Source organism: Rhododendron vialii, chromosome 13a (genome assembly GCF_030253575.1).
Source record: "Rhododendron vialii isolate Sample 1 chromosome 13a, ASM3025357v1".
In the NCBI taxonomy this organism is placed as follows: Eukaryota; Viridiplantae; Streptophyta; class Magnoliopsida; order Ericales; family Ericaceae; genus Rhododendron; species Rhododendron vialii.
The window spans coordinates 8121702-8374323 of NC_080569.1; the positions used below are offsets into that span (position 1 = coordinate 8121702).

Sequence of the window (252622 nt, forward strand, 5' to 3'; positions counted from 1 at the left end):
TGTCATTGGAGATGCTCCAACTCAACTCAAGTTTTACACAAATTTAATAAGTAAAAAAAAAAGGGGGTGCGGAGATGCTCTAGGATTCTAGGAAACTTTAATAATTGCCAGTCTATTTTTTCCGTGCACAAACACGATTTGAACATCCATATAACAAGGGAAGAGGGGTATCTCACACAGTGCCTCAAAAAATATTCTTTTTTCTCCAACCTCAACCATTCATCCTACACAATCTAATGGTTCAAAATTGTCTCTCTCACAAACTAACTTTTAGTGGCATTTTAATAAATATTCTGAATTTGTAATGGCAAAATTAAGAGGAACAAAACAAAGCAGCTCCCCATCTCTCTCTCGATTCACGCACGCACACACACCCAGCTGACTCCTCTCCCTTCAAATTTCAAAATTCAAACACACACCCTTGGCTCAACGAAGACGTCCCATTGCAAATACCGTCTCTCTCTCTCTCTCTCTCTCTCTCTCTCTCTACGCCGACCCACCAATCTCACTGCTCTCTCACCACACCCACCCACCAAGCTCGATCGAGTTGTGTTACGGCTCGAATGGCGGCGATTGGGTTCCTTCCCGGACTGTCCACAACCGAGTCGAATCAACTCGCAATTGAAGGGCTACTTTCGTCTTGGTTCGAAAATCACAGCTGGTAGGTCAATAACAGTTTGCAGCAATTCGGGTGTGAATCTAGGGTTTGATTAGAGTCCGATTTGTTGGTCTGGAGTAAAATAGTTCGAAGCTATTCGGGTGTGAATTTAGTGTTTAATTAGAGTCTGATTTGTTGGTCTGGGGTTGGATTTTGGTGTCAATAACAGTTCGCAGCAATATATGTGTCCATTAATGTGATTTTTTCTCTTCTTTTTTCCAGATACAAATGGCATACATACAATCAGTGCAAGGAAGATTATTATAGACTAAACAAAAGGGTAAGGGTTTCGTGTTTTTTACCTTTAATTTCTTTATCGTTTGATCAATTTTAATTTTGTTGCTTGTGTGTTTTTTTTCCCCGATAACTAGGGGGTTCATTATGCCAATTTTTTGTTGTCATTAGGAGATGGGTTGTCTGATGCTTCATCAGTGTGAAGCTTCATCCAGAGTGATACTTCTTTTTCATAATCCATGCCTTCCTTTTATGGTGTCATTCAGCCTATGTGCGGTGAATGTCAATAATTATCAATATTTAGGTTCTTGAGATGTTTTGTATGTTTTTATAGGTTATACAGCCTTTGCTATATATATTTAGAAGCAGGGGAAAAAGATTCTACGTGTTGCTATGTTTAGGTTCTTGAGTTGTTATATACAGATGTGTGTGATTTTTTGTTGTTGTACCTCTTTACTTATATTCTATCCCAGGAAAACAAACATTCAAATTGATTTTTTCAAATGGTTTGCGCTTTTCTGGCTTCTCAGGCCAAATGGTGATCTCAGAAGTTCAAGTGCTTCTTTTGCGCACTTCAATTGGTGTTGGATAGGGGAACGTAATGCTGTGATTCGTAGTGATAAGGCTCCAACTAGGCCATGCCTTTGTTTTCCGTAAAATACGTTCCGAGCATTTGTAAAATTGTAGCATATTCGATGTTTAAGTTGTGTTCAAAGTATATAAGGAAAACAAAGAAGCAGCCTTGGCTAGGCTACAAAGGAGTAAATAAAAGGGTCATTAACGAAACGCATCCAAAGTCCTCTTGGACTTGATTGGTTTTTGATGATGGTACTTTTGTAGTTATTAGGAAATGGGAAAGTGCAAATGGTAAGAGCAGGATTTTTTTTTTAGGGCTATAAGACTTTTGCAAGTAGTTATGTGAAGAGATCCGTGTTTAGCACTTTTAGTAAAAATTGGAAAATGCCCTTCAAGTTACAAAATTGCTGGAGGTAGTTATTTGCTTCATTAAGCCCAACTCAACATACTTCTTTATCTTTTCTGGAGGCGTAAAAGAAATTGGTACCAATTTCATTCCAAAAGGTGGATAAATGATTTAAATGGTGTAACTGGTAGATAAGCAAATTGAGGATGTGCTGAACGCAAAAATTTACTCCACGGTCAAGTTTTGCTGGAGGTAGTTATTTGCTTCATTAAGCCCAACTCAACATACTTCTTTATCTTTTCTAGAGGAGTAAAAGAAATTGGTACCAATTTCATTCCAAAAGGTGGATAAATGATTTAAATGGTGTAACTGGTGGATAAGCAATGTGCTAAACGCAAAAATCTACTCCACGGTCAAGTTTTGAAGACGTGATCTCTAATTTTCCCCTTGGTAGCTTTGATTTGCCTCATTCAATTTTTAGTACCACTTCCTACATAACTAATCAAGCATGAGATTTTTCAGTTTGTATTGAAAAAATGTTGATCCCCAATTTGCAGGCCTACGCCTCTTATATGAGAGGGAACTTTTTGTTTGAGCAAGATCAAAATAGGGACGTGGCATTAAAGAGTTTCAAGAATGCCAGGTACTTCCCAATCCCTATCATCTTACATTTGCTGCTTTATAATGCGAAATGAGGCGACTGTGTATAAGTTATTTGAAAAGGACAATGGGAATGAAAACTAGATATCAGGTTAAACATTTTCTCTTTTAATTTACTGGCATATCCTTTTGCATGTTTTGGGGGCTTCACCAAAATCTTTCTTCCACTTCTCAATTGGTTTTTTAGATTGCTGTTTAATTGGAAAATCTATCGAACTGAATTTTTCATAGATATATGTCCAAAATTCTATTCTGGTACCACAACATTAGGCCATACTTAAATAGAAGTAATGCTCTGCTTCCGTTGTTGGTTTTGTTACGATTCTTTTCACATGTTTTGTGACAATTTTTTCACATGTTTTCTCCGTTTCATGCTTATTTCGAAATGATTGGTTAGAGTTGGGAGAAGAACTGGACTTTGGGGACGAAGACGACGCTCCATTTTGCTTTGCTACGTTTTTTGTTTTAAGCCCAATGCATTCTGGACACTTTTTCTATGAAATATTGTTGGGTTTGTAGCGTTCTACATTTCGATGTCTTGCTTTTCAGTTCCATTTCTTTCTTCTCTTCTTTTCCATATGGTTTCTTTCTAAGACTTGTGCCTGTGTGGGGGTTGAAGCCATGCAAGAGAATCTAGCTAAGATGAAGCAGTTTGTGTTGAGCACGATCAGCCAATTACCTCAACAAGCAACTGAAGTGGTGGAAATGACTGAATTGGATAGCAGCTCCTGTGCTCCTTTGACACTAAGATTGCCCTGGAATCAATCCGTTTTGTGAATGGCATTTTTAGGTAGACCAATATGAATTCAAGTAGAATTTCAATACTGTTGCACTCCTCATATTTCAGACCTTTGAAGTTGAACCATTTTCAGAATTTCAATACACACTACTTGACCAAGAAAAAAAATTGCACTCTCCTTGCTAATTCATTTTAGGTGTTCAAAAATGTATTGCGTCGTGCCTTCAGGCACGGGTTATCCGCTAGTATGAAACAAAGGCAGATTAAAATTGACTTTTGGCACAAATGTTGTTTTTGGTGTATTCTACAAATTGGACGATAGGATCATTTTTTAGGGTCCAGAACAAACCCGAAAAACTAAAAATCGGAGGAGACTGGAGTATGGACACTTCAAACAGAAGGAGGAACTCATGCCTATTTAGAACATCTCCAATCTAACACCCTCCAAATTTCTATTTGAGAGGATCAAATTAATCTATTTTATTTGAAAAGTAGATTTAGAGGATTGTACTATTTATTTCAACTCCAACCCAACACTCTATTTCTCAACTCTAACACATATTTGGAGGAGATCCTCTATTTTTTCCTTCATCTTTTATATTTAGAGGATCAAAGTTCATCCTCCCAAATGGAGGAGAGTTTTAGAGGATTGGTTGGAGAATGTTTTTCCTCCAAAATGAAGAAAAGAAATATGGGTTGGAGATACTTTTAGACAAAATAAGCAAATGTCTTATTTTATGTCATTTTTTCCGCATTTGTTAATTTTGAGTAGATTACTGTGTCGACGTGATGAGAGAAATTTGAAACGTAAAAAATTGACATTGAAACTCAACTTTTTTTGAACAAAAACGAAAAAATTATCTTATTTTTTTCTTTATTAAAAAAATCGATTTCGATAGTAATATCAACCTTTTTAGATTCACGATAAAATTATTGAAAAACTAACAAATAGTTTTTTTTTTATCCGCAACTAACAAATAGTTCCATCGTGGGAAATTGCCATCCAACGCCAAAAAAACGCGAGGGGAGAGGTCGAGAAAGCAAGCAGCCGAAACGAGAAAAACCGGTCATGGAGAAGGCGAAGGAGTTTCTAATGGTGAACGACGAAGCATCCGAGTCGGCCTCCCGACTCGCCGTCCCTCCTCACCCGGCGGGCATCGACCATATCTTGCTGGAAGATATTGTGCTCAAGGGAATCCGAGTCGACCGACTCGAACCCGGTCTCGTCGTTTGTTCGTTCAAGGTCCCTCCCCGCCTCGCCGTAAGAACCCTCAAACCCCCCCAAAACCATCTTCCAATTCGAACTTTCTCAATTTCATCCTCGTTATCCAGTCAAAATTTGGTTGAATCCCGAACCCTAAGTGAAATTTACGGTATGTGTTTAAACCTGCACATGTAATGATTTGGGTGCTGAATTCTGAAATCGTGTTCGACCCAGGATAGAGCGGGTAGTTTTGCCACGGGAGCTATTTCGTATTTGGTTGATGAAGTGGGTGGGGCTGTGATCCACGTCGAGGGTCTTCCGATGAATGTCTCGGTGGATATGTCCATCTCGTTCCTTTCAACTGCAAAGCCCGATGTAAGTCGCCACTTATTAGCTCCAAATTCCCAGTTTGCTTGGTGTGCTTTCCGATGATTTGTCATACTTTGTGGCCCAATGTGTCCTTGATTGAACTGTTGCACAATTACATCCCCAGGCATTGTTGATGTATGCATAGCGGGTACATTTGGTTTAAGGGCTCATCACAGCTATTAATGGGGGTTTGGATTCACTCCGGTTCAAGTTTTGGACTGCACTGGACAATCCAGATTTGGACCATACATTGGTATAATCAATGGTTTGGATTTGCTCATATCCAAACCATTGATTTGATTGTACCGATGTAATGGTCCAGATTTGGAGACGGTCCAAATTAAGGACCGGAGAGGATCATTCCTATTAGCGGTCTTGTGGAGAATTTGATGATCTCATATTTGAAGGTTTTTCGCAATTAGAATAGCGTGTACAAATGAGCTTTTTTCTTCAATAAGGAACATTGGTTAACGGCAAAAGCTTGAAACTGTTGTCAAGCACTCCTCGCTTCTGTTATGATTGTGTATGGCTGTATGCTTCTCCAAGATGGTTGTCTTAGTCAGCTTTTGTTTCTCTTGGACTAGAATGAAGGCAGAAAGCAATGGCCAATTCTTTGGAGTACTTGTACGATTGTGGTTCATTGCTTCCTTGCCAACCATCCTAAACATTTTTGCTTAAGTTGAATAAAATGTTCATTACAATTTACAAATGGAATGGTCATTTGCCAACTCCATTGGGACTTCAGTTGGGAGGCCAAGGAAAGGCCATTTTATTCCTTGCTGAATGGTCCAGAAAACCAAACACTACTACAAACATAATTTCTGAATTTTCCCGAGTCGGTTTTAATTATTGAATTGAACAATAGTGCAGTTCTCTTGCAAATATTGTTATGAAATGAAAAACTATTTGACTCTCCCTCTTTCTTTCTCCTCAGTTCTTTTCTTTCTCTCTTATGTACTCTCTCTGTAGTGCCTCTCTTACATATTCTCCCTGTAGATCATCTTTCTTTCCCCTCAGTTCTTTTCTTTCTCTCTCTGTATCTATATGTCCAGTTTGAATAAGTAGCTAATACCCAGCTTAAAATGGAGATGTTTGCTGCTAAAGCTGATACCTTATTGACCTTTTACCAGTACTTGACAACTAGTTGTTGGGTTTGTTCCCAAGTATTAGCTGCAGTATGATCTCAGTTAAATGTATGCTATGTAAGTTAATGCCATGTATTTTTTTACCGCATGGAAACAAAATGCTCACCATTTTAGCAGGTAATTGCCTATCCATGTGTTAGTTTTTTGATGATTGGATTCGAAAGGACGGGATTTGAGGTTGAATTCTATGGAGTTGCAGGAAGGTTAGCAACTGGAGGTAGATTGGTAATTCTAGATTGGAGAATTGAATGGAGATATTAAAGATGTGTGTTGTTAAAATTCATGTATAAGTAAGATTTTTTGCAAGAGAATTTGATTAACTATCGCTAAGTTATTTCGAAATCATCCATCTAAAGAACTAAAAAAGGAGAGGATTTTATACCTATTTTGCTTATACGTTCACACCAAATCTGTTTATTTTTTAACATCACATCTGTTTAGCTCAAATCGAGGAACCAGATAGCGTTTTCACTTTCTAGCTTAACGTGATTACCAAAGATTTGGTTTGATGCATCTTTATGTATCTCACATCTGACATATCTGTGTTCTCCATTGGCAGGATGAGTTGGAGATTACCGGAAGTCTTTTAGGTCAAAGAGGAGGTTATTCTGGAACACTCGTTCTTATAAGAAATAAAGCAACTGGGGAGGTTGTTGCTGAAGGTCGCCATTCGTTGTTTGGTAAACGCACGAGCAAACTCTGACTGTGTTTTGCTCGTAAAGCCTAAACAATTTCGCTTGGAATTTATGCATGGACGTTGTAGATTTCAGGACCTAGTTTATTTTACATTACATTACATACTCTTTTGATGATACAATCATATACTCCAGCCGATATCTACGTCGAGTTAAATGGCTAGGAAAACAAGCTGGCAGTATTGGTTCTTGATGGCCCCCTTACTACGCTTGCTATGTATAAATTTAAATTGCTCTCTTTGAAGAGAAATTTGCAAACTGGATGGCTTCAAATTGTACGCATGCAGCAGGGTGATCTATAGCCGAAGCAAAGTATTGGCTCAATCTAGATCCATGGCTCATTTGATACAAAGACAGACCGTACCCTCTCTTTTTTCTGGACATCCAGACTGTACCTTGTTCTGGACGCATGTGTTGCCTTCGGCAATTACTCCTTCCAAGGGTTAACATTGAGAGTGAATCCAGACAATTGCTAGAGTTGTTTCGTGCATGAGCCGGGGGCGAAATCTGTCTAAGGAAAATTTCGAATGCGCATCCCAAATTGACGGGTTAGTGTGAGCTCATTCATGCGGTTAAGGAATTTTGTTTGGTGGTCGAAAATTAGGTTGATATGCATGATTTTCTAATCCAAAAAATAGCAAAATTAAGAGGTTAATTATAATGTTTATATACATCGATAAATCTAAATTTGCTTTAAAAATTGGTTCCGAAGACATTGCATTTTGATAACGACGCATGACTGCTTCCTTTACAATACTATCAACTTTTGAAAAGAAGGGAAAGTTTGGAATTTTTATACTTTTTGCGGGGTCAAAATACTAGTAAAATAAATTTAACTGGAAACTATCAAATGTCTTGTAAGATGTATCAAAATGAGTGTGTACCTACTTCTCTCCACCCTTGATCCCACCAAAGGATTTTGTTCGGCTATACTCCTGCATTATGGGAAACTATTGGACTGTCCGGTGCTGGAGAGAAACTCATCGTTTCTACATTTATCTTCGAGTATGATTTGGAAATTGTGTTCTCGTAATTGTGAGTACGATAAGATAATTTTAGAGTGCATGTATAAAAAAGTAAATAAAAGAGAGTAAAGCATCCTGTAAAAACGTAAAAACATTCAAGAATGATATTTTTTCACTCCTCTCTCAGACTGCTCTTGTGTTTATTCACTTATTGACTTATTTTTGTCTTTATTAAAAAAAAATCGATTTCGATCATGATTTTAACCTTTTTTCAAATTCTTCTCATCATGACTAAGCAGTACTCCTTTTGGAGTAAGGCAAATGCTAACCGGTGCAATGTTGCACTTCTTATGTGAGCCCCTGAACCATAATTACCTACCTCTGCAGCTGCAGAATTCAGACTTGCAACTGCAGTGTTCAGAAGTCTAAACTTTTAAAAGTTCAATTACAAATTTAACCTTTTCCTTTTTCCATCTCTAGTACATCTCAAGCAACTCAAATTTTTACGAGAAACAAAAATAAAAAACCACTCGTTCCAAAAATCCAAATAAATACTTATTTTTTAAGAGAATAATTTCAAGCTCAAATTATGTATTTATGCAAATAATTTTTTACTAATATGGATCTTATTTGATAGATCTCATTGAGATCTTTTAAATGGTGTAAAAAATAGAAAAATCATTTTTCATTTACATTAATTTTTAATTTGAAAATGTGAAAATAAGTTGTTTATTTTTTAAGAAGATTTCTGGAACAGGGAATGTCAGTCCATTGGAACTTTTAATTTCAATTAAGTGCTACAAACAATCCATTTTACAGATTGAACTTTTAATTTTCAATCTGTTTGAACGAGTGCAAAAATTTTATTTCTCTGATCATTTTATCCTAAAAGGGTCATAACAAATTTTTTTTCTCTAGAGCTCTCATAATCAAATTTCTGCTTTATAGGGTCCCAAATAAAGAGTAGATGCTTAATTATGAGAGCCTGGAGACAAAAATTAATATGACCCTTAGACTAATATGATAACAAAAATAAAATCTTTGCACTGGTTTAAACGGATTGATAATTAAAACACTTAATTTTTTTAGACTGATTATATATTACTAAAAATTATATGTACTAAAAATTATGGTTAAAAAATTAAGCGTTCCAATTTTCAATTCGTTTGAACCGATATGAAGATTTTCTTTGTTTGGATTGTTCTTTTAAAAAAATTCTCAACTCAAAAAACACTCATTACCCATACTTTCAATTATTACTCACCTTTATTTTCAATCATTATTCTCATTTTTTTTTCTCTATCTCTTTCCAAGCATTACTTTCATTTCTTTCTTCACTCATAACCCAACAAAATTTCTCAAAAAAATTTCAAAAACTCATTCAAACACAGCATTTACTTTTCTGAACATATTATTCTAAAGGGTTAAAATTATTTTTTTGCTTTAGGGCTCTCATAATTAAGTATTTGCTATTTATTTGAGACCCTATAGAGCAGAAACTTGATTATGAGAATCTTATAGACACAAATTAAAATTACAACCCTTTAAGATAAAATGATAAGAAAAATAAAATATTTGCACCGGTTTAAACGGATTAAAAAATGGAACACTTAATTTTTGTAACCATATTTTTAATATATAAACAATCTAAAAAATTAAGTGTTCTAATTTTCAATCCGTTTGACCTTATTTTTCTGATCATATTATTCTAAAAGGTCATAATTATTTTTTATCTTTAGGGTTCTTATAATTAAGTATATGTTCTTTATTTGGGACCCTGTAAAACAGAAACTTGATTACAAAAGTCTTAGAAATAAAAAATTAATTATAACCCTTTAAAATTAAAAAATTAAAAAAATAAGATTTTCGCATCGATTTAAATGAATTAAAATTAAATTATATAATTTTTTATTATATTTTCCAATATATAAACGACTCCCTAAGGTGGTTCTAATTGACCATTTCGTACGGCTGGTTTTAATTGGTGGTCCCCGTAGTTAAAAAATTGGCAAGGTGGGTCATGGTGTTCCTTTGTTTTTTTTTTTTATCGTTAAGTCATGAATCCATGACTCATGGAGTTCTGGGTTGGGTTTTTGAAGGAGATGGGTACAACAGTTCAAATGGGAGCGAGAAGAGACAGATTGTTGGGGGAGAGAGAAAAGTCAAAATTGTCTCATTCAAATAAAAAGGAGATAGGGTCTGCAATGAATTGATGTGTATGTAGAAAGAAAGATAACTTTCCTGCACGTGAAACATTCTTAATAGGAAAGAAAATATTTAGTATTTTCTTAGGGGTGCACGTGAAACATGCTTCATAGGAAAGAAAATATTTTAGTATTGTTTTCTTAGGGGTGCATGGTAGCTAGCACCTGTTAGCAGGACCAGTGTAGTAGTAGGAAGTAAAATTCACGATAAAATTAATTCCATCGTACGCGTGGGAAATTGCCATCCCAATTCTCAACGCCGAAAAACGCGAGGGGAGAGGTCGAGAAAGCAAGCAGCCGAAACGAGAAAAACCGGTCATGGAGAAGGCGAAGGAGTTTCTAATGGTGAACGACCAAGCATCCGAGTCGGCCTCCCGACTCGCCGTCCCTCCTCACCCAGCGGGCATCGACCATGTCTTGCTGGAAGATATCGTACTCGAGGGAATCCGAGTCGACCGAGCCGAACCCGGTCTCGTCGTTTGTTCCTTCAAGGTCCCTCCCCGCCTCGCCGTAAGAACCCTCAAACCCCCCCAAAACCATCTTCCCAATTCGAACTTTCTCGATTTCGTCATCGTTATCCGGTCAAAATTTGGTTGAATCCCGAGCCCTAGTGAAATTTGCCGTATGTATTTAAACCTGCACATGTATTGATTTGGGTGCTGAATTCTGTAATTGTGTTCAACCCAGGATAGAGCGGGTGGTTTTGCGACGGGAGCTATTTCGTATTTGGTTGATGAAGTGGGTGGGGCTGCGATCAACGTTGAGGGTCTTCCGAGGAATGTCTCAGTGGATATGTCCATCTCGTTCCTTTCAGCTGCAAAGCCCGATGTAAGTCCCCACTTATTAGCTCCAAATTCCCACTTTGCTTAGTTTGCTTTCCGATGATTTGTCATACTTTGTGGCCCAATGTGTCCTTGATTACATCCCCAGGCATTGTTGATGTAATGCATAGCGGGTACATTTGGTTTAAGGGCTCATCACAACTATTAATGGGGGTTTGGTTTCACTCCGGTTCGATTTTTGGACTGCACTGGACAGTTCAAATTTGGACCATACATTGGTATAATTAATGGTTTGGATTTGCTCAGATCCGAACCATTGATTGTACCGATGTAATGATCCAGATTTGGAGACAGTCCAAATTAAGGACCTGAGAGAATCATTCCTGTTAATGGTATTGTGGAGAATTTGATGAATAAGGAGCACTGGTTAACAGCAAAAGCTTGAAACTTTTCTCGAGCACTCCTCGCTTCTATTATGATTGTGAATGCTTCTCAAAGATGGTTGTCTTAGTCGGCTTTTGTTTCTCTGGAATGAAGGCAGAAAGCAATGACGAGTTCTTTGGAGTACTCGTACTATTGTGGTTCCTTACTTCCCTGCCAACCATCCCAAACACTTTTGCTTAAGTTGAATAAAATGTTCATTACAAATGGAATGGTAATTTCCCAACTCCATTGGGACTGCAGTTGGGAGGAAAGGCCATTTTATTGCTTGCTGAATGGTCCAGCAAACCAAACACTACTACTAACATAATTTTTGAATTTTCCTGAAGACCGTTTTAATTATTGAATTGAACAATACCGCAGTTCTCTTGCAAATATTGCTATGAAATGAAAAACCATCTGACCTCTTTCTTTCCCCTCAGTTCTTTTCTTTTTCTCTTATGTACTCTCTCTTTAGTGCCTCTCTTACATACTCTCCCTGTAGATCATCTTTCTTTCCCCTCAGTTCTTTTCTTTCTCTCTCTGTATCTATATGTCCAGTTTGAATAAGTGGCTAATTCCCAGCTTGAAATGGAGATGTTTGCTGCTAAAGCTGCTACCTTATTGACCTTTTACGAGTACTCGACAACTAGTTGTTGGTACGCAGCCTACACTATGATCTCAATTAAATATATGCTATGTAAGTTCATACCATGTATTTTTTTTTTCTTACTGCATTGGAAACAAAATGCTCGCCATTTTAGCAGATTATTGCCTATCCATATGTTAAGATTGGATTTGAAATGACGGGATTTGAGGTTGAACTCTATGGAATTGCAGGAAGGTTAGCAACTGAAGGTAGATTGGTAATTCTAGATTGGAGAATTGAATGGAGATATTAAAGATGTGTGTTGTTAAAATTCATGTATAAGTAGGATTTTTTGCGAAAGAATTCCGATTAACTATCACCAAGTTATTTCGAAATCATCAATCTAAAGAGCTGGACATGTCTACCGTAAATCAGGAGATGCAGTACTTAAGAGAGCGGATAGGATAGCTTTAGGTAGCATTGTTACAGGGAGGGGTAGACCTAAATTGACATTAAATGTTGTTGTACGCAAAGATATGAGTATAATGGGTTTGTGGCTCTTGACAGAGCTCAATGAAAGAAAAGAATTCATGTAGCCGACCCCAAGTGATTGAGACATAAGGCTTGGTTTGGTTTGGTATCAATCTAAAGAGCTCATAAAAAAATTGGATTTTATACATATTGTGCTCATATGGTCACACACCAAATCTGTTTATTTTTAACATCAAATCTGTTTAGCTCAAATCGAGAAATCAGATAGCGTTTTCACTTTCTAGCTTAACGTGATTACCAGAGATTTGGTTTGATGCATCTTTATGGCTCCGTTTGTTTCGATGTTAAAATGTTTTACAATGTAAAATATTTTTTCAGAAAACACACTTCGAACTTTTATTTTCTGGTGTTTAATTAGCACTTGAAAATAATTTCAAAAATCAACAAAATAGTGTAAAGAGAGAGGGGGGCTTAAATGGTGGAGAAATATGAGATTATTGGAATTGAACGTGGGTCAAGACTGATGATCGAGGAAACTGAGCAATGAGAATTGCAGTAGAAGGTAGAAGGTTCATTTCAGAAAATAACTTACGAAAGATTTAAGGGTAAGTTATTTTCATCCAATTGATGGAAAATATTTTACATGTAAAAATATTTTCTCATTTTTTACACAACCAAATACAGGAAAATAGGTAAAATATTTTATCGAAAAATATTTTACGTCTAAACAAACGGAGCCTATGTGTGTCACATCTAACATGTCTGTGTTCTCCATTGGCAGGATGAGTTGGAGATTACAGGAAGTCTTTTAGGTCAAAGAGGAGGTTATTATGGAACCCTCGTTCTTATACGAAATAAAGCAACTGGGGAGGTTGTTGCTGAAGGTCGCCATTCGTTGTTTGGTAAACGCCCGAGCAAACTCTGACTGTGTTTTGCTCGTAAAGCCTGAACAATGTCGCCTGGAATTTATGCATGGACGTTGTAGATTTCAGGACCTAGTTTATTTCACATTACATTATGTACTCCTTTGATGATACAATCATGTACTCCAGCAGATATCTACGTCGAGTTAAATGGCTGGGAAAACAAGCTGGCAGTATTGGTTCTTGATGGCCCCCTTACTACGTTTGCTATGTATAAATTCAAATTGCTCTCTTTGAAGAGAAATTTGCAAACTGGATGGCTTCAAATTGTGTGCATGCAGCGAGGGATGGCAATGGGGATGGTCCGGGGTAGATACCACTTTCCCTGTCCCCGAACCCAAATCCCTCCACATCCCCGCCCTAATCCCCACCGGGAATTTATTTTTACCTTCCATCCCCGTCCCAAACGGGGATTCAAAGATTCCAAAACTTTAAAAAAAAAAAAAAAAAAAGTCACCTACCATTACAAAATACAAATCATGAAACCAAATTCAAAAAAAAAAAAAAAAAACAATCTAGGCTGCCATTACAGACCAAATGTCAAGAAAAACTGCCACAGTTGCTGCCATAGTGCCATTACAAACTAAATCGAAATGAAAACAATCACATACCTGTTGCCATAGTGCCATTACGAACCAAATTTAAATTAAAACAGTCAATCACATAGCTGCTGCTATAGTGCATTACAAACCAAATTAAAATGAAAACAGTTTCAAACAAACAAGTGCAATAGAGCATTGGGAACTCTCAAGAACAGTCAACAAACAGTTGATTCCCAGCATATGCAGTTACCAAACTTGAAAGTTGAAGTGCCTATACAGCAGAAATAAGAGCATCGGTAGACTCTGGAACTTGTGTGCGTAAGTGTGTGTGTGTGACAGTGAGAGAGATAGTGTGAGAGACTCAGAGACTGTGAGTCAAAATAGAGAGAGAGAGAGAGAGAGAGAGAGAGAGAGAGAGTTTACCATAGTAGAGAGGAGTAGACTAGAACTGGATGGAGACGTAAGTGTCCGGGAACCCTAACTTATGTATATATATAATAGACTAATGGCAGTGGCATAAATAAATGAAATTCTTATGTGTGTGTGTGTGTATATATATATATATATATAACGGGAATTCGGGGCGGGGTGGGGCGGGGATGCGGCGGAGACTAACTCATATCCACCCCTACCCGTTTCCCACTTTTTTTTTTAAATTATCCCCATACCTTATCCAATCTCCAAATAATTTCCGAATCCCCTATCTATTTGGGGCGGGGACCGGATCGGCCAAAATTGCCATTCCTACATGCAGCAGGGTGACCTATTGCCGAAGCAAAGTAATGGCTCAATCTAGATCCATAGCTCATTTGATACAAAAACTGACCGTACTCTTTTTATTTCCTGAACATCCAGACTGTACCTTGTTCTGGACCCTTGCCTTCGGCAATTACTACTTCAAGGGTTAACCCTTCGGCAATTACTACTTCAAGGGTTAACATTGAGAGTGAATCCAGACAATTGCTAGAGTTGTTACATTTCATGTGTGTGTCCCGCGGGGGGCGAAAATTTCGAATGCGGACATCAGATTAACAGGTTAGTGTGAGCTTATTCATGCGGTTAAAGAATTTTGTTTGGCGGTCAAAAATTAGGTTCATATGGATGATTTTCTAATCTGAAAAATAGTAAAATTAAGAGGTTAATTATAATGTTTATATACATTGATAAATCTAAATTTGCTTTAAAAATTGGTTCCAAAGACATTGCATTTTGATAACGATGCATGATAGCTTCCTTCGCAATACTATCAAATTTTGAAAAGTTTAGAAAGTTTGGAATTTTTATTTGAAAAAAGTTAAGGCAATTTATAGATTTTTGCGGGGTCAAAATAGTAAAATACATTTAAGTGAAAACTATCAAATGTCTTGTAAGATATCAAAATGAGTGTGTACCTGCTTCTCTCCACCCTTGATCCCACCAAAGGATTTTGTTCGGCTATACTCCTGCATTACGGGAAACTATTGGACTGTCTGGGACCGGTGCTCATCGTTTTAACATTTATCTTCGAGTATGATTTGGAAATTGTGTTCTCGTAATTGTGGGTACGATAAGATAATTTTGGAGTGCATGTATAAAAAATTAAATAAAAGAGAGTAAACTATCCTTTAAAAACATTCAAGAATGATTTTTTCACTCCTATCTCAGACTGCTATTGTGTTTATTCACTTTGAGACTACGAAGAACTTACACTTCAATTATTTTCACTAATTTTGTCATTTTCCATGAATAAAGACAATCAAGAATGTATAAATTAACAAGTGTGCAAAATTAGTAAGGAGTATTTATTTTCACTCCTATCTCCTCTACGTTGCGGTTAATAATTTGGAGGTGCGAAAATCGCTCAAGAAGTTTCCCAAATTCCTCACTAGAATATATATACAAATTTCCCGTCATCGATCAGCTGGGGGAGGTCGAGACTCGAGAAAGCAACTGAGCGAAAAAAATTAAAAGGCGAAGGAGTTTTTTAACGTTGAACGAAGAAGTAGTATCTGAGACAGTCTCCCGACTCACCGTCCCTCCCGACCGAGTCGGCGGCGTCGACGACATCTCTTTGGTAGATAATGTACTCAAGGGAATCCGAGTCCAACCCGGTCTCATTATTCGTTCCTTCCCGGTCCCTCCCTGCCTCGCTGTGAGAATCCCCAAACCCCACAACATTACTCTTCCAATGTGGATTTTTCTCAATTTCGTATTCTTGATGCTGGTATGGAGGGTTGATAAACGAATCAAGCTACCTACTCGAGTTTGAAATTGAGTTCGTTAGCTAAAAGCTCATTATGTAAACAAACCAAGCTTTAAATTTTTTGAAGATTGTTTAAAAAATCAAGCTCTTCGAGAACGAACATGAGCTCGATTAAAGCTCGTTTTCTATTGGCTTGCCTCATAAACATGCTAAGCTTCAACATCTTTTAAAGTTGGTTAAGTATCAAACAAAGCTTGGATAACTAATAGGCACTTTGGATTGAGGGATTTTGGTGAGAAAAGAAAAGAATAGAGAAGGGATTCTCCCCTTGTTTGGATAAATCAAAAATGATAGAGGTACAGAAAGAGTGCTGCTACAGGTACAGAAAATTGGGGACCGAATCCGGACCGACGGCCGCCGGCGAGCCATCTCCGGCCACCGGACGGCCGATCCGAGCCGTCCAAAAATTCTAAAAAAAAAAACCGAGGGGCCCCGCGCGGGAATCAACGTCATCCGAGGTGTGTAGGGTGCTTGATCGGAGCACCCCTTTTCGTGTGTATATGTATTGTGGCCGGAGATGGCTCGCCGGCGGCCGTCGGTCCGGATTCGGTCCCCAATTTTCTGTACCAAAAATGATAGAGGTACAGAAAATTGGGGACCGAATCCGGACCGACGGCCGCCGGCGAGCCATCTCCGGCCACCGGACGGCCGATCCGAGCCGTCCAAAAATTCTAAAAAAAAAATGTGTGTAAATGGGTGAGAGATGATGAGAAATGTGTGTAAATGCAAGGCTTATTTTGTTTCTCACCTTTCTCAACAAAAATATGAGATCTGGTGAGAAACCATACCCCTTTTTTTTCTCATCAAATCAAACCATCCAAGTACTCGGCTTGTTTGGCTTGTTTATCACCTTAATGTCCGGTATTTATGCGATTTTGATCGAGTCATGTACCCTAATGATTACGGTATTTGTATGAACTTGTCGATGTATGATTTGGTTGCTAATTTTCGAATTGTTTTCCACCCAGGATAGAACTGGTAATTTTGCAACTGGAGCTATTTCGTATCTGGTTGATGCACTGGGTGGTGCTGTAGCTTATGTTGAGGGTCGTCCCATGAACGTCTCAGTGGATGTGTCCATCGACCTTGTTCCTTTCAATGGCAAAGCCTGATGTAAGTTGCCACTTATTAGCTCCAAATCCCCACTTCTCTTCATATGTTTTCCCATGGTTTGCCTTTTATTTGGCCCGATTGTTTTTTTTTTTCTTGATCAGAGAACAATTAGTATCGTTCCTCAAAAGCCATACGACACTTATAGGTTGATTTTGGCCTGGTTTTGGTTTAAGTTTGTAAGATTCAGGTTGTTAGGTGATTTGTTCAGGGGTATGCCCTTTGATCCTTGTTTTGGTGGTTGCTTTCAATTATAGATAGTTTCCAAAAATTTAACATTGCTTATGTAACAGCTTTAAATTAATTGTTCTTCATCACTCGTAGCTTCACTAATGATGGTATATGCTTCTTGAAGATGCTTCTCTGGGGCAGCTTTCGCTTCATTAAGCCGGAAAGCAATGACCATTTCTTTGGAATTGTTAAAAAAATGGTCATTCGAAATAGAATTGTCATTTTCCCCATCCACAGGGAGGCCAAGCGAAGGCCATTTATTTGCCAATTCTATTGGGAGGCCAAGGAAAGGCCACTTTATTCCTTGCCAAATCAGTCCAGCAAACCAAACACTACCTCCAACACATTTCTTCAAATATCTTATCAAAACATCTTCTTTATACGGACATTGAGTTTTCGTGAGACCCATTTCGTTAATTATTGAATTCAACAAACACTGAAGTTCTCCTGCAATTATCGTTGAGGAAAAGAACAATTTTGTGGAGAGTGTTTGCTACTGAAGATGATAGCTTATTGACCTTTCTACGAGTACTTGTTGGGTTTGCTCCCTAGTTAGCTTACACTATTACCAAAGTAATATGTAGGGTGTGTTTCTGTTGATACCGTCCGTGTATTCCTTACTGCATGGGACACAAAATGCTCGCCTTTTAAGCATACTATGGTGTATCCATATGTCAATCTCTCCTTTTGGATGATTAATTGGATTAGAAACAGCGGGATTTGAGTTTGAACTTCATGGAATTGCAGGAAGGTTAGCAACTTGAGGTAGGTTGATGATTCCAGATTGGAGGATTGAATGAAGATGTTAAAGATGTGTGTTGTTAAAATTCATGTATATAAGTAGGATCTTTGTGGAAGGTCAGTTAACTATAATGAACAAATTTTTTCGATATCATCAATCCATAGCCCTCAAATGAGTCAAACCAGTTATTGGATTGTAGACCTAATATTCTCACACCATATCTGTTTAGTTCCAGATAGTGTTCTTAACTTTGTAGCTTAAATTTTGCAAAAACTTGGTTTGATGCATTTCTGCGTGAGTGACGTCTTACATATATATGCCTTCTCCATTGACAGGATGAGTTGGGGATTACCGCAAGGGTTTTATGCCAGAAAAGGACGCTATTCTGGAACCGTCATTCTTATAAGAAATAAAGCAACTGAGGAGGTTGTTGCTGAAGGTCGCCAGTCTTTCTTCAGTAAACGTCCGAGCAAAACTCTGACCATGTTTCACTCGTAAAGCTTAAACCATGACACCTGGAAATTCCGCGTGGGCGTTGTCAATTTTAGGACCCTAGTTCCTTTCACACTACGGTTCCATATTTCTTTTGATGGTATAGTCATGTAGAAGACATGTACATCAACTCATCTGTTATCAGCTATGAGAACACGGTGGCTGTGTTGGCTCTGGATGCCCGTATTACGTTTGTGCTGTGTATAAAATTAACTTGCTCTCTTTAAGAAATCTCAAATTGGCAAATTGGGTGGTTTCAAATTGTACATATGCAGCGGGGTGACCTTTTTTTTTTTTTTTTGGCATCAATATTACAGTCATTTGATGCAAAGACAGGCAGGCTGTACCTTTGTTCTGGACCCATAATAATGTTTGCCTTTGGCAATTACTCCTTCCTTCCTTTTTTGGTAAACAATTACTCCTTACTTCAGGATTACCTGTGGAACGGTAACCTTCATTATTGCCTTGGATTCACCTGAGGTAGGACCCAATTGAGGACCAGTTCTGCATCAAACACCAGTTGGAGAAAATATATGAAATGGAAATTTTCTGGTAGAATGATACGTAATTCTAACTAAAGTAAATACTCATCAACAAATTCACAAAAAAAAAAAAAAAGGAATAGAATAGTTTGTGGGCCGGTCGAGGCATGTGATAGCACTGGGTCGAATGGTACTTATTCTCCGATATACATCGACTTTCAAGTTTCCTTCTATAAAGCAAACTCATGAACCAATAGTTTCTCGACACTCAAAATAATCTACGGAAAGTAACTTTTAATACGATGTAAAAGAAACAGGAGAAGCTGCTTTTTTATACTGGAGTGTTGTATCTATCATAAGCTACATAGGCATACAAGCATATATAGAAAACGGCAACATTAGTTTGTTAGGGTTGAGAGAATATCCTCTAATATTGTGGAGATATACGTGGAAAAAAACAAGGAGACTGAGATTGTTTGGTTTGAATTTTGAGAGAGGCTTTTAAGAATTGACAGGAATAGATACAAAAAAATTATTGAAAACCGTGCGTAGGTATCTAAAACGGACAAATCCTCTCCAACTAACCTACATAATATCACATGTATCTCATATAAATCAAATCTGATTAAATATATTAGAGTAAAATATTAAATTAGAATAACAATTCCCACCTAAGGCGATGCCTATTAATAATGATATCGGTGTTTCGAAAGGATTGATAATGATATAAGATTAGAATTGTGATTGGTGATGAGGATGAGACTATTAATAAGAATATGAATCCTTCCTTTATTTTTGGTTTGGATAGGATTAGAGCATCTCCAATGGACTAATCATTTTTCTAGCCATTTTAGCTAGGAAAAGTGTGTTAGGCAGCCACTAAATTTGTAGTCTACCCAACAGCCTCTCAACACCCCTAGGCATTTAGAATAAAGTAAGGGCATCAATGTAAACCATCTCTCCCTTTGTCGTTATCTCATAAATCTTGAAACTCACCCATCGGGAACACAGAAATCCACCGATCGGAAACCACCTTTTAGAATAAGAAGAGAGAGAGTGAACGGCAACTCTTGAAACCCACCGATAGGAACCACATCTCTCTCTCTCTCTCTCTCTCTCTCTCTCTCTCTCTCTCTCTCTCTCTCTCTCTCAAATTGAAAAATCCACAAATCAAACCTCAAATTGAAACCAAAAATCAAACCTCCGATGAAACCACATAACTGAAAAAAATCATAGATCGAAAACCATAGAATTGAAAAACCCACAAATCAAACCCCCTGAAAACCCCACAAAAATCAAACCTCCGATGATTACGAGGTAGGGCTATTCACAGTCGAAGCTGTTCTCCGGTGATGACGCTGTAGCGGAGAGAGTGGTACTGCTAACCGACGATGACATTGCAGCAGGAATCGAAGCAAGCGAGCTCAAAAAGTTTGCCTCACCCAACGAGGGACTGGAGCCGAGGTTAAACTGACGACCTCTCAAGAGAGGCTGCTGGGTTTATGTTTCCCCCCCTTTTGTCGCCATTTTATCGAATATTGTGTTTTGACTAGGTTGGTGGAGATGCTCTTAGACTGAGATTACACCACTTAATTGACGAGAAAATAAGATTGGAAGAAAAGAAATCCTTTTACTTTTATTGTTTGATGGAACGAAAGAAAGAGCTTGGCAAATCAACCGAGTATGTTCGATTGCTTAAGCCATGCCCTTAAATCCAACGGTTGAATGTAGGGTAACACATCAGCATACGATATAGACATTAGGTGAGTGCATGCACAAGTAATCTTTCCCGCAAGATTTTTTGTACCGAAAATTCATCTATCTTCATGCCGAGAGATTTTTCGATCGTTAAATTTAAAACATAAAAAAAAAATTGCACAATTAAACTGCCTGAAAGCCCTCAACACATAAGCACAGAGTTTTCGGGACCGAAGATATCGGACCCTCTTTCCCCACCTACCACCACTTCTTCCTTCAGAAGTTGGAACAGCGAAATGAGTAGCAAATTCCTCATCACTCATCAACACCACTATACTTTCCCCATCCCACACCATGGAATTCGCCCTCGCCCCTAACCGATCACTCCGTTACTCTCCCTTCCAAAACCCTAAACCACCACCACCACCACCAGCCTTCAACCCCCAACGCCCATCCAACGCCAAGCTCTTCCTCCCCCACAATTGCCTCAACCGATTACCTTCTCCGCGAATCCATGGCGCAAGCAGAATCGGCACTCGAGTACCGGTTCGAGCCGGGGGTTCTGCGAGACATGCTCAGTCGTTCTCGAGCAGCTCGTTTAGTGGAGCAGGCGATAGAGAAGAAGAAGAAGAAGCAGCAGCGGCGAGGGAACCGAGTTTTGTCGAGTTTATTACCTCGGAGAGGGTTAAGGTGGTGGCGATGATAGCCTTGGCTCTGGCGCTCTGTAATGCGGACCGGGTCGTTATGTCGGTGGCCATAGTTCCTCTCTCCATCGCCAACGGCTGGCGCCAGTCTTTCGCCGGCGTTGTCCAGGTGCTTTCTTTTATTACAAATGTTTTTTTTCTCGGCAAACAAAACAATTATATTAAGGCTCGAAGGGATACATCGAGGGGCTCAATCGAAGTAAGCATAGAAAACTTACACGATCAAGCAGAAAACAGAAAAAAAAAAGAAAAAAGAAGAAAAAGGGGAACCACCAAACAGCGTCCTCCAACAAAACATTGGAAGAACAGACCTCATCTAGACTCAAATCCCGACTTACAATTTTAGAAGCCTAATTCCATCCAAAAAAACCTTAAATTCCTCAACCGTATACAGCTTGATGTCGAACTTTGCCTTTACCCACATAGCAACTCTAGTTTTTATTGGGTTTTGCCCATGTGAAAAAGAAAAAGAAAAGAAAATAATTAGAGTTGGTTGGCCTGGTGCATTTATTGGCTTAAGTTATGTGCTCTTTGGAAGTGGAATGCCGGCTGTGATGTTTTGGATCTCAAAGAGCATTTGTGATGCTTGAAATATGAAGAGTCAAGTGTGTAGATGTTTCTCCTGGCCCTATTTAAGTGAAGTGGTGCATGTGGGCTAAGTGAGTGAGTGAGAGAGAGTGGGGAGAAAGAAAGAGAGACTGAGCGGAGAGGAGAGTCAGTCCGGGAACCCTTTTGGGGGGTCTCCCCCACCGTGAGGTTTTGTGTGAGAGAGAGAAAAGATGTGAGGGAAAAATAGAGTTGTGGGGTGAGTGTAAAACATTGTATAGAGCCGTGTGTTAGGAGCTCAGGGAGGGTTTTACATCTCACATTGTAATCTCTATTTTTCTTATAGTGGAAGATTTCTCTCTCTCCCGTGGACGTACCCGAGTTTGGGGAACCACGTATTTTGGTTGTGTGTGATTTCGTTTTTGTTAATTTGTTGTGCTTCCGTTGCGGGTGGGATTACCGGGCTTAATCCCAACAGTTTTTACCTTGTCAACCATGGCCCCAACAGATATTGAAGCGTTGTTAAAGACAACCTCGTTACGTACTAACCACAGCGACCACAACGTTGCAAAAAAAGACGCTTCCCACAGACTTTTCTTGAGGTTCCTGAATCTGTTATCCATCCACCACTTGAGATGATCTTCCAGAGATTCGGAGCACACCCATTCTACATGCCACCATTCCAAAATCCGCGACCAAACCTCCCACGAAAAAATTGCAGTGTAGAAACAAGTGGTGCGGAGTTTCCAAAAACAGAGAACAAAGAGGACACAAGGTAGATTGGCCCTCAAAAATCAAGTTTCTGTCCCACAATACCGATCTCATCGCCACCTTGGATTGAACAGCCATCCAAGCAAATATTTCTACCTTCGGGGGGCTAATGTTCTTCCACAAGCCTTCTCTCCCCAAACTTCCGGATTGCCCACTATTTTCTCACTGATTGTACACTGATTTTACCGAGAAACGATTATCAGAGGACCATCTCCAATTCAAGGCATTGCGACTGGACGAATCCAGAAAAATTGGTTGTAGCCTCTGCTTTAGTTCCTCCATTTGATTAGATTCCCAGTCTCGTAGCGTTCGGCTAAAGGACAGGTTCCATTTGACGACTCCCGTTCCACTCCAGAGTGCATTGACAGCCGCCTCTTTTTGAGTAGAGATCCGGTATAGACGAGGATAGTCCTCTCTAAGAGTCGAGTCCCCCAACCATACCTGGTTCCAAAAAGAGATCTCCAAACCAGACCGTACTTGGATTTAAAACCCTCCTGGACTATGTTTCCTATGCATGAGGAAACTTCCCCAATGGCACAAATATCTTTCCATAGGTTCAAGGCCTTACCGGATGAAGGCATACGAGGAAGCCAACAGTTTTGTTCTAAACTGTATTTTCCTTTGATTACTTTCACCCACAACGATTCTGGTTCTTTGTTGAACCTCCACCACCATTTGGCCAAGAGGGAAAGATTTTGGATCATCAAATTCTTCACACCTAAACCCCCATTCTCCTTCTTTTTGCAGATCATCTCCCATTTGATTAGGTGGAGTTTTCTCTTGTCAGAGTTTAATTAGTCTTTCTTGGTTTAGTTTCCGGCATTTTACATTGAGTATTGAGGAAAGAAATGGTTATTTTTTAACCAACATTTTTTTAGCATGTTTTTTAATGCTGATCTACCAGTTTTGAGCAATTAAATTTATTACTTTGTTGTTCTTTCGGAGAATCACTCGGTGACTTCATGATTATCGCAATTGGATTGTTTCTGGGAGGAACTGGATCCTCTCCGGTCCTAGACTGGGCGGTCCTATTTTGGCCCGTTTTGGGCACTTTCCGGGTCCACGTCAATGGTCCAAGTTGTTCATTTTTTAGAACATGTTGAGAACATATACCGCGCAAAAAATCAAGTTGATTGGATACCGTACGCGATAATTTCGTAATGAGTTTATTTCCGGATAAATGGGTTTAATGGTCGAAAATGGGCTTCGACCAATGTTCTCCTCTCTTTTTTTGGGCAAGATAAATGCATTTTAAAACAATATTGAATGGTATCTGATCAACTTGATTTGTGGTGTGGTATATGTTCTCAACATGTTCTAAAAAGTGAACAGTTTGGATCATCGATGCGGGCAAAACAGACCGAAACTGGACCGTCCAGTACATTAGTAAGACTGGGAAGTTTGAAACTTGAACATTTTTGTTGTATTATTTATGGCTGTTACTTGCAGTTGACTAGTTTTGTTTTCAGCTGCTGTGAACTAATTGTATGAAATTTCAGCAGGGATAATGAGTCCATAATTATTTGTTCAGTTTGGAGTGATTCTGAGCATTTCGACTATGAGAGCTTCTATTTTCCTCAATTTTGACTTTCGATACAAGTTGGGTTTATATTTGGCCAATGATAATACTTGTGAGAATGGTAGATACTTACCTTAACATACACCATGTGAATGCCATTGTCATAAGCTTTTTTGAAGCGACTGCAAGGAGTATCTGAACTTGTGGAATGTAAATTTAATTGGATATCGTTGTTTCTGAGAAATCATTTTAGTTACTATGGTATCATTTGATATGCCTGTCACTATCTGCTGCTAATGGCAGTCATCATTTCTTTGGGGATACCTGATATCACCAATAGCTGGGGGCACGCTTGTGGACTATTATGGTGGTAAGGTAGTCATGGCATGGGGTGTGGCTTTATGGTCACTGGCCACCCTCCTTACTCCTTGGGCTGCTGAAACTTCTATATGGGCATTACTTGCTATGCGAGTCTTGCTTGGCATGGCAGAAGGCGTGGCTCTTCCTTGCATGAACAATATGATTGCAAGGTATTCCAATAACAACAATGTTTCCTTCATCTGGTCATTTTTTATTGAGTGTGGAAATCATGGGTGAACAATTATTTGAACTTTTCTTTTAGATGGTTTCCTCAAACAGAACGATCAAGGGCTGTTGGTCTTGCAATGGCTGGATTTCAGCTTGGAAGCGCTGTTGGACTCACACTTTCTCCAATCCTTATGTCACAGGGTGGTTTATTTGGACCATTTGTGATATTTGGATTATCTGGATTTCTGTGGGTTTTGGTGTGGATATCAGCAACTTCAAGCACTCCTGATCGAAGTCATCAAATATCAAGATATGAGTTGAAGTACATACAAAGCCAAAGCAGGAGGCAACAGTCCTCTGTGATTCAAAATAAATCGAAGACTGCGAAAGTGATCCCTCCTTTTAGGCGCTTGCTTTCTAAGCTGCCAACATGGTCTGTAATTGTGGCAAATGCTATGCATAGCTGGGTAATGCACACATTGCTGTGTCTATTTTTCCTATTTGTCGTTATTTGATGTTCTTTTATTTATGACATTTGGGTATTGCATTGCCCTGTCATGACAGTCATGCTTTTTTTTCTTCCCTTTTTCTATGAAATATTGAATTCTGAAAATTTCAAACCTACCAAAATTAAATAAAGGAGAGCACATATCTAACAAGGGAAGAAGTTTCTACTAAGAGGGAACCCTGCAAATTACCAGCTTAAAAATTTGTGAATACCATGCGGTTACTGTATTTAAATGTCTGAACCTAACTTTGTTCAATTTTGTTGGTAGATTATATGATCTAGTGTTCTTCATTTCTTTTCTTTTCACCCAGGGATTCTTTGTTATTCTCTCATGGATGCCCATATACTTTAAGACGGTAAGGCCATAGCTTAAAGTCATGTTTTTTTTTTACCAGCAATTTAGTATGTTTATGGTTGTACGATTTTATGAGAAATATGAAATGCATGACTCTTCTTTGTTGTAGATATACCATGTTGACCTCAGACAAGCAGCATGGTTTAGTGCTGTTCCGTGGAGTATGATGGCATTTGTAGGCTACTTTGCGGGTGTTTTATCAGACATGTTAATACAAAGGGGCATCACCGTCACTTTAACTCGCAAAATAATGCAGGTACACATCTGTCATATATTACAAAAAAAATGCTGAGTTTTGGAATAACTTATGAGCCGTTTTGTTTTTCAAAGTGGATATTTATTTCTTCCTTAGTGTTAATTTTAGACCTCATCCATTTGATTTAGTGATTAACCATTTAAGTACATAGAATAGGAACAGAACATGACATGTGATGATGACATAAACTTCTGTTGAAAATTACTTTTGGGAAAACTTTACACTGCTCACTCGTAACTTTTCTACTTGCTATATCAACTTTGGTAAATAGAAGACAGTATTTTGCGGAAATGAATGTTTGTTAACCAACTTCCTAGTATCAAAGACTTTCAAGAATATGAAAACCAAATAAAAAATATAACCTCTATTAAAAAGGGTATTTTCACCACATAATAAATAGTCATTCTTTTATGGATTGACAATTGTTCTTGCCGTAAACGTCATGATGGCGGCTTGATACATATGACCTCTAAAACTACATATGTTGTCTTGTTTCGGTTCTGTATTGGTTATGATGCATCCTTCCTTGCAGTCGATTGGTTTTGTTGGTCCTGGGATTGCTCTCATTGGTCTAACTATGGCAAAACGTCCATCTATGGCATCTGCTTGGCTAACTTTAGCTGTTGGGCTAAAGTCATTTAGTCATTGTGGGTTTCTTGTGAACCTTCAGGTCAGTGAATTCAGAAAATTCACTAGAAGTTAAGGACAGCACAAAATCATTATTCACTCTCCTCTGACCTTCTGTTTGTGTTTTTCTGTAACCAGGAAATTGCTCCACAGTATTCTGGTGTTCTCCACGGTACATTAGTCTGTTCTAATCTGTATTTCGTAATTTTCGTGGATGTGATCTTTCTTAATTCATAACACTAATTTTATCTGGGTACTGTTACTACAAGAGGTGCGGGAAAATTAGGGGGATGCCCTCAAGAGGTGGTTTCTATTCCCCCATAGAAAGGCAATCGAAATCAATGGGGATTCATTTTGTCTTTTTCCATTAGCTATTTATGTTTTTGTTACTGCAAAAATACTTGATCGTCCTGATATAAAGACTTTCTAATGGACTGAACGTATCCACTTTGAATTTGTTCTAGGTATGTCAAATACTGCTGGGACATTTGCTGCTATCGTGGGAACGGTTGGGGCTGGTTTCTTCGTCGAATTAGTGGGCTCTTTCCAGGGCTTTCTACTGTTGACATCGTTTTTGTACATTTGTGCTGCTCTATTTTGGAATGCTTTTTCTACAGGGGAGAGAGTGAATTTTGACGGAACTGAGTAGATCTGGTGGGTAATATTTTCCATTCGGTATTGTCATATGTCCCGTGGCAATATTTACGGTACCAGAATATCAGACGAAAACTTGTGTTGTAGGCAATTGTAATTGCTGATGTATTAGAAGTTTTGTATAACTTGTGTACATGTAATTTCCAATGGTCTGAGTCTCAAAAAGTTATTATTGACCTTAGATTACGAATGAACCAGATGTAGCATAGAAGAAATGCATTCCTATTTGTACTGTATATCATCACATGACGCCTTTGTAACACTGAAGGTTTGGAGCCACACGAGATCAGCTCTCTTAAAATCAACATTGTGCATTCCAATCTGCTTCACATGACGCATCTAAGTCTTGTGATTCCAGTTCTCTTTATATTAGTGTTGTCTCGGGTTTTAAAATTTCACATTCAACACATGACACCTTTATAGTTGCCGCTATTAAACGTCACATTTCTCCTCCAAAAGGGCTATTATAACTTTCAGGAATGGGGAACAAGAAGGCGACTTACATAAATGCAACTTTTAGTTGAAAAGTTGAAACTCGGAACCTCCTAGAAGGTATATTTACCTACAATTCCTTAGATTTAGCTGATTACTGAATTGAATACACATTTTGGTATTCTATCAAGATGGTTAAACAGAACGCGTCTTTCATTAATATGACCTGTTATGCAGGTAATGCAAAGACTCAAGGAAGGAGATGCCTGAGTGGCAGTGAATCCTAGACTACAAAGAAGCCCAGCGTCGATCACGGTTGCAGAGAAAGGTTCTCAAACTGGCTTGACAACGCCTTACGCCTCAAGGCAATTGAGAGACTCTGCATGGTGGAATACGGTCATTATTGGAGAGAAAGTTCGAAAATGATGTAGGGAGAAGAACCTTTCTTCGTTCTACTTCGTGTTTCGGTTATTCTTAAAACATTGACGTCAGAAATGTTCGCAGTTATGTGTTTGGAATTGAAGACAATGGGCAATAGTCTCTGGCTGTTTATAAAATGTGCTGCACTACGGTCCTAGGTTTTGAATCAATGTTAAGCTGGGTTGAATTGATGCCTTGACGGTATCCTTGAGCTTGTAATCTATCAGGATGTGCAAAAGTCAGATTCTCCTAAAAAAAAAGGCATAAAATTTAGAGGCCTACTAATGGAACCGACAATACGAGTACCGATGGGTAACGACGGGTTACCGGCTAGCATGTGGGCCCACTCAGAGTCCTTAACGGATGATCCTAATAATTTAAAAAAAATCGAGTAGCTCTGTGAAAAATTAGCTCAATCATGAGTGATCGATCCAATCTTTTTATTTTTCATTCAGATTACAGGATTTTGAAACTATACTGATGTTTTAGCTACACAATTTGTGCGGTCATGGCCATGGTGAAATTCAAACGTCAGTTTTATTCTTTGATTTAATCTAAAATTGAAATCTGTTAGACATGGTTCTTCAAAGTAAATTGTACAAAAAAGCTAAAACCACCGACGGGCTGAGCATAGACTAGAATGCGGGACCTATTTTGGATTTCGTACTGATAATCTGAGCCGTTCAATAATTTTAAGTGTTGGTGCTCGATGAAATCTCTCTTCTTTTTTTCCATTTGGCAGGACAAACCCTGTTCTTTGTTGGAGTTTTAGAGAGTAATAAAAAGCCCAAGGAAGGGAAAAATGACTCGACGGTCAGGGTGCACGAGTCATGCCCGTTCCAATCATACTGTTGCATTGATTGCCAATTGCTATCGTATTCGTATCGTAGTGCGGGCCTTTCAAATCAACTAGCGCCGCACCATTCACCGATCTCGACGTGCCATGTGGAGTGGACGCTCTCTTTCTCTCTCTCTCTCACTCCATCACTCCCACACCCCTTCCATGTGATCCTCATAGGCTCATAGTACTTCCAATCCAATCGCTTCACTTCCCAAAACCTGCCTTCTTCTTCTTCTTCTTCTCTCTCTCTCTCTCTCTCTCTCTCTCTCTCTGATATTTTTCGTTTCTCTCTCTGCATCCATCCTATCATCTTCACCAGAATCAGCGCCACACACTTCCCCAAGCGCCTTTCCTCTCTGTCGCTTTGTCCTTTTTTTATTTCTCTCACGCTAGAAATCGTTGCCATACGACTGATACGAATATTCCACCGTCCATTTCCCTCTCTTTTGGAACATTCATGTAACAAATATCTTCGCAATTCGCAGCCAGCTTCTCATTTTCATTATTTAGTCGACCAAATATCTTCACATCTTCTACAATTTGGTAATCTCTCTCTCTCTCTCTCTCTCTCTCTCTCTCTCTCTCTCTCTCTCTCTCACTGATTTGAGCTTGAAGAGTTCGTCTTAAAGATCTCAACTCGAACAATCGTACCCAAAGAGTCTTCACACTGAAGTAATATTCATTTCTAGGTTATCTATATATAGCTATTAAACCTCCTTTGCTGAAGAGCAGCGTGAAATCCTCAATAACAAAAAAAATCAATTGATAATATGTTAGTCCAATTCAATCGTTGTGCAATTTCTTAAAAATTTATGATCCCACCTGCTTTGTTCTCGATATGACATTCAAATTCTCCTTCACTCGGACCAAAATAGTGATCATCCAAAGAGTTGTCAGTAGCTTCAAACTCTCAATTTAGTTCATTCCATTTTGTATTTCATTTGGATTGTTTATCATGAGAAATGCAGCAAATGCTATATGTGGCCTGATTTTCCTCTTTTATGTCATTATGTAGTTGGATAATTGTAATTGGTTCTATGTTTGAAATTAAAAAAATCGTGCATAAAAATATGGAGTTCTAAATAAATTTTCGCTTTTTATTTCATTGTGCAGGCTAGCAGCCCTCTTTGTGTATTATTCTGGTTGTTTGAGATTCATTTTTTTATTTTGTAGCTTCGTAGAAGCTGGTAAAAGTACTAGATATGGCGACTACAGCAGATGCTAATGGTAATAAAAAGTCTGGTCTTTCTGCTAAATCTACAAAAATTCTGGCTGTTGCGCACCCGATGGCCAAAGAACCGACAGAGATAGCTTCCAACATCAGTTACCATGCCCAATACAGTCCTCATTTTTCTCCTTTCAAGTTTGAGCCAGAACAAGCATTCTATGCGACGGCAGAGAGTCTTCGTGATCGTCTGATTCAAGTAAGATTTAGTAGTTCTACTATGTATGGTTCTGTGTTTGATGAACTGTATCTAGCCTAGCATTTATTGTTTCTTTGCTAATATGGATGTGAGGTCAGCTGAATACATAGTTTTCACACATATCTGGCTTGAATAGTTTTCACAAATATCTGGCTTGAATAGATGTGGCATGCTCATGATAGAACTTAAAACTACTATATGCACAATAATTGATACATGAAAATGTAGTTTTGGTACTGAAACTATGGCTACACGGTCACATGGAATGCAGGAGGTGAAAAAGTAAATATTAAAGAAGGCAGTGATATGATCCTAAACTCTGAGAAATCTAAACAGAGTCTTAGTTTGGAAAAGAGGTGAATTAGTACAAAAGCTAGATTACGTCCAGTTATTTAAATGCTGCAGCTGAAATGGTGGAAGTGTTTTGTCTGACAATTGCTTTTGCAGCAATGGAATGAGACCTATCTTCATTTTCACGTATCCGATCCGAAGCAAACATACTATTTGTCCATGGAGTATCTCCAAGGACGAGCATTGACTAATGCAATTGGAAACCTGGATGTTCGAGATGCTTATACTGATGCTTTGAATAAGCTGGGCCATGAACTTGAGGAAGTTGTTGAGCAGGTCGGTTGATTTCGTAAAATCCTTCTTGTAATTTAGCATTTGTTTTGAAGGCTTTCTTCATGATAACAAAGTAGATTTCCCCATGGAGGTCTTTGAATTTATATATTGTACCAAGCAAGCTAGCTACTTCACTTGATTTCATGTTGGATGCTGATGACAATGTTTTTGCTCATAGAACTTGAGAAATTCACTTTTGTTTGCATTTTATTTTAATAGAAGTTGTTTCTGTAGAATTCTGTTGCACTATCTTTTGCGTTCCATTACATTCTAACACGGTGAGTTTCTACATTCTTTTGCACCTATTGAAGCCTTTCCCCTTTTGCAAAACAGAAATATTTAGTCTATAGTTTTGGGCTTCTTTTATCATTTAACCTGCCTTTAGTCTGTAACCATTAAGTTCCTGTGAGCAGATTGTTGATTATCACCTATGAAGCACTGACACTTTTAAAGGTCGATGTATTGCAACGTCGGACACAGGGACACGTATGAGACACGGCTAGGGATACGGGAGGACACTGATAGGGACATGGCGGGGGGTAAAAGTGTAATTTTTTTAAATGAGGGTCAAACTGTAATTTTCTTAAAATTCTGGGTCAAACTGTAATTTTTTTTAAAATTTTCAGGGGTCAAACTGTAATCTTTCAATAGGGTTGTATTGAACTTATAGATGTTTTGTTTTGTTTGAATAGTATTGGAACTATGGATTTTTCGTTTTGTCCACATTTTGTCATTTTTATTTGGAAAAAAATTGAAAAATATATAAACAAATAAATAAATATACATGTGGCGAGTCTCCCACCGTGTCCGTATCCCCATTTTTTTAAAATTTCCGTGTCCATGTTCTTGCATCATAGATTATCACCAATAAATTTGTTGCAGGAGAAAGATGCAGCTCTGGGAAACGGAGGACTGGGAAGACTTGCGTCATGCTTTCTTGACTCTATGGCAACATTGAATTTGCCTGCATGGGGATATGGTTTGAGGTACAGGTATGGGCTGTTCAAGCAGCGCTTTGGCAAGGAGGGTCAAGAAGAAGTGGCTGAAGACTGGCTTGAGGTTTGATTTCACCTGATAATCCTATTAAATATTGTTTATACAATGGGATGGTAATAATCCTTATTTTTGTGAAAATTCGCAGAAGTTTAGCCCTTGGGAAGTTGTCAGACATGACATCGTGTTCCCTGTCAAATTTTTTGGTAGCGTTGAAGTCCAACCCACTGGATCGTAAGTGTGCCCTAACCATATTCATAGCCTAATTACATTCACAACAAAAGATTTTTGTAAACCAACCAAACCTAGCCTTATGTCCCAATCAATTGGGTCAGCTACATGAATCATTTTTCTCCATTGAGCTCTATCAAGGGCCATTTGTTCACTCAAACCCATTAGACTCGTATCTTTGAGCACAACAGCATCTAATGTCAATTTAGGTCTTTTCCTCCCCGTAGCGTTGCTACCCAAGACTATCCTATCCGCTCTCTTAACTATTGCATCTCCAGATCTACGGTAGATATGTCCAAACCACCTTAGCCTATTTTTCTTCAACTTCTTCTCTATAGGTGCTACACCTACCATCTCACGAACCGTTTCATTTCTAATCCTATCTCGTCTAGTCTTACCACATATCCACCTCAACATTCTCATTTCCGCTTTACTCATCTTGCTCACATGTTGTTTCTTAATAGGCCAACATTCTGTCCCGTAAAGCATCACTGGTCTTATGACATTTCTATAAAAAAAAATTCCTTCAATTTTATGGGTACCCTCTTGTCACATATTACACCAGTAGCGCTCCTCCACTTGGATCCTATGGGTCATATCATCGGCAATCTCTCCATCTTTATTAACAATCGAGCCTAAATACCTAAAATGGTCACTCTTTGGTATCTCTTGGTCTTGGATCATCACTCTTTCTTCATGCGCATTGCTGGTACCACTAAACTTGCACGCCATATACTCAGTTTTGCTCCTATTTATCCGAAAACCCTTTGACTCTAATGCTTCCCTCCACTAAACTTGCACAACATAAGATTTTGTAAACATTCGTCTGAAATATATTACCATTCCGAAGAATAAAGGAAACTTAGGATGGGGCTCTTTGCATCTATTGGCACCTGCCTGTTGCCATAGCTCTAGGTTTGCCATAGCTCTAGGTTATAGAATGCCACCATGACTTTTAGATTAAGTGCAATTTTGGAATTGCATGAGGTTAATCAGACTTCTTGACGAGCTGACGCTTTCTTTTTTATTGTATTACAGGCGGAAATGGGTAGGTGGGGAGGTTGTACAAGCTCTAGCATATGACGTGCCCATTCCAGGATACAAAACCAAGAACACTATTAGTCTTCGTCTCTGGGAAGCCAAAGCTGGTGCTGAAGACTTCAACCTCTTCCAATTTAATGATGGACAGTATGAATCAGCTGCGCAGCTCCATTCCAGAGCTCAGCAGGTTGGTTATTCCATCCCATCTGAAGGAGAGTGAACTAAACATTCTTGCAAAAACACAACTCATGACATACTACCATGGCCCCTCGCATTCTTGGGGTCTGAAATGTTACTGACTCATGAGAATTGAAAATTGTTTGGGGAAACTGTAGTTTGGTCTTCATTTTGAGCTGTAATTGGGAAAAGGAAATGGTTGAGCTGATAAAAACTTGTGAAAGAGAAAACCGTTGATGATAAAAGTATTACTTCCTGTATCAGAACTGCATTCTTTCTCAACAATGTTTTACCTATTGCTAGAAAAGTGATATGGAGTTGTGCTTTGCAGATTTGTGCTGTTTTATATCCTGGAGATGCCACAGAAAGTGGAAAGCTACTACGATTGAAGCAACAATTTTTCTTGTGCAGTGCATCACTTCAGGTTGGCTTAAATTTTCGGTTTTTTGTTTGGGGTTCCCATCCTTCTTCAAAGCTACGTTTGTTACCTTATTTAAGTTGTTTGAGGTCATACCAAAGTCCTCAAGTATTGTATTGTGCAGTCACAGTTGTTACTTTACCATACTATTTTCTAATCGTTGGATCCATCTCAGGACATTATTTTTAGATTCAAGGAGAGAAAAGATGGAAAGGGTTCGCGGCAGTGGTCCGAGTTCTCCAGTAAGGTTGCAGTGCAACTGAATGATACACATCCAACTCTCTCAATTCCAGAGCTGATGCGATTACTAATGGATGATGAAGGACTTGGATGGGATGAAGCTTGGGATGTGACAACAAGGTACAGTTATTTTTTATTTTCCATTGGGTTGCTTCATTGGGTGCATTCTATTTCTTAGCACAAACTTTCTTTTTGCTGCTATGACTAGTTCTAATGAGTGTTAAAAAGTGAAATTTGAACCAGGACGATTTCTTATACAAATCACACTGTCCTTCCTGAGGCACTGGAGAAATGGTCACAAGCTGTGATGTGGAAACTTCTTCCTCGCCATATGGAAATCATTGAAGAAATCGATAAGAGGGTTTGTTCGTCGCCTGTCTTGTCTTTTCTTCTTATATCCCACATCTTGCTTTATTTTCTCTGAATAAGAAATAGGTACTTCTTGCAGTTTATGGCAATGATAAAGTCAACACAGCCAGACCTCGAGAGCAAGATTTCCAACATGTGCATCTTGGATAACAATCCCCAAAAACCAGTTGTGCGCATGGCTAATTTATGTGTGGTGTCATCACATACGGTATGAATCCATCTTGTGGAGATAAACAAAAATATACATGTATCCCCTGCATCGAAATCTCCTTTGAGACTTGCATAAAATTGCATTAAACTCTCATACTGTTACTTAAGCGGGGAACATCTCCATTGGGAGTCTCGACTCTCTCTTCGTCTTGTTATACTCAAATTATCATGTTAGTTTGAGATCTTTGTTGAGATTCTGCTCTCATGTTAAGTCTTTGATTAGCCAATCCTTTTCTACCTCCTTTCAGATGTTAATTAGTTCCATTTGGATATGAGAAAGTGACTTCTTGTTGTCCCTTACATCTGCAGGTCAATGGTGTTGCCCAGCTACACAGTGACATTTTAAAGGCCGAATTGTTTGCAGACTATGTCTCTGTATGGCCTACCAAATTCCAGAATAAAACAAATGGCATTACTCCTCGTAGATGGCTCCGATTTTGCAGTCCCGAGCTCAGCAATATCATCACCAAGTGGTTAAAAACAGATCAATGGGTGACCAACCTTGACCTACTTACGGATCTTCGGCAAGTATGTACCTGAGATATTTTTAGAGCTTGTCACTATCACATCTGTTTGTTGACTAATTTGTGTGAATAATATTGGTGTATCCCTACTGATCTCTCTACTCCAACAGTTTGCTGATGATGCAGACTTGCAAGCTGAGTGGAAATCAGCCAAGATGGCTAACAAGGAGCGATTAGCTCGGTACATACAGCAAGTGACAGGTGTAAGCATTGACCCAAATAGCCTCTTTGACATACAGGTCAAGCGGATCCATGAATATAAAAGACAGCTGCTAAATATTCTGTATGCGGTCTATAGGTACAAGAACTTGAAGGTATGGCAAATGTCCTCTTGTGAGCCATTTAATTGTGCAATGTTCATGCTTCACTAGTTCTACATCACTCTTATTTTATGAAAACAAATTCATGACGCTTACCTACGAACGCCAAGTATATTCTCTACATATAACCTGACTATAGAAGATATAGCTATGTTCTGAATAAGTTTACAGAGCTAACATTTCTGTATTGTCATGCCAGAACTAATTATAGCCGGGTTGTGGATTTTCCTATTTCTCGTCTTTACAATGCACCTAACCATGTTGAGATGTAATAACTGCACTTCCAGCAGTTCCTTCGCTATAGTAATCTACTTTGCTTACTTTATTAGGTGTGTAACTGTAAAAAAACTGCAACTATTTTCTAACATAGATATTTCCATCTCATAAGGGACAACAACTTCTGCCTAAGAAGTTTAACATGTCATACGAGCATTTAATGTCAATGTAGTTCGGCTTCAAACTGTACCTTTTGAGTGGGGAGAAAATATTTTTCGGATTGACACATTAACAAATTCCTTGAAACGGATCTGTGACAGGTGATGAGCCCTGAAGAGCGGAAAAATACAACACCTCGCACCATAATGATTGGAGGAAAAGCATTTGCGACTTATACCAATGCAAAAAGAATAGTCAAGCTAGTGAATGATGTTGGTGCTGTCGTCAATACTGACCTCGAGGTCAACAGCTATTTGAAGGTAAATATTCAGTACAAATGTTTCTTAGGTGCTACAATTTACCAACTGCTGGTGAGCGTCGAGTAAATTTCGACATACTAAGTTCTTTTGTCTTTTTCTCCCATTCTATCACACGCAGAGCTGTGCCGCGATTTTTCCAATTATAGAAACCTGAAGTACGCTTTTGGTACACCAACATATATTGACTTAAAATGCTACCTTCTGTAATATTTCACACTTCAACTTTTGCTATGCAATGCCTCTCCTAATCAAATCTTGCCATGGCTGACTATGTTGCATTGGATATTACAAGCAGCATGTCTTGTATGTCTTGGTCTTGCACATCTTGGCATGCTATCAGCCCCATAATATACTGTCAGAATGCATATATTCTTTTCTTTTCATGCTAACTGCATTTTGTAATCGCCAAATTTTTTCAGGTAGTTTTTGTTCCAAACTACAATGTATCTGTAGCAGAGATACTTATACCAGGAAGCGAGCTATCACAACATATTAGCACGGCGGGTATGGAGGCAAGTGGCACAAGCAACATGAAGTTTGCACTCAATGGATGTCTCATCATAGGAACATTAGATGGGGCCAATGTTGAAATCAGGGAGGAAATTGGAGAGGAGAATTTCTTCCTCTTTGGCGCAACAGCAGATGAAGTTCCTAGGCTCCGCAAGGAAAGAGAAAATGGCCTGGTAATAAGTTGTGGTCCCTTTGGGTAATTGAACAAATACATTTTTCATTTTAAAGCCACAATTACTGATTCTTTGGATCATGTGATCACGGGAGATTACCTTTTTCCCTCCCACCTTATCTTTTTTATTTTCAAAGAAATAAGAAAATATTGGAGATGTTTTTTGGCCAAGTATGATGAGTATCTGAAAACATGAGTAACATGGGTGAAAAATAAGGTGAAGCAAAGACACTTCTAGATGCATAGTAAAGTGAGTAAAGTATTCGATTAAGTTCATCTGATAAGATCATGTTGCACTTAGCTTGTATAGGTAGTCTCTTCTAATTTGATAACAATCTCTGCCATAGACCTATCCATCTAATGACATAGTTATATTTAGTTCCTCAGTTGCCCGTTCATCAAGAATTTAGTCAAATGCACCCTCTTTTGTAAGGTGAACCGACATGTTTTGTTGTATGCGTCTTCGCATTTGTACACTGGTATAATATTCTTGTTGTTGCTCGTTATACAGTTCAAACCAGATCCTCGGTTTGAAGAAGCCAAGCAATTCATAAGAAGTGGAGCATTTGGCAGCTATGATTACAATCCACTCCTTGAGTCGTTGGAAGGAAACTCAGGTTACGGTCGTGGCGATTATTTTCTTGTTGGCCAGGACTTCCCAAGCTACATGGATGCTCAGGAAAGAGTAGACGAGGCTTACAAGTAAGAGTTTTCCATAGTTGGGTTTAGTGACCAGTTGAAACCCTGTAGATGACTTTTTGTTCATGACAAATGCGATAGTTTTAAGTTTGTTTCATCAAGCAACTAGTTTAGTTATGGTTCATTGCTGCTGTATTTAACCGACATTTCAATTGACCTTCCATTTTGAAGCTTGGTACCCTTTCTTATGTTTGCAGGGATAGGAAAAGATGGACAAAGATGTCAATATTGAGCACCGCCGGGAGTGGCAAATTCAGCAGTGACCGGACGATTTCTCAGTATGCAAAGGAAATTTGGAACATAGAGGAGTGCCGAGTACCATAATCTGCAACCGAAATCCCATCGTCTTATACCATCCATTTGTTTTTCTTTCATGACGATGTGCTTTAAAACACAGATATAAATGAAACGAAAGAAAAAACAGAAACACTCCGCTGGGCATTAATAAGTTGTATTTGCATTTTGTACAATTTGTGATGGTGTCACAGAGGCACCAGTTTTATTATCATCTTATTGCTTGCTGAAGAGTTCTTGATTTCTGTTATAATAGTGCAGCTTTCCTCTTGTTTGATTCTGGGCATAACCCTATCAATTAGTAAGGGTAGAAAAATCGTGCCTGATGGCTCCTTTTTCGGCACAATTAGTTCTATGTCCACAGCCCCATTTAGAGGTGTCCAATGAGCCGGAGCGCGGCACAGGCATGGTATTGACCAGCACCGGCATGGGTAAGAGCACAACACAAGCGTAATTTTTTTTTTTTTTTTGGTTGAAAATACTAATAAGAAACATCCAAAACAAAACTTTATGTCAATTGTATACCTTATTACATGCTTCTCAGCTTCTCACATGGTTTAACAAAAACGACAGTTGTCCCCGTCTGCCTAAAGGATTCGGAAGATGTATGTCTTGGGCTGATGATAAAAAAAAGCCGCACGTCTTGGACTTTAAAACTAACAAAGGGATGATATTACTGAATTACTGAATATTTTCCAAATTTAGATTGAGATAGTGACTGAAAAATGAGTAGAGAGTCAAAAGCCCAATGATTCGTGGAAAAGTATTATATTCATTTTCATTTTTTTTTTTGTTTGGTTTTAAGACACGCAAATGATTGATGGTTAAGTTAGTGTCAACCTAGTTAAAATGTAATTAAAATGTAAATATAGTGATGCATTTCTTATTTATAATTACATTCATTGCATTACAAAGTTTACTTATTAATAAAATATTTTGTACCTTTCGAACATGTAAATTTTAATTTTATGACCTCCGTCCGCATTTGTTGCTCCATTTTTGAAATCTATGCCAGTTTTAATTGTTTATATCTTTTAATGTATATGTATAATAAATTTCATGATTTTGAGAATTTTGTATAATAAAACTAATTGAAATCTAAAGATCCATATTGAATACTCCCTCCGTCCCTTTTTAAATGTCCTACTTCGTAACTCCAACTTATTAAAAAAACATCATCATTATACCTTTCACATCAACTTTTTCCTCCACTTTTCCTACTTACCCATCATCATTACACTTTTTACTCACTAACTTTTCAAAATGAAATCTACTTTTAGGGACAAAATAGACAATGTACCAACTTTTACCCACTAACTTTACCAAATGGACACTTATTAAAGGACAGCCCAAAATGGAATACTGGACTATAATAAAGGAACGGAGGGAGTATTTTTTTTAGATCAATAATGAAAGATATAAACAATCAAAAATAACATAGACTTAAAAAAGTGGACCAACAAATGCAGATGATGGACTGAGTAATTACTTGACCTTTTTTCCACTTCAAAAAAAATGATGGCAGTTTTTTTAAAAACATTTTCTAGTTTCACAAGGCCTGATTGTGCACGGGCATGAGAATAGGCACACACAACACGAGTTGTTGTGGGCCGTTGACCAGGCCGGCCCAAGAAAATAAATAGGCTCGGCCGGTGGCACATTAAACACCTCTATAGCACCATAAAAAAGCATGGCACATTAGACACCTCTAGCACCATACACCGAATGGAGCATTAGCATCGCCTAACTCTGCTACTAAGAAATATACTATCATGCACAAGCTCGTTCCACTAGAATAGACATACCACAGTATACACCATTCGAAAAAATTACTAGCGAACCCTTCTTCAGAGCCATCTCCAATGATGACTTCTGAAACTAGCAACAAACTAACGGAAGCCCAATGTCACATCAGTAACAAAGCATGAAAGGCAAGAAGGGTGGAGTGCAGTTAGTGCTTCCTTTATACTCCCATGAACATGGGCATGATTCGATTTCGTAAACACCCATCCCTCTCCCCAAGTCCCCTAGAATAGAATAAATTAAGATTAACGAATGGCCAAAAAAAACGAAGCATGAAATGAAGAGCCTCCCGGTGGAATACAGGATATTGGAACCGCATAAAAACATAACATAGGTTCATCTGAATGAACAATAAGCTACTACAGTCAAATGTTCTTAAAAGACAGCTCCGACAATTAAGAACTAGGAAACTCGAATCCTCATGATGAAGGTGAGGCAGACGTCGGAGTAACAGACCTTGAAACAGATCTTGAATATGGACTCTTACTAGGGCTCCTAGAATAGCTTCTAGAAGAATACCCGTCCTGATCGTATCCATGCCTGTGTGAAGACCCAGGATATGCACTCCTCCGCAATCTCCTCCTTGGACTGGGAGAAACACTACGAGAATAACTCCTCCTTGAGCTCCTCCTATAGACAAGAGAAATGCTACGAGAATAACTCCTCCTCCTTGAGCTCCTCCTATAGACAGGAGAAATGCTACGAGAGTAACTTCTCCTCGAGCGCCTGGGAGAAATACTGGGTGAATAGCTCCTCCTCATACTTCTCCTTGGCCTAGGTGAGACACTGCGCGAATAGTTCCTCCTCGACCCCCTCCTCACCCTTGGTGAAATGCTCCGGGAAGCTGGCCGATGGCGGCGGCTTCTCCGATAGTAATAGTTATCTGGTGAATATTGGCGGTGCCTGGACCCGTAAGGAGAGTCGGACCGCTCACGCCTGCTAATGGGTGACCTGCCGTAAGGAGAGCTAGATCGTGAATAGGACCTTCCCCGTCTGTAGCGACCATAGTAAGGAGAGGGTGATCTGGTTCTCTCTCGTTCAGAAGAGTATTGAGGAGAACGGCTCCGAGAGTAGGGAGAGTAACTAGGAGATCGACGTCGCGCTACAACAGCGAAAACTATCACATGTTAGCTTGGCATGTTTGCTGGCTAATAATATGACAGTTCTTGCTAAAACCACTCTTTTAGAACTCTTTCCCAGGGGTGTGCCATGGTAGGGTCAACACAACCCATGTGAGAGAGTTTTAGAGTGAGTGCGTGTGTGTCTCTCTTCTCCTATTCCAAACAAGCAAGATGAAATACGCCATTCGAAGAAGGAATTACTATCTTACCGCTTACTGTTCTCAGCCCAAGATACCTTCCTGGAGTTGGTGTCCGACCTCTACGCCTCTTAGCCTGCAAAATATAAACTAGGAATGAGGTCACAAGAATCCAAATCCAAACAGAGCAATACAAAGTCTACACTCTACACCATGCTTCCATGAATAGAAACGGAAACAGAAAAGCCAAAGTTGATAATTAGAAATCGAATGAGAAAATGGGCCAAATCTAAATCATCAAACAAAGAGAGAAATGCAGGGCATACAACCCTCTGAAATAATAGTCTGATATTTGCTTGTTGAGTTTGATTTGATTGATTAGTTGAATTGACTTTGGTGAAGAGCTGCCAACCTGCTGCCAAAAAAACTTCAGGCGCAGAAGCAAATGACTTACAAACACAAAGTACGAAAAGCAAATCATGTACGCTGTGTTGCACAATTCAAGTTCATACAACAAAATAGAATCGGATTTCATATTAATTGCATATTAATGGCGAGGCAAAAATAAATCATTATATTCATACCCTCTCCACCGTAATAACACGGCCTTCCAGAACAGATCGATCCAGATATTTGACACAACGATCAGCCTCCTCAACAGTTGACATCGTCACAAAACCAAATCCACGAGTTTCTCTTGTCCATGGATCAATCACAAGATGAATATCCTCCACCTGAAAAATTCAAAACTCCTATCAGCTAGCATGAAAAGAATGAAATTCAAACTTATCGCAGCCCCTAATATTGGGAGAATCAACACTACAACCACCACCAGATTGCTTCACCAAATGCATAATATGGCAATACTAAAAGAATTCTCCACCCACCATATCCTAATCATAGAAGGGATTCTGTGCATGGCTAAATCAACACATCAAATGAAGGGGAGTGAAAGCAGAAGCAGCAATGGGTGTGATTACGCATCTAAACAACTAGATATTCAAATCCACGATACATACTCGCACCAAACAGAAATTAACTTAACATGGGATCAAGTGTCTGTGCATATGCATTGAAAAGAGAGACGGGGAGGTGTACATACTCGCACCAAACAGAAATTAACTTAACATGGGATCAAGTGTGTGCTGAATATGCATTGAAAAGAGAGACGGGGAGGTGCAGATAAACATACTCCAGACATACCTTTCCCTCATTTGAGAAATGCTTCTCAAGGTCTCTCTTTGAAACCCGGGCTGATAATCCCGTCACATAGAGATTGTTTCCAGGATTCTCAATACTTGCGTCCCGGCTCCTGCATGCCATGACACGATCAGACAAGGAAACCCACTCATCAAGAAAAAAGATAACGATTTACACAAAATCGTGACAGATCAACAAAACAGACACTAAAAAATGGAAAACATAACAAGTATAGAAATTTAATTAGGCCATGAGGTAGCACCGTGATCGGCTCCTGGAAATTGACCTTGACCTTGACACCGCCCTTGGGTCTGACCGTCTTTCATATGGCGAAGGAGAACGAGAATACCTAAAATAAGTGAAGCAAACGAACAATTATACTAGAGACAAGAAACAAAGAGATGCACGCGCAAAATACCAAAACTCCGTGATTTCTACAAATGAGCGTAGACGCACCTTGAACTCTTGGAGTACATCTGCACAAAACATCAAAAGAAAAAACTTAGTGCAAAGACAATAATAATATGATGAAACGCCAAGTAAATACTTACGCCAAAACAACAAACCGAATTCAATAAAAATTTACTTCAATAGATTCAAATTATGCAGAAAACAGAGTCAGGACGATCAACCAGAATGAAAAACTGTTTCTTGTCGATCAGATCAAAACCTTTTGGCGCCAACGAACCATAATAACAAGAGATTTCCGAGACAAACTTGACGTTCAACAAGAATTAATTAAAGCAGATCGTCAACAGAAATTCTACTAACTAAGATTAAGCGATGGGAATCACAAATTCGTAACAGCCAGCCACAAACCCTTGAAAAGATAAATAAGTTAAACAACGACAAATAAGTTCAACTCCGCCGAATTACAAGAGAAATAGGGGCGCTACACGCTAATTAGACGCCTATCCAACAAAAAATCAAGATTTTACGCAATTCATGAAAATTAATATCCTGCCGAATCGCAGTAAGGCATACAAACAACAGAATAATTGGATGCCTGTCCAACAAAAATCAAGGTTTTTAAACAATTCATGAGGATCAAGGACTTACCAGGCCGAATCGCCACCGAAAATCGAGTTGAAGATCGACCTACAATTTTACTCTCTTTCTCTCTCTATATCTGGCGATCTCGATCTCACGCAACTGACGCAAGTTGAAGAACAGTACGCGGAGGAGAGAGGGTTTATATACCGTGAGTCAGACGAATTAGATTCTGGAGGGCCGGACGCGAAATTTTTTATTAGATTCCGGTTTATCCTGTCTTGGCTTCCGGAGTTTTTAATTTTCTCTCTCTCTTCATTATTATTATCTCTATTATATACTAAAAAATAGAAGTGTGTGGGGACGAATTGTTAAAAATGTTTAGATTCAATTGATCCAAAGGCTGTAGTGCATCCTTTCACTTTCCGGTTAAGTGTCCACAATTTTTACCTAAATCACACAACTGTCATATCATTCCAATTGGGATACGTAGTACCGTAGGCACGGAGTCACTTTTGAGAGTTTATGTAACTTTTTAATTGATTGGAGTATATTGTAATTTATAATATTTTATGTAATTTTAAATTTATTGTATTATAAAATTAATTAAAATTTATCAAACAAAATTATATTTATTATTAATTTAAAGATATTACTAGTTTTTTATTCGGTTAAAATACAACGATGAACTATTAAATTGAGGCAGAAAGAGTACAACTCCAACAAGGAATTACTTGGTGTGCATCAGTGCGTTTCACGGTTTGTTTTATGGAAAAGGAAAAAAATCTCTCTTATTATTTGGTTTGAAGAAAAAGAGGAGAGAAAATAACAATTTCACGTTTCATGAACATTGTAGGGAGGTGCTAAGGCCATCTCCAATAAGCTGACAATAACTTAACTCACACAATTGGGTTCCATTTTTTACATTTTTGTGTCATATAACAACACAATTTAACTCCATTATTGGAGATGGCCTAATGCCAAAACTATTTTTGTCTGTGCCAAAACTATAATGCATAAAACTTTTGTATCATGTGTAAGGTTTTTATGCACTAAAATTCCGACACAAACAAATATTTTTTTATTTTTATTAATTGTTCTCAACGCTTTCGAAAGTTGGTGGTGCCTTGATGATTTTTCTATCAAAAAGTAAAAAGGTTTTGGGGTACGCCATACATACATTTGTGCTGGAACGGTGGAACCTTTTTTTAAAACAAATTTTTTTAGGATCCCCAATAAGGCTGATGAGGGGCTTGATAAATTTTTGCAGGATCTACTGGTAGGGATTTGATCAAATTTTCGATTAATTTTCAGACAAATAGTTGAATGAAGAATTGATTTAATTTCTACTAGGAATATCCAACTGAGTTGCTTTTTTATAGGAATCTCTAAAAAAATATTTTAAACAAATTTAGTGTCTTGAAGATGTCTTTCATAGTTGGTGTGCCAAATGATGTATTCATAGTTGGACTGTAAATCGAGTCAAAAAAAAATAAAAATAGTTGGACTGTAAAGCACGAGCTGTGGAGAAACGGAAACACAGTTGAAAATTCATACCCAACGGTTCGGTTGACCAATGAACGGTTCACACGGGTTGCCGGTTTGACTGATTTTACTGGTTTTTCTGAAAAATAGTTGTTCTATGGGTAATCCGGACTATCGCGGGTCTTAACCGGCCACTTCGGTGTTGTTTTTGAAACATTAATTGTAACCAATGTTGTGAGAGAGAGTAGAACTCGCCCTAGTAGGCTTTGTGATGATGGTAACCTCACAAGAACACCTCTCAATCGAAAATTGAGAATTCCACAGCAGATAAGGAACCCCCTATGATCACTACGGTAACCTTTGTGCTCAAGGGAAAAAAAAACACCCCTACAAAATAATAGGACATACCCCAAACCCAAAAAACAAGAAATTTTATTCTGTGATTCACAAGACAGGTACGAGAATTTTCGTAATGCACATGTAAGAAGGAAATTTTCTTCAAAAAAGACATGAACTTTTCTAACCCTCCAGATTTCAACCGGAAATTCTCTCTCAGAAAGATAATGGCAGAGTACATCTGAGGACAAACGTAAGGCCGTCAAAACTTCCAACTTTGACAAACAGAATCACCAAATTTAATTGCTCAGGTACCCCCAGAAAAAAAAAATTACAGTAACTGCTTAGACAAACAGAGCAGAAATTCCTAATACATAGTTTGAGACAGTAATCTGAATTAAGCTGCAGGATGGTGGCATTAAGTAATAAACACAGAGGCAAAGAAAATATCCCAGCCAACTGCCTCAGTACAAAGTATGGTCAGCAGAAGACTACATCAACTGCATCAATTCTGCGATGACGACCCTGCTGCTTCGGAATGCTGATACTGCTGGGCTACCGGAGGGCGAGGCGGCAAGGGTGGCGGCATTGTAGACTGATAAGGCACAGGGTATTGCTGATAAGGCTGAGGAGGCGGCGGCATATACCCATACGGTGGATAATAAGGCTGTTGAAATTGACCTTGAGGCGGCCGCGGCAAACCTTGATAACCATAATGCTGCTGCACTTGATGCTGCTTCTCCGAATCAGCCTTATTATCTGCCAACCCTGTGGAACCATTAGGATCCCCCTCTTGAGACCGAATGAGAGCGCCCATCCTCTGAGGATCCATTGACGGATAATACGCCCTGTCCTGCTGAGGTGGTGGAGGAATGTTGAAGTAATGCATCTGTGGTGGGGGTGGTTGCTCCTGAGTGCCTGGTGGTAGTAATTGGTTCTGCTGTTGGGATATGACTGCCCTAGGCAACAACCCACTGTGAGCCACCGACGCAACCTGTTTTGCTCCTCCATCTGAGCCTTCACCCTCTGGTTTGGGAGCTTGTGGTCGACCCCACATCAGCTTCAGCCTCAGGCCCCGAATGACTAGCCTGTTTGATAGCTCTTCCGCGGCTTTTTCTGCGCCTTCTCTTGTCGTGTACGTTACAAAAGCACAAGCGCGTTGCAGCACCATTCGTACAGACTCAATTTCACCGTGGGCATAGAAGTTGTCACGTAAGTCTTGCTCAGTTACTCTCTCGTCCAGCCCACCCACGTACAGGGTTTTGATGCTCTCGTCCTCCGGGGCTTCCAGAGAGGGCATTTCACCTGCCTTGTTTAGTAGCTTCATTGCCACGGGATCATTCACTCTGCGATTTTTTTAGAAGAACCCAATGATGAGAATTGTGAAATAAAAGAGCGACGCATTACACGTCTATGATTGCGCGAGAAACATTTATGGCATGAACAAATGAGGAGATTATATACTCAAGAGAGTAATGTGATCACAAGTCTATGAGCACATACAGTGATACAAATCGAGTGGGCAGGAACTTCCACTCATTGCACAATATTTGGTTGAAATTTTACTACATGAACAAATTCAGGGCAAAAAAGTTTTTAACAGCATCAATCATCAACTACAAACAGCCAAGTGTTTACGCTCCAACACAGGACTATGCAACTACATCATTAATCATATACGTGAAAGGATACTATATATATTCACCAATTACAGAGTCATATCAATGATAATGTGTGCATGTGTATATATCAAAGCATCCCATGCAGGACTGAGAAGAAAAAAAGAAAAAAAATCAAATTCATGGCACATACCCATAGTAGCGATCTTTAATGTTCTGCTGTGACAACTCTCCTGTTTCAGGCATCTCATGCCTGTAAGGGCACTCAGCACCTCTTGTGCACTCGCCCCTTACATAGAAACTGCATACATGTGCCCTGTTTCTCTTGTAATATGGTGAGGTTCTCTGGAGCTTCAAAATGGTATCATTTGGCCGCACCTTTCCATATGAAGATTCATAATCTATACCAGCTCGGGCCTGCAAATAAACGGAGTAATGTTAAGTACCACATAACTATGGGAGAATAGGATAAAAGGCACTGACCTGAGGCTGAGGACATGAAACGAATTACCGAATACAACAGAAGATTAAGAAATTTAACTACTGCCAGTGGTAAAAAATTTACATGTATTAATCAAACCAAGATCTAACAGCTAAAGAAAGAAAAACTATACAAAATTCCTACAACGACACCAATACTCGTAAGAGACATCCCCAACATAGACACTCAAGATCGAGTCTCCTTCACTCATCCATTAAGGACAAAACAGAAGTCGACTCATGCATAGGCACGCTGGGTTTTTTATTTTTTATTTTTGTATAAAACGAGAGGCATAGTGTTTTGTTTACATTCATGATATACAAAAGATACTAATCAACTTTTACAACGTTCATTTAGATTTATCTATTGAACTAGGATACATGGTACTGCGCTAGAAACAGAAAGTCCTCTTTTACTGTTCTAATAGCAGAACATGAAGAAATCTGATTAACCACCTGGTTACACTCTTATTTCTCTCATTCCAAAAGTCTTGCACATTATCCTGTTGCAGCAAGTGTCTCAAGTTTCTCTCTTTCGGAACTGTTTTTTCTCCTCTTTATTATATGCTAGCTGCTAATATCTAATGACGTAACTCAGATTGTGAATGGCATAAACATACCCTCCGATCATGCTCCTCGGCAAAGTATTCCCTGTTCACATCACTCTTGGGGATGGCATCGTTGGAATTGATGCTGAGGGCGGTGTCTCGAACCTGAACTGGCAATCCATATTCGAGATCCAAAAGGCAAACTTGGCAAACATTTTTCAACTTACTGCAAGTCTGGCAAATTTCACTTTTCTTATACCTTGCATCACGACCTGGCCTCCACCTAAAAACTGTAAAGGGCCTTGTGCAAATCTTACACTCCTTATCATAATCTGCTTTAGTCTGCATTCAACAAAGCATGCAAACAGATAACATTGTAAGAGCTCCACTGAAATCATATAGAAGTTACAAAAAGTGAAAATACCGAGCTATTTAATAATTATTGTGTTGAAAAATAAAAAACGTTCACGGCATTGGTACATGAAAATAAATCGCAAAACTAAGAAGATGTCCACTAAAGAATTAAAAAATAGAGAGAATAACACTAGAACTGTAGCCAAGTTCACAGAAAATAGCACCAACTTTAATTTGAACAAATAAACATACACATTCTGAAAACAACTTTGGGAACATAAAAGGGCTCCTGCTTCCATTCACTGTTTCCTGATACATTTACAATTTACCCAACGAATTCCTATACAAGCAGATGCAACCACATCGAAGGGCACATTATAGTCTATTTTTAACGTACAAGCTTACACACACATTTTGCACTAACACCAAAATGTCTCCCAGTTTTTAGATTGTAAACAAACATACAGACTTATTTAATCTGGCCGTTCCAGAAATACTTCAACTAAATAGTCTGTCATTACAAGTTTCCAGATCCCACCTCTTCCTGTATAATTTTAATAAGCCGCATACAACAGAATCATATGACCAGGAATTCCAATGTTTTGGCGAGGATGGTCACATATTTATCACCCTCCTTTTAGGTGCACAAGATAGGGGCCCTTAGAGCTAAAACCTGCACTTCAACAGTGCCATCCAATCTATAACAGCCATCAACCTCAGTTTTCCAGATTGCTCGGTGATGATAGCCAGTCGAAATACCAATCATTTCCAACTCAATTCGAGCGAAGAATTCAAAACCCCGTTCACTACTCTCCCTTTCGAGATTCCACTCTCTCCCCCTACATCAGGTAGGTATCAAAAGCGAGGGCCCCTTTAAACCCCATACACAATCACACAACCTTGAGCTCTCTATTATTACGAATTAGCTCCATTATTCTTCAGCCAATAACTCAGCCTAGGGTTCATGGAAATTCGACTCTCACAATGCATGCAACCTCAACTTGCGATATGAATTCTTACTAAAAACATTAATTATCTAATACTTCGGAGTAGGGCTGCAAACAAACAGAACCACTCGAGACTCAGTTCGGTAAAAGCTCGTTCAAGCTCGACTCAAGACATAAATAAACAAGCTCAAGCTCAAATTCTCGGCTTGTTTTGCTACCAAGCCGAGCACAAGCCAGTAGAGGCTCAGCTCGAGTTGGCTCACAAGCCAAGACTTAGTGGACTTTTTAAGTTAATTACCACAGTTAGCATTAGCATTTTGATACCTTGATGCACAATCCTTACAAAAACTCTTCTTTCTTTTTTGTATTAGGCCTATGCGAGGATATATATACGTTTTTCATTGGCCCATTAAGGCTCATGAACAAGCTCGAGCTCGAGTCAAGCCAAGGCCCGCTTGGCTCGTTAAGTTTTCAAAGAGCTCAAGCTCAGGTTCATTAAGAACTTAATAAACAAGTTTGGCTCGTTTGCAGCCCTACTTCGAAGAGTCTTCAGACAAAAACTCAACCCAAGGTACTTATCAAAAAAAATAAAAAATCAACCTAGGGTTCAGAGAACTTCGACTCTCATAATACAAGCACACAACTTCAATCCGTGGCTCAATTTCATAATACAAAGTACAAACATTAAACTATACGGAGGCTGGGTGAGAGATTACCATTCGAACGTATGGATTGTCACCCAGGCACGACTCGCATATGATGGGGAAATCCGATCGTTCCCAGCCATCGGCTTCGACGTTTCTTGACAACCGATGCGCCATAGTTTTACTCTATTTGGACCCGCCCTCTTCTGTCGCTCGTATGTCGGAGAGATCACCAGAGTACCGAAATCAGAAACCCTACCTGCGGTAATGAATCTCGACCGGAATGAAAGGAGGAAACGCGTTTGGAAGCGCCTAGGACTATAAAACGGGTCGGCAACCCGAACTCAGGTGGGCCCGCCCATGGATTTGTTTGAACTGACTTGGATACCATTTTTTTTCCTCTCTAGTTTAAAAAGTCAACAAATATTTTTTAAAAAAAACTGATATTATGGTTTTTAGTGTTGTTTTAATTACAACTTCTGTTTTATTATTTTTTATTTATCTCATCAATACGAATGATTAATCTCAAAAATTACAATACAAAAGTTATATAAAAAAATTACAAAAAAAAAATCAAAAAATACCGTACCACTGATATAAATTGATTGATTAATGTCAGGGAGAGTAACAAATTGCAAAACAAGAAGAAGGAAGAGAGAGATTAGGATGATACTATGTATATTTTGCACACAATGGCAAAGTTGTTACTTGAAATGGAAAATTTAACTGTGAAATCAATTACTTGGCAATTTTATTAAAGTCATCATCTCCGGATGTTTTTAAATACTTTGGATTGAACCAAGAATTTTGGATTGCTAGGGGGAAGGGCAAGAACATTTTTTTCATCATTTTGAAAATGTGATTCCCATTGAACATGTCATAAAAAAAATATAATCATATCAATATTCTAGTTTGTTTCAAACATAAGATTTCAGGATATGACATCATGTTTGTATTGTTTATTAAGATTGATGTCATCTAAATGGAGCTGAATTTTATCTTTGTTAGAGCGGTTATCAATTTGTATGAATAGCATTTGGCTTGGATATATTAGAAAATGAATTATACGCAAAATATCAATCAATTAATTAATACTATACAAATGTGTTTGTGCCTTCCAACCTTGCAAACCCTCAATCCTGGTTTTATCGACATCCGTGAGAGAGAGAGAGAGAGAGTTACAAGTGGGAGATTGAAAATAAAGAATTAGAAGGCCATCCACAGTGGTATAATCAAAAGCAAATTATTTTTAAAGTTAACAATGTTGGTGTAAAAAATGGCTCACAATGGTATAATCAAACTTAGCAACATTCTTAGAAATAATCAAATTTTGGATTTTGGATAACCAAAACTAGCAATCTTTTTCAATAATCAAAATTTGTGGATCAAACACCATAGAAGTTAATTGGTTCCAAAATTGTTTACACGCATGTTTCAAATGGTATTTTCTTCTTCGCCTACTCTATATCTCATTCTCTTTACCCACAAACTGTTTCTCTTTCTTTCCCTTCAAAAGTGAAGCTCGTATCTTTCGATCATCTACAATTCAACTCATTGTCGCTGGATTAAGGTATTTCATTTTTTTTTTTCATTTCTATTTTATTCTTTTTTCGTTCCTCCCCCTGTGGTTGAATACATGAAGAATCTTACATTCTTTTCCAAATTTAAGAGCACATCTGATTTATTTTTTTTTAGTACATGATTTTTTTTCTAAATTCATAATATGAGGGATGAAAGTCGCCAAATGTAATGGAGGGAAGTGATCAATGGTGGAAAACATAAGGAGAGAGAGAGAGATTGTAATGGACCCCTTATTTTGGTTATGGACTAGAAGTGACTATTGTGGATCTCAACATTGTTAAGCTTATCAACTTTTTAAATGAATAATCAAAAGCTGATGTGTCAACTTTTGGTTATCCATTTTTGATTATACCACTGTGGATGGCCTAAGCGAGAGATTTGTAGGGTGTGGGATTTAGGTTCTATTATATAAAAAAAGATAAATAAAAATTACACTTTTAAAATTGTTAATTATCTTATTTACACCTTGAATTTTCAATTAATAAAAACAGATACACGTCTTCCCTCATAAATCGACCACAGATCACTTCACCCTTTTTATTTGAGAGTATTGAATACACCACTACAATTGCTATAAAAAAGAGAAAGAGAGGATAAAACAACTTATTATAATTGACGTCAGCGCTAGACATTGATATTATTCTTTCAACAAGATTTCTCATATTTGTGTTTTTTTTTTCCCAAATTCCGTGCATTGAACAAGCACAACACTTGTATTCCAATATCACAGTGTTTATTTTCCCAATGAGCAATGCTAGTATGCTACGGTCAACGAAAATTTTCTCCAAAAAATGTCCCCGTTTGGAGAACTCAATAGTTAATTCACTTCACAATGTTTTGGTCATATCGCAATCATTAGATTTCACTCTCGAAACTACTATCTTGGATGAAATATTTCGGGACCACAGATTTTACCGTTTCCTAATTTCTACACTTCTCCATTCTTTTGCCACTAACTTAAACTTAATTTAAATTTTAAAATTTTGTTTTTATTTGAAATTTTATTGCATTTGTTGGTTTTGCGCCAAATTTTTGTAGGTTATTGATTCGTCGTTTCTACAAGATGAATCAGAAAAGTTTTTTTTTTTACTTTTACCTAAGTATATTTTGAGAAATAACAGCTTTTTAACGCAACTTAAAATTAACTTAAATATGAAAATTGTCTTTATTTAATTTTTTTTGCATTTGTTGGTTTTGCGCCAAATTTTTGTAGGTTATTGATTTATTTTGACGAGAGGAATAAGAAAAGTAATTTTTTTACTTTTATCCAAGTATTTTGAGAAATAGCCATTTTTTAGAGCAAAAAGTGAATTTTCTTGCTAAAAAATGGTTATTTATCAAAATACTTGGATAAAAGTAATTTTTTTTACTTTTTCGATTCTTCTCGTTGAGACGAATCAATAACCTACAAAAGTTTACTGCAAAATCAACAAATAAAAAAAAATTAAATAAGAACAAAATTTCTAAATTTAAGTTAAAGGGCAAAAGAACAGAGCAAGACACATTACCTTTTAAGCAGCATACATAACCAGGATCCGGTTACGCAACACATGCTAGACTACACTTGGAAGAAGCAACTACTGCCCTAGTTTATCTTCCACCGCCCGACACCGCAAAACCCTCTTTGCCTCTGGAGCAGCGAGAACTAGAACACATTCCCCACTCTAACCCGCGGAAAACGAACGTCTCCACAAGTTCAAAGTGGGAGAAAAAGTACGAGTCGCAAAACGGCTTGGCCGTAGAAGCAGAGGATTCCGATGGATCGAATCGTCGCGGCAAAGGAGCTCGCCTTTCGGGTCGGGTTCTCCGGACACAGCGGCCACTTACGGGTCGAACCCCTCCCGCCCGTCGAGCGCCCCGGTCCCCTCCACCATCTACCTGACTTCATACCAGTCAGTGTTTCATCTCTCTCTATGATACAGTCTTTGTACGCAGCACATGCATGTATTGTATCGTTTGGTTACCCGTTATTGTTTTGTTGAATTTTGATTAGGTTTGTGGGTTTAGGGTTTTACCCGTTGATCAATTGAGTTTCTTATTTTCTTTTACTTTGGTTGGGGATAGTTGGGTATTTAATCAAGCATTAGCCGTTTACTGTCTCACTGGGCCCAATATGGTTGGTTTTTATTATCCCTGGTTAATGTGATTATTTAGGTAAAACAAATATGGTAGTGCTCGGATCGCTAGAATGATTTTGGGAAGGAATGGAATGATATTTAGGGCCCGTTCCGGAATCGAAATAAGAACTTATTTTTTATCTAATAAGAAGCGTTGTTCCGGAAAATAAGAAGATTGGTACTTATTTTGGAAGAATTTATATAGGTACCGACCGGCCGGGGAGGGAAATCGTACCGACGGCCGCGCCGGGCCGTCTCCGACCACCAGATGGCTGATCTGAGCCGTCCAAAAATTCTAAAAAAAAAACCGAGGGGGCCAACGCAGGAATCAACGGCATCCGAGGTGTGAGGGTGCTTGATCCGAGCACCCTACACACCTCAGATGCGGTTAATTCCTAAGTTAGCCCCCTTGGTTTTGTTTTTTAGAATTTTTGGACGGCTTGGATCGGCCGTCCGGTGGCCGGAGACGGTCCGACGCGGCCGTCGGTACGATTTTCCCCTGCCGGCGCCCATTCTCATAGCAACAGTCTTATTTTTTGTATAAGGCAACTTCAAGCTCAAAAATCATGTGTTTACGCAAATAATTTTTTTATCACTATGGATCTTGTTTGATAGATCTCATTGAGATCTTTAATACGGTGCAAAAAAATTTGAATTTTTTTTTTCATTTACATTATTTTTGAGTTTGAAAATGTGAAAGGAACATTTTATTTGGATTTTGTGGAATGACCCTTCTTATTTTTGAATGAGAAGTTCAAAAATAAGTACTTATTTTTTAAGAAGGTTTTCGGAACGGAGCCTTACTTCCTATCCCAATCGACTGACCATTCACCTAAGTTGGCGATTGATGATTCTGTTAGTAATGCATATTCCATAATTTCCTGTAAACCAAAAGTTGGCATGAGAATTCCAAGCGGCCATTCCATTTCAATCTTCATTCCAGTGAACCAAACAACAACAAACCAAACCAAACCGAATCTTAAGTCCCAATCACTTGGGGTCGGCTACATGAATCCTTTTCCTCCATTGAGCTCTGTCAAGAGCCATTTGTTCACACAAACCTACTATATTCATATCGTTGCGTACCACAGCATCTAATGTCAATTTAGGTCTACCCCTCCTCGTAGCATTGCTACCCAAAGCTATCATATTTGCTTTCTTAACTACTGCATCTCCTTGTCTACGGTACATGCCCAAACCATCTTAGCCTATTTTCCCTTAACTTTTCTTCTATGGGTGCTACACCTACCATCTCACGAACCTTTTCATTTCTAATCCTGTCTCTTCTAGTCTTACCACACATTCACCTCAACATTCTCATTTCTGCTACACTCATCTTGTTCACCTGTTGTTTCTTAATAGGCCAGCATTTTGTTCCGTAAAGTATCGCTGGTCTAATGACAGTTCCATAGAATTTTCCCTTCAATTTTATGGGTACTCTCTTGTCACACAATACACCAGTAGCGCTCCTCCACTTGAGCCACTCCACTTGAATCCTATGGGTCACATCCTCGGCAATCTCTCCATCTCTACTAACGAGTGATCCTAAGTATCTAAAATGATCACTCTTAGATATCTCCCGGTCTTGGATCATCACTATTTCTTCGTGCGCACTGCTGGTACCACTAAACTTGCACACCATATACTCAGTTTTACTCCTACTTATTCGAAAACCCTTTGACTCTAATGTTTCCCTCCAAATTTCTAGTTTCGTATTAACACCTCTAGCGGTCTCATTTACGAGGACAATGTCATCTGCAAACATCATACACCATGGGATGTCCTCCTGAAATTGTCTAGTCAATTCATCCATAACTAAGGCAAAAAGGTACGGGCTCAGGGCTGACCCTTGATGAAATCCTATAGTGATTGGGAATTCACTCGTTTCCCTTACTGGTGATCGAATGGTAGTGACGGCACATTCGTACATGTCTCTAATCACCTCGATATACCCTTTGGTCACTCCCTTTCTCTCCAGAACCCACCATATGATGTCTCTAGGCACCCTATCATAAGCCTTTTCTAAATCTATGAAAACCATTTGGAGATCCTTCTTCTTTGCTCTATGTTTTTCTACCATTCTCCTTAATAAGTAGATAGCTTCCATGGTTGATCTTCCAGGCATGAACCCAAACTGTTTTTCTGACACCGTAGTCACCATCATCAAGCGATGCTCAATAACTCTTTTTCACAACTTCATCGTATAACTCATCAATTTAATACCTCTATAGTTGTTGCAGCTTTGGATATCCCCTTTATTCTTATAGATAGGTACTAGAGTGCTCCTTCTCCATTCGTCGGGCATCTTCCTCGTCATAATAATTTTGTTAAACAACTTCATTAACCAAGTCACCCCCAGGTCACCTAGACTTTTCCACACTTCAATAGGGATATCATCTGATCCTAAGGCCTTACCTGGTTTCATCCTTTTCAAAGCTTTGGCCATTTCGAACTTTTGTATTCTCCGATAAAATTTATATTCTATATTCTCACCAGGTACATACTCTTCCTCCCCACCAAAGCCTCCTTCATGCTTCGTCTTTTACCAACACCACCGAATCAATATCTTTTATACACTTGACTTGAGAAACGTCTTTAGCTCTCCTTTCTCGCAACTTGGCAAGTTTATAAATAACCTTTTCTCCATCTTTACTATCGAGTCTAGCGTAGAAATTCTCATAGGCTTTCAACTTAGCATCCCTAACAGCTTTCTTAGCTTCCTTGCTAGCTTGCTTATAACCCTAAAAATTTTCCTCATTCCGGTCCTTTGGCCACTTTTTAAAGCATTCCTTCTAGGCTTTTACCTTGGTTTGAACCTCGTCATTCCACCACCATGTCTCCTTAGAAATTGGACATTTTCCCTTCGACTCCCCGAGAACTTCTCTCAATATTCTTCTAATACCGTAAGCTATGGTATTCCACATATTGTCACTATCTCCTTCTACTCTCCACTGTACTTCTTGAAACATTCTTTCCTTGAATACCTCCAGTTTCTTCCCTCTTAGGCCCTACCATTTAGTTCGTGGGCATCTAGTTTCCTTCCTCCTTCGAATATTCCCCTTGAGACTAATATCTAACACCAAAAGTTTATGCTGTGCCACTAGACACTCTCCGGGAATAACCTTACAATCCTTACAGGGGAAAAAAATGAATGCACTTGAAGAATGTGGCTGGTTGATTATGCTTATGTTTAAACTTGAATCTAGGTTATTTTGAACCATTTGTCTAGTAGCACAATAAATTGGCAGTTGTCCTTAAATTTTTGATTGTTAGGAAAGGGGACCAATGAAGTTGCAAGCTAAACTTTGAAGTTTGCTTTCCCTGATGATGGATCATGGACTCTATGTTTAATAATTCTCACATAGAGATTTGCATGAGTATACTATAATTGTCACTCGGTGAATTAATGTACATTCTATGAAATCTAACAAAAGATTGATGTTCCCGGCTGCCTCATTCCCATCACCCCTCTTCTTCCAGCTGCCTTTAGTGCGTGCGTTCACGTCTTTTTACTCTTTTCGGTCAAGAGTCTTCAGACTTTTCCTTTCTTGTATATCGTGACCCAAACTTTCCCCTTTCTCATGTAGAATCGGTTGTCTAGAAGCTATTAGTTCAATATTGAGAGGTGTCTGTTCTGTGAAAGTGATGAGAAGTATCTTATCTAATAGAAAAGATGCGAGAATCATACATATGATTCTCAGTAGAGAAGAATATATTTTCCTTTTACCCTGCCATTGTTGAATAGTTACTTACACCACCATTTAGGTACAAAATGCTCCACAAGTTAATGTTTCTAGTGATATTTGATCATCTCTTCAGCTGCCTGCATTTGCCCGGGAAACACCCGAATCAATAAAAGAGTATATAGAGGAGAACTATCTCTTTCCAAGATTGGACGCTGATGAGTTTTCTCCTGAAAAGGCTGGTAAGCAGTGGGAATTTGACTGGTTCAGTAAAGCAAAAATTCCCCTCGAGCCATCATTGCCACGGTCTGTTGTAGTTCCCACGTGGGAGTTACCTTTTCGACGCCGAAAGAAGGAGTCGGAGCAAGGAGAATGGGAACCCAGTTCAGTGCAGGTATTTATTGCTTGCATTCCTTTTGTGCTTGTTCTTCTGCATAAATGCTCTGTCTTAGCTGAAGACGCAAAATCAAGCTCACACGTGATTTCATTATGGAAGTTTTGTCCAAAATTGTAATGCTGTAGGTGGAGCTTTCTGAACTTATGGTAGAAGCTGAAGATTCTGGCGGTTTGCCACGCATGGCAGGACCCGCAAAGGATTTCGTAAAGGGAAGCATCAATAAACGCCCTTTTCGTCCTGGCGGTTTGGATAATTCCCAAGCATCAGAAAGGATTCCTGTTGGTGCTTCTAATGGTCAATGGGTATGGGAGGTGATTAATGGCGGTCCTCCTCAAACAATTCCTCCTAGCTTTAAACAAGGACTGGATCTTGGTGATCTCAAGGCAAATTTACTTGATCAGTCTCATCTCAACAAATATTTGTCATCACTTTTCTTACCTTGGAACACTTTATGATGGTTTTCCGTCTTTGAAATTTTAAAGGCATGTTCATACTCATGGAATGTTTACAAGGATCAAACTGTAATCAAGAGCACATCTGTTGAAAAACAGGTCAGCATTTGCAGTGGAGTTATGTTCTTTTTGTCATATAAAGGCATTTATACATATACCTATTTCTGAATCATTTGCTTATGTATACACCTAGATCTTGTGAGTGCTACTTTTGTGAAGTATCTACACCCACACTAGTGCATTTGCTTATGCAACACTTCTCCGACAAATTTTAATGGTTCCATCGCTTGTTGATTAACTTTTATATGTTTTCAATCTTTGCAGAATGAGTTATATGTTCAGTTTGATGACTTATTTAAGAAAGCATGGGAAGAGGATGTGACAGAGTTTGTGGGTGAGGCTCTGTATGATCTAAGCTCTGATATTCTTGATCACGTATTTAAGATTTTGTTATCATGTGCAAAGAGCTCGAACCTTTTGTTTATGAATAAAATATTGCAAAGAGCTGTAATAAGTTTCGGACAACTTGGCTTTATCTATGAACTATTTATTTGGAACAATGGATATAGTACTTCCAGGACAGACCAGGTTTGTTGCCTGTCTTACACTAGGCTCAGTTTAGATAGCAGAAATCTTGAGGAGGAATGGGAATGTGATACCATACTTCCATGATTCCTACATTTGGAAGGGACAACAATAGAAATATGATGCCATGCTTTCAGGGTTCCCACGTTTGGAAGAGACAGGAATGAGATTGTGATTCATGATGACGCATCCAACCAGCACATCACCAGATTGAGTGAAAATTTGATCCCTATCTTACCCCATGAGAATTTTAGATTCTTGGCTCAATCAATGAAAAAAGGAAATATTGACGTTAATAAATTCTAAAATATTTGATTCCAGCATAAGCTTACTGGATTAATCCAAACGCCGGAATGAATTTACTTCAGGTAATGTATACCTTCCTATTCGTATTCCTACCGAAGATTCCGGTCATCCAAATATAGCCCAAGTCTTTTTAATATCACTGAAGTACCATTGATACCTAAAAACCTATTCAAACATCAAACAATTCAGACATATTAAACCTAGAAAGTTTATAAACTGAAGATTAACTTTGACCTGAACAATGACAGTACATAACCGAAAGCTCACTCCCGGAGAATGTCATTGTTCGTTGCATTAGTGAACATTTCTTCTTTAGGTACATAAGTTTGTTATGCGGCGACTAATTGTTTGAATAGTGGATTCCATGCATCAAAGTACTAATTAGAAATTTGGGTTTGATTGCTAAAATTGCTCACAATTGTTGGGATTTGTCGTGAAAATAAACCGTTGGAATCAATCGTAGTTATTTCAAACTAGAGAAAAGGATTATTAAACTTTGATTTTTTACAATGTTCAGGTTGTATACTGATGACTGATATCTAGGAAGCATAAGAGTTTGACTTCACATAATATACATTCCTGTCTTGAAACATCGTGCCTATTGTTGCAGAATGCATTAAAAATATGGCACTCACCTCATTTAGCAAGGCTGGTTTATTGGACTCTGTGGAGAACGTCCTTAGAACTCTCTACCCTAGATTAGGGATAAGAAACTTTTCCTTTTAGATATATTCTTTTCTCTCTTATTTTTGCATATTATGTGGATCTTCTTCTTTTTTCCTTCTCATTTTTCTTTAGCTATGTTGACTTGCTAATGGAAATTCATTTTCTTTGTCTTTTTGTTTAGTATTTATTTGGGGATTAAACTATGTTTTTTTGGGTAAAGGTCATGTGTCAGAGTCAGAAGAAGCTGAAGTCGATGACGAAATTGTTAAGTCGGAGTCCGTTGAGTTGGAAGCTGAAGTTAATATGGATACAGTGCCTGGTGGTGTTTTTGTCCCTGAATCATCGATTTTGGATGAGATTTTGTCAGTTGAATCAGTAGGGTCGATTTCGATATTGCACAGAACCGGTGATAGTGGTGGTTTGGAGCATAAAGAGGTCGGTATAACTTCTTGTGTTGTTTGCAGTCCATATCTCTCCATGATATTGGTAAATGATTGCTTTTATGTGCAGGCCTGGGCTGTGAGAGAAGGCGGTGAAGAGATTGCAGAGCATTTTCATGAACTTGTTCCAGACATGGCACTTGAATTTCCCTTTGAACTGGACAAATTCCAGAAGGAGGTACTTATTATCCCATGATTTATGTCGCCATAGTTTTGCACAAAGTTTTGGAGCACTGGAAATACTCTCTCAGTTTAGTCTACGGCATGCATTTTGGGGGCTTCATTTGTTAAAATAAGTTATTAGCTGAATTCAATGGAAAAGAATTTCAATGCTGTCCTTTCTTACTAATTGCTTTGCTTTTGTGCAGGACATCATTCACTTCATTGTTATTTATACAGTATTCTTTATTTTTACATTATTCTTTGTTCCTCCTCTGTTCTTTGGGATATCTTTTTTCTTCTTGGAATTTTTAACTGGCTCTGATATTCATTCTCTGTATGTTAGTTCTTTGAATTGATATGTAGTATAAAGTCCTTTAATACTTAGCTTCTGTGCGGGGCATGTTTGATTCCAGGACTAAAGGAGTGGGATAAGAGCTTTGGCAAGCACAATGGCCACAAGTTTTCCCATTGCTTTCAGACTCAAGCTTGTTGCATCGAGCATTAAAGGGGATTAGAGAAGAATGGATTGTTTAACCACTTTGGGGGTGTTTGGGAGCCAATTGAGTTTAGTTTGTGAATTGTAGATTTTAGAATATGATAAGAATAGATTAGGAATACATGGAAGGGTTTGGATGATATGTGCAGAACAGTTTTGCCACAGAGTAATGTTTGTAGGTATAATCTGAAGTGTTTTTTGACCATGTTTCCATTGCCTAGGATATGTTAATTATTACAAAGGGTAGTAATTTTTTGAAATTGCTACGGGTAAAGTAGTCTTAAAAGGAGAATCCGATATGAGAATGCGAAAGCTCCTCCAGAACTGATTCTGGCATTGTGCTTCTATCTGAGAATTTCAAGAATGTGGTCAGCAATTTATCCCAAACACCCAGAACCCCAAAACAGAACGTCCCAAATGTGAAAATCCAGCTCCCAAACACCCCCTTAGTCTACCGTATATGGGGCTACCTAATACCATGGGAGGAGGTGGTATTAGATAGTCCCCTCCTCTCGGGATTATCTACCTCATGCAGTAGTCAGAAATAATTATTCTCCCTTTATCTCACTATAACCAGACATACTATTACTGATCAACTGGTACATATGATTTCATTTATTATTCAGTGGATCCCACATGTTCTCTTCTTAAATACATAATTCATGTTTTCCAATCCTCCCCTGAATAATAGTCTTATTATTCTTGTGGTCTGTGTTACATGGACCAGGGACAGGTGTCGGGCACGGTAACATGTCTAAGCATTCAACTCATCTCAATCATGTCTCCAAGTACATCGAAGACATGCCAAACTTTCCTTATTTGTTTATTTTCTTAGATCTAAGTTATTGAAAGACGAAATAAAGCATTTCACACATGCTACGAGAGTTCTATGTCTTGATTCATATACATGTTTTGGTGCATGAATGTCTGATGCATGTACCGGTAGGTATCCTGTACCTGTACCAAAGTGTCGAGATGCAGGCACATGATATGGATAGGAGTCCATGTGAAATAGGTTGGAACTTGCAATAGTATGCTCTGTTGTTCTAGTCGATGTAATTTCTCATTAAAGTCAAAGTCCTTCGATTCAATGCCATATTTGGGTTTTGTTATTTGTTCTGATGACATGCTGCCAAACTTTTGATTTGCATCTCAACTCAAAGTTGCCTTTTTTGCCTTATTGTACAGGCTATTTATTATCTTGAAAAAGCGGACTCTGTTTTTGTGGCAGCTCACACATCTGCTGGGAAGACAGTTGTTGCAGAGTATGCATTTGCTTTGGCATCAAAAGTATGAGTTCTCTGTCTAAATTGTATTTGGTCATGTCTTTCTGTCTTCATATGAACCCTCTGAAGCATATTCATTTCTGATTTCCCGAATTAAATGGTCTCCATATGCTGTATTCAATCTTGTTGTTCATTGTTATGGTGCTTTTGTGCTGAGACTTTGAAAGTAATACTTATGTCTGCAGCACTGTACGAGAGCTGTGTATACTGCTCCGATTAAAACCATTAGCAACCAAAAATACAGGGATTTTTGTGGGAAATTTGACGTTGGCCTTCTCACTGGGGATGTAAGCTTGAGGCCAGAGGCTTCTTGTCTCATCATGACCACTGAGATACTGCGGTCAATGCTTTATAGGGGTGCTGACATCATACGTGACATTGAGTGGGTAAGGGGTTTGTTTTCTTTTGGATTATGATTGCCCTTACTGTTGGTTTCCTTCTTTCATTACAATTACAGCTCTTATTTTCCTTGTTGGGATTTCTAAGATATTTTTGGTTACTTTTCCATGCATGGCAGGTAATATTTGATGAAGTGCATTATGTTAATGATGTGGAAAGGGGTGTTGTTTGGGAAGAAGTTATTATCATGCTTCCAAGGCATATCAATATTATCCTTCTTTCAGCCACGGTAAGTGCTTATTGATGTGTCTTTTATTTATATTTATATAGTTATACTATATATAAAAGCACGGAGGAAGCAGCTGGTGGCCGCTTTTGTCCTATCTCCCTGAAACCCACTTCGCACATGAAATTCCCAAATTGACCACTAGAAACCTGGATTTCAATGGCCAATGCGAATGATGGGGATGGAAATTGTAACCGACATTCAATCAGCTGTGTGATTTCTTATTTATAACTTCACGTAGATGTGGGATTGCATCCTACCTTCTAATAACTGCTTATGAATACTTGTTGATCTTGCCTTTTCAATGTACGACTAACCTATCCATATCTCTCTTTGTGTTCTGTTGGAAAGTTTATTATTCTAATAAAAAACCACTTTGTTTTGAGTATTAGGGATTCATTTCGCTGGTTGTTTCACGTCCTAATTGTATTCACACACAAACACCATGTGTACATATAAGAATCATGTCTTTAAATAGTGGAACCTATTAACGCATCCAACTCAAGACCAATTGGCAATGAGTGGAGTGGCCACCCAGGCTCATATACTAGTTGGAGAAGATAATTAACCGGTGGGACAAACTCCAACACTCTCCCACACGTGCGACCCCCAACTCGCCCGTGGAGAGGTAAACAAAGGATCCATAACACGTGGATCACAACAAATAACGATGCACTTATGGCACAAATAAGGGGGAACAAATTCGCCAAAACCCTAGCTCTGATACCATGTTAACGTATCCAACTCAAGACCAATTGGCAATGAGTGGAGAGGCCACCCAGGCTCATATACTAGTTTTGGAGAAGATATAATTAACCTGTGGGACAAGCTCCAACAGAACCTACTATGCATAAAGGATCAGATAAGAGGTGAAGTGATTCGGTGAACTATTTTGGGGCTTATAAAGCAGCCTGTAAAGTATCAACTGGAGTCAATCAATTGAGTAGTTTTTTGGTTCCTTTTGTCTGTTATTTTGAAGACTTTGACAACATTGTTTCCTAAAGATTTAAGACAATAATATTCTCTGTCTCTATGGTTTTCTTTTGAAGTTTCGCTGAAACTTCCGTCCACTTGAATGTGACTACTAATGAAACTTCCGTCCACTTGAATGTGACTACTAATGTGAACTTGTGAAGGTAATTATACATTTCTTGCCTTATGTGATTTTTTATTAGGTGATGGGTGATAATAAGTTTTACTGCCCCCTCACGATTTATTTTGTGCTTGCATGTGACTGATATGGTAGGAGTACTTTCGTTGCCATTTTTTCAGTTACCAACACAAGTAGTTGCTAGTAACAATCTCACAATCATCTTGGCAGGTGCCAAATACAATGGAATTTGCTGACTGGATTGGTCGAACAAAACAAAAGAAAATTCGTGTAACCGGGTAATGTAGCTTGCTGTGGTAATTAAAGTTCTGTTCTTATTCTCTCTTATGTAGGTTCATCTGATGGATTTATCTTCGCTTTGATCCTAGTGTTGGATTTATTAGTATGTAGCATTGATCAGGGATGGAACTGTGCTTTTATTTTGGTTACATTTTCAGAATTAGCTTTATGCCATTTTTTATTGAATAATTAGGGAACCAAAAGAAAACCAGTTCCCTTGGAGCATTATAATTTTTGATAGTTTTCCTACCATTTTTTTTTTTGTTTTGTTTTAATCAGGACAACTAAGAGACCGGTCCCGCTGGAGCATTGCCTCTTTTATTCTGGAGAACTTTATAAAATTTGTGAAAGTGAAGTCTTCTTGCATCATGGTTTGAAAGCTGCCAAGGATACATACAAGAAAAAAAATTCGACTACAGTTAGTGGTGGTACTGGAACATATCCTGGTGTTTCAGCAGGCCATGAAGGGAGTCGTGCTCCTAAACGTGAAAGTTCTTCTCGGGACAAACAGAACAAACATTCTGGATTTAACAAGATAGGGAATTTCCCTGGTATGGGTGGCGGGAACCAAGCTGGTGGTAGCAATCGGGGGTCCTGGAGATCAGAAGCATCTTTGTGGTTGTTGCTTATCAATAAACTTTTGAAGAAGTCACTACTACCTGTATGTGGATTTTAGTGTCTTTTCCATATTTAGTGAAACAACTAGAATAAATTGCTTCACCTTTGTTGGTGTACTGCAATTTAGTATGCTTTAAATAGTCAACACATACATAGGGTTCATGTTAGTGGTAAAAATATGCTTTGAATGTGGATGAATCGAGTTGAATTTTCCAACAGGAATTCTGCTGACATAGGAATTATCATAGAATTGGTTTCACTCCAAGAAAAGATGTCCGCTAAGAAAAGGTCATCCCTTATTCCCATTCCTTCCTCATGTCAGGAATGGGGGCCTACTTCTGGATAAACTCAATTGGCTTAATGACAATCTAAATCTAGAGTTTAATGGCAGAAGTGCCTCTATCAGAATTGAAGTCCCTTGAAAATTCTTTCTGTTGGTGGTTTTATACTTTTATTGATATAATTTGAGCATCTCACTGTCCCGTGACTTCAGGTGGTTATATTTTGTTTCTCAAAGAATCGGTGCGACAAATCAGCTGATAATTTAACTGGCATTGATCTCACAAGTAGTTCAGAGAAAAGTGAAATTCGGGTATTCTGTGACAAAGCATTTTCAAGGCTTAAGGGATCTGATAGAAACCTACCACAGGTTCGTTGCCCATTTGTTTGATTCATTAGTTTGACCAATCATTGCAGTCAGGCGTATTATTTTGCTACAGGTGGTCAGAGTTCAAAATCTTCTACGTCGAGGGATTGGTGTACATCATGCGGGCTTGCTTCCAATCGTTAAAGAAGTTGTTGAGATGCTTTTCTGCCGTGGTGTGATTAAGGTGAATTGTCTGTGCCAAGTTCACATCAGGTTTTCCAGAATGATGTTAAAGTCTCTGATGGGCCAGCAACTTAAAGTGGGGCTGCAAACAAAATATTTCTTGGATAGCAATGGTCTTCAGCATGTGGTTTGGTGGTTATGGTTTTTTTAGAGGGTGAGATTGGTTGACATTTGTCTTTCTTTCTGCAGGTCTTGTTTTCAACAGAGACGTTTGCAATGGGAGTTAATGCTCCGGCTAGGACGGTTAGTGTTTTTGGTTCTAATTGTTATTATTCTTTATGGTTCTTTGGATATGCCATAGACTAGAGTGTCCCCAACACATTTTCAGGTTGAGAAACTGTTACAAACTGACTGCATCCATATACTGAGCCTGAACAGCTGCCCCTGAAATCTTGGTTCTTGAATCTGCTCTAGTGAGTTGGCCAAGTCCCCTTACTAAACGTGGGTGAATTTGTGGCTTTAAATTAATAGATTCGCTGTGGGTTTAGCTGATTTTCTATTCAATCATTAGCTGGGCCCAGTTGATTGGTACGTACGTCTTAGTTTGGTTTAGTTTTTACAAGTATGTGTTCGTTGAGTCCATAGATTTTTGAATTGTTGTTTTATCCTTATCTGCTTTAGCTTTTGGGGTTTGGTGCTAGTTTTGATCTAATTCTATTCTTTTCTTAAATCTACTTTGGTCAAAATATTTATTGGCTTCTTTCTACGGTTCCTTAATTGGATCAATTTGCCTAGCTCCCCGAATTTTTGTTTGTATACTCTACTTTTTATTTGTTGTTTAACATTTTTGAATCGAGTTGGTTTCAAATTGCTTAATGTTTGGAGAAAACATTGCAGCACTGCATGACGTACCAATCATATTGTTTTTTTTTAATGTGCACATTTCAGGTGGTTTTCGATACGTTAAGGAAGTTTGATGGCAAAGAATTTAGGCAATTACTTCCTGGAGAATACACTCAAATGGCCGGTCGTGCTGGCAGGAGAGGACTTGATAAAATTGGTACAGTTGTCATAATGTGCCGTGATGAAATTCCAGGAGAGAGTGATTTGAAGCATGTTATTGTTGGCAGTGCAACGAGGCTGGAATCTCAATTTCGACTGACCTACATCATGATCATGCATCTTCTCCGCGTTGAAGAATTGAAGGTAAATTTGGGCTCTGGATGTTGTAAAATTGATGTATGTCAAACTTTATTCAACTGTTGGTCTTAGCCATTCCCTGCCGATTTACATAGCATATCCTTGAAAGCATTTTGCATGGCAATATGCTTCAGTTGTAGCGGTGGAGTCTTTGTCATTTTTTATCCAATATTAGCATTTCTTCCCACCTCCCTCCCTCTTCTGTCAATCATATCCAAACGTTTTTCATAAAAGCTCTTTGTGCCTAAATAATAGGTGAGCGATTCCCAACTCACCTAATTTGGACATCTTTCATTATGTAGCATTTCATTGTATATTTTGCTAGTTAGTGTGACCTTATTCATGCTGCAATATTTAAATATTTTAATATTGTCTAGAAAGAACCTTTGTCCACCCGACGTGTTGCCATCCCATGGTTCAACTACTCTTCTCTTGGTTTGTACATCTATATAGTATCTGTCTTCTCTTCTGCTTCCTAGCTCATTGAAGCTGGGATAGCCTCCAGTCTCCACGAATTAACACTTTGCCAAGCAAAGCAAAACACTGCCCTACTTCGATTCATATAATTAAATGTTGTTCACACACTACCACTCTGCCATAAATAGTTTCTTCCTCCCTTATCAGTTGATCGAGCCATAGCAATCCATAGTTGTCATGCTTTGGGGATATTACTGTATCTCTACAGGTTTAATTTTTCCTGGAAGTGAATTTTGCCTTGATGATTGGCAATCACTACAGGTGGAGGACATGTTGAAAAGAAGTTTTGCTGAATTTCATGCTCAGAAGAAACTCCCAGAGCAACAACAACTTCTAATGCGGAAGCTTGCGCAGCCTACAAAAGCTATTGAGTATGTATGTTAAAGAGACCTCGTTATGCTGGTCAACCTTTTGGTCTGTTGTTAAGCTGTACATTTTAGAATGTAACCTTTCTGTGCTTTGTGAGGCATTTCGCGCTCCAACCAATGCGAGATTGCCTATAAAGTGGTTTTCCTCCAAATGTTGTGTGCGACATGGGGCTTAAAGAAGGAAAAACTCAGGTTCAGTTCCTTGGATGCAAGTGGTCGAGTGGTCTATACAAACAAGTCATGTGGCAGTTTTGCTTGCTTATGAGTGTTGGCTAACTTGGTTTTACTGCTGGGAGCCATAAATGCTGGCTTGAATACTGCTGTGGCACGGACTTGATGGCCACTTGCATCATCTGCACTGAAGAATTCTACTACAGTCTTCCCACTTAATGCAAAAAGTGCAGTTCTTCAAAAAATGTAGCCTTAATGGTCTTTATTTGGCAGTTTGTTTTCATGGGATTTTCTCACAGTTTGGTTATCCTATGTTTGAATTAAATCTTGCTTGGTGCTACCAAGAATTTTTAAAGTAAAGTCACAGTCTTTAGGGTGTACAGATATTGAGTCGCATTAGTTAGCTTTAAAATTTGGTAAAGATACTGAAGTAGAATGCTGCAGCTTTCGAGTCAAAATGTAGTTTGGTTGTTATATATTTTAGTCCGTTATCGTAGGGATAGAGTTATGTAGGTCGAATTTATAGACATCAAAGAGGATGTTGGACCAGTGGTGTCTTGCGGGATAACAACTTCTGTAGCAATCAATGCCTCATAAATCTGTGTAGTTCAAAGATGGAAAACTTCATTAACTATACATCCCAATAATGTACTTATTGTTACTACCATTTCACATATTATATTGGCAAAGAGTACTGTATTATACTCAAGTCGACGTGGAGTCCTACTTATCTCATGGAACTGCATTTTGCCTTTCACTGTAATTGCACAGTTCAATAAGTATGGTTTTATGCATGTAGATGTATAAAGGGTGAACCAGCAATTGAGGAATACTATGAGATGTATTCAGAAGCTGAGAAATATAGCAACCAGATATCAGAGGCTATCATGCAGTCCCCCCCATCCCAAAAATTTCTTATTCCTGGAACAGTTGTTGTTGTGAAATCCCAATCAGTGAGTTCTTATTTCTGATTTGTTTATTCTTATGATTTAGCATTTGTATCCTTTTGAAAATAAATTTGAAGTGTGTGTGGTGTTGAGGGAGCAGTTTCTTCTGCATTATTATTACTATTATTTTTTGGTTTCTGGTTAAATTGAGATCAATGCACCTGAGTTAAAGGCTTCATTTGTCCCAAATAACATTATTAATGCACAATACTTTATATTCAGGGGATTTGCTTGTTTATAATTGACAGGCCCAAGATCACTTGCTTGGAGTTATTGCGAAAGCACCTTCTGCCAATACTAAAAGAGTAGCTTTAGTCTTGACACCAAATTTACCATCAACTTTGCAAGCTTCCTTGACTACTGGTAGTTTGGAAGATAAGAAGACTTTTGAGTTACAGATGCTGGTACCAAAATCAAAACGTGGTATCGACGATGACTATTACTCTTCTGGCTCTTCTCGTAAAGGATCTTGTACTGTCAACATAAAACTCCCTCATCGTGGTAGTGCCGCTGGTATAAATTATGAGGTTAAAGAAATCGATAATGGAGATATCCTATCTATATGTGATAAAAAAATAAAGATGGATCAAATTGGACTTCTACAAGATAATAATAGTGCTGCTTATTCCAAGACTGTGACAGAGCTGTTGAATTCAAAATCTGACGGGAAGTACCCTCCAGCCCTGGATCCAGTGAAAGGTATGCTCCTTCCAAGCTCAAAAATAAAAGTTATTCCCAAACAGTGGACTACCTCATTTTTATAACCATCCATTCATTTTAGTTAAAAAATGAAGAAATTTGGGTGTGTGATAGAGCTTCATTCGGTAGTTTAATTGTATTATGTCTTGGCAGCATGGCATAATGCCTCTGTTGGGGGTGTGGTTGCATGCCCATCTTCAAAATCTGTATTTGAGCTGCCTTGGGCGCTTGGATTCTGTAAGGCCATATTAGGTCTTAGGTCATCCATAGTGATTCTATTTGACATCATTCTCTCTTCTTCACAGAACCCAGTTTTTATGGCTCCAATATCAATTATACTTAGGTTAAATAGTTTCATGAATAAGAAAAAAAAGAAAAGAAAAAAGCAGGTTAGAAGTGTCGGATGTTGGGGTAAGTCTTTTGGTTAGGGTGTGGAGAGTAGATTAAGTTCTTCATAATTTGTGTACCTGAGTTGTGAGTACTTTGAATGTTCCGGTTAAACTTGACTTTCTCCAAGGTTGAGCTTTCTAATGGAATGGAAGTTGCATGGCAGATCTGAAGATGAAAGACATGGATCTTGTGGAAGCTTATTACAAGTGGCATAGCCTATTGCAGAAGATGACACAGAATAAGTGCCATGGGTGTGTAAAGTTGGAGGAGCACATCAAGCTAGCAAAAGAGATAAAGAGCCATAAAGAAGAAGTCAGTACTTTGAAGTTTCAAATGTCAGATGAAGCACTTCAGCAGATGCCTGACTTTCAGGGTCGAGTACGTGCCCAACATACAGCCTTTTTCTTTTTCTTTTTTGTGAAACATCAATAGTAGCCATAACTCAGCATGTGCCACTTTTGTTTTCCAAATGCCAGTTTTCTGTCTCTATCTCAGTATGTATTACAATCTTCCCTCCTAGACCCTTCCTTAGTGGTCCCTTCTCTTAGATTCACAAGATCACTAAAAACAACAGAAGTCATCCTCTTCTTTCTGGCAGAATGAAAGTTCAGCTTAATGTAATTACCAAATAGCAAAATAAAATAGAAATTGTGAAAGGTAAAATGAAACTGGCTGTAGGAAAAGGGAAAATAAGAGAGAATAATTGGGTGCAAAAACAGTGGTGTGTTGTTAAATTAACCTCCCATAGAAGCGTCAGGTTTTCGGGCGTAAATCATCTTATGATCTAAGGAACAAGCTCTCTTCACATCTTCTGCAGATAGATGTTCTGAAGGAAATTGGCTGTGTAGATGCTGACCTGGTTGTTCAGATCAAAGGGCGAGTTGCTTGTGAGATGAATTCTGGGGAGGAGTTGATATGCACGGAGTGCTTGTTTGAGAATCAACTGGATGAACTGGAACCAGAAGAGGCAGTGGCGATAATGTCTGCCCTTGTGTTTCAGCAGAAGAATACGTCTGAACCTACACTTACTTCCAAGCTTTCCCTGGCTAAACAAAGGTAATTATTTTTTAACTATTTTTCCCTGGTCGTATTTGTTGGTTTGATTTCTCAGTGTTGAAGGGGTTGTAACTGCAACCTTAAAAGGTGAATCTGGATTTACAACACTATAACAACATGGTGCGTGAACTGTACTGCAGTTTTGGTAACCTTGATCTTATTCTTGCCTGTATGGGAGACAACACTATACTTAACCTTTGAAGAAATTCGATTCTGAGTTTCAAATGTCTCTCCTTGCCGGTGACTCTCTTGAGTATCCGGGCTTAGGTTGTCATATTCTTGAATTGGAAAAATTTCCAGTAATGAAAAAGCCATGGGAACCGACTATTTGGTGCATGGATTGACATGTGGGGCCCATTCCGGGTCCCGCACGGATAATTCGAGCCGTTCCATAATTGTAAATAAAATTTTGGGTGGGCCTGAAAAATTCAGCTCAATACGATAAGTGTTGATCCAACCTATTTTTCATTCAAATTACAGATGGTCGGTTCCCATAGGATTCACAGGTTTGAGGTGAGAATGCTTTTTTGAGTTTGTTGTTGGTTATGCTTTGGTAAAGCATAATGTTTTGACACTAGCTATGTTTCTATAACAGTTAAAAAAAAATGACTCTATAGATATATGTACATGATACTGAATGTACATTAAGTATTGCGTCTTGTACTACATGAATTGGCTCATATTTTGTCTGGTTTAGTGCATTGCTCCACACTAATACCATATCTCCATGCACTTAAAGATTGTATGAAACTGCCGTAAGACTTGGGGAGCTTCAAGCACAACGCGGCGTACAGATTAACCCCGAGGAGTATGCTCGGGACAATCTTAAGTTTGGCCTTGTTGAAGTGGTCTATGAATGGGCAAAGGTTCTTTTTTTTTTAGAATTATGTTTTGTTTTTACTCTTGTTTAAAAGCTCATCATCAGAACCTATCACTTGTACCTCAAATGACTTAGCTACACTACTTTCTCCCGTGATAGGGCACTCCATTCGCAGATATCTGTGAACTTACGGATGTTCCCGAAGGGCTGATAGTGAGGACTATCGTAAGACTAGACGAGACATGCCGTGAATTCAAGAACGCTGCTTCAATTATGGGTAATTCTGGTCTATACAAGAAGATGGAATTGGCTTCCAATGCAATAAAGCGCGACATTGTTTTTGCAGCTAGCTTGTACATTACTGGTGTCTGATCGTGTTGTTACAGCCTGAAGGCATTTGTTTAGCTCACCCTCTAAATAATAGGGAGGTGCTTAGGGAAGAAAAATGTTGTACATTAGAAATGTTGTACACAGTCTAATGTTGTACATTAGAAATGTTGTACACAGCTTCTTTTTTTTAGAGATGATGTGATTCTAGCTATTGTTAGCACACAGTTTCAAAAAGAAGAAGAAGCTGCTGCTATTGTTAGTACATAAAATTCAGTGGAAATTCTGGAATGCTTGGTGATAAACAGGTAAGAGGCTGTGGATTGAAATCTGTATAGGAAGACTGTTAAATCTTTTCCCAAAAAGTCTACAAACACAACAGTGTCTGAGCCGTTCAATTCACGTGGACCTATGTGCATCTCTGGACGCAGTTGTATCCGGATCTATGTTTTAAAGTTGTGTTGGTAGTTTTGCTCAATCTGTTCTAGGCCACTCCACAGGATGGATGGGTGGGAAATGCCTTTAAGATGATTTCCAATTGATTAAGAGCGTTAGCATTGATAGTGGGATTTTATTTTTTCGGGAAGAAACATAAATGCCCACCAAATAAAAATTACTACTCCTCCTAAAAAAAAATGACAATTTTTGAAATCCGTGTCATTTTTCATCACTTATACATTTTTCAATCTAGAATGTTTTTCATGAGTTTGAAAACTTTGTACGATAGAATTAATCAAGAACTATTAAACAAGATTTATATTGCATATTTTTTGAAATCCATATTATTAAAAGATATAAGGAGTTGAAATTGGCACGGATATTAAAAATTAACATCCAATTTGGGACGGAGGGAGTATTTTATGCTCCCTTGAATAATTGTTTTGATTTGATTTTAAGAAAAAAATTTCACTGTTTATTTTGTATAAATGTATTTTAAAATTTATTGTTTAGTAGTGGTTTTGGAAATTGTGTTGCGTATAATTGGAAGTGCTAGAAGATAAATTCTCTTTCGTATTTATGTGAAAGAGAGTACAGAAATTATGACTTTGTTTTTTCCTCACAAATTGAAGATCAAAACACGAAAGAATCAAGTAAATAGCCTGTCACACAATGAATTGCTCGTTTTTCTTATTTCATTGAACTTGGCTGATCGAAAATAATTTTAGAAAAAAAATGACGCAAAAAATGTCAACAGTAACAAGAGGAATATACGTAAGGAGACAATTTTCTTTTTTTCATTTATAGCTCCTTAAGTCTTGAAGCAAAAGCATGCAATAATCGGAAAGAGCCAAGTCGTTAAGAGCGTTTAATGGTCTTTTTTTGGCCATAATTATTACACTTGTCCAAATAATCTTTACAGCCTATACGATGAATGAAAATTAAACAATCTGCTTTTAACCAAGTCCCATTGAGGTTTATTCTCCTACACTCGGCTAAAGCAATAGGTCCCTCATTTGGACAGGCACCACCCATCAAAACACCCCACATCACGGGTTTAATACGATAATTTTTTTTTATAACTCAGCAATCGTCTCGATTAATTCTGTGAGAATCAATTTCATAGTTCATTATGAGAGGATCTATTTAAGTTCACTCGACGAATGCTATTTGCTGAAGACACTTAGTATTTCATAGCTACTCCAATTTTGATTCATTGAAGGCTTTTTTTTTTTTTTCTTTTTCCCGCTTAATTTTGCTAGGTAATCAAACTTTATTACTCACTCTGTACCAAATAGCTTGACCTTTTTGGATAGCAGTGTATTTTGCATGCAAAAAATTATTTTATAATCACGATTTTTTTTTTCAAAAATTTTCAAATCCATTTAAATATATCATTGAGAATATAAAAAATGCTGTACAATTTTTTCAAAAAAACACCCACAAAATATATTAATTTTTGCATGCAAAATGCATGATTACCATTTACCTGGATATGTCAAGTAATTTGGGACAGAGGGAGTACATTTTTTATAAGCTCGAACGACTTGACTTATAATTATTACCAACACGATCTAAGTTCAGATTGCGATGGACTTTTAAGTTTTATCTTGGATATTTTCAAAAATATTTGGGCAAAAGTAATTTTTTTTTGGGTTTTCTGATTTTTCTCGTCAAGATGATTCAATAAGCTATAAAATTTTGGCACAAATCTAACAAACGCGAAAAAATTTAAATAGAAATGAAACGCCAAAAAACTAAAGAACCCTAATAGGAACAAGGCCCAACATACTAACATAGTAAAAACATCCTAGAGGGGAGGAAAAAAAAAAAGTAATATCACAATTCATCAAACTAAAGTTGAATAATTTACTACTAAGACAGTTCTCTGTATTCTTATTTTCAATGCAACTGCAGTGGAACACAAAGGTGATGAACTCCACACGTTTTGTGTGGGGCACTGAATAATTTCTGCTGCAGCAGTTACGTACTTTGGGTTTTGTGAGCCTGTGACTGTTCATTTATTGGTTGAGAATCTTCAGATTCATGCTTTATAGCTCCATGAAATGAAATCGAGCATTCACTTCCACTTTGCAAAAAAAAAAAAAACCCATTTTTAATTGCTCTCTCTCTCTCTCTCTCTCTCTCTCTCTCTCTCTCTTAATGGCCCTCTGTTTCTTTCCCATAAATTGGGTGTCTCTCCTGTTTCTTTTCTTGGCCTTGATTTTCAATCTCACTTCCTTCCTCATCCCTCGTTCCGAGTCTCTGTTTCTTCAGAAAATCCCTGAAAGTGAAGGGCTTTGGATAGCATGTCATGGGCTGCCCATGGGACAATCGAGAGATGTGGGTTTCATTTTCTCTATAAATTGTTCTCTTTTTGATGATTTTCTTTTTGATGATAGATATATTGAGGGTGGTTTTGTGATTATATTGTTTCAGGTTTGAAAGGTATGTGTATGATTACTTGATGAAAAATGGTAAGGGTGAAATTGCAGAGATCTTCAGGTGTGAGGCTAATCTCCCCTTCGATCCTATGTCTCCTCCTGGTAATCTTTCCATAATATTCTTTTCCATCTCCCTCCCTCTGTCTCTCACACTGTCACATACACACGGGTGCGATCGTACCAGCATTGATGCGCCGGATCCCACCAGAACTCCGCACGCGAAAGTACTACTAGGATGGGTGACTCTGGGAGACTTTCCCATGCTCCTAAAAAGAACACACACACACAAAGGAATTTTCTTCTGTGTTTAATCATATGATTGTACAGAGTTCAAATTTTTTATTTTTTTTTGTCAATCGATAGGAGGGGATAGGGGAAGGGGTGCTGCAATTCGCAGCTATAAGACTCGAACCCGACACTTCGGTTCAAATCCTCAGTACCCAAAAATGTATGTATCCATATTTCGGTGCAATTCCAGGCATTATAATATCACGCAATAATTTTCACATCTCTCAAAAGTTCCACTCGATATAATAGTTACTGAAATTGCATCTAAGTAACTGTACACAAATTTCTTGATAAAGAGAATCAGAGGGGGTTTCAGTTTGGACGTGCCATTCGGGTAATAACGTTTTATTCCGGGCAATAGTTGTCTTTTAATTACCAACGTTAGGAATATGTGGAACCATAGGATATATCTGGTTTCGGGGCTTATGAATACAAAAAAGAAAGTGATTGGAAGTGCAGACAAGAGCTCGGATTTACATAGTTCACCCAATGTAGATGGTAGAAGTTTAACGTCGGTGTTAAAACAAAGAAATAGGAGGAATACCTCAGAGTTGGCCTATCACAATAATATATGCAGCCTAGAGTTACTGGTCTGTCAAAAATATAATTATATACAACAGCTTGGGATCCACGACTAGGTGAATGGTACGATTAGGCTGCACACTCCATAACAGATCATGGGTAGAATACAACCGATCAAACGCAACTTGTTTTTGAACTAAGATGAAAAACTAGGAAGATGTTCTGATTAGATATAAGGAGATTGGTTATTGTTATGATTGAAGCAGGCCTAATTCTCGCAGTGAATTTTGCTTCATGTTGCTTGGTTTACAGAGTTTTGACTTGGACTGATCTTTTCTTTTCTTTTCGTTTCCCTTAATTCTTCCAGCGATTGATGTTCCTGACGGTTTTCTCCACGAATGGTGGTTGATATTTCATGAAATATTTAAAGGATGGCAACAAAATAATTCAAACAATAACCAAGGTTCCTCCAACATGGTGATTTTTTAAAATCAGTTGCTCCGTTCAAACTGTCTATGCCCCTTGTTTTTCCAATCACATTAATCTTGTTATCGTGCTCTTTTTGTAGGCCAAAGAAATGGTCAATGTGAAGATTCAACAAGGCAATCCTTCCCAATCCAGAGAGCAGGAGATGAATGAAGAAATGATTAGGGAGCTGACTGGTAGTAGTGATTTCGGTATGATGCCTCAAAAATTTGGTTAAGGCAGTTTGAAAATGAATAACCTCATAATGTTGAGTTGTTATTAGGATTACTAACCCGATAGTGTTGTTGGAGGATGGTTGGCAACACCAGTGCGTTTTCTGTTTGGAGTTGTGTCTATATGTTGGTCTCAGTAATATGACAGTTCTTCGTGTTTTTGATGGGATGAGTTAGCCGTTTATCAACAAAAAAAGTTTTGTGGGGAATGCTCAAACCATAAGTAGTTGCTAGTGCAAAATTCTTAGGGTCAAGTGATCCACTCAGCTAATTGAGAACAATAAGCAATTTCTACTGCAAAATTCTAATGTTCGAGTTATCCACTCATACTAAGCTAATTGAATGCCCACAGCAGCACTTGTACTATTGAAAAGGTTCGTCAGGAGAGATGATCCCGCAGATGTCCCCTCTTCCAATAGTGCTCTAATTCCTATTGTTATCCCTCCATTCCCTTTTCTATTCTGTTCTATCTACATTCCAGGAAATTCATATGCTCCACGGATGGAGCAAAAAGTGCAGTCTTGGTCAGAGCAAGCCGTGTATTGGTTGGTGATCCTTCTGCAATTCAGGCACTTAAAGTGAGTAACGAAGAATAATAGCACCGTAAAGTATAAGGAAGTTGTTGGTGTCCAACAAGGAGAGAGAAACAATATAACCATTTTGATAGCTAAGGATGAAAGACCCTTTTCCGTTTGTAGATGGTATATGTCAGTATAGTGGATTGTTCGGGTGGTTTTCAATTTTTGGTCTGCTAGAACACATGTTAGACATATTCTTGAAACTTTGTATGCTTCAAATTCACACACAGGCTACAACTGTTTCTTAGCAGAAGAGGATTTCCACATCTCAATTTTCGAAGTGGCGAATTTACGAAATAATAATGAGCTCACTACAATGACAATTATGTGAAGAACTTTGAAAGGGAGATAACCACGGTAATTGGGCAGAACCTTCTTCATCTGGGGAAATTCTGATGCTACCTGATTGGCCTCAGTCAAAGTAAATGATAATAAGTTTTTGCATTTTTTCATTCGAGAATAATTAAGGAAATATAAACCTCTATCTAATCTTAGTTTAAGTTCAGATAGAACTTATGCTTTGATAACTCAGGTAATCTACCCTCTCGTTACGTTTTGGTCATTATTTGATGCCAAGATAGTTCAACATGTAATGACATGTTCCTTGTCTTCCTTGCACATTCTCTCTCTCTCTCTTTTGCATTTGTATGGGAGTCCTTATCTTAGTGTTTGTCTCTGCAGCATTGACCATAGTGGACAACCCAATACCACTGGTAGGATAACATTTAGCAGTAAGCTAAACTTTTTGATTTGGGTATTACTTTTTGTTGGACTTGACTTGACCTAGTGATATTCTGATTTGTTCCAGGAAAGTGGGCAAACTTCTCAAGGTTTGACATTTCAACCTCAACAAACATCATTGGCAGACTCAAAGAGATACTGTCAGCCGGTTGACCTTTCAGATATAATCGCTCTACGAGTGAGTTCCTCAAGTTGTGAAACACTGGAAACGAAAAAGGTTGCACTTGCTGAGGTAGTAACCTTCATAGTGATGAATTCCCAAACCTCTTTGCACATATATTTGTGGGATCATTTTTTATGGACACTGGACACGAACCCTTGGCAGAAAGCTGTTTTGATACATCTAGTTTTCTAATAAAAAGGAAGTGAAATATGTTCCTATGTTGTATAATATGGTCAGAGTGGAAGAAAAAGCAAGAATTCTACTGGCTCTGGATACGGAAGTAATAGTGTGCCAGTAGCTGCTGATTGTCCTTCAGAAACTTCTTCACCAATTTGCAAGTCTTTCGATAAATTATCTCATTCACCTGATAGTGGCAATAAAGATGAGGGAAAGACTTCTTCAAGCGATTCACGAACAAATCATGCAACTGCTGACACTAAAACTTCGAAGGTTAAAGGTTCCAGACACTTTTGATGCAACGCTAGGTTTCATACTTCAATAAGTATTAGGAATAATTCTTGCTGCAAACAAGGCTGGTCTTGAACTATAGACATTTATGGCACTTCAATAAAGATTGAGCATTACACTTTGTGTTTCTTGCACCACCTCCCATTTAAAAGTTCTACCGAATTTTATAATTTTCCTGTTAGTTACTTTTCCATAATTTCTCGTTTTCTCTTCTTATCATGGGAAGTACAAAATATTTTGAATATGATATCTCAAATACCCGAACTCATGCCAATGTTCTCGTGTCGTTGACAATATTGTTGCTTTCTGGGCTTGTCCATTAATGTGATATATATATCTCACATAGTTTCAATTTGATTTTTATGCTTTGTGGGCAATGAGTGTCCATAAAATGCTCGATCTTGCTATAAGATATCAACATCTAGGAAAGCGATTTCCACTTGGGTGGGGGGGTGGGGTGGTTTAATCATTGGAATATATTGTCTTTATAGTTGTAGATGGAGTATATTGTTAGAAACATCTTTAACCGTTGAAAAAACGAATGTGTGCCTTGATTAATTGGATACTAATGGGCAATATACATTTGCATAACAATTCAGATATTCATTCCTTTAGTGAATTGATGGTAACAATTTCAAGAAAAAAAAGGTAAAAAAGGCATCTTAGTGAATTGATTTGATCAGAATGCGCTCAATAACTCGAAAGGAGTCCACAATCATACATGTAAAAAAAATTAGTTGTGAGATTTTGAAGCTGATATTTCATGATCGCCAAGATGTTATTTTTTAGGTGGTGGCACATTATGTAGGTTTCGACCTTCAACTTACAACATTGAAGGTTTGATCTTTTGTTTTTAACAATAGACACTCCACTTGCATTGATGTCTCTTAGTAAAGTGCTAAATTGGTGACTTGCATTTGTTACAACTTCTCGTTTGACATTAATGTATTATGTTTTCCTTTTCTGGAAATCTACTTTTAGGCTTCTACAAACTTCTTATTCTCTGTTGAAGCTGTTGTGAAATGTTCGAGTCCAGCCAGTCATGGAATCCTATGGAGTGTTAGATTTGCTTTGATAACATCACATGATGGTTCTCCCTTGACAATTTTGAAGGGTTTCACTAGCCAGTGAAGATCATAGTATGAATTGAATAAAGTCTCTTTGCTAAATTTCCTTGTGCGTGCACGAGCCATCATTCTCTGATAACCAATAATCTTCAGCTTGTGTCGCACAGCGCGGGAGTGGGGTGTGGGAATCCTTTTCTAAGTCGGGTTCTGTAATCATGTTAAAAGAACTTTTGGACAAGAGCTGAGAGTTGCATTTAATGGAAAACATGCCCGCTTGTATGGGAATCGTTGAAAACCATAAAGATAACAGGTGAATCTCATCAGGAAAAATACTTGGTTAAGGGAAACTTTTGAACGGTATCAGAACCGAGCCTTTATATAATTGAAGCTGCACTTGGTTATAGGTTTGAACTAGGATGATCAGCAGACGAGTTGGGGTTAGGGGTGAGATGCCACCCTAATACAGTTCTATCTTGTTTTCCTTCAAAGTGTATCAATATGGCTTTACACAACATCCAGTGCAAATCTTTTTATGACACAATTGAGGCAAACTTTGAATCACCTAAAAGGTTGCACCCGTGCTTAGCAGCTCAGCAGAAGCGTGCTTTTGCACCCAATATGACGAACACAACTAGAAACATAAAACACAAAACTAATGCAAACTACATTGCATTACAGAATGTGATCACACCAGAATCAGTAGTCAGTGCCTAATCTTTTTTTTCTTGTGTCTCGTGCTGTCTTAAATGGGGTAAAAACACTGTGTTCTCTCATATTGATTTGTTTACCCATGCCAGAAGGAACCTCATTATGCTTGGAATTCGTCCTTTTTTGTTGCTGGAGTCATCAAAGGATTAATTATGCTTGGATTCGTCCTTTTTGGTTGCTGGAGGAGTCATAGACAGAACATTCAACCATTGAAGGGTTGCCCATTTCTGCTATGAAAAGTTGGTATTGATCTCCAAGAATGAAACCAAGTGGTGAGCAAAATGCAATGGTGAATCCCTTGTGTCTACCCAGACCTCTTACCCAGCAAGTGTGCAGGACTATTTTCTGCTGCTGACCGAGATCATAGATTTAATGTTTTGAGCTATGTTTATGTTGCCATTCATGCTGTGAGAGGTACTTCAAACCTTGTCCTGCATTTGGTTGTGAGTCTCGTGACAAACCTGAATTTCATGGTCAGGGACTTCTAGAGACACGTGATTTGGCTTTCCCTGGCATTCTCCGCACAATTTTGTATCTTTTGCTTATTTTCTTCATTTATGTTGGGTTATTCATAATCTCTCGCCACAGGTAGTTAGCAGACTATGCATCAATTTGTGAGTAAGTACTTCATCCGGTACCAGATTGGAGTTGTCTCTTATATCTGGCTTTAGCGAGGCAAATTCTGTTATAGCGACTCCATACCGACAGGATGCATCTAAAGTTTGTGTTATATCCCGATGCCAAAGGTAAAATACAACAGCATTGCAAACTCATGAATAACTTTACATTTCGTCAAGTTTGCATCAAGCACATAGTTGTGTCATTTATGCATTCGTGTGTGACAAATTTGGACAGCTTGTGCCAGATTTAGTGTTGTAATGTTCTGCATGTATTTTCTGAATTTAAAGTTTTGTAACCGGTGCAGGTAGTATTACGTGAGTGATTTGAGGCATAGACTCGATCAGGACCAAGTGATGTGAACAACTAAAGCCGACTTTTTTTAACCTTGCGGATCAAATTCATCCTAACTCACCTCTGAATGACTCTTTTTTTCAGCTAACAGGCGAATAAATCGTAACAGGCGTGCCGCATCAGAAACAGGTGATTTTCACAGTTCGATGCCAACTTGTTGGTAGCTGAACAAGTAATCATCTTCACATTCCGTCAAAGGTACAAGCAACAAACTTTATTTCAGCCCCCATCGTTATGCAGTTTTACCACGTACCAATAGCATGGTCGAGTTGGAATCTTCCTGATAAATTCGTAGCTCACATTCCTTCAGACGAAATGATCAACTGTTGCAGTGACTGATCAAATGTTGTGTTCTTCAACCGGGTAATACCTTAGCTGGATGTTGGTCTGCAGAGATTTACTGTCTTATATGTCGGTTCATATTGACCATAAGTTTGGCAAAAGCAAAAAAAAAAAAAGGATTTAGTCTACAGTTCATTTTGTAGAGTCACTTTTAACCTCTACGACGTCTACGTACAAGTGAGAATGTAGATCCAATTGATGAACTTAACATACTAAATCAGATTACTTGGAGCTCCCTAATCCTTTCTAATGACAAATTGTTACATTTCCTTAAGTTGGTCTGAGAACTGTGATGAGAACAAAAGGTGCTATCGATGGGCAGATGGATATTGTTCAAAAGTTTGTCTCTGCTGCATTGTTTTAAGGTTTCTTTTCCATGGTACTTGACACTATTGAGTTTAACATAGGCCTACCAGGTTTTTAGGTAGAGAATTAGAGATAAAACTTTTTGCTCTATCTCCGAATACCCATTCACTCAATACTGATCTGCTTTCATTTCCACTTTCCCTAAGGGAACCCAGATTTTTTCGTGCATATGAGTTATTTTCTTGTATCTGTACAATTAGCCAGAGGGTATCAATATATGTAAAAAAAAATTACTTTTATTATATTCATCGCATGCCCAGTACATCTTGAGGGGAGAACAAGAAAACAGCACATAAGAACACAGCCTACAACTCCATGGAAACACATCCCACATCAAGTCCAGATGAAACACAGAGAAACTGAACAACACAGCTGCTGGTTTTAAGATAACATCATTCACTTCGTATCCCTCAATTCTAATTGTCGCTCCTCTTCGGCTTGTCAGAGGCAAATGCAACCTGTGAAAAATAAAAGCATGGATGTATTGAGTGAGACCTGTGTGGAACTCCTCCTTGAAAAGACTAAGGTAATTAAATTCCTTATAAGGTGATCATTCTGGTTTTACCATGTCATTAGCCGCCGGAATCCAGTCGTTAGTCGCCGGATTTCCGTGACAAGGGCCGTGACAGTCTGTAGCAGCATCAGGAGCTAGGTTGAAGCTCATGCCATTTTCATTCTCCACTTTGATGAACCCTGTCCCGGTCTAGAATAAAGCACAAAAGTTAACCAAATCACAAATGTATATGGGTTTTTTAAAGCTTCTATTTTCCTTGGTTGAATTTCAAAGTAACTACTGAAGTGTTGTTAAGGGAAGTTTCTGGGGTGGGAAAATTACAGTGTGGTGGTGCTTGTCAACGCAATTGAGATCTTTGTAGTATTCTGTTTCCACAAACTCTTCCCTCACCTCACTTCCATTGTAGACCAGTTTCTGCGAGAGAAACACATTAGGCAAAAACCGTAAATGCAGGGATAAACTAGACATGAGTTGCGGGCATGAATATGGCAAAATCAAACCTTGAAAACAAGTGTGTGGTTTTTTTTAATCCGCACACCTTGAAAACAAGTTCTACAAAACTCACTAGTGTACCCTTTACGGAGGCGTTGAGGGTCCATTTGGTAATCCCTGTAGTAGCTGATCATAGGCTTAATTCTTGTACGAATTTTTTCTTATTTTGCGCCTTGTACACACAATAAACAAACAAGGTAAGTGTACCAAACATGCTTGCTTGCTTCCAAGTTTGCCTTCTGAATTCGAGACTAGCCCACACAGTTTAAAGTGGTCGCTGGTACTAAACTGTAAACTTGAAAATCTTGCATTCAACTATCGTGGGAAACTCTCTTCTCACGTGCGCAGGTCTAGAGGAGCTCTTGCATAATTGCATTCTCATTTTGGGTTCTCCTTCTAGGACTACTTTACCTCGAGCAATCAAAAAATCACTACCCTTTGTAATTATTAAAAATCCTAGGCAACATGATTAAAAAAAAAAAAACACTTCAGACTATACCTGCAAACAAACATTGTTACTCTGGGAAATCTATTTGGCACGTATCATCCAAACACTTCCACATATTCATAATCTAATGTTAATCATATTCTCACGTGCGTAGGTCTATTGATTAGGGGTTTTTTTTTCCAAGCGGGTATACATAAGTGGGGGTTAGGGGTAGGGGTAGTTAGTAAGTTTGTCCATCTGGGTCCAAAGGCCGTTCACAGCCTTGAACAACAAACGCTTGGCGGGGCTCAAGCCCCGAACCCTGGGGCATCCCACAAGGGAAGGACCAAGAAATACCATTAGGCTACAAGTCCTTTGATCTATTGATTAGGTTTGCACGCCCCTAATTGTTGCTAAGGTAAATATAGTGGCTCAAGATCTACACTGGAATCTAAAACATGTAGCCTTGACAAGGTCAAAAAGGTAAAAAAATTGACGATTCCAAAAGTCATGAGAGAGAAAGTATCCTATTCTAATTGTGATGTTTCTGTCTGATTGGAATTGGAAAAAGGCACAGAAGAGAGACCTGAGAATCATGTTCAAGTTGCTGAAACACAACTTGTTCAGGGATAACACCATTAGAGGAGGGCACGCCATCGACATAACTGGCCGAGTACTCGCTCCTCTGAGGCTTGGAGTGGCGTTTGGGCGCCAAGCCATCAAAGTAGTCTCTGGTTTCTTCCTCAGCCTTCTCCTCTTCTTCCTTGGAGAGATGAGCGTCACTCCTGCTTGGCCTCCCACAGCACGCCATCTCTCTCTCTCTCTCTCTCTCTCTCTCTCTCTTACCTTCCACTATGATTTACACAAGATCGGAATGGAAACAATTAGGGATATAGAGTGGGAGTGGATATTTTTCGTTGAACCATTCTTCCCAGGTGGAGAAAATATCTCAAAGAACCTTATCCACTCCATTGAAGAATGTTAGTTGGTGTGTGACGTGTGTCATGCTCTCAAGGACTTTTTTACTCTGAAATCTCTTTCATGACAACTATGAGTATGCCCGACTTGGGCAAGGGTCCTGTCCGAATATAAATGCATTTCGATATTATATCAAAAAGTATATTCGATTAATGTGATTTTTGGTTTGATCAATATTCTCGATAAGTTTTAAAAAGTGAACGATTTTGATTATTGTTGTAGGTCCGGAAAAGACCCTAAAATTGGACCGCACTAGTTGGAACCCACGCTAGACAGGAACCTTTGTCCGACTTGGTGACCACCACTTTTAAAATTGTAAAAGGGATTAATTAAATAATCATCCTATAGAAGATGAAGGTAAAAACCATTTTTGTCCTCCAAACTTTTGCGCAAGATCATAACCCTTAGATGGTGCCTCAAAGCCTTTGGGGTGGGTCAAATCAAAGCATGATAACAAGTAAGAGGCTCATTTTTTGAAGCTCGAAAACTTGATTTTCAATGCTAGCAAAAACTTCTTGGAAGGCTGGATATTTGTTCGGGCATTAACTTCAGATCCCAAAATTAATCGAGGCCCACATAAGTTAGTCGAACACTCAATCGGGAAAAAATGTAGTGCCCTTTTCCCAATTTATTTCGGTGTGCCAATCAAAGTCCAAAGACAAATCATTCACTCATGAATAGAGTTATTGACCACTATGGGCCTTCTCAACATCTATCAATTCACCATCTCCGCATAATGGCCCAACTCATCCGCCCAAGTAGCCTACTTATTAATCTTCATAATCCAAATCAAGAAAGCGTGGTTTTTCCCTCCATTATTTATGCAATAAAAATGTTGTAAACAAACAAAGGATATAAAGCACCCGGATATCTATATCCAGAACAAAGCTATATCCCACTCTCTAATCCGCTTACCAAACAGGCTGTAAATATAAATATGTTAGTTTTTCTTAATCGCATGAAACCTTTTTCTTCCATTGGTGAAATAGAACACATGAAAAGAGGAACTCTGCAAGCTAGACGAAGCAGTGGGTGTTTGTTTCAAGTTCTTACGTTGAGTTCACTTTCTCTTTATCCTTTAAGAGATCATTTTATTGGCTGGATATGAACATGGAATTGGACTAAATATCCAAGGAAATCACATATTCGTTGTTTGGTTAAAATTTTTACGGCCCGAGTGAAAATATTCATCTAATGCAAACATAAACCTCACAAAGGGTGAGACATATAACATCGTGCCGAAGGTGTGGTGTTATTGATCTAGTAGTATATTTGCTTTAATAATATTCTTGCTTCTATTAAGAGGGGAAAAAAAAATATGAAAATACAAACAATCCTCGAACCTTTTAGGCCCAAAAAAAAAATCTACTCTTAGCAAACATTGATATTTATGACATGATGCTCCAAACCAACTCAAAATGGACGCTGATATCCATCTCCCCAACATACATTGTGCATCCGAAGGTAAAAAAAAACGTGGCACATGTGAGAATATGTAATTCAATTTCTGACTCTAATATTAGGGCTAGGTTAGGTTCTGTTTTGGGCCCATATTTTGTACAGAAATCCTATTGGTACCGACGGTACCCATAGGGAAAATGTACCGACGGCCACCGGACGGCCGTCTCCGGTCACCGGACGGCCGATCCGAGCCGTCCAAAAATTTTAAAAAATAAAACCGAGTGGCCCTACGCGAGAATCAATGGCATCCGAGGTGTGTAGGGTACTTGATCCGAGCACCCATTTTTCGTGTATATTTGTATATACGTGTATATACACGAAAAAGGGGTACTCGGATCAAGTACTCTACACACCTCGGATGCCATTGATTCTCGCGTAGGCCCACTCGATTTTATTTTTTAAAATTTTTGGACGGCTCGGATCGGCCGTCCGGTGACCGGAGACGGCCGTCCGGTGGCCGTCGGTGCATTTTCCCTATGGGTACCGTCGGTACCCATAGCAGTACTCTATTTTGTATGGTCTCTTATATGATTTTTGGATTTTGGGCTTCGGCCCATTTTGATGTATCCAATCCATGATTGGTATCCCCCTCCCCCTCCCCTTTCCCCAACATTTTCTTTTTAATAAAATATTTTCTTTTGCCGATCAAAAACACACTCACACAGAGAGCTCTGCTAGTGGACGATGAGATTGGACCTCCAAAAATTAGTTGAGATACGTGTAAGCTGAATCCAAATGCCCAAACCTAGGGTTCCTGTTGACTGCAAGGGACATCCGAGCGATTTCATCTCGGTGGATAGCCAAGATCTGTTCGACTGAAATAAAATCTAAGTCGTCCATTGCTGAACATGGATGACTCGGATGGGACAATAGGAACCCCCAATTCCGAATGCCCTAAGTTATAAAAGAAATGAATCAAACGCACATAGGATATGCTTATTAATTGGGTACAGTCTAATCATGCATGCCTCCAGATATTTTGAGTTAGTTAGAGGTAGTAGGGATAGATGATAGCATGTTTCATCAATTGGAGGATGGTACTGTGTAGTGGTGTGTGCAGCACCGTGTTGCGCACTTCCGAGCCGTCGGATCGTGCATTCGACGGCTTGGATCTCATCTCAATAATGAACGACTCTCGATTGTTGGGTGCCGAGATGAGATCCGAGCCGTCGGATGCACAATGCGACAGCTTAGATGTGCTGCACACCTCACTGCACAATACCAACCCGAAGTCCGTGTTTCATAGGTTTTCAGCTCAATACATGCACCACGCCTGAAACACCTAACAGACCCACATGAGGAACTTGAACTGTTTCTTCATGTCCCTTATAACTATCAGGATACCCTGTCTTTATGCCCTACTACATGTATTTGGACCATTTGGACCATGATTGAATTTTTGGTGGGATTATGTCGACTAATAAAGGGAAATGATAGGGAATTGGAATACCTAAATTTATTCTTGATTTTATTTTTTTTAAAACCTTTCTATTTGGCTTTCTCTCGTATGTACGTTCAGCCAGTGGGAGCACGGAATCACACGTGATTTTTGTTTTTACACTTGCAAACAATATTTGTAGGAGAGCACCTTCAAACAAGAAAATATTACTATTAAACGCTACTGCATGACCCAAATACAATTGAAAAGACAACTCACGAGCTACATCAAGTAACATAGTACGCAAATTAAGTGTTAGATATGTAAGTAGTTTTTAGCCGCTTCGGGAGGAGTAATATTTCCATTGCACAAGCCGCAAAGTCGAACTCTTTCTCTTTGGGAAAATCTTTCCCTTACAATTTTACGACAGTGTAAAAAGGCAATTTAGTGCCGAGAGGCTCTTACTGTTGTAAGAGTCTAGTTCGAGAAGTGTCTATGTACATAGTGTTGGGTCCGGAGTGCTTCTATGAATTTGGATACACAATGTCATACTCTATTATATCATGAATCAAACACATATAGCCCTGCAATGGACGGTGGAATTAGTCTTCTAGGAATTAATCGAGATGCTCGTAAGCTTGTCCGGACGATCTAATTTTGCCACCACAGGATACCCTTATTAATTGGTTACACTGGAATCTTGCCGGCCACCAGATCTTTTGAGTTGGATAAAGGTCTTGTAGGGTTAGAACTTTAGATGATAGTGTGCTGCATAGGTTTTTAGCTTAATACATGCACTATGTCTGAAAAATAAAACTATAGGCACACCAAATGCACATTGTATTGTGTAAGATCCATCTCGGAATTCTACACAAATGATCGGAACTGCTCAATTTATTTAAAATATATTTTTTAAAGATCCTTGTAAAAGATGAACTTAGTTGGATATCGCTAACGTCTTGATCGATTCTTCGCTCAATTTTCTGACCTCAATTTCCAGTTAGAAAATTGAGCAAAGATCTGACTAAGCTGATTCTTTACAAGGATTCTTTCAAAAAAATTGAGCGGCTCCGATCATTGCATAAGACCCCAACGCAATATGCATTTGGTGTAAACCAAATGGTGTACCCCTCCATGTCTGGAAACACTCCCCCTTGAGAAACTTGAACTATTCTTCATGTCCTTGTCGATCAGGATGCCCTATCCTAGCTAGCTATAATTCACATGAAAACTTGATTGTTTCTAAATGTCTTTTTCACTATACATATTTGATTGATCTACATAATTATGCTACTATCCCTGCTAGATCCCCTGGACCAAAAGCTAAGGCATGAAATTTAACCCACAAAGCTAGCTACAACTCCCTTTTCTTCCTTTTTTCTTTTCTTTTGATTTTTTAATGCCGTACCACATGTGTTTGGACCGTGGATGAATTTGTGAAGGTATCATCAACGATTAAAAGAAAATGAGAGGGAAATTGGAAAACCTAAATTTAGTCTAGGTTGTGGCTTTATTTCTACCTTTCTTTAGGTACTTCAAAATTCATGGTCCAAATACAACAGAAAAGATAACTCAGTGCACAAGCCATGAAATAAAAGACATTATGGTAAGACACTTCAAACTGGGTGAGAAAAGAATAGACAGGGTGAAAAGGTAGACCTTTTATGGGACCTTCATCAATACCATACTTGAAAATACAGAGATGTTGAAGGTTTTGACACATTTGGACACATCTAGAAAGAAGGGTTAACTCTAAAAGATGACACTGAAGGTGGACAGGGAGATTGACTGGGTGGAAACAGGAAATCATGAAAAAGCAACCAGGAACAAAGGAATGTGGTTTTGTTTTTGAAAACTGGTTGATTTCTCTTTTGAGCATTGACAAAAAATCAGGGAGGACATTTGTTTTTCCTTTTATATGAACAGCATCAAAACTCCAATTGGAAAACCAATTTGCCCACATAAAGCAGCTTAGTACGAGAAGTATTAGATGTAAGTAGTTTTTTGCCGCTTCAGCGTGATGTAATATTTCCATTGCACAAAGTCAAACCCTTTCTATCACCCGGGATGGTAGCCAAGATGGCAATGGATTACTCACATTGGGTTTGGCTCTTATATTGTCACGGGTTCGAGACGTGTTTGACGCTTTTGAATCCCAAGATCCGTATGTTGTCTCCTTTGACCTTGGGTGGCGCGGTGTGCACATATAGGTTTTTAGTTTCCTTTGCGAGGGCCCCTCTGGTCTGAAATATTTTATATAGTCACGCCTAGAGGAGAGTTGTTACGCTTGGTTGCTCCCTCCTTCACCTTTTTAATTGAGGGAAAAAAAGAAGTCAAACCCTTTGTCTTTGGGAAATCTTCCTCTACAATTTTACAACCAAAACACAATTTCAAATGGCAATTACTCCATATTTAACAGTGCCTGAGGCTCTTATTACAATTGTTATTGTTAGAATTGTGACTCATATGTTAAGTATGAAAGATACTAAAGAGTTCTAGAAATAAGATCAGATGCCGGAGTGGACCTTAGCGTAGCGGACGATTTCCATGCAGCATTATGTGAGTGGGGAGGTTATTTTGGTACTTGTATTGTTGGGGAGCCTAATTTTAGTGGACGATTTCCATGCATGATTATGTTCAAAACGAACACCTTCCCTTTGTCTCGTTCGAGTGTTGATTTGGCCTCTGCTCCGACTGTTAGTGTTTCAACAAGTCGAGAAAATTTTCAGTGCCGAATGGGTACCACATGGTGTCTGCTCGGCACATCCGAGCCGTCCGATGCGATTTTAGATGGTTCGGATTGAGAGAGAAAAAAAATGAGAGAGAAAGAGAAGGGATGAGAGGAGAGAAAAAGTTTCAATCTGAGCCATCCAAAAATGCATCGGATGGCTCAGAAGTGTCGAGCTGGTACCACGTGGGATATACCCGCTCTGCACTGAAAAATTCTATATAATACTCTATTTCAGTACCACTTTTTGAGAGTGAACGTAGCATAGTACAGTACAGTACTTACAAATTAAATCAAGTTGAGAACAGAGATCCCCCAACTCCTCGATCTGCTTTTTCAGAGACTTCTAAAAATCTCTTGTTTGGAACCAATGTTCCCTACTGTGTTATTTCGGCCCTTCCGGCAGGACAATTCCAGGTAAAATTCCAGTCCAAAACCACTAGTACTACTATTAATTTTCCTCTCTTTTCTTCTCTGCTAAACCGTCTAGAAAGGAAGATAATTTGTCTTTTTTATCTTTCTCACAGCAAATTTGATGAGATTTTACTACTAGGGGATAGTGTTGTGCACCCACCAACTGTGTGGCATTCGAGCTATCCGTTCGGCAATTCAACGGTTCAAATCTCATCTCCACTGCATAGCATTCAAGCCGTTCATTGCTGAGATGAGATTTGGACCGTTAAGTCGCAAAACGGGTGGCTCGGATGCTTCACAGCACGGTGCTATGCAGCGGGTGCACAACACCATCCGCCGGTTTGAGATTTTATGTGAAATAGAATAACTAAATGAAACTCTCGTTTGCGTTACTTACTTCTCATCTTTTTCTAGCTATTAGAATAAGGGAAAGAATTTTCTTTTCGTTTCTTTTTCTCGCCATCCGGAGGGCGGTGACTGAATGACAATTTCGAATGAAATTTTTTGTTCGAGATAAAACAAAGAAAAAAAAATACGCGTGCATTTTGTACTTACATTTGAAAAGACTTTTTTTTGTGTGCATGCATAACACTATCATGTGCAGTTTGGCAAAAATTACACCTACGAACGATGGTTTTTATTTTTATTAAAAAAAAATGCAGAAGAACGACACCTCGGTGAGATTTATTGCATAAAAATGCGTTCAAGCACAATCAAAGCACAAAGAGAAAAATAAAAATAAAAACATCTAATTGGAAAACACAGTTGCTATAAATCAGTTCAAGAATCTGACGCCCTTCCGTTTTATTTTAGCTCTAATTTTTCTGATTAATTAAATTTAGCAGGAAGAAGAGAAGTCAAATCCACGTGGAAACAGAATGGACCGACCTGCACCAAATCCGATCCTCCATTCCGTTCAAAAGGGATCCAGTGGTGTTTGAACAACCGACAGCCAACTTCTCTTTGCCATCCCACGCCACCACCAGGTGAGCCCAATCCACCCAATTTGCCCCAGTGTATTTTTATGGTAAGGGTATTTCGGACCAATTTATTCGCATATCGGACTAATAATCCCTATAACTCCTCCCACGGCATTTTCATGCGTTTGCGAGTGGTGTATAGATGGACCAAATTCGAGATCAATTTTAAGCGTTTGCTAATGAAAGCTCAATCAAACATCTTAAAATGCACTCGAAACTCATTTTGATAAGACATCAAACGTCTTTGTCTTGATAGTTTAAGTAATTATTATTTTGTCCATCCCTAAATAAGTATCCGATCCTCAAATATAGGCTTTTAAAAAGACGTATTTTTTCGTAAAAAAATTCAAATTTTTTCAAACCTAAAAAAACTCATTGATATCTATTAATTTGTGGAAAAAAAATTGATTTCTTAATCAAAAAATACATCTTTTTGAATGGTTAAGTTTGCGGTCCAAACACCTATTTAGAAAGTATGAAACTTGACTAGCAAATTGTACATGCAAATATAGAGACAGATATTTATTTTAACATTTCCTTATAATTGACACTTTTTTAGTATTTAAGATAAGTATGTTAAACTGATCATGTGACTACAATTTAATTTATGTTTTGAAAATGACATGGTCCACATGGACGAGGGAAAAAGGTCCTTCGGCCTAACTTTAGGCGATTTTTTGGCGCAACTTTTTTTTTAATTATTGTTTTCTTTTATAATTCTTATTAGATTTGGTTAAATTTCAATAATGTCGTTCGTTTTGATGAGAAAAATCGACTTACAGCCTAGATTGATAGTCAAACTTAGGTAATTGATTTTTGCATTGCATTTTTTTTTGGTAACCACACCTCAATATCTTTTATTGTTTGAAACACTAGAAATGGTAAATATTAGAATGTGATTATTAAAAAGTAAAATCCCAGACCACATATTGTCTCAATCCGGGACGTTCATTTCGGTAATGTACAATTCAAATTTTATCTCAGCTAAACAGATATTAGCCATTCACCGGTGTATTATCGAGATAAAATATAAATCGTCTATTATCAAAATTCGACGGCTCAGACGGAGACAACATCTATATTTGGACAACGGGGGCCTGGACACCCCTATCGCACACTGAGATTAATGCGAGTAGGGTTACCCTCACGAGTCAGGCCGGCCTCAACCTCGGTGGCACCATTATTATCCTACGCAACTCCTCTCCTTCCCTCTCTCTCTCTCTCTCTCTCTCTACAGTCGCTGTCTTCTCTGACCGTTTTTCCAGAGTACTGAAGAGAGAGAATATTATTATTATCATATTAGTCGTGGGAAAAACAAAAACAAACAAATATAGGGTCGCGCATTGACTCAATTTTTCATTCTATTCAATTCCGTTCACTGCTTACCACGAACACACTTGGTGGTGCAGAAACAGAGGAGGGATCAAGGCCAAGAAAATGTCGACCAGGGTCTCCAACTTCACCGATCTGATCCAACGCGTCACCGCCAACTGCTTGCTCCACCCCCTCTCCGCCGGCCGCCAACAACCCGATGAAATCTCCGACAATGACTCCTCCGCAGACGATAAATGCAAGACCGAATCCGACGAGGAAGATCGAGAAGACGACGGAGATGATAAGGTTGGGCTTAGGGTTTGGGAAAACGGGGAAAAACCGACGCCGGATGCTAGTAAGGTGATGGAGATATTGAAAATTTTCGAAGCTCTCCCGATGCATTTCACTATTTCCTACTGTACTGATTTCATATTTTTATGACGGGGAATTAGTAAAGCCATCATTTCCTATTGTACTGATCATTTCATTTGGGAGAGTGGAGCACTGAGCTCTCTCGATGCATTTTCGTCCCTATTGTACTGATTTCATCCTTTTTAATCTTTATGATTTGAAAAAAAGGTGATGGAGATGGTAATGCTGATGGGGGAGGTGTTCGAGGCGGTATCGGCGGCGAAGAGAGCGTACGTGATCATGCAGGGGGCGCACAGTCCTTGGGATCCGGACAAGATGAGGGCGGCGGACGCGGCGGTGGTGGCGGAGCTGCGGCGGTTGGGGGTTTTGAGGGAGAGGTTTAGGAGGAGTAGTGTGGGGAGGGAATTGGTGCGTGGTGGTGGGAGGAGGAGGTTGGGGAACGGGGGAGTGACGGTGAGGGAGGTGGTGGCGCCGTACGAGGCGGCGGTGGAGGAGCTGAAGGGGGAGGTGAAGGCGAAGGAGAGGGAGATCGAGAGTTTGAGGGAGAAGCTGAAGACGGCCACTAGCGTCAGCGGTGGTTCTGGTGGGGGGAAGAAGGGCAGGTCGAGTCAGTCGAGGAGGAAAGTCAGCTGCAGTAGTCAAGCTCATGGTCATGGTACCCTCTCCCTCCCTCCCTCTCTCTCTCTCTCTCTCTAGCTGATCTACTCGCTTTAGATGCACCTGTGTTTTGATTGGGGTCATTTTCGTAACTGGACCAGAAAAGACAAAAAAAAAAAAAAAGCTTTATTTACTCTATGTACCAGTGAAATCTTGCCACGTAGAGAGAGCATCCTCAAAATGTAGAGTAAATTGCACTTGTTACCCTTGTTTCAAGATTTCACTCTAGTCCCTATACTCCCATTTTCCTTCTACTTTAACGCCAGACTTAAAAAGTTGGCTTTCAATTGAGTGCTTTTATCCAATTGTTTTACCTGTACTTTTAAAAGCATACTTTTGTGTTCAGGAGTCCTTTTGATACAGAATTTATATTCAACTTGACTCAAGCCAAATTTTGATCAACCCATACCCGGTTTGTTTATCAAATGGGTCTGAAACTAAATTTGAACTTGTTTGTCCACTTAACAGATTGAATTCGGATGAGTTTTTACCAAGCAAAGTTTTGATTTGTTTGGATCCCTTTTTACTGGTCCCGTTCCGCTAAGAAAAATAAGTATTTATTTTTAAATAAAATATTTATTTTTTAAATTAAAATGATGTATTATAAGAGATTGATCTGTTTTGTAAAATGAAAAAAATAAGAACTTAAAAAATATGAAACTTAACGAAAAAGAACATTACTCCTATTAGTGGAGTATTTGTTTGAAAGCATGTTTAATAATCGTGGCTTCTAATGTGACAAAAATGTGTAGTGTTAACTTTTGGACAAACTACAACATTTGGCTAAACGGAAAGTCTAAGAGTACATATGTTCATGTACATACATCACGTACATACGTTTTTTGGGCACATTTCGGGTCCCAAATAAATGATCAGAGCCACTTATTTTGTTTAAAATATTTTGCCAACGGTCCTTTCAAAAAATAAGCTCAATCTAGTATCGATAAGAACGTTTATTAAACTTTCAACTTTGCTTTAGAATTTAAGCTTGAATTCTTGGACAAAGTTGGACATTTCGTGCACACCCTAATTGATACCGGATACCGGATTGAGCTTATTTTTTGTAGAGTCCATAAACAAAATGAACGGCTCCGATCATATTTTGAGGACCCGAAACAAGCCTAAAAAGGCTATATACTCGCTGGTACAGATATGAAATCTGCACCGGTAGCACCTCTCCTAACTAAATTACCATCAACATCAATTTTGCGTACTCAAGGGGAACATCCCAAAATCACGATCTTATAAGGGCCCATTTGAAAATAACATTTGTCGAATTCATACAATAGAGGGTACTAAAAAGGTAATCTCGGTCAAACTAATCAGAAACACTAGAACCAAGAAGGGTCTTCTCGTCATTTAGCATCTGACCAGCGTTTTCTTGTTAAAACAGCTTCGCCGGCGCCGGAGCTATTCGAGACCACCATGGCTTCAGTAACCGAATCCGGCAAGTCCTTCACATCGCTCCTCCTCTCCCTCATGCGCTCCGCCCACTGGGACATCGCCGCCGCCGTCCGCTCCATCGAATCCGCCGCTACCCCCTCCGCCGACCCAACCGACACCACCACCCCTTCCCTCCTCGGCCCCCACCACGCCAAGTACGCCCTCGAGTCTTACGTCAGCCGCAAGGTCTTCCAGGGCTTCGACCACGAGACCTTCTACATGGACGGCTCCCTCTCCTCCCTCCTCCGCCCCGACCAGTTCCGCCGCGACTGCTTCACCCAGTACCAGGACATGAAGTCCATGGACCCCGTCGAGCTCCTGGGGGTCCTGCCCACGTGCCACTTCGGCAAGTTCTGCTCCAAGAAGTACCTCTCGATCGTCCACCCGAAGATGGAGGAGTCCTTGTTCGGGGACCTGGAGCAGCGGCGGCAGGTGGTGGCCGGGGCACACCCGAGGAGCCAGTTCTACGGGGAGTTCGCGCGGCTGGCGAAGGCGGTCTGGCTGCTGCATCTGCTGGCGTTCGCGATGGAGCCGCCGCCAAGCCATTTCGAGGCGAGCGTCGGGGCGGAGTTTCATGCGGAGTATATGGAGAGTGTGGTGAGGTTTGGGAAAGGACGAGGAGGAGGAGGAGGGGGCGTGGGGCAGGTGGTCGGGTTCGGGTTGAGTCCCGGGTTTAAGCTGGGGAATGGGTCGGTCATCAAGGCCAGGGTTTATTTGGTGCCCCGGAAGTGAGGCTGGGTCGGTGGTTGTTAGCGGGTCACGTGGATGTATTGATAAATGTACTAGTACTACTAGATAGGCTCGAGTCGTGTGACTAGGAATTATTCCCTTTTCGAAAAAAAATGAAGAAAAAAAGAGAGGCTAAATGGATCACTTTTGAATGATTGTTTGCCTTTTCCCCCCCCTTTGGAATGGTCCTTTTTTGGTAGGTCTTGCTTGTTTCCACTAAGAAGAGAAACCTTGTTTTCTGCTTGAGATATTTTTCAATTTATAATGTTTTTATATCAAATGACAAATATGATTTTATTTGATAAATTTCAATTAATTTTACTGAACAGAGTTATCGAAATCATAAGAAAACATTATAATTTGTGAAATATAGAAAAATTATTTTTGTGACACAACTGTCCAAAAGAATCAGCAATTTGAGATAGAGATAGTAAAGCAAATTATGAATGACTGTTGCATGATGCTATGCATGAGATCTTGACTGATGGATGGACAAGAAATATAGAAATGAAAGAAAAACTACAAATTTATAGTCAAAAGCACAATGTTAAATTTATACATGTTCTTGAATGTTCACGACTGGTCAAAAGCATATGAACATTATGTCGTATCTTTGTTCTTATTTTCCTAATCCAACCGGAAAATTGAAATGAAAAAATAACTCCATATGCGTTGAACTTAACCAGCGCAGGATGCAAAATGATGCAAATAAATGCTTGCAAAAACTATAGGAGAAGACAGAATATAAAGAAGGGCTCTGTATAATTCATCTTATTATTCATTCGTCTAATTAAGTACCACTTAAAAGGCTTAAGATGATCTCAAGTAGTTTAAGTACCACATAAAAGGCTTAATATGATCTTAGTAGCTTTTTGTACTTGCTATTTTGTTACTACAATCCTCAGTACCCAGTACAACAGTTCAAACTCTCAAAGCTCCCAAAACTTTTTACACAATCCCGGCCGGTAACATAAAAGAAGCAACAAAACAAAATCACAAACCGGAAATTTGCAACTGCTCTTACCCAATTCAAACCGTTGCAATGTCTCTGCAAATACTATAGCTTTACCGGTTTGATGAAAGAATCACTGTGAGAATAGCTCCCTCAGTAGCTGAATGTAAGGGAGACACAAAGCGGCTTCATATGAAAGGAACTAACAGAAGGGAAGATGAGAGGCAAAAATAACTAAAGTGTTTGATCAGGACATCCTCCAGTCATCACCAGCATACACCGCTTGATCGCCAAGCTCTTCTTCAATTCTAAGCAACTGCAACAAGCTTTGGCCATTAGTTTCATGTCTTCCATCCAAATTTCCATTTTAAAAAAACAAAAGGAGTCACAGCCGGCTGGTAACACCAAAAATCAATAAGCAGGGTTTCAAATTTCAATTATGTTTCTTTTACCTTTCTCAGAGTTAAGACCAATATATTGGTTTGTTACTGAGAAGTGATTCTGCAACTAAATTTGATAGGGTTACCAGAAAGCATCGATCCAACGCAAGTATCAATTTAACCAAGTGGTAGCTGCTTAACTAGAACCATTTTCTAACAGCTATAACAAGACGTCTTTGTTTTTTTTTTCCTTCAAATAAATCTCCTTTTGGCAGAACTACAGCCTCCCCAAGGTCTACTATCAAACTGAATCAATCTAGAAAACTCCATGGAAAACAGAACGTAGAAGAAATTTGCAGGGGAAGGGGAAAAAATCTACAAGCAGTTAAATTCAGGCCTAAATCTGATATATATCAACCAGGAAAATTGCATAGAATAAAAGTTCTAATGCATGAAAGAGGAGTAAACCTGGTTGTACTTTGCCAGCCGCTCCCCTCGGCAAGGTGCTCCCGCATTGATCTGACCTGTTGAAAGGCCGACAGACAAGTCTGCAATGAAAGAATCTTCGGTTTCCCCACATCTATGAGAGATCACCACTCCCCAGTGTTCATCCTTTGCCAGCTTCACTACTTCAATGGCCTCGGTCACTGTCCCTATTTGATTCACCTGAGTTCCACAAAAGTACAATTAAAATTTACCAAACAGAGTAATATTCAGAGTCTCACAGTCCAGGGGGAAGTTTGCACTATCAACTTTAGCTACTGCTCCCTCTGTCCCACAATGTCGGTCCCTTTTAGGAGTTCAAATTTTCCAAGGGAATATGAACTGAATGCAATAGAATTCAAATCAAAAGGTATTGACATCCAATATTGCCCCCTCTCCCCCCCCCCCCCCCCCCCCCCCATGGTATCCATAGTTAAGCTATAGTTTTACTCCCTCCTCCTGAATATGTTTGTCTACTTTCACTATTTCAGACCTCTAAAAAAATCATCTACATTTATCAATTTATAAAGATTTTCACATGCAATATAGATCTTGATTGGTAGATCTCAATAAGTTCTATTAGACAAAATTTTCATAATCAAAAAACGTTACAAATTGTACTATATAGACGATTTGTAAGCAACATGTATGTCAAAATCGGACAAACAAATTGGGACGGCGGGAGTATATAACTATAACTTCATCTGAATTTTCAAATATGACATCAATTCTGGGACATCCAAAATGAAACTATGGTAAAAAGGGACCGAGGGGTATTGGAATGTTGGTCACAGACTCAGCTATAATGTTTAGATTTGACATTTCAAATATGGCATCCATTTTTTAGTTACTCTTGATGATACTACTCACTCATACCAGTTATTCTGGAAAACAACTGACTGAAGTATTCACGGGAGTTATAAGCAAAGAATAACAAGTGAAAGACAGAAAGAGATACAACTGATTCAATAATCCTTTTGTCGTCGTCTTTCATAGAGACTGGTCCATCCAGATTTCCACGAAATGATCAAATTCTGGACATAAACGAGTCACCTTTAAGTAAAATTTCTCAACCCATCCTTTTATTACGATCTGATGAGCGAATTCAATGATGTGTTTCATGTATGCCTTTTATTTCAAGGCCATAAGGATTTTTAATCTCAACAATTTATATTTTTGGAGAGGAGGAAACCGGAACCCTAGTAAAATAGGGTCAAGATTGCCATATGTCTTCCTTAACCATACTTTCTGTCCAGTTGGCTTGCTCTAAAAAATGTGACAGATTTGAAATAAAAAGACAGTAACTGATTGGTCAAAGCAAGGGTTTGCCCATGAGAATTTCTCTACAACATTAGCCACAGAAATTCCACTATGGTTCAGCAGGATACCTTGAGAAGAAGAGCATTGCAAGCGGACTCCTGAATTGCTTTCTCAATACGTTTTGGATTAGACATCAATAAATCACCCCCAACAACCTGGAATAGAAAACTCTCTAAAGTAAATGTGGAAGAATATAACAGAAATGGGAACAGAAAACACAAACGATAATAGAATTAAAAATATATATATGGGCATCCAGGGACAAATAGACTGTGTGAATATGGACATGTTAATATGCTATGCTGAAGTCCGGATAGATGAAGGCAACTCGATTAAATGAATGTAACCAACCAATCCTCAAATTCATACTTCAGTGAGATTGTTAGGTGCAATTTGAACAACTAAAAGGCTGTAAACAACGTAACTACAAGAGATCATTCTGGCTTTTCATTTTTATAATCCATCTGTAACCTTTTAAGTGCATCTGTAGAACTAACACTTAAAAAGGAAAACTACAATAAAAAGTAGTCCCCATAGCCACCAAATGGGGGGACATGGAACAAGCCATAAAATGCTTCTATTGTAGAACTGGTCGCTGACAGTAGCTTCATATAAAGCAACCATACATCAAAACTTGCTAAGTAGGGATATGGACAAACCTGGCAAATTCCAAGACCAGAAAAATATTTGACACGTTCCCAGTCCTCCTTGTCAAATGGGTCCTCAATAGATACAACCGGGTAGTCTACAACTCCCAAAAGGTTCGAAAAAGGAAAGAAAGAAAGCATCAACATCACGGCTTTTGTCATATGATAACGCATATACGGTAATGTTAGGATAAGCCACAAGCGATATCAATGCAGAAGCTGATGTACCTGTACAAAGTTCTTTGTACAACTCAATCATATCTTCTCCTGACTTGAAGTTTTGCCCCGACTTGTTTGGTGATTTATAATCTAAATCATACTTCGTACCTAAATCAGGAAAAGATCAGAAGAAAATAGTTGGTCTGTATCTTAGGCTAGGAAAACACAAGCTGGCAAATAAACAAGACCAAAAAAGACCCTTAATATGGAAACACAATTATTTGCAGATAGAGCGAAGAAAACGGCTTCTCTTGCTTATTTCCATTGTCTAACTTTCTTCCATACAAATACCAAAAAACTTATACAGTTATACTAGTAATTTACAACTTTACCACAACTGGAGGACAATCCTAGAAAGGACTCAACACAACAATACCTATGCAGAAATCGGTAGCAGATACATCAATCCCTATCTTTATTTTCTCATTATACCCTGTTCTGCTGATGGCCTCCTTTACAAAATCCAAGCCTTCTCTAAAGCTGCAAATGCAGAGGACCAAGATCACCAACTGAACACAGAATAAAGAAATGTCAACGTGAAGAAAAAACTTGCCCGGAAATGTTTGGAGCAAAGCCACCATCTTCACCAACATTGCACCCATGTGCACCATATTTCTCAGTAATAACAGCCTGCCCTTTTCTCCAACAAAATGACAATAACAAATGAGGCAAAAGAATGGGCCATGGCAAGAGACATAAGCATCTAATTACAGGTAAAAAAATTCCAAAAATGACAAGTAAGAGCATTAAAAACATGTATGCATCGGAAACGATGAGCTGAAGCTGGACAGTATGTTGTAGACAATTTGCAACTATTTAACATGTTAAAGAGCAAGAATTGACCATTTGGATTTAACGAATGCCAGTCTATAACCATAAATAAAGTCTAACATCATCAATGTGGCGCAACAGAAGCATAGGTACAAGATAGGCCGACAGAACATGAAGGTTAGACAAATGACGAGTTAAATAAATTAGTGGCAATATATAACCATCCATAGTTGCCAACGGTCATAGATGAGAAGGTAGCTAACACTGCAAAGTTGCTTCTATATGTACATGCCCACGTTGCGCCCAATGTATGCACTAAAGCAACCTTACCAATTATGAGCAAATGGTAGGTGCATGCATCCATGTACGTGAAAATTTCAAAAGAGCACAAAATTCAACATGCAACTAACTTTCCAGCGAAAAAAAGAATTTTCGTGAATGTTTGCCCTAGACCAATAAACATTAGAGGCCAGAAATTTCTCCTAAAAAGTTATAGACTTCTAGGCAATTCCTGTCACTATCCCGTGAAACTAATGTACTGTTTGAGAAAATACAGTACCATAAATTCTGAAATTGCAGACACAGAAAATGCACAACGGAGAATCATTTTCTCACTTTCAATATCTGAGAATGCTTCAAACCAAAGCAATAACAACCAAGCACTAACCTTGAAATATGAGAACCACTAAGCTAATATAATGTTGCAAATATGTGTTATTTCCACGTGAAGGTAACTTACCTTCAAGTGGTGGTATGTTTCAGATCCCATTTGCATTGCCTCCTCAAATCTTCTTGCTCCAACAGGAAGAATAGTAATATCCTGAAAGTATATTAACAACCAATCCAATTTGAGAACGCGATGTGAGAAACCATGTGACCAAGTTTATTAGACGAAAGGCCACCACGGATACAAATGGAGCATTGACATAACCATGGGTACGGAGAGAAGATCAAAATGCAGCACCATATAAAAATTAACTAAAATAAGAGAATGGTTAACTTACACCTGATGTGGTACCAAAATCTTCTCTCACGGCACAACACAATGAAAAACAAATGAAAAGGCAGAAAAGTAGAAACGTCGGGCTGAGAATAAACCAAACATTGTCCTTCACTATATCGGTGAGGTTGAACTAAATTCATCACAAACATGTTGGTCACCCACTTACGGGTAAATACTAGGACCTGGTTTGGATTAACATTGATCCTTGAGCCTGCTTTGATCAACATAGACAACCAAAGTCTGAACTTGCAAAAATTCAGGCATTAACAGTGAAAGGCCAATTGGCCTGACGACTCTAACTGCAACTTAAATGTCTGCACATGGAATTTGACAGATATTAACACGGTTTGAATAATACACAGCAGCATCTGGGAAACTGGTATCCATTGAAAAGATTGACAACAAAGGGGAAAGCAATAGCAAATGGTCGTGCGACATCATCAATATCGTCTTATCAAGCCATTTACTGAAGTAGTAACCCATTCAGTCTTGATCCTCTCTCCCAAATTAAGTATCTCTCCTTGCAGAAGCTCGCACTCCCCCCTATTTTCACTCATTCCTGTCCCCAATCCCCTGTTGGGCTTAGATCTTCCACCGATTTCAACATCCAGTGGCAGAGACAGAATGTGGCTCGATGGGGGCAGCCTGGGACGATGCTAAACTTACATATTCGGGTTACTCTCAGTTTGGAAGACGATTTTATTAGGCATTTCAAGCTCATTACTTGTGAAATTGCAGCATACTATAATTTTATTATTACAGATTCCAAGTGCAAGACAGCGGGCCAGAGCTTTGCAGAAAAGAGAGGAAGTAAAGAAAAGAGGAAATTTTCAGGGTTTGGGGACGGGGGGGCGGCTGCCCACTCTGGGCCTTCAATGGCTGGTTCACTGCATCAGTCAATCATGGCACAGCAGAAATCCCACTGCTCAAGATCAGAAGATCCATAAAAGAATGTACATCAGTCTCAACAAATCCCACTTGTAGCCATTCTGCTCCAACCAGTAGATCAATCGACCTCTTGAATGGGATCCTAACCCTCAGCCAAATGTGAACACCTCTAGGTCCTAGATTCTCAAGAGTAATTCTTACTGAATAACTGCCTCAAGCAACATAAGATTCATAGCTCATTATGCAAAAGGCTATCAGGTCCACTAGTCAACATAGACCAAACATCATGTTTACTTATTACTAGTAAGTTAGTAATATAAACAGACGTCCAGGTAGGTTAATTCCAACCTGAATAGCCAGAGTGTTTCCAGCATGTTTTCCACCACTTATCAGACAAAACGCAGGGACAGGAAGAATCATGCTGGTTCTACCAGAGAGATCGGCAATATGCTTGTAAAGTGGAACCTGAGGACAAAATTTTGATACCAGATAGGAAAGAAAAAAGGACATGGTATCCAAAATCAGCTTCAATAAGGAAAGCTCAAGTAATTAAATTGTCAATGTGAGCAAATATCCATGCCTCCTTTTCAGCAGCCCCAGCTTTGCAAGCAGCAATTGACACGGCTAAAATTGCATTTGCACCAAGTTCACCCTGCAAATTAGAAGAAAGATAATTCTAACCACTGAAAAAGATCAAAAAAATTATGGCATTTCAACTTTTAAGGAATACAAAATGCTTTGATCTGTTTAAGGTGGTTTTGGACGATAACTTGGTGACAAATGATAATGGTGGCACCAAGCTATATCTGGAAAGTGCTCATAACACAATAAATGAAAGCAGGTTCATTAAGGATGATGTGCTTAAAAGTCAGACGTATATATGCCACCAAAGCTAGCCTGAGATGAATGGGAGGGCAAACAAAGGTTTTTTCATGAACAACCCAACTGATAGAAAACAATTCCATTACTTAATAATACCTGACTTAAAAAAAGCTACTTCTAATACCTGGGATTTAGATTATTATGGATTAAGTTACAGCAACTTTTCTACATTACTTAATAAGCTCGCCTAAGCAAGATTACTTTTTGATGTGTAATAAATGTCCTCGGGTATGCTTACCTTATGGAACTACAATGGACATTAGAATGAGAATAAGAACACATGTCAGATTTGGGGAAACAAATCAACATCTTCCAAACAACCTAGATGGTAGGTAATTCCATTCTCAAGAACCAGACAACTGAAAGCAAACGAATCACTACTAGCCTCAAAGTCAACAGGATGACGCATGTGGTTTTGAAACTTTCAAAGAGCAGTTTGTGTAAATATCGAATGTCACAGGTGTTATGGAACTTTCAGAATTACTGCACATTGCTCATTCGAACACATTACAGTAAGAAGACGACACAACTCATTACACATAGTTTTTCACCAATAGGGATTGATATTCCAAATTGTATGCAAAAAAGGCACTGCATATGGACCATCTAATGACATCAGCCTATTAAAGAGAATTGGGTGGAGAGAGGGGAAAGATACCTTCTTCTCTGTCTTGTCCAAGTCTATCATTGCCTGATCAATTTGTGACTGAAGGATCGGATCCATACCAATCAAAGCTTCTGATATTTTCTCATTAATATTCTTAACAGCTCTTTGGACACTATTACCGAGATACATTCCCTTGTCTCCATCACGTAATTCAAGCGCTTCATACCTGAAGTCCAAGAATAAGAACTTGTGACATGGTTTTTGGCATACAGAAAGCATAATTATGATATGGAGCTCATTTACAAATACAACAAGCGAAAATAAATAAGGGACAAGACATCATTATTGTCACTAGATTAAACTAAATATGCATGTGTAGAACTCAGGGAAATGGCAAAGCCGCAAAGGATACAATTCTGAGAAAATTTCCCTAAGTTCAATGAGATACCCGCAGATAGCGTGTACAAAGGAATGCTAGCACTGGAAAGAAATTTCACATTACTTTCTCGAAGCAACAATTGCTAACCGCAAGACTTGCTTCCGTAGCTGGCACAACTGAAACTAGAAGTCAACTGCGACTTGAAAAGAGTACCTCAACTACTTACCGCAACCACTTGCCTTCAAAGTGAAACTTCCTTCCGTAACAGAAGGAGTTTATTCCCGAAACCAACTGACAACAGAGACTTGGGCATTGATACCATTAGTGAAGGGTTCCAAAACCAAGCTATGACTTCTAAATGTAACTTCTTGTTCCCCGCCCCACCCTTGCTAGACTATCCTACTATCTGATCAGCCTAAGAATGGCTACTAAAACAAAAACCAGGAAAAGCCCCCGACACCATGGTTCGTAGCCACGTGCTCTAATCCTCTGAGCTACAGGCCCCACACCATCTCCACTGGATCTGTTCCCGGGAGTAGACTCAAAAAAGGGAACCTTTCCTCCCCTGAGCCATTTCGAATGCAAGGTAAGGTCTCAGTTCCTTCTGCCGTGAGGGTTCAACAGTACCTAGCAAATAACTTCACCCTCCCTTTCTCGGGCTTTCTCTTTAATAGAAGACCTCGGGAAAGCTAGTTGCCTTAATATGGGATTCTATCTTTCTCCTATCACAGGTGGTTATTAACCCAATTAGTGGATCAATTTCTCTACCCTTAAGCCCTGATCTTATTAGAAGTCAATTCTTCACCCCTGGATCATAAGATCGTTAAGAAATATATATGAGATTATTCCAACTAGAATTACAACAGAAAAAAGCATCTAAATCTCTACACAATTAGGCACCAAGAAGACATAAAACATTCTTCTAGCAGTATTACCGCAATACATGAGGTCATTGAAAGTTTCAAAACCACTCGTAAAGCAACGGTACGAGCAGAAATTCAACTTTTGAGATGACACCACCTAACGCAGTTAGACAGAGATCACTATATACTGTTTATATCGAGGATTGTCCTGTCTCAATCGTATCTTCGGGCAAAAGACGCAAAACTAATGCACTTGTTCAATCGTGTGCCCTATTAGTTTTACCAATGTAGTAATCCCTTGATAACAATTAGAATCTTGCACAAGAATCTCATCAATCACCTCTGATTCCGTAAAGGAAACGTTAAAGCTTCAGCTAATTTGAGCCTCCCGTGTGTTCACCCTCAAATTACACAGACGTTAGTTAAAGTAAAGAAACAAACTGAACAACCTGGTAACGGAAGAAGGTAACATTTGAGAGAACTTACATTCCAGAAGAAGCGCCACTGGGAGCAGAAGCACGGAACATGCCTTTATTGGTGTAGAGGTCAACTTCAACAGTGGGAATACCTCTGCTGTCGAGGATTTGCCTGGCTTTGACCTTGGTAATCACAGAAGGCACTGCTTTCCTCATGTGATTAGACTGTTACATAAATAGATACATGTGTACTATATGTTAACATCTATACCTGATTGGAGAGAGAGAGAGAGAGAGAGAGAGAGAGAGTATTGTTTACGATGAAAAGAACGGGATCGGGAGTCTTGGCCCTAACGGCGGCATTGACGGCGTCCTCGATTTTCCGGGAGAGCACGTGCTTGTCCAGATATTCTTGGACCGACATTGGACTACTGCTAACAATTTACTAGCTTCGAATTTGGGCGCTGCGAATTCTGTATTGGCGGAGTCTGCTTTTGGAGACGAAAGCGAAAGCGAAGCAGTGGGTTGAATTCTACTCTACGTTCCGCTGAAGCTGAATATTAGGAAGGAGCCTTTGGAATCAGGGAAAGGAAAATCGGGGATGGGGGGAATACGACGTCGGTTTTAATGGGGCAGAAGGCTTAATACTCTTCCAATTTCTTTTTCTTTTTCTTTTTTTAAGCCCAAACATAGCATTAACTGCTACAACTAAGAAAGAGGGAGAAACAGAGGAGAAGTTTCCGAGTGTCGGGCGGTACCACACACACGGTACCTTATCGGTAATCCCAGCCGGCCAAATGTATTTTGGACAGTTCGAATTTCAAAGATAGGAGTCGAGTGAGGGGAGGAAGAGGGAATAAAATTGGGTCATCAAAACGTTTGAACAACTGAATCGCCGAAGGATACCGCCACGTTAGGGCCGGCCCAACCCCAAGACCCAAGAGGTCTGGGCCTTGGGCTTCCTAAAAATGTCCAATTTTTGGGACATTCTAATTTTTTTAGTATTTGGGTTTGACTAGAACTCTTTTTTAGTCCAATACCATAAAAAAAATGCCCATCTAACATGCAAATAAAGGCCCAACATGCAAATAAAGGCCCAATAACCCATATGACCCAAAAAAAAAAAAGAATACAAAAGAACTAATTGGTCCATTTTCGAAAAAAAGAAAACAAAAGATCTGGCACGTTTTTTCATGAGTTTGCATTCTCTCCGGCTGGTTAGGAACAGAAATGCTAGAGACAAAGAAAATTTATCCCAAAAGTACCCCGAAAAGATCAACTAGTGGTTGAGATTCACTTTGATGTGTGTGACATAATCATCAAAGTGATTCTCAACCATTAATTGCTGTTTTCGGGGTACTTTCGGGGTAAGTTTTATTTGTACCTAGCATTCCCCGGTCAGGAAACTCAGCCATTTCCACCCCACAAATAGATGCGCGCCACCTCAGCAAATGCCTTTAAATGCTTTGGAAAGTCATGTTCACAAACAGAGCCTTCACAACAGTACAATTACTTTGGTTATTCCATAACTTTCCCATGTTTTTGAATGGCATTTCTTCTTCTCCTTTTTTTTGTACTACATTTGAACGACATTTCATGTGACTCGATCAAAAAAAAAAAAACGACATTTCTTTCCCTTGTAGCCGTTCAGCTTAGATTTTTTGGGATTTTTAGACTTTTGTCCTAATTCAAATTTATTACTTTTAAGTTTAACTTTTGTGAATTACTGATTCGTCTTGTCAAGACAAATCAGAAGAGTAAGAAATTACTATGACTTTTACCGGCTTTTTTTTTGAAATATCTAATATAAAGACGGCCTTTTGCACTTTATCTAAGATATTTTAAAAAATATTTGCGTAAAAGTCTTAATTTTTTTTATATTTTCAATTCTTTTCGTTGAGATGAGTCAATAATCCACAAAAATTTGACGCAAAACTAATAAACGCGATTTTTTTTAATATGGACAGAAACGGAAAAGCCCAAAAATTTCTTAACGGAACCACATCTAAAACTGATTTATTTCAACAAATTAACTGAAAAAAGAGAGGAATGGTGCGTTTATTTTTAGCCTTCTTATCTACTTCTGTGATGGTGGGAAGGAATCTGTCATGAGGAATTTTTGCTTCTAGAAATGCAAAACGAGTAGTATTCAAGGGATACTAATTCATTGTTGAGATAATATGTATTTGCCGATTTGAATACTTTGTATTTTGTGTTCGTATGTAATAATTAGTAGAACTTTATATTAGTTTGACTTTCTCGTATTTTGATCGTTACTGTAAAAATTATTAAGTATTAGGGGCACACTCTTCTTAATTTAGCCTTAGGCACTCAAAACCCTTGGGCCGGCCCTGCGCATCTGCTCGGCACCCAATTTTTTCCCGAAACAGTGATCGTTTAGAAGGAAGGATTTGGGATGTCCACGCAGGGGCTCCATCCTTCCATACAGAAAATACATCATCAATGCTCAAAACAAACTTTGCAAAATCATGTGCTACCAGCCACTTGCCTCTCTCCCCACATGCACACACTTCCATTCTTCAGCCCATTGGAGAAGAATTTTACACTCCTGACTGAGTAAACGAGCCCTACTTCCGAGAGACTGAACATTCAAGGAGCTGTTTGGCTTTCATTCCAAAAGTCTAGGTACACAACACCATCCACGACTCCTCGCATACATGTATGTAGCATTATCGGGTTTCTTTTTTTTTTAAATTTGACAAAACAATTTAAATGCCTGCTTAGGACGGGCTATTTCTCAAGACAATATCTGAAAATTGCTTCAATTGCTTTAATGGAATTCTTTTCGCTTTGTGGCAATCATAGTAGAAGGTGTAATTAGAATATCAGTGGATAACCAAAACTCAATATGCATTATTTTCATTTTTCATATATATTTTTATTTATCTTCAACATATACATCGCCATACTCCATTAGAGAAGTGGGAGAGCACTTGGAAGAGAAACCTCCCTCAAAACACTATCCTCCAACCAAATGCTTACACTGTCTGTGTACGCATCCAAAATCATACAGAATCTGGGATGATCTAGCAATCCTGTCAGTCATTTACATGCGACGAAATAAATTTGAACAGTAACTGCAAATTCTCCGAACAAGGAACTGTTGTTTTAGCAGCATTAGCTTAAAGCTTAAAGCTACAGACCCCAAACATGATTTGATAATATTTCTCACAGGTGAGCCCATGCTAACTCGGTGTATCTAACAAGGGAATAGCTTGAAAGTGTATACACATAAATACCAAGGTGTTCTTACGCAACCACAAATGCACTGGATGAACCTGTAAAATGGCGAATGGCGCCCATAAGACCCTTAGAGGCACCGAAATGTTTTATTCTGTATACACCGGAAGCAGCAGTCTCCGGAATTCTCCATTCTATGGTTGCTTGACTTCGCGTACTCAGTTTAGACGGCCTCGACCACTTGAACCGGAGGCAGAAATCGTCGTCATCGTGAATAGGGACCCATGAGTCCTGTCCATGGAGAATCTCCACCAGAGTAAACGTGCCTTCGGTCAGGAGGTCATTTCTGGGGCAAGCTGACCAGAAAACAACAGTGACCGTGTCACCTCTCTTGAAGGTGGAGTTCTGAGGCACATCCAAGCTCACATCCCCAAACTTGACACCGCGAGGGGTCCTGTCCACAACAACCGGAGTTAGCAAGCCTATTTGCTTGTCCAGGAGATCAGGGGGTTGTGGGCCCGGTTCGACAGCTAGACCGTTGATTAGAGCTGTTGCTAGCTTCTGGAACTCCTGAATGTAAGCAGCAAGTGTGTGGGGACCAAATAGCGTGGAGGCACCCTGAGAATTATGAGAGAGATGTTATCAATCAAAAAACAAAAAGTAAAGTACTATCAATTCCAACTCTTAACCGTCTGTTTGGATGGAGGTCTATCATAGATGTGCGAGTCTTGTCATAGGATTTTGGATTTGAAGAGGGATTTATGGAGGGAAATGAAAAATAAAGGGCAAGGAAAAAATTAATGAATTGTCATTTCCCTGTTCCTTGTAAATCCCCACTACAAGCATACTACCTTTGTAGCCATAGAAGTAAAGACATGTACAACATGGATGACTAATGTATTTAGATTAATGACTTAACTCTGGCTGGAATAACTGGACACTTCAAAGGAAACTTTCCAGGCTTATAATCCTCAAGATTGAGAATGTTTTCTATTTACTAACCTCGTATCTTTGGACCTCGTACTCCTCAAAGGTAGTCACATATTGTGAATATGTGTTGGTCAACCCAGCTATCACAACATGAACATTGTTATCAAACTCTCCATTTCCTCCACTCGTGAGCACCGTTTTCACAGCATCTCGAAGACGTCTTCCGGCCATTGTTGTGAATTCTGTTGTGCACAAAGGAAAAGAATTTTCATGAGCCCAAAGGAAAAGAATTTTAATGAGCCATGAAAAAACATGTCAAGCATCATATGACTTGAGCTCCACTGGAGAACTGATGTCAAAAAGGAAAATGAGAGTTAGGTTTTGCTCAAAATTAGGAGGGCAACACATCACAGCAGACTTCCTACCACAGCTTTGGGCTAGTTGAGGTTGGGCGGGGCACTAGCCACTAGTTTAACCAAGCCACGCACATCAGGGAAGGAGGCAAACAAAACAAAGAATAAAGAGTTGCAGTTACTGATCAAATTGTGCAACCCCAATACTCTCTCATTTTACAACTTTTTGGCTTTAGTTAGTTGTTCATACAAAACAATTTTTTTTTGTCAAAAGCTAAGTTGTTTCCACTAAACTAAAACATCCAACACATTTTCCACAACTTTTAGTTTAGTGGAAACAACTTGACTACAAAGAGCTACTAGAAGTTGTCCACAACTTCTAGCTTACCAGAAACGCCCTCTTAGTAAAGTAGTTCAGAATCCTAAACAGTTGCTTAGAACAATTCAAAAATAAAAAAAAATTTAACAGCAACCTGAAAGAAAACTACATATCAGATGTGTCCTGTTGAAAAGAATTGCCGCAGTACACCTCAAACTCAATCCATGACCTAGTTCAGACTATAGGTATGAGTATGACCATGACCAAAGGGAGTATATCGAGGTACTATTCATAAGTCCATGTTGTGAACAATAGTTGATTTGGCTTTAAATTACAGTTTTGATTGTTCTTCTCTGTATCAGGCTCACGTAAGGTTCAAGGAAGGTCTGAGCATATTGGACTAAATTTTATCGCTTGAAACGAAAGAATGTGGAATTCAGGCCTAGCGAATGCCAGAACCTGACTTATTAAGCTATGTTGTCCATGCGGGCAGGCAGCCCAATTTGAACCTGGGAACCAGACACAAAGTGATTATCACCGTATTGGTTGTAAAAAAATCTATGCATGTTGCGGAACCAACATGTGGCAACAAAGGATTTATAGCTCACTTCATGTAATCAGCTTACAGGAAAATGCAGTAGAGTTTTCTTTCTCATTTCAGCAGAGAAATTAAGACAAGAATATCTTAGATAGCTATCAACCTTCAAGGGAAAAGGAAGGAAAAGCAAAGCAAGCCATACATACCTCCAGGTACGCTGAGAATGACAAGCTGCCCTATTCGGAGTATTTGAAGTGGAAGTATAGAAGGCTGTTACAAAATGAGACAAAAATAGATCCATTAGTAATTAAACACATCCAAATGGCAGCCTATGACGGAAGTCAGAGGTGCAGCAGTCATAATAATTTCTAATACACCTGCACGGGGTTTGCATTGTTTTGGGGAGTGCTTCCTTTAAAATAACATCGGATATGCACGTTTACCCACACATAGAAGGCAGAGTATGAATTTCTATTACCCTTTGCCAAGAATGGAACAAATTATTCCATACGAATAACAGCGTTCAGACAGACTTAACACAACAGAAGAGGAGTTAATTATGTGAAATAATTACAACCTTCATCAGCGGTTCCCTTTTTTTTTTTAAGGAAATCCCACTGAAGTCATCAAAATGTCTTTTCTCTTGCACATTTTGAGTTTTTTTGTCAACTTACTCTGTCCAGTGGTGAAGTGCCTTCAAACAGCACGCTTAGTATGCTTAAACTAGTGGCTTACTCATGTATGTCTTAGAAAGATATATTATAGATTTATTGTAGTTTGACAGGACATACAATAGCTCCACACTCACCATCTGGAACCTCTAGATTTACGTTCAAATCGCTGAATGCATTAACATTCATATCCCAGGGCTCACTTTCAAAAACCCTCAATTAATAGTGCACTTAGAAATTAAAGTCTAAGTACTGCAAACACAGTTGTCATGTTGAAACCGTACAGTTCCAAAACTAAACTCTATATAGTTTTTCCAAAGTCCTATGATGGTTGAAACTCACCGCCCACTCATATGGCATCCTCATTTCACCAGTATCAAGCAAAATAGGCTTTGGAGATTGGCAATCTTCTTGTTCCTTCCCTGGTGTTTTAAGGAAATTGCGAACCAGCTTCCAAAAAGCATTTCCCTGTAGTAAAATTGACAAACCACATCTTAGCAGGCAGGCGTTCCATCATGTGAGGACCTAGACTTATAATTCATGAAAATCAAGGTACTGGAATTCGCTGCTACCTTATCATCTCCTTGCTTAAAATCAAAAGCTCCTGGTCCATCGGTGGTACCTGCAGCAAATCCAAATCCCATTGCAGCTGGACAGGTTTTAACTACCTCATTACCTCCTCCCAGTTTAGGAACTGTCACTTCAAGCTTGGAGAGATCCAAATAAGTGTGGCGATAGTCAACTTTCCCTTTCAACTGCTCAGAGGCTTGGGTGAAAAGCTCCACAGCTTTTTTGAATTGCCTATCTCCAATTATACGAGTATTCTCAAATTCATCTGGGTGACTGCAGAGAAAGAGAACTGTTAATTTTATGGAAAGTGTGTGACATCCCACTTTTTCAGTAAAAAAAAAAAAAAGTATATATTTTTTTACCCAAATTATTAAATCTTTCATTTATCTTTTCAAACTTCTTCTAATAAAAATAACTTGAATAACTTATATTTTTTTTATGTGTACGTGAATGTGTTATATCATTGGGCCGCTTAGATTGGGTCAGACTTATTTTTTTTAAATCAATTGGGCCCGTTCATGAGATTGAGTGTATTTAATTATTGAAGAGAGGGCCTGTTATTCTTTCATAAATATTGAGAACTAGGGTATATTATTTCAACGTTAAGAGAGACCTACCTTTAATACTTCCAGCGGCAGAGGGAGAGAGAGAGAGAGGCTACGGGTTCGGGAGAGATCAGTAGTGTCGAGTTGTCGGCAGCATTAGGAAATTCCACCAAAGAAGTTTCGTCATTTGGGTAAGACTTTGATCACTCTTATGTAATATTTTATTCTATTATCATTTTGGCTTTCCTCATCATTCATTAGAATTGGAGTTTTGTTGGTGGAGATCAGATCAGAGAGGTGCGTGCATGTGTGGTGGCTGTGTATGTGCCGTGTGTGATTGTGAGAAGATCGAGATGGTGGTATTGTAATTGGGAAATTTAGTTCGTGGCTGTGAAAGCATAGAGTTTAGATTAGGAGAGTTCATATGTATATTAGTAATTTTTCATTAAACTGATTTTAGTACTTTCATTCTTTTTATTCAGACTAGCCGAGTACTCAGATATTACATTTTGCGAATTATCGAACCAATCGAGGTGAGTGGTTAAGCATGTGATCCCTTCTTTTGGAATCCTCTTGAGCCTATCGATTCTTTACAGTTCGTTATTGGTTGTGATTCGATGATAATTATTCCTATTCGTTGCTCTCATAATTATTGGCAATTGACGTACCCTTTGGCATACAAGGTTCATTGATAAAAATTAATAGGATTGTTGGATTGCCCATATTTTTCTTGTTGCTCCATAATATTATTGTGACTCTGCAACGGCACGGAGAATAATCCTGGTGCAGGTGCCTCCGGCTCACCGTTGTTCTATTTGTGTTTGGGACCATAGACTGTGTTGATATTTATTAAAGTCCAAGGAAAAGACCCGTGAGATATCGTGGTGACTTTGGCCACTAGGGAAAAGACTTGTGAAATACCCTGTGACTCTAGTGCTCAACGGATAGGGAAAAGACTTGTGAAATACCCTGTGACCCTATTCCGGATCGGCTTAGGGAAAAGGTCCCAGGCGCCATCCTGTGGTGACTCTAAGTACGGTGTTGGATCCAACGGGCAAATCCTTGAGAAAATATTTGGCATTTGGTACTTGGTAATTGGTGATTATGGTTCCCACTTTGGTTTAGACTCCCGTCTATCGTTGTTCATCGTTTGGATATTATTGGACACATTGTTTGGTATAGATGCTTAATTATTGCGGTGATTCGATTATTGTTCATATTATTCATTAATCCGTTCTTCATCTTGTGGATATTATTCGTTGAGCTATTGACTTCTTTGTTCGATATTGGTTGTTAATAGTATTCGTTGGACCATCAACCTTCATTATTAATTTGAAATCGCTTCTTTGGAACCTTCAGTTATCGTTCATTTATACGTATGCCACTTTGTATTATTACCCTTAGCATGCTTAACTACTCACTGAGCTCGTCAACTGACGGATTTATTCCACATTATTTTTCAGGTTAGTTCATGGAGCATCATAGTGGACTCTGCGGCGTTGTCGAGACCTTGTGATTGGACCTCTAGGGCGTTTGCATTTTTATTTCTTTTATCGTGTCAAAATGCTTTCGAACGTTTATTTATTAGCTTCCGCACTTTTATTTATTGGCAATTCTTGGGGAATTTGGAGTTAGAGAATATCGGATATTGTGGCCATCTTGTTATGGAAAAATATTGATTTTGGGTTTGCACATTTTGCTTTAATAAAATATCCAGTTTTTACTTTATTTGGTTTAAGTTGCTAAAACTATTTTTTTTTATTAGGCTTCGTGTCCCATGATTGCTTTATGGTACACGGCCGGTCATGCTTCCGGATTTGGAGCGTGACAAAGTGCACTTCAGAAAAATCATATAGACACATACCCTGGTCCTCGGCCATAGCACAACTCGTTCTTTCCACCACAAGTGCTGTGGTTGAATTCACAAGGTAAGCCGGTATCAATGCAGAATGCACCGAGCACGTTTGGACTAACATCACCACAGTTTGACTGGCAAAATGCAGATAGAAATGTAGGCTTATCAGCCTGCCCGAGAGCACTTCTAACACGTCTTGCAACACTCATAAACCTGGTGGCTCGTTTACCAGGAGGCGATTGGAAAGAAGCAGCAAGCTCTAGCAACTCATGGTCTGCATAAAAAATTCTCGAGTATGTCAGCAAAGTAGAGAAGGATATTTTTCTTCCCTTTCTTCTTATTTAACAGGTAATATGTCTGGTAGAATAGAACATAAGGGAATGAGATACAAAATCCAGACCAACGAGATACGAATTCCAGACCAGATCATCATTCTAGGATGCACTTTCTAGCTCTTTTGAGATTGTTACACTTTGGTGTACTTATAATAATAGGTTTTTCAATAAGACAAAGTTGGGTTTAAAAGAAGGAATCACACGGTTGGTAATAAATCACATCCAAAAACATCTACCAGAAACAGTCAGAGCATCGAACATCCATATAGTAGTATAAAAGAACTTAAGAGCTGAGTAGGACTAATTTCTCAATATAAGGCAACTTACACAACTAAATGTGACATACAAACCTAGATTTTGTTACTTTTACCCCTGCTGTGTGGTTTTGAATCAGTCTGAACTCGGCTTGATGAAATACAACACAGGTTGAGGTGTATTCGCTGGTTTTGGATGAAGTATCCATTGTGGTGGCTGTACCGAGGCTGAATTCTGTGTATGCAGTCCAGTTTGGGTTGAAATTAGGGCTGCATCCTCTCAGCCTTCATGTTGCAACATTTTGTAATGATCCCATAGGTTGGTCTAAGTGTTCTCCGTGTTGTATGGACTCAACATTTTACCTATTTTAGTTCCATGTAGCCACTTGGCTTAGGTTAGTACCCATTTTGCCTTTTGTTTCCTATCCCTCTTTCTAGATGGGTTTGAAACACTCGTTTATGTCCCATTAGGTCTATGTAGCCACTTGACTTAGGCCTTCGCAATTTTTTCTTTCTTTGTTTTCTTTCCCTTTTCCTCCCGGGGTATGCCCCTCCCTTGTAGGCTGTACATTCGGTTTTATCCTTTTTTCCTATTTCAAGCTAATTTACCCCCAAAAAGAGAGAGAAAGAAATGCCAGTTTAATGAACATCAAAAGATAATACCAAATGATAACATACTAAAACATTCATTTATGAAACCAATTTTTAAAAACAAAATAATTATTTTACAAATAGTTCACGTAACAGAGTATTCTGAAAGGTCTTGGACACTAAGTCAATCCACTTGCAGCTCAGATTCTACGCCTAAAATAATACCTTGCTTGGTCAACAAGATATGCTTCACATTTCAAAAGGTTCCAGACATAACAATGTTATTCTATCCACGTGAAGGGCCTGACAATAGGAGCAGCATATGTCATTTTTTCATATATAGTCAACAAAGCACAGTTTCCATCATATTTTGAGTTCCAAAATTAATGTAAACAAACCACAGCACCTATGACATTCAAAATTTGATACTAATGTATTGCATGGGCTGGGAAGATCTAGTAACTTACGATTTTTCTGAGCAACAGGAATAATGTTTGATACTCTTCGAGGAATTTCGTCAGCTTCAGAGTTTTCAGAATATGCATTTTGAATGTCATTCTCATTGAACCAGTCTTCCATAAATCGTGCAGCAGCTCCTTTATTGTCCCCACTTATCAACGAGTTTGTACGGCTCATAGAAGTTCCATGAGTTGCAAACCAATTAAAGCTACCAACTGGTCCCCACTCATCATCCATGAACTTTAGGAGCGTCATCTCCTTATCAGTATCAAACTTGTATTTGCTACGTTCTGCCGCGGGATTATTTAAATAGGCGCTAGGGCTGCGATTTATACCAGCGTCTAGAAGCTCTCCTGCAAGAGGAAACACCAACTTTGAAGCTCGCACAAGCGGTACAAATGCAGTAAAGTCCCTAGTGTGATGGCACCAGTTTCTATATCTGAAGATCCCTTCATATGGGATGGCCGGATGGCATATTCAGAACAAGAAACCTATAAATATGTCAAGATCATTTTCCCATTTATAAGGTAATTACGAAGGCGAAGCATTGTTCTGAAAATTTTGAACTGCAACTCAAATGGGAGCAAGGAACTTGTGGAAAGTTGGAAACTGCATAGACAACCAATGGCATCCTTCCACAGTCCATACAGCATCCCTATGGGGTCCTAGTGCAAGGGAGATGTTTTAAAGAGATCATTTGTTTGTTCGACCAACAGATCTTTCAACTAAAAGGGGAGACCGAAAAGAGATGAAAACTTTTCACGACATCAAAAAAAAAGTTATTTGGGGCAGACATTTCTGTTTAATGTATCTACCACATTCCTCAAAGGGAAGGAAAGACCAAAACAACCTATATGCTATGACAATTTGAATTTGTGCTCAAGCATTCATAGGATTGTCCTGGAAAGATTTCCACTATTTCATGGGGCTCACATTCCAAAGAATGAAGCCTGAAGCCTTTTGGTGCTTGGAATATCCAGCAAAAGGATATAAAAAACTACTATTAGTATTAAACGGGAAAGTAACTGAGAGAGAGAGAGAGAGAGAGAGAGAGAGAGATCTTCAAGTGCTAAAGTTTTCCACAACTCTGCCTGAACTTTATGCTGCTCATCAGGATAACAAAATTTCACAACACACACACATACAAAAAAAACAATGAGGTTATTTTTTCTTCTTTCCGGTTTCATCATGCCTATATAACATTACTCTACATGTCCCAATCATGTGCTTTACCTCAGACATGAAGAAACACTTTGGTGACGTAATAACATGCATCTACCTAAGAGCAAAGAGTACTTTTCGTTACCTTTATTCACCAACACTGATCCAGGCCGGAGATTTTCATGAGCTTGTATGATGCTTTGCTCAATGCCGTCAACAAGCACATCAAATGACTGGCGCACAAACCCAAGGGATGTTACAATGTACACAACATATTGCAGATAACCCCCAGGGCCAGCATGGGTGTGAATACCGCTAATAGCAACATTATTCTCAGTATATAGGTTCCCATATCTGCAAAACAAATACAGTACTATTCCATTTAGTAGCTAAAGTCATCCTGAACATTCTTACAAAAATCTTACAGCAGGTTTTACACAAGATGCGGCAAGAGAATACATCTGACTCCATTCAATATAAGGACCTTGAGAGTGAATTGCCAGAGTAATGAACGGAAAATGGGAGGGTGCACGAAACGTCTGTCCTCCTAAAGCCTATCTTGGAATTGAATATACAATGGGTATGACTTAAATCAGAAACTATATACCTTGCCTTCAACCTCTCGAGCACTTTAAGTGTCACTAGTTGGGACGCCATGCAAGCATCAAGATTAACAAACACCATACGGTTACCCTGCGGTTCTGCCACAATAAATGCCCGGGCTCGCAACCTAAGGTGAACACCAGATGCGATCTGCTCGGTGTTGGCATATCCCATCATATTGACATCAGCCGCAGGGCCTGTGATGTCATAGCTTCCCAACCCAACTAAGTAATTTGAAGCTGAGAGTATTCCACTGCTATTTTGTAGGAGAAGTAACAGTAAAATCCAAAACCGTATGATAGGACATGGTTTCTGAGCAACGAGCTTCTGAGCAGGAAATCCCTCCATCACTGCTCCACCAGTTGGGTCTTATTTTCCTTCATCAAAGAGATAAACCGTGTCAAATACCCATTCCAAACCAAAAAATTTATGGGAACGAATCTTCATAAGGGGATTATTTCTAACTTTACAACACCTGGGATTATCTCTTTTGTAGCCGACCTCAATTGATTGGGACACAAGGCTCGGTTCGGTTCGGTTCGATTTGGTTTTGTTTGGTTTACCAAAAGCAAACAGGTAATATCAGTTTAAGGCAGATGTCTATCTTCTTTGTTTTGTTGATTGTTGGTTGTTAGTTAACTTGGTTGTACTCCAAAGGTTTGGCCCTGGGATAGACTATTTCTTGTGGTTGGTTCTAAAATGTTTAACTTACACACACACACACACACACAAAAAAACTTACAGGTAATATCAGTCTTCACAACCTAGTACCCAAAAAAGATCAAAACAATATCCAATGCTACAACAGTCAGCAGTTTACAATCCTAAAGATGCCAGAAGAATGAACGAACATAATCCAAGTTGCATAATTCATTACATATATGAAACAGTACATATAATCCTATCAAAGATTCAAAATACTCATGCATACACACATTTATCAGGTACATCCACAGGGATGTGTACATACTTCTCGATCCATAACTTTATTCTTTCACTTGAAAATAAGATTTTATTTCTTTCAAAAAAAAAAAAATGAACTAGAAACTTATGTCAACGGAGAACTTTCAATGTGCATAGAGGCCTCCAACCGGAGCAAAAGTCAGCGGAGTCTGTTCAGAAATTTACAAACGAAATACGCACAGGAAATACACAAACCGGACATAGAGAGTACGAAACCCTAAATAAAGCACAGGAAATACCAGAACCGATCATCAGCGGAGATCATTTACCTTAAACCCGTAGTAACGATAAGCGCATAATATTCGACCTCACCGCGATCGTTTCGATCGTCTCTGCTAAGTCAATTCATTTCCGGAGCAAGCTGAGAGAGAGCGCCCAAACACGACTCAGTGATGGAGGTGGGAGAGAAGAAAAACAGAAGCGTAGGAGCGAAGACCGGTAGCTCGGCCTCGGAACACGGGAGGTTGTACCTATTTATACTGTTATTTTCGATATCCGTTCTGGCGGGTAGGGGTAGGTGCACAGAATTCCTGCGCAGTCATAGTGAAGACGTCAAGACTTTTTCTTTTCTTTTTTTTCTTTTTTCTGTTTTTTTTTTTTTTCTTTTTGGAGTATCAGCAAGGGGTCTGGTCACATGACTTCAATGACTCACATAATCGTTAAAAATGGCATTCGCTCGCGCTCTCAATTATCGCTCTATGTTCACATTCAAAAAACATTTTCACACTCGCATTCCCGTGCTTACCCGCACATTATGTGACTTAGGATCAAGATCATCCAAATTGATTTTTTAATTAGTATATACAATCACCTCTGTCCCAACTGTCATCTTATCTCCTTTGTTTTTTCCGTCAAAAAAGGCTTTGTTTGGTTGGGAATTTAGTTTAGTTTTGGTAGTGGGCGGAGAAAGAAATAGAATAATGATTGAAGATAGGGGTAATAATTGGAGAGAGATAGAGAGAGATAGAGAAAGTAATAATTAGAGAAATACGATAATGATTGGAGAAAGAAATAGAATAATGATTGGAGAAAGAAATAGGATAATGATTGAAGGAGGAAGCTATGGTACACAGGATATACCGTATGTCTCAATTATGACAATTTGTGATTTTCATTATGCCAATTTTTGGTTTTCTAATGCATATTTATGATTCTAGTTACGACTTGTACATTAAAATTTACCTGTTGAACAGGTCATTAGCAGGTTACCCATAATTAAAAAATATTGTTATTATATAACCGTAATTATTCATACTGAAATCCATAATACTTGTACCCTAACCAAATATATGCGTACAATATCAAAAATTAAATAATGTTACCACAAATGTTATAACAACACCATAAATTGGCATTATCTTACCACAATAAATCGTACCAAATTTTTTTGACTCGTATGATATTCCGTAACAAAATCAAAATATGTCATACCATAATCAACAATTGTTATACCCAAGTCAAAAATATTTGTAAAATGCCACAAATTTTAAAAAATAACCACAATTATTATGACAACACCTAAAATTGTCATTTTCTTAACACAATGTGTCATATCAAAAGAAAATATATTTAAATACCACAAATTTTATAATAAACCATAATTGTTATGACAATACCATAAATTGACGTTTTCTTACCACAATGTGTCGTACCAAAGGAAATTAATTAAAATATTCCGTAATAACACATGTTTAAAATACCACAAATTTAGTAATATAACCAAATTTGTTATGACAACACCATAAATTGACGTTTTTATATCCACAACGTGTCGTATAAAAAAATTCAATCAGAATGTTCAATTAACGGTAGTTATAATCAACAACATATCATACCTCAAATTCAGTAATATAACCAAATTTTTTATAACAACACCATAAATTAACGTTTTCATACCCACAACATATCGTATAAAAAAATTCAATTGAAATGCTCAGTTAACGATAGTTATTATTAGCAAAATATCATACCGCAAATTTAGTAATATAACCAAATTTGTTATGACAACACCATAAATTGGCGTTTTCATACCCACAACGTGTCGTATAAAAAAAATTCAATCGGAATGTTCAGTAAACGATAGTAATTGACAAAATACAATACCACTAATTATTTTCAATTCCCGCCACATTATTTTTTCAAATTTTAAAATTTTCACCATATTATCTTAATTTTCGATTCCCTCTACACTAATTTTTCAAATTCTTATTTGTCCCTACACAATACCTCAATAATTTAAACTAAAAATGAAGTTTTTGCACAAAATTTTCATCCAAGAAATTCACCAAAAAGTAAGTACTATACCCAAATTTTCGAATACAACTACAATTTCCTCTCAAAATATTAGTCTAAATCAAATTCTTTTTCTACAAAATTTAATTCAAAAAATCAAAATTCCTTTGTGGAAAAATGAGAGGTCACGAAAAAATAATTATCCAACTGTCTCAAATGCATACACTTTCAACACTAAAATGGAGTACAAAAAAATAAGTGTGAATATCAAAAAATAGAGTGTGAAAATTACTCTCCTTTTTGTAATTGGTGAAATTAATTATATTAATACCCAATCTTATCAATATTTAGGGCGGTGCACTTAACAATTGGCACTATATATTTAACACATGGATCGGTGTCAAACCTTCACCCCATGCGTACCAATCCAAATTTAATGGTGGTCCTTGAAATTAGGCCGTAGAAGTAAAATCTAAATAATTTTGTAAATTTATTGTCACTGTATTTTCTTTCAAAAAAAATTATTATAATCGACATTTTGATTTACACCAATGACATAACTATAATATGATCTACAAGTGCAGGCCCATCACTAGGACGGAGGCATTTGAGGCCTCTATCTTCTCAAATTTTTAGCCTGAAAATAACGCCCTTACATTCAAGAAAATATTATATAATCAATAGCCTTTAGAGTTACAAATTCTCAATTGTGTACCATAGTGATAAGGTGTTGGAGTTTGACATTTATCTAAAAGATCTGGGGTTCAAGTCTTAAACCCTTCGTTCCTATTTTTTTTTAAAAGAATGTTATTATTTTTTAGAATAAATCACATAGTTAGTCCTTGAAGTTTCATAATTCAACAAATCTCATCGTTCAATTTCAATACAACATTAAAATATAATAATGCACCATCTGAACCCCACGTAAGGTGTTTATTTTATTTTTTATTTTATTTTATCAAAATCGTCTATCTTTTACATAATATTAATTAGGTCATTCGTATCAAAAATGAAGTTGATGGCTTATAGCTAGACACTTAATTGGATGGAAAATATCATTCTATTATTCAATTTGCGTGCCGATGATGGAGTTTCCTAAACTTGATTGAGACAAAAAATTACGTAGGTGACTTAATCAACAAACATAAAAAATTCAACGGATTTGATCGTCATTATTGTGTCACAGTCGCATGACTACATTACATTCAACTACAATAGAGGACTAGGTTTCATACCAAATATAAATTGACTGTACAATCTAAATGTCGTTAGTGAGTGTATTTTTAAAATGATCGATCAGGACTGTTAGGTTGTTAAGTTATACAATATTTAATTTGTGATATTTTAGACATGTATTTTGTTTGGGTATAATAATTATTGATTGTGCAACGATATATTTTGGTCTTGTATCTAGTATTTTTTGATCGATTTCTTTTGGTACGACACATTGTGGTAAGAAAGTGTCAATTTTTTGTGTTGTCATAACAATTGTGGTTATGTTATATAATTTGTAGTATTTTACACATGAGGGAGAGGGAGAGAAAGTCAACGAAGAGAGAACAACCTGTTACCTGCTAAGCCATTTTTTTATTTTATTAATTGGTTTAATAAATGGGTGGTCCGGATTATTTACTTTGAAATCCAAGGGTTTAAAATCATGATGCGTACGGTACACCCCTTAATAAGGGGTGTGTACCATAGGACTACCCATGATTGAAAACTAAACTAAAACTAAAAAGTTAACCGAACAAAGCCAGACAACTTTGTTTGGTTGAGAGTTTAGTTTTGGTAATGGGTGGAGAGAGAAATAAAGTAATGATTGAAAAGAGTGTAATAATTGGAAAGAGATAGAGAGAAATGAGAAAGTAATGATTGCAGAAAGAAATAAGGTAATGATTGAAAAATTAAACTAAAATGTGAACCGAGCACAAACATCATTTGAGCTTTAGTACTCATTTCTTTCTCTTTTTTGAGGAAAGAAACATATGTTGATTACTCATTTGATTTGATTCTGTTGAGGTTAATACATTTCGTGGAAGGGAGAAAAGAGAGAGAGAAAAAAAAAAGGTTGGGTCATGGATGTGAAAGTATATTTTCTATATCTTTTCTTTTGAAACAACTAATTTCGAAAATGTTAATTCTGATTCTTTTCAATTCGAATTTTAAAGATCTACTTTTAACAATTTGAAAACGCACATAGTATTTTTAGATTGTCCAACAATCTTATGAAAGTTCCAAAAAATTTCCTAATCTCACTCCTAAAATGTTGGGGCTTTACATAAAACCTGTCTTGTAAATCAAAAAATTAGCTCTTGAAAAATAAGAACCTTAACTGAACGGAGCCTAAATAATTTTTTTTCTTCTCATAGGAACATTATTGTTGGTAAGGTGAAAGATAGGTTTGGTCCTATGGTTTCTATTTGAATTTTTTTTTCTGGTGTTGATGTGAACTCAATTTTTTGTTCCAGCTTTTGATGTACGAAAGGGTGGTTGGTTATCCCCCCTTGTCTGAAAAAGGGAATAATAAATATGTTGCTTGGAGCACAATAATTTCGGTGGCTGAAATCTTTTGATGAAAAAGACATGTTAATTTTAAGTTAATCTTTTTCAGGTAGCCTTGCGGTGTTTTTTTTTCCCCCATTTCCAAGCAAAGATCATCCCAATTATAACAGTACATAAAACAAAATATAACGAAAATAACGAAACAAAAATAATACAAAGAAAATATGCGTGAAATCGACACTGGAGTTAGACCCATCAATCATACTTATGAAGGTGAGTGAATTGACGAGAGCATTCCGGTGTTGATTGGCTCAAATTCTCATAAGAAAATCTCTTACAAATTATAGGCGTGATTTAGCCATGAGGTGTTTTTTTACAATCCAAGCGTCTAAGTCAGCTTACATGCATTTCGATTAATCATGCGGACCATTTCGCCCTAAGGTGTTGGATGGTTATATTTGCTAATTAAAACAGAAAGGATCCAAAAATGAGCATAGGATGAGATTCTAGTCCCGTTTGCTAGCACTTATAATAGTAGCTTTTAGATTAGCAGTAGATTTTTTTTTTAGATTTTTCACTTAATCAAATTAAAATAAGCTATAAGCGTGTTTGGTATAGTTTTTTATAAGTCATAAAAACGTATAACATGTTTGCTTGGATAAGCTGTCAATCCTTACAACTTTAAGAGTAACTTATTTATTTTAGGATTCTTTTGTCCGTTTATGCCTTTACAACTTAAAATAAATAAATAAATAAAGGTTCCAAAATGTAGCTTAAAACAATCTAGTTTTTTGGTTAAATAAGTGGAAAAAAACCCGAATAAATAATTACTCATAACATCATTCATTAGCTTTTTTTTTACGAAATTGATAATGCCAAAACTCTTTTTGTTTCTGCCCAAACCCATTTTTGTTTCTTCCAAAACTTAAGGTTTTCCTTTCATTGCATGACTTAATTGTCCTTCACTACACCACTTGCTTTAAAAAATGCCCTTTCAAATCTCACAAGTGCAAAATTGAAAAAAAAAAAATTATGATCATGAAAACAGTGACAAATGGTGAGGTGGGTTTGCTGAAAAAATCTATGATCGTGAGCAGCTTGCGCTCCACTAAACAATGTTTTCAAGCAAAATTATGATCGTAACAAGCAAAATTAATTATGATCCCAAACGAAAACAACCCTTACTAAGTTATAAGTTATAAGTGCAAAGCAAAGCAAAGCAACCCATCTAACAATCATGTTTTCAATAGATCTGTTAGGGGAAATAGATCTGTTAGGGGAATGCCAAGAGAAACCCCAGCCAAGCTCTGTACGCCTCTTTCATTTGAAGCTCTGATGAGTTTAGAGTAGGAGAATTAAAAACAATGATAAAATAATCCTAATAGGATTTCATCGTGTAAACCTTGAATAGGCTGACAAGAGTAAAATCTATTGATGGGATTTCAAAACCATTATCGAGGTGCAGTTATTTGAATTAAGTCATGAGATTTTAACGCGTAAAACAATTGGTGTAATAGAGGGTAATTAAGTCATGCAGTCAAAAGTAAACTTTGAGTTTTGGAAGGGAAAAAAGAATTTTGGCAGGAACAAAAAGGGTTTTGGCATTATCAGCTCTTTTTTTTAAGCAAATTATTCATATTTGACACAATAGGGGGTGCAGTGATAAGCAGAACAACCAGACATGTCATTCATGACGATTGATGAAGACAAATTCAGGTAAGAGAAACGGAAGAAAAACAAAAAAGACCCATGTCTTGGTGATAACAGAAAACCCCAAAGGAGATTATGCAATTTTTACAAGAAAAAATGGAAGAGAGATTGAAAAGGAGAAATATTGGCAATAATAGTGCATCTGAGCAAGAGGTCGGGGTGGGTTATTCCTTTATTTGTCTGGAAATGGAAATATCCTCGAAGCCGCAGTGGGAACCACATCCAAGTTACAAATCTCACTTTTCCCTGTTTTCAAGACAAGTAACCGCGCAGATTCCGCCAATGAGCTCTTAATTCAGTTGGAATCGCCTACCTCCTTTCTCAATCGAGGCCCGGATTCAAGGCCTACGAGGGGTGGTTGGCATTCAGGGTTATGGACAGCCTCTAAACCTCCCGTGAGCCATGGACTAACTTTGCTAACTCTTCTAATCTCCGCCTGATGTACATACCGTGCGACAAACAAACAAAAATAACACGCAGATTCCCTCACATATTTCATTCGGCTTGTTCCTGTTTCCCACCCCAATGCAATCTACGGATTATTCATAGTTGGAGGGAGTTTAGTGAGTGTAATTTATCCTAGTTATGAACTCCACATTTTGTTTCAATTTCGTTGGGTCTTGACTCTGGAGCCTCTTGTTTTTTTTTTTTTTTAAAAGGAACTATCGAGCCTCTGGTCTATAAATTCGAAGAGCTCGAAAATTGGCAACCACCTCAAAATAGTTGGGTTATATTCAGCATCAACCCAAAAATGCAAAGAACGTAACTTTTAACCATATATGGTGATAGAATAACATCAAACCAGCGTGGCGTGGTAGTTTAATTGCTCCCTTATCCACCACATCGGTTAGTTTGGTTGGTTGGTAGGTTTGCTCCCCACACAATTGATCATGGTTCAATTCTGGAAATCAGGCTGCAAGAAAATAATTTCATTCGAATTTTTTAGTCCCGGTACGGATGGCCTACCTTTGATCAGACTGGAAAAAACATTAGTTGAGGTGCGCGTAAGCCGACCCGAACACCCCCTCACTGTCCGAAAATAAGTAAATGCTCTCTTATCTCCTGCCGTTGAGGCTCATTGTTTCTCCTCTTACCTTTCACGGGGAAGCTGCACAGGGTTGAATTCGGGTTCACACTTTAACATGGATATGACAAACAGGCACGCAATATTACATATTGTTTCTCCCCTTATCTTTCAAGGGGAAGCTGCAAAGGCTAGTTACTAAATAGGCAACAAAACCGGATACAGTGATGTCAAAGCATCACGAAGTTAGGTGACCATAGTGGTGAAATGAGATGAACAAGTGATTCATGGCATAATATAGTGTCATTCTAGCTCAAAGAAGGGATCTGATCATAGTTTCGTTGGTGATCTCAACCAAAAACTTCGATCCACGTTTTGCTATATCTTTATAGAAGATAGGAGGAGTACTTATGTTCGTGGACAAGAGTGTTAGAGTAGTACAATATATACATAGTTGGAAAAGAAAAAAGAAGCAGAGGAAATATTGCAAACCAACAAAGCAGAAATCAACAAGAACACTGCCAATGAAAACCAGCAATTCAAATTCAATCGTACACAAAAGCAACACACTGCATACAGACCTATATATAATATCTAACAGATTGAACAAACAAATCATAACATTCAGGGACATATCTTACTCACAATGATGCAAAAACTCTCTGGTGCCAAACTCTTTGACATCAACCTCAAGGCATATTAATATGACTCGGGGAATAAGCCAGTGCAAATTCAATGTCAGATCCATCTTTTCTGCATCATCTCAGGAGAAGGAAACAACTCTAATGCTCCCTCCAAACACCCCATGAAAGGAGTCATGCAAAGGACCATCCAAGGATGCAGCTTCGTCAACTTCGCATGCACCTGGTAATGCGGAAATGGAAGACACAACCGAGCACTTGGTTAAAGATGGGACAGTCCAAAAAAAGGAGCTAAAGAACAGTGAAGAGTAAGCAATTTTTTGCAGAACAAGAAACGCTAGTACTTGAACAGAACTCAAATAGAAGTGTTCCATTCCTTGTTCTGGATAAAACAATCAACACCAAACTCGCTCATTCCTTATCCCTGTGATTTATCATTGTACTTGTTACTATGTACTAAAAAAACCTTTAGGACTTTTATGTCTGTAGTATTCAACTTTCCAAACGCAGTGAAACTTCTAATTCCTGTAAATATATGTTGGCTGCGACATTTACTAATTGCCACAAGTTGCATGCATAATAACCAAGCAACCCATAACATAATCACAATATATAATTTCGGTTATAAAATCAATGGGTTTGACAATCGTGCGTAGCACATTACGATACATCTAGCATACAACTAAACAAGGCGAATTGCCACCCAAACCGAAACCTCCCACTAAATTTGTTACATGTGGAAGTGGAAATGGAAATATCCTCAAAGCTGCAGAGGGAACCACATTCAGTTACAGATCCTACTTTTCCCTGTTTTCAGGACAAGTAACCATGCAGATTCCGCCAATGAGCTCTTTGCTCAATTAGTATCACCCACCGGCCACCACCTTCCTCAATGGAGGCCCGGGTTCGAGCCCATTGAGGGGTGACTGGGGTTCAGGGCTATGGACAGCCTCTGGATCCTCTGTGGACTAACTTGCTAACTCCCTCTAACCTCCGTTGATGTATACCATGTGGAAAAAAAAAACATGCAGATTCCCTCCCATATTTCATTCTGCTTGTTCTTGTTTCCCACCCCAATGCAATTTACAGATTATTCATAGTTGGAGGGAGTTTAGTGTAATTCATCTTAGTTATGAACTCCACATTTTGTTTTCATTTCATAAGGTCTGGACTCTGGAACCTCTGGTCTATATATTCGAAGAGCTCGATTTATTGGCAAGCACCTGAAAATAGTTGGGTTATCTTCAGCATCAACCCAAAAATGCAAAGAATATAAATTTTAACCACATATGGTGACAGAATAACATCAAAATAAGTGTGGCGTGGTAGTTAAATTGCTATGTTATCAGCCCCATGGGTTAGTCTGATTGGTGGTAGGTTTGCTCCCCGCACAATTTATCAAGGTTCAATTCTTGAAGTCAGGCTGCAAGAAAGTAATTTCGTGTGAATTCCGTAGTCCCGGCGCGGATGGCCTACCTTTGAGAGGGAAGGCATATTAGTTGAGGTGCACATAAGCCTACCCGAACACTCCTCACCATTGGAAAATAAATAAATGCTCTCTTATCACCTGCCGCTGAGGCTCATTGTTTCTCCTTTTATCTTTCAAGGGGAAGCTGCACAGGGTTTTGTATATTTTGGATGATTGGCCTTTTTGCTTCTGAATATAGGTTTCATATTCAGCCCGATCAAAAAAGACGTATTCGTATCCAACAGGAATACCCAACAAGGGTCCATAAGGGTCAAACCACCACAGAGTTTAGTATGAAAAAGAAGATCCTTTCTGCCTTTAAAACGCTGCTAGAACTCTCTCAAACATCACCAGACTCTGCACTACGCACTTCTAGTATTTATACACTACCGTCCTAATCAACTACAGCTACTCCGATTCAAGTTTAATCCAGTTATAGATGAACCTCATAACCCTTATTAGGATATAAGTCTCCTGTAGATGCAAACAATTGGTAGTTGGCACAAACAAGCATTGTAGCTCCGATCCAACACCATTGTGTCACTAATAGCTTTGAGTCAGTGATACAATGTCGAATTCCGGTTAATACTTTAACACACTCACACAAGGATATTTAACATGGGAACGACACAAACAGGCACACATTACATTTACCATGATATGAACATACAGTGATCACTGATGCACAAAGACATGCACATAGAGTCTGCGGTGTATCCCTATATTTTTAGCATTACCTCTGGACAAGTCTCCCTCTGGATGAAGACATCACTCAGAGCTGTTTTTGAGATTAAAGATGCATTCAGAAGATTCAGGGCCTGCAACAACAAAGACGAGGGTCTTTAGGAATAAATTTTGCAAATCAGAGCCCTTAAAGAGCATGCCTTGCCATTTCAAAGGCTAGTCACTAACACAGGCAACAAAACCGGATATTGATGTCAAAGCATCATGAAGTTAGCTGACCATAGTGGTGAAATGAGATGAACGAGTGATTCATGGCATATTATAGTGTCTAGCTCAAAGAAGGGATCTGAACATAGTTTCGTTGGTGATCTCAACCAAAAACTTCCATCCACGTTTTGCTATATCTTTATAGAAGATGGGAGGAATACTTAAGTTCTTTGTGGATAAGAGTGTTACTACACACATATATATGTTGCATCATCACAAGCATATAGGGTTGAGAATTGAGACAAAACCTTCTGTAGAAAAACTATGCTGAGCTTATACCATCACTAATGGCGAATCAGCGATGGCTCAATATACCCTTCCAACTTCCAAGTATTTTATTTTTTTATTTTACTGCTAATTCGAACACAGAGAGCCTTTCAATTTCATAGCACACCAAAATGCGTCCTGAGGAACAGTTTTTCGGGCACCTGTACAACCCCCTTGTGTACTTTTGACAAAGCAAAAATCACTTCCATAACCATAAAGCTTACCTCGTCGTGGCCAATGGTTACCATGCGCTCCACAACATCATTGATAGGAACATTCATTTGGTTAAGAAGTGCTACACTTGTGACAGGTGAAAGTGGCACCACAGACAAATCATCTAGTATCATGAATGTTCCAGGCCCCTTCATGTATCCTTTCCCAGCATCGACTTCTCCAGTTGGAGATTTGGGATCCATAACGACAGCTGAAGAGTGGCTTTCTGCAAATCGGTTTATATCATCAGCCACTACCCATAAATCTCGGCGGTAAACATACACGTACAGTGGATATGAGGCTTCCTCTATCTGAAGGAGCTGGTTACCAACACTGTGAAATGGAGCTAACCTTGGACACAATAGCACTTTCCTGCGCTCTTCAGATTTCAGATACCCTCCAGTGCCCAGATCTTCAGCACTCTTGAACAAGTTGTCCATACACCCAAAGCCAGAATTCTTACCAAGAAGCTTTATAATAGACCCAAGAGGATAAGTGAGGATGCTGAACAAAAAGTCCACCACGTCCACTCCAGCTTCAGCATACAAAACTTTTTTCTTAGATTTGCTTACGAAGAGCTTCAAGGTCATATTATTGGTGTTAGCAGCTCTAGCTTTTTTGTCACGTTGGGGAGTACTCTTCGGCTGGAAGTTCATAATCTCTTTTTCACTACTGCATTGGCTATACAGTATTGCTTCTGTCAAGGGGGAATTTGAGAGCAATGCAAACTTTAGCAAACAGAGTACCTAACCCAAACAATAAAACTTGTGAGTGCAACAGGTAGAAATAATGAAAATTTCAATAGAGGCATCAGGCACACCGAATTAAGAAGATACAATGCATGGGGATCACTCAGCTGGCAAGATATCTACAAGATAGAACAGATCTTTCATTATCCCCTATTCAGCAAATTGCTAAGTGATCTTTTTTTGTTTTTTTATTTTTATAAGTGCTAAATAATCAAAATAACATAACTGGCTCCAAGTCTTTATGATTGCCGTTCCTTATCCTTGGTAGTTGGTACATTTTTTAAACCAATTCGGGAGAATGAGAAGCGGTGCAGGCACTTGTTTACGATACACATTATAATTATGGTTGAGAAACTTTGTTTTTGAGCCATTTCAAACTCTGAGACATTCTGATTTTTGTGAGAGGCAGGGGTTTGAAATTTAAATAACACCAAGGGACTAGGGCCAGTGACTGCTGCTCCTTTTAATCAACTAATATAGCTATCTTGTTTCAAACAGTAAAAATAATAAAAGCCTTATTTCATTCATCTGACTCTCACCCATTCTACTCGTCGAGGTTAAGCATGTCATGTGCTTCCCCTTCCCGGCACCCTCTACGAACTTAAGGCGAAACAAATAACAAAAAAAGATGAAAAAAAACTCGCTAAACTAAATCGATTTTGAGAACTGACATCTATCACTCACCCAAATTCATAGAATAAAAAGCATATACAAAATTGAAGTATGTGTTGGGATCCAAAACAAGCTAATGAAGCTTAAGAATAACAAGATCAAAAGATAGCTGAAAACTTGAAATTATGTAATGTACCATGAAGTCCTGCGGGAGGGGGGGACTGCTAATTTAAAATTAAACCAACCAACAACTCAAATATACTATCCAATCTCCATGCCAAGCAATTCAAATCAACAATATAAGTAAACAACAATAAAGCTAAAGAACGCAAACACCGAGATATACTTGTAAACTACTTAGGGTCAACACACCACAAGCACAAAACCACGGCCTAATCTACTCAAATTTTCATAAATCAAAAGGTTTAACAAGAAGACTACAAGTTAGGAATTATCAACTTTTACCCCAAGTCACACCTGACTCCACTTCTTGACTAGCAACCCGTGCCCCTTCTTGACTCCATGAACTCCTCGAGCAAAACCATCTCAATCTCCACTCTAGAACGGCTCCGGTATCCTCCGGCCATGTGGATTCATAGGCATGAATGAATGTATGATAAAAATGAAGAGTTTTTTATAAAAAATAATTAAAAATAATCAATCTAGAGTGTATTCGTGGAGTATGAGAGAATATCTCTAGATTGACAAACAAAAATGATCAAACACTAAGTTAAATCATCAAGAACACAGTGAATATAAGAGGGAATTATTTTCTCTCTAGAAGTGGGCTAATGCAAAGTTGTGCCCTAAATGGGTGAAAAATATGCTTATATAGGTGCAGGACCTGCAGGTACTGAGCCCTAAAAGGGACCAATGAGAGAGAGACACGTAGGCTAGATAGCGAAGCACCGGAGAAGCACATGGGCGCCACGAAGGGCACCACGGAGGGCACCATGCAACCATTTAAAAGAGTTGCATTTAAACGAGCTGGGGCTCCATTCATCAAAGTTAATTTGAATTCTGCAGAGGAAGCACTGAGGCGCTATGGAGGCGTTTCTCCCTTTTAAAGGGCTGGAGAAACGCTGGAAAGCAAAGGAGGCGCTTCAAAGGCCCTAAAGGGCGAAGCACCAGAAAGCGCTGAGGGCGCCACGAAGGCACCTCTCCCTTTTTACAACCAAGAGCCTTCCGAAGCGCCAAGGCGCTTAGGAAAACACTACTCTGCTCCAAATTCTCAAAACTCATGCCTTCGAAAAATTTGCCTCTTTCATTACAAAGCTATCCAATGCTCACACAATCATGCATTTAAAACTCAAAATTACCAACTAAAGAAATGCCCAAGCTTTCTTAAACAACATGATTCAATTAAAAGCTAGACACAAATTTCACATGATGCATGATCAAAGTCTTAGACTAAATGTAAAATGAAGTGCAATGCATATATACCTTTCCGAGTCACACTCCAAGCATTTGAGCATTTCATAAGCTTCATCAACACATCTTGAGACACTGGTGGAGATTCTTGACTCGATCAAAACTAAAACTACCACTCAAAAACCCAATTCACATAAACAAAATGGTTTGACTTAACCCAGAAAATGCCAATTACATTAATAATATTGTTTCTGGGAGTTTCAAGGTCGCAAAATTGGGTTTTAGAGTATGAAGATTCCTACAAGTCATGAATTCTGAAATGGAATGCTTCCACTTGATAAAATGAGTTATTGTGGTTTTCCGTTTACTACATATCTATACTTTGAAACATACGAGGTAAAAGTAGTTTTTCTTTGGTGCTTTGAAAATGGTAAGGGAAAAAGAGCAATGATGAAGACAGTTCAAAATATAACAAAAGTAGCATCGCTCTCAAGTCTCAATGCTAAGAGCATCTCCACTCCTTACTCAAATTTTTACCTAAATTTGAGTAAAAATTTGGGTAAAAACTTGATTTGGTATTAAGACTTTCGCTCATGAACCCATGTTTTACTCAAATCCCATCCATTCACCACCATCCGCCACCAAAATCCCAGTCTCTTACAGCACCAAGGTCGTTTTCTCTCTCCTCCTCTAGGGTTTCGAATCTTCAAGGCCAAACATGGCGACTGCATCAGGTATGCCACCAAAGGTCGCTCGCTCTCTCTCTCTCTCTCTCTCTCTCTCTCTCTCTCTCTCTCTCTCTTCCCTTGACCCAATCCAACCCAACAAAGACCACTACAATCCCCGTCAAAGGTCCAACCCAACAAAGACTACTGCAATCCCCATCAAACGTATACACTTTCCAGTAGCACCACCAACACTGACCACCACTTTCTCTTCTGGGTTCTGTTTCATGACCAAAATATAGCCCTTGAAAATTTGGTTCTTGATTTGGTTCACTATCAAATTTGGTATAGGTTTGGGTAAGGAGTGGAAGAGGATATTGGGTGACTTTTACTCAAATTTGAGTTTGAGTAAGGATTTGAGTAAGGAGTGGAGATGCTCTAACTCCAGTTATGTCAGCAACCAGCTGACTTGTCACTTTGGGAGGACGCTCCTTGAGTATCACCAGTTGCTTATCTTGGACGATTGATTAACTCACAAGTTAGCAATCTGACCTTCCGTTTCCTTCTGTGCAAATGCACTTGATGGGGCAATGGCCTCTTCATATTGAGAAGAAACTGAATATTATTCTCCTCAATTCAATCAGTACATCATACATGGAGTTATAGCTCACATTACATTAATCCAAGCACATGCCTAATACACTCAAGCGTGAAAGGGAAGCTTCCACTAATAGTCTAACTGACTCTACAAACTTGTAACTAACTGATTATGTTAAGAAATTAATTAGCTAACTGTGAGAAGGAGCACTACACTAAGCTGCACGGCACTTCTTAACACATATCTAAAATCTAGAGTCCTCTAAAATAGCTCTATGAGGGAAGTTGCTTGGAACTCCAGCTTGAATCTGTAGAAAATTTAGCAAATGTAGTTGGGCAATTGGAAGGTCTCTCAAGGCAACCGGACAGACCTTCTCTGGTTCATCTGGACTAGCACCTCAAAGGTCCACCAGTTTCGGATGGTTAATACGCCCTGACGTAAGAATAATGGCAGAATTCATAACGTAATGCAATTATGCAGTTTTTTCCTCTAAGTGCCTCTAAAAAGTAGTAGCTAAGAATTAAGAAAAAGATGAAGAAGCAGAGTTTGTATTGAATGCTGATGAATTTGACACTAAATATGCACCTAAACCTTCACCCCACCCCTTACTACCATTGTTCTTCCACTAACACCACCGCCTCTGCAGCTACACCCTCATCACTCCAACTAAAAACATCACCTCTAGCACCAACACAACATGCTTCCACCACCTCTCCACCCATACCACCATTCTGGTCACCACACCGCCTGTAGCAGAGCTATTGTGGGGCTGGAGAGGGGCCCAGCTCCACACACCTTTTTTTAAATATAGCTTGCATATTTTTGGTTGATATCTATAAAAGAATAAAATATCTCAACCATAATTAAAAAATAAGAACATTCTTTGTTGAGCACATTAAATTGTGGTGGATAATACAGTGCTATAACAATACTGCGTGTCGTTGAGTGATATGATGGCAGCAATACTCAAGATTAGTTATTCAAGTTATCATTCACGTGCCATAAAAACTCAAATAACATGATTTAACCTGGAAAAATAGTTGTACCAAGATTTCTTTCCTAGTTCGGCCCGACTTGGATTCGAAGTTGAGTTCCTTTCCTCTTCTCAAGGAGAAAGTCTCAGGGTTTGATTCCTTAACCTCCCGTTGTGCCATCCTGCTCTCCAAACTACAAAGAGAAGACTGCTCCCATGCTTTCATAGACATCAAGAACAGCTGATAATAGCAGCCATAATCAACATATAGGTTGCCCTCTCCTCCACCATCATCGCTACTGCCACAAACCCCACCACCACCTTTGCTTCCTCTACACCACCAACTTCTTATACCAAACTAACCAGTAACCAGAAAGTCTATTTTAACATCAGCACTACAAAAACTTACCAAACAGAGCTTTGTATGAATTAAGCATTCATTTTTTACTTATCATCCTCAACCTCCTTGGGCTCAAGCGGCATATGATTGTCGCGGGATTAGAATGCCAACCTCATTTGGATGCTTCTCCCACGTTGTGATATGTTTTCGCTCTTGCCCTTTAATCTATTGTAATCCTTGCAATTGATTAATAAAATCTTCTTTTTCGCCGTTCAAAAAAAGCCTTCATTTTTTATTACTTCCTTGTCGACTTTCTAGTCTTTAGATTTATAAAATGACATTAACTTCTCCACGGTGATGTGCAATTGTATGCCACGCTTTATGCAACAGATATTCGCGACTACATGACATAACTACTACAGCGAACTTGTTGTCAGATCATACACACTAGCACAAAAGTGCAACATTACCTCCTGTTCTCCAAATTCAAGAGTCCTCTCCTCAACCTCAATCCCATCATCAATCCCAAGCTTCCGAAAAAGCGAAAGGCAAGCAGCAGTAGACCCGGCCATCACGTGCAAATCATCAGTTATCATAAACCTAAAGGCTCCATCGTTGACAAACACTCCACCACCTTCGCAATCGCCTTTGGCTCCCTTCTCCGCTTGATCTACTATCACCCAGGCAGACATCGGACTCGTGCATCCACAGGGCCTATCTTTGATAGTGCTGAACTTCAGTGGACCCGAATAAACACACGATTTGCACCCGTACAACTTTACAGGCTCTAGAGGGTCCACGTTGATCTTCAATTCGCTGCACTGAGTCTCCGTTGCATTTCTAGGGTTTAACAGCATGTCCTTGCAAGAATCCGTGCGCAGGTGACGCGATTCGAGCGAGGCAACGCTGTTGTACATTGTGGTAAGGGATCCGATCGATGTCGAGTCGGGGCCGACCAATCGGACCGCTGACCCGATCGGGAGGGTTAAGAACGAGAGGAGTGTGTCGACGAACTCGTGGTCGGACTCGGCGAAGATGACTCGGTTTCTGGCTTTGTCTACCAGAATCTTCAGACTGATTACCTGTTGAATTAGTAAAGAAGAATCGTACGTTAATCGCTTTAACTTGATCAGCTGAAAAGATGGGATTACGTTACAAATTAATTTGCAGTTTGTTTTCATACCTTGCGATCAGCGGGAGTGTCGTCTCCGCCGGACATGCTGCGGCAGGTCAGGGAGAGGAATTCCGGAGGAGATGGATCGTGGAGGAGGGAGAGGAAAGGTGCCGAAGGGAAAACTTGGGGGAGAAGACTTCAGTTTTGCTTTTGCTGTACCAATCTATTGAGTATTGATGCGCTAATGCGCGGGAAAAGTACTTTTGCAAAAGGCAAGAGGTAGTGGAAACGGGAAAGTAGTGGAAGAAGTACACGTTGCCTTGGTGGTATATACACGTATATGCATATATACAAGAAAAATGAGTGCTACGATCAAGTACCCTACACATCTCGGATGCCGTTGATTCTCGCGAAGGGCCCCTCGGTTTTTTTTTTTAGAATTTTTGAACTGCTCAGATCGGCCGTCCGGTGGCTGAAGACGGCCCGGCACAGCTAGTCGGTACAAAATCCCTTCCCGGCCGTCGGCACCTATATCATTTCTGATTAAGAAAATGACCCATAAAAAACTTATAAAATGTTTTCTGTAACAGTGCATATAATTCGTTCAGCTTCTTCCTGTGCTAAACTTGAACTCCATATTTTAATTTTCCTTTGTCTACGTTGGATCTGGACTATAAACTAATACTCTTTCCGTCTCCTTTATAAAATTCAATATTTTATTTTAGACTGTTCCTTAATAAGTGTCTATTTTGTAAAGTTAGTGAGTAAAAGTTCATATTTTTTTCATTTTGCCCTTAAAAGTAAATTTCATTTTGAAAAGTTAGTGAGTAAAAGTGTAATGATTATGTCTCCATAGAGGATAAGTAGGAAAAGTAGTGGTAAAAGTTGATGTAAAATGTGAAATGATGGTGTTTTCTTAATAATTTGGAGTTGCGAAGCGTAACAATTAAAAAGGAACGGAGTAGTATTATTGCTCTGCCTTTGTCAGAAAAATTTAACGTTGGAGTATTATATCATCTTAAGAACAATTTGCACGGCCTTTACCATAATGTGTAATAGTGAGAATGCGAGACAAATGCCTTGTTTGGACCAAGTTTTGGAAAAAAGATTTCAACTCAAAAAACACTTATTGTTTATACTTCTAATTATTACTCTTATTTCTCTCTCCACTCATTATCTCTATCTTCAATCATTATTTTTTTTCTCTCCCTACTCATTGTCTCTATTTTCAATTATTACCCTAAACGAAGTCCCTTTCAAACTTTAGAAGGTTGCTAGGGGGTGTTCCAGGTAAGGTTCTTTTCTTAAAAGTTTTTTTTCTTCAATTTTCAAGCTCAAATACAATGAAAATGAAAAATAATTTTTTGATTTTTCTTGCACTATATAAAAGATTTCAGTAAAATCTATCAAACAAGATCCATATTGGTAGAAAAATTATTTGCGTAAACAAATGATTTTTGGACTTGATATTATCTTCCTTTTTCCAAAACCTTCTTTTTTCTTTAGTTGGAACACCACCTAAGAGCATCTCCAATCCACCTCTATTTCTCCAAAATAGAGGATGGATGTGACACATTGAGGGGAGATTTTATAATTTATTCTCTTTTTTCTTCACTTTTTGTAATTTTTGGGAGAATTTTTTGAGGGACCCACCATCCTTTTTAGAGTTTGGTCCTCTAAAAGTAAATTTGGTCCTCTAAAAATGGAGGATCAAAAGTAAATTTGGAGTACAAAATTCCTCCAAAACTCTAAAAAGGACGATGGGTCCCTCAAAGATTCTCCCAAATAGTACAAAAAGTGAAGAAAAAATGAAATAAATTACAAAATCTTTCCTCAATGTGTTACATCCATCCTCTATTTTGGATGGATCGGAGATGCTCTAAAACTACCTGTTAATTAGCTTTCATTACTCGCTTGCATCCTTAGTTCATCCATCTTTCTGGTAAATATCCGAAGAATTTAGACCAAGAGTCTCTCCTCCACAGGAAGACATAACATTATAGCATCTCTGTTGGAGAGCAATTTTGTTCACCCTCGACGAGGGTATGCTCATTTCGAGTCTCACTTTTCTAATCCAAACCGTTCAATTTTTTCAAATTCATTTTCTAGGATAACATGACAAAATTTAGCTCAATCGAACATCGATAAGTGCTTCATGCAGGAGTTTATTTATTTTCTTTAAAATTCTTGATTGAAAAATTAAACTTTTAGATCAAACACTTACCAATCTCCTATCTATCAAGATAAATTTTTGCATAGTCTCCTAAGAAATGAATTTAGACAACATGAACTGTTCTGATTATGATAGTGAAACACGGAATGAGCATACCCTCGCGAGGGTGAACAAAATTGCTCTCTGTGTGTCCTATATCATCGCAGTGGAGCACAGGTGAAGAGAGGCCACAACAGGAGCTACACATAAAAATCCCCAGAATAACTAGCATGCATAACTTTCAGCTGGTCAAGGTGAGTTTCCACTAAAAGTTTTTGGCTTCAGGCTAATGACAATAGTCAAGTTGTTTCTGCTAAATAGTATTTTAGTTGATGTATACGAGACGAATGAACTGCCTGAAAATCCGTGAAAACATGGGTCCATTTAGTTTAGGGAAAACTCACCCTCAATTCTTCTTCAAGGATGAACTTATTAAAAGTCAGTCTAGCATCTTCTTGTTTTCCTCGTTTCATTCTCAGTTTTCATTCAATGTGGTCCAAAAAAATTATAACATTACCAGGACTCTGTACTAGGTACTTCTAGTATTTATACAATACCGTCCTAATCAACTACAGCTACTCTGATTCGGGTTTAATCCAGTTATACAGGAACCTCAACACTTGGTAGTTGGTACAAATCAGCGTTGTAACTCTGATCCAACACTGTCGTTTCACTAATAGCTTTGAGTCCGTAATACAATGCCGAATTCCGAATTCACACTTTAACAGTACTCAAACAAGGATACATAGAAATGACATAAATAGGCACGCAATATATTTACAATGATACAAACATACAGTGATCGCTGATGCACAAAGACGTACGCATAGCGTCTGCAGTGTATCCCTATATTATTTTTATAATTCCCTCTGGATAAGGCTCCTTCTCTTTGAAGACATCACTCAGAACTGTTTTTGAGATTAAAGATGCATTCAGAAGATTCAGGGCCTGCAACAACAAAGATGAGGGTCTTTAGGAATAAATTTTGCAAATCAGAGCCCTTAAAAGAGCATGTCTTGCCATTTCAAAGGCTAGTCACAAACACAGGCAACAAAACCGGATGCAGTGATGTCGCATCATGAAGTTATTCATTAGCTGACCATAGAAGTGAAATGCCATGAACAAGTGATTCATGGCAAAACATAGCGTCCAGCTCAAAGAAGGGATGAGATCATAGTTCCGTCGGTGATCTCAACCAAAAACTTCCATCCACGTTTTGCTACATCTTTATAGAAGATAGGAGGAATACTTATGTTCTTCGTGGACAAGAGTGTTACTATATGGCAGGAAGATAAATTACACATCTATCAGATACCTAGGGCCCAGGGCTGGCACTGATATTTTGAAGGCCAAAAGCGAATTTAAAATATCGGGCCCTAGGGTTTTTTAACCAAAAAAATCCAATATAAGTGGCTAAATATAGAGTAAAAAGATTAAACATGATGGTTTAGCTTTGTAATTTAACTGAATAAAAAAAATATTTTATACCATTGAAAAAAAATGAATCAAACGTACGTAATGAAGTATCGGTCATACATTGCGTTTTCTCTAACTAATCATGTTATTAACTTTAATTGTAACGATACTATCTTTAACAATAACAGAATTATTTATTTTAAACTTTTTTATCAATGTTTGTTGAGTGAGAATAAATTATTTTTGGTTTATTTATAGTCAAAAGTGTCTTATTTTGTGAATTTCATATTAAAAGTTAGAAATAAAATTAAAATAAAGGAAAGAAAAAAAAAAACTTATCAAAACATCGATGGTGTGCAAAACATTTGAACCTCTTGATCTTGAGTAACACCTACAACCATTAAAGCATAACTAATTTATAATGCAAGAGGTGTAAGAGCTGTATATTATCTATTCCTAGATCCAAGAGATAAATGAGGAAAAAGAAATAACTTTGTCAAAAAAAAGCCTCCTGTGAGTTCAACCAGGGATCTCCCGATCTCAAGTAACCAACAAACAACTTGTGCTAGAATTGGTCTTGAGCTAAAACACGGAACAAATGTATATATATACTCCAGTAATATATTTGATTCTTTTATGGAAAGTGAGGCCCTCGTTTTTGCACCTTCGGCTTTACCCCAGGGCCGGTCCTGTAGGGCCCACAAAGGTAAATTGAGCAGTTGCAACAATACATACATACATATGTTGCATCATCGCAAGCATATAGGGTTGAGACTTGAGACACCACCTTTTGTAGAAAACCTATGCTGAGCTTATAGCATCACTAATGGTGATGGCTCAATATACCCTTCCAAGTAGTATATATAACTTACTGCTAATTCGAACGCAGAGAGCCCTTCATTTTCATAGGACACCAAAATGCACCCCGAGGAACAGTTTTTTGGCACCTGTACAACCCACTTAGGTACTTTTAACAAAGCGAAAATCATTTTCAAAACCATAAACCTTACCTCATTGGGGCCAATGGTCACCACGCGCTCCACAACATCATTGATAGGAACATTCATTTGGTTAAGAAGTACTACACTTGTGACAGGTGAAAGTGGCGCCACAGACAAATCATTTAGTATCATGAATGTTCCAGGCCCCTTCATGTATCCTTTCCCAGCATCGACTTCTCCGGTTGGAGATTTGGGATCCATAACGACAGCTGTAAGGCGGTTTTCTTCTGATTCAGCCACTAGGCCCGCTGCCCATAATTGTCGGCTACGATCATACACGTACAGTGGATAGGAGGCTTCTTCTATCTGAAGGAGCTGGTTACCAACACTCTGAAATGGAGCTAACTTTGGACACAATAGAATTTTCCCGCGCTCTTCTGATTTTAGATACCCTCCAGTGCCCAAATCTTCAACAGTCTTGTACAAGTTGTCCATACACCCAAAGCCAGAATTCTTACCAAGAAGCTTTATAATAGACCCGAGAGGATAAGTGAGGATGCTGAACAAAAAGTCCACCACGTCCACTCCAGCTTCAGCATACAAAACTTTTTTCTTAGATTTGCTTACAAAGAGCGTCAAGGTCATACTATTGGTGTTAGCAGCTCTAGCATTTTTGTCTGGTTGAGGAGTACTCTTCGGCTGGAATTCTATTCTCTCTTTTTCACTGCTGCATTGGATGTACAGTATTGCTTCCGTCAAGGGGGACTTTGAGAGCAATGCGAACTTCAGCAAACAGAGTACCTAACCCAAACAATAAAACTTGTGAGTGCAAAGGGTAAAAATAAATGAAAATTTCATTAGTGGCATGATCGAATTAAGAAGATACAATGCATGGGGATCACTTAGCTGGCAAGATATCCACAAGATAGAACAGATCTTACTTACCAAAAAAAAGTTAGAAGTAGAACAGATCTTTCATTATCCCCCATTCAGGGAATTGCTAAATAATTTTATTTTGTTTGTTTGTTTGATAAGTGCTAAATAATCTATAATCATTTTGTGAGTGTAGCAACGAACTCTGATTGGCTTTACAGTCTAACTATGGAATGGCTCGTGAAGTTATCAAAAATTTCATTTCTTATTTTATTGCTCAAGGTTATCTTAAGTTTCCTGTGGTTAGCATACGATCTAGGAAGTTACGGCATTATAATGAAACAGTTTTTATGGGTGAAACACAAGATTCAATTTGCTTTATGTACCGCATTTCCATTAATTGTGGTCTGTATTTTCTGGTATTGTACAATGAAATTGTCATCTGGATTCTTGCCTATTGTGCTTCATTTTCCCAAAATTGACTCACCCATAACATTAATGTTAATGTTATGGGTGAGTCAATTTCTATGACCGTATCCTTCACATTTTTCCTAAAAGGGATATTAAGCGACGTTTTTCCAAAAAGGGATATTAAAGCGGCTTTCCAGCTTTCAGTCACTCAGGAACTTAAACGGATGAACTCTAAATCTTCTTTATGTTGCATGCCAGCTTTTTGCACCTCTTGTGCATCCATTAAGTACAGAAACTATAGGAGAACCACTTCTAGTGAAGTTGGAAACTCATCTCCCTTCCCTCAGTCGTGACCAAGGTTCGAGTCCCACGAGGGGCGGGGCTTTGGGGTCAGGGCTATGGATAGCCTTTGGACCTCCCTGTGCTAACTCTAATATTCCCTAGTAACCCCCGCTAATGTACACAATATTGTCAAAAAAAAAAAGTACATAAACTATAGAAACTTGTAACGATCCGGATTTTTGACCTAATTTTTTTTAATACAAATTTATATTTTTAAATTTCTAATTCAATAATTAATTAGATTGAATAATTAAAATATATTATTACGTGTACAATTGATATTATTTGCGCTATTGTTTAAGATATATATTTAAACTTTAGATATACAGGAAATTAGGGATTCATATTCATCTCTTATCTTTTCTATCTAAATCTTAACTAGAACTCTATTCAAATTAACTCTCCATTTCTCTCTCTCTCTCATCCTATATATATATATGCGTCCACATACATTCTCACCTTATACATAAACGCATCCACATACATTCTCATCTTATACATATACGCGTCCACATACATTAGATTAAAGAAAATCCCACCAAATGTGGCACTTGTCCTCTATCTCTCTTATCATTATCAGTATCTCTCTCATTCACTCTCCTTCCCCATTCTACCACTTCCACACTTATCCTCTCACATTCTCACTACCTTATTCTCTCCCATTATACATACCCATTTACCCACATAAATTCGAAAATTGAACACTAGTATATTATTTCACTTCCAATTCTATTATTGAGTTTAGAATAGAGAGAGAGACAGATTTCTACATAAAATCCATCCGTACATCATATTCAGGTTCCCAATCAATCACTACATCACCAAGCATCCACAAACCATCTTCCAATCATTTCGAGTCAGCCCCAAGTCCCCAGCTGCTGCCGCCGTTTTTTTTTTTTTTTACCGAAATCGTCCGCAAACTAGTACCCGCTCTTTCGGCCGGATTTAAGGTAGAATAATTGCTTCCCTATTTTCTCCTAAGTATTAAATAATTTCTATATGATGAATTTGAAAAGTTATAATGGGATTTATCATACCCGCGAATCAAACCAGAAGTACTCTGTTTCCTGAAAAATTGAAAACCGAAGGCTACTATAGCATGAGCGTTTTTCTTTTAAAGTGAGATATTATGAAATTGCAGTTTGCCCCCCGAATATACTTTAGTTCTCAATTTGAACCTAAACTATGTGGTTGATTTATTTTTAGTAGAATAAGCGCATGCTATAATTAATTAATTTACCTGTTCAACGAATCTTAAGGGCATCGGTCCAATCATAAAATATTATGTGTTTACTTACTCGCACAATATTATTTGATATGTACTTTTTATCTCATTGAAATGTATTATGTTATAAATCGAACTGTTATTGATTGTATCATGTTGTTCGTGTTGGAATGGGCTTGGGTTCATGGGTGGTTTCGAGTAGTGAACACGTAGACGTGGTTAAGTAAATGATAAAATGGTAAAGTTGATTGAGGATGTTGGGTGCCGGTAAAGGACCCTGGTACGGTAAAGTACCTTTAGTTGAGTTGGAGAACGGTAAAAGACCCCGAGTACGGTAAAGTACTCAGAGTGTGTGGAGGACGGTAAAGGACTCCGGGTACAGTATTTGAGATACGGTAAAGGATCCTAAATACGGTACAGTACCCAGTGTGTGTGTGGAGGACGATAAAGGGCTCCGGGTACAGTATTTGGGATACGGTAAAGGATCTTAAATACGGTACAGTACCCAGTGTGTGTGTAGAGGACGGTAAAGGACTCCGGGTACAGTATTTTGGAAAACGGTAAAGGATCCTTGAATACGGTATAGTACCCAGTGTGTAGATTAGGGGTATGATAAAGTACCCGGTGTGTAGAGTTGGGAGACGGTAAAGGATCCTGACAATGAGATAGTGCGACCTCTAATGCTGAGTTGTCATGGTGAGCTGTTCCATTATTATGATTGTAAGCGATGTGGAGAAGATTCTTAGATTTCATGTAAGATAATGGATCGTAAAGGAAATGGCGATGTGTTATTATTCTGTACCTCCTATGAATTGATATATTGTTGATCTGCTAAATGTAGAGTAAGGGGTTGGTAGGATTGGGATTATTCTACTGGGTGAATTGTCACTCACGGATACATTTGTATCATGGTAAATCGTTTGCTTCGGCGATTAATTTGCCAGAGGGTGCAGGATTCAATGGTGGAGCTGTTTGACACAAGAAGAATACCAAGAGCGGAGACCAAATATGCTTGAGATCTGAATCAAGACTAGAGTTGCTCTGAAGATATTTAAATAAAATGTTGGATTCGTTTTGTTAGAATTTTTTTTTTTTAATGTACATTTTGTATAACGACAAATAGGGGTCTAATAGTTTATAAATTTCAATGTATTTTAGAGTTAATGCTTCCGAAATTCTTTGAAAAATCGGGGCGTTACAAAACTTCTCTTCCATATATGAGCAACCGCGATTCTTTTCAAAACCTTTTACCCCGCATTTTAGTTAACAAGTAAATACGGAACCTGTTGAAAATAAATTGAGTTCAGTGACTTCAGTCAATAACCAAATTGGATTCTAAGTGACTCGGAAAAAGTAGTACCTAAGAACTAAAAAAATTGAGAAGCAGAGTTCTTATTGAATGCTGACTAAATTCGTAACTAAATATACACCAACACCTTTACCCCGCCCCTTAACACCACTGCTCCTCCACCAACACCACCGCGTCCGCAGCTACACCCTCATCACTCTAACTAAAAACATCACCTCTAGAACAGACACAACATGCCTCGACCACCTCTCCGCCCATACCGCCATTACCGTCACCACGTCACTAGCGGCGAGCTATTGTGGGGTCGACCCACAAAGTTTTTTTTTTTAAAGTATAGCTTGCATATTTTTGGTAGATATCTGTAGAAAAAAATAGAAAATTTCAACCACAATTAAAAAGTAAGAACATTCTTCATTTTGAGCACATTAAATTGTGGTGAATAATAATACATTGCTATAATGATACTGCGTAAGTGTGTATTGTTTAGTGATATGATGGCAACAATATTCAAGATTACTTCTTCGAGTTATCATTTCATACCATAAAAACTCAAATGACTGGATTTTACTTGGAAAATAGTTGTACCAAAAACCAAAATTTCCTTTCTAGTTCGCTCCCCTTCTACTTCAATTTCAGAATCCGCCACTACACACCACCAGCCCTCGACCTCCACCATCGGCTCCCCTACACCACCAACTTCTTATACCAAACAGTCTAATTTAACATCAGCAGATTCAGCACTACAAAGACTTATCTAACAACTTATCAAACAGAGCTTTTTATGAATAACTCGTTCATTTTTTATTCCTTAGCTGTCACCATTTTAGTCTTTAGATTTGTTAAATGACACTAACTGCTCCACGGTGATGTGCATTTTTATGCCAAAAGTGCAACATTACCTCCTGTTCTCCAAATTCAAGAGTCCTCTCCTCAACCTCATTCCCATCATCAATCCCAAGCTTCCGAAAAAGCGAAAGGCAAGCAGCAGTAGACCCGGCCATCACCTGCAAATCATTAGTTATCATAAAACTAAAGGCTCCATCCTTTACAAACACTCCACCACCTTCGCAATCGTCTTTGGCTCCCTTCTCCGCTTGATCTACTTTCGCCCTGGTAGACATCGGACGCGTGCATCGACAGGGCCTGTCTTTGATAGTGCTGAGCTGCCGTGGAAACGAATTAAGACACGTGTTGCACCTGTACAATTTCACAGGCTCTAGAGGGTCCACGTTGATCTTCAATTCGCTGCACTGAGTCTCCGTTGCATTTCTAGGGTATAACAGCATGTCCTTGCAATAATCCGTGCGCAGGTGACGCGATTCGAGCGAGGCAACGCTATTGTACATTGTGGTTAGGGATCCGATCGCTGTCGAGTCGGGGCCGAGCAATCGGACCGCGGACCCGATCGGGAGGGTTAAGAACGAGAGGAGTGTGTCGACGAACTCGTGGTCGGACTCGGCGAAGATGACTCGGTTTCTGGCTTTGTCTACCAGAAGCTTCAGACTGATTACCTGTTGAATTAGTAAAGAAGAATCGTACGTTAATAGCTTTACCTTGATCAGCTGAAAATATGGGATTACGTACAAATTAATTTGCAGTTTGTTTTCGTACCTTACGATCAGCAGGAGTGTCGTCTCCGCCGGACATGCTGCGGCAGGTTAGGGAGATGGATCGTGGAGGAGGGAGAGGAAAGGTGCCGACTGTCGAAGGGAAGACTTGGGGTTAAGGGAGACTTGAGTCTTGCTTTTGCTTTACCAATCTATTGATGCGGTAATGCGCGGGAAAAGTACTTTTGCAAAGGTATTGGAAACGGAAAAGAAGTTCTGGAAATACACGTTGCCTTGGTGGTAATGAGTTTAAAATTACAGAAAGCAGTTGTGCTACAGGTACAGCAACCAAAGTACAGCGGCAGCTTACAGATCCATTTTGCGCCCATCTCGAATCTCACAAAGATGATCGGAGCTGCTCATTTTGTTCTTAATATATTGTTTAGGGTCTCTGTAAAAAATCATTTCAATCCGATACCGGTAAGGGCATTTACGAATCATCCAACTTTGCTTCAAAAATTCAGGCCAAATTCTGAAGCAAAGTTGCATGATTCGTAAACACCCTTACCGGTATCGGATTGAGATGAAATTTTACAGGGACCCTAAACGATATATATTGAACAAAATGAGCGGCTCCAATCATCTTTGTGAGATACGAGACGAGCGCAAAACGAATCTATGCGCGGCTGCTTTATGGGGTTTGTTGTACCCTTAGCATTTCTGTACAAAAAGTCTGTGTTCACAGACTAATTATGCACAGATTGTACAGATATTAATGTGGGGCCACCACGGGTCGTACATAAATAATTCGAGTCGTTTATTAAATTCAAAATATTTACATTTTTTTAAGAATTTCCGTGAAAAATTAACTCAATACAATACCTATAAGTACTCAATCTAACCATCTACTAGTAATTTTTCATTTGGGTTTGGACCAAAATGAAAAGTTAGATAGCTAGACCGATTACTTTTAGGTATTGGATTGAGTTTATTTTTTACAGAGGCCTTTGAAAAAATATTTTGAATTTAATAAATAGCTTGGATTGTTTTTGTGGGATCCGTGGTAGGTTCCACATCAAAATTTGTGCACAATTTGTACCCGTTTACACTGGGTTGTGTGGAAAACCAATGCCTAGCTGACACGTCATTTAATTGTGGCGTAGGTTGTTGCCTAGTCTCTCCCTCTTTTTTGGCTTCATTTCTGATTATTATGATTAAACAAATTAAGCATTTCAATTTTCAATTGAACCAGTTCAAAAAAGCTATTTTTTTGATTATTTTATTTTAAAATGTCATAATTAATTTTTGTTTTTAGGCTCTCATAATCAAGTTTTTGTTGTACAGGGTTTCAAATAAAGAGCAAATACTTAATTATGATAATTCTAGAGACAAAAACTAATTATGACCCTTTAGAATAATATGATAAAAAAAATAAGATTTTCTCACCTGTTTGAACGGAATAAAAATTGGAGCACTTAATTTTTTCTAAACTAGTTATATATTAAAAAATAAGGTGTTCCAATTATTAATTCGTTTGAACCAGTGCGAAAATCTTATTTATGTGAGCATTTTATCTTAAAGGGTTATAACTAATTTTTATCTCTAGGGCTCTCATAATCAAGTTATTACTCTTTTTTTGGGGCTCTATAAAGCATAAACTTGATTATAAGAGCCTTAGAGGCAAAAATTAATTATGCCCCTTTAGAATACACTCAGAAAAATAAGATTTTCGCACCGATTTAAATGAATTGAAAATTAGAACACTTATTTTTTTTACAATAATAACCAGAAATTAAGCCAAAAAAAAGGGAGAGACCACACCACAACCTACCCCACAATTAAATGATGTGTCGGCTAGACGTTGGTTTTCTGTACAACCCTGTGTAAACGGACTGGTGTATAATTTAAACTCGTTGGTAACTGTGCCTAAGATTGCAATCAGAGTATTGAGATTTGAGTAACATGTGTGGTGTCACAATTGCATTGTTATAACATGTGTTTCACTACGGCTCCGTTCAGTTGATAGGAATGTTATACAGGAAAGTTATTCTCAGGAAAAGTCAAGTAAAATGAAGTAAAGGAAAAAGAAATCTATTTTCCTGTGAGTGTTCATTTGACAAATTTTTTTTGCAGGAAAACTCAGGTTTAGTGGTTCATTTGTCGATAAAATACACTTATGAGAAACTTCTTTATTTCCCATGGCTAAAAGTAACTTTGAGAGCTACCACATACCGAAAAATATATTTTATCTAATGCAAAGTCTTAACATGAAGCTTAAAAAATAAGTAGATGATAACTAAATAAACAAATTTTAAACAACTATGGTTTGATTAGTTGCCGATACAAAAACTCATTGATATACCGATGATTAGTAAGTACAAAACAAAATTAAAGACTAATGACAAGATAAATAAATACTTTCAAAAAAAAATCAATTACTAATTTTTTCCACAACAATTATCTCAGAAAGCATCACAGTAGTCGAAATTATTGTTACTCACATAAATCTTAAAGTGCCTTTCTAAGAATCTAATTCGTATTTTTTTGGTATTGGTGTCATTTGCTTTTTTTTTTACCCACCAATTATTTTGGCCCCACAATGAAGAAAACTTTCCCACAAAATCCTATGCTTTTGACCGGATCACTTTTGCCAGAAAGTAAATCTTGCAAGAAAACTTAAGAACATGTTTCTCACTACTTTCCTGGCAACTAAACACTACAAAAGTTATGGAAAAGTTGATTTTCCTATCATTTCCTGTACTTTCCTGACAACTGAACGGAACCTACATGACGGGGTTTTTTAATCTTCGTTCAAATATATTTTGCATTTCTTAATTTCACGTGACTATTTTGTTGATTATTAGGTGCAATAATCCACATCTAGGTGAAAATTAATTTTCACGGCCAAGAGCAAAAGTTTGCGATCAGGTGCAAAAGTTTGCGACCAAGAGCAAAAACTTGTGGCTAGGTGCAAAAATTTGCGGCTAAAAGCACAAGTTTGAGGTCAAGTGCAATAGTTTGCAACCAAGAGCAATAGATAGCGGCCAGCTATGCTTTGCATCCAAGTATGCAAAGTTCACGGCTACATACACAAAATTTGCAGCCATGTGCAACGTTCGTGGCCATCTGCAATAGTTTGCTGTCAAGTGCACAAGTTTGCGGCCAAGAGAAAAAGTTCGCTGTCAAGTGCAATAGTTTGCAGCTAGGTGTGCTTTGCGTCCAGGTATTTAAAATTTGCAGCCACGTGTTCATCTTGGTGAAGGGATCCAAAATATAAAAATACGATTGAATTCAAAAAAAAAAAAATTGAATGAAGACACAAATAAGCCAAAAGATCATAGTAATTTTTTGCTTTTATTCAAAAAAGTTTTAGTTTCAATAATAATTTTTTACTTTTTCGATTCTTTTTTGCCAAGACAAACATTAATCTACAAAAATTTGACGCATCTCAACAAAAAGAATTCAAAAAGTAAAAAATTATGATTGAATAAAGACGAGAATAAGCCAAATGAGAATCTGTCTTTTTTGCTTATTTTTTAAATCTTTATCCAAAAAATCTTGAGTTTGGATAATAATTTTTCCCTTGTTCTATTCTGCTCGTCGAGACAAATCAATATAAAAAAAAAAAGGCAAAACTAACAATCAAATGTTAAAAAATAAATTGAATAAAAATATTAAGGCACTTGGCTTATTTTCCCAAATCAACCCTTATTTCTTTTCTAGCAATAATATAATGGTGGCCATCTTTTTTGATGGAATCCTACCTAATCAAAGTACATAAGTTCATGAACCCCACTATCGGTCTCCTATCCTTTTTCCTGAACCCTGTCTTATCCTATTCTGGAGTTGCACATGAACCGAACTGAATCGAGTTGAGTTTTAGATTTTCACATTTGTTTGTTACTAATTTTTAACAAACTTGAGCTTGAGCTCGAGCCGTGGAGCTCAATGTGATGCAGTAGCCAAAGAGGAGGGGAGGAGTACCATCTTAAACATTCCAAGGCCTATTTGTACTAAGCAGCATTTTCGTAATATAATTGACTGTGGATTTAGGCAACAGGCCCACCTGGGTTCAATCCGAAACGGCCCAACAGTCAAAATACATCGCCTTTGGCCATGTGCCGCGAGTATTTTAGCCTTCCGAGGCCATTTAGGCCTCCTAATGGGCCTTCGGAACGTTTTGGGTCATTCTTTGCGCTCTTATAACTTTCCGCAGGAATTTCCGTTACAGCCCATTCTTTTTTCTGAAGTCTTGTTTTTTCCTTTATTTTATGGGTCTTTAATAATTTCGGTATTGTTTCTTTATGTTTCCTAGGGTTAGGTTTGCTTCCTTTATATTCGGTTTTATGCCTTAGAGTTGAACAGTTTATTATTTTCATAAAGAAAAGAGTCAGAGAGAGTTTATCTAAACTACTGCGTTTGTGATTGTCCTTGTCGCTTTGATTATCAGTCTTCTTATTCGCTTCCCTGCATCACAATGGATATTTGATAAGCCAAGCCCGGTTCAAGCTTGTTTAGGTTTGAGCCGAACTCAAATTTATTCACAAACCTTATGTTAGATTTATTCCAATTTTGTGGACTAGCATATTCATTTATGTTAAAAATTCCGGATTAGTTCGACTATTAAATTTATCAGGAGTATTAGTTTAGCCCCATTTGGGTAATGATCACCATTTTGTAATGAATAATTTTGTCGCACCTAATTCATTAGTATATATTTTGTTTGTGTGGGTCTGATGCTATATGGTTAATTTGGATCCATAATAAGCTAAGCCATTTTATAAGCACAAAAGGGTATCCTACCCCCATCCTATATATATGCTATATATATGCGTTTATCCCACTAAAACACATATGATTGAGATACCAGGAAAGAGGGTAGCTCTCTCTCTCTCTCTCTCTCTCTCTCTCTCTCTAAAAATGAAAAACGTTTTGATTGTGGTTCTGCTCTTCATCCTTTCGATCTCATACCAGCAGCTTACTAATTCACAAAAGTTCATGGCGTCTCCATCTCTCACAGGTATGAGCTTAGGTTTTAAAGTTTATTTCACATGCCATGGATTGGAGCAAGAAATTAGGGCTTGTTATTGTGCAAATTCTAACACCTTAACAAGCGAAAAATAACAACCATTTATGCTCTTACAGCAACTGCAAATAATTTTATATTATGTACTGTGTATAAGTATGTTTATGTACTTACCAAAAAAAGGAGAGTATGATGCAAAATTATAAAATCATAGACGAATCTAAGTTTGTAGTAGTAGTAGTAGTAAAAGTTTATAAATATACAAGTTACAAAATTTTTAGTATGCGCATATATACGTTTATACATGTACAAGTTATATAAGTATATATGAAATCTTGGTCATGATATATGCATACCTCACATTTGCGAGCTTAATCGAGCTGAATAATGTTACGTTCAGGTTTGGTCGGTCATTTGTCAAACAAGCATTAAAGTTCAGGCTTTGGTTCATTTAATGAACAAATCAAACTCAAAGAAGTCTTAACAAGACAAGCCTTGAACTGTTAACAAGTCATTCGGTTCATTTGCAGCCCTTGCATCTATCACGAGCCACCACCCTCGATCATCGTTTGCCGCAAGCCACCACAAGGGCTGCAAACTAGCGAATCTATTTGAACCCAATCAGCCTCGGCTGGAATTGCTCGATAAATATTGGTCATGCTCGAGTTTGGTTCGTGGTTATTTTGAGCCTGAACAATTGAGCTCGAGTTTGGATCGCCTACATTTTTTGAAGCTCAGGCTCGCTTGAGTTCAACTTGTTTAAATCTTCTAAGCTGCAGTTTAACTTGTTACACTCAAACGAAACAAATGCAGCCTCGAGTTCGATAATTTTTATTTATTTTAGCGTAACATATAAATATAACCTAATATACCAATTTTTTTAAATAAAAACCAATTAAGAACATGATCCACAAAAAACTTATACTATAATGTTTTCTATAACTGTGACATCCCACTTTTTCAATTTAAAAAAAATAGTATTTTGACGCGAATAATTAAATCTTTCATTTTTTTTTTCAAACTTCTTTCTAATAAAAAAAAAAAAAAAGACGTCAGCTGTTACTTCATGTATTTTGAAAATTTATCTAAACTCGAATAATTTATATTGAAATTCTACGTTGGGTTATAGTTAGGTATTTTTCCCTGACGAGTGATTATTGAATGCAGAAGAGAAATTTCGGGCTGAACATATAATTAGATTAGAAAGGTTAGGTTTGTACGTGGCCAGTTATATAGGGAAGGCATGTGGTAGGGTTTGTTTTTTTTTAATACATCCCATTAGAGAGAAAGACAGAGAGAGGCGGAGGAGACTCCTCTACATCCCATTAGAGAGAAAGACAGACACAGAGAGAAAGACAGAGAGGTGCTATTGGTCAGTTGCTATCGGTGTTGTAAAGAATTTGCGTTCTGTGGATTAAGGGAGAAAGAGATCAAAGGTATGTGTGAGGTTTGCAATTGGAAGTAAGGGTATTCGTCACTTAGTACTATAATAGATAATAGATACTTTGATTGATCAAGGCAATACTATTATGAATACTACGTGGTCTGGGAATAGATAAGGGAGTAAATGGTAGTAAATAATAGTAGTATTCACTGTAATCAGATTAGTAGTTTTTCCAATTAAATTGATTCCTGTTATGTGCATTCTTAAAAATTCAGATTAGCAGAGAACGTGAACATCGCATTTTGTGACCTATCGTTCCGATCGAGGTGAGTGGTTAAGCATGTGATCCCTTCCTTTGGAATCCTCTTGAACCTATCTATTCATTGATAATTCAGTATTTGTTGTAATCCGATAAATATTAATCTTGTTCTTTGCTCTCATAATTATTGACAATTGACGTACCCTTTGGCATACAAGGTTATTTGATAATATTTATGATTGATTGATTGCCCTTACTTTTATTGTCGCCAATTCGTTGACTTCTTCATATCATTGTGACTCTGCAACGGCACAGAGAATAATCCTGGTGCAGGTGCCTCCGGCTCGTCGTTGTTCTATTTGTGTTTGGGACCATAGACTGTGTTGATATTTATTAAAGTCCAAGGAAAAGATCCGTAAGATATCGTGGTGACTCTGGCCACTAGGAAAAAGACTTGTGAAATACCCTGTGACTCTAGTGCTCAACGGATAGGGAAAAGACTTATGAATTACCCTGTGACCCTATTCCGGATCGGCTTAGGGAAAAGGTCCCAGGCGCCATCCTGTAGTGACTCTAAGTACGGTGTTAGATCCAATGGGCTAAGCCCTGAGAAAATATTTGGCAGTTGATATTTGATAATTGGTAATTGGTAATTATGGTTCCCACTTCGGTTTAGACTCCCGTTTATTGTTGTTCATCTTTTGGATAATATTGAACTCATTGTTTGGTATAATTATTTTGGTGATTCAAGGATTGTTCATATTATTCATTAATCTGTTATTCAACTGGTGGATACTCTTTGTTGAGCTGTTGATTAGTATTTGGTTTGCTGTTAGTATTCGTTGAACCATCTATCTCCTTTATTAATTTGAAACCACTTCTTGAAACCCTCATTATCGTTCGTTCAAAAGTATGTCACTTCGTATTATCACCTTTAGCATGCTTAACTACTCACTGAGCTCATCAGCTGACGGATTTATTCCACATTTTTTTTCAGGTTAGTGCATGAGGCATTGTAGTGGACTCTGCGACATTGTCGGGACCTTCTGTTTGGTTTGGACCTCTAGGACGTCTGCATTTTTATTTCTTTTCTATTGTCAAAAAGCTTCTACATTTTTATTTGCTTCCGCACTTTTATTTATTGGCAGTTTATTGTAGAATTTGGAGTTGGAGAATATGAGATGTTTTAACAAAAATACTGGTTTTGAATTTGCACATTTTGCTTTAATAAAATATCCAGTCTTTCTCTTATTAGTTCGAATTGTAAAAATATTTTTAATTAAGTTTCGTGTTCCATAATTGCTTCATGGTTCACGGCCGGTCATGTTCCCGGATTTGGAGCGTGACAATAACAGTGCATATAATTCGTTCAGCTTCTACCTGTGATAAACTTGAACTCCATATTTTAATTTTCCTTTGTCTACGTTGGGTCTGGACTATAAATTAATATTATTGCTCTGCCTTGACAGAAAAATTTAACGGTGGAGTACCATATCATCTTAAGAACAATTTGCATGGCCTTTACCAAAAATGTGTAGTAGTGAGAATGCGCGACAACCATAAGAGAGAAATATTTGGTGATTTACTACTGAGCATGTGTTCCACTAACTCAAATAAGTACTTGTTGGGAGAATAACATGTCTCGTAAAGCAATAAATAATAAGTACTTACAAAATAAGAACCTTAAGCGGAATTGGGCCTGAATCAGGGACTTGTTTCTCCTCTAATCTTTAGAGGGGAAGCCGCAGTTCTACCATTTTGGATCATTTAAGGCTTTGCGATTTCCATGTATAGGTAATCACAGTCGTTTTCCGCAAAGCGAAGGAATACCCAACAAGGGTCGTCCATATGCGTCAAACTCACCACACGGTTCAGGTTATAAACGAAGTTCCTTTTAATCTTTAGAAGGTTGCTAAAACTCCCTGTTAATTACTCCTTTCAGTTCTCCTTGCATCCTTAGTTCATGTCTGACGAATTTAGACCAAGAATCGTTCCACTACAAGAACACATAACATTATAGCATCTGTGCCGCATATCATCACAGTGGAGCACAGGTGAAGAGAGGCCACATGAATAACTTTCAGCTGGTCAAGGTGAGTTTCCACTAAATTTTTTGTCTTCAGGCTAATGGCAATAGTCAACTTATTTCTGCTAAATGGTATTTTAGTTAATGTACACGAGGCGAATGAGCTGCCTGAAAATCCAAGAAAACATGGGTCCATTTAGTTTACAGAAAACTCACCCTCAATTCTTCTTCAAGGATGAACTTATTAAGTCAGTCTAGCATCTTCTTGTTTTCCTCGTTTCATTCTTAGTTTTCGTTCAATGTGGTCCATAAAAATTAAAACATTACCAGACTCTGTACTAGGTACTTCTAGTATTTATACAACACCGTCCTAATCAACTAGAGCTACTCTAATTCGGGTTTAATCCAGTTATAGATGAACCTCAACACTTGGTAGTTGGTACAAACCAGCATTGTAACTCTGATCCAACACTGTCGTTTCACTAATAGCTTTGAGTCAGTAATACAATACTGAATTCCAGTTCACACTTTAACACTCAAACAAGGATATTTAACATGGAAATGACATAAACAGGCAAGCAATATATTTACAATGATATAATCATACAGTGATCACTGATGCACAATGACATACACATAGCGTTTGCAGTGTATGCCTATATTTTTAGCATGACCTCTGGATAAGGCTCCCTCTGGTTGAAGACATCACTCAGAACTGTTTTTGAGATTAAAGATGCATTCAGAAGATTCAGGGCCTGCAACAACAAAGATTAGGGTCTTTAGGAATAACTTTTGCAAATCAGACCCCTTAAAGAGCATGTCTTTCCATTTCAAAGGCTAGTCACTAACACAGGCAACAAAACCGGATGAAGTGATGTCAAAGCATCATGAGTTATTCATTAGCTGACCATAGAGGTGAAATGCCATGAACAAGTGATTCATGGCATAACATAGTGTCCAGCTCAAAGAAGGGATCAGATCATAGTTTTGTCGGTGATCTCAACCAAAAACTTCCATCCACTTTTTGCTATATCTTTATAGAAGATAGGAGGAATACTTATGTTCTTCGTGGACAAGAGTGTTACTATATGGCAGGAAGATAAATTACGTCTATCAGATACCTAGGGCCCACAAAGGTGAATTGAGCAGTTGCAACAATATATAGGGTTGCCTCATCACAAGCAGAGAGGGTTGAAACTTGGGACACCACCTTTTGTAGAAAACCTATGCTGAGCTTATACCATCACTAATGGTGACGGCTCAATATACCCTTCCAAGTAGTATATATAACTTATTGCTACTTCAACACAGAGAACCATTCATTTTCATAGGACACCAAAATGCAGCCTGAGGAACAGTTTTTCGGCACCTGTATAACCAACTTATGTACTTTTAACAGTTTTTCGGCACCTGTATAACCAACTTATGTACTTTTAACAAAGCGAAAATCATTTCATAACCATAAACCTTACCTCACCGGGGCCAATGGCCACCACACGCTCCACAACATCATTAATAGGAATATTCATTTGGTAAAGAAGTGCTACACTTGTGACAGGTGAAAATGGCGCCACAGACAAATCATTTAGTATCATGAATGTTCCAGGTCCCTTCATGTATCCTTTCCCAGCATCGACTTCTCCAGTTGGAGATTTGGGATCCATAACGACAGCTGAAAGGCAGCTTTCCTCTATCTGAAGGAGCTGGTTATCAACACAGTGAAAAGGAGCTAACTTTGGACACACTAGCATTTTCGTGCACTCTTCCGACTTCAGATACCCTCCAGTGCCCAGATGTTCAACACTCTTGTACAAGTTGTCCATACAACCAAAGCCAGAATTCTTACCAAGAAGCTTTACAATAGACCCGAGAGGATAAGTGAGGATGCTGAACAAAAAGTCCACCACGTCCGCTCCAGCTTCAGCAAACAAAACATTTTTCTTAGATTTGCTTACAAAAAGCTTCAAGTTCATATTATCGGTGTTTGCAGTTCTAGCGCTATTGTCTAGTTGAGGAGTTCTCTTTGGCTGGAATTTTGTACTCTCTTTTTTACTGCTGCACTGTATATACCGTATTGCCTCCGTCAAGGGAGACTTTGAGAGCAATGCGAACTTCAGCAAACAGAGTACCTAACCAAGACAATAAAATTTGTGAGTGCAAAGGGAAAAAAGAAATCAATAGTGGCATGATCGAATTACGGAGATACAATGCATGCGGATCACTAGCTGGCAAGACATCAACAAGATAGAACAGATCTTTTCTTTTTTTGGTAAGTTCTAACTGATCAATATAACAACATCACTCGCTCCAAGTCTTTATGATTGCCATTCCTTATCCTTGGTACTTTTTTTTAAACCAATTCAGGAGAATGAGAAGCGGTGCAGGCACTTGTTTACGATACACGTTATAATTATCGTTGAGAAACATTTTTTGAGCCATTTCAAACTCTGAGTCATTCTGTGAGAGGCAAGGGTTTGAAATTTGAATAACTCTAAGGGACTAGGGCCAGTGACCGCTGCTCCTTTTAATCAACTAAGATAGCTATCTTGTTTCAAACAGTAAAAATCAATAAAAGCTTTATTTCGTTCATCTGACTCTCACCCATTCTACTTGTTAAGGTTAAGCATGTCATGCACTTCCCCTTCCCGGAACCCTCTACGAACTTGAGGGGAAAAGAATAACGAAAAAAAATGAAAAAAAAAATCACTAAACTAAATCGATTTTGAGAACTGACATTTATCACTCACCCAAATTCATAGAATAAAAAGAATATACAAAATTGAAGTTTATGTCGTATGAAGTTTCCTACAAGTCATGAATTCTGAAATGCAATGCTTCCACTTGATAAAATGAGTTATTGTGGTTTTCTGTTCACTACACATATTTTGTTTATAGGTAAGTGTAATCAGTTTATCTATACTTTGAAACATACAAGGTAAAAGTAGTTTTTCTTTGGTGTTTCGAAAATGTTAAGGGAAAAGAAGCAGAGATGAAGACAGTTCAAAATATAACAAAAGAAGCATCGCTCTCAAGTCTCAGTGCTAACTCCAGTTATGTCAGCTACCAGCTGACTTGTCACACTTGGGGAGGACGCTCCCGTTGCTTATCTTGGACCATTGATTAACTCGCAAGTAAGCAATCTGACCTTCCGTTTCCTTCTGTGCAAATGCACTTGATGGGGCAATGGCATCTTTATATTGAGAAGAAACTGAATATTATTCTCCTCAATTCAATCAGTACATCATACATGGAGTTCTGGCTCACATTAAATTAATTCAAGCACATGTCTAATACACTCAAGCGTAAAAGGGAAGCTTCCACTAACTAGTCTAACTGACTCTAACAGACTTGTAACTAACTGATTATGTTATGAAATTAGTAATTAGCTACTCTGTGAGAAGGAGCTCCACACTCCTTAGCATATATCTAAAATCTAGAGTCCTCTACAATAGCTCTATGAGGGAAGTTGCTTGGAACTCCAGCTTGAATCTGTTGGCAATTTAGTAAATGAAGTTGGGCATTCCAAAGGTCCCTCGAGGCTACCAGACAGACCCTCTCTGATTCATCATATTTGGACGTAGCACCTCAAAGGTCTACCAGTTTGGGATGGTTAATACCTCTTGATGTAAGAATAATGGCAGAATTCATATCGTAATTCAATTATGCAGTTTTTCCCTCTAAGTGCCTCTAAAAAAGTAGTTAAGAATTAAGAAAAATATTTAGAAGCAGAGTTCTTATTGAATGCTGACTGAATTTGAAACTAAATATGCACCAAAACCTTCACCCCACCACTGCTCCTCCACTAACACCACCGCCTCTGCAGCTACACCCTCATCCCTCCAACTAAAAACATCGCCTCCAGCACAGCCACAACATGCTTCCACCACCTCTCCGCCCATACGCACCTTTTTTTTTAAATATAACTTGCATATTTTTGGTCGATATCTATAAAAGAATAGAATACTTAGAATAGAATATTTCAACCATAATTAAAAAATAAGAACATTCTTTGTTGAGCACATTAAATTGTGGCGGATAATACAGTGCTACACGATACTGCTTGTTGTTGAGTGATGATGGCAACAATACTCAAGATTAATTTAATTCTTCAAGTTATCATTTACATGCCATAAAAACTCAAATGACAGGATTTAACCTGGAAAAATAGATGTACCAAAATTTATTTCCTAGTTCGGCCCCCTCCAACTTCAATTCCAAAATCCGCTTTTGCACACCACCACCCCTCGTCCTCCACCATCATCGTTACTGCCAAAACCCCACCACCACCTTTGCCTCCTCTACACCACCAGCTTCTTACAGAAAGTCTATTTTAACATCAGCACTACAAAAAAAAAAACTTATCAAACAGAGCTTTTTATGAATTAAGCATTCATTTTTTACTTATCTTCCTCAACCTCCTTTGGCTAGAGCGGCATATGATTGTCGCAGGATAAGGATGCCAACCTCGTTGGGATTCTTCTCCGGCAGTGTGATGTGTTTTCGCTCTTGCCCTTTAATCCATTGTAATCCTTGCTATTGGTAAATAAAATCTTCGTTTTCGCCGTTCAAAAAATGCTTTCATTTTTTATTACTTAGTTGTCGACTTTTTAGTCACGCTTTATGCTCTACTACGGCGACCTTGTTGTCAGATCATACACACTAGCACAAAAGTGCAACATTACCTCCTGTTCTCCAAATTCAAGAGTCCTCTCCTCAACCTCAATCCCATCATCAATCCCAAGCTTCCGAAAAAGCAAAAGGCAAGCAGCAGCAGACCCGGCCATCACCTGCAAATCATCAGTTATCATAAACCTAAAGGCTCCATCCTTGACAAACACCCCACCACCTTCGCAATCGTATTTGGCTCCCTTCTCCGCTTGATCTACATACACCCTGTCAGACATCGGATACTTGCATCGACAGGGCCTGTCTTTGACAGTGCTGAACCGCCGACCCGAATCAATACACCACTGCCGGTCGCACGAGTACAAGTTCACAGGCTCTAGAGGGTACACGTTGATCTTCAATTTGCTGCACTGAATCTCTGTTGCATTTCTAGGGTTTAACAGCATCTCCTTGCAATAATCCGTGCGCATGCTACGCGATTCGAGCGAGGCAACGCTCTTGTACATAGCGGTTAGGGATCCGATCGATGTCAAGTCGGGGTCGAGCAATCGGACCGCTGACCCGATCGGGAGGGTTAAGAAAGAGAGGAGTGTGTCAACGAACTCGTAGTCGGACTCGGCGAAGATGACGCGGTCTCTGGCTTTGTCCACCAGAACCTTCAGACTGATTACCTGCTGAATAAAGAAGAATCGTGTATCGCTTTAACTTGAGCTGAAAATGAGACTAGAAAATTTGCAGCTTGTTTTTCTTACCTTACTATCACCGGGAGTGTGGTGTTCGCCGTACATGTTGCTGTAGGAGAGAGAGAGAGAGAGTGAGAGAGAAATTCGGGAGGAGAGATGGATCGTGGAGGAGAGAGAGGAAAGGTGCGGAAAGGAAGACTTGGAGAAGACTTGAGTCTGGCTTTTGCGCTGCCAATCTATGCGCGGGAAAAATAGTAATTTGCTTAGGAGGCTCCTTGTCCAGTGAGCTTTTTGGTCCAGTCCCGTCAAGTCTTGGCCAATTGTGGGCTCTTTTTGGGGTCCAAAATAATAATCAGAATCGTTCACTTTTTATATTTGTCAAAACTATTAGCTAAGTCAAAAATCACGTTATCGGATATTATTATAAAATGCATTAATCTTGTAAAAAAAAGATGTCCAACACTAGATTACAACTCCTTAACAAATTTTCTGAAACTTGCTTTGTTTGGTTTGTGTTTTGAAATTTTTTTTGAAAAATAGTAGGAGTAATAAGTGTAGAGAGATAGAGAGAGAAATATTAGAAGTAGAGGGAATTTTTTGAAAATTTCTTTTTGAAAATGAAAGAGAACAATGTATTTTGAAATGATATCAAACGAAAATTTTGATTTGGCCAATGTTCTTGATGAGATATAAAAAATGAACGATTTCGATCATAGTTTTGTGTCCGAAAGGGCCCACAATTGACAGACACTGAACCGTACTGGACCAAAAGCTCACTAGACTGAAGCCTCCTCCGCTTTGCATAAGGTAGTGGAAACTGGAAACGAGAAAGTAGACTGTTGGCGATTTGGTATCTTTTTTCAGTAAGTCTGTCTACATATACAAATAGTAAACAGATTGTGTACAGATTTTGTTATAAGGTCTATCGTGGATCTCACATAAACGATTTGAATCGTTCATTAAATGTAAAATATTTTTTTAAAGGGTTTTTGTGAAAAATTATCTCAATCCGATGCCTATAGGTGTTTGATCCAATGCCTATAGATGATTAGATTACTTGTAAGTATCGGATTGAACTAATTTTTTGTAGAGACCCTTTAAAAAATGTTTTACATTTAATGAACGACTCGAATTGTGTGTGTGGGACCCATGGTGGGCCCCACACGAAAAAAAAAAACACTATGCACAATCTATGCACTATTATCTGTGTGGTTAGCACTATTGATTTTTTTCAACCGAGAAATTAGGGCTCTGTTTGTTTGGGCGTAAAATATTTTCCTTTTTTCAGGTGTTTGGTTGTGTAAAAAATTAAGAAAATATTTTACATGTAAAACATTTTCCATCAATTGGATGAAAATGACTTACCTTTAAATCTTCCGTAAGTTATTTTCCGAAATGAACATATTGCTTTCTACTGCAATTCTCAATGCTCAGTTTCATCAATCGTCAGTTCTAACCCACATTCAATTTCAATATTCTCAAATTTCTACACAGTTTAAGCCCCTCCTCTCCCTCTCTACGAGTGTTTTGTTTCTTTTTTCAGTTATACTCCTATAATGGGGACAATTTTTTTTATGAAATCCTACGTGATCAAATTACACAAGTTTATGGACCCCATTCAAAAACCTAGGTATTTGTTCCTTCTCCTCTCTTTTCTAAAGCTTAATCAAGTCGAATATTCTTAAATTCATATTTGATTATATATCAAACAAGCCTAATATTAAAGCTCGGGTTTGGTTTGTTTAGTGGACAAATCAAACTCAAACAAACCTTTATTGAGACGAGCGTATAGCCATTAACAAACGACCTATTTCGTTTGCAGCCTTTACCTCTATCACAATTCATTAGCCACAACTAGGGGTGCAAACTAGCCAAATCTATATGAATCCAATCAGGCTCAGCTCAAATCGACTCAATAAAATATTGGTCATGCTTGAGCTTGGTTCGTGATCGATTAGAGTCTGAACAATTGAGCTTGAATTTGGCTCGCCTTAAATTTTTGAAGTTCGTGTTTAGCTTGAGTTTGATTCTTTTACAAATTTTGAAGCTAATGTTCAACTCGTCAAAGCTCGTTAAATTCAAACGAACCAAATGCAAACTCGAGTTTGATAATTTTTATTTTAGCGCAATATATAAATACTGCCTAATAAACCAAATAATCTTAAAAATAAAATTCAATCAAGAACATGATCAACCAAAAAAATTACTTTTGTAATCTTTCTATAACAGTGCATATATACCTCGTATTATCCCACGAAAATATTATCTCTTCCTCCAAATAATTATTTTTGATATTTTAGTCCCAAATTTGCAAACCTAATCAAATCGAATATTCATAGATTTGGGCTTTACTCGTTTATGGAACGAGCCTAAAAAATGAGGCTTGGGTTTGATTGGTAAGCGAATTAAACTCGAACGAGCCCTAACCGAGCCCAACTAGTTAATTAATTCCATATCTATGCATCTATACCTCTTATAAAATAGGGAGTCTCTGGTGAAAATACTTATTTGTCCTCGGTCTTTTTTTAACCTATAGTATTATTTTGTGCATTATTTTGACATAGGATGATCAGAATTGAAAAAAACTTTGAAGGTTTAGGGGGCACAATAGTAATTCTCCACAGTCCGGATAAACTAATGATGGGGTGTAGGGTGGGATAGCATAAGACCCATATCCTCCAGATGAGAAATTCGGATGCTAAGAGGCGAACAAAACACTGGATAAAAGCTTTCCCTTTCTTAGCTTATCCCAACCCACCTTTATCCCACTTTCTTCTCTGCCTTCTAAAGATACCCGAGTAATGTTGTGGTGATTTTGGCTACTAGAGAAAAGATATGGGTAAAGTCGTGGTGATTCTAGTGCTCAACCTCGTGAGGACGTGAGAGAATAAAGTTGGAGAGATTGTAATATCCCGTCCCACATGGGTAATTTTGGACATACAATAAACCATGTAAGCTACTACTAGTATCTTGTGCACATAGGTGGATACACATGACGTTAAATTACCCTCAAATCTTTTTTAAAGCGGGGAGATAGTAAAGTAATTTTACTATACTATAAACCCACATTAGAAAAGGTTTAACTTCAATTAATAGCTTTTCTGTGCCTAAATCAATTTCATATATATAACTAATGTAAAACAAAAGGAAATATACAAAAGATCGGAAAAGAACTAACCTTTTTATTAAGGGAAAGAGACTGCAAATATTACAAGAGGGAGAGGGAGTCAGAGAGCTTGGTTTTTAGTGAGAGAGGGTGAAACCAAAAACCTGCCTAACAAAAGAAAGACGCGTCCTTTATATAGAGGACTCTACAGGACAACAAACAGTAGAATAAAACTGTGGATATAATTGCCGGGTACACAAACTGGGCCCCATCGCACAAAAATCTCCACCGAAAGCAAAAACCACTCTATTATTGAGTGCACCTGAAATTACTCCATAATTGAGTTCTTCTGTTGGAACTTTGAAATCAAGCTCCGATTATTAAGACTTTAAGTAAAGGCATCCATTATTGATCCCGCTTTTCTTTGCCTTTTCGTGACTGTGTTGCCATAATTTCAACCATACTGTCCCAAAAGTCTCCTAATGTAGGCTCATTCTGATCTTCCTCATAAGGGTCTTGAGATTCGCCAGCAAGACAAGTGAAAGGATTATTGTCGGCTTCATTGCTTGTAGCTGATGTCATGGATGCATCATCTGTGACTTGATTAACAGATTGTAAAAATTGGTCCTTCATAAACTCCATTGTTTTGACTACAATTTCATCATCAGTTAATGATGGATTTTTTGTTTTTAATTGAGCAGAAATTTCTAGAAAGGGATTTTTGATTGAAGGTTTCTCCCTTTGTTGAACCTGTTTTGCCGATTCTTGGTTTTTCAGCTTAATTGTCAGCATCTGCTCATCCATGTGAAGCCCTTTCCACCATTTGTGCTGAAAGAATCTTTCCAATATTGGAAAGCCAAATTTATCTGAGGCGACTTGAATATCCCATCGCCAGATCCATGGTGTTCCACAAGTTGCCATGGCTTGAAGGAATAATTTTCCTTCCGGAATGTTGGGTCCCCATAATTGAGACTGTAAATTCATAAAGGACTCCATGTCCTTTTGTAACTCTTGAGACAAATAATTTGGCTGTGATCCAAATTTATTCCACCAAGAAATAAACCAATTTGGAAACTCACAGTGCCCAATAGATTGTGGGCATATTTTAAAAAACCATGAATGTTTCCTCTTTGGATTTTGGTAATAAAAAGCTTTTGTCCAAGCCTCAATATAATCCCAATAATTATATTGGACTGTCGACATTCCATGCTCATTTTTTGTGGACAAAGATTTTGCCCTTTGTGGGTGAATTCTCCATTAATGTACTGGAATAACCATCTTTATTATGGCTTTGCTATAACTTATAGGCCCATTCTTTTGGCCTACCTTCTCAAAAGTATGAGTAAATTCCACTGATCCTGATTGGACCAACATTGCCTCATAAAAAGACCGATATTTGCCTTCAGGAATTGGATAGCTCATTATATCCATATATCGGGACTTTATTTCCCACGGATCATCCTTCCATTGTTCATCCTGGGATTTCAGGATCATAATTGTCTCGGTTATTTATGAGGTTTTGAAAACTTCTTCAGATTGAACAACCTCCGCCATTGAAGGTGATGAATTTGAGACTGAGGTTGAATTGGCCTCCTGTAAAGATGGGAATTGTAATTGTTTAGCCTTCAAGTAGGCCTCTACATCTGCTTGGGTCACCCTTGGACGACCCCTGCCACGAGGAGAATTCCCTCGACCACGTCCTCTATCTGGTGGTCTGTTCATCTGCAAAATTAAGCAGTGGACAAAATTGTTAACTTCATTTGAAGTCTTTGTATTGACAACTGGAGACACTCTACATCCCAGTCTTGATCTTCATCCTCAATTCCATATTGACGATAATGCCGAAGCAGTGCTTCTCTGGCATGAATCCAACGCATTAAATTATGGCGAGTTTGAGGCCATTTAAATATTATCATTTCAATATGAGTATTGAAAACAGCCATCTTCAATTTTAACCATTGTTGGAAAATTGTTCTTTGTTGAACAAAATTATTATGATTCATCCCTGCAAAAATTAACGGGTAAGAAAATCAGGTAGAGAATTATTTTCTCCTTTTATATATTCAATATCAAAATCAAAGGCAGATAATTCAGACTGCCATCTGGCAAAAATTTGCTTTGAAGCAAGGTTTTTAATGTCCTGTTTTAAAACCTGCTTAGCTGCACTACAATCAACTCGTAATAAAAATTGTTGATTTAACAAATCATCTTGAAATTTATTTATGCATTTAATAATAGAAAGAATTTCTTTCTTTATAGTACTGTAATTAGCTTGTGCATTTTTGAAGAGTCCAGAAGTAAAACGTACTAACTCTTCTTTCCCAGAATTTGGGTTATGTTGTTTTAAGATACCACCATAACCAATATTTGAGGCATCTGTCTCCACAATTTTTCCCCATTCTGGGTTAGCAATTGCTAAGCAAGGCAATTGTTTAGCTTTTAATTTGATTTTTCTAACAGCCATAGTATGTTGTTCAGACCAGGGGGGAGGATTCTTCTTAAGTCTATCATATAAGGGTGCAGAATCCTGAGCTAATTCTTTATAATATTCCCCTATATAGTTGAGACTCCCGAGAAATCTCTGTAATTGGGTTTTATCCTTAATTTCATCTGGAAATTTAAAAGCAAATTCTATACTTCTATCAATAGGGATAATCTTCCCTTGGTGAATATTGTGTCCTAAGAATCTGACCTTAGTTTGAAATAATTTCATCTTAGGAGCAGAAACAACCAAACCATTTCTTTTAATTACATCTTTGAAAATTCTAAGATGTTTAACATGCTGGTCAATGTTCTCAGAAAATATTAGAACATCATCAATGTAACAGATAGCAAAATCAGCATAAGGATAAAAAATATCATTCATAATATTTTGAAATTCTGAAGGTGCATTCTTCAGACCAAAAGGCATTACATTCCATTCATAATGACCAAAAGGAACAGCAAAGGCTGTCTTATAACGATCAGATTCCTGTATTTGAATCTGCCAGTATCCAGATTTTAAGTCAAATTTGGAAAAGATAACTGCTTTATTCAGTCGATCTAACAAGTCTTTTTTATTAGGAATGGGATACCTAATCCACATTAAGACTTTATTTAATGGTTTATAATTAATAACCAATCTAGGAACACCTCATTCCTTCTCGGCATTTTTATTGACGTAAAATGCTGTGCAACTCCAAGGAGAATAACTCTTTTTAATTAACTGCTTTTTAAGCAAACTATCAATCTCATTTTGACATAACTTCAAATATTCTTGTTTCATCTGAGAAGGTCTAGCTTTTGTAGGAAATCTTTTTTCATTAAAACCCTTCTCATAAGGTAATGAAACAATATATTTTTTCCTGTCCCAAAAAGCATTGGGGATATCACTACATATTTCTTGTTTGAAATTATTCTCTATTTGAGAAATTTTTCCTTTCAAAGTAGGTGTCTGAAGCATTTCTTCAATATTCATTATTTGAATTTCTTTTTTAAGAAAATTTATCTGTTTATCTTTATGAGATATTTTCCTCATAATATCAATAATTTCTTTGTAAACAGGTGGGGAGACAAATTCAAAAAATATATCATGACCATCCACCTGAGCAGTTATACCAGCCGTACTGGTTTTCATTGGCAACAACATAGCCAAAAAAGGAGTTCCGAGGATTAACTCTTGTTGAAGATTTCTTATACAAAGAAAAGTTGTTTCCATACAAACACCTTTATTACAGATGTAAACATTATTAAGTTTGTATTTGATTATCATTTTCGCTCCACTAGCATTAGTGAGACTTTGAGAAGTTTTCTCAAAATATTGAGTTGGAATTATTCCTTCTTGAATACAATTCATGTCGGCACCACTATCTACTAGTGCAATAATATCATTGATTATATATTCCCTATGGATCACCAGATTGACCTTAATGTGCCATTTTTGGTAAACCACCTTATTAATAGAATTCAAATAGGCCAAGTCATCCACTTTACTTGATTCGCCTCTATTTTCTAAGACAACTAATCTTGTCTTTATATCATAAAACTCTTGAGCAGCTTTATTCTGAAAAGTTTTTAACAACTTAATTTCTGCTTTCAAAGTGTTGATTTCACTCTTTAGTTCAGGAATAGTAACAGGTTTAAAATTATCCACCTGCTCCAATCTGTCAAGAACAATTTTTAAGTTGTAATTTTCACTAGGAAGCTGGGGTCTGTCTTCCTCTTCTTCCTTCATGGAGGATATACAAGTTTTGATGATCCTCATTTTAAGTTGAGGATCTTCAATTTGATCAATGACCTCTAATAGACCCTGTTGTTTTTCAGCAAGAACATTAATACTGAGACCATTCATTTCAACTACGGCCTTCCAATAATTATCAGAAGTTGAACATTCAATGTCATTACAACTGCAATTATTAGCGATTTCTTCCTCTTCTGAAGTGGAAGAAGTGTCTTAATTTTCAGATAGATCATTTATTTGATCTTCTGAATCGGAATCACTAGAATTAATTAGAAGTTTGTAAAGAGTTTGCTTTAACCCTTCATCTAATTGAAGTTCTTCTAATTTCCTTTTAGTTTTGCATTTATTGGCATAGTGTCCTATTTTGCCACATTTGAAACATTTTGCAGTGATTTTCTTATCACTCTTTTTATTTTTCTGCTTTTTAGCAGTAGTAGATTTTGAGCTTGATTGCTCATTCCTTTCCTTCTGTTTCTTTTTACCGTACTTCTTTTTAGAATATTTTCGAGTAGTCTTGTTACTACTCTTATTCTTTTGAGGTTTTTGATATTGGGGTAGATCATAACCAAACTGGTCACAAAATTGTCCTAACTCCTGTTTTCCAGTTAGGTTTTGTTTTTTCAATTGGTTATGCAACTTTATGTCATTACACAAAGTCAATCCTTCCTGGATAATTATAGATATAAGTTGTCCATAAGTATATCTATCATAATCAATAGTTAAACCATTATTTTGGTCTCGCAATTTTTTCCTTATTTTCTCTGCAAAGAAATAAGGTAATCCATCAACAAATTTTGACTTCCAATGCTCACTATTAGCATCAATTCTTTGCATTACCTTTGCAAGGAATACGTCTTTATACCAACGGAAATGTGTTAACGTTGGGCATTTCAAATTTTGAAGTAGTTCTCTACTTCTTTCACGTTGGTTATCCCAATGACCAACAAAGTGTAAAATTATTGACTGGACAAGAGTATAAACTGCATCTTGTTTTACCTGATCAACTTCATTAGTTTTTACTGCATTTAATATTTCTTGTCGCTGGTTAGAGGTAAGAACATTGTCCCACCAACCTTTAATCATTCCAGTGAATCCCACTGTGATCCATCCAGCAACTTCTTTATCTTCATTTTTATTATTAGTACAAATTGTACTATACATCATCATTTGGTGTACAACACTAAAAATTTGATATTCAGTCATGCCATCTATGTTCCATTCATAGATAGTCCTACCACTATAAGACATCTGTTTTTGAAAACCAAATTCTTCATATAACATATCTTGTGGAGTAGGTCTAGGATAATAATACCTATCAGCTCCTCCATAAGGGAATTTTTGAGGATATTGAATTTTATTAATAGTCTCAGATTGAGATTGAAGAAGAGAATTTTCTAATTCTATAACCTCCTTGTGAGACATCTCCTGTTCATTAGTAATAACATTAAGAGTTAGACCCTTAAATCTCTTTTGTAATTCCTTAAGTAAATCAGAATTTTTATTAGGGTCAGTGAGATTAAAACCAGTTATAGGCAATGGTGGCCGAATATTTGACGGTGAGTTACTATCCTCTGTATTATTGACTTTGGGACTCATCTGTTTAATATCTTCCCTAGTTTGAGCTATTTGCTCTTCTATTCTGATCAATTGATCACCGATAGTATTAAGACAAGCATTAGTGTGATTGTTCTGTTTATAAACTTTTCCATTTGGATCTGTGCTAGTTGGTTTAACAAAAGCAGCAGTCTCCAAAGGTAAATCAGACTCAGAATTGCCCTCTATTGACAAAGGTATTATAGGAGGATGCACTGCTCGAATAACAGTACCTGTCATAGACCTCCAATTCCTATGATAATCTTGTATTACATTTATGGATCTATCACATTCAATCCAATACCTTCCATAAAACCATTGAGTAAAAGGTATAATTTTTTGCTGGCGTTCCAACCAATCATAAAATTCCTTTTTGAATTTTTGTAATTGATTAGAATTATAATTATTGAAATACCAATTCCTAAATTTCTGATATCTAGGTTGTTGGAATTCTTTATTAATTTCCTGTCTAAGCTCAGGTCCTATTATCATTATTAATAGTAAATGCCATTTCGCTAGCAGTAGGCGATTCTACTGTATGATCATTTGGAGTATAAACTCCATGAGGGATTTGATTTTGAGATATTCTTATCCCAACCAAATTCTCATCGTCCATCGGATGATGAGATTCTGGTATCTCAGATGTCGAATGTCGACTAGTATTAGGCATGCTAACTCTATAAGGAGCCTGACCATTTCTAGAACTCAGACTTCTCGTGAATTGACTAGTCTGTGAATTTCTAAAATTTAAGAATACAGTACCATCATTGTCTTGAACTATTTGTTCAATCCTATTGATGATGGGTCTAGGGGGGACAACATTTGGTATAGTCCAGCTGTCAGGGAAAGTAATTTCCTCCCAATTGATCAACCTATTAGTAGCAACATTAGATGTCAACGTATTGGATTCAATTAGAACCGTTTCAGCTGCAGGTCGCATCATTCGCACCCTAGGATTCATAGTATTCATGACCTTATAATAGATTCTATAAATCACAGCAATAACTTCTGATCCAGATAAGAAATCATAACCTCTAGTCTGAATTCTACAATTCAAGCTTCTCCTACGTTTCTATCAGTAAGGGACAAAGATAAATCAGGAAAAGCATTAAAATAAACAGGATCATGACTTAAACTGGTCTCAATAGCCCCCATAATAGAGGATCTCCAATTATTACACCTACCATCACGCAAAGTAACTTGCAAACAGGTGTCCATTCCAAGTAAAGTTAAAGGTTTAAAGGCAATTTGCACTAAACCATTATGAACATATCTATAATTTCGCATATGAGCGAGGAGATCAGTACGATCCATAAGATTTATTATCTTATCATTGGATTCCAAGCTTTCTGTTCGTTCAACAGTTTTTACTGCCATACTACTTTTTAATTCAAACATCCCATGCCTGTATATGGCTGAAGTACGTACTGGAGGGATGGTCCAATGATTTAATTGTTCTTGCACAGATGCATATTCAATTAATTCAGAGTTCTTTATTCTTTCATTATCAGAATGAAATAATCTTCTCATTGAGATATGATTGTGTTAGTGCTCACATAATCCATTTTATCAGAATCCAGCCTTCTTTTTTTTTTTTTTGTTTTTTTTAAGAGAACTTTCCTGATAGCACGTGTGTCAACGATTTACCGGAGCAAGGCCAAATCACCCTTCTCGGGTCCTCATGGCCGGACAAATCCGAACGCGACTTGGATGACGTCCCACTACCTTGAATGTTATCTTTTATTTTTCTAAAATTTAATTTTTATTCTAAAAGGCTTCATTATGATATCATGGTTTATGTTTTTGCACTAACAGTAAAATTTAAGCCATATAATGGCTCTGATACCAATTGATTATACCACGATTTTCATTATTAAATGCATTAATTGATTATTTATTATACCACGATTTTCATTATTAAATGCATTAATTAATTCGGTTGGTAATGAGATTTTGAAAATCCACAAGTTAGGTTACAACAGCCGTTACAAAATATTGTCCCGATTTAAGCTTTTGTAAAAGATATTGTATAGAAGTATTAAATAGATAACACATCCGTAAGAATCCACAGTAGAATCCATGATAAGCACATGTATTGTGTTTCTCTTAAGTGACAATCTAATGTGATTGCCTGTAAATGTGATTATAGTCAACACAACACTTTAGAAAGAGTAAGGACTAAAGTAAAGATAGTGTAAATTAAAGCACGAGTAGAAAGTTCATACATATTGTATTGTGTAAAAATGTAGAGCAATATTTTAATCTTTTAAATAAAATGATTATTTCAAAATTACACTATAATAGTTCAACTCGAATTAAAATATCCAAAGTTTTTGCGTACCTGTGAAAGTTAGCCAATGACAAACATACGTTTAACCTTATCCAAGCTCATTAGAGGCTAATGTAATTCATGAAGTCTATACAAATATTGTTGATAAAATAAATAAATAAAAACTATACAAATATTTGAGAGAAGTAAGTGTATTCAATTGGTACAAATCGATTGGTCATTTAGAGTTGAACTATCGTGTTATGCATCATTCTAATACTTACAAAAAATAAAATAAAAATGACAACTTGAACTCAATAGATTATGAAGATATTTACTACAGTATCAAGTGCTTGTCAAGCGAATTAAATGATTCAACATATGAAGAGATTTTAGTAATCCATGACTTGAATTATTACAAAGTTAAATGATATTCTATATATTTGAAGATGTTACCAGGTGTGATTTTAGAAAATTATAATTGTGGAAATCTTACAATAATAACATGACCATAAATTATAGTAGCTGTTTTAGCAATGCATGGTTGTTTTCTTTTCAAAATTATATGGTACAATTTTTTATTTGGTCGTTGATTGTGCTCACAAGCGAGTCCTTACTTCAATTGTATTTCTTATGTAGATTCAAGTTGAACCTATATAGTTAGAAATGCATTTCACCCAACCCATAGTGTATTAATTATATTTCATTTTACAAAATGATATACAAGCTATTACGCTTTAAATTGCATAGATAAAATAACAACTGCACAAATATACAAGCTATAAGTTCATAAATTTTGTCACCGAGCGATGAAAGATTGTTCATTCCAGTAGTAGGATGGTGAATTCATGAAAATTTATAAGATAAAATGTTTTTAAATTAAATATCGCTTTCAATAGCAATGGTGGAGTTCGGGGTTTAGGACTCCCTCTTTTGTTGGGATTTTATTCGAGTGTTCCTGCTTAGAAAATGAAGACTTCAACTATTTACTCGTTGACTGCAAAAGAGAAACCTAACGATGTTGTTGGCTGGAAATGTCCTCGGCAGTCAAGTGGGTGTCTTAGCTAAACTTTAACTTAAAAGCTAGATCTTTTCTCACCATCTCTCGTGTATTCCAATTCTCATTTGTAATAAGCTTTTCTTTTGTATTTATAGGAGACCTCTGAACCATAGTTAAATGTCATCATTGTAATATTTCCCAAAAAATATTCCTAGCTGTCATTTGACATTTTTTCACTCTTTCGATCGTGAAGATACTTTATTATAACTCACAAGACGCATGTGCCAGATTCTTCTAGGTGAATCCCTCCCTCAATCCGACTGCCAATATGAGAATAACCATATTCTACTCGAATATATAATCGGGATGACTAGATAAACTACTAAGCGTTATGAATTTGCCAAAATTGTACATTCACGTGGTGTACGTCAAAGACCACTTTCCTCATGCGGTGAATCGTCAAAGCAATACGCCTTTTAATGACAAAGTTAATGGAATATAGTTCAAACCCTTGGGTGTGTGATCAAACCCCAGCTATATATAAATATAAGATCTTCCGAGATAAATATCTCGTCGGTTCTCCAATACGATTTCGCTGCTATGGCAAAGGGCATGCGAAATCACATTGTTGGTTTTATCTTCTATCATGAGGCTTTTGCTCTCGAGATTGGAGGTCTTGGGAAAGTACATTGCTAAAGGCATTAAGAGGAGTCATAAGGGACGCTAGGGGTATTAAAGGGAGTCACAAAGAGATGGAAAGCCCCCTCCTGTCGTGTTCAAGCCATCTATACGCACTTGGTGCCTCCTCACTAGCGAACTACAAACCCTACAATGTAGTGTTTAGGGCAACGAGATCTCACGTGCCTGTCTCACTTGGACTGGGTCATAAGGGCTCTTTTCAAGCTAGTGGGGTCATCACCAAGAGTCCCCGTCTCGATTTTTGATCCTCTTGTGCGGCATTATTAACAATAGATGCTAGAAATGCTTCTCATTGCCATGTCTGGGCCGACTTTGTGCGCTTTCGAAGTTTTTAATGGGCATCTGAAGGTTGAAAAGGAGTCGATAGAGACGGTTTGCTCGATTCGACCCCAAAACGGGCTACTTTTCATAAATTCTGCAATAGTTTTGACAGTTTTAATGTGCATTTTCCTTTTTCTTAGCTTCACGATTCCTTAAAAAGCGCTTGTAGTAAGCTTGATGATCGGAATTATAACGCTCTAATTAGAGGCCACCCGAGTCGAGTGAATAAATAAATCTTTGATGTTATTTGACTGATTTGATGAGAAGTATTGAACTCCATGCAACACATTTAACCTTCTTCTATTGACTTCATCTTCATTTTGTTTATTGCAACACATTTGACCTTCTTTTACTGACTTCATTTTCATTTTGTTTACTGAGATATAAAGCTGATTATGTACTGCTGCCTCCCACAGTTACATATGATTATGCTGCTTTGTTGGTTTATTTTGCACACCTATTACATCAAATCATACCGTGATTCGTTCATTTTTATCATTTATGTTAGCTTCAAAACCACAATATAAAAGGCGACATTATCATCTTAATATTCTACAATTTTTTATTATTCATGTAGATGTGCGCAAAGCATGAAGAGTACTAAAAGTTGACTTATGTAATTGTTTGTTGTCGTATGTATTATAGACTTCGTGAAATTACTTGAAAGGACGTTTATATAATTTTAAAGAGTGCTCATGCTGAAGTTTCATTTGAAAATAAACTTTAGCTTTTGTTTGTATGTCAGGAAATATTTTAAATGCATTTGGATACGGTACACGTGGGATGAGTTATTCATTTTAAGGATAGTTGGAAATGTGACTGCAAAGAAGTCGCAACATTTTGTTTTTAATTAAGAGTTTTGTTAGCGTGGAAGCTTAAAATGTTGGTTAGTATTCACGTCCTTTAACCGTTACAATTCATTGTGAAATAAAACAATTAATGTTAATTGTCAAGATGGCGTAATTATAAGGAAAATTCTAAAATCAGCCCAATGGGCTGACAATAGTAAGTGTGTGAATATGCATTAAAGAGTGTATAAAGTACATAGGAATACGTATTTTTTTTGTTTTCTAGTGTGTTTATCGTCAGCTCAGTGGGCTGACAATAGCAAGACCGTAATTATAATGCTATCGTCAAAAGGAGGGTTTTACTCTTATCGATAGGATGTGTAATTAGTGTTAGTTTTAAGTTTAGGGTAACAAAGTGAACATATTTAAGACTGGTCGTGAAACTTTAAAAACAGTTAATGTTAATTGTCGTGAAGCAGTAATTACGTTGCAACCAAGGAAAGGAAAAGTTTTGTTATCGGTAGAGTGTGTGATTTTAAATTTTAGTTACGTTAACAACACGACAATTTAAGCGTTCGTTGTAGAAATTACCGGGAGAAGCCCGACCTACGTGGAATTGCATTGCCGCGAAAGTTTAAACGGTAGTTACATTCAGCTGTCTTCAACTCGTGTAATTCATCACAAAATTAAAAAAACAGTTAAAAACGATCACAAAACGGTATCAAATACATTCCAGTCACCAGAAAAACGAGTCGGCGTCAACAAGTTTCTCAATTCTAAACAAAACGATAGAAAAATCCATTACATTCATCACGCTATAAAATTCACGCAAAATTCTATGCGAATCTTCAAGTCGTTTTTTTCCTTTCAAAAAAATATATGAAAGTTCATTGAGGTTTGATACCATATAAACATCAAGAAGAAACTTTCTGCACTCCAAAAAAAATCTAAACATAAACATCAAGAACTCATATCAAACAGATCCTTTTGATTCAATAATTCTAGTGTCACACCCACTTTCACGCCCAAACACACATCCAGACTCACATGAGTGATGGGACCCATCACTCATGTGAGTGGTGGGTGTGTATTTGGGTGTGAAAAATGGTGCGGTACCAGCACCACTTTGAAATTTGGAGTTAGTTTATTCCAAAATATATATATCATTTACGTAAAATATCCAAATCTTTAACGGCCGGCGTGAACGAGCGTTAGGGTAAGTGAGAAAGCAAACACCCCTGCTTCTCTCCTCCCCTTTATAAGCACCGCCTTATTCGCCTCTGCTTTCTACGCTCACCCCTCTCTCTCTCTCTGTCTTTCTCTCTCTCTCTCTCCATACTCGCCCTTCCAATCAATCTACAGGATCTACTTTCGTCTAAAGCCTTCACTCTCCGGACCTTCGAAAATCCTAGTTACCTTGATTTGTCCGCGCCGCGCTCATCTGGCCTAGGGTTTACCACCTCCAACCGATTTGCAGATTACAGGTGCGAGATCCGTCAGTCTTGTCGTCTTCACTCGTTTTTCTGATCATCTGTGGCGGGCATTTGTATACCTTTATGTATGTGGAACCTTTTGTGGCTCTTGATTCTATATCTCGGCGTTTTTTTTTTTTTTTTGGTTACGATGTTACCTTGCATGGCTGATTTTGAAAGCTTTAATTTTATTTCCATTGTTTGATTTTGCCTCTGATTTAGTTTCCGATATGTTTTTGTTTGCTATTCGATTTCACATTCGATTATTGTGGATTAGCGTTTTCTATGTATTTCCGTACCAATCTGCTCAAGTATGATGATCCGTAGTAACTGGTCAATTTTTTAGGACTCTTTGCATTCATCTCTTTCATGCTCATATGAAATAAAACAAGAACCTGCACTAAAACTGTAACCCTCTCTAATCACGTGTATTGCCTTTGTTTGGTTGTCATTTCTGAGATAAATATTTTTTCTTCTTTGGTCAAATTTTTTTCTAACATCAGAACAAATTTTTTTTTAAACTTTGTGTGTAGATTTTGAATAGAGGTAATATAAATCTAAAAAGTAAAAAATAAATAAAAATCACTAAAACGAAAAATCATGAATGACAAAGCAATCAACTTTTTGGGGATAAGATTTCTGAGAGGAGAAAAGAACAAAGTGAATTGTTATTTTTATAAATCACTGGTGATATGTATTATTTTATCAAGAGCGTTGTGGGGTTGAAAAGTGAACAGAAGGGGCATGGTGGAGAAGGAAGAGAGAGAGTCACAGGTGGGTTTTTCCGGTGCTATATAGTCGGGAAAAAGTTAGTTGGGTTTGATTTAAGTCATATAATATATGTATAACCGTACAAGTACATGGAAATATCATAATGTGGAATTTTAATTTGGTGTATACTGTAAAGTGAACGTGGTTTGGTTTTAACATTGCGAAATGAAAAATTTTAAAGTTGAAGGTTAGATACCCTAGGACCTATTAGAGAAGTATATTATGATATATAGAGAGGGTGACGTTGTTGGTATAGTAGAAGTTATTATTTGATGTGAAAAAGTACAATTAAGTGTTGCAATTTGTGATACAGATCAAGTTCTTGAGTTTTTTTGTTTATGTGATTGGTGCAATCTTGTTCAAAAAAGTAGAAAACGTAATTGTCATTCTATGTATATCCATTTTCTATGCAATCTAGGGTTTTCCATATATCAGCAGTGGCCCAAATCGTTAATCAAACAGGTAACCGTCTCTCTCTCTCTAGGGATCCGAAGAAGCGGTTTTCTAGGCTTTTGCCCAGGGCTGGCCCTGTGTTTACAACCTCAATATGTGTGTATATATACACACCTACATGTATATGTGTGTGTATGTATGTATGGATATATTTTATGGATTTCTTTGCATCAGTTGCTGGGAATCTTGGTGTCAAACGGGTATTTCTCATTACTTAGTCATTTTGTTGCATGTTGTATCCACTTGAGCTGTGGCTTCTCCGTTTTTCTACCCGTAAATTGAAAGGACTTGGTAGCCGATTTTTCTGGTTTCTTTGTAGCTGCGAATGAGTTGTCTGTTACTGTTATTTTGACGGGGATGAACATAACAACTTTTCATGATAGTTTGCAAGTTTTGTTACATCGTGTGCTTGGGTGATTGTCAAACTTATCAAATCTGCTGCTACTTTCCAAATTTTGCATGCCATGACAAACGAAAAGAAGTTAATCTGTGGTTACCACCTTGTGTGTATCTAATTTTGAGGTTTTTTAGTCTTTTCCCATTACTGCTTATGTAAGCTAGTTTCTTTTCGGCACGAACGCTGAAACTTAATCTAGCAAAGTATTGCTACTTACAGGGTTATCTCGTTCAATTTCCGCTTGTTATTTTCATGTGAATGTTCCTTGCTACAATCATTGTCTAGTCTAGTGCGCTCATCTTGGCAAAGTGTAGCTGATATAACTACCCCTTCCTCTTTTTTTAAAAAAATTCCTGCAGATCCATTTTTGTTGATGTTTGGTGGATGTTAAGGGCTTAAGTCTGAGCCAGCATGGGTTTTGATAACGAGTGCATAGTTAATATTCAGTCTCTTGCTGGGGAGTACTTTTGCCCTGTTTGTCGTCTACTTGTCTACCCAAACGAAGCACTTCAGTCACAGTGCACCCATCTATATTGCAAACCTTGTTTGACATATGTTGTGGGCACTACCCGGGCCTGCCCCTATGATGGATACCTGGTGACGGAAGCAGATTCAAAGGTTAACTTTTCCTATCATTCCTTCCGCTCGACCGCTTAAGTTTTATCTTTACATTCTGCTGTTATTTACCGTCACCCTCTCTCTCTCCCTCTCCAGCCTCTCATAGAGTCAAACAAATCGCTGGCGGAAACAATTGGCAAAATAGCAGTTCATTGTCTTTTTCACAGGAGTGGATGCCAATGGCAGGGTCCTTTATCTGAGTGCAGTTCCCATTGTTCTGGGTGTGCCTTTGGAAATTCCCCAGTCGTATGCAACAGGTGTGCTATCCAAATTGTGCATCGTCAAGTCCAGGAGCATGCACAGACCTGTCCTGTGAGTTAATTAAGGCCTGTTATTTTGTCTTTACGCAATATGTTCAGTGTTTGCTTTGTTAATTAGCTCTCATTGATTCTTTTAATAACAGGGTGTGCCTCAAACTCAACAGGCAGAGGGTGTTCAGGATGCTGCAGCCCCAGCCACATCATCTAATCCTCACCAAACGCAGACTGCTAATCAACCTGGGGGATCAAATTCTCAGGCCCAGGCTTCACAAACCGTGGTTGCCCCTCCAAGTGGACAGATCCCAAGCGCACAGGCTATTGCGAGTTCTCAGGCTATGGCTGTGGCTCCTGCTCCCGTACCAACCCCAGAACAGCTGTACCAGCAACAATATCAACAATACTACCAGCAGTATCCTGGGTATGACCCTTATCAGCAGGCTTATCAACATTACTATCCACAGCAGGCCGTTCAGCAATATCAGCAGCACCCCCCACATGTTCCAGTGCAGCACCAATCTCAGGTTTATTCCCAACCTCAAGCTCAAGGCCATCTTCAGCCTCAGGCCCAAGTTCAGCCCCAGACCCACCCTCCTCCACCAACACAACCGCCTCAGGCACAGCCTCAACCGATTCAGCATGTTCAGGCTCCAGTGGCTGTGCAGACTTCTGTCAACCCACAACATCAACACCATGCTGCAGTGCAACATCCAACTCCAATGCAGTCACAGGCTCATCCACCACCCCATGGCCACCCCCAGCTGCAAACCCAACCTCAGCCATATCCAATGCCGCCTCATTCACAACAACCAATGCAGATGCCTCAGTATCAACAGCCTCAATCACAGTTTCAACATCCACAGCCACAAATTCCGCCACAACCCCCACTTCAGACTCTTCCACATCCCCAGCCTCAAGCTCACTTGCAAGCCCAGCCACAAGCACCGCTTCCCCATCCTCATTCCCAACTCCAGCCGCCACCTGTACCTAATCTGCCACTGACTCAATACCCACAGGCACATGCTGTTACTGGTAATCAATCGTATCCACAACCTCAGGCTCACCAGCAAGTGCAGTTGGGTGCCCAGCACCCCCCTCATATGCATGTCCAGAGTGGACCTATTTCTCAGCATCATGTCCAAATGCCTGGTCAATTTCCTCAACAACCTCCTCAATTGCGTCCGCCTCAAGCTCATGCTCCAGTGCCAAATCAGCAACGGCCTGCTTTGTTGCCTCCACAGGGTCAGTTCCCAAATGTCCCTTCGGTACAACAGCCAATTCATCCTCATGTTCAGCAACCTAACCATCCGGGCCAACGCTCCGTTGTGCTGCCAAATCAACAGCCAATGCCTCAACATGTTCAACATCAGCAGGCATTCCCAGTGCAAACATCAGCTCCGGTTCAGAGTCAGTTGCATCCGCATGGCAATCTCGTACAGCAGCAGCAGTTTATGCAGGCACAGTTGCGCCCTCAAGGCCCACCTCACTCGATGCAGCAGAATTCTGTTGCCTATATGTCATCGCAGCAGAATGTTGCACCGTCACATGGCTTGCCACCTCAACAGTCTCAGAATTATGCTGCACGACCAGCGATGCCAAATGGTACACAAGCACAGCTCTTTCCTCAGAATCCAGGATTTGCTGGTGCAGCTCAAGTCAGGCCAATGCACTTTAGTGGAAACCAGAGTATGACAAATCAAAATTATGGGCCGAGGACTAACAACCAAATGCACATGGTTTCTGAACAACACGTCCAATCTGGTCTGATGACCTCAAAACCAACTGGCGCTGAGAGACAAGGTGATCATATGCCTGTTAAAAGTTTAGCTGATCAAAACAATGGATCACCCTCTCACAGAACTGCTCAAAACGAACCAAATGGTTCGGTTCCAGGATCTAATCTTGGAGCTCTTTCAGTTGAAGTTAATAATCACCAATCAGAGACTGATGTACAGAAACCTATAAGTGGAGATGAAGATAATAAAATCCATTCTGATGTACATGGTAAGGATTCAGGCTCAGATTTGCATGCAGCAGGGAATGGTTCTTCAGAGCCAGCAAACAAGCATTTGGTTAAGACAGAGGGTGGTAAGAGTAGGCTGGAGTCTTCGCCTGGTATCAAATCTGTTGAAATTGGAGCTGCTGAACTCAAAGATGCTACTGATGCTCCTCAGCGAGGGGAGCATTCCACAGGTGATGATACTTCATTGCTACCACCAGAAGCTTCAAAAGACCAGACTGCGAAGTTGCAAAAAGATGCAGTTGATGCAGGCATGCTGGAAGCTGGTGGGGCTGCTGGTGGAGATCGTTTGCGGCATGGTTCTCAGGAGAGAAATTTGAGTCAATCCCATGGACCAGTGCCTGGAAAGGGCTTTATGCCTCCTCCGCATCCTTTTCCACCGACAGATCAAGGCAGGCATCAACATATGGCAATGCATTATGGACCTTCCAATCATCAACAGGCAGCAGTTTTGCCGGGCCCCCCATATCGTGCAGAAGTGCCAGGGCAACCCCCAAACTTTTTAAGGCCTCAAGGACCTGGTCATTTACCTATGCCAGGGGGGATCCCAGGTCCAAGCTCAGCAGGGTTTGGGCAGGTACCTGGTCATTTTGGTCCTCCGGATAGACCTTTTGAACCACATTATAACCAGAGTCATGTGCCTCCGCCACATGCTGGTCTCCCCAGGATGTCTCAAGGTGAACCTCCTAGCTCATTCAACATGGGAAGGGCACCACCACATGGTACTGAAGGGCAGCTTAGTCAGCAGCCTCCTATTAATACAATTGGAAGTGATAATTTTTCAAAGCAGAGGCCCCATTATTTGGATGGCGGACAACCTGATTCCCAGTTGATTGGCTCTTCTGATCGTGCTCCATTTGGACAATCTCATGGTATAGACTCAAATGCAGTGAGAATGAAAGAGGGAGCTGGAATTGATTCCTCCGCTCCGGTTGGTTTCCGTGGTGAAAGATTCAAGCGTTCAACAGAAGAGGGTTTGAGTCGATTCCCAACAGAACCAGCTTGGCGCAACGACCGAGGTGAATTTGCAGAAGATCTGAAACAGTTTCCTAGGCACCCCCATTTCGATACCGAGCCCCCATCAAAGTTCGGTAATTACCATTCCTCATCGAGGTTTAATGATAGGGATCCTCTTGTCAAGGCACCTCATGGAGGAAACTACGATGCTGGATTACAGTTAGATCCAGGTGCTGGTGGTCCTAGGTTCTTGCCTCTCTTTCGTCCTGGTGGTCCAAATGATGCTAGACCAGTTGGTCCTGATGGTAATATTGGAAGGGCTGATTCTGCTCACCCTGATTTTCTAGGACCAGTTCCTGGATTTGGTCGGCATCATATGGACCGTCAGCCTCCTAGAAGCCCAGGTAGGGAATATCCTGGCTTTCCACCTCGTGATTTTGGAGGTCTTTCCGGTTTCTCTCGTAACCAGTCAGGCATGGATGATATTGATGGCCCACGTCCGTTTGGTGGGGGACCGAGAACCTTCAACTTTCCTCCAGATCCCGCCGGCAACTCATTTCATGAAAACAGGTTTCCTCTTTTGCCTGGCCACTTGCGAAGAGGTGAATTTGATGGGCCAGATATTCTACCTAGCCATTTAAGGAGGGGCGAGTTTTTGGGCCCTCGGAACTTACCTGGGAATTCGCGTTTTGGTGAGCCTACTGGTTTTGGTGGTTTTACTGGTCATTCACGTATGGGGGAGCTGGATGGTCCTGGAAACTTTCTGCGTCATCAACCTTTTGGAGAACCATTTGGAAGCAATAATTCAGGTCATCCACGTCTTGGTGAGCCTGGATTTAGGAGCAGTTACTCCGCCACTGTAAGTGCTGTCAATTGTTTCTGCCAATCTTGGTTCTCTCTTCACCTCTTCCCCCTGGTTGTTTTTGTCGTTATGGTAGGCAAGACTGTCAAAGTCCTAATTGTTTGATTATCTATGCAAATGAATGTTTTGTGGCTAATAAGCATGGACAAGAACACGACATAGACACGCTGACGTGGAATTTTGAAAGGAAAATCTTGAGGCACTACATATTGATGACATGTCGATAGGAAATTATTTATTATAACATGATTTTTTCCTTAAAAGTACATTCTAATAAGGGAAATTGTAGTTTATGACATGAAAATTTTAATAAATCGTTAAAGCAATCTTGATGCTGGAAAAGAAGTGTGAACTGATAGGCATGCTATCCATTTCAGATTTGTTCAGAGACAAATAAGAAGTTTTGAGATTTACCTAAAATTGAAAATTCTGGAGCTTTAATAGGGTATAAAGTAAACACGCATTTTGATGTTGTCGTTAGTTTTGCTTTTCAAACTAGTTATGTGTATAATGTGTGTTCAAGTTTCTGAAGTGTGTGGTCTACCATATGAGAACAAATAAGTGGACACTTTAGACTAATGTCTAGCCATGTTGGGGATGTCCAAGGGACACGTCCCTGTGCCTTAGGGTTGAGTGTATATTTTTGATTGCGTGGATATGTACAGGGTGGCATGGATCCTTTTGAACACTCAAGGAAGCGCAAGTCTTCAACCATGGGGTGGTGCCGCATTTGTAAAGTTGATTGTGAAACTGTGGAAGGGTTAGATCTGCATTCACAAACAAGGGACCACCAAAAGATGGCTATGGATATGGTTCTAACAATAAAGCAACAGAACAAGAAGAGGCAGAAGTGAGTTGTCATCGACTCATCAGTTTGTCGAGTGTATGGTACACATTTTTAGAAACCTAAAGTTCTGCTGTCTTTGTTCTGTAGAACATCCCATGACAAATCTCCTGCTGAGGAGCCAAGCAAGTTGAGAGGTTCTGGTACTGAGGCCCGTGGCAATAAGCCTTGAGTCATCTTTGTTTGCTGCAAGCTGGACTGAAGAATTCTGTATATTGCCTTGGCCAAGTCGTTTCTCGGTATTTTGCATTTAGCAATATAGGTGATTCACCCTTCTCTGTCTCTCTTCATCAGTCAGGGCGTTTTATGCTAGTCTTGTCCTTTCAGGTTGCTGTTCTTTTAGTGGAGATGGTATTTTGGAACTGAAGTTTCAGTCGCAGTTAAGTTTGTTTTGATTTGGTTTGGTTTGACGTACTTATTTAGAACTGGTTTATATTCTGTCCAATGAGTACTTTAGCTAAAAGTGAATTGTGGTATCGACTGTTGGAGCTGTTTTTGGCCGAAATGTGCTGCATTATGTATGCCTTTGTTACATTTGCTTCCTAACTAGCATAGGTGCTTTTTGCTTGGAGCTTTCATGGTGTTTTTTGATGCCTGGAACTTGCTTGTCTTTCCGTCATCTTTTGGTATGGGTGGCCCATTACTGAAGCTTATGTCAATTTCTTCTTTGAAGATGGAATTCACTTGCCTGAATTAACTTGATTCTCTTGTTAACCTTCCCTTCCCTTTCTCATGGACAATTTGCCCTTCCGTTTCTCATGGACAAATGTGTTCTGTTCAAAAGTGGATTTAGGATATTTGAAGCCCTTGTATTATGCTTAAACTTTCTACACTAGTTGAGGCTGAGAAATGAAATCTTGTCGGTAACCTATTCAAATGCCATTGATTACTGGTTGAAATGAGACAGTATATGGTCAATGAGTTTTGGGAAGGGAAAGTAGCAAGTGTGCCAAAACTCAAATGAGTTGGCTTGTGATTTTGCCATTAAATGTTCATTTGAAAGGTCTATGTAATCCTGCCCAAAGTTTTCAGAGGCGAAGTCATGCGCGCATCTGGTTGAGGGGAATCGAAACACACCAATGCGTTAAAGTTTAGGCTGTGAACACAATGGGCGTACGCTTTGGCAGCCAAGGTCGTCGGCTTTGGTGCAACTTGTGCGCCTATTAGGCATAAAATGTTGAGATGTTCGCATCAGACGACATAGAAAGAGAAGGGTTTTGCATAAGACGGGACCAATCACTGTTCCATTCCGAGTAACCTAAGTTTGAAACGAATATTACAGTAACAAAGGACCTATACTGTTTTTTCTGTTTGCGGTTGGTGGGTTTGAAAGGAATTGTTCTGCTGATGGCTTTTCGAACTGTGATAAGTGCTGTTCTCTCTCTCTTCCCACCCCCCCGCCCCGCTCTCTCTCTCTCTCTATACACACACACACACCATTCTCTCTTTCTGAAGATTGCTAAGGTTTTTTTCCCTTAGTTTTTGGTTACTCTGTTTTTTTAGTTTGCTTGTTTATACTTAACTACTCTCTTTCTTCCCACGAACTTTGGATACACTCTGTTCTCTCTGTCAAATATTTGCTCTTTTAGCTCTTTCTCCTGCATTTTTATTATGTAGGCTTGTAGTAATGAATAATTTAAGCATTCAGAATGAGATACTTGCGGCATACACTTGTTATCCTAGGAGTATGGATATGGGAGCATGCAATACCATGAATGTAAGATGTGGAATGGCACGAACACAATGAGTTGTCAATGTCTGCAAGACACGATGAAACTTTGTAACTACACTATCAAAGGGACTGTCACAAAGTTCAACGCAGCAGTGAAAATGCTATGCATTTCTACGCCAGAAAATGTGACAGAAGGAAGCCCTGATGCCCCTGAATTTTAGCTTAGGCCTCTTTTTATTTCGTTTGTGTAAGACATTGTATAAAATAGGTTTAGGGTGTAGTACATTTCTGACTCGAACGTGTTACTCAAGGAGGCCTGAGCTGGGTGCATGGGTTTGGATTTACCTGGAGGTTAATTTAATTTACCTTGAGGTCTATGATTTCACATTCAATCATACTTGACTGCTTTTAGGGGTATTGGTTAAAAGGGAAGTTCTAGTAATCCTAGGAATTGTACAAAAGCAGGGGAGAAGCAACATTCATTACTTAAAAGTTTGATTGGAATCAAATACCGTCTATATGTGAAATTTTCTTATAGAGTGGTTTTTGTTGGTTATGAGGGAGATTGAGTATCTCAGGGATTATCACGATTCACGACGTTTTTCTGATAACATTCAAGTATTTTTTAGTGGAAATTTAAGGTTGTTCTAGGAAGTGTGTCATCAGCACTGTTAGTTTAATGTTGTGCCTATTTTATGTCCGTTACTTGTGATGAACCTGCTATAAAAACAGTAGGGCAAGTGAACCATTCATGTAGAGTGATGTCATGTATTCTTTGTTAGAACAGAAAATCGGGGAAAAATGGTGTTTAAGCTTCCATGGATTTGATACCAAACACACAACCACGATGGAGGTACAACCACATGAACTTGCGTTTCCATCTTTGGAAAAATCAATGATGTGAGATTGGATTTGTTTGACTTGACCTGTCTTTCTATTCTATTGATGCTATTTAGTTTGGTTATATGTGGTTATGTATAGTTTGCCCAGTGGAGATAATCTTATTGCAAATATTCTATTTTTATCGTTTGTGAAAACAAAATGACCAAGAACTTCATTGACAAGATTATCAACAGTTTGTGGAGTATGCCAGGTACCAGTATCAACTGCCACACAAGATCTGGCGACATTACATAAATTAAGTTCCTTTCTCCATTTAAAAACGAAACATTAGATAACATATTCCCAATTGTCCCCTTTCGATCAAACTACTCCCAACTATGAAGCAAACAAGTATTGCTACGGAAATCAATACGGCTATATGTAAAAAAATTAGTCAAATAGACCACTTGAGTTGCCAATTTAATGCCAGAAGTAAGGTACAAACTATTTCACCTTGACAGCAGTAAAGAACCTTCCAACCAAACTCGATAGTGAGCATGGAAAAGTATAGTAAAAAGATGTATATTGTGTGTACCTTTTGTGTATGATAAAAGCTAAGCAAAAAGATGGATATGAGTTTCATGTGCCTAATGCATGCAAAATGTATGTTGCAAAGTACCGGTACCCTATGTGGTCAAAATCTTATGATACGGGATACGTATCCTACGATTTTGTATATTTAGAGGCAAAATGGAAACACATCTCTTAACGGGTCCTATGTGTTATTAATCTAAAGGTAGCATACAATGCAATATGTATCTTGCCTTTGGGTACTTCTAGAGATAAATCGTAAAACTGATACGTATCCTTAAATGTATCATATGTTTCAAGTAAATTTTCTTGTGATACCCACACAATCGATGATGGGATACACGATACAGTTTCTTATTAGATTATGTTATATATTCTAAACATGAAATTTTGCATTTTATATTGGTTAGAGGTATTTTCAAACTTATATTTTAGAGGTATGAATCTCAATGTGATTCATAAAATGAAAAAAATAAAACCGATACATACCTATAAAGGTACAAATTACAAAATGTTTTCTAAAGTACCGATGGTTTCAAAATTGCCAAACTCAATGCCTTTAGCAGTTAGTTCGAGTTCATATAAAATTCAGACAAGTCTTCGTGTTTTCCCTTTGTGGGACAACTAGATTTGACTGCCCTTGTGCAATCCTGGCCATCCAGAGTGGCAATCAGGAATGATGTCATTAATTGCCTTGGACTCTTTAGAAAAGAACCTTCTCCATAGTGTGGCAAAATGGGGTTTAACATTAAATGATGAACCATCAATCTTTGTTTTCTAGCTTAGTGTGAAATGAAATGATACTTTTGTCTTATTGTATTAATACTTTTGTCTTATTGTATTAACATTTGAATAGCTGGACCCCACTTTTACCCAAACCTTTTATCCTGATGTGATGCATTCTAACTAAATTGAACCATTGGCCTGGGGAAAGGGTGGGAGTGGTCTAAGATAATGCAATACGCGACTGATTAGACAACTTGCCGTTGCTGTAACAAATAAACTGGCTGAGATGGGAACAGCCATTATGCTAATAGCAGATCAACCATGACAAAGATAACGTTGAATCTCTGCCATCCTCTTCAGGGAAGGCATCTTCACTTCAATGTGATAATGAAGTGCAAAACATGGCTATTGGCAATGGAGGAACGGTCTGAAAAATTGTAAGTACTATTGGTGCCTCATTTAGGCTTCGAATGACGTATATGTTCTAAACCTCATCCTGTTGTACACTAATGAGCCAAGGTAAATAAAAACCTACTTAACTATAGAAACCATGAAGAACCAAATATATGTGAATCAGATTTGGGGATTGGGGATTGGGACTGATAGAATAGACATATCCCTGCATTTGAAGTCAAAGGTGTTGCTACACTAGGTTATAATGGTTTTAAAGTGTATTTCGGAGACAAAGTCGCTTCTATAGTTGGATATAAGACAATCATTATTTTGTAGTGCTTTCTTAGTTCCAAATGGTTTGGGTTTGACATAGGACCATGACATCACTTACTTTAAATGTCCAAGTCCAAGTAAAGATAATACCAAACTTTCTTCTAAATCTTGCTTGATGCAGTATATAAAAGAAGAGAGTACAAAACAGACCCTGAAGTTTGAGAACATTTAGAGTGTAGTATTTTTGCTCTAGAGTCTAGATAATATTGTCATTCTGTAACAAGTGTCACGAGACAGTGAGACAGTCACAAGGCCGATGGTAATAAATGAATAAAGAAGCGAGGGGAAACGAAAATGATGAGATACATCAAGAGCGGTAACTCAAAATGGGTGTAGATGGTAGAATGGTTAATGGTATCAATGCTTCCTGTTGAAAAAAATGGATATTCAGTAGATTGATTATGTACCTTCATCCAGTTAATAATGGATAATATGTGAAGTTATGTGACAGGAATCCTAGGAACTGAAAAATACAGAATCTCATACTTCGACAACTTTCAGTTCACCAGTAAAAAAAGAATCATGGTTGAGGTGTATCCTATTTTTCTAGTGAGAATGTTGGCCTTGTTTATTCTTTGTTTGTTGATCTGCATGTCATAGGGGTGCTTCTGCCCAGTTACTGGGGGACATCAAGTCACCTTGAGTGGTGTAGCATTACTGTTGCTTATTTTTAGTTTGTGTGCTTCTATTTGTTACGGAAAACTAGTAACTAAGGGTTTTAAGAGGAAGGAGTCTGACGTAGGATTTGAAAGGTGGACTAGTTTGGCTTGGTTTGCGAAGGAAGAGTTTCTGCATTGTTGTTATTATGCTTGCTGGTAAATATTGGACTGCAAACAACGGGTTTTGCTGTCCTTCTTAGGTCAAGAAGAGAAGTTTAAGGTTCATTGACCAGTTGAGTATTGCGCAATGAGAATTTGGCCTTTTGTCACTCATAGAGAGAGGAGAAAGGATGGCCTGCTTCTTTTGCTTGATGTTTTGTATTCAGAAGAACAAGTGTACACATGAGAGCATCAGACTGACTTCATGGGAATGATCTAGAGGGCCCCATAACTTGTCTTACGAACATTTGAAACTGTTCCTTGCGAAAACAACAATGAGCGTAAGACGTAAGTTAAACTTATATACAGATTTGAAAGTCAGAATACCATGAGATGCACTGCTGGTAGTTGAGCATTCTGCCCCTAATGTCGGCGGCTTATGTTTGACTTCTCAAGTGGCTTTAGGTTGTTAATGGTTGAAATTATTTGCCTTAATCTAACACCAGCATAGCTTTGCAGAAAAGGCTTCTAATTTTAATGTCCTGTAGACTCCACTAAAACAAAATTTTGAAAGTGCCTTGGAAATTGTAATCAACATATATTAAGTTGTTTCAAGAGCACAAATGGAAGATAAAAGTTGGATAAGAACTGCAGCAACTGCTAACCATGAAAATTATAGGACTTTATGACTAGGGGGTGTCAGCTTCAAATAGATTTGACATATAACAACTTGAAATAAGACTTGTCTCCAAAACCAGGAAACTCTAGGGCTTCATATTGACGTGTAAGAAAACAGATTGCCTTAGGCTTGGTCTTTCTGGGAGAGTTTTTATCCATCTCTTTTGTTAGTTCATTGAAGAAGGTTAACTTTCTGTTGTTTCGTATTTTAGTTGTTACAGTATTAGAACTCAAGTTAGGAGCAATATTCAATTTGATCCTAATTAAGTTAAAACTGTTGAGGCTAGTCTTTGAACTTGATTTTATCTTTTCGGTTGAATTTTTTGTTTTGTATAATAGATCTTTACAACTCAACGTGTCTTTTATCGGAGAAGCAGAGGACTAAAGGCTAAAAGTTCAGCAGAAAGGTTTACTCTCGAATATTTTATATGGTAAGATAAGTTCAATGTTTCAATTCTTAACAAAAAAAATTCGTTGTAGTTTTGTTATGAGATTTTTTTGGTTACATTTATTGCTAAGTATTCTGGTGTAGAATTTTTTGGGTTAATTTTTGTTGTCCTAGGAATTAGAAGCACGAGTTATCGTTTATTATGTGTCCATTTGTTTGGTTGTACGGCTCGACATTGGCATGTCTGCCTGCCACCTCATGTATTTGGGACTAATGGGTTCTTTGCCCTTTACTTCATCAACCTAGGCCGAGGTTGAACACCATCAGTCTTTTAACAATTCCATGGGTATTTCCCTAAAATGCATAATTGGTCCAATGATAAGTTCTATTTGATGATTAAATTTGCTTAGGGTGCATTTTGAAGTAGACTAAAAGGTACGTGCTGGGAAGAAGGTATTCTTTTAGAGATCCATATCCATCTCCTTGAAGTTGGAGTAGGCTGGTGTGGTGCTGCACTATGCCAAGTTAAGGGGAATTTTGCTTGTGGATATGGACCCAGTTATAACGTTGACAACCAAGTAAAGTATGTGATGCTGCCTTTTAGAGATTCTAAAGTGAAATCCTCATGTGTGGTATGAGCTGATAGATTTTCTGACATCATAAGAGTTAAGTGGATATTGATATAGAAATGCAGATTGTCAGGTAGTCTTTTCAAAGTTGCCCCTTCTTCTCCAAAACAATTTGAACAAACCCCTTCTACCTCCCTCACGGATGTGTCATTTCCCTTTTTCTTGTCCTTGATTAATGATGGTCGAACTTTGTCTTATTTTTTCCCCTCTACCCTGAAAAAATTGACTTCTGTAGAAAACTGCCTAAAAAGTCACTTTAAAGTTTTACCACTGTTAGCTTAACCTCTTTACCAACCTTAGATTTGCTACATGAGTTAGTCTAGGTTGTTGACTACTCATTTTGTGGAAGAATAAGCATTTGATAAAATTGAAGCTATGTTAATTATTGCACATAAGTTTTAGGCGCTTTCTTTTCCATGAAAGAACTCTAAAAAGCTTGCAAAGCATAAAAGTTAATTCAAAATTAGAAAACTTGACAATTTAGCCAAATGTGATAGGATGATTATGGGCCAGAAAAAAGAAAATGAAGTTCTCGAGTTTAGAGTAGTGATGAATTGCATTTTTCATTTGGACTTTTTTACCTCAACAATATCCGTATGAGTCGTGCACCAAACATTTGTTGACCCCCTTAGGGCGAAATATGCCCTTAGATAGTCTAGGGTGGCTCTGCAATAGATTTCTTGACCTACTGTAGGAATCACCTAAATAAGTGTCTTGAGTTATTCTTCTTGTCTATTAATAGAAATTATGGAAACAACCCAAGAATTTAGAAATTTACAGTTGTAGGAGTCTTTGTGTTTTCTCAACCTTTCTTTACCATTAATTTGCTGCCTAAGGTGTAATGTTACAAGAAATGTTACAAGCCAATGACTTTAATTGCTGAAAACTTTACAGAATCGAAAACTTTGTATATCTTTCCTTTTGTTCAAGGTATACCGTGTTTCCCAAAGCTTATTATCCAAGGACATAGTGGTTACTGCTTAGTCATTTGATTTCTTATGTACGGTGCTCATGGAATTGTGGAATATTGTATGTCAGTTAGACCATCCTCGCGTTGATTCCATTGTCATACTAGAGCCTGCGTGCATGGTTTTTTCCACTTTGGGTCTACCGCTATCCTAACTGGCGCGCCCATACGCATCAAATGTTTGCTGCACAAGAGGGGCCAGAGCTATAGTTATATCAAGGTTCAGATGTTCTCCCAAGCATTGGGGGATGTCATTTGGAATCATGTTGATGGATTATAAAATTAGTGTTTAAGAGATTCGATGCTTATACACACCTGGATGGGCCAGACCAGATGATCACTCAGCAGAGTTTGTTGCTGGACACTTTACCGGCCTCAGAGTAGAGCATAAGTGGCACGTGTCTTGGGATAGTAAATGAACCTGAGCACATAGTTGTGCTCCTTTTCTTGCTTAGCGTGCTCTTGGTGGGTATGGGCATGCATAAGGCCAAATGCCTTAGAACTGGCGGGCCCATAATGGACGATACTGTCCACTTGAGGCGGGATATTAGATATATGTAGAACTGTACTGAACATAAAATTATATTTAGTGAAAGATAAATTATCTCTAATTCTAGAAGATAAAAATAATATGTACAAGATTCAAATTATCCAAGGCCTTGCAATTCTTACTCTTTGGAATCACGTTGATGGATTATAAGATTTAGTGTTTATGAGATTGGATGCTAGGACACACCCTGATGGGCCACACCAGATGATTACTCAGCAGACTCGGTTGCTGTGATACAACTTTCATCTTCCCTCTATACTATTTCGTAACATCTTCGTTGAGGATTGTAATGCTATATCTATTGGATGATTTTCTCCTTTATGGTGTTCTTAATATTCAGTAGGTTTGCATTTGTATAGATTTAGTTTGGATATTGAATAATCTCTCTAGTGGGTAATGGGTGACTACTCAAAATACCATTGCGGAGTAATGAGTGAGGGGAGAGTAGATTACGAAAAGGTTTAGAAATAAATGATGATTTAATTATGAGTGGAAGGGTTGAGTATGAATCTGGTTTGAGTCTTTGTTACCCAACCGATTTGCAAAAGTATAGTTCTATGGCTGCAATAGCACAAGTATCGATTGTATTTCCTTTGCAATGTCACTCTTGAGTGACTTAATTGTATCTAGAGGGATATGTTGTGCTTCTACAACTCATCTGCTGCATTTCGTTTGTCTCGTAACGGTATGGAAGCTTCGGGGTAGGCTTTACTTTCTTGGATGGCAAATCTTGGACTTCAAACACTTCTCCTTCAGTGTGTTTTAACCAGGTTTGCAGTATTTTCTGTGTTATGGACGTTGGCTTGCATCAGTTTTTAACTTCAATTCTTGTTGTTTTGTCGCATTCAGTGGAATTTCTTCTCTAATTGCTAAGATGCCTGATCTTCTCTTTCACTAATTTGTGGTCTTTAGCTTAGGAGAGCCCTCCTTATGGATGGTATGACTTGATAACTGAGGAGATGATTTTTCTTGTTCATATGGGTAGCATGGTGCTTTAAAATATTTGGAAATTCACCAATAAAAAAGATCATGATTCCGCCTATTACTTCGAAGGACCTCTATTTAGAAAAAGGATTTAGGGAGACGTGCATACACACATCCATGTCTTTTTTATTTTTATTTAAGGATAGGTACACGTACATATAAAAACAGTAGGTTTCAAAGGTTAGAAAGTACGAATTTCTGCACATTGGGACTAATATTTGGTTTTTGGGTAGTTTTGAAATATGCTTGTGAAGGTTATAGGTGTGTAGGGTAGGATGGAGAGGGCAGGGGAGGTAGGAGAAGTTTAAAGAAGCAATGGGAGCTTATTTAGGTCAATTTACATTTAGTTAAAAACCAGATGGTTGTAAAATATCTAGTTTTGAAAAGCCAGGGTGTAAAGGCTCACAGGCTTATCTAGACGGTGGTAAAGTGGTGTTTGACCTAATGCTTATGATGTTTGTATTGGTTGTGAAGAGCCAGATGTCGTCAACTAATTCATTGAGTGTGTGTGTGAATAGTCGACGTCACTACTTAGAACTAGGTTTTCCTGGATATCATGCAACAAGATGCCCTCGATAGACAACGGTGACAACAAATTCATGTAGCCGACCCCAATTGATTGGGACTCAAGGCTTGGCTTCGTTTAGTTTGGCTTGGCTTGGTTATGGAGGTCACTACTTGTTTCCAAACTTCTACTGTCATGATTTTTACCGTTTCCATCCTTTCCTTTCTCATCTGGGTGTCTCGATATCTATATGTGCAATGTGATTTGAGTTGTAAGTCGTGTGGGCCTTCTTCCTAAGGAGGTTAGTCTCTCAACTAAGAGAGCTGGATACAAATGAACACATTCTTGCGAACCTACTTAGATGGTGTGATCAAGTCAAATGTGACAAACCATAGATGCAGATGGTCAACAGTTGGGATAATGTTCAGTGGTAGAAAAAATAATTATTGTGGTGTGATGTCCTAATTAGATGAGACGTATTTGAGGTTTACCAGCATATATTACTTGGACAGCTGTAGTGTAACAGAGTACATGATAATTTGGATACAGTATAGTGGTTGTAGTTTTTAGAGTTGCCAAAATTGACTTGAACACATTTCATATGATCTGGAACTATGATCTGATCTTTCTAGTTTGAATTTTTTTCACTTCTCAATGTTCCCTTGTGCTCTTTTCTTTAGACTTAGAGATTTTGTTATTTTCTGAACGCAGACTTCCCCCCTTGTCTAGTATAGTTGTTTTTAACATATTGAAGACTTAAAGCTGGTCGTGAAAGCCTGTGTTTATTCTCAGTTCTGAATCCCCATGCTTCATAGATGAATGTTGATTTTTGCACTAGTGGTTGTGAAATGAGCAAACAAACACATTGAATATCCCTTTGATTGGATAATAACATCTTTGAGAATGAACGATTTCAGAAACTTTGTCCATATGCTGAGGAAAGCTACGGGTAGGATTTCGTACAAGTGGTTTTGTATGATTCACTCACGGAGTTTCTAGCAGTTTGGACCACGGACAATTCACTCTACCATAGTAACCGGGTTAGTTAGAATGTAAAGACAAGATCAGATGATGTTTGGTAGGGTTTGACTAAGTTCTTTATGTCATTTGCTTCAACATTTGCATTGCTGCCGTAATCTGGGTGGGATTTTTGTATATTACCCGTATGTAGATGCTAATGTGGTTGTGGCTTCCCATGTAATAATTTGAATTATAGAGGTTTTTCCCTTTTGTTTTCCTGTCTTTCTTCATTATAATTTCTGCAGCTTTGCTCATTAAAAAATATGTTCTGGTTGCTCTACGGACAGAGCTTTCTTTTTCCTTGATAGCTTATGGTAGATGTCAGGCCTCGAATCATAGTTCCTAGATTAGGAAGTAGAAGCGGGAATCAGCAGGTGGACGAGGAAAAACAATGTGAATAACAAGGAAAAACTATGCGAATAACATAGGGGGAATGGGAAGCTGGGAAGGGATCAAGAATTACATGAGAAACTAAATACGCCGACTAGTGATTTCTTCACAACGGAACGAAGCATGGAAATAAAATCGAAGATGCATGTTGGACGATTGATTGAAACTAGAGAACTGATGAAGTCCTTGTGGTCACCGAGTACATAATAAATGTCATGGGTTGACACTCTTTACTAGTGTGCTACTGAGCTTAGAGTTGGGATAAGGCACCGTGGATTTCCCCTTACATATTTTTGAAGTTCCTGGGCAATTTTTTGGAGAGAATCGTTTTCCAGTCGCTTAAGCCTATGTCAGAATTTACTATTGCGTTTCATTTAAGGTTAGTGGGGGGTTAAGATTTTTCAGAAGGTATCTCTAATTCTTAGCGGATTAGTTTTGGAGTAGTTTCTAATGTTTTTGCATTAGGCTGGAAACACAAATCTTTAATCGCATTTTAGGCTAGCAATGTTGAAGGTCTCCTTTTTCTTTGATAGAGACTTCCTTCTTGTTTTTTCTAACCCAGCCGTCTGCTTACGCTAATGCATTTCAAAGTGCTTCATCATTGTTGTGCCGGCAAGGTTTTTTTTTTGTCATTGTAGGATCTTCAGGTGGTGCGTCCATCTTTTGTTGGAGGAGTATTTGTTAGACACCCTGAAGTGGTTTTTCTCTTTTTGCTCTGGCGAGGCCTCTTTTTCTTCATGTTTTTGGGCAGCCGCATGTTTGGTTTTCTGATGTATTTATGAGATTCAGATTTTAGTTGTGCTTGTGTAATGATGATACAAGGCTAAAAGTTAATGCCATATTCACTTCAAAATCAATCTTCTACGAGCCCGTTCCAGAACACCTTCTTAAAAAATAAGTATTACTTATTTTCATATTTTCAAATGAAAAATAATTTTTTAATTTTTTTTTCACCGTATTAAAGATCTCAATGAGATTTTTCAAACAAAATTCATATTGCATATGTTTAGATTTCAATAAACTTATCATTTTTGAGCTTGAAATTGCCTTCTTAAAAAATAAGTTCTTATTTTGCGTTGCGGAACGGGGCCTACGACTCCTATTGGTTTCTCTCTTTAGTTGTGCCGCGTGTTCGTCTCTCTTTGTATATTGGTGGCAAAAGAATGACAGGAAAGGTTTCTTTTTCTTTTCTTTTTTTCCTTCAAGAACATATCCTATAATTATTTGACGTTAAATTGCGCTCTAAGGTCTCTCTCTTTTAAAATGACATAAAGCAATGAACAAATAAATGACTTCCACTTTCACTGAAAAAGGGAAAACAAACAGCCGTTTGGAATATTGTTTAGTCGCCACTTAAAACTTTTTTGCATGTTACTTTTGTGTCAATTTTTTTTGTTTTTGTCGAGGATAGAAGTTTTAAAAGTATAAAATTATGTTTGAAATTTTATTTTTTAATATAAACCGAAATTCCCAAACAATGACCTTGAAATTATCAAACATGCAAAAAATTTGAATAAAAACAAAAATATTTCACATGGATTATTAGCCAAACATAGCTTTATTTGAGTGGAAATGAAGAAAATTTGAAGTTAAAATTTATTGATTATAAATATAATGGGGAATTGATTTTATCACTCTCTTTTTTATTAATGTCATTTTTTTTCTCTCACAAAATAAATCATTTTATATAGACACAAAGAGGAGTGATATTAACAAAAAGGAAAGTGACAAAATCACTCTCCATATAATGTTTGGAAACAATGTCTTTTTTTTCGATCAAACAGAAATTCCGGAAACAATATATCGAGTGTCAGCCCACAAGTAAAAAATTATTCAATAACTTTGGGTCACCATCACGTGATGCTATAATTCAGAGCCCGTTCCAGAACACCTTCTTAAAAAATAAGAACTTATTTTCCATTTTCAAACTAAAAAATAACGTAAATGAAAAATAATTTTTTAATTTTTTTTACACCGTATTAAAGATCTCAATGAGATCTTTCAAACAAGATCAATATTGCATATTTTTATATTTCAATAAACCCATCATTTTTTAGCTTAAAATTGTCTTCTTAAAAAATAAGTACTTATTTTGCATTCCGGAACGGGGCCTCAATCTTTCATCATACATTATGGTTCAATTGACTGAATAGTCTCTTTGAGTATGTTTAAATTTTCGTTTGGAAATATCTTCTATTTATTGGTTCTCCTTTAATCGACTCAATGACCATCGGCCTTTGTTTTCCCTTCAGACTGTCATACCTTTTGCATCAAGATTTGGAAATGGAGTACTTTTCTTTTCGTATTTTTTGATCTTTTTTGCACTAGTGTATATATACGTTGGAGTAGTTATGTGATATTCCACTTTCTTTTAAAACTTTTTTTTTTAAATAAGATAATTTCAAGTTCAAAAATTATATGTTTATGTAAATAAATTTTCTATCAATATGGATCTTGTTTGATATATCTCATTGAAATTTTTTAAACAGTGCAAAAAAAATCAAAAAATTATTATTTATTTTTGTTATATTTGAGTTTGAAAGTACATTCTTTTTAAAAGAAAGCGGAACAAGGCCTTAAAGTAATTTAGAACCGAGAGAGCAATCAATTCGAAAATTTTGCAAAAGCATAAATAAATCAAGAAATGAAATTTAAAAAAAAAAAAAACCAAACAGTAGGAGCCAGAAGTTAACTACCAATTTACAATGAGATTTTATACAATTCAAAATTTGAGATTTGGGAGATCAAAGCCAACAGTGCATCCAGCTGTCTCTCCATTTCAAAATTTTTTTCCATTCAAATTTCCACTCTCGAATCTCGCATACCCACTAGTTCGTTCCCATCCCACTCCTCTCGAAAAAAATTCAAAATTCAAACCTTCAAACAAATGTACAAAGCCGTTACCCTACTCACTCACACACCCCCAGAATATAAAAACCTCCTCCGTATATATAACCCATCATTACCTCCCCCAACCCTACTCTGCCTCCCTCATTTCCATACGCTCCCCTCTCTCTCTCTCTCCTCCTCCTAACCCTAAAATCTCCGTCCTCTCTCTCTCTCTTCCACCGCCCGAAAATGCGTGAGATCCTCCACATCCAGGGCGGCCAATGCGGCAACCAGATCGGGTCCAAGTTCTGGGAAGTGGTCTGCGCCGAGCACGGCATCGACCCCACAGGCCGCTACCACGGCGACTCCGACATCCAGCTCGAGCGGGTCAATGTTTACTTCAACGAGGCGAGTTCAAGCCGGTTCGTGCCCCGGGCCGTGCTCATGGATCTGGAACCCGGGACCATGGACAGCATCAGATCCGGCCCGTACGGGCAGATCTTCAGGCCAGATAACTTCGTCTTCGGCCAGTCTGGGGCCGGGAACAACTGGGCCAAGGGGCATTACACGGAGGGCGCGGAGCTGATCGATTCGGTGCTCGATGTCGTCAGGAAGGAGGCGGAGAATTGCGACTGCTTACAGGGTATTTGTTTTGCTTGTTTTTTTCATCATGTTTTTTATACAGATTTCGAAACTCTAGCACACACAAAACGTATAATTTTGGGGTTTCTTAATTCACGCCGTGTTTTTTGATAGGGATTACGAAACCCTAGTGCGAACCATGCGATTTGGGACTTTTACTGTTTAGACTGGTTTTTTGTACAGATTTTGGAACCCTAGCATGACAAGCACGTGCGCTTCGTAGGATTTGGGGGTTTTCTGATTCAGACTGTTTTTTGATTGGGATTCTGAAACCCTAGCGTGAACCCTAAGATTTTGGGGCTTTCTTATTTAGGCTTTGTTTTTTTAAAAATAAATAGGAAACCCTAGCATAACCATCAACACAAATGTGATTTGTGACTTTTGTGTTTCAACTATGTTTCTTTTTCTCTACATATTTTGGAAACCCTACAGTGACCAGCGCATAAGTCACGTAGGATTTGGGGGTTTCGTGATTTAAACTGTACGATTCAAGGCTATTCTATTTCGACCATGTTTTTTCCTTAATACAGATTAGGGAAGCTCAAGCAGACACACCTTCTAATGAAAGCCATGTTATTTTCATTCTTAAAATGACAGACTTACATGCAGTGTGTTTGTATGGAATATCTTTGGAGCATGTTGTATAAGTACATGTTCCTCTGTTTGGATCTTGACCTATAGCAGAAACGAGAATTTAACCAGGAGCCTGGGTTCGGCAATGTAGAATAATTGAGTTTTTCTGATTTGCAGGTTTTCAGGTGTGCCACTCCCTAGGTGGAGGGACAGGGTCTGGAATGGGGACGCTCTTAATTTCCAAGATCAGGGAAGAGTACCCAGATAGGATGATGCTCACTTTCTCTGTGTTTCCCTCTCCAAAGGTCTCTGATACTGTTGTGGAGCCTTACAATGCTACATTGTCTGTTCATCAACTCGTGGAAAATGCAGATGAGTGCATGGTTCTTGATAATGAGGCTTTGTATGACATTTGCTTTCGAACCCTGAAGCTCACTACTCCCAGTTGTAAGTCTTCTTGAGCTCTAAGCCATGAATGATCTTTGTTTGGTATCCGAACCTTGGGTTCCACTATCTAGTTTGAGCATTTCATGGTTCCTTGGTAATATATTGGCAATGGCATATGTGATCTTCTATGTATGATTTTGAATTGGTTTTGTGGTTTGAAAAATTTACTCATGTGTCATCTGTGAATGAAACTTTGTTGTTCGATGGTTGTTTTGTAGAGCACTCTTTCCTGTAAGTTAAACATGACAGGCTTTGCATAGCGTAAGACAATGTCGTTTGTCAGTGTATATGTGGATTTGTATATGTGGTTTTGAAAGTGTCCTTATTGGATTAGTTGACCTTTTTGGTTTTTCAAAAAGAAAAAAAAAATTCTGTGAAACTTGTGATTTTGGCTGGAAGGATGATGTTATAAGCTGCTGCTTTATACGAGAAGCATAATTCATAACGATCATTATTGCTTCTCTTTCTTTCAACAGTTGGCGATCTGAATCATTTGATATCTGCAACCATGTCCGGGGTCACCTGCTGCCTCAGGTTCCCTGGCCAGCTCAACTCTGATCTTCGCAAACTTGCAGTAAACCTCATTCCATTCCCCCGCCTTCACTTCTTTATGGTTGGTTTTGCTCCACTCACCTCCCGCGGATCCCAGCAATACCGAAACCTGACCGTCCCGGAGCTCACCCAGCAAATGTGGGATTCCAAGAACATGATGTGCGCGGCAGATCCAAGACACGGCCGTTACTTGACTGCCTCTGCCATGTTCAGAGGGAAAATGAGCACCAAAGAAGTGGATGAGCAGATGCTGAATGTTCAAAACAAGAACTCTTCCTACTTTGTGGAGTGGATTCCAAACAATGTCAAGTCAACCGTGTGTGACATTCCACCGACTGGTCTGAAAATGGCGTCTACCTTCATCGGTAACTCGACGTCGATTCAGGAAATGTTTAGGCGTGTGAGTGAGCAGTTTACTGCCATGTTCAGGAGGAAGGCCTTCTTGCATTGGTATACCGGGGAAGGGATGGATGAGATGGAGTTCACTGAGGCCGAGAGCAACATGAATGATTTGGTGTCTGAGTACCAGCAGTACCAGGATGCAACAGCCGACGAGGAGGGAGAGTATGAGGAGGAAGAGGAGGAATATCAGGAGTAGCGGTGACTATGGGTTATTGGGGGACACTTCTGTGCAAGGGGAAGCAGGAGTTATTTTGTGTTACAATGCTGTTGTAACCTCAACTGCCAGTATTTTGATTTCGTAGGGTGATATTTTGTTATTTGCGGGAAGGAAACTATTCGGACACAATTATGTTTTGCTATGATTTCGTAGGGTGATATTTTGGTATTTTTCTGTCTCGCTTAAAGTTTTTTCTGTCTCGCTTAAAGTTTTTTGTTGCAAGTGTGAATCATGCTTCTTGATTGGTTGCATTATACTCCAGCTCTTTGTGGTAGCATGACTTCACTTGGTGTGGAATTCAACCATCATTCATATCAAGACACTGTTTGGTTGGTTTTTACAAGGATTTGTTGTACTGATTAAACGTTTTTCCTCGTAAAATACGAGTAAAAAGCTTTGTGGAGTCGTCAGTCGTGTGATGGTTCCATTGAAACACGAGTGTGCTTGTAAGCATTTTCTCAATTTGTATTTGTAAACATTTTCTCAATTTGTATTTGTAAACATTTTCTCAATTTTCACTGTATTACACTATTACTACATAGTAAATTATTTTGAATTATATCTGTTCGACCCTACATATAAACGATTAATTGCTCCTATTAAGTGCCCTTGATGCGTCCTTCAAAACAACATATTTACATGGGACCTATAGACTTTAGTAAGAACATGTAAGAGCATTTCGAGGAGGATCCTTACAACAACATTTTTACGTTGGACTCATGTAAATGCGTGACATTGATTAAATTTTCAGTAAGAACATTTGGAGGAGGAGCCTTACAACAATTCCGTTGAGGGTTATTTTGAGCCGGCCATTTCGTAGCCTATTTTGATGAGCGATTTTGTTCACTTTTGAGATCTTGTCGGAATGTCAATTATATCAAGGGTTTTGCTAGAAAATGCCTAGTGGACATCCACAAGAAGACAAAAATTAGTACTTTTTTCCATCTCTTCACCCCGTGTCAGGGGTCTGACACGGGTCCACTCCTACTATGACGAAAATACCCCCGCTTGGGCAAAAAATATTCGAACCTATTTTATTTTTTCTTTATTTAATTAATACTAATGTTTATACGCTGTATCTTTTTTCTTTTTTTATTTATTTAAAATTATTAGTGTTCCAATTTTCAATCCAGTTGAATTGGTGGAAAGATCTTATTTTTTTATCATTTTATCTTTAATGGTTATTATAAAATTTTGAATTCGTAGAATCAAATATCTCTTATGGCTAATCAACGAGAGCGCTAAATTCAAAATTTAATTATGGCCATTTAGGATAAAATGATTAGGAAACTAAAATCTTTACACTGGTTCAAACGGATTGAAATTTAGAACACTTAATTTTTTAACTATATTTTTAAATATATAAACTGTCATTTAAATATAGTTAAAAAATTAAGTGTTCCAAATTTCAATCCGTTTGAACCAGTGGAAAGATTTTAGTTTCCTAATCATTTTATCCTAAATGGCCATAATTAAATTTTGACTTTAGCGCTCTCGTTGATTAGCCCCAAGAGATATTTGATTCTAAGAGTTCAAAATTTCATAATGACCATTAAAGATAAAATGATAAAAAAAACAAGATCTTTCCACCAATTCAACCGGATTGAAAATTGAAACACTAAAATAATTTTAAATAAATAAAAAAGAAAAATGATACAGCCTATAAACATTAGTATTAATTAAATAAAGAAAAAAATAAAATAGGTTGGGATACTTTTTGCCCAAGCCCAAGCGAGGGTATTTCCGTCATAGTAGGAGTAGGAGTGGACCCGTGTCAGACCCCTGACACGGATGAAGAGATGGGAAAAAGTATATAATTTTTGTCCTCTTGTGGATGCCCACCGGGCATTTTCTAGCAAAACCCTTAACAAATTTACCTTAGATAAATGATGAACACCATTGATCATTTAAATAGACCCAAAAGAGCTCAGTAGCCCTCAATGGAGATGGGATCCCCTTAACAGCTTGAATAAAATGTATTTATTTTTATTAAAAATGGTATAAAAATACAAATATTTGAATTACGTCAAACGGGATATACACACACAATCACTTAGCTCAATTGATACCTCATTAAAAAGAAATATAATTAATTCTCATTAGGATTACCTAGAGAACTAACCCTTGATATTCTAATGTAAATGTACAAAGAAGACCAACTGAACTAACTCTTAACTTAGTAAAATGTTGGGAAAATGATGATGGCCCAGGACGTGTTTTGATAATTAATATCCTTCAAGGACATTTTCAGCATTAACAAATGTTCTTAGTTTGTCATTGGCGGGTATTAATTATCAAAATACGTCTTTGGCCGTCATTTTCCCTAAAATGTTGGAGATCATTTCAATGAAATGACGACTATGAACACAGAAATAATGAGGTAGGATTTGTTTGGAACTTATGGAAAATAAATGAAAAGTTAAAAAATTTCCCAGCCCTAGTTTAGGTTAGAAAGAAAGTGAGTGGAAATTAATAGCAAAATTGTTAGGAAAACCATGAGTTGAGTATAGTACATTTTCCTCCCTGTTTCCTTCTTCACCATTTTCCTTTCCTTTCCATTTCTTTTCTTTTCTTTTCTTTTCACAAGTTCCAGACGTACCCTTAGAAAATCCACAACAGTTGTGCTATTGACACATATTTGCCACCATGCACAAATCGTGACGTGGGGCCTACTACGGATCCTAGCACAAATAATTTTATTCATTTATTAAATTGAAAATATTTTTTCAAAGGCCCCAACAAAAAATTAGCTAAATCCGATACCTATGAATACTCAATCTAATCATTTATTGGATTGAACTGATTTTTTGAATGGTATATTAAAAAAAATATTAAATTTAATGAACAGCTAGAATTGTTTATATGGAACCCGTAGTGAGCCCCCAACACTATATGTGCACAATCTTGGATTTGGAAATCTGTATGGACGGGCTTATTGAATCCACAAATAAAATGGGCCGATAATCCAAATAACTAGAATAGTGAGGCTGCATCGTAAAAGTGCGGAAAATTACGAGGGTAACTCAACGCACTGCGAGCTCTGTGTGTGTGTGTGTGTGTGTGAGAGAGAGAGAGAGAGAGAGAGAGAGAGAGAGAGGCATCGGAAAATGGCGAGCACTCTCGCAAGCAGAGCAGCTTCAGCGGAGAGAACAGCTAGCTTGTGGAGGATATCGATTACTAGTTTCCTCAGAAACTTAAGCACTTCTTCTTCCACTCCAAATGCAACAAACCCTACTACCTCAGCTCCGTCGGCGGCGAACAAGTCCAAGCGCAAGAAGAAGAAGAACTTGTTCGAGGTGGCTCAGTTTCTTCCCAATTGGGGAGTCGGATTCCATATGGCCAAGACCCACTGGTACAACGTCTCTTACGAGATCACCAAGATCAATCTCTACAAGGTCCTTCTCTCTCTCTCTCTCTCTCTCTCTCTCTCTAAGTACACACACGTATACGTATGTATCTACTAGACACCCGGGCAAACACGATGCGCGCATTGGGCTGTTGGAAAGAGGTATATTGATATCTGCAAAAAAATGCATAGATATATTGATATAAGTGAAAACTGTATTGGAGTTCTAAGTGTTTTGTCTTTTTGTGTATTATCCCGTGCTCAATGGGCTCACATTAGCCGGACCCATTTATGAAATCTGGATGTGAAAGTGGAAAAGAGGGGAGTAGAAATTTGGGATGGTCGTATTTTTTTCTTCTTGGCAGCTTGCAGTTTCTTTAGGTAGTTAAAGGGGTAGTTTGAGATAAAATACGTGAGCCAGCCAGCCTCTTTAATAAATATGTGTTTGCTTATTGTTGGTTTTGTTTTTTTTGTTCTTTCCAGGATGGTAGGCATGGCAAGGCTTGGGGAATCGCTTATAAAGACGGTGAGTTTCACTTCCGATTTCTATGACATCATAAGTTTTGTCTTTTGAGAAAATGGAGGAAGTGAAGAAACATGAATATTTTGAATCTTTGATGATTATTGGTTATGGTTGTTCTTGTTTTTTATTCCCCTCCCACTGCCACATTCAATCAAAATGCCCCACCAAAAGATAGTAAAAAGAAAGGAAAAGAAGCATTAGGGGAAGCAGAAGAAAAATTGGCCACCAGACAAAACGGTTGTATTGAAATACAAGAACTTCAATTTCTCATCAAAAGATGGACATAAACAAATAGAGCAAGCCGAAGAATAAGGTTCTGTTGGGGTTAGTCAATTTTTGTAGTCTCAACTCAGGTGTCAAGACTTGATTGTGTTCCTTTCTCCATCTTTGCTATCAATAGACCAGTAATCATGGGAGTACCCATCTTGATTATGTTCCTTTCTCCATCTTTATTGGCTTTGTGGGATATGAGTTCTATGATGATCAAATATCATAATGTTCTAACTGAGATACGAAGAGTGACGGGAGTGTCTATGGCTTGTGTTAATAGTTATGCAGTACAAGTCTACCTTTTTAATTTGGTTGATAAGGGTTGTAGCATACTTAATTGGATGCAATCATTGAGTGTTGTTGTCTTATTGCTCAGTTGAATATAAAGTGAGGGGGATGTTGTCTCATAATACTTTTATATTTTTGTTTCTCTTCTTGCATTATTTTATTACTTTTTAGCTGAGGTTTTAAGTCATCTAAAGATCAATTCAGTGTGGGAAATCGGATTGAAAGCAGTGCCTTACGATTGGTTGTTCACATAACACGAGAGAATGGTTGACAAACAATGTATTGCATTGTGGGACTACCAACAGATCCTGGCAACCTTCTGCGTATAATGCGTTTTTTTTTTTTTTTTTTTTGCAGTAACTGGTGTCAGTTTTATCATTATGCATTTTTTATTTTGCTGCTAGTTAATTTTTTTATTTTTACTTTTTCCCTTGGAACTCTGTCTATGTGATCTCTCTCTTGTATTTCTTTTCTGTGCATGAGTTTCTTTTCTTGTGTGAAAGAACTAGAATTGCCATTTATCCTTCCCATAATTCTTGTTAATCAACCCACATTTTTGTATAATTCACCTTTATTAGTTTTTGTTCGTTTTGCTGTTTGGATAACATTGAGACCTCAATATCTGCTTCGTATTCTGCAATCAGTGGTGGACACGGGTGGTGGGTAGGGGCCCTGGCACCCAACTTCAACAATATCGCACTAGACGACACTAGTTTTGGTATATACATGTAAATTAGCATTTTGGTCTCCCCAAAATCCTGATAAAGTTTTCCTTGCCTCTCCAAAATCTTAATAACTTAACTCCCTAGTTTGCAGAAGTCCGGTCCTCTACTGCCTGCAAAGGGTCGCCCATCAGCTAGAATTGCTTTTGAAGAGTTTTAGGCTTTGGTTCGAAGGAGGAAACGAATAGTTTGTTAGATTACTAGAAAGCAAGGTTATGAAGGTGCTACATAATACATACTATCTGTACCAAGGCTTACCAACAGAAATATTATAGGTGTACAATGGCTCTCTCATACTATAGATTGCAAGGATTGTGGGAAAGGTACCTACATATCATGAGTTTAGCGGCTATTGTACGGTTGGGGCCAAGTTCCGATGGTAGAACTAGAGTCTAGATTCTTGGATCATTTTAATTTCCTTAAAAGATGAGGATGACTGTTGCTTTGAGGAAACTATTATGTTGGGGGGATCCAATTTGGGAGTTGGCTCAACTTTTGTGGGATTAGTGGTTAAGAGAGAGGGAATTGGAATAGTTTATAAAGGAATGGAAATAGGTGATGGAAGCGTTAAACACCAGATTGCCCTTCAAGTGCAACTTGGACATGGTTTTTCATCAGCTTAAAACTTGATCTGCTTTCATCTTGGTGAAATGGAGACGCAAAGTATCGAATAATTCTTTGACATAAGAAGTTTCCTAAGCATCTAGGAGTATCTACCAGGAATTCTATGTTTTTCAGTTGCCTCTTTAATACTAATTATTAGTGACTTTGTTTCTCTCTTAACTACTGTTTAGAGGTTCCTGGTTTGAACTCTAGCGTCCTTCGTAAGTTCTATTCCCAATGTGTTAGTCTAGTAAGTGATCAAAAAACAGCCCCTTATCTTATTTGGTTTTATAGTTAGAGGCTATACTAAAAGACGGCTGAATAAGTACAATGATAAAAACAATAATAATATTTGTAGTTTTGAATTTTGTTCACTTGCTGTGCCCCGTATTAATGCTAAGTGAATTATGCAGGTTCACCAACTGCACCTGCCAAGAAAATAAGTGGAGTTCACAAGCGCTGTTGGAGATACATTCCAAACTCCAAGAAAATTGAAGAAGGCGCCTCAAAGCCAGAAGTTCAATCTGCTTGATGTCATTTCCGAATTCTAAAAAGCTACCGTCTTGGCCTCTGTCTCAGAATTCCATACATTTCGTTGAAGGTTGATGCTGTCGACTTCAGTCCGTTGGATAGTTTAGGTTATGGAGGTTGTATTCATCGAACAGTTCTTAGGTCTCTGCATGTTTTTTGGTTAACTTAGTATCTTGTGTTTCGGAAGTGGAGACATGATTTTGTACCAAAGCAAATTGAGATACATTTTATCAGAACAGAGATTTTTGCAAATGTTGATCATGATGGTTCTTTTAGGTGTCTGGAAGTCTTTAGTATGGTTTCCCAGGATTACCTGAGTTCCATTTACCCATAAAGGTGTTATCTGTCGATCAAGTATGTGGAAAGAGTCCTTCTTCAACCACACCCAAACACACACCCAAATACACACCCACACACAAGTGTGTGTGGATGTGTATTTGGGTATGTAAACGGAAATGATACTCACACAACCGTTGTGTGTGTTTTGTAACCAATTTTGACCGTTCAGATGTGTTTGGACGCTCTAGATTTTAAAAAAACTCTTCAAAGGAAAAGTTTAACTCTTTCAAGGAAAAGTTTGAACGAATCTTGACCATTTATTACAACAATGGATGGATGGAGATTGGTTGTGTTTGATGTTTTGCACAACCGTTGTGCATGTAGCGTCTTTGGTATGTAAACTGGGTGTGGTTATAGAATTATATCAAACGATGTTTCTGGTGTGTCCTTCATTCATACACAGATTCAGGCATTAGTTGGAATGGAAGGGTATCCAATCGATTGACGTAGTTGCCTTTTCTGTTATTTTCTTTTTCTTGTTTCGGTTTTCTTGCTGGACCTTCTGTTGACGCTATCTCAATTAACGCTTTACAGGTTAACCAAGATTTTCCGAAATGCTGTGCCTCATGCGCATTACCCTTGCCATTGCCTTAAGGGTGCTTTGAGCCTATTGGCGCATGTAAGCGTTGATAAGCCATTTTGGCCATGTTCTCCTGAAAATGCCCCTCTTCCTCTTGTCTTGTCTGTAGTGATTTGTCCTTGGTAGAGGGTTGAGGGTTAATTGAGTAATTTTGTCGTATTCCCGGATTACCATTTTGACCTTATTGGACTCTTCATGTTTTCCGTTTGTGTGCCTTATGAATGTGTGCGAGTTTTGTCCGAATGTGTAGGTGCTTTTTAGGTAGAACGCAATTAATAGGAAGGATTCAAAATCAAATCCTTATCATAATCAAAATCACAATCACAATCAAGTCATTCGAAAATCAATTAAACAGGTGAGAACCCAATCGTGTAGTGTGAACACAATTAATTCCGATCACATGCGCAGAGAGAGAGAGAGAGAGAGAGAGAGAGAGAGTCGGAAGGAAAGTATCAAAATCAAATCTTTATTAGAATCTGAATTTTGTCAGGCATTTTAATTGTGTTCATACTACACAAATGTATTCTCAATGAGCGCGACGTGCTTGCATGTCGCACCTTTATCTAGTCTAGCTAAACATGCCTTGGCTAATTTTATCAAGTGTCTAGTTGCAAGAACATCTCAGACTTTTTGTGATAGCCTTGATGGGGACGCGGGGGCTCTGCTGCCCACCATGGGCAGCAGCCCCTACCCACACTCACACACGGCACCGTTTTATCAAAGGGAAAAAAACAACTCTTCCGCTTGCAATTCTATGGAGCAAAAACGTGATTATGAGAGCCTTAAAGTTAAAATTTAATTATGTCTCTTTAGAATAATATGATCAGAATAATAAGATCTTCACGTCAATTCAAACGGATTGAAAATTGGAGACGGAGCGGTTAATAGCACACTGCACCTAGTATGCCTTGTCCTAGGCTTTAGTCTACTTTCAGCTGGTTTTTCTTTTATTAAAAGGTAAAACTCTTTATTATGATTTGCGATTTATCTTCCTTCTCTTAAAAATACCAGTATCTATTTCTGTCGCATAAATAGCACGCGGTAGTAGATGAGATCAACTGACAAAGAATCAACATTAAATCAAACTCCAAGAAGCAACAATTCAGAATCTGAATCCGTCTCGTCTCGTCTTGTATGAAAAATCATGGAAGACAATCAAGTCCGCTTCCAAGCCAGTCGACATTGGAAGCAGGAAAGAGTCACTCTCCGGGGAAGATGACATCGAATAAAGGATCTTTCAAGAGGGCACTATATATTGAATAAGATGAACGGCATCTGGAGATTATGGGAAAGCAGAAGGCACCTTTCCCTTGTTGGTTTTGCCTTCCAAATTCCTTTCAAAGGGGTATTATGATTTTATGGCCTACTACGGATCCTAACCAATTAAGAATCCTCAGCCTGCCTAGTCAAAGTACCCAATTTGTACCATAAATTCCATAGGCACAAAATCCAGGTAAACTAGGAAACTAAAGTAAATGCAGAATCAACCAAAGTCGGTATGGTTAAGATTCATTCACATTTTCCACATTCTTTTGTTTTGATTTTGGCCAATCTCTCCTCTATATAAACACCACCTTCTATACACATAATGTGCCATACCCATAACACCAAATTCTTCCCCCAGAAAATGGCAATGATCCTTTTCCTTGTTTTCTCTCTTTTCTTGCAAGGAGCTCTTGGTAACCCACAACCCCTATATATCCTACTACTTTTTCCTCCAAATTAATGTGACTAGTTCTTTTTTTGACCATTATAAGTCGAGATGCAGGCCGGAAACTGACCTAGGTGGTCGGTCGGTGTTGCTTGGTTCGTCTGTGAAACCCACAACAGCGATGACCAGATAAAGCTAACACATTAGTCTGTTTCGCCTACATCTCGGCTTGACTAGAGATTCTTTCTTTCTTGTTTTTTTGAAACTTTAAACTTGGTGGTATTTTCTGTGTAGGTGAAATTATATGCGAGGAGTTGTCGGTTGGAATGTGCTCCTTCTCAGTCGCGTCTTCCGGGAAGCGATGTGTGTTGGAAACTACAGCCTCGAGTGAAGGAAATGGGGCCTTCCAGTGCAAGACGTCCGAGGTGGTGGCGATGACCATGCGTGAATGGATTGAGAGCGATGCGTGCATTGGTGCATGTGGCGTTGATAGATACTCCATCGGTATCTCATCCGATTCCCTCCTCGAGCCCCAATTCACTGCTAATCTCTGCTCACCGGCTTGTTTCCATAATTGCCCCAACATCGTTAATCTATACTACAATGTCGCCTTGGGAGAAGGTGATGCTTTTCTCTTCGACTCGTAATACCATCCATGCTCGGTATATGTGTGTATAGGATTTAGCATTGGAAACGACTCGATTTGTAGAGTTAATTCTGCATGCAAAATTGGTCACTTTGGTGAATTTTTAGTGAGTGTCGCATGGCAAAAACTTCTCCCCTCCATCGCTGATTTATTAGTCCTTCGCATTTTAAGATATCGCAAAACGTAAATGTTTTTTGAAAAGTCAAAGGCAGGAACTGAATGGCAACGTGGGGAATAAATGCTTTTCAATTTGAATCAGAGAGTATTAACCGAAAGTCTCCTTTAAAAGTTGAAATCCCGAAAAAGGACTAATGGGATAAGAGATACTTCATTGCAGGGGCCAACTAACGTTCGGCCCCAAAAAACCACATATCCATCCTTTTTCATTCTCTCTTATGGAAGAAATTCCCCAACCTATAGAACCAATTGTCTCCTAGGCAAAGTGAGAAAGGTATCTTACGTCGTGTTTTGTTCACCGTGTGCAGGGGTATTTTTGCCCGAGTTGTGCGAGGCTAAGCAGACCAATCGACGGCAGTCAATGAGTCAAATCCTAAGTTCTGGCGCAGCAGCAGCAGCTTCTGATTCAGTCTATGCTCTAGCTTATGCTCCTGATGCTGCCAATGCTCCAGCTTATGCTCCTGTTGCTGCCTAACCTGAAGATGCTGCTGGTCCTGCCTCTAGTGAAATCACCCGATTCGTTACTTCTTCTCCTGCTTCTATCAGATAAATTGTCATAGTATCACTTGGGCTCATCTATCATACGGTCACATATATACCGGGAATTTTCGTATGAAAATCAGGATAGTACGATCATTGTATGAGAATTACAGTGCCCTTTACTCATATGGTTGAAAGAAGATTATATTCTGTTACTAGATGAGATAATTGCATCCCTAGCTACCACTTTTGTTGGTAGTCAAAATGACTATTTGATGTATGACAGAATTGGAATAGGTCTAATTATGATCAGACACAAGAAAAATGACTGTTTTTGGGGCTGTGATTAGTAGGCGTGAACAGTAAAAGAGAAGAAGAAGAAGGGTTTAAAGAAGATAGATCTAGGAGCGCCTCATACCTAGGTTACCAAAGGCAGCCTCTTTAGCATCACACCAAAACCAAATTGTCATTCATTCAATCATAATTCAAGCTCTTGAGATTACATCTCTTATATTGACTCCATATTCCATAACACTTGTGAATGCAAATAACTACTTCTACTCCCAATAGATTCGGGTAGAATGAATGTGTAAATGCAAATAACTAATCCTATTCCTTAGATGGATGGATATGATGAATGTATTACATAATGGTTGAATGCATTAAATATGTGGTCAAACTTCCCTAAGTAGGCCCCACATCATCCAACATATGCCAAATTAAGGCCGGAGCATTAGAACCATCCAATCCACGCCTTTTATAGAATTTTATTGGGTGTTGCCATAGTTGTCAAAAATCGTACGATTCACGATTCTCGCAAAAACGATATGAATCTATAGGTGAATCAAGGTTTATATAGAATCGATGGTGAATTGTACAATTCACAATTCAATTCGTGATTTGATTGACGATTTATGAAATTTTTTATTCCCATGCAAAATTTGTTAGTATTGGTATTTATTTTAAATTCTTGTATCTTTTGAATTATAGACTGGAACAAAGCTCATAGCCTCGAATGAAAACTTTACTAGAGATTTAACCTTATATTTTCATTTTACGATGTATCTTTAATATGTAGGTACATAGATACATTTTTCAATGTATTTTTTAAATTTAGTCTGAATCATTACAATTCACAATTCGATTCGATTCCCAATTCAGAAAAAGGTCAATCCGATTCTCGATTCGATTAACGATTTGACAACCTTTGGTGCTGCCATTTTCCATCACTATTTGCAAATTCCAGTTACGTATCAAAATGAATATAACTTCTATGCAAACATTACTGTCACAAAAACAAGCAATATTCACCTGTCAAGGGACATAACCAAGAACGATAACACTTTCAGCCCCATGTCCGGATCTAACCACCAGACTGAACGAATCAAAATTATATGCAGAATTCTTACAGAGCGACGGCTCATCAGTATTTTATCGAAAGATTCCAGAGAGACAACTTCACTACCATAGTTTATCTTAGAGACTGGCAAACTGAGATCTTGAAACGAAACATGTGAAAGTCAGATGACACAGCTCTTTAATCTTTAATACTCATTGTTTCCAGGTCTTGCATGGTTTTATGATCTTTTGCCCCTTCAAGTTCTTGGGTCTTTTTAAAATCAGCAACAACCTGGTCAAAGGTGCTCCTAACATGCTGGCACATGAGCATCAGATCCTGGCATGCATCTTTGAATACCTCGCTTGCTGGATCACCTGCAAAGTTTCGGCTGTTAAAAAATTTTGCGAAGTGGAATAGTTGGGAATTGTGATAAAGAGTAAGACAAATTCATGAAATTTCAAGGGCGTTAAGATATAAACCATTTATGACTTGTCACTTGTCTCAAGAGAGAGCACTTAGCTTCTAAAATAACGCATCGAACAGGTCTGCATGTGGACTCAATGAAGTAACTATTTTCCCTAGTGTCAAATTGGCCAGAAGAACAAAAACATTCTATTGCATGATGATATACTACGCTTCTGCTTAGCAATGTAATTTGGGGTATTCAATCAATTAAGGGCAGAGCTAAAAAATCGTAGTATCTTACTTCATGCTACTGGAGCTCTCTAATCATTGTTGAAAGGAAAGAAGGAAAAAAAAGAAAGAAGGTGTATCAAACAACAAAAATGGCCTAACAATCAAACACACAATTTTCAAAATCCAAAATCCAACACTTCTATATCTTTTCTGATGGAAAACTGAATTTGAATGAAGATACATAAATAGATCAAATTTTTGCTGATTTCTAGCTATAGAGAAGTTTGAGATCGAATTAGAGGAATCAAAGGGAGAAATGTAATTCTATGTACTGGTACCCTTGTATGTTGCTAGAGAAAAAAGAAAAGCTTTACCAGTTGTCTGGACTCTTATATTTACTCGAGCATCTGCAGGATGAGGGATGCTGTACCCGCAGACTGTTACTCTTGGACTGCAACATACCATTACGTGAGCTCAGTAATTGTTGGACAGGCACTTATAAACCCAACTAAACACCAAAATCAAACACAAATCCCCTTTGCAATTTGGATACAGATGCCAATGCAGGAATAAGAACAAGAAACTAAAAAGAAATTCGCTGCAGACTAAAAAAATTAACTCATCAGTATGATAGAAAGGCTTTCAACCGATCATATATATTAAACTAGGAACAAGACTTTTCTCCAGCTTGGTCTACACTCTTTCATAGTTTACGAATTCCAACTCATAAAGGTTACTAACTTCCATAGTTCCACTAAGGTTCTTATCCTCCAAAAAATAGCACTCTCTAAACTCAACTTTAATCATCCGATGAATTAAATTTTCGACTACCATAACTTTTATGCAATAGAAAAGAAATTATGCAAAATCACGTTGCCATTACATCAACTTTCACATGTCAAACCGTGTGCACAGAGCAAGAGCAGAACGGGGGAGCTGGCAAATATAGAAGCTCCCAAGGTTGGGAGCGTGAAAAGAACGTGCACATACATCACAAAACTAATGTAGCATAGAATATACACTTTAAAGGCACAATCCTTTTAGGGAGAAAATGAGTCAAGTCCACCACAAGTATAAGAAATGGGCTAGTGTTGCAATATGTGCTTTTCTTTTCAATATATCATGACTTGAGCTTGATATATAAGTTCATCAAGGACCAATTAATAAAGCCAAGTGATAAATCCGTATTTTTGTCTACAAGGATCGTACTATAGCTCCCATCTTTGTGAGGAGCCTGCTCCCAACTCAGTGGGAGATTGCTCCCGTCAAGCTCCTTAGTTGGGAGTGCAAGAGCGCGCTCCTAAGGCGGGAGTGGCACGGGCTTGAACTCTAGTCCCGGTGGAAAGATAGTTTCCCATGGATCAAATAATCACTTGTTAGTTTCTTTTGCAATTATTTCTTCTCTTCCAGTTTTTCTTGTAAATTACGTTTAGCGGCTTATTTCAAGGGCACAACTATGACCAATTGCACACGACCATGCAAACTTCATAAGAGAATACTTGCTTGAAATTCAGCTAGTATTGCCTTGGCAGAAATTTTTACAGCTAGAAGACAGAAATTTTTTCTTTGCAGGATCTTATGGAGCTTCAGCAAAAAAAAAAAACCAAAACAAAAAAACCCACAAAAAAGTGACAATGTTTCTTTACAAATCCTATTAAGACATTGTAGACACAAATATATTTAGGAGCCACATCAGAATTAGTTCACCATTCATAAAAAAGATGAAAAGAATTGAGCCTCAAACGCATATGTTATGACAAGTTGTCCAAAGAATAAAGATCATATATAGACTATGGCTGCAGCGATTCCGATGACCTTACCCCGGATCACTATCTTCGCTGACAGCTAATGACCAACCATCCTAGCTAACCAAGGGAATATGACTCCTACTCTCTCTCACCCTTCTCCTTCTATTTCACAATGAAAGCAGGCTCCCATTCCTGAACGGTCTGGGCTACCAAACTAGGACAAGACGTAGAGGAGAATGGGAAATAGCAGTCGCGTCAATGGTAGCCGGGGTAGTGAGTGTCGTCGGCCGGTGGATAAGTTTTATAAACCTCTCACCTTCCGCCCCCCAAGGGTTGTAATGAGAGCAAGAGTTAAGGATCTTTTGTGCTCCTTGTTTGGCCAGCCCTCACAATTAGTTGGTTGCTGTTACTGGTTCAAATGGTTCTAACAATTCAGCTTTCTTATTTTCCCATAAAATAAAGAGCAGAATATGGTGGCTTAAATGTTTCAAAATCAATACGAACCCAAGCAAATCACAAAAGTCACAGTCATGATCAAGTGTCGAGTCTGTCGACATTTCCAGAGCGCAATAGGGCTAGAGATACTGGAAACAACAGAAATTTCTTACAACAGAACATAATTAAGATACTTAAAAAAAGATTTAAAGAGCATACTCTTGGTTCAGAGCGAATCTGAGGGAATTCGCGAGTGTATGCTCCTCATCGGCCAATGAGAATGTCGATGCCGTCTGGTCCTGGAATGACCCGTGTTCCATCAGTACAGGAAATAATGCTGGAGAAAAAACAATATCACCAAGTTAATCACAAAATCTAGACTCCGAATTAGCACCACAGCTCCGCTTTAACCCTTAATTAAAATACTTGCTACGTCTACGGTATTCGGGTAGCTATTTCTATCGAAGTACTGACAAGCACGATTTTAAGAACGTCGAAATCAAACCACCAAAGAACACGAATTCAAATGCTTCAAGAAGCCAAAGAATGAGTATCAGGTATGAATACGTAATACCACAAAATAGAACAGCAACCGCACATAGATGAGAGAGAGAACAGAGAAGAGAGAGAGAGAAATTTAACCTGTCTGCCAGTCGGCGGGGAGTCGGTTTACCGTTTAGCTATACCGGAGAGACAGCGGTTTATGGTTTCGTAGCAAAACCAAAACCCTGGTACACTCTTTTATTTTTGGACTAGTTACAACTCGCCCCCCAAACTATCATACTTCTATCAAATACCTCCTTAACTACAAAGTCCTAGACTCGACTAGCTCTAACTATTTAACCCTTCAACTTGACCTATTGTTAGTCTTTGATTGCATAACTAGAGACCGTGGCGCGTGTAAGTCAAATTTTACGTATTTAGCAAGTCGTATTATGTACAATAGCTTTCCCGCTATTGTTCGATCCAATTTTGACAAAAAATTAATTTGCACATGCATCGCGGAAATTTAATTGAATACATACTTCCATATACAATGCAGAAATTAGAACAAAAATGTCAATGGTAAAAGTAAAATACCATATCAGAATATGTAACCATAAACAACCCATTACTGTCGAGGAAAAATAAAAAACAAGCATCAGGTGAAGAAAGAAATGGACAAAAAGTGAAAGACCTCTTGAAGGAGTAGGTGGTTCTTCTGTTTTGTATATCACCTACGTACAGCCTAGGGCCGTAGGCCAATGAAAGTGATTGGTGGGTTGTACACACAAAATGAACTACTCCTAGCATTTTACCAAAAGTAAAAAGGAAGACGACAATATACTTGTGTGAAAGAGGAGATTTCGCAGGTTATTGGTTTGAAAGTGGCAGTTTTTTGTGTAAAGAAGAAACTTGTAGGGGACGCGGGGTTATGGCAATGGCAGTTGAGGTAATGGAGTATGACATTCCCACTTATGATAGTAAAAACTTTTTATGATAGGGATAATTAAGGAAATCACTTTTGTGACAGTTTTAAAAAAGTGTTCATGCTAAAAGCTCATCTCCCTTTATATATTGGAAATAGATGACTGTTGAAGAGCCCTGAATAATGTGTAGTTTCTCTCATAATATGAAGAAAACATGGGAATGGCAACAGGGGCAGATTGGGACAGTTATTGGGATAACTCTACGAGATAGCAACAATTTTTGATGTGCTCAAATCCATCTCCATAACCGCTAGGGATGGGACAACTTGTGCCATAATCGTATCCGACAGGATTTGGGTATTCCCCAAATCGACCGGATAATTGTGGGTTTGCTTTTGCTGAATTGAACCCACCACCGACTCAAAACACTATTTTTATAGCACATTTATAACAGAAACTATAAAATTCACTCGAGGGTGTTTACTCTGTATCTCTTCCAAAAACCTTGGAGCCGTAATTAAAGCAAAGGTGTCCAGTACTATGCCTAAATTGCTTGAAATTTTTAACTTTCTTGCAGCTTAGCTTTCAAAAGATACTCTATGAGCAAGTATCTCGGTTAGCAAAAGAATACGATCCAATAAAAAATCCAAGTATTACGGCAATTATTTATTTATTTATTTTTGAAAAATGAAGCCTTAATTTAAATATCTAGAAATGCAAATATAAATAGATACACGAACTAGTAAATGATCAATATACTTCGGTCTATCAAATATTTCACTACTATAGACTTTAGTAAAAGATCAAATAAACTTATAAACTAGACACGAAATGATTCATTGCTGAAAATATAAGTAGATATATGTGTGAATACCCACCAATGTCTATAGAATTGACGAGAAGGGAGAGAGGGATAATAAAAATGGATATTACGAACAGAGACCAACGGCTTGAAAAGAGTGAATGTTTTCATGGAGAACCAGATCAGTCGATAAGAATCAGGATAGCGGCACGACACCAATAGTCATATAAATCTCTCCCTAGGTTAATGCAGTCCAAACAAAGCTTCTTCTTTTTTTAGAAAAAAAAAAAAAACCCTCAGGTATGGTCTTTAATTTTGCTTAAATGTGCATTATTGTGGGGATTCTCCTTGCATAAAAAACAACACTCAGGACTGAAGACTAAACCGGAGGGCCAAGTTGAAAGGTTTATATAGTTAAAGGTGGTCGACTGTAGGATCTTGTAAGTTAAGGAGGTAACTTGTTTAAGGATGATAGTTTGAGGGGCAAGTTGTAATCAATCTAAAACTAAAAATCTCTCCATAGAAGCCGCTTCCGCTTTCGTTCCCTAAAACCCTACATCACAGAGTGCGTCAGTCATCGTAAGATCTAGGGTTTCGGAAATCGCCGGTGAATGCTAAATTTTTTACGTTCAAATACAATAGTTGTCATCCTCTTCTTCTCAACCCGCAGAGAGTAAGATTTCCGAAAGATTATTGCAAATTCTGTTTGGTATTTTCTTTTCCAAATTCAATGATTTCATTGCTATTTCAGGTACAATTGCTATAACTATGGCTGCCACCAATAATACCCCAACACAACTGGACAAAGACCAGGTTTTTATAGCCTTTTTACGTCTATACATATTTTTGTATATGAACTCATGTGTGTCTCTTAAGTGCTTTAGGAGGTTTTTGTTTTGTTCTAATGGGTCTGTTTTGGTTTGAAAACAAAAAAAGATTTTCTGTAGATTGGGATATTTTGTTTAATTTGGGAAGTGGTAAGTCGGACTTGACTTCAGACGACTCTTGATGATATTGCAGATCTTTGGTATGGCAGAAAAGGAGATGGAGTACAGAGTTGAAATGTTCAACAAGTAGGTTACTCGATTTCGTAAATGTCACCACATGGTAGCGGGCATTATCTATTTTCTGATTTATGCTTGCAATTCGTGAACATATTGCATGTGTGATGATTTCATACAAAGATCAAGCCATCAAGGTTTGAAAAGAAACAGATCCATGGCAGAATTTGTAAAAATAGTTTTGTAGACATGGCGATGCTTATTTGGACCTATATGACACATTTTATTGTCGGCTGTATCCATTATGCCTTTTATTTAAACTCAGTGTACTTTTCTTCGAGACAATGTGATTGACACGTAGAGATGTTGACCGAAAAAAGGTAAGTATTGCATGTAGACATTAAGTTGCAACCTTTGCGTGCTATCTAATAGGTTTACGAGGATTGGTTATTGAATGTTCAAGAATGCATCACATAGAGATGTTATCTGAGAAAAAGGCAAGTATTGCATGGAGATGTCAATCTTCTTAAAGTGTGCCACCTTGTGAAAATATTAGTTTTCTGTCATGTTGATTTGTCATCTACTGCGGGGTTCTTAAATGCGATGCTACGTCTCCAATAAGTTGAACTTTGGATTTCAATTTTGTATTGATTATGAGGTTAGCTTTTTTGTTTTGGAAAAACATGTGCTTTATACCCTGTCCCATATTTAATAGTAATGTACTTAATTGTCAGTCCCTAAGGTTACATATTCTAACAGTGAATGGTCCAACTGATTCTTGCTATCTATGCAACATTTTTTGATGCTGGTTTTCGTCAATTAAACTGTTCTACTTTTTTCCAGGCTAACCCACACATGTTTCAACAAGTGCGTTGAGAAAAGGTTTGCAGATTTAAACTTTTTCTTTAAACTCTGTTGTGGTTGAATTATGGGGTGTAGCTTTCTGGTTGTTGAGAACAGTGTTCTAAAACAAAGAATTAATCGGCGATTAGTAGGAGATAAATCGCTGGCGGGGCCTATCCGATTAGGTCTGACTAATCATTAATCGCCGATTACTAATTAATATGCACTGATTAATAGCTTGAAGGTGGCCGACCGCCCGACTAGCGCATAGCGACTTTTAGAACATTGGTTGAGAAAAGGGTGCAGTATAATCGTGTGAATCTGGCTTCAAAATCTGAGGATTTTGATTATCACTTTGAAGATGATTTTCTTTGCATTATAAGTGTCATTTAGCTATTTCTTTTTCTGAGAGATCAGAATTTGTCCTGTTTTTTTTTTTTTTCCCAGGTACAAGGAAGCGGAGCTAAACATGGGTGAAAATAGCTGCATTGATCGCTGTGTTTCGAAGTACTGGCAGGTAAGCTGTTGATTTTCTACGTGCATGCACTCATTACTATTTGATTTCAAATTAGATAGAGTGATTTTAGGAATCCCTGCTGTCCTTCTATGAGCAAAAAGCAGTTGAAACATCTATATGTTCTAGAATCTAATGGAATTATGCTGTCTTACAAAGTATGCTCTAGCAGTACTAGTACTTCTGTGACCTTGTATAGCTCGGGGCTTACATGCTAAGAACTGATGTACACTTCCCCTCAGGTTTAGGTATAAAATTCTTTTGTTCTTAATGATGCATTGTGGCTGCTTTACGGAAAGGCCCTGGAGAAGCTTCCATAAAGGGGTTGACCCAAGGTTAATAGTCAAAGCTGGGTTTTGGGGGAGGGAAGTGAGGAGGGTGCTAGTTGTATTGGAGATAGAGTGACATTGATGGCTTTGGTCTGTTGATGGATTTTTAGTGGGTAGATCTTGGATTTTTGTTTTGTTCTCTTGTGGTGAAAATCTGTCACTTCGCCCTCGTAGGTTATGCTTCGCGTACTATGGTTTTGGACTTTTGGTTCTGTCAGCTACCAAACGTAGCTGGGAAGTTCGTTTCCCTTCATAAGGATCTCTCTTATGACATGTTACTTTACTCATTTTTTGTCCCTTGAGAAGAAAAGTGAAAGGGATAAAAAGATAAAATTAGTTGACATTGTGTGAGTTGTGTTTTATTCAGGTGACCAATCTCATTGGGCAATTGCTCGGTTCCAATCGGCCTCCAATGTGAATTTTGTACATGCTCTTCCAATCAGCAAGCGGCTGCCATGGAAGACCTGGAGATTTTGTTTACCTTTTCCTTCGTGCCTTGCCTACATTTTCTTAGCGGATGGTAGTTTGTTGTTTACAAATTTTCTGATGGAATATAAACTAATGTCATTGTTTCAACATGCTTACATGGGTATAACTTGAGCCTTTTATATTATTAAAGTTAAGGCTATTAGATATCATGGCTGTTTTGTATCTTGGAACATCGAATGAAATAAATACTGCCATGGGAGACCTGGAGTTTTTTCTATTTTGGTTCATTCGTGCCTTGCCTACATTTTCCTTGTAGCTTACAAATTTACATATTGAACTATAAATTAATGTCACTGTTTCAACATCCTTCTATGGGTATAACTTGAGGCTTTTTTTTGGTAATAAAGTTAAGGGTGTTAGGCATTATGCCGTTTTGTATCTTGCAACATTGAATGAAATAATCACTGATTGCCAGTTTTAAATTTTGTTCAAGCTCATTGACCTTCACAAGCAGCCCCTTTATTGCAAGCATGCATTTACGGATTACTCAAAGGTGGAAAACAGAAAAACATCAAAATTAAGCTCATTAAAACTGTTTTTTTTTTAGCTTTTTAAAGTTATTTTTTTTATTGCGAAATATTTTAAGTGTACCAAAGCTAACACAGTTGGAGACAAAGCAAAGGTAATAGTTGTGGCTTAACAGTTAATCGGCTCTAAATACAAACATGGTAATCATTCTTACAATTGCGACTTGAAGTCAAGATGAGGGTGAAAGTGAAACTCTGAAACTGAAAATGGGTTTCTACTGAAAAAGTACAACAAAACTCCTCCAATTTTGGAGAGAACTAAAACCATTCAGACCTACAAATTGATGTTGCAAGGACTGCAGAAACTCTAATGGCAAAGAAAAAAACACAATGGATAGATACAAGGAGTATTCCTTGGTTAGACAAAAATGAAAAGGAAAAACCTATACACTTTCAGTTTCTTTTCCTTTTGGCATCCAATAATGAGCCGTCTTTGAGTGTTTCTCTTGCATCATTGTCCATCCCCAGCTTGAACAGGGCAGCTGCTTGAAGATAGAACGCAGCAGGCCAATCAGGAGATATTACCTGGGCTTGCATAGCATCTCCAAGGGCCTCTTGTGGCATATTATTCATCAGATAACATAAGCAGCGCCTTGCAAAGACTGTTGGTGATATCATGGTTCCCCCATCGATGAACTACACACGACAGAAACAGGAATGATTTACACCTTGCCGCAAATAACAAATGTACTAGGAAAAACAGTTTCTAGCAAGAAGTGACTAGTTTTATGGAACTTGGTGCTTTTGACTTTGTGGCCCAAAAAAAAATTTTATACATCAGAGTGCCCAAGGTCATCAGAGTGGATCATTTTCGACTAATTTGAAGTCAATATGGAAGTGCCAAGAACATGAATTGGACTATTGTGAAAGCTGGGGCTTTACTTGTGAGAAAGCTTTTAGTGATACAATCCTGTGTTCCAGACTTCCAGTCTTCCAGATAAATGACTTACTTCTGTATAAGAGTCAATGGCAGTACTGAAGTCTTTAGCTCGAAAAGCAGCATCACCGCGTTTCTTTCCATTCAGGGTCTCCTGTATTTGGCTTGTCCACATTTGGAAAGAAAGCTGCAAAAGAAAAATAAATGGGAAGAACTTGGCAATTAAGCGAGAGTGCCAACATAGAAAATGAGTTCCAGGTCTGTAAAAGCTGATCACACTAAGCATATGCACTGTTTTGCCGAGCAAAAAAGATAGCCACTTTATAAAAAGAATAATGCGGAGGATATACTATGAGCCAAAGAAGTATTTTTGTTTATCCCTGCATGTATCTGTGCATGCGCATGGGTCTGTAATATTTGTTCATCCTTCGTTTGGCCCTGTTCTGAACAAGAGTGTGACGTTTATTATGAGCCAGAGTATATCATTTGGAATAGAATGCCAGGTCTATTACTAACCTCATTTGCAACGCCCTCGTCATCCTTGTATCCAAGATTTTCCAATATTTCATGTATAGCTGTTAGATCCGTTCTTGAGCAAGCTTCACCCAGAGGTGTTAATACTGATGTTGATGCGGAGGATGCAGTTTCATGAGAAATACCCATCAGAACATGAGATGGTACCTGTCAAGTATCACTGAATCACATGATCTCATAGAGTCATAACTTCACGATTGTGTCGATCAGCATTTGACAACAGTAAAGTCAGTGCTGACTACTGGCCAATTGGCCATCAGTAGATAAAGTAGAAAATCATATTCCAAATTGGGAATCCCAATGTGTGCATTGATGAAAAAAATAAAGTATCAAGGTAAATATTTTGCATCTCAAGTACCAAGTTCATACCTATTTTAGAAGAAACATAACAATGCTAAAAACTACCAGTTACTTCCAATTAGATTGTGCAGATTTGGTACGTACTACATACCTCAGTTTCTTTCTGAAGAGGAGCAAGGGCAATCACAAGAGACCTAGCATTTGGCCTCTCGCGAGGTTCATATTGTAAGCAACGTGAAGCTAACCGCACTAATTCAGTCCCATCGTTGTTTGAGAAATGACCCTCCAAACAAGAGTCCATCAGCATCAGAAAATTCTTGCCACGTATCAGGTCAAGTGCCTGCCAAAAAGGTACATATAAAATGCAAATTGGACTTAAGCTGAAATTGCGTAGTTTTGAACTACAGGTGGAACCCAGAATTCCCTCAGTGTTTGAGAGGGAGAAGAGAGGGAAGTCCACATGAGTTGGAAGTAAAAAATATGTTGGCCTTAAGCAAAGCCCAGATGTTCTTTAAAACTGGATATTTGGATGCATCTACCATCGAATTGAGGTACACATTAAAATAAAACAAGCAATAGATAAAACACCTAGAATCTTGGACACATGTTAATTATTCATTTAATCTAACCACATGGCATGACTGCCAGACCTTGCACTAGAAATTATGTGACAACCAGAGTCAATCAAATTATGGCCTTTGAGACCAATAAGTTTATGTTCTAGTTTCTTCCTGCTAGGCCATCAAAAATCTTAATTCAGTCATATATCTGCATAAAATCTACCACAAAAGAACATTATTGCCAGAAGTTCAGTTTCTAAAGACAACACGTGCTGACAGCAGACAGCAGAATGTTCACTAAAGTCAATGTATACGTTGCAATCCAACTTTATCTCAGATAAGAAGCAATCTATTGATAAGATCACATAAAATAGTTTATTGGCACAAGAACTGCAGCAGTTGACACTACTAATAGTACTGGAAAGCCCCATTAGTTTTCTCTTATAGTTGCAACTTGCAACATGCATCTGCGCAACTCTACTAAAGTAACTTCAGTCCACAAGAAAGGAAAATTTACATGGCTTGGCGGAATATGTTTTCCACTGAGAAGATCAAGCAATAGGGTACCAAAACTGTAAACAACACTCTCTGGCGTCACTCTACCTGCCAAATTGAAACAAGTAAATGAGCTAAATTTAGCAACACTAAATATGGGAATGATGCACACAACTAATGCCCCCAGCAATGTATGCTTCATGCATGAAGAATATTTTGAAAAGGGAAATGAATGGACACACATGCACACAGCTAGAAGCATGTATCCTAAACCTACAGCATATACACTACGTAACCCACAAGTCTAAGTTTTGACTTATATATGATATGGATACTCATTGTCAAAGTGGACCAAGAAGATTAACATACAAAACAGAACAATCTTATATTTGAAGAGGACCAAATGATTAGATACTAGTTGAGGAGTTGATGCACCTGTCCTCAAGTACTCTGGAGGGGTGAAAGCCAAGTTCGTACTATAGCTCTTTCCATCTCTGCTATTCTTCATTAGGCCAAAGCATGAGAGCCTGGGATTACCATCCTGTCAAATGCTTCCTCACAATAAGAACTACACAACAAAACATAGCTGACTTTTGAACATGACTACAATAGGTGATTTTTACCTGATCGAACAACACCCTATAAGCATTGAGGTCATGATACAGTGCCCGCCCTTTACTGCTGCAGTAATCCAGTGCTTGTGCCAAGTAGAAAGCCACTCTTAACCTCATTGCCCATTTCATGGGCTGCGCATCCCCTAAATCAGTCCAACAAACACAATTACCGATTGTGGAATATTGCCCTTAAGTTTCTTTCTTTTTTTTAAACTCATAACTAAGCTCCAAACGCATAATCACGAGTCAAAACATAGTCAATTCTTTGACTATGTTTGTCCTCCCTGATTACGCTCTTTTTATTTCCAATGAATGAGAAACCCAACTCAACTTAGTCAAACAGCTGAATTCAGCTCAGCTGAGCATAGGGTTCTCTTCCAAGGTCCCAAAAGCAAGAATCTAACAGTTAAAAGGGACTTTAACTTCTATTTTCTCAATAATTTATCAGCAACCAGAGTAAGAAAACGTTGTATGCAGCTCCTCACTTACAAGATGATGTAATGCTAGTTATATCATACCAAACTCTGCATTAAGCACACTACTTCGCATTGGAATGCAAAGAAAAACGTTAACAACAATGGGAGAAAATATATAGGACTTTACAATGGAAAAGATGCTTTGAGAGAGTCTCATGAGGCATGAATTCGGCAACAAGCAATCGCTCATGGCCTTCGCAGCAACAGCCAATCAAGTTAGCCAGCCGCTCACTCCGCAGCTCCCCCACCAATCTCGCTTCATCCTGATACCAAATCACATCATTTTCAACATTAAGGTACACAATTCCCACATCACAACGGGCTAATTTATAATACTATGTTCATCAAACTACCCAATGAGCCAAATCCAGACTACACAACTATCAACATGAGAGTAAAGTCAACACAGGTAAAATCACGATCAACTAATTAACCATAGAATTGGCATCAAAGCAAAATTACAAAACCATGAATTGACGAGTATCGGGCCAGGCAGACTTGTTGAAACGCTTGACGGCGATCCAACGGCCATCTTCGAGCATTCCTTTGTACACAACATTGGGAGCTTTCTCGCCGTGTTCCGATACAATGTGGTCCACCGAGAATCCTGAGGTCGCAGCCCTCAGCTGATCCAAACTGTATTCTCTGAAACTAGGCACTGACAGCTTCTCATACTCGCGGTCTAGCCACAAATAAAAAAAAATGAGAAGAAAAATCACAACGGGCACAACAAAATTGCTAGTATGAGATTGCAGAGAAGATCTAAGGCAGTGTATCAATTCATTCGATTGATGCTAGGGCAGAACAATCTTTCCCGTACAGCCGTACTTGATTTGCTAAATGCACACAACAAGTCAGATCACCATTCAATCTGAACCTAAGCGCGCACGTGAGTGAGCGGGACCGAGCAAAAGTACTAAATTCGTGAGAGGGAGGATTGACTTTTACCTAAGATCTGAAGTAATGAACTCTCTAGAACCATTCCAGCTAAACAAACAGTTCAGTTAAGGATTTGAGAGAGAAAGCAGAAAATGGGAGTTTTACCGAGATCGGATGAATGAGGTAGGTTGGATTTGAGGTTGGAGGGCCACCAGCAGAGACCGAATCTGGAGCAGCGGCCTCCCATTGTTTGGTTCCAGAGAGAGAGAGAGAGAGAGAAGCTGAAGGGCGTGTCTCTTTCTCTCACTAGGGGGTTTTAGAGTGTTTCATTGGAAAGAGAAAGTGAGAGGAAAAGAACAAACCAGATGGAAAAGAAAGTAGAAAATGGAAAGAAAATAGAGGAATAATTGTTTACTACTATTTGGGGAGAGAGAGAGAGAGAGTGTGTGTGTGTGTGTGTGAGAGAGAGAGAGAGAGAGCGAGCGAGAGTGAGGGAGAGAGAAGCAGAAAAGGGGTGAACCTTTTTGGATCCAAGGTTTCTCACTCCTCTCTCTCTCTGTTTCTCTCTCTCTCTCTATACTGGCACGATTTCACGTTTTCGGCTAACCAAGTCATCATTCCCTCGTTTCTTGAGTTTTTATCCTTTTCGAGTGAATGAATGAAGAGAGTGTTGTTCTGAAATTTCTGTTGCGAGAACTGCCAAAGAACTCTACCCACGCCACGCTCTGTCTTTTCTTTTTTAAAGTAGTCCACTCCTACGTTGCTTTCGACTGCGAGATTTGATCAAAATTTTCCTCCTCGGCTGCATGTGCCGTGCGCTGCTGTTCCACCGAAATGGTTTGTCAATAGATAAGGAGTACACTCCCATTTGGATTTGAGTTCTGGTCTCTGTACTAACCATCGGGCAAGATTGTGATAATAATGTTCGAAAGTCGAAACTGCACGTGATGGGACTTCAACTTCCGCTCCGGCCACATTGCGATAAGATCTCTTGTAGATGGTTATGCGATGTCGAGAGCAATGGCCGGAACCAGAAATTTTTAATACGAGATGCTAAAAATTAAAAGTTCAATTGTAAATCTTACTACACTAGTGCTTGTATAGGATTTGGGGAGAAATTTTTTAGTGTTGGGTGGACATGGTCACGTGGTGCCCGTGCACGCATTTCAACCTTAATGTAAAATTATCGAAACACTCCCTCAAACCTAAACAAATTTGGGCCTTCCAAAACGCATTTGGACGGTCGAGATGCGTGCACGGACACTGAAAAATTTCTTAGATTTGAGCATTGTGATGTGAGGAGTGCCAATAGGATTCAATTTTACTACGTTAGTGCAATAAACATATAGAGGTAATAGTCAAGATGGGGCGCCCGAGCACCCCCACCTTCACATGTAGATCTGCTCCTGATTGAGACTTGAGAGTATTTGCCGCCCAATTTATTTGTCTATTTTGAAGAATTTAAATTAATAAAAATAAAAATTTAGAACTTCCAAAAAATGCCCTGCATTCAACTTAGAATTATCATTTGGATTCTTGAAAGAAGGATAAATGAGGAAATTCATAAGATTTTGTAGGTCAATTTTCTAAAATTTCGACAAACAACTGAACACGAAAAAGTCAAAAAAGACAAACAAAATAGAACAAATGGAGTAATTCTTAACAGGTAAGTATATAATTTGCCTATTTTCATTTCTCCTCTTATGTAACAAAAATAACATGTGCATCCACCTCTTATTATTATTTGACAACAAAAAACGTCATTGTGTTAGGATGGGGAGCATGCATAGTCATGGAGATTTTTATTTTTATTTTTTTTATAACTCAAGTGTTCGGATAAATTTCCGTACATCTCAATTAATCTTGCGAGACTTGTAAGGGTCCCTACTATAGATATAGCCATGTTGTTGGGGCAGACTCTTCGTTTAGAGTTTACGATACAATTTTCAGTCTCTATATTGAGAATTATGTAAACTGTAAAGAACATATTGGCAATGGAAAGGATCAAGCGGGGAAAAAAAAAATGAAAATAGATTTAAAAATGGATAGAGACGGATACAATAACTATCGATAATCAAAGGACTGCCGAGAAAAATACTCTTTGGAGGAAGGCAAGAGGGTAATTTCACATACCAACTCACTTAAGTAATTGCTAATTAGGGAGAGGCATAATGGACTCTTTAAATACACACAGATAATACCCTCGCCACTAAAGAGGGCCCAAGGAGCCTGTACCAAAGGTCAAGCACTCAAACTATAACGGGTGGGTGAGACTTGGTTGCTTTGGAGGAGGGCAAGAGGGTAATTCCACATACCAACTCACATAGATAATTGTTGACTAAGAAGAGGTATAATAGACCCTTTAAACACACACACAAACACACACACACACACACACAATACCCAAACTTCCAATGTGAGAGCCGCAAAGAAAAATACTCTATAGATTTGATAAAGCGACTGATTGAAAAAAAAAATTAGGGGGAAGGAATAAATTGAAAATGGAAAAATTAAACCCTTGGGCCAATTTAGGGGTATTTCACGACACGGGCGCTGATAAAAATCGAAAATGAAGAAACTAAACCCATGGGAGAAATCAGAATGAGCAATTGTCTCACTCGACCCGAAATTGTGATCAACATTTCGGAGGTGTTTCCACTAACAATTTCGGGTCACAATTTATTGCATTTTGACAAGTTATTCACATTAACTCACAACTTACGGGTTTGTAAAAACAACTTGACATTTCCAACAAGAAGAAGTGGTATTGCTAACAATTTTGGGCTACAATTTATTGCATTTTGAAAGGTCGTCCACACTAACTAACTCGTAACTTATAAGTTAATGGAAACAACTGGACATTTTTTTTAATAATAAAAATAAAAAGTGGTGCATAAGTTATTGCTTTCTGAAACGCACCCTTAGAGTACAGCGATATTGATTATATTTTGCATAATACTACTTATTTCTATTTATTTGGCTTTGTGGCAACGCATAAATAACAAGATTATTCAATGAGCTAAGCTCAACACACATCCCATTTCTTTCTGATCAGATCTGATCTGATAATGGAGCTTCAAAGCATGGGGCTCCTACGCGCATATAAGTCACGTGGAACAAATTGCAATTAGTTTCTCATTTTAATAAGGAGTTTTTTTTTCTTCAAATATTGTATACATCAACCGGAGTTATAAAGAGTTAGTAGGTTAGTTCTCGTCCCCTTGAAAAGTTTCAGAAATTATTCATAGCCCATTCATGATGAGGCTCGAATTCCGGCCTGCAGTAAAGAAAGATTCAAGAGATGCCAACTGAATAACGTTAGCAAAAATGTAGTATAGTACAGTAATGTAGTACACCATTTATTGTCAGAATTAGGCTAACTTTCGGCTGAGTCAAAGTCAAAAAAAAGAAAAGAAGAGACAACTAGATTACGTATACAATTGCGTTATGTGTTAGTAGTACTAATAAATGCCTCTGGTTTAGGTAAAGTTGCTTTAAATTTTGTACTTAAACGCCACAGTCCTTATCATTATCCACTTCAAAGGCACGTGGATACTAAAATTAAGGAATAGTAGTATAGATGACACTCGAAACATGAAAATAGATCGTTCGTTTTTTTTTATGAATATTTTTATGGTCTGTGTGTCATGTATTCTAACATTTTTTATACTAATTTGACGGTCCAAAAATCACAAATAATCTGATTTCCTTGACTGTTTTTTTTTTTTCCAGAGCTTCACCCTACTAAACTAACGTTGTGCGAATTCAATGCACGGGCCAAAAAAATATTTAGATTTGTGGTCGAAAACAAAAATTCTAATAACTTGCATTAGTTTGATAAAATTGATCGAATTAACTAGTACGAGCTAGGTCCTCACATGCTGCAAAAGGCTCCAAACACAGTTGTTTCAGTTAACAACTTAGTTTTAGTTTTAGTTTACTTTTCAATCATTATCCTATTTCTTTCTCCAATCATTACCATATTTCTCCAATTATTACTTTCTCATCTCTTTCTATCTCTCTCAAATCATTATCCCTATCTTCAATCATTACTCTATTTCTCTCTCCACCTATTACCAAAACTAAATTAAACTAAACTCCCAACCAAACACAACCTTTGTGTTTTAAAGGTGTGTATAGCATGGCTCTTATACGGTATATGTGTTAGTGTGTTACATATATGTATGCACATGTGTGTGTGTGAGAGGGAGAGAGAGAGATATGTATGCACATGTGTGTGTGTGTGTGTGTGAGAGAGAGAGAGAGATATGTATGCACATGTGTGTGTGTGTGTGAGAGAGAGAGAGAGAGAGAGAGAGATGGCATTGTAAGATACCAGCATCAGAGCACATGGTGAACTGGGTCCTCCACTGGATCTAATATATCCAAAAGCCTGCAGAAGACGAAAGGTAGCTAGTAATCAAAATACTACTACTAGTATATATTCGGCCCAAAATGATGGAGAAAAGCCTTTGTCATAACTTTGATGGTCTTCTGCTTGCTCATTGGCTGAATTTTCCAGCTCGAATTTACACAACCTCTCCTTTTTTTCTTTTTTCTTTTTTGTGTCATTGAGAAACCCCTTTTGAATCAGGTTTGACTCATAAAATGGTGCATGGGCCACAATGCTATGATCAACATTTTTGGTGCCTGCACCATATGTTCCAGAACCCGCTGACTGTCTCTATGCCTTTCTTTCCCCACTTTTTCTTTCTCAGTACATTTTAGTGATCTCCTGCCTCTGTATTTGAAGACTAGGGAAAAACCTAGCCCACATGGACAGACAAATTTCTATTTTCCATCCAGCTAGTCTTTCTTCCACCTATTTGAGTGGTCCGGACTCGAACGGTCGAGTCCAGGGAACATGGTTAACCATAAATTATTGTGCTCGCGATTCTTCATCCTCCAACGCCAAAAATGCATATTGTTCATTAAGAGGAGCAACTGGAAGACTTGTTTAAGAGAGAGAGAGAGAGAGAGAGAGAGAGAGGAGCAATTGGACCCTCATCATAAACCAATTATCTCTAAAATTCACACACCACCCAAACACTTGCAGACGAACTTTGTGTAAGCCCAGTCGAGCTGAATACTACATGGTCTCTCAAGTGCCACAAACGAAGAAAATGAATGAGGACACGGTATCAAACCCAAAATCTTCAATTTTTGAGAAGTCGGTAAGGCCATAAGGCAGGGATTTGGAAAATGCTTTATGGGGTTGGAAGGAGGCATGTGACTAGAGCGGAGCGTCACATGATCAAGCATTTGTAGGACTATAAATACACGATTTATTAGGCAAAAAAGCGTTATCCTAAAGAAGATGCTGCTGCTATTCCTATAGATTCCTTACATGTATAGAAAAGGCATATGCGTAAGGAAACAGTGATAATTTTGAACGTATGAATCGCGATGAAATTCTATTTGTTTAGGCGCTACACGATGTAAAAAGGAAATGAAAAAAGCAAAGGATATGAACCTGTTAATATATGCCAAAAATTCATGCATTGAAGACATCTAAGACCAGGGCCGCCGGTGGTGCCAAAGTGGCATTGCCAAATTCTTTTCTTTTAGTCGCACAGTGTCGAAAAGAATAAAAAATAAAAAATTCTTGTTTGGTGTCCTTCTTACACAATCTGAAAACAATTTAATCCATCCCATTTTCCATGCAAATGAAATAGTTTGGATGATTTGGCAAGTTTGGTAGCAATTTCTAAAGATGATGCCATATATGACACCAAGAATGACATTGCTTAAATTAGACATTCCTTTATTCGTTCCTCAATTTGGATTCCTCCTTTCTTCAAGTAGTGAATTAACGAAATTGCAACCAATTACCATGATCCACACAGCTAGCCCCAGCAACAGAGCATGATAACAAGCAATGATATCAAGTGGTGCGAAATGGTAAAGATTTGCAAACTTGTAACCAATTTATATTATTATCCTACATAAAGTCTTTTAAAGTTTTCTCTCTTCAGTTATCCGGCTTTTGCACATTCTTCTTTAGTAGTAGTATTTGTTTACGTTTTGATAGTATTGCTATCATTGAAGAAAAGGAAATACACGGTACCTAAGGCTGCAAACGAGCCGAGCCGAGCCGAGCTTTACAATGTTCAAGTTTGTTTATTAAGTTTTTAATAAACACGAGCTCGAGCTCAGTGAAAACTTAAAGAGTCGAGCTCAAGCCGAGCGGGCCTTGGCTTGACTTGAGTTCGAGCTTGTTCATGAGTGTCAACGGACCAACGAAAAATATATATATATCCTTGCATAGGCCTAATACAACCAAAAATATTTTGATTGTGAAAGTATATATTTTTCATTTTCCTATGGAGCAGGGGTGTATTGGTATGCATATGCTCTCGCCTCCCTTAGTTGATTGGAAAGTGAAACGGAAAGAACAAATTATGAAATAACAATAAAAATCCTAAACTTAAGTATATATACCCCGGCTCACGAGCCGACTCGAGCCGAGCTTATCCTAGCTCGAGCTCGGCTCGGTTACAAAACGAGCTGAAAAAATTGGCTCGAGCTTGTTCGTTTAACTTCCGAGCCGAGCTTGAACGAGCTACTACCGAGCCGAGCTGCGAGCCGCTCGCAAGGTTCGTTTGCAGCCCTAACAGTACCTATTTACCAACAACCTTCATAAGAAATCCGATCTCTTTCTGATCTGAAAAACTCATGCACCTCTATATCAAAAGATTTTTCGGCTATTGAATTGTGTGACTTTTTTATTTTATGTTTTAAATTTAACGGCCAGAAAATCGCTCGGCACAAAGACTGAGCTGCACATGATAAGTTTTCAACACACAACATCCTGAACCTGAACGGATCTGCCCTCCGTTCGTTAATCATCTACTCCAAAATTTGCTTGATGTATGAAGCAGACAAGGCAAACCACAAGCTAGTAACAAGAACACTCAAATTTCTCATTACATATCGCAATTAAAACCTTACAACACCCAAAACAGGACTTAAGACTCTGAAACAGAAAATACAACCGATCCAACACACTACTAGCCGATCAAAAAAAAAAAAACACACTACTACAATTCACATCATATATATAACGGTAGTAATAAAATACTGACTCAGGCATCTTGAGAGAGAATTTACATCGACCAAAATCTAACCGGAAATCTCAATACTCTTAACATCGGGCTTCTTCACCTCCTCCTTTGGAACCGTCACGGTCAGAACCCCGTTCTCCATCCCCGCCCTGATCTGATCCATCTTCGCGTTCTCCGGCAGCCTGAACCGCCTCACGAACTTTCCGCTGCTCCTCTCCACCCGGTGCCACGCCTCGTCCTTCTCCTCCTTCTCCGCTCTCCTCTCCCCGCTGATCTGCAACACCCTGTCGTCCTCCACCTCCACCTTCACCTCCTCCTTCTTCAGCCCCGGCAGGTCCGCCTTGAACACGTGCGCCTCCGGGGTCTCCTTCCAGTCCACGCGCGTGGTCACCAACGCCGAGTTCTCGCGGAATAGTTGGGGGAATTGGGGAAAGGTCCGAAATGGGTCCCAGACGTCGAGGGGGAAGGGATCGAAGATGCTGTTGCTAGCGCTGCTGCCTCGTCGGTCGCCGAAGAAGCTTGGGATTAGAGACATTTTTTTCTGGGTTTGGTGCGGAAGTGAATCGAAGGAATTGGTTGAGCGTTTGGAAGCCTGATTGGATTGCAAGAAGAATGCTACGCTGGAATGATTGCTTTGGTTTGTTGCTGCTGAAGTGAGGAGAAAGAGGAGGGACGTGTTGGGTATTTATGAGAAGTGAAAGGAGAATTCTAGTGCGTTCGGGGATTATCGATGCGGATAAGTGCGAAGTGGGCTGACGAAGTTTCTAGTACCTGCGAGACGTATCTAGACGGACGGACCAACCCGTGAGGACGTAAGAGCCTAGCTCGGCCCAACTGAGGTGGATCGTAGGCCCATACACAACGGTGGAAAACGAGTAATGCCATAGACACAACAACTCTGCTTGTACCCAGGCAATCACCCCCAGACCCAGAGTCTGCTGATCAATGAAGCTCATTTTTTATTGGCTCAGACTAACACTACGATTGGGCACATTCACTGTTCGGCTAATCAATGTGCTGACCACCTTACTAGGTTGAGAGTTGAACACACGGAAGATTTTGTGTTTGTTATGGATATGCCTATCGCGATGAAAGAATTTATAATTAGAGAGATAGCTTAAATATTTGACAAGTGCTAGATTAGCTTGTGGGCCAAAAACTCTGTTTGTACTCTTAATGTGGTACTCTCTTTCGTAAGTTTTGTTGAATTTTCGTTTGACAAAAAAAATAGACATAACAACTTCCACGATATACACTTGCTTAGAAAAAAAAAACTTACACGATATACTACGGAAGTACGGAGTATTGTTTAAACAGATATCCTATAGGTACATAAATTCATGTACATACATTTCGAGCCCCTCGGATTTTACAAAAATGATTCGAGCCGCTTATTTTGTTCTAAATAGTTTGTTTAAAGTCTTTGTAAAAATCAACTTTTTCACATATCGGTAACAACGTTTACAAAACACCAAATGTGCTTCAGAATCCAGACCTACATTTCTGAAGTGAAGTTAAATGTTTCGTAAACACTTTTTCCGCTATCCAAAAAAATTAATTTTTTACAAGGACCCTACACAAATCATTTTAAACAAAATGAGTGGCTCAGATTATTTTTGTAGAACCCGAGACGGGCCCAAAATAGGTATGTACGCGGTATCTGTACACAAATGAGACAATGCCACCTCCAACCCAATTCACCACAAATCACACTCATCAGCAGAGAGCCTTCAGTTTTTGGACCGAAAAAACTGATATAATGGAAAAGTTTTTCAGTACCGGGTGGGCACGGGTCACGTGGTGCAGAGTACGATCTCGGCTATTCAAACGTGTTTTGAACGGTCCAAATTTATTTGGGTAATTTTTTAGTGTAAAATTATCTAAACACCCCTTAAGCCCAAACAGATCTGGACTGTTCAAAATACGTTTGGACGACCGAGATACTTGCTCGGCATCACGTGGCATGTGCCCATCCGGCACTGAAAATTTTCTCCATATAATGGGGCGTAGTGGGTACCACCTCCAACCCAATTCACCACAAATCACACTCATGAACAGAGAGAGCCTTCCATTTGTACTACACCACATGCAAACAATGTGTGTAGTACACTTCAAAAAGTAAACTCACTCTCCCATGACCTTGTTTAATTGCACAAGTAAATCCTCTCTCATCAATCCTGATGATCGAAGTCCGAATTCCTCAATGGATATATCAACATCAATTCCTACAAACAAACCACTCAAGTACTCCTCCATTCGTTCTTGTGATGTTACACAGACCAAGTTTTTGTGTAGTACAAAATTTGAACCAAAGAAAATGTACTACCATATTACCATACCAAACGTTATATACAATTATATATAGACATCTAGAGAGAGAGAGATAGATAGAGAGAGAGAGAGAGAGAGAATCATATCAGAGAATTTATCAATGATGCACCAGAAAATGATGAATTCCCACATGACATTTACCTGGGGCAAGAACAGTAAAGAGAGTCTAATCTCCTACTTAATAGACTTGATTTCGGTGTTTCTGCTTTCGTTGCTAGTGGAATGTCTCTCTCACACCCGGTTCATCAACGCCGTCACAAACGACATCGTCGCCGGGCTCATGCAGACCGTCTTGTACGGAGTCCGGATCGGACTGGCTTACTTGGTGATGCTGTTGGTCATGTCCTGCAACGTTGGGATATTGCTGGCCGCCGTGGCTGGATTTTCTGCCGGATTCTTGCTATTTGGTAGTCGGGTTTTCCGTACATCGGAGACAATTGGGGTGTATCAAAAGCCTACAGATCTTCCTCCACTGAATTGCTGATCAACTGTGTGGAATATGTAGTACTTGGGTTAGGTGTCCGCGGCCGTGGCCTCACCATTTGCCCAGACTCGAATTATATGGACCGTTCGGGCTATAGGGATTAGAAAATTACTTCCTCCGTCTCATTTTGTTTGTACATTATTCCTTTTGTCTATTTTGTATTTATTATCTTTCAGTATTTTTTATGATTTCGACAACTTTGTATCATAGAATAAATTGAAATCTATCAAATAAGATCTATATTGCATATTTTTCAGATCATTCACGGCATGTAAAAATTGAAAAATAAACGCTCCATTATTCTCTTATAACCCCTTATTCGGCCCAACAAACCGCTTCATTCGATAATTACGGATGTCCAATTAAAATTAGGACAAAGTTTCATTTAGACCAGCCCGACACAAGAATTAATAGAACATGCAAAAGGGGCTTGGAGAGAGAGCATGTTGTGCCTCTTAGGGCATGTACACCAGTATCGGTATTGGGATGCTTTGAGGTAAAATAAAGATTAAAGAGCTAAAGCTTAGAAAGGAGGCTGTAGCAGAGTAGCTACTATGTAGGAAAAATACATTTGGCTCCCATGGATCAGCAAACATACCGAGGAATTATTCATCATCAATCCATTAAATTATTATTCTTCCTCTCTCTCCTCCCTACCACTCCCTCTTCTCTCTCTACTCCTCTCTCAGTCTCTCTCTATTTTACAGTATATTTTATAAGGATAAAGAGGTATAATAGAAAAGATTTGTATGGGATTAAGAGAGATTTGAGTAAGTAAAATAAAAAAAGTGGATTATTGAGTAGGTAAAATACCTTTTGCTGGTGTACATGCTTATGAGCTTCATGTTGAGTCTAAAATAAGCATAATCAGAACAGTACTCCTCCTATTTTTAAATATGGAGCCCGACAAGTGGAGCATGCTTGTAATTAAAATCAAGCCAATCCAACATCGGTAACCACATGATCTGGAAAAATCATACTGCCATTCGCTTTTGCGAGAATAATTTACTTCGAACAATTTGGCTATTGATGTTTGTTCAACTTGATTTTTTACAGAGAGAGAATCTTCTCGTGCATAAGCGCTGCGGGGTCAAAATTTCTGGCCTAGGATGGAGCCCATCTTGAAGTCACAGCAGGCCTCCATGTCCGAAGCCCATCTAACCATTCAAGTCTCGACCATTTAACACATTTCGATCTGGGCTTAGGATGGAGCCCATTGGGCCAATCATGGACGCATTGTAACCTTAATCCAAGGGGCGAAAACCCAAGCCCGTGTAACGACTGACTACATTGGGCCGTCCGTCAAGACGTTAATATCTTGAAAGTGAGTAGGTATATGTGTTTGTGCGTAGCTGTAGCATTCTTGTAAATTTTTAAGGTCTAGAGTTTAGAGCAATTGAACATATAAATGTATATACAGTACCACATGGGTTTAATTTAACATAAGAACCTCTCTCTCTTTTTCTTGCTTATCGAGGGTGTCCAAAATGTTTTGCCTCGATTAATCCCTCGGGCACATACAGTCCCCTTCGAGGGTGTACCAAGGTAACTACCGGGCCTAAGCTCGGGGGTAACCTCAAGGGGATGAGTTATGGAATTCACCATAGGTCCATCCCTTGAGATTCGAATCTTAGATCTTATCGTTGGATTTGGACCGCCCTTCATATAAAAAGTCTTAATTTAATTGGGAAAAACTTTTAATATGACAACTTTGTATGAATAATACTTTTAACAACAATTTTCGATACAATGAATTTTTTTAATGACTAAAGGCTCTTTTGTGGGAGGGGACAAACATATGATAACCTTTTTTAATTAATTAATTAATTTTTTACTCTAACAGATATACAATACAAATTAAAAAACTCGAGGTGTTTGCCATTTACCAATACCAATTCCTTTAATATTTATTTTTTTCTTCCGTTTCATAGGTTGATTATGGACTGCCAATTTTTCAACTTGGGTTTGTGAAAGTCATGTATCATGAGGGAATGTGAAGAAAATGGATAAAGTACACCTTCCAAAAAGGATTAACATCAAAGGCAATTACGTGATTGTTTGTTTGTTTATTTTTTGAAAAATCTGAATGTAATTTTTTATATATATACTGTAGATGTCTAGCCTACGCCTCGTAAGGGAATGGGAAAGGGATATCATTAAGCAGTATACGGGTGGGGCAAGTCTACTAGTGTTAACCACCGCACTAAGTACCAGGGACGGATCTAGGAATATATTCTAGTGGGGGCACCTATTAATCATAACAGCGAAAGTTTATTTTTTTAGTCAACCACATTAAGATCATACAAAATTAAGGCATGTATTACTAACTATAAAAATTTAGGGAAAAAAACTGTAATAGTCCTTGTAATTAAGTGCTCGTGTCAATTTGGTCCCTGTAGTTATAATTGGCTCGATTTACACTCTGTACTTTCCATTTTGTTTCAATTCGGTCCAATTACTAACTTCCGTTAGTCCTCCGTTAGTCATTTAAATAGCAAAATCATATGGCCTCCTTTTTTGGGGTTAAAACAGAGCTGTTCGGCTAAATAAGCAAACTTCCTTATTGTTTGTCTTTATTCAAATTTTTTAGTATTTGTTAGTTTTTCGTTAATTTTTTTTAGAGGTTATTGCATCGTCATGACGAGAAGAATTTAAAAAGTAAAAAATTATTATCGAAATTCATTTTTTTTTAATAAAGACGAAAAAATTGGCTTAGGTTTATTTTTCAATATTACTAGTCATGAATCAATGCATGGGTCAAGTGTAGGAAAATAAATGGAATGACAAGGCACTATTTTTTATAACCATTTGGACTGTTAAGTTAGGTTTATTGTAACCTATCTGAGTGGTTTGTTATGTCTATGTATTAGGTTATGACATGGTAAATTTGGAACTGAGTTTATATAATATTCTGACTTTTGGACATGGTTATTTATCATGTTGTGACTTTTGGATCTATATCATGTTGTGACTTTTGGATATAGTTCTATATGCAGTTTCAGTACTATGCAGAATAATAAGGCATCTCAGTATTTGTCCACAAGTTGAACATGTAGACAATATCAGTGGTTATGATGCCTTATGGCTGATCATGAAAATGCTAAATTCGAAGGCCACTTTTCGTAGAAAATTATAACCCAATTTCTTCCCAAGTGCCTCCTTATCAATGGAGAATGAAAGAATGAGCTGTGTTTTGGTTCAGAGGTATATTATGGCAAGAGGAGAATGAGTAACCCTATTCAGCTAAATAAGCCAACTTGCTTATTTTTTTGTCCTTATTCAAATTTTTTTCGTATTTGTTAGTTTTTCGTCATTTTTTTGAAAATTATTGCATCGTCATAACAAGAGGAATTTAAAAAGTAAAAAATTAAGATCGAAACTTAATTTTTTTGAATAAAGACAAAAATAAGCCAATTTTTTCGTCTTTATTCAAAAAAAATTGGATTTCGATCATAATTTTTTACTTTTTAGATTTCTCTCGTCATGACGATGCAATAACCCCAAAAAAATTGACAAAAAACTAACAAATACGAAAAAAAATTCAATAAGGATAAAAAAATAAGCCAGTTGGCTTATTTAGCCGAACGAGTCTATTTTAACCCCAAAAAAGGGGGCCATATGATTTTGTTGTTTAAAGGACTAACGGCGGACTAACGGAAGTAAGTAATTAGACCAAATTGAAACAAAATGAAAAGTACAGAGTATAAATCGAGCCAATTACAACTACAGGGATCAAATTGACACAAATACTTAACTACAGGGACTATTTCAATTTTTTTCCCAAAAATTTATAACGCGTATTTAAGTTAAATTAGGTAAAAATGAGCACAAAATCCTATACAAATTTTTTAAAGTATGTTATAAATGAACATCGACAAGTTTTAGAATAATCAAGCTAATTTTGTTAATGACTTTATTTTAAAATATTTCTCCCAGATGATTAAAAATAAAGAGAATCAAGAAAGAATTAGCTCCAAATAGACAAACAATTCGCAAAGCAACAAATATAAATGCATTATATGATGAAATTCATACGTAAAACTAATTCTATATGTTCATTTTTCGAGATATAGACATGATTGTCAAATCCAGAACACAAGAAGACCATCTAGTCGATCTTCGCAAAGTCTTCGACCGCCTCCGGAGTAAAGGATCGTCAACAACTACGACTAGAAGGAGTCTTCTGCGAAAGCACAGTATGCAGGCTCCTCTCTTACTTCCACCTTGATCCGATGGATGTCTCTTATTTCTTCTGAAATTCGGACCTATGCAAGTGTGTATGTTTATATATTAGTATACTTTCATAATTATGCTAATTTCTACAAAAATATAAAAAAATTATTTTAATTTCGAGTGGGATCGGAGCACGCGTTCGAGTGGGGACACGTGCCCCCGTGTAAATCCGTCCCTGCTAATAAGTGCTCGAGCTCTTGGCAAGAATCAAACTCTCATCTTTTATGTCGAAGAGATGAGAAAGTGTCATTGGGCTACAAACCCGTGGGCAATCTGAATGTAAATTAGGCTGCTTTATCGATGCTGATTAATTATGTAGTACCATTTGTCTACTACTACTTACTCCCTCTATCCCATAATATTTGTCCGGTCCGCAAAACGAAGACTATAAAATAATGTATTTCTTTCAAGAAAAAATTCAAATTTTTTTATAAGTTAAAAGAACTCGTCAAGATTTAGTAAATTAATTAACCAATTGAGTTATGTTGCATTTGTCGTACGCGAAGTGATCGAGCCGTGAGTCGAGACGATAGATACTGCACCACTAGAGTACTATTGGCTTAGCTAGTGTATATTTTACCTAATCTCTCTCAACTTAGAAGTAACGAGTTACATTTTCTCTGTGTCTGAGTGTCTTCATCAAAATGACAAAGGATGATTTATTGAAAGCTTGTAAGCTAGAATATATTAATGACGTACAAGAGCAGTCCGTTTGTAGGTCTCAAATGTCAAAGAAAACTGCTGATTATCATGATGCGCCAATTCTATTCTATATATACATAGTATAAGTATGTGTGTGAGTGTGAGTGTGTATAAAAAGGTCATCCCGGCCGTGCCAATTTACAAACCAATTCTCTTCTAACGAAAACCTACCAGCCGCCATTGTTGTTCAATGGCATACGTATAAACCTAAAATCAGCACGCGTAAGAATTTTTAGACGTATTTTATTATTCTTTTTGGTTTTAGTATCAACTTTTCTGGTTCGAACTGGCTAGCTGCACTTCCTAATTCAAACGGGGCTGGTTGAAACTAATCTCTTGGATATGTACTCTACTTATACGAAGGTGTCAACTGGGGCTTATAGCTAGCTAGCAAGGTCCGCAAACGAGTTGAGCCGAGTTTTATGGTGTTTGAGCTCAGCTAGTTTAGAATTTACCGAGCTCGAGTTCAACTGGACTCTAATCGAGCCCAAATATTTGACCCCGAACTCAAGCTCGATCGATCAGTATTTGGAAGAACTTGAGCTCGCGGTTCGAGTAATAAATGGTGAGCCTTTATAGATGAGCTGAACTCATACATAAGATACGGGCTTTATCTACACAAGCTAGAGTTATCTCAAGCTCAGTTCCTTTTGAGTTGGACTCATTTACTGAACGAACCGAAGACGAACATAAATACGATACTGACACACAGCGTAAATATACGAATTGTACTACGTTCAAATCCGAGAACCCCAAACTAGACATGTTTAACGAAATTTTGAACAACGGTTGGAGAAGTAATATGACTCTTTCAGCTAAATACAGATTGGGCAAATTTCACTGACCTCCCCTGAGGTTTCTGACACGAACAGAAACCTCCCCTGAGGTTTCTGAAATGACACTGCCCTCCCCTCCTTTACCCGACAATACCAAGGGACCCCCCTGCCGTTACCTTTCCGTTAGAAAATGGATGGAAAAGGTGATGTTGTACTATACTACTCTCATCAGACTCTTTACCCCTCTCATTTATAAATTATAAAATATAAACATTTCTACACTTTGTGCTCATTTCACTTTGAGATTTTGTCCTTATTTAAAAGGATTCATATTTGTTAATTTTCTGTCAAACTCTTGTGAATTATTGGTTTGTCTTGATACGAGAAATTGAAAAAAGTAAAAAATTATGACTTTTACCAAATATTTTGAGAAATTCAATATTTTGGGTAAAAGTAATAAATTTATACTCTTTTGATTCCTCTCGTTGAGACAAACCAATAATCTATAAAAATTTAACGCAAAACTTGCAAATACGAAAAAAATTCAAATATGAACAAAAATCAAAAAGTCTAAAAATCCCACAAACAAGCCTGCATGAAAAAATTGAATATGAACAAAAACTAAAAAGCCTAAAAATCCCACAAACAAACCCACAAATTTTTTTTTTCGTGCGGGCTTGTTTGTGGGGTTTTTTAGGCTTTTTGGTTTTTGTTCATATTTGAATTTTTTTCGTATTTGTTAGTTTTGCGTTAAATTTTTGTGGATTATTGGTTTGTCTCAACGAGAGGAATCAAAAGAGTATAAATTTATTGCTTTTACCCAAAATATTGAATTTCTCAAAATATTTGGTAAAAGTCTTAATTTTTTACTTTTTTCAATTCCTCTTATCAAGACGAACCAATAATTCACAAGAGTTTGACAGAAAATTAACAAATATGAATCTTTTTAAATAAGGACAAAATCTCAAAGTGAAATGAGCGCAAAGTGTAGAAATGTTTGTATTTTATATTTTATAAATGAGAGGGGTTAAGAGTTTGATGAGAGTAGTATAGGTATTGTAAAAAGTATAGTACAACATCACCTTTTCCATCCATTTTCTAACGGAAAGGTAACGGCAGGGGGGTCCCTTGGTATTGTCGGGTAAAGTAGGGGAGGGCAATGTTATTTCAGAAACCTCAGGGGAGGTTTCTGTTCGTGTCAGAAACCTCAGGGGAGGTCAGTGAAATTTGCCCATAAAGATTTTATGTAAAAAATGTGGGAAATCACGAATCTTCGGATGTGTGTCGAAAAAACTGTTGAGAAATCACGAGTCGTGGGGGAATCAACGGATCGATCCAACGCCGACCCAGATCTATGAAGAAATTAATCATGAGCTTCAAATCTATTCGACCGTTCAACGTGGACTACCACCACCAGCTACCACTACCGCCTCCGCTCACTGCCGCCAGCTGCCGCGATAACCTACTGGCGAAAAGTATTCGCGAGAATAGTTAGTTTTTTAAAATTCGGACCATCCAAATCACTTTTAGACGTGCACGATTAAGCACCGTAAACTCTATTTACGGGTTGGTCCGTAAAAAAGTTTTTCGCATTGAAAAATTCCCATAGTAAACATTTTTTTGAGAAATCAATCTAAAACAGGGATTAGTTTGCTGAACAACTTTTATGACTTTGATACATATGGTAATGTTGACTGTAATTATTTTTTTATTTTGACAAGCTAACATGACGTATCAGTATGACACGGATCAAAAATTACACGGCACGATGAATATAAAAGATATACGAATGGTTAAAAGATATATGACACGGGATAATCTTGCCGAGATACGACATAGATGGTGCTATGCGGGACCATCCGAGTCGTTCGCTCGGCAATACAATGGTTCAAATTTTATTTCGGTAATGAACGATTTAGATGCTACACGGTGAAAGTAAAATCTGGACCGTTGAATTGTCGAACGATTGACTCAGATGGTGCACCACACGCCCTGCACAGCACCATTCCCAGTTTCCATTACGACCCTAATCAATATTGGTGACCTGTGTACTTATCAATTATCATGCCCTCAATTATTGGTATAGAGCGCTAATCTATCAATCTCGATTTTTTGTTTTCTTCGTTCATTTTATTTCAGGGGTCGAAGTCATCCTTTTTAATGCGTGAAGAATGTCAACAATTAGGTGTCAACTGCAAGGCTACACTTCATTATTCTAGAGATAGAAAAAAATCTTTTTAAATGGTTGAGCCGTGAATAATTGTTTACGGAGCTAATTACGATCGTTCAAAAGTGTTTTGGATGGTTCGGATGTTAATGAAATTTTTTTTCAAGGGAAGAGTTAAATCTTTTCAGGAATTTTTTTTATTAAAATCCGGACCGTCTAGAACACATTTGAACGATCGCAATCGATTTCTGCTGTAAAAATTTGAACACAACAGAACCGTGAATAAGTTTCTAGTGTAAATGAGTGCTAGAAGCCTAGTGTGTGTGTGCGCGTGTATATAAAGTAGAGTTTGAGCATTAGATCTTGACCATGCATCCTATTGGATTGGGATACTCTAACGTGCTCTCTTAATAATCCTGCATTTCCGGACGTGAACTGTTTGATTAATTCACGGCACTTGCATTATTCCTGAGTTTCCAACACATTATTTTAGTTTTTCAGATTAAAAAAAAACCCCGCATTATTAGTTTTAGGAGTTTCTAGCTAGTGCAAAGTTGACCAGAATTGTTTTTTTTTTATGTTGTGTTTGTCCGTTTGCGTGTGTCAGTGTGTGGTGTGAGGATGGTACCAACTTGGGAAAAAAATAATTTTTTTACAAAAAATAATTTTAAAAAACTGTAACTTTCAGATTTTTTTTTTCTGTTTTTTCAGAAACTTTTTTTTTTACAAAAAATAATTTTTTTTAAAATTTTGAAACTACAAGTAAGTAAAGTGTGTTTTTCAAAAAACTGTTTTTGAAATTTCAAAAATCTTTTATAGAAAACTGTTTTTTACACAAAATCTGTTTTTAAAAAAATGTATTTATAGTTTTTAAAATTTCAAAACTATTTGTGTAAATATAATTCTTTCAAAATTGTATTTACAGTTTTTAAATGAACAAAGTGTGTGTTTTTTGAAAAATTATTTTTTGTGAATTATTTCTAACATAAACTGTTTTTTTTTCCTTCAAAAACAGTTTTTTCAAAAAATATGCGTGAAATGAAGGGAAAAAGTCTGGAGGGCCCATTGATTTTGATTATGGACAAAAAATAACTAATGTGGGATTTGACATTGCTAACTTTAGTAACCTCTAAATGGATAATCAAAATCTGATGTGGCATGTTTTAATTATTCACATTTGCTTATTCCACTGCCGATGCTCTAAATTTCTATATATATTTAGAAAAAAATTGTAATTTTATTCGTTCTTTTCTTTAATTTTTTTTGTACCTTATGAGAGAATTTCGGAAAAATCCATTGTTCTTTTTAGAGATTGAGTCTCCAAAAATAGAGATCTCACCTCCATTTCGAGACCAAATCTCTAAAGAAGACGATGGACTCTTCCAAAATTCTCCCTTAAAATACAAATATTTGAAGAAAAGAGAGAGTAAGCTGTCAATATATAGATTTTGAAACATTATAGAACTTGGTTAGAGAACCATCGAACTAGAATTTGGAAAACTGTGTCAAGATTTGTCAGGTTGTCAATTTATATGACACCATGCACATCTTAAAAAAAAGAACCTAGAGTACTATTTAGTTGTAAATTTTAAGAAAACTAATGGCAATCTCATTTAATAGTGATATTATCGTGGAGAAGTGCGGCCGGCAGTGGTGGGGTGTCGGGGCCAGCAGAGCCCGATCGAGACGTTTCCATATTTGGTAAAACTGTTTCATCGTGACTTGAAAGTTATGGGTTTGATTTAAAAAATAACCTCTCTGTTTGCATAAGTAAGGGTCCAGATTCATATATCGACCCTTCAAAAGATCCCGCATATGCGGTAGCTCCGTGCATATTGGCTACGCTCAATTATATTGAAATAGTAGTAGAATACAAATAAGAAATTAGGGTCTGAAATCGTATAACTTCATAAAATTATGCGTGGTCTTTTAGTTCAAATAAATTTATCTCGTCTTTTTCGCATAAGCATAACCAAATATAAACTTGTGGGAATTTTCTAGCTAGTTACTAAAAAAAAATAAAACAATTTAGATAATGTACTTTACATGGAAGATAGTAAAAGCACAATAATAATGAAGGTGCATTTTTTTGGATAAAAATTTATGCTATTGAGTGCGGCCCCCCGGATAAAGATTTGGCTTTGGCGCTTTGCCATTGAGAGTGCGGGGTCATATTTCTGCTTAGTTTGTAGATCGGGTAGATAACCGATCAAGCCTTCTAATTTTATATATTATACTATCCAAACCCCTTTCTAAGTCATTACCAATATATCGTTATATTATGATCATTTAATTTGAAAACGTCGAAATAATTGCCAGGTACTTAAAGTCAATTTTCTGATTTTATATATATATATATATATATATATATATATATATATAGAGAGAGAGAGAGAGAGAGAGAGAGAGAGAGAGAGAGAGAGAGAGAGCTTCTAATGCGGACCTCCGCATCCAAGCAAAGTGCGGACCTCCCCTTTTCCGATCAAATTTCGATGATCCGAGCCGCTCAATATGTTCAGAACGTGATTTTAAGGATACCCATGAGAAATTAGCAAAAAAAAAAAAAAAACCGGGAAGGGTTATATCCGAGCAGTTTTTGTTTATTTTTTATTGACGGTTCAAATAAAACCTACTCAAATCAAGCCATTTTAGGTCCTTTTTTTTGCCGATTTCTCGCGGCTACCCTTAAACTCACGTTCTGAACACATTGAACGGTTTAGATCATCAAAATTCAATTGGAAAAGGGGAGAAATGGGGTGGTTTGCACTTTGTTTAGATGCGGAGGTTCGCATTAGAAGCTTACTGTATATACATATACACACACAAAACTTCAGGTAAGGGAGCCCTTAACTTGTTAAGTTAAGGACGTCCCCTTTCCCAACCAATATATGATGATCCAAACCGCTCAATATATTCAGAACATGATTTCAAGAGTACCTATGAGGAAATCAAAAAAAAAAAAAGACCGGGAAAGGCTTGATCCGAGCAGTTTTTGGTCCCTTTCGTATGAGGGTGTCCTCATTTTAAATAACATGCGGACGTCCCTTTTTCTCCCATTTCTCGATCAACTTTCGATAATTCGAGCCGCTCAATGTGTTTAGAACATGATTTTAACGGTACGCACGAGAAATCAGCAAAACAAATGACCGGGAAGGGCTTGATTTGAGCAGTTTTTATTTGAACCGTTCGGTAAAAAACAAACAAAAACTGCTCGGATTAAGCTCCTTCTTGATCATTTTTTTTTGCTGATTTTTTAATGGGTACCCTTAAAATCACATTAAATTAGTTCGGAAAGGGGACGTCCTTAACTTAATAAGTTAAGAGCGCCTTATTAGAAGTTTTGTGTTATCTCCTTGTAATATGTAGCAAGTATATTTATATGCATCCAAACTATGCCTTATTGTGATGTTGCACGCAACGTGGATTATAATAAAGAACAGTAGTGAAGTAGTAATAAATAAATGGAAGGAATCTCATTGAATCATCAGCAGTTTCCAGTAAGGAGACCATCGATCTGAGATTCTTAGAAGACAAGCAACATATATGGAATTAATTAATTTTACACACTTCTTTTTTCGATATCTCACGTCTATATAATATGCCTTCAAATGATAAAGACGTATTTCACCATCGTCTGCTAATTGCTTGCAAGGGATCCGTTTAAAAACGTAATAGGAAACCGCGTTGACTGATTCACTCCGGAAGAGTAATTTTATACTACAAGTTCCGCAATTCCATTATGGGAAGTACTCAAGTAGGAAAGGCCACTGATCTAACGGACCAACTAATTTGGTTCATTTTGTCATACTGGAAATGCTAAACAAAACATTTTATTTAACAAGAAAAATTTGAATTTAGAAATAAATAAACGCAGTTGAAGTCTTTTTTTTTGGGTTTCATTTATTTATTTTGACCTTTTAATCAGTATTATTGTCACGGAGAATGAAGGTACAAATTAACAATTAACTATCTAAATGAAGGGCCGGCAATGTAATAAAAATTAGAAGTATTGAGAAAAAAAATTGCAATTGAATATGCATGGGCCAAGTTATTTGAGGATCTTGGTATTAGTCACTTTGATTGCTAATTTTACATTATGTTCACACTCTATGAGGAGAGAGGGGAGATAAGCTATGCGTGTTCGGAATAGCGGAAGAGAGGAAGATATGAGGATTCGCATAAGAAGTGAACGAGACTCGTGAATTAACACAAATTAGTCAAATATAAATTCCTCGAAGTAGTTGCTTTTCCGAAGCAACTTCGAGGAATTGATAAGAAAATATCCTGAGAAGAATTGATAGCTTACCAAACCACCAAATTATGTAGTTGTGGTAGTATGTACTTTCGATGTGAATGACGCCAAAAATTTAGAAATATCAATCGAAGTATCTCACGTAAGTTTATTTGAACATTTTATTATCAAACATTAAAAATGAAAAAGATTACGCAGTACTTCCCATTAACACAAGCAACCCCTGATAGTGATTGATTGCCGTGACGACTAGAATATTACTACGACATGGATTTCAAAATCAATCCTTTCCAACCACAACCATCACTTTAATTTGACCTAGCTAATTTACATTTTTAAAAAATTAAAAAAAAAATGCAGACATCTTATTCTGCATCCATTATTCTTTCAGCTCCACTTTTTCCCAAGAATTCCATTATTAGACAGAGACAATTTATTTTTTTATTGATTCTTTCCTTTGAATCAATGGTGAAGCTTCTATACTAAAAACAGACATTAAAATTAACCCGAGGATGATATAATGCATGATTTGGTGGAGTCAATATGTCCATTCCTGAGGAAGATCCATCTCGTTATGGTCCACATTCGGATTTGTGGCCTGTGCCTTCGCAACATCTGCATAAGATATCAACGGCGAATGAGGAGAGAGATAATTCGAAAAGGACGAGGACCATCTAATATTATCCTCCTCAAAATACTAGCTAATTCCCATGTTGGATACTAAATAGGCACTTATATGTCTCGTCACCCCTCTAATCCTATATTAGAAAATGAAAATAGAACTCAAATGTGTTTTCTTAATCATAATTCACTCTTGAATAAATAAAAGCTTAGATGAATTTGGCGGAGAAGCAAAAGTACCATGTTGAGATGGGTGGCTTGCGAAACTAGCAAAACCTTTGGACTGAGACCGAGCATTCATGTCTTCGAAGTGGAGTTGTAGGGCCTGGATTACTCTTGCAGGGATAAGAACCGTCGAGCATTCTGATCATCATGAAAACATGATATCAACAAAACAAAGTCCGTCTCGAATCTATATACCTTTCCATCTATACAGTACAAGTAAATATTCAAAGAAATCACATATCGTGGTGTTACACGATACAAATCACGTTATGTGATAATCTTCATACAACACATATGATCCGACACGGTATATTTGTGCTTTTAATTCGGAAAGTGGAAAACTATTGAATTGTCATTCATTAAAATCATTTTGTCGAGCTGTCTAGATTGAAACAGAATCAAAATGAGGAGGCAATTTTACAAATAAAATAAAAATAAAATAAAAATAAAATAAAATAATAATAATAATAATAATAATTGTCAAGTTGCGTTACATTTTTTTTCTTTTCAGTCAGATGTCTCCATCTCTCTTTTGTCGAGTTCAAATTGGAGTAAATGAGATATAGTTCTAGTTATTATAAATCAACATGGTGGACCCCAGCGAGCGATATTCCTGTTTCTGTCTTCTTGTGATAGGGGGAACCGGGAGAAGATTCTTTTAATCCTATCTCGGTTGTGATTGGCCAATGGATATACCAAATAAAGCAATATTCTCAAGATTCAGCCAAACCACAATCACTCATACGGGAAACCAAAATGATTCGTGCAAATATTCCCTCCGTTCGAATTTAATTATTTTTAGTTCTATTATAATTGGCTGAAAAATGAATTATATATTTGAGTACATAATGAATTTCATATCGAATATGGACCTTACTTGATAGATTTCGATTAGTTCTATCATACAATGTTTTCGAAATCACGTAAAATATTATAAATTGAAAGATATAATCGATTAAAAAATAACACGAACTTCAAAAAATGACTATTAAATCCGGACGGATGAAATAATTAATTAAAGCAAATATAATCATAAGTAGATCCTTATTTGGTAGGGGAAATTTCATGCACGGTTATGCCGGTGATAACTCATTGATTATCGATAAGGTAAGAAGGATTAAAGAAATAGTACTAGTATCAATTTTGATGCACTTTTTAAATTTTTTAAAGGCACTTCTTTTTTCGCTTATCGAGGATGTCTGTAACATTTTGCCTCGACCAATCCTTCGGGTATATGCAGTTCCCCATCCCAAATGTACAGGGTAATTTATCGAGCTTAAGCCGGGACCTGGAGATCCTGTAGTGAGCAAAGTCGCTACAGGGTTGTAATGAGCTTCTCAGCCGTTTATCTCAGCAATCAACAGTTCGGATTTAAAAAAAACTATTCTGGAAAGAGTTATTTTCTTCCGTAAAAGAGTTTTTTATTTAATCTGAACCATTGAAAATACTTTTGGACTGCTGAATAGTTCATTACAACCATGTAGAAACTTTGCTCACTACACGGTCTCCAAATCCCCCTAAACCGTGGGAGTAACCTCAAGAGGGAGTGAGTTATGTACCCCTTCAGATTCGAACCTTGATTTAGAAATTTTATTTTTAAGGCACTTTCACACATAAAATTATTACGGATTTAAGTAAATACCAAAATACAGTTTATTGCTATATTCACGTGAAAGTAAAAAAGGATAAAACTTAAAAGGTGGTGATAAGGATCATTTTTTTCCAAAAAAAACTTTATTTGTATGTCTTCAATAAATATGAATAACTATTTCCTTTCCTCGGAATACTAGTCATTTACTCATTTTTCTAAGAATTTATTTTATGCCTACTTTAATTATGGTACAGATTTTTATTTTTATTTATTTTTTATTATTCGTTAATCCTAATTACTTTATCCTAATTAGAGTACAAATTTCTCAGGGCATACCTGATTTTTTGCGGACCTCGGGCGGGTTGCTAATTGCACGCGGCAAGAACACACCTGTACCACAAGATCCAGTAGTACTTCTTGAACCGGATCCTCCAAGAAAAACGGCACTCATGCCCGAACCCGAACCCGAACGCACTTGCTGTTTCTGTTTATGTAACTGCCGACTTTGTTGCAGCGTTGGCCAAGCTCCCGCCGCCGGTGACCAGAAACCACCACCTCCGGCTTCAGCTGATCTTTTACCTCTGTTTTGCACGTTGCGTGGTTTTTTATGCTTTTGCTCGACTTGCTGAGTTAAATCGGCCCCCTTCACTCGTCCTGCCCAACTCAGAGTGCCTCCTCCGTGTTTCACCGACGGTTGGTTCTCCAGATTATAAACCTGTATTTAGATCCCGCAAGGATTAGTTCGGATTTAGCTCGTATACATGGTCGCTCCACTCCTATCTAGTGAAATTTCTGGCTCCGTCTCAGTTATAAAAAACGAATTTTTGAAATAGGAACCCGAAAATATTTCTCCAAACCCAGTTCAGTGGACGTGTTTACACCTGTTTTTACGATAATTGTGGATACTGACATTAGATTTTAGCTTCAGATTTTTGTGCAGATTTTGGATTCCGAATTCTATTTGAAGTTGACAAAACATGTTTGTTGCCGCTGTAAAATTATGAGAATTTCATTCATTTTTTAAGAATTTATGTTGCAGAATTTCAAAAGCCATTCAAACCTAACTTTTGTAATTTTGAGAATTTAATTCATTTTTTTTAGCTTTTTTAGAATTCGTAAAATTTGAGAATCCGTTATCTAGAATTTTTGTTAATAAACTTCAAACTGATTTTGAAAAGCTAGAATCTCAAAATTTGGAAAAAAAAAAAAAAAATCTCGCAAAACACCACAATATGCAAGTGTTCTGTTTTCGCAAGAAAATAAAAACCAATAACAGGAAGGGAAAAACAAAAAAAATTATCTTCTTACATGAACAGCTCGTGAATGATATGAAAAATAAAAATAAAAAGAATCTTCTTACATGAACAGCTCGTGAATGATCATCCGAAGAAGCTGGAAAGTTATGCTTAGGGACAGAAGTGGGTCCTCTACTGAGTGTGCTCTGAAGTTTCTCACCATGGTGCTCCGTGGGTGTATCGAGCGCTTCTCCGTCATCTTCTTCGAGCATGTAGTCGGCCATCTTCCGAGTCAACTCAGCTATGAACTCGTCGTCCCCCTCCTCCTCCTCCTCGCTCTCTGTTTCAGTAGAACTTAGCTCCGATCCAAACGCTGAGCTCAAACCCGAAAACGAAGAAGACCCGGACGAACCAAACACGTTTGAAATCAAGTCGGTACTCGACCCGTTCTTGGTGATGCTGATCCGATTCGCCGAGAAATCGTCGTCGTCGTTGAGCAACCTCTCTCGCTCGTGGAATTTAAGAGCCATTTTTGTAACGGATGCCCGATTGATGTGCGACCGTGGAGTTTATTTATACAGTGGGGTGAGAGAAAAAGAACCCAAGTGGAATTTTGAAGATTCCAACTTTTATGGGAGGTTTCTAATTGAAGAAGACACACAGTAATTGCATAAGTATTTTAGGAGGAGAGAGAAAGGAGATGGTGAGCTACAAGGAATTTTTTCGTGACTTAAGGACATTTAGGAGAGAGAGAGAGAGAGATGGTGAGCTACAAGGAATTTTTTCGTGATTTAAGGACATTTAGGAGAGAGAGAGAGAGAGAGAGAGAGAGAGAGACCCAGGTACGTAGTGGGTGGGTTGAGTCTGAGTCAGAAATTATTCAATGCCGTGGTAACGTTGGGTAAGATTCTGGACCCCACGGTAGTTCGCAGTCCACGCACCTGGGGTGAAACTCACATCGACGTGTGGTCCAATTATATCCTTAACTTACCTCACGGTAATTGAATAATTAATCACTGAAGAGAAGATATTCAATGGGCAACGTTTAACGCGAATCAGGATCACACGTTGATGTAAGGTTCATTTCAAGTACGTAGACCACATATCAACGAGTGATTCAGATTCGTGCTAAGTATTGCGCACGACTCTATCCGTCGACTTCAAATGCTTTTCGCAAAAATTCAAAAATATAAAATATTTTTGTACTACATTTGAATATTTTCTGTATATCTTCTCTGAGTCTAAAGTCGGCGTGTGTTGGGTTTAGTAGTTGGGCCGTACATTTGTCCAGCTGAGCATACTGTTCACCTGCCATTTGTTGGCAATTGTTGGAGGGATTACTACGTATCAATAGAGTTCGTGCAAATTACACCGACAGCCCCCCGATACGTTTCATCAGTACGTGTAAGTTCTCTTGGACTAAACTTAAATTTGAAAATTGTCTTTATTTAATTTTTTTTCATATTTATTAGTTTTGCGCTAAATTTTTGGGGGTTAATAATTTGCCTCGAAGAGAGGATTGAAAAAAGTAATTTTTTTTTTACTTTTACCCAAGTATTTTGAGAAATAACCATTTTTTTATCATTTTTGCATTACACACAAAGACACAAATATTTACACATACACTCACAATAGAGGTGGGACTCACACACTAATTCTAAACTTATTGAATTATTGTATTATTCCTTGTGTGATACTTCAGGGCCTTTTCCATCATATGTTTGTGTATGTTTAACTAAAAAGTTTTTAGCTCCTACACAAATGTCTAATGGAAAAAACTTATGGAGCGTCATGTGACGGTGCTCCAAAGCCACTGAATAACCACACCTAGCTAAGTAGCTAAAGGTGTTAATGGTATGATAAATTAATTAAACTTATGTTTTTAACCTATGAAAATTGAAAGTAAATTTTTTAAAAGTATTCCTTATGAGTAATCATAAATGTTGCAAAGAAGGTAGAATATACAAGTAATTATGGAAATAATTTTCTTAAAATTTAAATACAAGAGCAATCAATAATATGTTTCCTTGAAAAGTTGAAACTTCCAAAAGGATCAACATTAAGGGATGTGTGCAACATGAACCTATTCTAAATCATAAAAAATGTAATTGATTTCTCTAATTCTTTCCCTTCCTCCTTTTTTGTTAGGTGTTGCGCCTGTAATACTGAACCAATCATCGTCACCACCAACAAGCAAGTTGCCATTCTTCCTCGCAATAATCATCATCTAACCAATTAGCCCAATAATCGTTGCAATCGTAGCCCACCTCTTCCACACCACCCAATTTGCTAATTATTATTCCTTTTTTTTTTTTTCACCTTTGGAGCCCCCCTCATCGCCTAACCATCATCCATGACCCTCCCCAACCCCTACACTCAC

General features: G+C 38.1%; 24 protein-coding genes and 2 long non-coding RNA genes across 89 annotated transcripts; 15 read left to right on the top strand and 11 right to left on the bottom strand.

Moving 5' to 3' along the window:
* The first annotated feature begins 318 nt into the window (after positions 1–318).
* Positions 319–3451, top strand: LOC131314358 (uncharacterized). Of its 2 annotated transcripts, XR_009196349.1 has the most exons (5): positions 419–661; positions 881–938; positions 1064–1319; positions 2372–2457; positions 3094–3451. It is a non-coding gene; the product is annotated as an uncharacterized LOC131314358 (long non-coding RNA). The 2 variants fall into 2 exon arrangements; XR_009196348.1 differs by lacking the exons at positions 2372–2457; positions 3094–3451 and having other exon boundaries at positions 319–661; positions 1064–1396.
* A 736-nt stretch (positions 3452–4187) lies between these two features.
* On the top strand, positions 4188–6884 carry LOC131314356 (uncharacterized). The gene is made up of 3 exons (XM_058342935.1): positions 4188–4474; positions 4652–4792; positions 6491–6884. The coding sequence occupies exons 1-3, from the start codon at positions 4283–4285 to the stop codon at positions 6632–6634; spliced, it is 477 nt and encodes a 158-aa protein (XP_058198918.1). The 5' UTR covers positions 4188–4282; the 3' UTR covers positions 6635–6884.
* A 3042-nt stretch (positions 6885–9926) lies between these two features.
* Positions 9927–13253, top strand: LOC131314357 (uncharacterized). Of its 2 annotated transcripts, none has more exons than XM_058342936.1 (3): positions 9927–10305; positions 10483–10623; positions 12860–13253. In XM_058342936.1, exons 1-3 carry the CDS (start codon positions 10114–10116, stop codon positions 13001–13003), a joined length of 477 nt encoding a protein of 158 aa, XP_058198919.1. In that variant the 5' UTR covers positions 9927–10113; the 3' UTR covers positions 13004–13253. The 2 variants fall into 2 exon arrangements, with proteins under 2 accessions (XP_058198919.1, XP_058198920.1); XM_058342937.1 differs by having other exon boundaries at positions 10028–10287.
* A 7519-nt stretch (positions 13254–20772) lies between these two features.
* LOC131314352 (probable anion transporter 4, chloroplastic) lies at positions 20773–28064 on the top strand. Of its 3 annotated transcripts, none has more exons than XR_009196347.1 (10): positions 20773–21353; positions 24384–24610; positions 24703–25075; positions 25428–25472; positions 25581–25727; positions 26260–26397; positions 26493–26526; positions 26819–27008; positions 27468–27560; positions 27678–28064. XR_009196347.1 is itself a non-coding variant. In XM_058342929.1 (9 exons), exons 1-8 carry the CDS (start codon positions 20895–20897, stop codon positions 27001–27003), a joined length of 1608 nt encoding a protein of 535 aa, XP_058198912.1. In that variant the 5' UTR covers positions 20773–20894; the 3' UTR covers positions 27004–27008; positions 27678–28064. The 3 variants fall into 3 exon arrangements, 1 of the variants encoding a protein (XP_058198912.1); XR_009196346.1 differs by having other exon boundaries at positions 27486–27560; XM_058342929.1 differs by lacking the exon at positions 27468–27560.
* Positions 28065–28797: 733 nt separating this feature from the next.
* LOC131314359 (alpha-glucan phosphorylase, H isozyme) lies at positions 28798–37873 on the top strand. Of its 5 annotated transcripts, none has more exons than XM_058342938.1 (16): positions 28798–29244; positions 29875–30125; positions 30573–30752; positions 31632–31808; positions 31891–31976; positions 33012–33201; positions 33523–33615; positions 33785–33969; positions 34093–34210; positions 34298–34426; positions 34738–34956; positions 35063–35266; positions 35809–35967; positions 36387–36650; positions 37161–37351; positions 37546–37873. In XM_058342938.1, the coding sequence occupies exons 2-16, from the start codon at positions 29904–29906 to the stop codon at positions 37670–37672; spliced, it is 2544 nt and encodes an 847-aa protein (XP_058198921.1). In that variant the 5' UTR covers positions 28798–29244; positions 29875–29903; the 3' UTR covers positions 37673–37873. The 5 variants fall into 5 exon arrangements, with proteins under 5 accessions (XP_058198921.1, XP_058198922.1, XP_058198923.1 ...); XM_058342939.1 differs by having other exon boundaries at positions 28884–29244; positions 29815–30125; XM_058342940.1 differs by having other exon boundaries at positions 29234–29373.
* Positions 37874–39718: 1845 nt separating this feature from the next.
* On the bottom strand, positions 39719–43099 carry LOC131314361 (serine/arginine-rich splicing factor SR45a). Of its 9 annotated transcripts, none has more exons than XM_058342948.1 (8): positions 42963–43099; positions 42360–42379; positions 42166–42252; positions 41907–42015; positions 41288–41437; positions 41033–41130; positions 40776–40839; positions 40427–40562 (listed from the first exon to the last, which is right to left on the bottom strand). In XM_058342948.1, the coding sequence occupies exons 2-7, from the start codon at positions 42377–42379 to the stop codon at positions 40788–40790; spliced, it is 516 nt and encodes a 171-aa protein (XP_058198931.1). In that variant the 5' UTR covers positions 42963–43099; the 3' UTR covers positions 40427–40562; positions 40776–40787. The 9 variants fall into 9 exon arrangements, 7 of the variants coding, with proteins under 7 accessions (XP_058198928.1, XP_058198927.1, XP_058198929.1 ...); XM_058342951.1 differs by having other exon boundaries at positions 40462–40547; positions 41033–41115; XM_058342950.1 differs by having other exon boundaries at positions 40462–40547; positions 41033–41118.
* LOC131314363 (uncharacterized) lies at positions 41444–42054 on the top strand. Its single transcript, XR_009196353.1, has 2 exons — positions 41444–41797; positions 41880–42054. It is a non-coding gene; the product is annotated as an uncharacterized LOC131314363 (long non-coding RNA).
* A 1891-nt stretch (positions 43100–44990) lies between the features above and the next one.
* LOC131314360 (zinc finger CCCH domain-containing protein 40-like) lies at positions 44991–49596 on the bottom strand. Its single transcript, XM_058342943.1, has 4 exons — positions 49379–49596; positions 47434–47703; positions 46527–46750; positions 44991–46060 (listed from the first exon to the last, which is right to left on the bottom strand). The coding sequence occupies exons 1-4, from the start codon at positions 49481–49483 to the stop codon at positions 45220–45222; spliced, it is 1440 nt and encodes a 479-aa protein (XP_058198926.1). The 5' UTR covers positions 49484–49596; the 3' UTR covers positions 44991–45219.
* Positions 49597–52427: 2831 nt separating this feature from the next.
* On the top strand, positions 52428–71699 carry LOC131314364 (DExH-box ATP-dependent RNA helicase DExH11). The gene is made up of 24 exons (XM_058342952.1): positions 52428–52779; positions 56824–57081; positions 57210–57467; positions 57567–57635; positions 57861–57930; positions 59314–59528; positions 59604–59711; positions 61380–61481; positions 61663–61863; positions 61995–62105; positions 63424–63491; positions 63772–64153; positions 64604–64759; positions 64830–64940; positions 65129–65182; positions 65828–66085; positions 66818–66927; positions 67895–68048; positions 68291–68741; positions 69295–69509; positions 69949–70187; positions 70927–71053; positions 71167–71478; positions 71525–71699. The coding sequence occupies exons 1-23, from the start codon at positions 52645–52647 to the stop codon at positions 71377–71379; spliced, it is 4065 nt and encodes a 1354-aa protein (XP_058198935.1). The 5' UTR covers positions 52428–52644; the 3' UTR covers positions 71380–71478; positions 71525–71699.
* A 1998-nt stretch (positions 71700–73697) lies between these two features.
* On the top strand, positions 73698–83123 carry LOC131314365 (uncharacterized). Of its 10 annotated transcripts, XR_009196358.1 has the most exons (10): positions 73699–74115; positions 74212–74318; positions 74580–74664; positions 75394–75503; positions 75595–75703; positions 76984–77015; positions 77111–77275; positions 79539–80195; positions 80375–80425; positions 80506–83123. XR_009196358.1 is itself a non-coding variant. In XM_058342953.1 (8 exons), the coding sequence occupies exons 2-8, from the start codon at positions 74247–74249 to the stop codon at positions 77678–77680; spliced, it is 810 nt and encodes a 269-aa protein (XP_058198936.1). In that variant the 5' UTR covers positions 73707–74115; positions 74212–74246; the 3' UTR covers positions 77681–83123. The 10 variants fall into 10 exon arrangements, 2 of the variants coding, with proteins under 2 accessions (XP_058198936.1, XP_058198937.1); XR_009196361.1 differs by lacking the exons at positions 79539–80195; positions 80375–80425; positions 80506–83123 and adding exons at positions 76206–76302; positions 77444–77572 and having other exon boundaries at positions 73698–74115; positions 76984–77033; XR_009196357.1 differs by having other exon boundaries at positions 79539–80425.
* On the bottom strand, positions 81346–83619 carry LOC131314367 (uncharacterized). Its single transcript, XM_058342955.1, has 4 exons — positions 83149–83619; positions 81965–82057; positions 81695–81832; positions 81346–81587 (listed from the first exon to the last, which is right to left on the bottom strand). The coding sequence occupies exons 1-4, from the start codon at positions 83371–83373 to the stop codon at positions 81546–81548; spliced, it is 498 nt and encodes a 165-aa protein (XP_058198938.1). The 5' UTR covers positions 83374–83619; the 3' UTR covers positions 81346–81545.
* A 5731-nt stretch (positions 83620–89350) lies between these two features.
* On the top strand, positions 89351–95316 carry LOC131314368 (protein GRAVITROPIC IN THE LIGHT 1). 4 transcript variants are annotated; one of them, XM_058342956.1, is made up of 5 exons: positions 89351–89524; positions 90364–90507; positions 91911–92175; positions 92395–92842; positions 94238–95316. In XM_058342956.1, the coding sequence occupies exons 1-5, from the start codon at positions 89478–89480 to the stop codon at positions 95017–95019; spliced, it is 1686 nt and encodes a 561-aa protein (XP_058198939.1). In that variant the 5' UTR covers positions 89351–89477; the 3' UTR covers positions 95020–95316. The 4 variants fall into 4 exon arrangements, with proteins under 4 accessions (XP_058198939.1, XP_058198943.1, XP_058198942.1 ...); XM_058342960.1 differs by having other exon boundaries at positions 92395–92836; XM_058342959.1 differs by having other exon boundaries at positions 91917–92175.
* A 445-nt stretch (positions 95317–95761) lies between these two features.
* LOC131314369 (cytosolic enolase 3) lies at positions 95762–105381 on the bottom strand. Its single transcript, XM_058342961.1, has 13 exons — positions 105146–105381; positions 104897–105051; positions 103220–103394; positions 102260–102331; positions 102028–102144; positions 100528–100608; positions 99571–99647; positions 99394–99497; positions 99027–99125; positions 98811–98896; positions 98220–98306; positions 96817–97014; positions 95762–96284 (listed from the first exon to the last, which is right to left on the bottom strand). The coding sequence occupies exons 1-13, from the start codon at positions 105248–105250 to the stop codon at positions 96216–96218; spliced, it is 1425 nt and encodes a 474-aa protein (XP_058198944.1). The 5' UTR covers positions 105251–105381; the 3' UTR covers positions 95762–96215.
* Positions 105382–107869: 2488 nt separating this feature from the next.
* Positions 107870–118793, bottom strand: LOC131314370 (neutral ceramidase 2-like). Its single transcript, XM_058342962.1, has 10 exons — positions 118444–118793; positions 117216–117588; positions 116754–116962; positions 115456–115800; positions 113818–114082; positions 111411–111681; positions 111181–111306; positions 110374–110437; positions 109030–109199; positions 107870–108645 (listed from the first exon to the last, which is right to left on the bottom strand). Exons 2-10 carry the CDS (start codon positions 117557–117559, stop codon positions 108097–108099), a joined length of 2343 nt encoding a protein of 780 aa, XP_058198945.1. The 5' UTR covers positions 117560–117588; positions 118444–118793; the 3' UTR covers positions 107870–108096.
* Positions 118794–126139: 7346 nt separating this feature from the next.
* LOC131314372 (uncharacterized) lies at positions 126140–160117 on the bottom strand. Of its 3 annotated transcripts, none has more exons than XM_058342963.1 (8): positions 159954–160116; positions 159258–159875; positions 156048–156704; positions 155250–155330; positions 145233–145844; positions 140243–140974; positions 128489–128569; positions 126140–126506 (listed from the first exon to the last, which is right to left on the bottom strand). In XM_058342963.1, the coding sequence occupies exons 1-8, from the start codon at positions 159987–159989 to the stop codon at positions 126381–126383; spliced, it is 2943 nt and encodes a 980-aa protein (XP_058198946.1). In that variant the 5' UTR covers positions 159990–160116; the 3' UTR covers positions 126140–126380. The 3 variants fall into 3 exon arrangements, with proteins under 3 accessions (XP_058198946.1, XP_058198947.1, XP_058198948.1); XM_058342964.1 differs by lacking the exons at positions 126140–126506; positions 128489–128569 and adding exons at positions 138444–138764; positions 140105–140179 and having other exon boundaries at positions 159954–160117; XM_058342965.1 differs by lacking the exons at positions 126140–126506; positions 128489–128569 and adding an exon at positions 138444–138764 and having other exon boundaries at positions 159954–160115.
* On the bottom strand, positions 128801–135899 carry LOC131314373 (uncharacterized). Its single transcript, XM_058342966.1, has 3 exons — positions 135674–135899; positions 134961–135572; positions 128801–129928 (listed from the first exon to the last, which is right to left on the bottom strand). The coding sequence occupies exons 1-3, from the start codon at positions 135707–135709 to the stop codon at positions 129086–129088; spliced, it is 1491 nt and encodes a 496-aa protein (XP_058198949.1). The 5' UTR covers positions 135710–135899; the 3' UTR covers positions 128801–129085.
* Positions 160118–175173: 15056 nt separating the features above from the next.
* On the top strand, positions 175174–194789 carry LOC131314375 (uncharacterized). Of its 31 annotated transcripts, none has more exons than XR_009196380.1 (9): positions 175174–175363; positions 177332–177590; positions 177687–177902; positions 177994–181683; positions 182352–182536; positions 182621–182909; positions 184990–185055; positions 188843–188934; positions 194575–194789. XR_009196380.1 is itself a non-coding variant. In XM_058342967.1 (6 exons), the coding sequence occupies exons 2-6, from the start codon at positions 177384–177386 to the stop codon at positions 182700–182702; spliced, it is 4380 nt and encodes a 1459-aa protein (XP_058198950.1). In that variant the 5' UTR covers positions 175174–175363; positions 177332–177383; the 3' UTR covers positions 182703–183035. The 31 variants fall into 31 exon arrangements, 1 of the variants encoding a protein (XP_058198950.1); XR_009196366.1 differs by lacking the exon at positions 184990–185055 and having other exon boundaries at positions 182621–182792; positions 182858–182909; XR_009196362.1 differs by lacking the exon at positions 184990–185055 and having other exon boundaries at positions 182621–182769; positions 182858–182909; positions 191732–194789.
* Positions 194790–196855: 2066 nt separating this feature from the next.
* On the top strand, positions 196856–199766 carry LOC131314378 (tubulin beta-2 chain). The gene is made up of 3 exons (XM_058342972.1): positions 196856–197408; positions 198158–198427; positions 198904–199766. The coding sequence occupies exons 1-3, from the start codon at positions 197015–197017 to the stop codon at positions 199575–199577; spliced, it is 1338 nt and encodes a 445-aa protein (XP_058198955.1). The 5' UTR covers positions 196856–197014; the 3' UTR covers positions 199578–199766.
* A 2812-nt stretch (positions 199767–202578) lies between these two features.
* On the top strand, positions 202579–206133 carry LOC131314382 (uncharacterized). The gene is made up of 3 exons (XM_058342976.1): positions 202579–202993; positions 203428–203470; positions 205764–206133. The coding sequence occupies exons 1-3, from the start codon at positions 202706–202708 to the stop codon at positions 205880–205882; spliced, it is 450 nt and encodes a 149-aa protein (XP_058198959.1). The 5' UTR covers positions 202579–202705; the 3' UTR covers positions 205883–206133.
* Positions 206134–208076: 1943 nt separating this feature from the next.
* LOC131314380 (uncharacterized) lies at positions 208077–210020 on the top strand. Its single transcript, XM_058342974.1, has 3 exons — positions 208077–208479; positions 208746–209072; positions 209583–210020. Exons 1-3 carry the CDS (start codon positions 208389–208391, stop codon positions 209747–209749), a joined length of 585 nt encoding a protein of 194 aa, XP_058198957.1. The 5' UTR covers positions 208077–208388; the 3' UTR covers positions 209750–210020.
* A 980-nt stretch (positions 210021–211000) lies between these two features.
* Positions 211001–214691, bottom strand: LOC131314383 (uncharacterized). Of its 2 annotated transcripts, none has more exons than XM_058342977.1 (4): positions 214555–214691; positions 214132–214249; positions 212104–212180; positions 211001–211467 (listed from the first exon to the last, which is right to left on the bottom strand). In XM_058342977.1, the coding sequence occupies exons 2-4, from the start codon at positions 214230–214232 to the stop codon at positions 211292–211294; spliced, it is 354 nt and encodes a 117-aa protein (XP_058198960.1). In that variant the 5' UTR covers positions 214233–214249; positions 214555–214691; the 3' UTR covers positions 211001–211291. The 2 variants fall into 2 exon arrangements, with proteins under 2 accessions (XP_058198960.1, XP_058198961.1); XM_058342978.1 differs by having other exon boundaries at positions 214586–214626.
* Positions 214692–216617: 1926 nt separating this feature from the next.
* LOC131314385 (mitochondrial import inner membrane translocase subunit TIM10) lies at positions 216618–219512 on the top strand. 2 transcript variants are annotated; one of them, XM_058342979.1, is made up of 6 exons: positions 216618–216796; positions 216875–216936; positions 217144–217196; positions 217968–218006; positions 218415–218484; positions 219178–219512. In XM_058342979.1, the coding sequence occupies exons 2-6, from the start codon at positions 216892–216894 to the stop codon at positions 219226–219228; spliced, it is 258 nt and encodes an 85-aa protein (XP_058198962.1). In that variant the 5' UTR covers positions 216618–216796; positions 216875–216891; the 3' UTR covers positions 219229–219512. The 2 variants fall into 2 exon arrangements, with proteins under 2 accessions (XP_058198962.1, XP_058198963.1); XM_058342980.1 differs by having other exon boundaries at positions 216658–216730.
* Positions 219513–219925: 413 nt separating this feature from the next.
* LOC131314377 (serine/threonine-protein kinase BSK5-like) lies at positions 219926–225307 on the bottom strand. 2 transcript variants are annotated; one of them, XM_058342969.1, is made up of 10 exons: positions 224727–225307; positions 224150–224364; positions 223810–223945; positions 223216–223349; positions 223028–223133; positions 222615–222700; positions 221689–221877; positions 221220–221384; positions 220777–220890; positions 219926–220462 (listed from the first exon to the last, which is right to left on the bottom strand). In XM_058342969.1, the coding sequence occupies exons 1-10, from the start codon at positions 224806–224808 to the stop codon at positions 220220–220222; spliced, it is 1470 nt and encodes a 489-aa protein (XP_058198952.1). In that variant the 5' UTR covers positions 224809–225307; the 3' UTR covers positions 219926–220219. The 2 variants fall into 2 exon arrangements, with proteins under 2 accessions (XP_058198952.1, XP_058198953.1); XM_058342970.1 differs by lacking the exon at positions 224727–225307 and adding an exon at positions 224631–224679.
* Positions 225308–231585: 6278 nt separating this feature from the next.
* Positions 231586–232752, bottom strand: LOC131314381 (17.3 kDa class I heat shock protein-like). Its single transcript, XM_058342975.1, has one exon. It carries the CDS (start codon positions 232158–232160, stop codon positions 231684–231686), a length of 477 nt encoding a protein of 158 aa, XP_058198958.1. The 5' UTR covers positions 232161–232752; the 3' UTR covers positions 231586–231683.
* A 1307-nt stretch (positions 232753–234059) lies between these two features.
* Positions 234060–234440, top strand: LOC131313843 (copper transporter 1-like). Its single transcript, XM_058342344.1, has one exon. It carries the CDS (start codon positions 234060–234062, stop codon positions 234438–234440), a length of 381 nt encoding a protein of 126 aa, XP_058198327.1.
* A 12562-nt stretch (positions 234441–247002) lies between these two features.
* On the bottom strand, positions 247003–251088 carry LOC131314379 (uncharacterized). Its single transcript, XM_058342973.1, has 4 exons — positions 250368–251088; positions 249344–249722; positions 247432–247554; positions 247003–247185 (listed from the first exon to the last, which is right to left on the bottom strand). Exons 1-4 carry the CDS (start codon positions 250770–250772, stop codon positions 247109–247111), a joined length of 984 nt encoding a protein of 327 aa, XP_058198956.1. The 5' UTR covers positions 250773–251088; the 3' UTR covers positions 247003–247108.
* Between the last annotated feature and the right edge of the window lie 1534 nt (positions 251089–252622).

Bases quoted from the DNA above. Each gene is read 5' to 3' on its own strand.
- LOC131314356 (XM_058342935.1), top strand. From the start codon at position 4,283: ATGGAGAAGGCGAAGGAGTTTCTAATGGTGAACGACGAAGCATCCGAG. The intron at 4,475-4,651 runs GTAAGAACCCTC...TGTTCGACCCAG, and splicing joins AGGTCCCTCCCCGCCTCGCC to GATAGAGCGGGTAGTTTTGC. The intron at 4,793-6,490 runs GTAAGTCGCCAC...CTCCATTGGCAG, and splicing joins TTTCAACTGCAAAGCCCGAT to GATGAGTTGGAGATTACCGG.
- LOC131314357 (XM_058342936.1), top strand. From the start codon at position 10,114: ATGGAGAAGGCGAAGGAGTTTCTAATGGTGAACGACCAAGCATCCGAG. The intron at 10,306-10,482 runs GTAAGAACCCTC...TGTTCAACCCAG, and splicing joins AGGTCCCTCCCCGCCTCGCC to GATAGAGCGGGTGGTTTTGC. The intron at 10,624-12,859 runs GTAAGTCCCCAC...CTCCATTGGCAG, and splicing joins TTTCAGCTGCAAAGCCCGAT to GATGAGTTGGAGATTACAGG.
- LOC131314352 (XM_058342929.1), top strand. From the start codon at position 20,895: ATGGAATTCGCCCTCGCCCCTAACCGATCACTCCGTTACTCTCCCTTC. The intron at 25,728-26,259 runs GTACACATCTGT...CCTTCCTTGCAG, and splicing joins TAACTCGCAAAATAATGCAG to TCGATTGGTTTTGTTGGTCC. The intron at 26,527-26,818 runs GTACATTAGTCT...AATTTGTTCTAG, and splicing joins GTATTCTGGTGTTCTCCACG to GTATGTCAAATACTGCTGGG.
- LOC131314359 (XM_058342938.1), top strand. From the start codon at position 29,904: ATGGCGACTACAGCAGATGCTAATGGTAATAAAAAGTCTGGTCTTTCT. The intron at 31,809-31,890 runs GTTTGATTTCAC...GAAAATTCGCAG, and splicing joins TGGCTGAAGACTGGCTTGAG to AAGTTTAGCCCTTGGGAAGT. The intron at 31,977-33,011 runs GTAAGTGTGCCC...ATTGTATTACAG, and splicing joins GAAGTCCAACCCACTGGATC to GCGGAAATGGGTAGGTGGGG.
- LOC131314361 (XM_058342944.1), bottom strand. From the start codon at position 42,379: ATGTACTCCAAGAGTTCAAG. The intron at 42,253-42,359 runs GTGCGTCTACGC...CACTTATTTTAG, and splicing joins ATGTACTCCAAGAGTTCAAG to GTATTCTCGTTCTCCTTCGC. The intron at 40,563-40,775 runs GTAAGATAGTAA...AACATGTGATAG, and splicing joins TGGGCTGAGAACAGTAAGCG to TTTTCGCTGTTGTAGCGCGA.
- LOC131314360 (XM_058342943.1), bottom strand. From the start codon at position 49,483: ATGGCGCATCGGTTGTCAAGAAACGTCGAAGCCGATGGCTGGGAACGA. The intron at 46,751-47,433 runs GTATGTTTATGC...GTTTATTTGCAG, and splicing joins CCGAGGAGCATGATCGGAGG to GCCCGAGCTGGTATAGATTA. The intron at 46,061-46,526 runs GTATGTGCCATG...AAAAAATCGCAG, and splicing joins ATTAAAGATCGCTACTATGG to AGTGAATGATCCCGTGGCAA.
- LOC131314364 (XM_058342952.1), top strand. From the start codon at position 52,645: ATGGATCGAATCGTCGCGGCAAAGGAGCTCGCCTTTCGGGTCGGGTTC. The intron at 57,082-57,209 runs GTATTTATTGCT...GTAATGCTGTAG, and splicing joins GGGAACCCAGTTCAGTGCAG to GTGGAGCTTTCTGAACTTAT. The intron at 71,054-71,166 runs GTTCTTTTTTTT...CTCCCGTGATAG, and splicing joins TGGTCTATGAATGGGCAAAG to GGCACTCCATTCGCAGATAT.
- LOC131314365 (XM_058342953.1), top strand. From the start codon at position 74,247: ATGGTAAGGGTGAAATTGCAGAGATCTTCAGGTGTGAGGCTAATCTCC. The intron at 74,665-75,393 runs GTATGTATCCAT...TAATTCTTCCAG, and splicing joins AATCCTCAGTACCCAAAAAT to CGATTGATGTTCCTGACGGT. The intron at 75,704-76,983 runs GTATGATGCCTC...TTGTCTCTGCAG, and splicing joins GACTGGTAGTAGTGATTTCG to CATTGACCATAGTGGACAAC.
- LOC131314367 (XM_058342955.1), bottom strand. From the start codon at position 83,373: ATGGCGTGCTGTGGGAGGCCAAGCAGGAGTGACGCTCATCTCTCCAAG. The intron at 82,058-83,148 runs GTCTCTCTTCTG...TTTCTCTCGCAG, and splicing joins AACTTGAACATGATTCTCAG to AAACTGGTCTACAATGGAAG. The intron at 81,588-81,694 runs GTAAAACCAGAA...TATTTTTCACAG, and splicing joins TTCCGGCGGCTAATGACATG to GTTGCATTTGCCTCTGACAA.
- LOC131314368 (XM_058342956.1), top strand. From the start codon at position 89,478: ATGTTCCCTACTGTGTTATTTCGGCCCTTCCGGCAGGACAATTCCAG. The intron at 89,525-90,363 runs GTAAAATTCCAG...AATTAAATTTAG, and splicing joins TTCCGGCAGGACAATTCCAG to CAGGAAGAAGAGAAGTCAAA. The intron at 92,176-92,394 runs GTGATGGAGATA...TTTGAAAAAAAG, and splicing joins CGACGCCGGATGCTAGTAAG to GTGATGGAGATGGTAATGCT.
- LOC131314369 (XM_058342961.1), bottom strand. From the start codon at position 105,250: ATGTCGGTCCAAGAATATCTGGACAAGCACGTGCTCTCCCGGAAAATC. The intron at 103,395-104,896 runs GTAAGTTCTCTC...CTTGGACTTCAG, and splicing joins AGTGGCGCTTCTTCTGGAAT to GTATGAAGCGCTTGAATTAC. The intron at 102,332-103,219 runs GTATCTTTCCCC...TCTAATTTGCAG, and splicing joins TGGACAAGACAGAGAAGAAG to GGTGAACTTGGTGCAAATGC.
- LOC131314370 (XM_058342962.1), bottom strand. From the start codon at position 117,559: ATGGAGGGATTTCCTGCTCAGAAGCTCGTTGCTCAGAAACCATGTCCT. The intron at 111,307-111,410 runs GTAGCAGCGAAT...ATTTTACTACAG, and splicing joins TTAAGCAAGGAGATGATAAG to GGAAATGCTTTTTGGAAGCT. The intron at 109,200-110,373 runs GTATGTATGGCT...TGTGCACAACAG, and splicing joins CATTCTCAGCGTACCTGGAG to AATTCACAACAATGGCCGGA.
- LOC131314373 (XM_058342966.1), bottom strand. From the start codon at position 135,709: ATGTCCGGCGGAGACGACACTCCCGCTGATCGCAAG. The intron at 135,573-135,673 runs GTATGAAAACAA...CTAATTCAACAG, and splicing joins ACACTCCCGCTGATCGCAAG to GTAATCAGTCTGAAGATTCT. The intron at 129,929-134,960 runs GTAATGTTGCAC...TGTTTGGGTTAG, and splicing joins TTGAATTTGGAGAACAGGAG to GTACTCTGTTTGCTAAAGTT.
- LOC131314372 (XM_058342963.1), bottom strand. From the start codon at position 159,989: ATGTACGGCGAACACCACACTCCCGGTGATAGTAAG. The intron at 156,705-159,257 runs GTAATGTTGCAC...TGTCTTGGTTAG, and splicing joins TTGAATTTGGAGAACAGGAG to GTACTCTGTTTGCTGAAGTT. The intron at 126,507-128,488 runs GTAATGCTAAAA...CCGCATTACCAG, and splicing joins AGAGGGAGACTTGTCCAGAG to GTGCATGCGAAGTTGACGAA.
- LOC131314375 (XM_058342967.1), top strand. From the start codon at position 177,384: ATGGGTTTTGATAACGAGTGCATAGTTAATATTCAGTCTCTTGCTGGG. The intron at 177,903-177,993 runs GTGAGTTAATTA...TTTTAATAACAG, and splicing joins AGCATGCACAGACCTGTCCT to GGTGTGCCTCAAACTCAACA. The intron at 181,684-182,351 runs GTAAGTGCTGTC...GGATATGTACAG, and splicing joins GGAGCAGTTACTCCGCCACT to GGTGGCATGGATCCTTTTGA.
- LOC131314378 (XM_058342972.1), top strand. From the start codon at position 197,015: ATGCGTGAGATCCTCCACATCCAGGGCGGCCAATGCGGCAACCAGATC. The intron at 197,409-198,157 runs GTATTTGTTTTG...TCTGATTTGCAG, and splicing joins GAATTGCGACTGCTTACAGG to GTTTTCAGGTGTGCCACTCC. The intron at 198,428-198,903 runs GTAAGTCTTCTT...TTCTTTCAACAG, and splicing joins GAAGCTCACTACTCCCAGTT to TTGGCGATCTGAATCATTTG.
- LOC131314382 (XM_058342976.1), top strand. From the start codon at position 202,706: ATGGCGAGCACTCTCGCAAGCAGAGCAGCTTCAGCGGAGAGAACAGCT. The intron at 202,994-203,427 runs GTCCTTCTCTCT...TGTTCTTTCCAG, and splicing joins CCAAGATCAATCTCTACAAG to GATGGTAGGCATGGCAAGGC. The intron at 203,471-205,763 runs GTGAGTTTCACT...TGAATTATGCAG, and splicing joins GGGAATCGCTTATAAAGACG to GTTCACCAACTGCACCTGCC.
- LOC131314380 (XM_058342974.1), top strand. From the start codon at position 208,389: ATGTGCCATACCCATAACACCAAATTCTTCCCCCAGAAAATGGCAATG. The intron at 208,480-208,745 runs GTAACCCACAAC...TTTTCTGTGTAG, and splicing joins TTTCTTGCAAGGAGCTCTTG to GTGAAATTATATGCGAGGAG. The intron at 209,073-209,582 runs GTGATGCTTTTC...CACCGTGTGCAG, and splicing joins CAATGTCGCCTTGGGAGAAG to GGGTATTTTTGCCCGAGTTG.
- LOC131314383 (XM_058342977.1), bottom strand. From the start codon at position 214,232: ATGGAACACGGGTCATTCCAGGACCAGACGGCATCGACATTCTCATTG. The intron at 212,181-214,131 runs GTATGCTCTTTA...GGTATGTTGCAG, and splicing joins AGATTCGCTCTGAACCAAGA to TCCAAGAGTAACAGTCTGCG. The intron at 211,468-212,103 runs GTAAAGCTTTTC...GAAACTTTGCAG, and splicing joins TATAAGAGTCCAGACAACTG to GTGATCCAGCAAGCGAGGTA.
- LOC131314385 (XM_058342979.1), top strand. From the start codon at position 216,892: ATGGCTGCCACCAATAATACCCCAACACAACTGGACAAAGACCAG. The intron at 216,937-217,143 runs GTTTTTATAGCC...ATGATATTGCAG, and splicing joins CACAACTGGACAAAGACCAG to ATCTTTGGTATGGCAGAAAA. The intron at 217,197-217,967 runs GTAGGTTACTCG...ACTTTTTTCCAG, and splicing joins AGAGTTGAAATGTTCAACAA to GCTAACCCACACATGTTTCA.
- LOC131314377 (XM_058342969.1), bottom strand. From the start codon at position 224,808: ATGGGAGGCCGCTGCTCCAGATTCGGTCTCTGCTGGTGGCCCTCCAAC. The intron at 223,946-224,149 runs GTTTTGTAATTT...ATTTGGTATCAG, and splicing joins CCGATACTCGTCAATTCATG to GATGAAGCGAGATTGGTGGG. The intron at 220,463-220,776 runs GTAAGTCATTTA...TGTCGTGTGTAG, and splicing joins CCATTGACTCTTATACAGAA to TTCATCGATGGGGGAACCAT.
- LOC131314381 (XM_058342975.1), bottom strand. From the start codon at position 232,160: ATGTCTCTAATCCCAAGCTTCTTCGGCGACCGACGAGGCAGCAGCGCT.
- LOC131313843 (XM_058342344.1), top strand. From the start codon at position 234,060: ATGCACCAGAAAATGATGAATTCCCACATGACATTTACCTGGGGCAAG.
- LOC131314379 (XM_058342973.1), bottom strand. From the start codon at position 250,772: ATGGCTCTTAAATTCCACGAGCGAGAGAGGTTGCTCAACGACGACGAC. The intron at 249,723-250,367 runs GTAAGAAGATTC...ATCTAAATACAG, and splicing joins ATCATTCACGAGCTGTTCAT to GTTTATAATCTGGAGAACCA. The intron at 247,186-247,431 runs GTACTTTTGCTT...TATCTTATGCAG, and splicing joins AAGCCACCCATCTCAACATG to ATGTTGCGAAGGCACAGGCC.